The sequence below is a fragment of the Pinus tabuliformis genome, chromosome 2_2 (genome assembly GCF_031772625.1).
Source record: "Pinus tabuliformis cultivar Carrire ecotype Pingquan chromosome 2_2, CPIR1, whole genome shotgun sequence".
NCBI classification, from domain to species: Eukaryota; Viridiplantae; Streptophyta; class Pinopsida; order Pinales; family Pinaceae; genus Pinus; species Pinus tabuliformis.
In genome coordinates, this window is record NC_142300.1 from 199,857,483 (window position 1) to 200,145,840 (window position 288,358).

Genomic DNA, 288,358 nt, shown 5'->3' on the forward strand with positions numbered 1-288,358 from the left:
AATTCCATGTTTAATGGAAATGTCAAGAGGCATAGTTACAGTAATGTTTTCCATATTACCCTCAGACATGACTTCATGCACCAAAACAAGTGTTTGACATGGATGCATTGGGAAATGAGAAACGAATGCTTTAAGACATGAAGGCATCTCACTTAGGATGGGAAGAAATGAATAACGATGATGGAGATCATTCCAATGAGTTTCATCCAGAGACATAACCTCAAGGATACTCTCTTCGGTGGGGAATGTCTCACTCAAAGGATCTGGAGAATCCCATGAACCAAACCAAGGATATGGCACATAAGTATCCAAGTTCATACTAAAAACAACATGACTTTTTGAAGTGGCCATTGAAGCCAAGACAATTTCTTGATAGTCTTGCTCTAACGAACTTAACGACATAGAATTACAAAATGAATCAATTTGATATGGAGTCAGAATAATCCAAGGATATGTACAGACTAGGATCATGTTGACCGAAGCGAAATTTAGAGGTGGGAGAGTAAAAGTACCCATTAAAACAGAGTCTTTGAAAAGACCTGCCCCCACACTCTCATAAGGAATTTCAGTATTTCCCACATATGGGACATTACTGCTTGATGAACCGGAAGAGAAAAAAGAGAGTTGGTCGATGGTGACAATTTTTCCTTCGTAAGGAAAACGAAGAACCTAGAATAAAGAAGAAACCACACAAAACATGACATGGGTCCAACTCTGCCCGAGCAGAAGGTTGTAATTAAGACTCATGTCTACAACTCCACTTCTAGCTCAACATTCTTCCCTTCCAATGTGATCGACAAGTTTGTGAGAATACCATATGGACGGGAGCCTCTGCTATCAAAGGCCTCCAAAGTGTTCAGGGACTGATTGAGAGGAGGAGAGCCAATGGCCTTCTAGCATGAAACAAACATGATGCAGGTGGAAGCACCTTCATCAATAATAGTCCAATGAATCATCCTTCCTTGAATAATAACTTGAATCAAAAAATAAATCTAATGAGAAAGATGAGGAACGTGGTTTTCAAGATCAAAGGTAATTAAACTCGAATCGGCAGGATCAATAGCACCTATAGTAGACAACAATGATTTCCGCTGTGTTGGACATGTTTGGATAACTTCCAAAGAAAACATCACTGAAGGTGCTTGAGCTAAATCTTCAACAATATTATAATGTTGTGTATCTCTAGCATTCAGATTAGAAGATGATTTCCGAAGTACACATTTGGGAGGTGGTTGAATTATGGATTCATTGTTAGGAAGCTCAATATGGAGTGGATGAGAATTGGATGGAGTGGAAGTAGAAGTTATATCGGTGACTTCTTTCTCCATTGTCTGATTTTGCGGGGTTTGATAGTCCTTTATTCAAGTAGCAACCGAAATAGGTGATGAACCCGCACATCATGAAAACTTAGGAACCAAAGGAGGCAAAGGATTGTGGTTGGTATACCAACTATGTCTCCTGAGATGGAAAAGGTTCTTTCAAAACATTCGGAGTCCCTTTCAATAAGTGGTTAACCTCAGAACGTCAGGGACACGCCTTGGTATAATGGTCTTCCTTAGAGATGAGACAAGAATATTTTGGCTTGCGTTTGGAAGCATCATCAACAGATGATTCAACTGGATCCTCTTTTGGGGTATCAGTTTTGGCTTTACCTTTACCATTTTTCTTATCTTTTGAGGCCTTGTCTACTGTGGTAGACTGAACAACATGTACCTCAGAGGTTTTACCATGATTTGATGATTTTTTTGAAGGATTATTGGAATGAGTGTTTGAAACATAATTTTTCTTCAAAGAAGTCTTAGTGGAAGTCTAAGACACTAAACCAATTAGGCCATCAACAAGTGGTACATTTGGAGACTTTGAGGTTGCTAGATCCGAAGATGGTCTAGGAGCATCAAGCAACATCTCATATAACGTGCCAGATTGGGAATAGACTAAGTCTAGATACTGAGAACGTACAATAGCTTGGTCCTCAGTAACACATCCACCCATTGCTATATCTGTAAAAATTTTGTTTACAAATGACTTCGTGAAACATTCACTCAACAACTCATTAGGAATCTCGAATTTGATCAGGTGACGCCAATGTCTTCATTCATGGATATGATCAGAAATGTGGGTCGCAATATCTTGCTTCAGGGATACAAGCAAATGAGTGCTAGTTTCATATCGAACCGATAATTGTAAGTGGGTGAGGAAGGCCATAGCTAAAGAGTTAAAGTCAGCATAGGTAGCTCGAGATAACTCGATATACCATTTTGTGGCAACACCTATTAAGGTTCTCTGAAAGAGGTGAATATGGATAGAATCATCAACATATGAATTTGAAGAGCATCATAAGTGATATGTCATCACATGGGCTTGCGGGCCCTCTTTAGACTTTCCTTCGGATTTAGGGCAATCGCTTGGAATTTTAGTTGGAATAGGAGGTCAATAAGGCGAATGAAGGACACGATCATTTATGATCCTCGAGACATCAGACAATTCCAATGTAGCCAAGAAGGGAAATTGTAGATTGAATGGAATCTAGGGCCTTTTAGGAGGCCCAAACTGTTGGTTCCGACCTTGCTGGGAAGGATCCACAGTGGAGGATTTTAACCATACTGTATTTGATTTTGTCCCTGCTAAGGGTCACTTGACCATATGGTGGATTTGGTCCAGGGTAGGTTTGATATTGACCTACCATAGGTTGTTGATAAGAATTATATGTGGCATATTAGTTGTAAGGCTATTGGTCCTGTTGGACCTAGACCTGAAGAGATTGGCCCTACTGCTATAGTGGTTGATGTTGTGCCTACAAAGGCTGAGCTTGTTGTAGAGGTTGACCTTGCTGCAGCAAAGGTTGACTTTGCTACTGTAAAGGTTGACCTTTCTGCTATAAAAGTTCACCTTGCGGGTACAAGGGTTGAGTAGGCTATTGAAAAAACTTAGTTTTCTTTTGCAAAGGTTGCCCCTGCTGTTGCAAAGGTTTCCCTTGTTGCTGTAGTGATTGCCCTTGTTGTTTCAAGGGTTGTTGGACAATTCATTGGGATATACCTTGAGGGTAATGGTAATTTCAAAATTGAATATGATCGTATCCACCAGGAATAATAGATTGACCAGGTTGAACATAAGCTCCTGCTTGTGGAGTGTAAGGTGGATTGACCAAGGCTTGCAAACCATAAGGGACATAAGCCTGTTGGAGTGGAATCTGAGCCATATAAGGCTGCTGATACTGGATATTACCCGACTTGGATGGACCAACAGGGTTAGGAATACCACCATAATAAGGTTGATTAACTCCAACCATGTGAGTTTGTAATCCACTCACATTGGTTTCACCTGACACAAGAGGAATATTCGGATTTTTCCCCCTAGGCGGTGGCACATTCTATCCACTTGATGGAGGGGTGGAAGAACTAACTGAAACCTGACCTGAAATAGTTGGTTGTACCAGAAGGGACAATTGAAATAGCGGTACAGGTTGCGATGGAATCGTAGGTTGAACGGGAACTGATGTGACAAAAGTTTGTACAAAAATTTGAGAGGTTTTGTTTGGAAAAAACATACCAGAATTAGGCATGGGATTAGAAGACCAAATGGGATTTTGATACAAAGATGAAGCACTAGGAGTTCCTGAAACTAACTGCGATAGGGTTGTATAACCAGGTGAAAACATAGGCCCACTCGTTTAAGGAAGTGTGTGAGATGGGACTCTTCTTGTAAAAGGAAAGCCTTCTAGAGGAAATCCATACCCTTGTTCATCATTGACATGAGGATTATGAGTAGCGAAAACTTTCGAATGACCCAGAGAAGAGGTTGGGATCTCACCTTCTGAATCCATGGGTGGAAACAATTGGTGGCAAGGAATTTGATATGTGAGAGGAGATAACTCCAAAGGAATACCAGGCTAATCGTAAGGACTATAAGGACACTGAGGAGAAATCACAATAGTATCAAATGATGGACTCGAAGGATAAATAACAAGCCTTTGTGGACTCCCACAAGGCCTACAAACTCTCAAGGGTTTGTATAGGATTGTCAAGGGTCTCAGGATCAGATTCTTGAGGTGACCCTGAATCTGATGGTGGTGGACGAGAAGAAATGGGTTGAATGCTTGGGATGATGCCAAGTTCAAAACCTTGAGCTTCAAGTGACTGAGGAAGTTCTGAGTGAACTCCTTGTGAAGACCCTTCAATATTAGACAACGAAGCGGAACTTTGGGGTGAAATCAATGGCTTAGCCACAATGACATTCTCTCAAGAGAATAAATGGAAAGGAGATTCGTTGAGGGTTGATTAAAAAGTAAAATTTACAATGATCTACTCAAGATTGGGTCAAGAAGCAACTGTATGGGTTCAACATGTTATCGTGGGAAATTATTTTTAGAAGCAAAAACTTTTTCTTTTCATCTTTTAAGAGTCGGGAAAAGGACAAAAAGGTTACTCTAGTCGCTTTCGTTGGTTTAGCAAGCTTGAAAGGACAAGTGATCAATGATATTTTCAAATTTAAGGAGTTATAAAAGATCGAAATGACTACTCAGGTAATTCTAGGCAAAAAGGAACACCAAGTAACTGTGAACTGCAATATACACCTTAGCAAATAGATTTACCAAGGACTTGACATATGTGCAAGAAATCTCCCTGAATGTTGTGTTCGATGTATCATGTTTATAGGGAGGAAAACTCGGCTTCCTATGGATGAAGGTTTTCAAGCTATGAGGGTCTCCCTTTATATACTCGATGGTACGGGGAGCACAAGTACGTGCTAGCACTTGTCTAATGCAAGAGTATTGCGAACGACAACTGCTAAGTTTATAGACGTCGGAACACATCTCTAGCCTAGACCACTAAGTATGAATGTTAATGTTTCAAATTCTCCTTAGATTCATTGAGGTAAGTTTTAAAGTTAATCTTTGAATTAAGTTTCAGTTTTGAGGTCTCAACAATGTCACTTGCTCCTAGAATGCAACTAAATGATGAAAATGAAACTTTTCATTCGATGAAGGCTATTCTAACAAAGGAAGAGAAACAACCAATCAATGCATCAAACAATCCAAAAGCATCAATACAAACTTTTCAATGCAATAAAATGAAATCTAATCTTTCATTCTACTAACAAATGCAATGCCATAGAGATGAAAATATTTTTCTTTTCACTAAATATGCAATCAATGCAAACTAGTGAAAAGGAGAAAAAGAAAATGAAAACAATTCACTAATCATGAAAATCTCTTTCACTTTCTGATTTGAATGCAAGAAATGTTTCAAAAATATTTCAATGATATACACTTTCACTTTCCGAAACACAAGAATAACAACAAGCACTTCCTTTCGATTCAATAAAAAACAAACAATTTTGTAATCTATTGCTTGCCAACGGAACTAAAGTGACTTTCAAAGCATCTACTTGATTTGATACTAATGAAAATAAATTTATACCAAAGAACCAAAAGTGACTTGCAATAGATGGCCAAATGCAAAAGAACTCTTTGAACAAAGGTAATTGATCTCTAAAGAGCATACCAATGAGTGAATGAAAGGTGACCTAGAAACCCTAGGAACCCTAGAAAGCAAATCAAGCTTGAAACACACTTAAACCAAAGCAAGAGGAAATTGTAGTCAGAAAAACATTTCAACCAAGATAATGACACTATAATAACACTGGAAAACCACTGAGAGGAGGCAAAATACTGAAATCAAGAAGAAAAACCCTAATTTTTTTTAAACTTTTGGGATCATCGCACTTGTGAAGGAAAAACTAGTGATAATCATGACTATAATCAAAACATCTGTGATGTCATCATGACTATCAGAGAGAAAACCATGATGGTCGAGAAACATGAGATAAAAACAAGAAATCTTCAAGATCATCAAAAAACCAAAAACCTTCAAGCAACTACTAGTAAGTGAAAAAGTTACAGACAAACAAACAAGCCTGAAAATAGGCAGTTGGTCAAACTCAACACAAAAGCAGGATGAAGGATTGAATAGAAAGGATCATAGCTTCCCAAGTGGAGTCATCATTTTTTTGTTTAGGTAAATCCTCTCTATGGACAAAGATGATCCCTCTAGCCTAATGAGTGGGACTAGCAACCTACGTGACAATCTACTAGACACTTTCCTAAGTTGAAATTGAAAAGAGAAACGAAGAAGATGGCCTACCTCACTCTGATGCTATCTCGATATTCTTTGCTGAAGACCTTGAATCACTTGTATCACGAGCTTGTTCTTGCTGCTCTCAGCATTTGTGCACCTACACAAGAGATCAAGATACAACAAGGCATACAAATACAAATAGCATATTCAAAAGTAACCTACTTAACTGATCAAGGAATGTTAAGATAGATGATACATGAGCATACACATCAATGGAAAATGAACCAAAAATTTTATATTAATATAAAATAAGGGGAATCATACATCCAAGCCTTGATGTTGATAGGCTCTCCTTGAAATGAAAATCCAAGTCCAAGCTAAGCTCTCCAAGCACTCCTTCTCCAAGCCAAATGAGTAGCATATAGGCACAATCTTAGCATAAGGGTGCAAATAGGAATAGACCAACCATTTGGGAATGGGAGAGGATGAATATATAGGCTAAGAAAGGGAGTTAGGATCTCACCAAATATAGGATTAGGTCCTTATCTCAAGGAGGTAGCTCATAGGGATAAGACCAGGAGGCCAAGTTGGGAGAATTTGACCTCATCTATGCTGAACAATCTCCAGCTCGTCACTCTAGAAGCTTCTAGATCATGAAGCTTCTCATCCTCTTAGGGAAAATTTCCTTTTTGGGATCATCATGGGTATACAAGTGAACAAAGTGATGCCATCGCAGGTCAAGTACAGTGCAACTAGTGATCATCGCTTTTTCTAGTCTCATAAGGGTGATGATTACCAAATTAGGGTTTTAGAGCTATTTCCTTCAAGGGAAGCTCAAGGCATTTTCCAATCAAAGTCTTAGGAAGGATCTGAACTGCATATATGAATGAGTACACTGCATGATGGTCATGTTTCAGGCACTTCGGTGTATGTCACAGGGAAGTGCATGAGGTGTGACAAAATGCTGAGTAACAATAGGACCCATTTTCTCGACCATGTTTACCACCATCTCCCATGTGCACATGGTAAACATCCATGCTGGTCGATAGTACCTTCCCATTCATGGATCACCCCATTTTATAGATCCCCACACACTATTGAGATCCATTACCATCCACTCAGGCTCAAGAGCCATTTCATTCACATGTCTTGAAGATCAGCCTTATTCTCCTCTCCTTTACTCATTTCTTACCAACCCTACTCCCAAGCCGCCCCATTTACTTTTTATTAGATCAAGCTGAATGCACCCCTACATTCTACATTTAGCCTACCATACCTCCATAAGGCATATATCATTTGCCTCACTTCATCGACCTCATCTACCTAGCACCGAGACCAAACAATGGGTCCCCTGTCCTCAACAAAAAACCTTACCTGCATCATTACGGAGGTTGTCTTTTTCTTGGGGCACCCATATTCATGTATGTACATCCCAAACCATATTTATATTATTTTGGTAAGTGTACTATATTTTTTTAGGAAAAGGGTTCCCACCCATATTTTTCACATCTCATACCTGACGACAATCCCTAGTCACCCTTGGTTAGAGCTCGCTTACCACCACACCATTCATTGATCATTCATTATTCCAATTAGAACATACTTATACCTACCCTGGATGTCCTACTGACTCCAGGGACATTCCCCCTAGAATAATTATTTTGACTGCTACCGCACACATTAGAACTCCAACCTCAGGAAGTTGTCAATATCCATTCATATCATAAACTTTCATTACCATGCCTTGTTGACCCACCATAGTAAAATCATATTTATCCTTCATCTTGATTCCTCAAATCAATGTTTCGGGAAGTTAGCACTTCTTTCTTGTTGACTTCAACACCCATATTACAGGATTGAAGCAGCACCTTAGATTCTCCCCCCTTATGGGATATCCTCGGGTGGCACAGTTGGAATCACTATCACCCATTGATGTCATCGATCTACCTAACATTCGACACCAACATAAGATTTTCATGTCAAGGTAGTATCATATGTTGTGACCATTGCATTTTTCTCATTTAGTCGAAGACCCATGCATGCATGAGCACCTCACTGATGCATGGGGGAACCTTGTTCAGTCTATTTGTCAGAAGCACCCTTGAGGGCGTGAGAAGTTATCATCATCAACCATCAACGTGTGCAGACACCACTATGTTGACTTGATAGAAATATTTCCTTTATGATTGTAATAGTTAGTCACTTGTCATCATAATGATCATGGGACATGCTCGCCTTGTATAGACACTTTTTTATTAGCATTCCTACAGGGCATGGTTATCTTTCATCCTCAATCAAGGTTTTTCCCTACTCATCTCCACAAAATGTTATTTTCTCTCTTAAGAAGTTGATCAGACTCTATGTAAAAATAGAAAAATGTGATGTATTTCGGCTATCCATTTTCTCCTAACCTCATACATCAGGGGAAACTATTAACAAAGAAAAATCGTACACATATTTGTGCAATCTAGATGACACCCCAATTTGTCTAATAAAATGTATAGGTGAAGACTTTCCGGCTGAAAACATTATCAAATACAAAAATAAAAAATTCTCCAAAGGTTTCAATTATAAAGTCTACCCACATCGCCCATCCAAAGGAAAAAATTAGCAACCACTCGACATTTCTTTCAATAGCCAACACCTTAAGAGAAAATCTGAATCAATAGTCTAGGACCACTTCACACACTTGGAAGATGGGATTCCATGACATGCACCAGTCAAGGAAAGCCAATTTCGAGTCGACCTAGAGATATGTAGCCCTCAAGGGATCCTCTTTTCCTACTGATAAGTCAGTTTCCCATTAATGAAGCAAGAGAAGGAAGAGGAATTCAAAATTCTATATAAATAGACCATTAGAGAACTAAAAGCAGGAAGTAGAGCATTATTATGCTGGAAAAATTTCCCCTCAAAAAATCAACATTCTAGTGGGAAGAGGATTATAGCATTGAGAGAGTCTTCATACTTATTTGAGAGAGAGAGAGAAGAATCTTGCAAAGAGATTGAGGAAAGGAACCTCCTTGTTGAGTATTTTTGAGAACCATTACTCAAATTATTCTCTCCAAGTGTTTTAGTATTCATCTATTGTATTTCTTCTACATTGAACAATCAATAAAGGGAGCCATTTTCCATTACTTTGTTGGCATGTTTGATTCATTAAGAATTATTTATGTGCTTATTTCTTAGTTTTTAGTTCATGTTTATGTATGCATTGTTTTCACCATTTACAGTGCTTTGTTTACTCATGTTTTTCCACTAACAACAACCAATTATCTGTGTTTTCTTTGTAGGGAACAACCAACTACAAAGAAGGTATATTTGGTACCCCATAGCAACAAAACATTAACATAGTAGAAGTCAAACATGCCAAGAAACCCTTCACATGTGGGGAGAGAGAGAGTTTCCTCAGACCTGTACGAACCAATTAGATTGAGAGAGAGAAGAGTTGATGTGGTTTGATGTTCAAATGAGCTTGATGTCACTTGTATTTATATGTGTTGGAGGAAAGGAAATTTGTCCTTATCCTGACATTGAAAATTTGTGAACCTGTGGGCTTGACTTCAAAAATACACTCCACTGCTACCACCCACAATAATTGCCAGTGGGGAGCCAATGTTGCTACCCAAGGATCATCTTCCAGTAGGGAGCCAATGCTACAACTTGAGAATCACCTGCCAATGGGGAGCCAATGCTATAACCCAGGAATCATCTGCTAATGAGGAGCTAATGCTACAACTCGAGAATCTCTTCCAACGAGGAGCCAATGCTCAACCTGGAAATCTCTGCCAATGGGGATCCAATGCCACAACCCATGAATTCACAGAAAATAGGATGGATGCCACTTACCTTATGAGGTAAGGATCATGCCTATCCCACTACTTGGAAATAATAGGAGGGATACCACTTTCCATAAATGGTAAGGATTGTGCCTATCCTATTATCTATTGATATTCCCTCCTTGACCCTCAAGAGTTAGTGGTATAACACCTACATCTCTAGCTTGAGTGGGATGCCACTTACCATAAAGTGGTAAGTAGCACGCCTAACTCAAGAAACCAACACCAATTGGCCATATGGGTGGGAGAGATAGATGCCAACTAGGGTATCCTTTGTCAAATCCAAAGCTCCCTCAACCTTAGGAGCTCTAAGGCTCAATTCCTCCCCTTGGAAGCTTAGACAAGGAGGAAGAGCATAACTCAGTGTCCTCAATCAACCAAGACACTTACTCGAGAGGGTCACATCCATCAGTCCAAGTTTCTCTATGTTTTGAATCTTCCCATCAGTCAAAGTATGCCCAAGTCTCAAAATTCCTCTTTGTACCATATCACGTATGTAATGATATCTTATCTCCATATGAAACACGTGATTCTATTCCAATCAAAGCCCATTGTCATTGTCGCAATATGTCAGTATCATATCTAGGACCTTTTGAAACAACTCTTCCAAGCTAACAAAATTTTGTTTCCTTCTTATCCATGATATCATTGTAGATCCCAAGCAACACCCATATGTGTTCTTCCTATCACTAATGTTTCCATCCTAATCATCATCATTTTATCCATGTAGTTTCATATCTCTGGAAGTGTATCTCAGACCGAGATATTTCATCTTGAACTCAAAAACAAAATCCTTCTTACGCTTAATCATCAGAGTCTCACTACCTATCAAAAATATTTCGTCAATATATAAAACCAAAATCAAAGTCATACCTTGGAACAATTTGAAGTATCGGATCAGATCGACACTGCTTCTTGTGAATCCAAGCTTCCCCAGGTAATTGTTAATTTGGGCATACAAGGCTCGGGGAGTTTTCTTCACACCACATAATGATTTCTTCAAATGAAAAGATGAGTCTTGTTGTCTTGTACATAAAACCCTTGAGGCTGCTCAACACATTCTTTTTCCTTGTGCTTTTCAATGCTTACATTTGCTGGCATGCTTCATCTTAAATAACCATTTTTAAGTTGCATTAGAGTTCCCTTAAGGTATCATAACAAAATCCTATATATAATTACTCATAATCGATTCTTCAACCATAGCATCCTTCGAAACCTATTCTAACACAACTACTTCATTCTGTTCAAGACTATCATTAGTCTTGATCCTACTAGTGGGGAGTGGTACCCTTCAATTTTCTTTATTTCATTTCCATAGCTCACTTTGATGATTTTTGCCATGGACCATTGCTATAATAGGTATTCCATTGACTCTATAGAGTCCTTCAACTATATATCCCAGCGTAAAAGCATCTCTCATTCAAGATTCCTTCAGCCAGGAGAGGACCTTTCCATTGATGAAGGATACTCACATTACTTTATCTCCCAAGGTAAAAATAGATATCAGGTTCTTCTATAGTTCTAGAACATACATCAATTCATGAAGAATAACAAGTTCTCCATAGTCTAATTAAATTTGACAGTACCAAAGCCCTTCATTGGATATGTAGTGTTGTCCCCTAGAATAATCTTCAAGCTCGTCTCCCTCTGAACTAGATTTGAGAGGAAGTCCTCAAACCCGGAGAGGTGTCTAGAAGCCCCACTATTTACCAGCCATATATTATGTGAATCCAGAGGAGAAGAACCAGAAAGGGATGAAATAAGAATATATTCATATTGACTATTAACTATGTTACTTTCATACCTGGAGTTTCTTGACTTCTTTTGAGGAAGAGGACTTCTTTCACGATCATCTAGAGTATCTCTTCTCCTTCCATCATCCCTTCTTCTTCTATCATCTCCTTTTCTTTTATCATCTCTTCTTATTCTATTATCATTACTCCTCCTATCATTATACCTATTTTTGTTGCAGCTTTGGTTAGATATTAGAGCATCTCTCTTTATCGGACAGTCTTGGGCATAGTGACCACGCTTGTGACAATTGTAACATTCAATATCCCTTGATATTATATTAGAGTATTTTGACTCGGGAGAGGGCCTATTTGAACTAGATGGCATTCATTTTCCCTTTTTCTTCTTGAATTGAGTAACAAATGCAACAAGCTCTCCTTCTTCATGTTTTTGAATTCTCCCTCTTGAAATAATCTTCGATTCTTCATAAGTGAGTTTTCCAACAAGCTCATCAAATAACATAAAATTTTTCTTATTGCTTATGGTGCTAATGAAAATTTCTCAAATGGGAGGGAGACCTCTCAGGGTTACAAAAATCAACTCCCTATCTGGTATAATTTTCCCAACTCTCTGAAATTGATATTTAAGATGAGATATCCTCATAATATAGGATTGCACAAATTCTTTTTTATTCATATTCATATCTTTGAGTTGATATTTCAAGGAGATGATTTCAGTCAAATTATTTACTTCATACATTCCGGCTAGCTTATCATTCATATCGTTAGACTTCTTCAAATTCCCAACATAGGCAAGTAAATGATCTTGTAAACCATCAACTATAATTTTCTTATCTTTTAACTCACCTTTCTTGTACTTGTTCTTGGCAAAAGTGAGAGAATTTTCTAGAGGCTTAGGTACTTTTCCTTGTATGTACTCCAAGACATCATTGTCATTAGCTATGATTTCCAACCTAATCTTCCAAGAACCAAAATTTGATGAGTCTCCAAACTTCTCAAATTCCTTGAAGTATGAGGTAGACATCTTGACCTGTTCAGATAGATTCCTTCAACTTTTCCAAATATTATTTCTCTGGCTCTTGTCTCCTTTGGGTTTGTCCTTCACCTTAGCTCTACTACCATTTCAATTTTTCACTACTCTATCTGATGTCAACTACTTTAGTCCAATTCAATCCTTCATTAAGAAATATTTTTAGTAACATTGAATTCTTCCAATAATTGACAATAATTGAAGATAGAATAGTAAATGAAATGACAATAGGAGATAATCAAGAACATAAAAAGAGACATCAATTTGGTCAAAGACTAGAGAAAAATCCCATAAGAGGGAAAACCCTTTGAAAATTATTATTCTATTAGATTGTCATAAAATGTTCAACATAGAGTACAATGAGCCCAAATTCATCAATAAGATTCAAAGTCAAAGCTTTGGCTTATCCAATAAATCAACCAACCAAAAACCAATGTGCCAAATATGAAATAGTAAAATATGGTCAACTGTTATAAATATGCAATTCTTTCCAAGTCAACAACACTCAACATGTACCCTAACCTGTCGAATTCAATGGTCAAACTGGTCCTCTAAGGGTTATATCAATTGCCCACAAATTCGGCCTCCACAGCTAGTCAAAGTCATCCTAAAACAATCTTGAAAAGTCAATCAAAAGAGAGAGAATATTGTGGTCAATGTAGGTAAAACCTATAGTAAAACCCTATGGTCAACATAGGAAAACTACCCAGATTACCTTGGTTCCTATGCCAATTAATTCGACCTTCTCAAATAGAATACTTCTAAGTCAAATCGAAGCCAAACAGTCCCTCAAACACCTTAGTCAATGCTAGTAAAAGTCACTGCTTTAGAAAGTCAACGCAAAAGTCCAAGATGCCAAGAAACCCTTTGCACGTGTGGAGAGAGAGAGTTGCCTCAGACCTGTACGAACCAATCAGATTGAGAGAGAGAAGAGTTGCCTCAGACCTGTACAAACCAATTAGATTGGGAGAGAGAAGAGTTGATGTGATATGATGTATAAATGAGCTTGAGGTCACTTGTATTTATATGCATTGGAGGAGGGGTAATTTTTCCTTAGGCTGACCTTGACAATTTATGTACTTGTGGGCTTGAATTCAAAAGTACACTTTCCCTTATCTAAATTAAGTGCTTCAAAGGTCAATTTTAGTACTCTCAAAAAGCAGAATCTAGTCCAATGATTGGGATTTGTCATCGAGCTACCAAATTAATAGAAATAACATCAAGTTTTCATTAAAACTACAAAAAAATCATTAAAAAGGTAAATTGAATAAAAAATGGAAGCTAATAACATAGTCTTGTTGTAGTAGAACCAATGGGCGATACGGAAATTTTTTTGTTAAAAACTTGTATATTATTTTGAAAAAAGGACGGATCCCAATAATAATGCATGGAGCAAGTTCCATGTGCAATATACTTGTAATAAATTAGTTCAATGCTTACCTATGCCCTCGAATTATCTCCCTTCGTATTCTTACCATAGTGCTTAATGAATTGAGGGTTCATTTTTCTCACCTTGGATAACATGTCAATGCCTTATTGGATTTCCATAAAATTTATGTTTCAATCTTAGCTTCTCTTACCTTCACACTCTTGGCAATGCTTGAATCTATTATCTCCATCAAACCTCCACCAATTAAAGGCCTACCTTAGATGAATTATTCTCTTATTATATTCATGTCTTCATTTGTGAAGGAGGGATATCAACACAACATGTGGCATAGGGAGGTTTCTTCATCTAAAAGATCTTGGATTTCTATTCTCATTACTATTGTTTAATTTATGCATAATGGAGGGGAAGAGGGAATGTGAGGGGTTATTCTAAAGCTATATGGAAGAAAGAAATTAAATTATTCATGGGATTAGGACACTTAAACCATAATGAAGCCTAATCTCGTGCTTTTTTTATCATGTTTTGATTAGACTCCTCATGAAAGATTACCAAATTAGTGGTCATAGGAGATTCTTAAATAATCATAAAAGCTATGAAAAATATAAGCAAAAATAGTCATTCACTGATGGAATAAAACTTTGTTAGAATCTAACAAGAAATAAGAAACTTTGAAGAGGTGAAATCCTTCCATATACTTAGAAAATTTAATGATTTTGTTGATACATTAGCTAAAAATGTTTCCTCCCTTCGACAAGGAGTTTACATTGTCTCTTTAGGGAATCATGAATTCCATATTCCATAATTAATTAGTCTTATGCATCTATTCAAGCAAAATGGGGCGTTATTTTCAATAATACACCACTCATTTGAACTATTAAGTTATCTCATTACAAGTTTCACATATGTTGTATCACATTGTATTCCTCTTCCAGATCTGGAGGTGGCAAGTACTATTCTTATGATGGCTAAATCCCCTCCTTTTAATCTTGTCAAATGTTTAATGATTATCTTTGGTGCGATAATATCCTCAACTCATGTGCTCAGTAATGATTTGTGGTGTATTTACAAGCCTTTCCTCCTTGGCTTTGCCATGTTTCCTTTGGTGATTTTTGTTTGGCGTTGTAAGCCTCACTTATGACTTCAATTTGATTTGATTGGTTCATGGGGACTTCACTCAATGAACCTTTGACATATCGCGTGCATTCATGGAATATTAAACAATACCCTTAATTTGACTACATATTGGAAAATACCTCTACAAATCACATTATTTAACCCCCTACCAATACGAACACAATACACTTTCCCAATTTATAAAACCCCTAATTTCACTATATATTGTAAGTATCCACATTTTCATTAATTTTTTTAATACCCTTTTATATTTTTTTATTAACTTTGAGCTCCATTTTTATACCCACTAATATTAAAACCCTTTACCCCGTATATACCCCCAATATATTATGTCATTTTTTCCTCAGTATATATCTCGCAATATGAATGCACTTGGTACGATATTGCTTCCCCTATAAAGACCTCGTGGAATGGTTTGATTGCTAGTAAGATTTAACATCCATGGATTGTTGAGAAAATCCTCCATAGCTACCTTGAACCATTCAATCAGAGCTTGCCTTGTTAAACTTTTGAAAATCTCTCACATCACCTTCATTTCATTTTATTTTTTAATTTAATGAATTATTACACAATATATATACCAAAAACTCATGATGTGATTAATCCGAAAGAATTTATCAAAATCAGTGTGAATCACAAAAGTCTAAAATCAAGCAAAATATATATCAATAAACAAAATAAATCAATTTTAAATTGGATTAATCAACATTTTACTAATTAATTCCAAACACAAAATTAAATTTTGAAAAATCACAATAAAACCTTATCTCTTTTTTATTCGCATTTCCCTCTTACTCATTCTCTTGCTTTCCTTAATAATCTACTAACAATTGAACTCCTTTGTTGAATGATGTTTCATCTAATATGCAATAACAAAACTTCACTCTAAATATTTATTTAAAATGTTTCATCTTATTAATATATTATAAATATAAATTATTCAAATAAATGTTTCCAAAAAAATACTAGAAGATACATGACATTCATCCTAAAACTACTCAAGATATATCATGCCAACACACAAACAAACCATTACTAACACATCACTAAGACACATATTACATAATAAAATTATAAATATACATGTAGGGAAGAAAATTCTCGTGCACTTAGACTTATGTGATACCACACATGGTCACCCTTAAAAGTGTTTCAAACGCACCAAGCGCAATAAACAAACCACAAATACGAGTAGGAACTAATGCCAACATGTACTACTACAAATCTCCATTGATGCGCTAGACAAAGTTCAAAGTAACACGTGCTTCATTTTTTGACACTCGGACATTGATGGTGGAACTGTCTTTGCTCGAGTATTTTTTAGTGAATTATTGTGATGTATTTTTTAATATGATGGAACTATATAACTAACACTGTTTATATCCATGGATTGTTTTCAGAGATGACCACAGACATTTAGCAAAGCTCATGGTTGACTTTATTCTTTATGTTTCCTCGTGTTGGAAAGCAGAAACAAATTAAGAATGAACCGGACATGATAAGAAAGTTACTTCACAGTCAACTGCTGCTTACTGGGGTTGTACAACCTTATGGATGCTGCTGCTCCCCATCACTGACTGAATAATGACCTACTGGTTTTGCTCCTGGATTGGACAGCGTCCCTCAATTATCCTGAGCGTCCCTATCATTATTATGTGACGAGGTGAGGACAGACCAACCCCAAACAAGGAATCAATATACGATCCAACTGAGAGTGGTAAGAGGCCATTAATATTTGTCACACTATAGGTTCATTAATGCCTCAGAGTTGTATATGTACGTTATATAAGTACATTATTTAGCTATAGGGATATATAGTTTGACTCATTAATGGGTTTATGGCTCGGTAAATATGAGTTATAAATTCACTAATTTTTTTATAAAAAATCTCACTGAAAACAATTTTTAATAAATATACAACACTACCCATTAATGAGTTTATGGCCTGATAAATATACAACCCTCACTTGTAGCTTAATAAATATACAACACTCCATTAATGCAACTATGGCAGCCATGCCCATCAATGAGCATACCAATGGGCTGGTAAATATTGATCTCCGTTGTGAGACATGTTGGGCCTGTGTGTCAGCTACAGAAACGCCCATGCCCGGTTGGTCGTGTGTTCCGAATACTACTTGTCTGCTGCCCGAAGCTATATAAAGTTGACTACACCGACACCATGTCTCACGCAGAAATTTAAGAACAGCACAGTGAGTTGTGAAAATGGATGACATAATGATGTCAGGGAAGATAAACATGCTGGGCGTTTCACGTATTCAGTGGAGATATACAGTACATTTACATAGCATTGCAACTTTTTCTCAATTTCTCATGCTCACGTCATCATTTAGATCCAATGCAGTTCTGTAACAACAATTATTATCAAGTCAAGTTTTAAAGTCATCATGGTCCACTTTGTCATGTCTCCATAATCACAGGTTCTGACTGTTTGACATCAAAACTACTAAATTCGGAGTTGGCACGTATTGAGTCATATGAAAAGTCGATAGGACATTTATAAATCGTAATTTTTGGGTTAGTTTTACTATTTTATGTTTTGATTTTTTTCACATATTTTTAATTAATTTTTCAAAATTTTATGTTGTATATGTTTTGGATTTTTTTGGCATGTTTTTTGATTGAATTTTCTTACAATTGGGTGGGTATGTAAATGTTTTGGAGTTTTTTGGAATATATTTTTTTATTGGATTTGCTAGAATCCAAGAGGCATGAGTTGTGAACTCTTCACAATTTTAAAGTTATAAAGATTTTTTCAGAATAATAAATCTATATATGTAGTCAAAATTGCCTTTTAAGCTACAAAAGTTCAAGATTTAATCAACATTTGTTTTACAAGATTTCTACCAATAACTTCACAATATATCTAGTTACATAACATCACATTTTATAGAAATTTGTTCAAATTGTAAACATGAACTATGTATTACATGTAGCCAAAAAATAAACTAAATCAAGAAATTTGAACCTTAGATCACACACTTTACATAATACTTTAACGGCGACACTTATAAACAATAAAGTTTGTGATACAACATCAATTAATCTGCCCTCACAACTTTATAAATAATAAACCATAATTCAAAATTAAAATATATTTTATTGTTATGATTTTTAATAATTTCATGTTTATATAATTGATATGAATAAGAAAATAATTTATATTAAATTTAAATGCACACGATAAAATTAATATTAGAATTAAAATTTATTGAGATTTATATGGTAAATATTATTTAATATATAAAATATATATTGATAAAATAGAATTACTATAAATCTTAATATAATGAATTGTGTTCAAAATAAAAATCATCTTTTCATTTATGAAATGAATTAAGGGTAAATTTCTAAATGTATCAACATTGCGAATGATTTTGCTAAAACACTAAAGGTTGAAGATAAAGATCAATTGTTAGATTCAAGATTCATAAGAATGAAGATCAATTGCTACCTTCAAAACTAGATATGGAAATGATTTGAAAGCTAATAATGAATTATTAATCTTGTAACACAAAAATATTATTGCAATTAATTATCAAGACATGACATCCTAACATCTTGACAAGATAAACATTTCAATAAGAGAAATAATTTTGGATGACCAACAAAGCTAGCTTTGATATCCAAACAATAACAAAAGGTGTTTGACATGAGTAATGAGAAAACGGAAGAAATTATTCACCATCAAAAATATTTCTCGTAACCTTGAAATAATAGGTTGGTAGTTGAAACCATGTAAATTCACATAGTTACAATTTGTATAAACTCTCGCTTCAAAATTCTAGACATTACCTAACCTATAACCTCAAAGTTTTTTAGCTTTCCCAACTTAGTACTTCAAGGTTTTGGAACTTGTCTAATCTATCACTTCAAGATTTTGGGTCTAGCCCAACCTATCACTTCAAAGTTCCTAATTGGATTTCTAAGGGGTGGATAATTTTTCTTATGAAGTGAGAAGTCCAAATAACTAATCCCAATAAAAATATGAAAGAAGTAAACAAATGAGGTAAGAGAGAAAGTGATGAGAAAAAAATGTATCGATTGAAAGAGAGAGTATTTGATAGATTATAATGGTGGAATCTAAAAGAAGATGAAGATAATGGGCATAATAATAGTGACTAAGGTTTTTATTAGAATCAAGTATTTGTCAATAGAATATAGCTTAATTATTGTGTTATTAGTTTGTGCATTGGAGTGAGGGCCCTCCAATATGACTTGGAGACACTCCAAAGGAGCACATGAATAACAAGAGAGGATATCGAGTAAGAAATCAATAAATTAACATTTGCTTAAATGAAATAAGTTAAGTTGAAGTAGAAAGTGGAAAAAAATGAATGCGACAATGCCAAATTTAACAATATGTGATGGAGTTTATGACAATTGAGGGAAGATTTTATATTGATGTTAATAATAACAAAAGTATTAACTAAATTGGCCTGAATTATTCTTTCTAAATTATGCATTGGAACTAGAAATCTTGATAATTTCCCTAAAGGGGCTTTACAAAAATGTTAACTCTGAATGTATCATGTATTAAGAGGGGTTAAATTCATTGATGCGCAAACATTTTCTATAGAAAAAATCAAAGAAATGTTTGCAACAATTTGATCCCTTTGGGTGCATAATAGATTAGGAGTTAAGATGGATGTTGGTTAAAACATCTCAATGGTGAGTTGCTTAGTATGAGGGAGATGTGTAATTCCTTTTTTGCTCAACATGAATTTGATATGTATCCATATCACAATAACATGGAAACATAAGAAAATATAGATCAACAAATTTATAATAAGCTGCTTCGAGGGGGAAACCTCCTTTTACATCATATAAATAAATAATTCTTGGATGGCTCAAATGACAAGACCTCCTTGATATATATATATATATATATATATATATATATATATATGAGTCTAAAGTGTCAAAATATAATTAGGGCTTACATAACAATAATAATCTAAGGATACAACAATAACAATATAGGTGTTACACTAGTATTATAGGGATCTAACATACCCCTCTCTTTCAAAAAAGTGTTTTCCTCAACGCTTGAGTAGCTTGGATGCTTTTGTATAAAATACTCATCCTCCCATGTGGAATCTTTCGCAGGTAAGTTCTTCCAGTTAATGAGATGCTCTGAAATTGATAAATCATTTAGTTGTTAGATTCTTGTTTTTGTGATTGCTTTAGCCTCCAATATGATTTTTTCTTCCTCGTTAAGTTCTGGTAATATAGTTTGAACTGGGAGCTTGTCACCTATAACCTTCTTTAAGAATGAAACATGGAAAATTGGGTGTACTCACGAAGATGCAGATAGCTGCAATTTGTATGCCATAATACTAATTTGTTGCAACATATTATAAGGGCCATAATACATGGGTGATAATTTATTATCCTTCTTAGCTTGCTTGACAGACATTTGTTTGTATGATTGAAGTTGTAAAAATACCCAATCGCCCACATCAAAACTTATTTCATTGCAATGTTGATATGCTTGTTGTTTCATTTGATTCTACGCCAGAGTTAGGTTATCCTTTAAGAGTTGGAGGACTACTTGTTTATGCTCAATGTGATATTCCACTGCTTGAACCTTAGAATTTTCTCTTAGAGACGATTTGATGGAGGGTGGGTGATATCCATAAATTTCCATAAATGGGGTCATTTTTGTTGTTGTATGGAAGTTTTATACCACCATTCTGCTAGAGGTAACAACTTGACCCATTGTGTTCATTTATCAGATATAAAGCAAAGAAGATATCCTTCCAAACGTTGGTTCACTATCTCAATTTTAGATTGAGGATGATACGATAAGCTATGAGCCAATTGAGTAGAAAGATAAGAAAATAATTTTGTCCAAAACTTTCTAGTGAAAATGAGATCTTTTCCACTTACAATAATCCTTAGGCTTCCATGTAACTTTTGAATTGTTTACACGAATGCAGTAGCAACTGTACTAGCTTTGAAAGGATGATATGGTGCACAAAAGTGTGCATACTTGGTAAGTCTATCAACTACCCCCATGATGACATTCTTTCCTTCGAACTTGGGTAGAGTTGTGATAAAATCCATTGATACCTCCTCCCAATGCTAAATTGGAATGGCTAATGGGTGTAAAAGTCTCGGGTTCTTAATTGTCTCAACTTTATTTTGTTGGCAAACTAAACATTCAGCCACAAACTTTTGAACATAAAATTTAAGGCCATCCCGAGAAAACTCCTTCTTGACCCTTTGGTAAGTTTTTACAAATCCTGACTGTTGTCCTATAGGAGAGCTATGCAATTCCAAAATAACCTTTTGTTTGAGTTGGGAGTTCTTACATAGATATAAGGGATCTTTGTACTATAATGAATCATTTTTCTAGATAATTGTATTAGATGCACTAGGATCTTCTTAAAAATTTTGAACGAGTGCCCATACCTCTTCATCATTCTTCCATTCATTACTCGCTTCAATTATTCAATCAGGTTGGATAACAGAAATGGCATAGAGAAATGCCTCCACATCCTCATCCCTTATTGAGAGTGCATCTACAACAACACTTTACTTCCCTTTTTTGTAGATGATTTTAAATTCATAACCCAACATCTTTGTGTCCAATTTTTCTACTCTTCTAAAGATAATATTTGTTCCAAGAAGTATTTAAAGCTATCATGATCTATTTTACCTTGAAGTTTCTTCCCAATAGGTAAGGGTGTCATTGCTTCAGTGAATGTAGTATTGCCAACATTTCCTTCTCATAAATAGGCTTGTGTAAATTATTTCCCTTGATTGGATGACTTTCAAAAGTAATGGGTCTTCCTTCTTGCATTAAAACAATACCAATGTTTTTTCCTGAGGCATCACATTCCATAATAAAGGTGTTTGTGAAGTCTGGTGTAGCTAAGACCAAAGCTTGACACATTTCATCTTTAAGATGTTCAAAGGCCTTATATGCTTAAGGAGTCCAACAAAATGCATCGTCCATTAGTAATATTTCTAGAGGTGTTGTTATTTTCCCATAATTCTAAACAAACTTGCGATAATACCCTATCAACCTAAGAAATCCTCGAATATGCCTCACAGTTGTGGGGATTTTCCATTCCTTTATGGCTTTAATATTTTAGGGTCTACCTTAACACCCTCATGAGATACAATATGACCCAAATATTCCACCTCTTGTACCCTAAATAAACATTTGGAGGGTTTTGAATATAGTTGTTTTGTTGAAAATTGGCAACAAGAAATTGCTAAAAATAGAAGTGCTAAAAATAGTAGTTTGGGCATTAGTGCTGGATTGGGCAATAGGGAATGAAAAATGGAAGTGCTAAAAATAGAAGTTCTATTTTAGCAGTTCAAGTTGGATTCCTATGTTTAGACAGTCCCTGGTCTAAAATAGGAAGTAAAATTCAAATTTGGTCTTACCAGCAGTTTGAATATTAATTAATTAATTCTCCATGAGTTAATTAGTTAAGGAAAATAAAACTTGAAGTCTTTGTGAGAACATGCAATAATTTCTCCACTGATTGGGGAATGTGTCCTTGATTTGCTCCGCTGATTGAGGAATTAAGGATGAGTTCTATATTGAGAGGATCAGTTGACTTAGTTTAACTTAGTCAAGTTCAGTTAGATTAATTTAACAAGTTGTTAAATTAATGAGATACAGTTTGTTAATGCTTGCATGCATGTGACAACTGTTATTTTCAGATAACTGAGTATTCTCTCATGGATAACTGATGCATGGCAGTTCAGACAAAGACCCAGTTGAGATCAGATGAGGGATAGTGTACTATCAGATGCTAGGATATTCCTAGTGAATATTCCTTGCACGAGGAAGAATATTATTCCTTTTAGTACTGCATAATTGGACCTGAGGTGACAACATGTATGATTTGGGCCAATTCACACATGTTATGTAATTAGACCCCAATCAAAATTGTGCAAGGAAATATGGGCTCGGAGGACTTGTGGAGCCTATATATTCAGGCCTAGATAGTCCATGAGCTACATCATCAGAGTACAGAGAGAGCAGGAATTTTTGAGCTGATTATTTTTGTATGTTGTTGAGGATTTCCACTTGATCGATAATACAAAGAGGGGGTTTTAGGCTGGTGATTTCCCCAGTGTTATATCTTTTGTGTTATGGTTGATTACTTCTCATTCTCAGTTATATCTATTCATGCTTGATGTTGCTCATGTTCGATTAAGGTTCTGCTAAATTGTTTGTAGAAGTAGATCAAGTGTTTTAATTTAGTACATTGCATTACCAGGTGATCTACAGGTGGGAATTTTCTACTTGGTATTGGAGCACAGGTGATCAAGGAAGAACAATATACAAGCAAGAGAAATTTAAAATTTATTATTCGGGATATAGATCTCAAGTTCTTATCACATCTATTTCACCAATGGTGTTCTATGGTTTGAGGCTTGAGTATGCTCTTGATGGAAACTCAAACTAAATAGCTTGGAAGGATCACATGGAGGCAGTATTGGAAGATAATGGCCTTTAAGGACTTCATTGATCAAGAAGTCCAAAAGCCGACTGATGCTACTCAACTGGTGGAATGGAAGAAGTGTGTGGCTAGAGCTAGGAGAATCCTCTTTGAGGGAGTTCGAGATCATATTGTCTCGAGCCTCCATGGGAAGGAGACTCCGTTTTCGATGTGGAAAACATTAAAATATCTTTATCAGAATAACAGTGATCAGAGGAAGCTGGCACTGAAGGACAAACTTCGAAAGATCAAGTGTGAAAGTGGGGACACGATCTCTATGTATCTGAACAAGCTCTCCTCATGTAGGGATGAGCTTGAAAGTGTAGGGGTCGTGACATCTAATGATGACATGGTGAGTCTAGCACTCCTTGGCCTTCCTAAGAGCTGGCACAGCTACCAGGACTCGGTTAATGGAAGGGAGAAGCTGTCAGATTGGGAATGACTATGGTCATATTTGATGAAGGAGGAGATCAGATGGAGCACCAGAGACAGTTCTTCATCCATGGAGGATGAATAGAACTGTACCTTAGCGAGTAAGGCGAAGAAGGGGAAGGAGAAGGTTTCTCTTTCCAAATCCATTTCTTCTCATGCTGGGAAGAAGGTTGACAAATCGAAAGTGCGATGCTTTCGTTGTCATGAGGTGGGCCATTTTGTTACAAATTGTCCATAGAGGAAATACAAGAAGGGATCAGGGGAAGGATTTGAAGGTGAGGCACTTACTTCACAGTTCGAGTTGGATTTCACACTCTTTGCATGCATGGTTTCATCCATGGCGGGAAGTGGTTGGTTTCTTGATAGTGGAGCTTCTTTCTACATGACCGATGACAAGAGTTTTTTCAATACTTTGGAGGAGAAAGATCTCCAGATACTCATAGCAATGGGTAATGATGAAAATTATAGTGTCTCAGGTGTAGGCATGGTTATTTTCAGAGGGAGCATGGAGCTCGCCTTACCTTGACCGATGTCAAGTATGTGCCAGTACTGAAAAGAAACTTGGTGTCGATCACGATGCTGGAAGACAAAGGCTATGATGTAGTCTTCAGTAAGGGAAAGGTTTTCCTTTGACACATCATCACTAGACAAGTGAAGTAGATTGGTTCACAGGTTAAGAACCTGTATGCTCTTGAGGTTCAATATGCATCCAAAGCCTTGAGCAGTAAGGCAACTGATGGATACTTGGTGGTTGAGAGGGAGGGTATATTACCTCTCAACATGCAACACTAGAAGAAGTCTTAGATGATTGTGGAGGAGCCACAATTGGTGTAGCAGCTTCAGGAGGTTGTGGAGCAACCACAATGGGGGAAGCTAAGTGGAGATCAAGTAGAGACATCAACTCATGCAGAGACCTCTAGTAGGGGGAAACTTCGAGCCAAGTGGGTTGAGGGATCACATGCAGCCATACCTCTAGGTAGGAGGTGGGGCAATGTAGAGTGATCGTCCCAAGGAGGAGGGGCAAGATCCTTGAGGTACCCAACCTCTTTGATTCGACTTTCCTATGCAAGCCTTGATGAGGAGTAGTAGAACTGACTGATTGGGTAGAGACAGATGCATATGGAGTGGCAGAGAGAGCTACAGTGCAGGGAATCCCAAGACAGTGCACAACATGTAGGCTGCAACAATGCGAGAGGCACAAGTGTGTTGCAAAGTGCAGGGTAGCACAGAGAAGGGTGCAACGGTGCGAGATGCATGGAGATGTTGCAGTAGTGCAAAGGTCAGTGAGGGAGCACTTGTCAGCAGTAGGTAGAGCTTCAACATCGGAGTATGTTTCTAGCCCAACAGAGAGGTCAGTTGGGAGTCTTTTTTGTTCCGAGAGTTGTTGGAGCAACCACATTTGGTAGATGTGTTGCATGCAGAACATTCTAGATGTACAGGATTGGGTTCGAGATGAAACCATTCTTGTTGAGAGGGAGTGTTGAAAATTGACAACAAGAAATTGCTAAAAATATAATTGCTAAAAGTAGCAGTTTGAGCATCAGTGCTGGATTGGGCAACAGGGAATGAAAAATGGAAGTGCTAAAAATCGAAGTTCTATTTTTAGCAGTTCAAGTTGGATTCCTATTTTTAGATAGTCCCTGGCCTAAAATAGGAAGTAAAATTCAAATTTGGTCTTACCAATAGTTTGAATATTAATTAATTAATTCTCCATGAATTAATTAGTTAAGGAAAATCAAACTTGAAGTCTTTGTGAGAACATGCAATAATTTCTCCACTGATTGGGGAATGTGTCCTTGATTTGCTCCATTGATTGAGGAATTAAGGATGAGTTCTATATTGAGAGGATTAGTTGACTTAGTTTAGCTTAGTCAAGTTCAGTTAGATTAATTTAACAAGTTGTTAAATTAATGAGATACAGTTTGTTGATGCTTTCATGCATGTAACAACTGTTATTTTCAGATAACTGAGTATTCCTTCATGGATAAGTGATGCATGGCAGTTCAGACAGAGACCTAGTTGAGATCAAATGAGGGACATGTTAGCTACCTATACCAATAGGTTTCATATTTCATGATTGGCAAAGAAAGTTCCAAATATGCTCTGCTTTGGTGATTCAAAGATCCCATATTTCCAAGAGAAGACAATGTGTATATATAGCTTCATGTTGACTAAATTTTGATGGTCCAACAGCCCAATCTGGATCATGCCATGTTTCAATTTGTGTTGTAGAATAGAGAAAGAAGTCTGTCCAAACTGTTTAACCTTGGCAGACCAGTAGCTTAGGTAGAGAAGTAAGGTTCCCAACTGCTTAATCTGGGACCTTGGAAGCAATAAGGGTAGTTCTAGATAGAAAATCAAAAGAAAAAGCCAAGAGAAAAGAAAAGGCAAATAAGGGTCTGCAAGTCCAAGTGCACCCTCCAAGAAGAAACAAAAAATGCTAGGCAAGTAGATGGGTAGGCAGATGGGGTTGCAGAAATGTCATCTCTTTCAAAAGAATCTTGCTGACCTAGCATAAAGAAACATCAGTGGATAGAGAAGCTCCTCTTCTCCATCATGTTGCAGCAAAGCAAAGAAGCATGACTAACTCCCTTTTCCCCCTTTTCACATTCATTACTAACATCCCTTCATCAGTGGTGGTCATGAAAGAATTTAAGGTTTTATGTTGGTTCTTATTCCTTTAAAAGCCACATTTCTTGTCTAAAATTCTTTTTATTTTGATCTACTCCCTAAGCTAAGTGGTTTTCACATAAATTTAGTGATTTCATCCCTCATTCACTTCTTCCATTCATATTAACCCCTAACTTCTTATTATCTAAATCCCCTATGTTACCCTTTCCCTATTATTATAAACACTATCGTGTATAAACCCCTAGCATTCTATAAATATCCCTTCCCCTTGGCATTATAGCCATATGTTCACTATCAGGGATTAAATTGACATCTGGTCAGTTTAAGAACCCAAAGCCTTACCCCTCTTTCCCCTTCAGAAGTTTTCTAATCCATTAAACCCTTCATTTGTAAATGAACCTTGTGAAAAACCCCCATTTGCACCCCTAACCCGCTTCATTTGCAAAAGCATATGAAAAAACCCACTTTTTCATTTTACCCAAAGTTCGGGCGCTGTGCGCATTTTTATGAAAAATACATTGAAAACCATATGAATTTGCCGAAGTCCTAAGTCCCCGCCGGGCACACCTTTCAAAGAAAATATTAAAATAATCCCCGCCCGCTGCCGTATGGTCCTGGCATCTCAACGATCCGTCAACCGTCGGATCTAGCCTTTTTCATCGGACGGCCCACATGAATATCGGAGCGGCCCCGACGTCCGTAGGTTAGCTTCCGATATTTGTCAGAGGGTGACGTCAGGCCTCTGCCACGCGTCACCCCCACATCGTATCGGAGCCCCCTCTGACAATTCAGCTTCCGTATAGAGGGCGGTGCGATATCAAACCGCTTACCGCTTCCGATTTCCGTTAACCCGCTAGGCCAGCGTCACTGCTACGTCATCGCCACGTCAGCGCCCCCGTTCGCCATTTGCTCCACCTGTCCGCCACCTCATCATCCCCGTGGACCACTCTTAAGCCGCCACGTCACCTGATGACGTCATGCTGACGTCATCCGACCTTGACCCCACCTGATGACGTCATGCTGACGTCATCCAAAAAAAAGCGCCAATGTTCCAAAAATCCATATTTTGGCCAAAAAACCGTGTTTTTTGCACTTTTTGCAAAAACGATTGTTGTTTCTTCTGCATGCATTTTACGTCCAAGCTCTCACCAACCTGCTGAATTCGACCTGGAGACCGTTGGCACGCCAAACCCACCTGCATTTGCCACCATTGCCGCATTGTACCAGGTATTTATCCGAATTATCCTCCCTGCGCCTAAGTTTGTCCATAATTCTCCAAGGATAACTTAAAACACTGAAAAAACACATAATTTACCGGCAAATCCTCTCTGCCTAGTCTCCATTTACAACTGTAAGGTCGAAATTCAACTGCTAAGCCTTGTTTACCCGAGTTTTCACAAGACCTGCATGCCGTTCGCGCAATCATGAACGGGGAACCCGAGCTGCACTAATTTACTGTGAAAAAGGAGTTGTAAGGGCCAAGCATTAGCCCTATTAGTTCTTGTGCAGCATTTCAAATTGCTGCCATTGCCATTTTACCCTCTGTTTCTTGCAATTCACCTCTCTATTGCAAAAATACCCCTTTGGTATTGTTCTGTTCATTAACACCAGTGCACATACAAACAGAGCCCTAAAGCAACCATGGATGCACCAGTAGCTCCTGTAGCCCTGAACATTGCCCCATTAAACGCCCCTCAGAGGGAATTGGAATGGCAGCCATTAGCAGACCTGGATTATCAGATATCAGAAGAAATGCTAATGCACAGCAAGTACCACATTCACTTGCTGAATGAGTTGAAGATTAAACATGAGGCTGGAACAGATGTATTGGGCATTTGGGATTCTTTCCTCCCTCTCTTCAAACTCCCTCAGGTCAACCAGTTTCCTGACCTAATCCATCTATGTGCTGAATCCTACGACGCCACTCAGAGGGCTGTGATTGACCCTTCAGGCTCAGTTGTTTTCTATGTCACCCCTGAAGCCATCAGAGAGATGCTGCACTTCAAAACTGAGAAGAAATTAGTCCCTTTATCACTGGCTGATCTGATAAAGCAAGGAGCTAAATTGACAGAGGCTCAGGTCACCAAACTAAATCAGTTGTACATTGGGTCTGACACCGTGAAGTACCCTCCCATTTCTCATATTTACCTCAACCAATTGGGCAGGGACCTTGTAGATATGATCAATCCCATTCTGGGCTATAATTCTATTGAGTTTGTTGATGAAACTGTGCTAGTGATGATGCTCATGTTTGCCCCTGGCAAGTCTCCAATCTGCTATGACTATGCCACCTACATATCTGACAAAATACATGAGCAACTAATGAACTTGGCAAGAGAAAGGGTGTTCAGATACACCTCTTACATCTATCACTTAATTTTGTATTATCGACATGAGAAGTTTCACTTTGCTATAAAGAGAGTGGATGCACAAGGAAATCCAAGGTCAGTGGTTTATTGGTCCTCTGCCTTCCATTGCAGATCTTGCTCTCCATATACTTATTGTGAGTTTATATACCTTTTCATCCACCCAGCCATGTCTCTGCTCATGAGCTCACCTCCTCCTAGACTTACTGATGAGATGCAGAGGATTCTTCAGCTGTCCAAGGCATACAACATTGGGGATTGGTACTATTACCAACACCACACAGTCATTAGAATATATGGGTGTGAGTTGCCCCCATACAAATTGCCCAGATATGTGCCCATGAGATTGTTTTCCCTTGAATACTTCAGGCAGTTTGGGAATGCTGATGTGCTACATTTTTCAGGCAAGGGCAAGAAAGCACAACTCAAGGTAAGAAACCAATTAGGCCACTTCATTTACAACAAAAGGGAGGAAGGTTGGCAAGAAGTAGACAGAATGCTAGAATCCCTTGGCCTACAGACCAGTTTCCTTTGGAAACCTTATGACCCCAATCACTTCATAACTTTAAGAAGGGTCAAATATAGGCTATCCGGTTATGACCATGTAAGGTTGCCTCACATAGAAAAGTATGCAAATCAAATTAAGTGGAGGAGAGGAACCTTAGATGAGGCTGCTACACAAGAAGAATTAAATCAAAGAGCAGTTAAAAATCTCCAAAAGATGGCTGACTTGGAGCTTTGTTCACAGGTATTTGCTCTTCCAAGCACTCTAGTGGGAGCAGCTGCCTCATCCTCCACAGCGCATCAGCAAGCAGCCAAAACTACTAATCAAACCTCTAGCAAAGGTAAAGAGAAAGAAATGGAGACAGAGCAGCCACCTCATGAAGAGGTGCAGCAGCAGGAAATGCAGCAACAACAACAGGTACAACAGCAACAAGAGGGGCAGCAAGAAAATATATCACAGGCCCCAATTTCCACTGAGCAGCAGCCACAACAAATTGTGCCTCCTAGGCAGGAGACAACAGTGGAGGCCTCAGTCCTTCAAACCCCACAAAAAGAAGATATCAGTAGAAAGAGGGACAGAGAGACTCCCCTCACAACATCAACAACTCATGGGGAGAAAAGACATAGAATGAATCCCACCTAGTATGGAGGCATCTGCAAGTTCCTTCCAACAGGAACAAGAGAGGATAGTGGGAGGAGAAGTCAGCTCCTCAAGCCAGCAAAGAGGAGATGAGGTGGGCATCAAGCAGCAATTCATTGACATAAAGAAGAGGAATGAGCCCATAAGAGTACAGCTGTATAATCATTTGTTGAAAATGGCTCCCACTAACCAGTAAAGACTAATGTCCACATTTGATGTCCAAGAGGGCAAGATGATCATGAGCCACTTCATGCCAGCCGTATTGCAGCCGCAGTCAGCTGCAGATTACACAAGGACCAACCTTGAGGTCCTTGCCAAGGACATCCACCCAATGGACAAAATCGAATTGCATAAGCAAACAGGTGAAATGGTGTATGCCTCCTTGGCAGATAAGACATTGGAGAATTACAGGCTAGAAAATAGCCTAAATAACACAGCTGCCCAACTTGAGTTGGAGAGAGCATTCTCTCAAGCAAAGGACAACAGAATCAAAGCCTTGGAGGAGATAATCATAGAACTTGGGCACGATCCCAAGGACATCAAGGCTATGCAGGCATTGTTGAAATTGAGAGATGCAGATATGGCAGCATTAAGAAAAATGGTGAAAGTCCCAGCAACCATTCACCCACAAACTGGAGAAGTTGCCCAGCTGAGACATGACCAAGATGCATCAGCTATGCTGGTATCCCTATACAAACAGCTGATCCAAACACAAGAAAAATTGGGAGAATCAGAGGCTGCACAGGCTGCACTGCAGGCAACATTACAACAAAAAGAAGGAGGACAAACATCTCAGCCTCCTCCAGAAATAATTAACCTGGAGGAACCTCCTCAGACTACAGCTCCTCCTACTGAACAGATAGCACCATCTACATCAGCAACTGCACCAACAACAGAGCAGGCTCCAAGCCTGGATATGCAAAAGCTAAGGAGTGAAATCCAAGCCCTGGAAGCCCAAATGTCAGAACTAAATGAGGCCAGGGAGAGTTTAGCCAAGCTCAATGAAAGATATGATAAATCCAAGCAGACTGTGGTAGAAAAAGGAAGGGAAATCAAGGCCCTTAAGGATAAGATAAAGGAGCTGGAGAAGGAGCTCACACTTGACAAAGTGACAACTGAGCTCAAGACAGTCCTATGGGCCAATATTGGCCAATCCATAACTGATCAATGGCAATACATTGAGACAATTCATGAGCAAATAGAGCTCATAGGGAAAGCACATAGGGAAATCCAGAGAGCAAAGGCATCTCTAGGCAATATGCCTGAGGTTGCCAACAGAATGATCAATGTGCTTAATAACAGAACAAGTGCTCAGCTGGCGACAATGGGAATTACAAGCAGAACCGAGACCATTCAGCTGATAAAGAGGGTCCTGACATTAAAAATCCTGGTACAGACATTGGAAAGAAGAAGCCAGGACATGCAGACAGAGGTTAATAAGTTTATGGACAGATTTGCAGCATTACAAAGCAGAGGTCTTCCTGGCTTACTGAATAGCGCAGGAAGGCTACTTTCTCATGAGAAGTATGCCAAAAGGGTCAATACATTCGCTACTAATCAGATCACTGAAAGACCCAGTACCTCTGAAGAACCAGGACCAACAACAGGACAAAGTCTCTACAACAGGGTAGAGAACTTATTTTTCATCATGAATGAGATCAAACATTTGTTTGATGTGCCTCCAAATTTCTATAAATACATAGAGGCAGATGAGACCTTAGAGGCAATTCTGAGACATCAATTGCCCACACAGGAATGGTGGACTAAGACCATACAGATCATATTATAAACAAGAAGCCATTCACTAAGTTTTCATCAAAAAATATAAGTTATCATGCACAGGAAAATTTTGATAAATTCAGCATGTATGGAGAATAATGGGCTGAGCCAACTCAGCAAAACTATTCGTCCACCAAGGCAGCACTGATAGTCACAGGTGACAGGGCCGAAAAGCTACAGGAGGACAGAGCTACAAAGACACGTCATTCATCATTTATAACAGAGCGTTCAACCGACTCAGTGATCTCCAAAGGTCAAAAAGTCTTCTGAGAGAATTAAAGGAGCATTTATGTTGTATTCAAAGCTGTAATAAATTCTTATCTGTCTTTCTGTACGAGTTGGTGAAGATATTTATTTCTCAGATGACTCAACGCTTCAGATATTTTGGTATCACCGTTTGTATATAGTCCCCCCTCGCATAAGCTTGCAGGGGTTGTTGTTGATTTCTTTTCCAGATTTCTTATGCTGTAAACTCTCAGAGGATTAATAAAAAGCTGATGGAATTTCCAAAGCTCTGCGTTATTTGATGCATTGTGGTGTTTAGCTAAATTTTACAGGATTCCTGCGTATTTCATGACTCAATAAGTTTTCTTTAAACTCTTCGTTATTTGTTTTGCCATCTTCTCATAGCTAATTCATGTTCTGTGTTTCACATTTAAATGGCAAGGAAAAAGAATAGTTCTAGGATTTAATCACAGATTACCCTGAACTCAATCTATGCTATTATAAATGTTTTCTTCAGTTACAGTAATAAAGGTGTAATTCTTAACTGCTGCACCTATACACTATATCTTTCACAGTGATTATTGTTTCAGGAATTCAAGTTTGTTCCTGTCCAGTATATCTCTTTCTCACACTCCCAGCTTAGTGGTAAATTCTTAATTTCTTTCCACAGGTTAAACACACTTCACCATCACAATTTCAAATTTGTTTCATGAAGTATTTAAATGGCCCTGTAATTTTAGCAACTCAACTCAATATTTCAAACAACCTGTAGCCACAGACTCCATAGCCCAATGGATTAGAACTATCTGAAGGTTTCACATTAGGTACAAAATGATATCCCTCAACCAAAACACAAAAACAAAACAAACCCTAAACTCATAACTAGCCTAAAATCTTCACAAAGACACAGGCAAACCTTAAAGAGAGAGTCCTCTCTGATTACAGTTTGGCTAGAAGCTGTAATCCAAAGATTGGTTAGTGGTTACCCCGGCCGTATTCCCTTGGGAGTCAAAGGGAACAACCTGGGTGTTAATAGGACAATGTACTATAAGATTCTAGGATATTTCTAGTGAATATTCCTTGCATGAGGAAGGAATATTATTCCTTCTAGTACTGCATAGTTGGACCTGAGGTGACAATAGGTATGATTTGGGCCAATTCACACATGTTATGTAATTGGACCCCAATCAAAATTGCGCAAGGAAATAGGGGCTTGGAGGACTTGTGGAGCCTATATATTCAGGCCTAGATATTCCATGAGCTACATCATCAGATTACAGAGAGAGCAGGATAGCTTTTGAGCTGATTCTTTTTGTATGTTGTTGAGGATTTCCACTTGATTGATAATATAGATATGGGGTTTTAGGCTGGTGATTTCCCCAGTGTTATATCTTCTCTGTTATGGTTGATTACTTCTCATTCTCAGTTATATCTGTTCATGTTTGATGTTGCTCATGTTCGATTAAGCTTCCGCTAAATTGTTTGTAGAAGTAGATCAAGTGTTTTGCTTTAGTACATTGCATTACCATGTGATCTACAGGTGGGAATTTTCTACATGTTTATCCTCCAATAGTTTGAGCACCCTATCAACATGTTGAACATGATCTTTTCCAAGACTTTTTGTAGATTAGTATATCATCAAAAAATACTAACAAAAGTTTTTTAAGGAAGGGTTTGAAAGTGGAATTCATCAAACCTTGAAATGTGGAAGGTGCATTAGTAAGGCCAAAAGGCATGACCAAAAAATCATAATGGCCTTCATGAGTTATAAATGTGTTTTTCAAAATTCCTTTTGTATTCATTATAATTTGATGGTATCATGAATGAAGATCCAATTTGGTGAATTAAATTTCTCCATGTAATTCATCCAAAAATTCATTAATGATAGGAACATGAAATTTATCTTTAATAGTGAGCTTGATGATCACACTATAATCCAATCCCATACACCACGATCTATCCTTCTTGTGCACTAATACTAATGGAGAAGAGCAAGAACTTTTTCTAGGTTGAATTATACCTACCTCTAGTATTTCTGCAACCATATGTTCAATTTCACTCTTCTGCGAATAGGGATATCTATAAGGTATGATGATTGGAGGAACACTTCTTAGAATCAAGTGAATAACATGATCATGATCATGAATAGGTGGGAGACCTTTAAGAGTTTCAAATATCTTGGAATGATTGTCAAGGACTCTTTGGAGATCTGGAGAAATGGATGAATTAGATGTTTGAACATCTAGTGAGCTTAATTGTGAAATTACCCCTCATTGTTCCTTCTTCAAACTATTTTTTATGCCATTAGCGCTAATTATATTCCTAGGTTTCCTTGTGATACCCCTTAATTCAAATCCCTTTCCTTCCCAAGTTTGTTTTTAAGAAAAGTTCTTGAAAATTAAAAGTTATCGTCCCCAAAGATCGTAATCATTGGACTCCTAATACAACATCAAAACCACCCATTGCGATGGCATGCATTGGAATGTTCAATACACATTCCCCCATGGTTATATTGATATTATGGTATTTTCCTAAGAAATTTATAGTTCCTCCATTTGCAACCACCACTCGACACTCTAATGATGGATATAGAAAAAATTCAAATCCTTGGATATCTTATAATGAATAAAATTATGGATAATACCTAGATCAATCAACACTATTACCCTTTTGTTCTTGATATATCCTTCTATCTTAAGAGTTTGAGGAATGGTAATTCCTGACAATACATTACAAGATATAGTTGGAATTATTTCTTCTTTTTCAACCGCTAGGGTTGGTTCTTAGTGTATATCATCTTCTTTTGATGTTTATTTTTCCTTTTCTTCCTCCTATTCATAATCTATGTAAAATAATTTCTTCTCAGCACACTTATGACCTTTAGTGTATTTTCTATCATAATTGTAACAAATCCCCTTTTATATTTTTTCCTGCAGTTGTTGTGGTTTCAGCCTTGTAGGTTGTGGTAAGCTAGGAGTGGAAACACTTACATCTTTGTAGTTGTGAGTAGCAGACATCCTTGTTGCCATAATTTTTCTTTCAATATTTCTTGCCACCCTAAACTCATTCTTCAATGACTTAGGTTCCCAAATGCAAACCTCATGTTGGATGTTATCCTTTAAATTCCCTATGAAGACATCAATCAGATGCTCCTCTAGAATATTAGATACCTTGATATTGAATCTTTGGAAGTTCTCAATGTGCTTTGCAATCGAAACATTTTTCTTGAGATTTATGAATTGGATAAAGAATGTATTTATCTTTGTATACTCATAACATGCAATCAATTCCTCCATAAAGTCATCCAAGTGGCAAGTTATTTACAAGAACAAATCCATCCATACCACACAAGCTAACTAGGTTCTAAATATAAATATGTAATGCATGTCTTTTGTGTGTGTTTCACATCATGTAGATCAAAAAATTGCTCCATCTATGGTATCCATGTTATCAGATTCTTTCCATAAAACTTCCTGATATCAATATTTGGAATGTGATTGGTCTTCAACCCAAAGTTATATTTTCTAAAATCGTGATTCACATTCCTTTTTTTCTCATCATCAATTTCATGGAATACCTTGTCACCACTGAAGCATTTCTTGTAGAAACTTTATGAAACCTTCCATGTCCCCTTATAAACCATTATAATCTTCCATGTTCCATTTTAAACCATTTTTCAAACCTTCGAGATCCCCTTTTAGTTTTTGTTTTAAACCATCCATCTTAACATTCATCATGGCTTCTAGTTCATTGTTGTTTTCCCTTTTGTTGCACTTGATCTCGTAATTTTGATATCATGTTCCATTTAATCCTCTTCTTCATATGTCATAGTAGAGCTCTATTATGGATTAATGGCTACATAATTGATTCCTTTACGAGTAATTTTGGAACCAAATAATGATATACATGCTTCACTATGCCCTTTGAATCAATTCAAATTGATTTTCTAAACAAAAGTTATGCAATTTAAAAAATACACACCTTTTTTGTTTTCAAGAGCTTGATTTTGTGCTTGCTGATCTTACTTAACTTGAAACTGTTGTATCTCTATGATTTCCACCTCCCAAGCTATGAAACTTGGTTTTGACATATCTCTCTATGTATTCTATCCAACACCACAAGTTAAAATGAGATTGGATTCTTAAAGATAAAGTTATGTCAAATCTCCCACGATGACCTAATTATGGATTGGTTTAGGAAAGAAAACTTGTATGGGATGCCGCTTGTCACCGTTTTAATCTTTAGCCTTAAAATTTGCACCCAAAAAAGTAAAGTCCTTGCAATTTTAGTCACATTTTATGGAATTCAAATCTGATGCTTGAAGAGAAATTTGTGACGATTTTCCCTGGGACACTTTTTTGAGACTAAATTATGGAGCATAAAGAAACCCTAGATTCCTTGGAGCATATCTCCAAAAATATAGTGAAACAAGGTATGAAATTGTAATCATATGTTCTTCACGTTTTTCCTCCATGTGGTAAAAATTTCATGTTATGAAGCTTCGTAGAAAAAAAGTTATAGAGAAAATTCCATGATGGTTCATTTGAAGCAGTAAAACCCTAGGATCAAGAGCTATTATACCAAATGTTATGTATCATAATCAAAATAATGCAGAAAAGTAGGAAAAACTAGATCAATGAATTGATAATAATCTAATTCAAGGGGAAAACCTCCTTTTACATCACATAAATGAACAATCCTTGGATGATTCAAATGGAAAGGCCTCCTTGGTATATATAAGAGTCTAAAGGGTCAAAATATAATTAAGGCATACACAAAAATAATAATGCAAGGGCACAACATTAAAAATAGTGGGCTTCTATGGGGCACAACAATAAAAATTAAGGGGCTACACTAGGATTATAGGAACCTAACAAAATTTGACATATGATGTATGCATAAACACATCAACATAGATCGACCATAACTCTAGATTTATCTGTGTTGATAGGGATAAAGGTGAAAACCTTCTTTTTCTAGAGGGAAAACTTGAGAAAAAGTTTTCACTTTTAGGTATTTTATCCTTCTTAATGCATAATAAATTAAGTGAAGGTAAACCTATACTGATATATTTCCATAATAAAAAATAAATTAAATAACAATGAAATGTCATTGATATATTTACACATTGGAGAGAAATAATGTTCAACAAAGTCTCATAAGTTGTGACCATGAAAATTGAAAAAATAAAGGAGGTGCCAATGTTTGACATTGAAACCAAGAGTTGTAGAAGAAAAAATCCCATGATATGCATCAAGGATGATCCATAAAGAGAGTATCATTACAATGTGCAACAACAACTATAGTGACTTAAAACGCTCACTTGAGTCACTAAATCATGGTGCATCAAACCCAAGGATGGAACAAGTAGAGATAAAGACATAGTAAACCCACACCCCCCAAAACAACACACACACATATATATCTAATTAATTTTTTTTTTAAGTGAACAACCTATATCTTTTTTATGCATTGCTAATACTATGTGGATTTTGTTGAAAGAGTGACTCAAATTCCACTTTATGTATAGGTTGTTGCTACCTATACACGAAAACAACAATTATTAGAAATAGATAATAATAAAACATAAACTTGAAAAGTATCATTCAAGGATGAATGCATGATAAATTTAACATAACAACGAGGATATAATGGGAAGTATTGATTCTTTATTCATAATGGATAGAAGACAAAATGGTCTTTTCTAGAGAAACGTTAGGAGATGTGAACTTGATGTAGCCCTTTGATATCTCCTGGAGGAAGTTCCTCATTTTCTCCTCTTACAGGTTCTTACTCTCTCCTAATAAGTTGTAAACAACTCTAATAGTGGAAGTCCACTAGTCACAAAGAAATGATACAATTATATAAGATTTTCTCAAAACAAGTTTTGACAGCATAACCTTGTTTCTTCCCTTCTTATGAGTGGCTCCAAATGTGTTGACATTTATAAGAAAAAATCAAAATTTTCATGGCATTGACTTATTTAATGAAATTTAATTCTTGTGTGCGATTATCATGCTTGAAGGGAGCATGATAAGTCCTTTGGGCAAGTGTGTGGAAGTTTAGGGTCAAGCCATTTAAACTCGTACTTAGAACCTAGCACAAATACTTGTGATTTCCCACATCATTGTTTCATGAATTATCACTTTCTACTGATACATGTAGGTTTTGAAGGGTTAATTGTATAGAGATGTGCAAATCCCAAGTGGTGATTTTGTGTGTTTTAATTAAAAACTAATTTGTGATGTCTAACCAATTGTTTTTGAACAACTAATTAATATCTTTATGTACTCTTTTTGTTGTTGTTGATATTGATATCTTTTCGTAATCACTTGTTTAGTCACAAGAACATTTCTAGGTGATACCAATTTCACCTTAATGTATGAGGTTAGGAGCAAACATATAGCTGAAATACATCAATATTTCCTGCCTATGTTACTTTTTGATTGATATTTCTTGGAAGAGAGATTTTGATCCAAGAGAGATGGAGTTCCTAAAGGAGATATAAAGGGTCCATATGCTAAACAATCATCACACTGATAGAAATTTATACAATATGCACATGAGGTGGGAATGTCCCATGCTAGATATCGTGATTGTTGATAATAATGGTTATAGTGATATATAAGAGATATTTTGTAAAAGATGTTTGGAACATAATTTTTTATATTGAAGTAGATAACCAAATTACCCTAGAGGGCATTAGTGATAGTAAAGAGATTTTTTATGCAAATACTCCCATGGATTGACATAATTAGACATGTAAACTCTTGGAAGATGTACATCGGCTAGTACCATGGGTATTGGAAAAACATAGTAGATTGCAACTATTATAAGGTAAGACCCATTCAAATGTGAAATAGTGCTAAATTCAAATTTTTGGGGGATCAATGAAATAAATTAGTAATATTAAATCTCATTGTTCCATCTGAGGTTCATCATTTGACATGAAAACAAGGACTAAGACACTACTTCTTTGTTGGAACATCAAAGACAATGTTGATAAGAAGGAATATATGATGACCCAAGGAAAATATCATTTAGAAATCCACTTGTAGTTGATTTATATACCAAAATGTGAATGACTAAAGTGAGTTCAAGGTGAACAAAATCAATTCAAATGAAATGGAGACAATGGACATCCCTTGGTTGGAGCATGACTGATGATGGAAACAATTAAAATAATTTGAGAATAGAAAACCCCTAGAGTCTAGAGGACTTATGAGGTCAGGAACTTTGAAAGATCATTTTTTTGGTTGAGAAAGATGAAAATGTCTATGAGGATATAGACAATGATGAATTTTAACTAAGAGACACAACTAAAGAATGACAATAGGGTACTAAGTAGATAGTGGTAGTGAGACATAAAGATACTCCAACCAAGGGAAACTAGGACTTCCATCAAGGAATGAAGAAATAGATTGATGACAAGAGAATCACTGTTTCCAAAACATATTTGTATGTATACCAAAATAATCCAGTATTTATCATTGGGAATGTAAAAACATATAGATGGGTACCCTATGGAATGATGACTTTCATAATGGTACAAGTGGAAAATTGCAAAGGGTTAGGGACTCAATGGTTAGTCTAAGTGTGGGGTGATCAAAGGATGGTGATCACACAATTGTTCTAATGATAGCGAGGGGATGATAACCAAATGAAAATGGGGTGGTGAATTGATAGTGATCAACATGCGTGGTACTTAGGAGTGTGAGGGAAGTTAGTAATGTGACGAGAATGAAGCATGAAGTTTATCCACAAGACAAGAAAATAATTGGCTTCTATAAAAGCGATTGGTGCAACATGGATGCCAATAATGCAAGGGGTTCTACAATCACGAGGTGATCCATGTGGGTTCGAAAAATATCGATCACCTATGACCATATAATTGAGAAGGGGCTGATGGAAGTAGATGTGGTCAAAATGGGGGATCCTATGGTGATCTTGGAGGGGATAAATTAGTGATATGCAAGTATCTTACAAGGAGAACCTAATATATAAGTTGAAGAAGTATATACCTAATTATGCCCCCTATTAAATGCATTTGAGATGCCTTGTATGGACTTGAACACATGTATATGAATACCCAAAGTGAAAGTTTTGATTAAAAAACTATTGATGATGGCAAACAAATTCAATATTAAGAGTATGAAGTATACATACCTTCTTTAATGAAATGATGAGACAAAAGGATATCAAAGTGCATGTGTTGTGGTATGAAATACGTCTCTAGTGTAATATAAAAAACTAGGTGTTATTGGGCTAATAGGTGCACAAACTATGTGATTCTATGAGTAGATAACATGTGGATATGAATCCTAAAAGGATGGATAAATTTTGACACTGAGATATGATGATAAAACAACTAAATATATCATCCCAATGACTAAAGAAATGTGGTATACATATCCATAATTTTGAATGTTAGGGTTCACCAGGTGAGTGGGCATACTGGGGAACATGGGGAAAAATGACCTCTAGAGTAAATTTAAGGTGCCCCATGTAAGAGGCAAGAGAAAAATTAATTCCCATAATATGCACTCCTTGAAGGAATCTAGGTCACCATCAAGGGAGGTAACCAAAGAGATTTACATTGAAGTGGATTTTCCACAAGATGCAATGAAGCTAATATAGTGGATAATTTTTATTAGACCATGTGGCTTGTAATCGAGTAATGTGTGGGGTACCATACACAACATGGTATGATGATGGTGCCCGAAAAGGTTATAATATGGGGTGGTGCTATGTTGAGGGTTAGGTTTGGAGGGACCTGATTGGTAATTGGTACTGCCCCTAGTCTCATAAGACAAGGGGTTATGTGAATGGGTTCTACCAAATACCAAGGATGATGGACCAATTGTATAAGAGTAAACAATATAAGGTTGGAAATCCACAAAATAGAATCTGAAATAATTTATCAGGTTCACTAGGTTGTAGAAAATCCATGGGGATGTTGGGGCTCTGAACTATGTGACAACATCCCATGTGGGGGTATGACCTATAATCATGGAATTGGATTCCATGGAATTCCTATTAGTTTCAAGAGATGATCCTATGTTATAGGACACAATATCAAAGGAGAGGGAATGAGAGAGTGCATAATTGATCAATTAAGACCTTGCAATAAATATATGGGGGAACCTCGATGGAGGTTATCAATAGAATTAGTTAAAGAAGTAAGTGCCTCAAAGAAGTCTTCATCCTCAAGGGAGGATGTATATGGGAGTTCATTACTCTTATTCTGAGTAGGGGAGGAAATATTTGAGAATTCCCCATATTGTGAATCAATATTCCTAACCTACAAGTCAAAGGGGAAAGGAGGTGGTTCTAGAGTCATGGGCTTATAGTTAGTGGAAGAAGATAGTGCATGACTAGTGGCATTGGAAACATAGTGCATGGAATCAACCAGGGAAGTAGAAGGTAATATTGTGTCCTGCGAAGCATGGGATGGGGGGATCCCAATAAGAGAATGGATGAATGGTGATGATGTTCCCCTCATGTGGGAATATCATGACTCGAAAGAGTGAAGACACCACAATGCTTATGGCATAGATGTAATCTCAACCAAGGAGGATATTATAATCTACAGACCTAGACATGATAATGACATTGATCAAAGTGGTTTTACCGTCATCCAAGACAGGGTGCTTAAATAAGATCCATAGGGTGGATAGGGTCTACCATAATATTCTTTGAACATGTTTTTTGATGGAATAAGTGTGGGAGATCCAAGTTTATTCCAATCCAAGGAGGACATAGTGTATGAAGATTGCACATCATCGACAATACAATGATGAATCCTATAGTTTGTTTACCATAAACCATATTTGAAACAAGGCAGTGGAAGGAAGTAATGCTTGGTTATATCAGTCCTAATAAATTGATATATCTTTGGATGGGTATAAATGTGTATTTCCCATTTCCTTAAATGGTGAAGGTCCAGTGACATTGTGGTACTAGGAGTGGATGGGATACCCATTCTAGGTAATGAAGTAGATTTACTAGGAGTTGGCATTTTGTATTGGTCGTCAGGTAGCCATAATTCCCAGATGTGTGGGATAAGGTCCATATTTTAGGCTACTTTGTCCATGATTTCCCATGAGTTCCTTTATACACTTAAATTTAGTAATTTGGGAGAAATGGTGGGTATAGTGACCAAACTCTTTGCATAATTCACAATGGAAATTGGTCTAAAGACCATTTTTCTTGTCTAGTGTTTGTGGGCTATTACCTTGGTTGGAAGGTTGCCATTGTTATTTTAGGGATTTCCCCAACCTAGTTCGTTTTGATGCTGAGGGTTCCCCCCTACACGTAGCTTTTTCTTTTTGCTTATGATTTCTTTTCTTCTTCCCATTATTTTGTTGGAAAAGGAGGTTAACTATATTGAATTGTTCAAAACCATATTTTGGAAAGGATGGTTAAAAAAAGTTAACTCCCACATTTTCCTTAAAAGGTTGATTTATGGGGTTGGGGAAAGGTGGCCAAGGAAAGGGTAATAAGGGTTTCCTTATGTTGGATTCTTATAAGAATTTTAGGACGTGGACAACCCATCATAGTTTCACAAGGTGTTATAACGAATGGCCTACATGGGAGGAGCATTGGGGGCTACAAGAGGGTTTTGATAATAATATCCTATCATGGGTGAAGTTATATGTGGTAGATCACCCATGTTTTGGAATGTATGGGATAGCTCATATGAATTTCCCTGAGTATTATTTTCAAAGTCACTTTGGCTCCTTACGCATTGAGTATGTAGTGCATGGACATCATAAGCCAATTAGTTATATTTGATGCCCCAACATTTACTTGGTTGAAAGTTTGAGGAGGAGAAGAATTAGGGATAACCATATAAGGGTATACCAACTATTCATATATTAGCTAAAATTGTTGAGACTTGGTGATAGCTTTAACCTCATTTTGAGGCATAATGGTTGAAACATATTTTGCTATTACTGGAAGAATAGACTTGAGGAAAAATTCTGATAGAAGTTCAAGGTGAACTTCCACCTTGAAAACATTGCAACATATATGCCATTCATGGTATTGTTTGTGATATGTGTTGAGGATGTTTTTCTAAACCATAAAATTAGTTCCACTCCAGTGTCATGGCACATTGGTAATTGAAAAATTGTGGGAAAGACTTTACCAGAGATTGAAAAGTATTGTGGGCCCCTGACTTCTCACTAACATACCATTTAGTCATGGGGCTAGTTAGAGTACATTGAAAAACCCTCAAATGAATTTATTTTTCTATGGTGCTCCTAGATGAACACCATACATGAAATGCCATTACATGGTTTGCAAGGTTCTATCTAATCTTACCCTCAAATTTCAAAATATTGAAAGGTAGTTTGGTTGCGATAGCAAACCAACCAACATCATGGGTGATAGGATCATTTGTTGGCTTTGTAATATCTGGTAGATTTAGAGAAGCCACAAATGAGAGGTTGGGAGTGGGGTTCGCCATAATTTAGGATTGATGAGTAAGTGAAGGAGAGGTAACTTACTATGGTACCAAGTAATGTTTCTCCTAAGATAAATGAGTCAAATAAGGCTATATCAAGTGATGATAACTAAGGTGAAGCTCAATAAAGTGAATCTATAAGAAGAATAACATCACCTACCAAAAGTGGGAGGCCTTGAAGGTGATGGGACTGGCGGGAGAATATATGGTCCCTTATGTTTTTGAGTGATTCATGTGCAATTTGAGGAAAGGATTCAAAAGATATGCATAAAACAAAGCACTACAAAAGGTTCTTTAATGATGTTTAAATGTTTGATCAAACAAATTTTCAACAATGGTGAAAAATGTGTAATGAACTATGAAATCTTAAATGACCTAGAATCCTTTCACTCCAATATTAATTAAGCCTTCCGAAAGTTTTCAATGGTGGGGGTTAATTCCACTAAAAGAAAACTAGCAAATATTTAAAGGAGAATTATAATGGGGGGTGCTTGGGAACATCTTAAAGTGAGTAGTGACATTTCTAGTAGTCATTCAGAATAATATCTTGATGTATTTGCTAACTACAACTTCCACCTTTGGTGGATGCCTTAAGTTTTGACCACTACGTTACCTAATTTTAATGTAGGCAAGAGAATTTCAACTTGTAGGTATAAACCATGTATCTAGAGCCCCTACAAAGAATGGGGAGACTCAAGTGGGCTCACAAGATATTAGGTCTAAGCTATATTCCCTTCACAAGTTTCTCATCACCAATATCTTTGTTTACACTAGATTATGGAGGACTTTAAGTTACCTATGAGTACAAATTCTATGTTTCAAATGTAAAATGACCAAGGGGCATTATTTGGTTTTCTACCCCCATAGTTCTAACTTAGACTAAATAATTATTTTGTGACCCCTTTATGGGGAAAATTAATGTGTTAAGTTATAGTAATTTTTAAGTAGATCTAGTCCAACCCTTGGGATCTCACTTGGTAAGCTTGTGAAAATGTGAAGTAAATGTGACTACAAGGTACCATTTTCAAATCGTCAATTTCTTACTTGTGGCCACATGGTGGGGGGTAGGTCAGTTCACCTATGGGTTATAGTGGCAGTGGTCAGAATAAACCCCATATGATGTGAGTATAGGACCAACCTAGTTGTTGATTCCTCTAAATACTATAAATAAATAAATAATATTAAGTAGCTCTAAGCTTGGAGGATGGCTCAAACTCATTTACTTAGGGTGTGTGTGATGAAAAATAATCTAAAAGATTAGTATTCATTTTCTGATTCCCTTGGATCACAATGAGTGAGGGGAAGAACATACTTTATAATAATGATATAAAATATGTTTTTTGCATGTGAATGTGGTATGTGTTAATAAAAATGTTAGAAAATTGCTAGATGTGGATACCCTATTATCCTTACTATTTCCGAATAATTAAGCTATGTGATATTGTCTCTCGTAGAAATAAAGCATTTTCCCATATGTGATGCTTTCCTCCTCCTAATTAAACTAGGTGATTCTTTCACTAATTCTAAGGGAGGTGAAGAGGATTCCAAATATTTTTTTATTTCCCAAACCACTAGGAATGCAAGGGGAAAAGCATACATAGAAGAGGAAGGGAACTTTTGGTCCCAAACTAATAATTAAAACTAAAATGAAAGTATAAAGGCCATCAATATGGAAAAAATAAATTGGTTCCTTTTACAATAGTCAAATCTACTCTAACAAGCCTATCTAAGATGCAAATTATCAGGATAAGGGAAAAAGTATTATTGGTTTCCTCCTTGCCGAAAAATTTGAAAAAGAAACAAATTACAGAAGTGTGGATCCATGTAAGCCTTAGGCTAAACTTTACGCAGATTCAACAATATGAAAATTAAAATTTGTAGGAATCACATGATTGTTTTTTTGATAGTCATAAGAATTGTCTATGCGTTGAAATAATGATGAGTTTCTCCAATAATAAGCCAACTAAGGGCTTCTAAGTATTGCCGGAGGTCTCTGGTGAATGTGGAAACAAAATTGGAACAGGAAGAGAAGTCTTGAAAACAAATGCGGTAAGAAAAATAATAGTGGATTCACTAATATGCTAAGTGGATTTTGTTGAAAAAGTGGCCCAAATTTTACTTCATGTATAGGTTGCTGCTACCTTCAGATACAAACAATAGTTATTAGAAACATAAAATAATAAAACATAAAATTACAAACAAAATTCAAGCATGGATAAATGAGAAATTTCACATGACAAAAATACAAGGATATAATAGGAAGCAATGAATCTTTATTGATACTAGATCGAAGAAAAAATGGTCTTTTCTGGAGACACAATAAGAGGTGTGAAGCAGATGTAGTGTCGTGATATCTCAGAGAGGAAGTTCCTCCTTTCCCCCCCTTGTAGGTTTTTACTTTGTCCCAACAAGTTGTGAACAAATTTAATGGTGGAAATCCACAAGTCATAAAGAAATACTAAAATTGTATAAAAAATGCTCAAAACAATTTTTGATAGCATAACCTTATTTCTTATCTTCTTGTGAATGGCTCCAAATACTCTAGTATTTATAATAAAACTATAAAATTTCACGGTCTTCGTACATCTAATGAAATTTGATTCATATGTGAGATTCTCATGCTTGAAGGGAGCATGAGGAGTCCTTTGGGGGATCAAGTACCCTTCTTAGGTGTGTGGAAGTTCAAAGTCAAACAATGTGATCCTTGTACTTATAACCTAACATGAATCTTTGTGGTTTCCCATGCCGTTGTCTCATGAAAAACTCATGAATTATTAGTTTTTATGGATTCATATGGCTATAAAAGGATCATTCACATGAAATTGTACAAATATTGAGTGTTTGTTTTGCATGGATTAATTAAAACCTAATTTGTAATGTTTAACCAATTGTTTATTACCCATTGATTAATAGTTTTATAAAACCTTTATTTTACTTGATATTAATATCTTCCAACAATCACCAATATAATCATGCAATTTTTAGATAATAACAATTAATATGAAGTAAAAGAACTTTAAATGAACTAATAAATAAAACTAAGAAATAATATGATAATGATCATAATATGTCAATACATAAAAGTTAGGAAAACATTATTGTGTTACAATGACCTAAGCCATTAAAAGTAAGTACTTTTCCATGTGTATTTTGTTTTATGCTCATGATATAGGCTCGTTAATGTATATGGCTGAAATGAGCAATGTGGATGATATGTAAACAAGATTAATATCTACGATGCAACATAGTCCTTGCCTCTAAAACTAATTAATTGAATAAGGAAGTGTGGGGTCCACATTTCATATTTAGCATGGGGTATAAATTTAATCCTTATTTGAGAATGATTTCGACACATGCAATATGTCATTATTCCCACCTCCGCACATCACACATCTTCCTCCACTTTTGTACAACTTCCTGCACATAGCTAGTCATTTTATCGTTCATTCGTTATTAACTGCTAACTGTGTTGCCTCTTGTTCATAATTATTATATGTTTTAATTAATATGGATAATATTTTCTTAAAATAGGAAAAGGTAAATCCACTAAAATAAAATAAAATAAAGTTATTTGTCTCTAAAAGATAACACCTCATTAAAAACAAATAAGTTGTGCATTACTAAATTTATAATAATTCATGACACAGTGTGGAAGAAGCTCATTGTGTGGAAGTGTGGAGAAGTGCAAAGCATCTGCACTTATCCTCACCTCTGTGCAATTAGAAATTCTTTGCATTGCTATCATCCAAATTTTTTGTATGCTTCCGCACTAAAGACTTTGCCCTCTAGATTTTTTTTTTTGGAAACAAGTGTGGGAGTGCAGAGTTTCATTTGAGCTCTCACTCCACACAAAACACTGCAAAAATACACAACCAAAATTAATGAATAAAGTAAAATAAATCTAAAGGTAATGAAGGCGAAGAAGGACACAGGAGCCGGTACTTGTTTTACCCGTGGTCTTACATAGACTCTCTGGCGACAAGCTCTAGCTCTCCAGCTACACTGAAATTCGACACGCAGAGGAATAATGCCTCAAGTAGGAGTCAATGACCTTCAATGATGTTTCTTTTCATATCATAGCCCCATGGAAACTTTGTCCATGGGGCCATCTCTGAATTCTAATCATTTGAGATCCCCATCATAATGATAGCTACAACTTCACATACATAATCGTCCACTAATTATTATTCTAAAATAAATACAATGTTATGCTCATCATGGGAGACAAGAGTTTCCAGAGAAGCGTATCACCACATGCACTTCCAATTACACTCTTTCAGATGGACAAAATATAAGCGAGTTAATTTCGAGCAAGAATGGGATTTGGAGAAACATCTTCCTCCACGTCTGCACAACTTCCTCTACATGGCTAGTCGAGTTAAAAACAAATGAAATTAAAGTTTTTCATTACTAAATTAATAATTTATGATATAGTGTGGAAGAAGCTTATTGTGTGAAGTGTGGAGGAGTGCCGAGAATTTTCATTTATTCGCACCTATGCACAATGAGCCATCATTTGCGTTTCTATCTTGAGCATTGTTTGTATGCTTTCACACTAAAGGCTCCACACTCTAGATTTTTTTTCTTGTTCTTGGAACAAGTGTGGGAGTGTGGAGTTTCATTTGAGCTCTTACTCCACACAAAACATCACCAAAACATAAAACCAAAGTTAATGAATAAAGTAACATAAATCTGAGGGTGATCATGAAAAAATAAGAACACATGAGCCAGTACTCGTTTTACTCACAATCTTACACAAATTCTCTAGCCACAAGGTCTGGCTCTCTGGCTCCACTAACATTTGACACACAAAGGAGTAATGCCTCAAGAAAGACTCGATGAACTTTAATGATGTTTCTTTGCATATTGTAGCCCGTGGAAACATCCTCCAATGGGACATCTCCCAAATCTAATAATTTAAAATCCCCATCGTAATGCTAGCTATAGTTATGTATACATAATATTCTACTATTGTTTATTCTCGAATAAATACAATGCTATGATGGGCATGGGAGGCAATGGTAGCTAGAGAAATGTATCACTACATGCACTTACAATAAAGATATTTTATATGAAAGAAATACAAGAAAGTTAAATTCCATCAAGAAGGAGAGTTGGCTATTCCCTCCACACCACACACATTCCTCCGCATCTTCACATTTTCCTCTACATAGCTAGTCATTTTTTCATTCATTCATTATTAACTACTATCTGTTTTGCCTCTTGTTCATAATTATTATCTATTTTAATTAAGATTGTTAATATTTTCTTAAAATAGGAAAAGGCCAATCCATTGAATAAAATAAAATAAAGCTATTTATTGCTAAAAGATAACACCTCGTTAAAAATAATAATTTAAAGTTGTGCATTACTAAATTAAATGATAATTCATGATGCAGCGTAGAAGAAGCTCATTCTGCGGAAGTGTGGAGAAATGAGGAGCATATACAAAGGTCTTCCGTTATTTTCCACAAGATCCCTTTCTGGTGTCTACTCTATATCTCTTTCCACTTCACGTTACTCCGATCTCTTGCTCAGATTTATTCTCTCTTCTTCCAAACATAAGCAAAACTATTAATTTGATTTCATCCCTAAAAGTCCCTTTTCGCACATAAACATATTAATCCAAAGTTTCAGATATTTTAAATAATTACCTTGCGGTCCCTTGAAGAAAGATCGTTCCACATCATTGTAGGACATGGTCGAGTCTATCGTGAACTCAGTAATGAATCCTCCCAAGATGCTATGAATCCAAAAATTGACATCCCTTGAGATAATATTGCCAGTGCTCTAGAGTTGTTGTATCAATTCAGGAATCCACATCGTAGGTTCTTCAACCTTAAAACAATTATTCCTTTCGATCAACCTCGATATCCACTCATACAACTTGTTAGAGCCTAGATTTACCTCAGTCTGAAAAGGCAAAGTTCTAGGTCCACATCAAACCACGCTCAGCCTTGTAGCTAGCCCTACGAGGACAGGAGAGGGCTTGAGATGATTGATTTAACAACTGATCTTAGGTTAGGTATGAAGTGCAAGGATTTGTTTTGAGTTTTTGAGGGTTTTGTTGGAAAAAAGGGACAGGCAAATTTTGGGTCCGGGGATGAGGCAAAATTTTTGCAGAGTTCTGGTTGGGGCAAGGTAGGCAGTAGTTTTGATGCTTTAGATTAAATGAATGGATGGAAAAGACTGCTGAGGAACTGAAGAGGGCAAGAGGGTACCAAGAATCCTCTTCAAACTGAAGAAAAAATTGAAAATTAAACAAACCAACAGGCAGAGCACAACAATCTAATGAATTCTACCTTTGGTCACTCATTTGTTTAATTCAGAAGAAAAGAGAAGGGAAAATGCATACATAAAACATCAATGAACTTATAATTACATGAAGAAACACACCATCAAGACACAGATCCATAAGGATCCCAACAAGTGCTGCAAAACCCTGGTCTTTCCTTTGCCAAAATTGCAGAAATGAAATGTACAATAGAGTGCCAAGCAATCCCATGTATCCAACCATGAAAATGACTGAGAAATCACATAATATAGACAAGCCTAACTCCTTCCCATGCCTCTAGGGGTCAAGCTCATCATTCTATGAGCTGTTTCAACCAATTCTAAAGAAGGAACTGAAATCTAGGCAATCAAATGACTTGCCGCTATATGCTAGGAAACTAATTCATTCTTTTAATTTTCAATTTTTAGTGAATGAATCTTCTAGAACAAGTAAAAATGTTTCAATATTACATCATGGTCATCAAATTACATCATGAAAGATCAAGAGTAACATCAAAAATTAAAACTAGTCAAAACTGGGTGAATTTTTGAGCTGAAGAGTGAAAATGAGGCCAAATTTCTCTATGCGCCGCGCCCAAATTCTCTATGCGTCGTGCCACTTTGGAGCTGACTTTGAGGAACTTCCAAAAGTCCAAATTGAGCCCAAGATAGCTCGTTGGAAATCCCTTCCTATCTACTTTCCAACCCCAGTGGAATTTCTAGATTTGGTGTCTATTTTCCCCTCCAAAACGTTAATCTTCCAATACTGCTTCCTGTGTGTCAAAATAAGGGCAGTGAGGTCATTTTTTGAGTGTTTTTGGCCTCTTGAGGGATCAAAACCTGCCCAAATTTCTTGGCGATAGGTATGAAAACACAATTTATCATGAAAAATCTAGAAATGCAAAGTTTTTTTGATTTGGAGCCCTCTAGCAAAAGCGAGCGCCACGTGGCACGGTGCATAGGGATGAAAACACTATGTTAAAAATTTCTGTGAGTAGTTCCTTTTTGCAGACCCGTTTTAAGGGCCTTCCCGGTATCAAAATTGGGCCTGGGATAGCTTGTTGGAAAGTTGCTTGAGTCTACTTTCCAACCCAACTAGAATTTTTCAATTTCGAGTTTATTTTGCCTGTAAAAATTCAAATTTCCCAAGACTAGTCAAAATGTGCCAAATGAGGCTGCCTCAAGGCAGAGTGCTGTTGCAGTCAACTTTTGAAGGTGTTTTTTAAATCAAAATTGAGCCCATGATAGTTCATTGGAAATATATCTATTTCTAGTTATCATTTGACTCATCAAGCAAGTCATTTGGCCAACCAAGCTAGGAGAAAACTTGATTTTCCCAAGGTCACTTCAGAGGTGCATCAATTCTCCCAAGGCAACTGTATTTTTGACATTTCTCTAAAACCATGAAACCTGTGTAAAACGCAAAGGATATTTTTCTTCCTTGGCCTATTTTGGACAAAAAAATCTCTTAGATTTCCCAAATTCATCTTTTATTGCTAAGAAACATCATTGGAGTAAAACCTATCCCGATGTGTGGAACAGGGGATTTGCCGAAATGAAATGAAATGAAGGGGATAAGGGGCTTCTAAATTCTTGAGAAAATTTTGGGAAGTAGGGAGGGATGTTAGGAGGTAGGGAAAAGTGGAATTTCAAAGATTTAGTGAGGGGAAGGGATCCAAAAGGGATAAACATAGGCCCAACTTAGAAAATTGTCAAGTTGTAGCAAGAAACTAGGGTTTGTGCGAAAATGAGGAATTTTGGGGATCTCAGTGATGGGAAGTGTTTAATAAGGTACATTAACGATAGGGGAAGGTGTATGAACATCTGGATACATGTTTTGCTAATGATTTAACCATCCAAGAGAAATTTCTTTCAAAACCCTAGGAGAGGGAAATGAACCTTACTTAGGCACAACCGAAGCATGAACAAGGTGTAAAATGACCCATTAGACCCTGACATGATGAAGACAACCCTCTAAATGATGGTACACTCAACTGGATGGTGACATGGACCGACATTTGGACAACTTTGAAAGGATTAAAGCAAACCCTAGACCTAATGCTTAGTGACCAAATTTTGCTTGAAGACTCACTAAAATGACAAAATTTGACCTTGACACCTTAAAATCACTTCGTAAGAGAATGTTTGATCACTGGAGGATGTCTGCAAAGACTGAAACTAACATTGGATCCAATGGGAATGGTAGCTCCTTGGAGGTACCAAGAACGACAGATCTTTGGGAGAGCAGACCAGTGCCTTCATCCATTGGGCAATGGAGTCCATAACTTCAGTAAATTATCACAAGACATTAACACAAGACTCTTGACGCATTTACTGATTGAAAATTTGACTCAAACTGACTCAATTTTGAAACTAAAGTGACTGAAAAAACTGACTCAATGCAAAAATAAATGACTCGTGACTGACTTAACTAAAACAACAACTTACAAATCTTGTTTAATGGTAGCATTCCATCAAGATTCGAGGGTTTCAAATCATGATGACAACCAACTTCCTGCTAATGGAATATGTACAATCATGTGTAGTGTGTCTTCCAATGTAACCAATCAAGCAGATGCCTCTTTGATTGATTCTCCTGATTAGATCTTCTGGTCAACAATAGATACTGGTAACTGGGCATCCAAAAACATAATTGACCATGATCTCCTTCGTCACTGAATACTGCAATAATCACCTTCACTACTAACTGCAACATATTTTCCAGAGGATCTTGAAAAACATGAAGATTTACCTCCTGCTGAAGAAACAAGGTGTATTTTTCCTTTGATTTTGATATTCCTTCATAATTTACTTTAGTAAAAGTATGTTCCTAGTCCTTAAAAAAATTCTGAACAAGAAGATGAGCAGATCTCCTCTTGGAAAACATTTCAAAACATGAGACATATGAAGTAGAATCTGAAAGGCAGTCCTGAATGTTCTGATCTTTTGTAGTCTGAATATATTTTTGATCATCTTCATATGATATAACAGCCAGATTATCATGTTCCTCATTACATTCATCAATCATAAGAAAAGAAACTTCAGATGGTTCTTGATACTCAAACATGACATTTCTATCATTTACCAATGATTCATCCAAGGAAACCTTTTCACGTACTTGAACTAAGATCTCGTCTTGTTTTTCATAGAAGGAATGAACTACCTTTTCATGAAGATCTAGTTCTGATGAGATGAGAGCATTTAGGTCTGTAACTCTGTTTTCTTCATTTGAGGCAACCTCAACAATACAACTCTCTTTTATGAGATCCGGAACAACATGTTTTTCCTCATCACAATTTATCTCTCGTTTTGATTTATCGTCATCACTATCTGAGATTGGAACATCATTTTCCTGCGTATCATCCTTTATTTCAACCAGATCTGAAATAAAACTTCTTCTTTCATCATTTTCAGCCATATGGAAATCTTCAACCTACTAATCTTGATAAGTATCCTCTAAGATTTCTGTGTGTTGCTGAAACGAATTTTCATACAATGCTTCCATGATTTCTCCATCCATCAATTCATTATCTAGACCATAAAAAGTTTCAAGATCTTCAATGAAACTACTAATGTGTTCAAAACAATTCTGCACTAATATTAAGGATGGACAAGATTCTTTATACCTTTCAAAGAATATTGTATGAAAATCTTTTAGACAATAAATAGAAGCAGGTGGCAAACTTTCATACCAAGATCGGGCTTCATCTTCGAGAGTAGCCATAAACATTTTCATCAAACAGTCTTCAGGAAAAAAGATCTTTATTTTATGCACATGAATGTGAAATTTCACCACATGAAGAGCAGCGTCATTACCTTCCACATTCCTGAATATAGGCAAATTCTGAAGCCAATCCACCTTGGGCATTTTATTCGGAAAACCTAGGATGTGATCTCGGCTCATAGGAGCGTATCGTCTTGCAACCCGTTCCATCTTGAAAATCTTAAAGCTACTAATCTTCCTGCAGTGGAGTCACCATGAAGCATTGATCTCTGGATTTTTCAGTGAAAGAAGTCGCCAGCTGAATGATTTCAGCCTTGCGGTGTCTGATCATTGTCCACCGTCAACCATTAGATCTAACTTGATACATGTACTGGGGCAATTTACAAGTCAAGTGTCACTATTACAAGCTAGACCGGAGATTGACTGAAGTAACGTTTATCTAATTCCGCTAATGCAAAGAAAAAGCACTTCGCAGGCTACCTGGCATAACTTCAGGCTCTGTCTATAGCTTATAAAACAATTGACATCAACAAGCAAACCATTTTCTTCACCAGTATGGCCGCCACTATGTTAGAGCCTAGATTTGCCTCAGGCTGAAAAGGCAAGGTTCTAGGTCCACATCAAACCACGCTCAGCCTCGTAGCTAGCCCTACGAGGACAGGAGAGGGATCTATCCGGGTCAATCTCAGCGAAAGATAATCGATGGGGCTTGAGATGAATAATTTAACAATTGATCTTAGGCTAGGTATGAAGTGCATGGATTTGTTTTGAGTTTTTGAGGGTTTTGTTGGAAAAAAGGGACAGGCAAATTTTGGGTCCGGGGATGAGGCCAAATTTTTGCAGAGCTCTCGTTGGTGCGAGGTAGGAAATAGTTTTGATGCTTTAGATTAAATGAATGGATGGAAATGACTGTTGAGGAGCTGAAGAGGGCAAGAGGGTACCAAGAATCCTCTTCAAACTGAAGAACACATTGAAAATTAAACAAACCAACAGGTAGAGCACATCAAGCTAATGAATTCTACCTTTGGTCACTCATTTTTCTAATTCAGAAGCAAAGAGAAGGGAAAGGGCATACATAAAACATCAATGTACTTACAATTACATGAAGAAACACACCATCAAAACACAGAGCCACAAGGATCCCAACAAGTGCTGCAAAACCCTAGTCTTTCCTTTGCCAAAATTGCATAAATGAAATGTACAATAGAGTGCCAAGCAATCCCAAGTATCCAACCATGAAAATGACTGAGAAATTACATAATATAGACAAGCTTAACTTCTTCCCATGCCTCTAGGGGTCGAGCTCATCATTCTAGGAGCTATTTCAACCAATTCTAAAGAAGGAACTGAAATCTAGGCAATCAAACAACTTGCCCCTATATGCTAGGAAATTGATTCATTCATTTATTTTTACTCTTTAGTGAATGAATCTTCTAGAGAAAGTAAAAATGTGCCAATATTACATCATGGTCATCAAATTACATCATGAAAGATCAAGAGTAACATCAAAAAGTAAAACTAGTCAAAACTGGGCGAATTTCTGAGCTGAAGAGTGAAAATGAGGCCAAATTTCTCTATGCGTCGTGCCCAAATTCTCTATGCATTGCACCACTTTGGAGTCAATTTTGAGGCACTTTCCAAAGTCCAAATTGAGCCCAAGATAGCTTGTTGGAAAGCCCTTCCTGTTTACTTTCCAACTCAAGTGGAATTTCTAGATTTGGTGTCCATTTTCCCCTCCAAAACTTCAATCTCCCAAGACCTCTTGAGGGCTCAAAACCTGCCCAAATTTCTTGGCCATAGGTAGGCAGACACAATTTATCATTAAAAATCCAGAAATGAAAAGATTTTTTGATTTGGAGCCCTCTAGAAAAAGCGAGCGCCACGTGGCGCGGTGCATAGGGAGGAAAACCCAGTGTTAAAAATTTCTGTGCGTAGTGCCTTTTTGCAAACCAGTTTTGAGGGCCTTCTCGGTGTTCAAATTGGGCACAGGATAGCTCTTTGGAAAGGTCTTTAAGTCTAGCTTCCAAACCAACTATAATTTTTCAATTTTGAGTTTATTTTCCCTATAAAAAATCAAATCTCCCAAGACTGTGCAAAATGTGTCAAATGAGGCTGCCTCAAGGCAGAGTGCTGTTGCAATCAACTTTTGAAGGTGTTCCTAAAATCAAAATTGAGCTCATGATAGCTCATTGGAAATATATTTGTGTCTAGTTATCATTTTACTCATCAAGAAAGTCATTTGGCCAACCAAGCTAGGAGAAAACTTAATTTTTCCAAGGTCACTTCAGAGGTGCATCAATTCTCCTGAGGCAACTGTATTTTTGACATTTCTCTAAAACCATGACACCTGTGTAAAAACGGAAGGAGATCTTTCTTCCTTGGCCTATTTTGGACAAAAAAATCTCTCAGTGTTCCCAAATTCATATTTTATTTCTCAGAAACATCATTGGAGTAAAACCTATCCCGATGCGTGGAACAGGGGATTTGTTGAAATGAAGCGAAATGAAGGGGATAAGGGGCTTCTAAATTCTTGAGAAATTTTTTGAAAGTAGGGAAAGATGTTAGGAGGTAGGGGAAAGTGGAATTTCAAATATTGAGTGAGGGGAAGGGATCCAAAGGGGCTAAACACAGGCCCAACCTAGAAAATTGTCAAGTTGTAGCAAGAAACTAGGGTTTGTGCGAAAATGAGGAATTTGGGGGATCTCAATGATGGGAAGTGTTTAATAAGGTACATTAAGGATAGGGGAAGGTGTATGAACATCTAGATACAACTTTTGCTAATTATTTAACCATCCAAGAGAAATTTCTTTCAAAACCCTAGGAGAGGGAAATGAACCTTACCTAGGCACAACAGAACCATGAACAAGGTGTAAAATGACCCATTGGACCCTGACATGATGAAGACAACCCTCTGAATAATGGTACACTCAGCTGGATGGTGACATGGACCGACATTTGGACAACTTTGAAAGGAGTAAAGCAAACCCTCGACCTAATGCCTAGTGACCAAATTTTGTTTGAAGACTCACTAAAATGACAAAATTTGACCTTGACCCTTAAAATCACTTTGTAAGAGCATGTTTGATCACTGGAGGAAGGCTGAAAAGACTGACACTAACACAACTCAACATGAAAATAAATGAATAAAATCTCATATTGAACTGTAAAAATATACTTCTGTAACCAAGCTTCGAATGTTAGATGAGGGTTTTTGTTTTCTTGAGCTACAAATTCTCGCTCTTTCAGGTTTATCCAGTCTCAAATCTCCTTCTTCGACAAGTACCACATCCAAATATCCTTTGAATAGATCCCAGTCCCTATAATAGAACCATTTTTTGGGTTAGCTTGGGCTGACCCAAGTTCAATCTATATTGCACACCAATAAAACCATCAATCACTGGCCGTTTCAGCAACGACCTACAAGTAGATCGAAGTCTCACCAAAAGTGGCTATGGGAGGATATAGAACAATGTTTCTACATTCTTGAAGGACTAGGAGATGTGGTATTATTATGTTATCTTATTCTTTGAATTTATAAATCACTTCTTTGCATTAGATTAATCACTTAAACATGCCATATAAAACCATAAACTATCACTATGCTGAAGTAAAATGCAACTATAATAACTGCTACTCTACAATAGATAATAAGAAAATATACACATCAAAACACCGATGTATCATGGTTCACCTTATTGTAGGGATACGTCTACAAGAATTGTTTCTTAATATAATGGATCTTTGAAAACCAAATAGTTCTTGGCCTGTGCACTAAGCTGTAGGCTGTATGCGCACTCAACGGTAGACTTCGACCTCTGGGTACTCAACTGTAGAGGCTCACCTTCTCTTCCAAATTATATATCATAATAATTTTCCCATAACATTGATCTGGATCAATTCTATTACTCTCTTCTTATTATTTTACCATATATATATTATTACATTGTAGGGTTACATCATCAAAATACCATGGTCCAAATACATGGACTCCCTAAAACAAGAAACTATGGCCCCAAACCATTGATCCCTTATAAAATCACACGCTTTTACAGAAAGGAGGGGCTTCGATCCACCCCGAAGCCCTTACGACACCACATGGTATATTCAAAATGCTCCATTGCACAGTCCACTACATGCTCCACCCCACAAAATACGGAGTCTTTGCAAAAATCTAGGCCAAGTTGGGTTGTGCCCAATAGACCCCCAACACTCACATATGATTTGTCTTGAATCACTCAACTGATTTGCCTCTTATCTTCACTACAATGTTGTTGTAGGCACTATTTAACTATTGTAGAATGTTTTTGACCTGTTTCTCTTTGTTGCACGCTTCCTCCAAAAATGCGTTTGTCACAAGTTTTGTAGCCTTCTGCATCACTGCTTTCCATCTCTCTCAAAGCTCTTGAAGCTTCTTATCCACTACTTGGGACAGTTGGAGAGCCTCATCTTGTCATGGCTGAGTTCTCTCTGTTAGAGCCTTCTCTTCCTTCCTCAAGTCCTCTATCTTCTTCTGAACGGAATTTCCCTCATTGACCTTTGCGACCTTCTATGAGATTGGTAAGGTTCTGACAGTTGCACGAACCTCCTCCAGCTACTGCTTCTGCTAAATATCCTCTTGTAGCTTCAACTCATTTGGATCTTCTTGCAACTAAGTCCAAATCTATAAGCTCTCATCCAATAGCTTCCCACAATATTCCACTAGTGCAGAGATGATGACAATTGTAGCCTTCAGGTTGACCTCCCTATGCTCTCACACTTCCTTTGGTGTGGTTGGATGTAGCTTCATCTATAGCTCACTGATCTTCATCTCATATGTAAATTGTACATCCGCGATCTTATCCTTGTATCCTTTTACTGCAAGGCTGAACTTCACGACCTTGTCCTCCACTGGTTCCTCTTCTCGGACATCAATGTCTAGAATCTCATGGCTTGTTGCTTCAACCACCTCCTTCAACTTCTGCTATAGTTGTACTGCCTGATCCCTCTCTTGGATTGCCTAGTCGAGCTTTTGTTGCAGCGAAGCTCGCTCTCTCTCTACTTGAATTTTTAACTGTGAAGTGTGTTGTTCACGCAACTTTAGCTCATCTATGATCTCTAAGTGTAACTTGTGTAATCTTTGAAGTGGTACTGCTGCGATGTTCATGTTCACATACCTCCACTCTTTGGCCTACTGTTTTACCTCGATAGAGTCAAACTACAGGGCTCTGGAACGTATCAGTGCTATTCGTGTTGCAAGTTTAGGCTCTATTGGGCCTTCCTCTCTGTTGATGGTGTTGGACCAGCCAACATGTCAAGGGGATATCCCTGGTAAGAAGTTCCAATTATACCTCAGACCCTTTGGTGTAGGAGTCCCAACAATGGGTCGTAAGGTAATTCCTTAACTGCGATGTCACACAGAGGCAAGTAAGATAACTATGTCAATAGCAAGGGTGTGACTAATGCAGAGAGTCAAGGAATTTGTACGAGAGGTTCCAACATTTTGAAGGGAGAGGAAGGCGAAGGTGAGCTCCAGGTTGAAAGGGATCAGTCCCAAATTGGCTAGGAACACACCACACAAAGGACATGCACAACTTCCGGCAAAGAAATCCACTTAGATGCGGTAGTCACAACAACAAGGTAAGATAACATGAACATCACTCACTGATCAGTCTGAGACGAGTGTGACGGTTGATATAGAAAGGTTCATGAGAAAGGTCTATTTGATGTCTGGAAGAGTAGTGGACACCAACGGTGAAAACATTAACAACATATGCAACACATTAACAACAAGATTCATATAATTTCATACAAATCAGTTCATATACAAGTACGTAAGTTAAACAACATATATCATTAAGGCAACCAGGACAATCCAACTACTATAACAACATATGCATGAAAATGTGCTGGCTCTTATGATTAAAGAAGTGTAAGTCACAATCATACAATACACCATGTAAACCTGTGAGCCCCAATAGTGGAATGTTACAACCACATCCACCTACTCCTCCAAAGAGATGTGCTAGCTTCATGCAGTGGAGAAGCCAAGGCATGTTACAATACTATCCAAGCCTTTTTTAAGATAGACTTAGTAGAAGCTTGGTTGACCAAAAGCCTTTACAATGAGTTATGAGGGACTATTTATAACAAAGAGTGGGGTGACCTTTGACATTCTCCTTTGTGATAGTTCAACTACCCTCATGACTCTTCACCTACTCTATGGCTGCTACTTCCAATTGTTGACACTAGACTTACACTTGACATGACTCAACATTACAATGCTCATGTACTCATGTGAGACAACATGGCTTGAGAAAGCCTTGCAATACATCACTGACACTCGGTCTGCTATGGTGAGACCAAATCTTTGACATGCTTGTGATGGTGAAGCTGGTGAGTTGATGCCAAGCTTGGTCGTCTGTGACGGTGTGCATGTACCTCATGGTGACATCTTGCTGAAGCGAACTCTTGCCTCTGTTGCAACCGGTGCATTGGTTTGGCCCCTTCATCGAACTCATCTGCTAACATGCACATGGTATTCTTGGGTACGGTTGAACTAGAAAGACACCGATGCATAGTGTCCATGCTAATATTCAAGTGTGTGTTGGTGGTCATGTGCATCAACTTGCCGAAGTGCATGTTCAGCCCCAATTGGACTTGCTTCTTGTATTCGCCTTGGTGAGTGTGTTGAATGGGTTGAATTACATGCATGCACTCAATGACATGTATGTTGATGGATCCTTTGCATATGATCAACAACACTACTCACCATGTTTTCTATGTGTCATCTATTGGGATGGATGCTTAACTTGTATTGACACAGTTTCATTTGTGAGTACATGTTGCGCCAATTGTTGTTCCTGTTCCTGCTGCAACTCATTGGACTATCTGTGAAACTTCATGTTCTTCCTGAGTTGCTCCTTCAACACATGCAACTCCTTCTTTGTTCCATCTTTTGCCTTTGCGCGATCTTCATGTCGCGCTGTCACTTCATAGCCCGAGTCTCTAAAGTTTCTTTCATTATCTATGGATCTGCTTGATCTTGCAACATTGCTCTACCTCTATGTTGTCAAAAACCTTCCTCTTGCATTCGCTTCATTTGCTGCATTCACTGAATTCGGTATGTTGCCTTCAGCTATTGTTCATGATACTGCTCGCTGTGATGCTGCTACTTGATGTCCTTTTCCACGAACAACTTGATGTCTTCATGAGTAGGCAAGCTCATAGAAACTTGATTGACTTCATCCCCAAGCATGCTCTAAACAGTGTCTTCATCTCCGCTCTCCCAGAATCCATTGTACTTGTATTGCTGAGAGGTAGATGAACACCTGCGGTAACTGGAGACATGGAAACACTCATAGAAACCAATATATCAGTCAAAAACCAGAATGAACATGAGAACTGACTTACGACATACCTGGGTGAATGATCATGAAGGTTGCACAATTTCAGATGGGAGCTCAGGAGATCAACTGCCAAGACTACACAAGGCACAATCTGGGTTGCTAAGAGACTGATTGATTGCTAGAAGTGCGCAATGCACAGTCTAGTTTGGCTGCTGACTGCTGGGATTGCGCATTGCGCAATTCCAACTGGGAAGGATTGTTGGCCCAAGGAGAGATTTGCACAATTTCTTGAGCCAAGCAGCCACTGTCCTCTAGAAATGTTAAAAATAGTCCTGGAGGCCAGTGTTGGGTAGGGATGTGCAAATCTGGAGAGGAAGGTGAGCCTTCCTTCCCTATATTGCGCAATGCAGCCTTGATGAAGGCAGAGTCTGGGCAAAGGTTGGCCTGACTCGCTGATGGGAAACTGAAAGCAACTAAGACAGTAAATGCATGGAGACACTAAGTGATAGTAGAAGTGATTGATAGTGCATGAAAAACATGAATTAAATATTTAGCAAATAGATCAACATGCATGTGGGTGAGGCAGTTCGCCGGTTGGGCGAACATCTGTGCAAAACAATTTCATACATGCGACAATAGTGAGATAGAAACAAAAATTGAAATAGATCTAGGACAAGCTAGTATACATGTAAATGAAAACATGCATTCAAAGAAATCAAGAAAACAACACTCGCACAAGCGAATACACAAAAAGTAATAGAAATGCAGCACAAGGCATGTGAAGTGAGCTTACCCCAAAACAATTGAGCTGAATGTGCAGACTGCTCCTTGATGTCATGTGGGATGTCAGAGCTACAAGGTTGATGTGAGGAATGAGCTCTGTAGCATCTGGTTGATGAGTTTTGATAACATTGATGTTGTGATGCGCATGCCACAAATTTAGGGGAAGCGACACTTGGAGGGAGGTTTCTGAATTGTTCCTTGCATGTAACCTCCAACTACTAAACATAGATCCCTGAAACAAGGGATGCCTTTGTATGCTGCGTTGGGAGAAACAACCCACGCATGTAATTCTTATTTTCTTAGTCCTAGAGGGAACCAGTCAACTAAACTACACATGGAAGAGACTGTGATTGCTAGAGAAAAATGTGCATTTTTGGTTGGGAGCTGACTGTTGCCTAGATTTGTGCAAATCCTGGGCTGAACAACCTGCTGCTGAGAAAATTTTGACAAATCCTGTTGGGAGGGTTGGTTGGCAGGATTGAGAAATCTTAGAGCCCAACAGGTTGTCAGAGAGGATTGCGCAATTTCTAGAGGAAAGGCTAGTTGCCCTCCAGAAATGCACAAGTTTCAAGGGGAAGCTGCTCAGCCTGCAGCTGGACCAAGTTTGGTTGAGTAGCCTATGAAGGGAAAAGATCAAATTGTGGTTGTTAGGCTACCTTTGAGCAAGAAAGAAACTAAAGCTTGAGGACTTGAAAAGGCAAGGCAAGTTGCTGTGAAGGTTGTTAGGGAGGATCTAAAACAGACTAAGGAAAAATTTTGGAGGGTGGTTGTAGGGACTACAACACTTGGCAACACACTGGTAGAACTTCAGTTCTCTGAATGGACCTTGTTCGTGAAAAGAAAGTCTAACACCTTTGAACGTATTATTCAGCTCTCAGCTCATCTTGGCTTCACACTAGATTTATTGTAATATGTAGCATCTGCTAGACTCTTGGTCGATTGACGCACATTCCAAGCGAAGGCAACACAGTTGTTTTGATTAGGGTTGAGGGGAATATAATTGCACAAGTAGTATAGTCATTAGAGTCTAAGTTTCATCTATGGTGTTGCTCCACTACCAGTAGGCTTAGATAGTACCCTGGTGGAGTCACATAGGAGCACAAGCATGGCTCCACTGCAAGCGAGCCTAGTTAGTACCCCAGAGGAGTTACTTGCATCGCCTCCCTGCATAGGAATCATTTCTCTTATTTCTCCTTATTCAATTTTTCATTTCAATTTTTTGACTTTTCATTTTTCAGTATGCATAACACTTATTCATTTCAGAGGTGAAAGAGGAATCTTGACTTATTGAGAGTAGAAGAGGTTGTTCCAGCAAAGAAGTAGTTTATTGTATCTCTGACATGCTTGTTAAGGTTTTCCCCCCTCTCCTTACTCTACTTGACTGAGCTGACAAGGGTTAACCCAAAAACAGCTGACTAGAGAAGGTGACACTAGTTAGCGTGCAAGCGTTGTGTTTTCACCAAGGTTTTCTTCGAACAGTACATATTTTCTTTTGATGTATCATGGACTAAAAGTAACAAGCTCATTAGACAGAGGCAAGATGATAGATAACCAAGTAGTGATAGCTATACAAGCCCTCTTGTACTTCACCCAACTTGTTTCAAGAGTCATAGATGGTTTCATGCCAACTAAGCTACGAACGAAATGAGCGAACGAACTAATCAATCAACAAAGGAAAGCAAGAGAAGAAGAAAAAAAAAAAGCGAAGCAAGTAAACAAACAAGCAAGCAAAGCATGTAAGCAAACAATTGAACCAAACACTACTCCTACTCCTACACTAATAGTCCATGGGCCTGATCACAAGAAGTGATATTTCCAATGTAGCCACTGACGCATTGGTAGACCCATGTTGGTGAAGGATTGGTCCTCGAGTAACCCAGTTGTGCGAACCAGCAAACAAGAAAGATATAACATTGAAGACAACCACACTTCAGGTTTCAAAGTGCCCACGAGACATAAGTGAGTGCTTGTGCATGACGAATAGTCCATGGAATTATTATGGTGTTGTGTGACACTATGTGCAACTTTGAATAAAAATCGCACTATTGACTAAGACATGCAAGAAAACAAAAGAAACAAAGACAACTTGTGTCGCGCAAGAGTGCTTGCAATGTAAGACTCTTCCAATGCATGAGCAATGGGATCATGCAATTCGAGTGGAGGAAGTGTGATCTGTGTGTGAGATGGATCTTCAATGCATACATGTGAGTGATGAGGAGCCTTGGGTGATTGAACAGTTTCATGATTAGAAGCGAGACTAACCCCAAGAGAATGAGGACCTGACATAACCTTCAGCTCAGGCTGAGGTGCCCCGACAGTCTTGGGTGTCTCAACTTCATCATCAAGTAGATCATCATAAACTGGTGGCTTCGAAAGATCAACTGTGATAGATTCATGATCATGATAAAAAATAGAAGCAAATGGATAACGACCGCCATGATAAAAAAAAAAAAAGAATTCTTTGGCATCCTCATAATCAAATGAATCAAACAAAGGGGTAGATGAAAAGTGAAAGAACTCATCCTTTGTGTTTCTGGAAAATACAGATCAAGGATCAAGTGGAACTTAAATGAATAACTTATCCTCTCTATTGTCGAATGATGGACTAACATCCAGATTCTAGTGAGTCCTGTGAATGATCAACAATGGGTGCATCTATGGTGTTAGAGCTCTAGGAAACTCTCCTACGTTGCAGATCGGAGATACCTGGTAACATATAATCTTCAATATTGTCCTCTGAACTATTGGAATGAATGATGGTTTGGATCAAGCCAGATAACCATTTCAAACCTGTTTTTACTCAAGACATACATGAACACCCTCAACTTACAAGGATTTAAACCACTAATGCTCAATAGTTTGTAGATTCAATGAATGGATGGAGAATACTGACCATACCGGCAAATGCATATATAAACACATATGAATGGCTAGCTACAGGTAGTAAATGAAGCTTGCAAATATAATTTATCAAAGTAGAGATAAGATGAAGTTATCTAGCCTTAGACACAAAAGAAACATGAACAACCTATTCAAGTACAATCTTAGAACAGAAGAGAAAATGGACATTGAACATATAATAGCAAAGGAAGCTTATATTTGCTAGAATGGAGATGAGAAGATTGAGTAGCAAAGTCTCAATAGTCTCCAGAAGTTGAACCTATATTACATATTACTTTCAGATATTTAAAGCTCTTTTACAATGCTCCTGAGCTCTTCAAAGGCTTGGAGTGTCTTAATCTATCCCTCTGTCTATTTAAACAACTTTGATACCATGACTAGGCATGCATGGCTCAAAGGTTTCTTCTTCTGATAGAGGAATAACCGCATTCAAATATTTTGGCTACGCTGGCAGGGAGATCTCTCGTGCCAGAGATGCCCCATGACCATTTTGTTTGTTGGGATGGGACGCACTGTCTGCTGCATGATCAATTATGTTTCGGGCGAGCTGCATTGTGATGGAAGGGATATCGGGCCTTTGTTTTCCCTGTTAATGTGAACAATAAGTGTTTTTCTGTTTAATACAGAAAAACACTGCAACTGTAAAATCCCACCTATTTCTCATCATTTCAGACTTCAAAAGTCCTTAAACATGGCATATTTATCTATAGGGTCCACCCTTAGGGTCACTGTCACAAATTGCAAGTGGCCTAGTCCCGTGTATTTTCTTTGTATTCTAAAAATACAAAAATCGTTGAAAATACGTTAAAAATGGCTTTTGTGGACTTGAAAATATTATATATTTTCGTTTCCGAACCCGAAACCTATCACATCATCGCTGCTCCTTGGTGCCTTCATATTTCGTTAAATAACGAAATACGTGCAAATGTATTAAAAAAACCTTTCTGAGGCTTGAAATTTTATGCAATATTACTTATAATGCCATCAGTTCCACTAATCGGGTTGCACACATATATGTGTAAAGGCCCTGCCCCTTAAGGTTTCTTTGATAGCGATCCGGTGACACGATGTGGGTCGTCGATCTGCATGCCAGATCGACTGTCCACATTGCATCGCTGATCACAATCACCAATTCCATACTCTCTACACCGATTGCCACTGTTTGCAACCCTCGATAGTGACTACCGATTGTGACTACCAATCTGATCATCGGAGATCGACGATTGGGGGTGTCTTGTGCCCATCCTAAAGTCCTCTGTACTAGCTAATATGTGATTTTACACTTAGATCTGGGCTGCTGATCAGCTAGATCTAACGACTACTACGCGTCATCTCTGTGTACACCTACACTAATGCTTTTCACTGCTTTTCTTTGGTTTTTCCCCCCGATAGTGATTTTCCGCCCTTCCAAGGGCTCTTGGCATGTGACTGTTGGGATTTTTAAATGATCCTTATGCAAATTTGGAGACTTTGGGGCATGTTTGGATCGATTTCTTTGTCCATTTGCCAACAAGGCTAACACTGGCTCCTTCTGGGGATGAAAGCCTCACTGTGAGGTTTCAAGAACTACAGAACAATGCCTTTCTTGTAAAACCAAGATCAAATCTTCCTCCTATGGTTGCATTGGGTATGGAGTCTATTTAACATGAAATAAAAACTTGAAAAAACATATTTACATTACCAAGACTTAAAAGCCTTAACATAAATAAAGTTTCAAAAACTGCCCATTGACCGGGCCATCAAAAAAATCTCCTCCTTCCTTTAATGCATCCCTTTTGAGAAAACAGTCACCAAACTGAAAAATTGACCCTTTTTACCTTTCTATCAAAGGTTTCTTTCTCTTGGTCAATGTGTATATTAGCAAAGTCATCAAAGACTTGCAAAAGCCTATTGATTTGATCATCTATTTCACAAACTTTCCACCATTTGATATTATCAGGCATAGATGGTTTATATTTCACCTCATCTCTATATGCTTTCAGCCTTGGATGTTTTTCTTAGAAGGTTTTGTTCACCTAAAAAGTTAATATAAAAGATGAATCAATGCATTTGTGTGTGTGGGACATAAGGACTTCACCTACTACTGCAACTTCGTTAGAGCAAGCCCCATCAAAGAACATGTCCCAAATCTGTGGGCCTTCTTCCTCTGTGATCTGGCAAACTGATTTCTTAAGCTGTGTGGAGGCCAATTGAGACTCTTCAATCTCTTGAGCTGGAGCTTTGAGGATGATAAGATCAACTGCTAGTTGCTTCTGGTTATTAGCTTATTGTTCTGCAGGGACAATAGCTCTTTGAACAGGAGTTTCCTTGGCATTATTCATCTTTGACCTCAGATTATATTTGTGCTAATCTTCAGTTTGTAGAATAGCTTCACCGTCCCACTCTTGGCTGATGTGGTCATTGAATAATGAATTTTCATAGGCAGCTAAGGTCAAAAAAGGGGCACTGCCTTTGTCTTCAAAACAATGGATCACATCATCTTCTTCAAACTACTCTTCCTCCATGACTGCGTTCTAAAAAGGGGTCTTTAGCCTTTGGTCTTCATGGGAATCTTTGCTTCTTTGCAGAGTACGCAACTACTCATTTGCTCTTCTATATGGACTTGGATTTGGAGGAGAAAAGGTGTTAGGAACCCTTCCTTTCCCATGGTGCTACTCAATTTTTAATTTGGAGATCTCAGAGGCTAATGACTCTATCATCTTAGTCATTTATCGATCTTGGGATTTGAAGATGATGAAGACTTTCCCTTCTGTCCTCTTCTATCAACACTTCCTTTGAGCTTCTCTACAGCCATGATGTTTGATTCTACTTCCAAGGCTACATCCTACATATTAGCCGAAGTAGCACATAACCTCTCCCTCAATATTAAATAGAATTCAGAATCAAAGGCACTGGCATACATGAGTCTAGCAAAGGTAGAAGTGGGTTTTACTTCAGTTGGTATCTTGCTATACATACAGTTAAATATCTTATTGAAATCAGACAACAAATCACCATTTTCCCTATTTAAGTTCCCAAACTTATTGTGGTAGTAGAGGAGATCCTTCTTATCCCCCCAATGCTTTATAAATGCATCATCTAAAGCCTCAATATCTATTATGGATCTTGGGGTCAGTTCTCTGAACCATTTTCTAGCCTCTCCATCTAGGCTTTGGACAAAGATTCTCATCCAGACATCATCTTCACTAATGTCTAGGTTATTAGCATAGCTATAGAATGACTCAAGATGTTCTTCAGCTGTAACACCTTCAGTCCTAGTGAACTTAGGCATATACTTCTGATATTCTCCAATAGGCATGGCATTCAAAGGAGTGGGCAGTATTAGAGGTCCATACCTAGCAACTATGATTCTTTCCATTTTGGTGGATGCTTGTGGTCCTGCCATAGATGTGGTGGCTATAAGAGTATTGGCAGTCTGAATGATACAGGGCTGAGGAGTGACTGACAAGAATAAAGGAGTATGATGGATAGAAGGTGAGGTTTCCTTTGGGCTTACAACAAAAGGAGAACCTAAAGAATAAGGAGCTTCATGAATCTCTGAGAGTTTTTCTTCGCCACTAGTATTAGATGCTATACTCTCAACATGTATTTGTTCTATTGCATGATTTTCTTGAAGAGATATAGAATATTTTTTAGGTTTACCTGAACCTGATGCTCCTTTCTGCAAAGCCCTTCTTTATTTGATGATTTTTTTAGTGTCAGATACTGGATCAACTTGTGATTTCTGAGGATCTCTCCGAGTACGCCTTACAAACTAAGGCAGAACTATGAAGTGGAGTTGCCAAGAGGTTCGACCTCTAGTAGAGTCACCAGATAGATGATTACAACCAAAAAAGTGCCCAGAATTTGTTTATCATCAAAGTTGGATCTATGTCATTTCCTAGGGAAGCTGAGCTTCAGTTTTCTCTCCCCGGCAACAACGCCAATTATGTTAGAGGTCCAGGAAACTCTCCTAGGTTGCAGATCGAATATGCCTAGTAACATATAATCTTCAATATTGTTCTCTGAACTATTGGAATGAATGATGGTTTGGATCATGCCAGATAACCATTTCAACTCTGGTTTTACTCAAGACATGCATGAACACCCTCAGCTTACAAGGCTTTAGACCACTAATGCTCAATAGCTTGTAGATTCAATGAATGGATGGAGAATACTGACCATACCAACAGATGCATATATAAACACATATGAATGACTAGCTATAGGCAGCAAATGAAGCTTGCAAATATAATTTATCAAAGTAGAGATAAGATGACAATTATCTAGCCTTAGACACAAAAGAAACATGAAAACCTTTTCAAGTGAAAGCGTAGAATAGAAGATAAAATGGACATTGAACATATAACAATAAAAGAAGCTTATATTTGCTAGAATGAAGATGAGAAGCTTGAGTAGCAAAGTCTTAATAGTCTCCAGAAGTTGAACCTGTATTACATCTTACTTTTAGATATTTATAGCTCTTTTACAATGCTCTTGATCTCTTCAAAGGCTTGGAGTGTCTTAATCTATCCCTCTGTCTATTTAAACAACTTTGATACCATGACTAGGCACGCATAGCTTAGAGGTTTCTTCTTCTGACAGAAGAATAACCGCATTCATATATTTTGGTTGTGCTGGAAGGGAGCTCTCTCGTACCAGAGATGCCCCATGACCATTTTGTTTGTTGGGATGGGCCACGCTGTCTGCTCCATGATCGATTCTGTTTCGGGCGAGCTGCGCTGTGGTGGAAGGGCTATCGGGCCTCTGTTTTCCCTGTTAATGTGAACAATGAGTATTTTTTCTGTTTAATACAGAAAAAAGCTGCAACTATAAAATCCCGCCTATTTCTCATCATTTTGGACTTCAAAAGTCCTTAAATATGGCATATTTATCTATCGGGTCCGCCCATAGGGTCGCTTTCACAAATCGCAAGTGGCCTGGTCCTGTGTATTTTCTTTGTATTCTAAAAATACAAAAATCATTGAAAATACGTTAAAATGGCTTCTGTGGACTTGAAAATTATTATATATTTTCATTTATGAACCCGGACCTATCACATCATCGCTACCCCTTGGTGCCTTCATATTTCGTTAAATAACGAAATACATGCAAATGTATTAAAAAAACCTTTCTGCGGCTTGAAAGTTTATGCAATATTACTTATAATGCCATCGGGTCCACTAATTGGGTCACATAGATATATGTGTAAAGGCCCCGCCCCTTAAGGTTTCTTCGATAGCGATCCGGCGACACAATGTGCACCATCTATCTGCGTTCTAGATCGACGGTCCACATTGCATCGCTGATTGCAATCGCCAATTCCATACTGTCTGTGCCAATTGCCACTCTTTACGACCCCTGATGGCGACTGCCGATCTGATCATCGGAGATCAGCGATCAGGGGTGTCTTGCACCCATCCTGAAGTCATTTGTGCTGGCCGATATGAAATTTTCCGCTTAGATCTAGGCTGTTGATCGGAGAGATCTAACGCCTGTTGTGCGTCATCTCTGTGTACGCCTGCGCTAATGGTTTTTCATTGCTTTTCTTTGGTTTTTTCCTCCAGATAGTGATTTTCCGCCCTTCCAAGGGCTCTTGGCATGCAACTATTGGGATTTTTAAATGATCCTTATGCAAATTGAGACTTTGGGGCATGTTTGGATCCATTTTTTGGGCCATTCTCCAACAAGGCTAACATGTGGATGAGGACACACATGAAAAATCATGGATGGAAGGTTCACCAGAGAAACTAGGAAAGAACGGAGGGAGCTCGGATGGAAGGGAGCCATCCTTCGTCGAGTGTTTATGTTCAAGCTCCCACTCATACTCTTCATGAATGACAGCACATGTTGGTTGTGCAACATCAAATCTGTCAGTGGGTTGTTCCTCATTCACAACAAGTGAAGAGTCTGGAATGGATGAAGACAAGACAACATCATCCGAAGGAACACCTGAGTGCGAAGATGCAGGTTGAAGAAAATAATGCATATGGAAACTCGAAGTAATCACAACCAACTCTACACGGAAATTTAGTGGAGTGATGTTGGGAGGGTGTGAAGGGTGAATAGATGTGCGAACATGATCCTCAACATCACAGGGCAATGGTGGAGCTGTTGAATGAGAGGGAGGTGGACAGTCCATTGAGATAGTGCCTCCTCCCACATGGGATTACGCAATTCCATCAACGAAGATGGTTGAGTGAGTATTGACATCAAGCTTTCTCTTGGGAAGGGAAAATTTCTTAAGACATCACTCGAACCGGTCCCATAGATAAGCAAACTTCATCTCGCTCCTCAGAGCTTGAAACTATAAGTCATGGAAGCACTGCCAAAAATCAATAATGGATTCATGTGGAGCCCTTAGTTGCTGTAACAATTTCTGGTAAATATGGTCTGCATCAAAATGATGGAACGTGTCTTCAATAAGATCAAAAAAGTGCTCACATGAGTGCACAATATTAGTCGATAGGTTGAGCACCCAACAAAATGGGGATTCACGAAGTGTGAATGCAAGCAGCACACTGACTTGTTTGTAAGTAAACTTATCTTCCTCATAAATCATGGAAAGGAAGTTATGTAAGTGCTCAGGCCAGGCCACTTCCCCTTCACCATCATATGTGTGAGTGGACAAGAGATTGAAAATCTTCCCCGAGATAGAGATATCTTCACGATTCAAAAAACACCTCAGCAGAATAAGAATGCAAGACTCTAGGAAAGATATGAAAAGGTTCAAAACTAGATGAGAGGAAACTGATTGTCATCAGGTCCTCTTTCTAGCGCCAGAAATGTTGATGGTACTGGACTTGCCAACATGTCAAGGGGATATCCTGGCAAGAAGTCCCAATTAGACCTTAGACCACTTGGTGTAGGAGTCCTAGCAGTGGGTCGTAGGGTAATTCCTTGACCATGATGTCACATAGAGGCAAGTAAGATAACTCTGTCAGTAGCAACAGTGTGACTGATGTAAAGAGTCAAGGAATGTGTATGAGAGGTTCCAACACTTCAAAGGGAGAGGAATGTGAAGGTGAGTTCCATGTTGAAATGGATTAGTCCCAACTCGGTTAGGAACACACCACACAAAGGACATGCACAGCTTCAGGTAGAACAATTCACTCAGATGCGGAAGTCACAACAAGGTAAGATAACATGAACAACACTCACGGATCTATCCGAGATGAGTGTGATGATTGATATAGCAAGGTTCATGAGAAAGGTCTGTCTGATGTCCGGCAGAGTAGTCAAAATGGACAGTGACAAAATTAACAACATATGCAACACATTAAAAACAAGATTCATATAATTGCATACAAATTATTTCATATACAAGTACGTAATTTAAACAACATATATCATTAAGGTAACTAGAACAATACAACTACAATAACAACATATGAATGAAAATGTGATGGCTCTTATTGTTAAAGAAGTGTAAGTCACAATCTTACAATACACCATGTTAACCTGCTAGCCCCAACAGTGAAATGTTACAACCATGTCTGCCTGCTCCTCCAAAGAGATGTACTAGCTCCGTGCAGTGGAGAAACAAAGGCGTGTTACAATACTATCGAAGCCTTCTTCAAGATAGTATTAGTAGAAGCTTCGCTAACCAAAAGCCTTTACAATGAGTTATGAGGGACTATTTATAGCGAAGGGTGGGGCGACCCTTGACATTCCCCTTTGTGACAGTTCAACTACCCTCATGACTCTTCACCTACTCTATGACTGTTACATCGAACTATTGACACTCGACTCACAGTTGACATGACTCAACATTACAATGCACATATACTCATGTGAGACAACATATCTTGAGCAAGCCTTGCAAGACTTCACTAAAACTCGGTCCGTTGTGGTGAGACCAACTCTTTGACATGCTTGTGATGGTGAAGGTGGTGAGTTGATTCCAAGCTTGGTCGTCCATGATGGTGTGCATGTACCTCATGGTGACATCTTGCTGAAGTGAACTATTTCCTCTGTTGCAACTGGTGCATTGGTTCGTCCCCTTCATCCAACTTATATACTAACATGCACATGGTCTTCTTGGGTACGGTTGAACTGAAAACACATTGATGCATAGTGTCCGTGTTGATCTTCAAGTGTGTGCTAGTGGTCATGCAAATCAACTTGCCGAATTGCATGTTCAGCCCCAGTTGGACTTGAATCTTGTCTTCACCTTTGTGAGCGTGTTGAAAGCATTGGATTTCATCCGTGCACTCAATGACATGCATGCTGCTGGATCCTTTGCATGTGATCAACAACACTGCTCACCTTGTTTGCTCTATATCAGCTGCGGGAATGGATCCTTAACTTGTATTGGCACAATTTCATCCATGAGTGCATGTTGCATCCACTGCTGCTCTTGTTCCTGATGCAACTCATTGGACTCTCTATGTAGCTTCATGTTCTTCCTGAGTTGCTTCTTCAACACATGCTTCTCCTTCTTTATTCCATCTTTTGCCTTCGCGTGATCTTCATGTCGCACCGTCACTTCATACTCATAGTCTAAGTCTCCATAGTTTCTTTCGTTATTAGTGGATCTACTTGATCTTGCAACTTTGCTTTGCCTCTATGTTGTCAACAACCTTCCTCTTGCATCCACTGCATTTTCTTCATTCGCTACATTTGGTATGCTACCTTCAGCTACCGTTCATGATGCTGCTTGCTGTGATGCTGCTGCTTGATGTCCTTATCCACAAACAACTTGATTTATTCATGAGTAGGCAAGCTCATAGACACTTGATCGACGACATCTCCAAGAGTGCTTTGAAAAATGTCTTCATCCCTGCTCTCTTGGAAGCAATTGTACTTGTACTGCTGAGAGGCAGATGAACACCTGCGATACGTAGAGACATGGTAACACTCATAGCAAGTAATCTATCAGTCGAAAACCAGAACGAAAATGAGAACTGACTTGTAACATACCCGGGTGAATGATCATGAAGGTTGCACAATTTTGGCCAGGAGATCGGGAGACCGATTGCCAAGACTACACAAGGCATAGTCTAGGCTACTAAGAGGCCTACTCATTGTTGGAAATGCACAATGCACATTCTAGTCTGGCTACTGACTACTGGGATTATGCATTGTGCAATTCCAACTAGGAAGGACTGCTGGCCCAGTGATAGATTTACACAATTTCTTGAGCCAAGAAGCCACTGTCCTCCAGAAATGTACAAAATAGTCCTGGAGGCCAGTGTTGGGTAGGAATGCACAAATCTAGAGAGGAAGGTGAGCCTTCCTTCCCCAGATTGCACAATGCAGCCTTGTTGAAGGCAGAGTCTGGGCCAAGGTTGGCTCAACTTGCCGACGGGCAACTGAAAGTAACTAAGACAATAAATGCATGGTGACACTAAGTGATAGCAGAAGTGATTGACAATGCATGCAAAACATGAATGAAATATTCAACAAACAGATCAACATGCATGTGGGTGAGGTAGTTCCACAGTTGGGCGAACATCCGTGCAAAATAGTCTCATGCATGTGACAACAGTGAGATAGCAACGGAAATTGAAATAGAGCTAGGACAAGCTAGAATACATGTAAATGATAGAATGCATTCAAAGAAATCAAGCAAACAACACTGACACAAGAAAATACATAAAAAGTGACATAAATGTAGCACAAGGCATGGGAAGCGAGCTTACCCTGAAACAACTAAGCTGAATGTTCCGATTTCTCCTAGATGTGATGTCGGATGTCAGAGCTACAAGGTTGATGTGAGGAATGAGCTTTGCAGTATCTGGTTGATGAATTTTGATAACATCGAGCTTGTGATGCACATGCCACAAATCTAGGGGAAGCAGAACTTGGAGGGAGGTTTCAAAATTGTTCCTTGCATGTAACATCCAAATGCTAAACATATATCCATGAAACAAGGAATGCCTTTGCATGATGCCATGGGAGAAACAACCCATGCATGTAAGTCTATTTTTCTCAGTCTGGAGGGAACCGATCAACTCAGCTGCACATGCAAGAGACTACTTTACTGTTGGAGAAAAATACACATTTATCGCTGGGAGCTGGGTTGGATGCCCAGGAGATTTGTGCAATTTCTGGGCTAAGCAACTAAATGCTACCCATATTTGTGCAAATCCTAGGCTGAACAACATCCTACTGGGAAAATTTGCGCAAATCCTGCTAGGAGGGTTGGCTGGCAGGATTGCGCAATCCTGGAGCCCAACAGGCTGTCAGAGAGGGTTGTGTAATTTATTGAGGGAAGGTTGGTTTTCCTCTAGAAATTTACAATTTTCAAGGGGAAGCTACTCAGCCTTTAGCTAGACCAAGTCCGGGTGGGCAGCTTGTGAAGGGAAAAGATCAAATTGTTATAGACAGGCTGCCTTTGAGCAAGAAAGACAATGAAGCTTGAGGACTTGAAGAAGCAAGGCAAGTTGTTGTGAAGGTTGGTAGGGAGGCTCCAAAATAGGCAAAGGAAAAATTTTGGAGAGTGGTTGTAGCCGCTACAACACTCTCCAATATTTTCCTCTACCTACAGTAGTTGTCTCATCGTCTATACCGATATCTTCAATTCTGTAATGCACTCCTTAACACCTATTAGAAGTGTGGCTTAGCGATATTCTAATTTGTTCCATGATTTTTCCATTTCTTCCTGGATTCTTTCCCCAATATGGTCCAAGTCCTCATCAGTGAGGACCACTGACATTATTTCCTTTGTCTTGTCTGCCTTCTGCTTCTTTTTGCATCTTGTGGCAGCTTCGGCGTGTGCCTTTATTTGCTCTATGACAACTTGGTCTATCTCTGTCTTTTCAAAATCTTTGTTCTACTCATCACCTTCAAAAGGATCCTGGGTACCGTTGTCATATTTGTCCTCTTGTTTTGATTTTTTATCATCCTTATCCTTCCCACTCGCTTCCCCGTGCTACATTGCGTCCTCCTCTGATAGAGTATCCTCTATCTATGTCTCTTATGCAATGATCCACTTCGGGGGTCACTGATGTATCTATGCTAGGAGATTGTCTTATGTCACTAAATATGATATGGGATTCCATGTATTCTTTATGTCCCTACGAGCTTGTATGTAAAATCTGTGGAAGTCATCCTTAAAATTCATGGCAGAGATATACTGCTTGTATAGTGTTCGGGAAAACTGAGAGTGCTAGTTCACCAACATGTGTAAGTCCATATGGTATAAAACAAAAAAACATATTTTTATCTCATTCTCTCGTAGGTTCAGTGGTATACAAGGAGGCATATTGTGTGGCTTCACAAACATTAGAGGGTGCTAGAGGGAACTGTGGATCTTCTGACTCTCTCCATGTAAGTATCACACTTATTAAAAATAACCATGTGTAGTGAAACGAAGTACCTTTCTCCTGAGCCTTGCAAAATTCATCCAAAAACTCTTGCCAAAGATATGTGGCCAAGTTGTACTCAACCCCATTAGTGCATTGCGTAGCTAATGAAACTGCCAGTGCAGGGACTTCATTAGCTCAACACTTGCTCATGATTTTTCCAGCCAATATACGTGCTGCGAAGCAAAATCCTTGGTTATTGATTGAGTTGATATCATAATCTCACTTCCCTTTTTTCATTCTAAAGTTCTTCTTCATGTTTTCTACTATGGCTCTATCCTGATATTTCCCAACAAAATCCTTTGTGGGGTTTGTTAGCCTCCTATTGCAATAGGTTTCATATTTCATGATTGACTGTTTTACATGCCAAATATGTCATCTTTTCATGCTATAAGGTTCCATAGTTCCAAGAAGTTCCATTTTGAAGAATCATACCATTTTTGAAGAGTTTTATAGTTAAGGGAAAGCCAAACAGCTTAATCTTTGATTCCCTAGGTTTAAATTGCTTGTTTTAGAAGATAGAGAATGAATATCTGTCCAAACAGCTTAAGCTTGGCAAATGAGTAGCTAGGTAGAGAAATGAAGGAGCCCAACTGCTTAATCTGGGCCCTTGGAAGAGATAAGGGTACATTTAGATAGGAGGGCAGTCAAAAGAAAAGAAGATAATCAGGGTCTGCAAGTCTAAGTGCACCCAATCAAATGGAGAAAAAATGCTAGGTGTATTAGGCTGGGTAGGTAGTTTGAGGTTGCAGAAGCAAGGTTTTGATCAGTTTTGTCTTATCAAAGGAGAGCTCATCTCATCAATGAAAGAAGTGTCAAAGCAGTTATTTTGATGGCAGAACTTTGGAAGAATGTCTAATTCCCCTTCTATTCCCCCATAAATTACTCACTAACATCCCCTTGAGGACCTTGGGATCTGCCCAACCAGTCCTGTTATCACTTCATTTTTGTAAAATACTAAGTCAAGCTTTGACTTTCTCCAATGAAAAGAAGCCACATTTCTTGTGTAAAAATCCTTTCTCCACATTCCATTCACTTCTTATGCCTAAGTTTCATTTCGTAAACATAGCTTCATGCCCCTACACTTTCACTTCACAAGGTAATATTAACTCCTAACACTATTATCTAGCTCCCTAGATCATTTCCTTATCCCCTATTATACAAAAAATTATATAAAAACCCAAAAATAATACATATTCCCATCCCTTGGCACCATAGCCCTATAACATCAGTTTGGGAAATGATAGTCCATCTGGGGCTATTATTAACCCATCCGCATCCTAACCCTGGGATTAATCTAACCTTTGGTTGGATTAATAACCTATACCTACTCATATACTCACCAAAACCCTATAATTTTGTCCCTCCGCAGTAATTTTCTAAATGTTTAATGTTTAAAAGTTTTGGTCAAACATTAAATTAATTCATACCCGCATAGCACCCCATAACCCATAAAATCCGCATTTCCAAGGTTTTATACCCCCGCAACATTGTATAAATATTCGAAACGTATGTTAATAGCCCACTAGCTCCGCGCTCTGTCGGCCCTCAGATCCGCCCTCCCAGATCCAACGGCTCTCATCGATTTCGCAGCCGCCCCGACGTCCGACAGTTAGCGTCCGATGGCACGACGGTTTTGCAATCTTACAAAGGAGACGTGTCCGCCTTTTGTTGCATTGGAGCCCCTCTGACACTTACCGCCCTCGTACAGAAGGCGGTCCGATAAAACCACAAACCGCCTTTTGTCTCTCCACCCCTGATGACAGTGCTACGTCACCTCTGCATCAACCCCCCACTGCTACATGTCACTGCCACCGCATCTGCCTCCGTCCCTACCCCGCCACCATGTCCTGTGCCACGTTGTCAAACCAGTTAGCTGCCACGTCACCCTGTCGTACTGCCATGTCATCCGCCACCTGTCCTCCGCTGACACCACTGCTACGTCACCCTGCCGTACCTGGGACCCGTCGATGATGTCATGCTGACGTCATCACAGAAAAGGTGGAAAGGTGCAAAGGGCGAGAATCACGTCAAAAAATGCCTGAATCAGGAAACAGAGGCAGTTTTCGATGCGTGATTAGCGCTAATCGCGCATCGCTAAGAAAAAATACTCAAAATGGAGGGCTTCCTATTGCTCGGCTACCTGCAAAACCCAAAAATTCGCAAGAGGCAATGCTGCAAACAGAGAACTAAACAAATGACAGTAGGCAGAGGGAGTCAAGATATGACTACAACAATTTTATAAAAAGGCCAAGTATGCATACCGAAAGCAGGATAATAAAGCAGTGACTCAGCAAAGCACTAGGGCAGCAGGCCCAAAAAAAGCAAATTAAAAGCTAGCCTCAACCCAGCATAGTTATCAGGTTGCATTCCTCCGCCATTATTTGACAGGATTTCTTCATGTATGTTCATATTCAATCAGCCAGCGCCGATAGCATTCTAGAGGCCACGAAAAGCATTTGCAGCAGTTATTTTTGCCTTGAAAGGGCAGAAAAGGGGCGATTTGACAGTTTCAAGCATATCAAGGGAGAGAGAGTGGCCCAATTCAAGTGTTAAAGAGTATCAGAGGAAAGATAAGGCCCAGATTAAATTAAATAGTATCAGTGAAGCGGCAAGGAGTATCAGATCGGAAATTTCAAAGCATGTGAACATTAAAGGCCTCCATCCAAGTCAAAGAAGCAATAAAGGCCATTCAAAGCTCATCAGATCGAGATTAGTGCACATTAAAGCCACCTAAAAGCAGCAGAACCGCCTAAGAGGTGCAGATAAGAGATTAAAGGCACATTTATTGCAGAAACACTGCACCGAGCCACCAAGGACACCATATTAACTCATTTTGATGCAGCTGCCTCCAACGCAGCTCAAATAGATATCTTCTTGCATTAATTTCAGGACAAGATTAGATTAAAGAACTCATTTCCCTCAGATCTGTTTAAGATCTACTGTAATAGATATTTTTTGATATTTTCTCTATATAAACCACCCTGATTCATTGTTTAAAGGGTTGGTTGGTTGATAATCTTCATTATAGACTTGCGCTGTATACTTTGAGAGGTCTATAATCAAAGACTGCTGGAATGCTTTGGATGAAGAACTGTCTGTTGTGTTATTTAATGGCCAAAGAGTGACTGTGGAACTCCTGTGCTACTACATGGCTCAATAAGTGTTTTCTTACCTCTGTTTACAGTTTATATATGTTTACACCACCATTGTGTTACCATCTAAATAGCAAGAAAGAAGAATAGCTTAGGCTTTGCTTGACTGCACTCTATGCTCAGTTCTTGTTATTTCTATATGTTTTCTTCAGAAATGGTTATGAATGTGCATACTTAAATGATCATGTTTACCCTGTTTATTTCACATATGACCGTTATTTAGGAATTTTTGACTGCTCCTAGACAGACTTTCATTCACCTTCCCTCTTGTTAGCTAATGAAAGATTCTTATTTGCCTTTCATCTCTGATCTTCATTCCATCTTTATTCTAGCTTGATATTGTTCTATGTGTAGCTATCCTGCTCTGTATTCCTCTTGTGACCAAGAAAACGCAACAACAAGCCCTAATCCATGACTCCATGCCCAATGGTTTGAAATTCTCACTCTATGCATCCCAACTCTACTTGAAAACATCATCCTTCCCACCAAAATCAAAACAAAAACCATGTACACCATAACTAGCCTAAAATCAACCCAAAACAAAGCTAAATTTTAAAGAGAGAGCCCTCTCTGACTACAGGTAGGATAGGACCTGCAACGCAAAGATTGGTTTGTGGTTACCTCTACCGTATCCATTAAGGAGCCAAGGGACAACCTGAGTGATAACATCATTGGCGACTCCACTGGGGAATTATTCAGAAAAATTCAAAAAACAAGTTAGAAGCTGGCTCCCAAGAAGAAAACACGTAATACTAGGTCAAATCCAGACCCAAATCCACCAGCTGTTTTTGAAAATCCCAATTTAATCTCTAGAAACCTTAGCAAACAAAAACAAGAAGAGTTTGCTAATTCTAGTCCTGAAACAGTTCAGCCAAGCTGTTTTCCAACCCCTGTTAAAGTTTTGTTTCGTTCAACCCCTACTTCCCCTTGTTCGTCATCCACCTCTCCAAGCACCTTTTCCACACCTCCATTCACTGTGCATACTACCACTACCACCACTGTTATTACAGTTGTTCCAACTGTTCCAGTCGTTCCACTTATCCCTGTAAATATGGCTAACAGATATGCACCTTTACAGTTACCTGCAAATCCAGGGGCTATGCCTCAGGATTATCAAACCAAAATCACATATTTTGATGGTACTGGTTCTGGCACAGCCCTGCAACATACCAAGAAAATGCAGGACTATTTTGAGAGTTATGAAATAGATGATGATAGTGTAAGAATGAAGATTTTTGTCCAAAGTTTAACAAGAGATGTAAGGCCCTGGTTTAGAGCTCTTCCTGCAAATTCCATAGCTGACCCAGAGGCCCTTTACCAAACATTTCTTAACAGATGGGAGAAGAAGAAGGACCCTCTGCACATATTATCCGAGTATGACACCATCAAAAGAGTCCATCAAGAAGTTGTCTTAGACTATTGTGCCAGGTTTAACAATGTTTACAACGCTATTCCACAAAACCTTAGACCTCCACCTAATGTTGCTTTATACAAATTCCTTGATGGATTTGATTTAGACATGGCTTATTAGTTAAGGGAAAGATCCCCTCAAACCTTAGCAGACATGCAGAATGTAGTTGTTAGTGTGGAGGAAAATCTGATTTCCAAGCGAAATAGAGCAAGAGCTGAGAGAAGAACCACTTTTAAAGATGAACCTTTAGTCTTTGAGCAAAAGTTGGACACAATCATCAAAGGTATGGACAACTTTGAAAATAGAATGGGAACTATTGAAAGAAAAGCCTCATGGGAAGGACAAAAAAACAATCCTATCAGAAATCCAAACTTTAGAAAAAATGACAACCCAAACGTTGGAAGGGCAAGTCCTGACCATGATATAAGACCTCATTTTCATGAAAACTATGCCGAAGCATCCACATGTAGTGAGCAGATAGAGGACACTCACATAAACTTGATGGGTTTGAAGAGTGAACAACAAGTATTTCTAACCCAAGAAGACCAAGATGACCATGATATAAATCAATTTCAGACCAAGTCTGGAGAGTCATTTGACTTCAAACAAGGCTATGATTCAGCTGTCTACGAAGTCCATAAACAATACAAATTGAGAACAAGAACCATTGATGTGTCTGATCCCATCAAGCCAAAGGATGCCAAGCAGCCTAAGAAAGTAAAAGACAAGGCCGCTATCACAGAACTTGCTGATAAAATAGACCCAAAGTTAAAAGAAGTGACTATAGAGGATGTATCTGACATGTAGCCCTCTAATAACCAACCTTTTGTATCCTTTCCCTCAAAAGACAATGTAAATAGCACTCCTAAAAGCCTTCCCAAAACAGAACAATCTCAAGAAATCACTGATAACCAAGAGAAGATCACTGAAGATACAATTGAAAAGGGAAAATCTGTCAGTCACAATACTAAAACACAGTCAGAAAAACCTTTTGATTTAGAAGCAGAAATTGGTAAATTAAAGATATCTATTTCTCTCTCTGAGCTTGCCAAACATGATGTGTACATACATCAAATCAAAAGATCACCGCAAATGCCAGAGAACAAGTATGATGTTAATGTCTTAGATGATCAACCTGAATTACTTTTTGGTCCTGAAGTCAATGGTAAATTAGGATATGGAGCTGTTCTACCCTTTTATGTCAGTTTTCACATTCATGATAAAGTGTTGCACAATGCTATGTTTGATTCAGGTGCTTCACACAATCTAATGCCCAAAGCTGTAATGGAGAAGCTAAACCTTGATGTCACTAGACCCTACAAAGACTTATTCTCATCTGATTCTAGTCAGGTCAACTGTTTAGGCTTAATCAAAGACCTTTGTGTGTCTTTAGTCCAATTTCCCAACAAAACGATCCTAATGGACGTGGTGGTTGCTGACATTCCACCAAAGTATGGCATGCTCTTATCAAGATCTTGGGGAGCAAAACTCCAAGGATCTCTCCAACTAGACCTCTCCTATGCCACTATTTCAGTCTTTGGGCAACCAAAGAGACTGTATAGAGAAACACTGATGAAGTATGTGGTAAGTAGTGAGGAAAAACCCCAAAACTTTCCCATTTACTCAATCCATTATGATATGGATTCCTTTATATTGTTCAATGATGATAGATGCCCTCCCACTGATGAGAAGCCTTTGCCTTTAGAACAAGAAACATGCATCAATCAAGAGTCAGTTGCCCATACTCGTGAAACTGTTAAAACAATTAGTGCAACCAGCATACAAGAAGAACCACATGAAGCACAAAACCTAGGTCTGCCCAATCCTAAAATGACTGAAACACTTAATACTAACCACAAACAAGAAATCACATGGTATTTATAGTTTGATCGTTCTGTTAATAAGCTAGGAGCAGGGGCAAGAATATGGATTCACAATACACATAACAACCATGCATAGGGTCATGCTTACAGACTAAAATTCAAGTGCACCAACAACACGGCAGAGTATGCGGCTCTCCTTTTAGGCCTTAAACTGCTCAAAGCTCTAAGAGCTGCAAAAGTGTCCATTCTAGGTGACTCCGATTTGATCATTCAACAGATGAAAGGTAACTTTGTTACTAATGACAATAGGCTAAGAGCTTATAGGTCTGCTGCCACAGAAATACTCAATTCCTTCACCAAATCCAAGCTTGCTAAGATTTCTAGAAGTCATAACATGCATGCTCATGGTCTAGCTACTTTTGCTAGCACTTGCAAGCTGCCCTTTGAGCCCAATCACCACTTTACTGCTGAGATAAAGCACATGCCTACTGTCCCTAACAATATCAAAGATTGGCAAGTGTTTGAGGATGATGCTCAAATCAAAAATTTCTTACCTTACAGCCATAATTCTCAAGCTTAAACATTGATGAAGATGCCATGGATGACCCACAACAGAAAATGAGCCAAAATGAGCAAACTATAACAACTGAAGCAGCAAATCAAATGCTGCACCCAACCATTTTTGATGAGAAAAACATGCAAGAGCTGAAGCAAATGCATTTAGATGAAATAGCTGAAGCAGAGGCCGAAGTGATTGATTTAAAAGACAATTTTTCACCTGCTAGCCTTACTCCATTAGAAGACATATTTGATTCAAACGATGTCCCCAAAAAGCCAAAGATATAACGCTTAAACACTGTTGTGGAACACTGTAATATTGGGACAGCAGAGAAGCCCAAAATGATTAAATTGTCCAAGTCTTTGCCTCCCGATCAAAAACCAAAATATGTTGATTTATTTAAAGAGTTTCAAGATGTATTTGCCTGGAGTTATGAGGACCTTAAGTCCTATGACACCTCTGTTATTCAACATACCATTCCCTTAAAGCCAAATCAAAAGCCCTTCAAATAGAAACTAAGGAGAATCAATCTTGTGCTTCTCCCTTTGATTGAGAAAGAAGTGAAAAGAATGTTTGAGGCTGGTATCATAGCACCCATTAGATTTTCAGAATGGGTATCCAATCTTGTTCCCACAAGGAAGAAAACAGGGGAGATTAGACTATGTGTGGACTTAAGAAATTTGATCCAAGTCTCCCTTAAAGATCACTACCCACTGCCAAAAATGGACCACATTCTACAAAGAGTAGTGGGGTCTTCAAAAATTTCTTTGCTAGATGGCTTTTCAGGTTTTAATCAAATACTTGTTCACCCGGATGACCAAGACAAGACAACCTTTACAACACCGTGGGGAACCTTTAAATATGTGAAAATGCCTTTTGGACTAAAGAATTTAGGTGCTACCTTTCAAAGGGCCATGGACATTGCATTTTCCAAGGAAATCCATGATTTCCTAGTGGTTTACCTTGATGACCTTACTCCTTTCTCAAAATCTAATCAAGAGCACCTTAAACACCCGAGGCAAGTGTTGCTAACCTGTAGGAATGATCCAGGTGGATGTTGGTGGCCACCCACCAACCCATTTGGACCCTCACAACTGTCTCTTTCAGTCTTTTCAGTTTCCTAAATTGTAGCGCAGTTTACTATTTTTAGCAGTTTTTCGGGTCCTGAACTTCCGGAGCCGTTTTGAGGCCCTAAACGACGTTTTTTTGGGATTCTGGGGCAACATGGGTCCATGGACCGATGTTGCCTCCCAAAGTGGTAGTACTCGGATAGATCTTTCTAACGAGCTATCGTACGCGTCAAACGGAGATCGTATGCCAAAGTTACGACCCCGGGAAATTGATGTACCAATTTACCCAAACGGGGCCCACAATTTGGCGTTTCATCTTCTAGGGTTAGGTTTCGGGATGTGAAGGGTTTTCCATTGTTTCTCAACAATAAATAGGCCTTCGAGCCTCATTGTAACTCAGTTGGGAACAGTTCAGAGGCATGTAGCCGCACATCTCTTCTCAGAGATAAGCTACCATCGCCCTAGCTGGTTTATTTCCATTTCTGGTTGTAAGCATATTTCAGTATTTTCCATTAATGAAATGAAGCATTATTTCCGCTGCATCTCTGTGTTTATGGTTATTGCATCTCTGTATTTATGGTTATCTCTGTAATCTATTGCGTTCCTGTTTAAATCCGGATCAGTGGTATCAGAGCGGTCTGCTTTTTCTCTGTTTTTCTTTGCATGTCCCCAACAAGGTCGGGATATAACGAGTTAGGGCTTGAACTGGTCGAACCTTTGCAAGACCAGCCTCGCAAATCCCGACGGCCTCCCATGGCGGATGAGAAGAAAGACGAGGGGGCAGGAGATCCTATCAAAATCTTGCTCGAAGAAGCACTCGAGCGGCAAAGGAACGCGATGATGGATAGCTTTGCGCAGATCCTTCAGCGGCTACCCAGAGGCAACGCATCGGCTTCCAACAGCGACTCTGGAAATGCCACACCCTTCAAGGTACAAGTTAATTTTGAAATCCCCATATTCGAGGGTCAAATAGACGCAGATGTCGTAGATAAATGGTTAAATCTGCTAGATGGGTATTTTTCTGTTCACGAATTTTCAAGTCGGGAAAAGATTGTTTTCGCTCTTCTCAAAGCAGCCCCCCACGTCAAGGACTGGTGGGAAACCTACTGCGAGCAGAAGGATGAAAGTACAGGCTCACTATTTTCAGCCGCACCCACTTGGAATGACTTCCGGGATGCCATCAAGGAGCAGTACTACCCTGTCGGAAGCTATGAGGACAAATACATCAAATGGACCACACTGCGGCAGGGACGAGACCAAGATGTGCCGGAGTTCACAAACATTTTTCATACCCTTCGCACACAGTTGGGTATCAAAGATTCTGAGCTGCATCTGGTACTCAAATACCGTGGCTGCCTACACAAATACATCCAGGAAGAGATGGTGTTCTTGAACATCTCCTCACTCGGCACAGCGTACCGATACGCTGTCAAAATCGAGCAAAAGTTCAAACAGAAGAAGTGAGACTTTGGATCTGCATATCCGAAGCCCAAAGGACAAAGCCAAGGCGGGGTGACCCAAGACAACCCGTCGAAGCCACAAGAAAAGAACAACACCGCGAAGCCGAAGAAGGACACAGGGAAGTGGTGTGAGTTCCACAAGAGTCCCACTCATAACACAAGTGAGTGTCGGACCAAGCAGTCGCTGGTGGCCGAGTTGAAGGCTTCCGAATCAGATGCATGTTCTGACCCTGAGCCAGAACCCGACAAGGGGAACGGAAAAGGGAAGTAGATCATTGATGCGGATCCCAGTGCCACTGTTGCCACTGCCAAGATCCAGAAGAATGAACCTGCAGATCCAGAAGAGGGGGAGCGTCTTTTCCACTCACAGATGTGGGTGAAGGGTTCGCCGCTGCAATTCATTGTCGACAGTGGCAGCCAAAAGAACCTCATTTCAGCAGAGGTCGTGAAGCGGTTGGGCTTACTGACTACACCGCACCCACAGCCATACAGTATCGGGTGGCTTCATGAAGGACGAGATCTGAAAGTTCGCCAGCAATGCCGCCTTCCCTACAGCATCAAATCCTTCACAGACGAGGTATTGTGTGATGTTACACCTCTGGATGTTTGTGATGTACTATTAGGCCAGCCATACTTGTGGAGGCGACATGCTGTGTATGAGTCCAGGCCTCGTGCTGTCATTATTTCTTTGAATAATTCATTATACAGGATACCGGAGGTAACCCCACCTACCGCCACATCTTTGATCACCGCTAAGAAAGGCAGCAAGCTCATATCACAGACCAGGAAATTCATCTGTCTGGTTCACTCCCAAAATAAGGGGAAGATCGTTGCTACATCCATGACCCCTGCAAAGGGTTCCTCCATGCAGCAGCAGCAGCAAAGGGATACGGTCATGACAAAACACAGGAACAACTTCTCCTCACCCACATGGGTACCACACAAGTTTCAGGTGGGCAACAAAGTCTGGTTGCATCGACAGAAAGAACGCCTCACCAGAACCCATCAGAAGCTCAGACCACTCCGGCATGGTCCTTACAGCAGTACCAAGGCTACGGGGAACAATGCTTTGGAGCACATCATTCCTCCATTCCTTCGCCTGCACCAATTGTTCAATGTGGACCATCGTCGACCGTGCTTCCCACCATCACTGGACACATCAGAGATTGCAGGACAAGTTCAGCAGATGGAGGAACTCAACGCAATGGGGACCATTGCTTCCTAAGGGGGGAGGAATGATCCAGGTGGATGTTGGTGGCCACCCACCAACCCATTTGGACCCTCACAACTGTCTCTTTCAGTCTTTTCAGTTTCCTAAATTGTAGCGCAGTTTACTATTTTTAGCAGTTTTTCGGGTCCTGAACTTCCGGAGCCGTTTTGAGGCCCTAAACGAAGTTTTTTTGGGATTATGGGGCAACATGGGTCCATGGACCGATGTTGCCTCCCAAAGTGGTAGTACTCGGATAGATCTTTCTAACGAGCTATCGTACGTGTCAAACGGAGATCGTATGCCAAAGTTACGACCCCGGGAAATTGATGTACCAATTTACCCAAACGGGGCCCACAATTTGGCGTTTCATCTTCTAGGGTTAGGTTTCGGGATGTGAAGGGTTTTCCATTGTTTCTCAACAATAAATAGGCCTTCGAGCCTCATTGTAACTCAGTTGGGAACAGTTCAGAGGCATGTAGCCGCACATCTCTTCTCAGAGATAAGCTACCATCGCCCTAGCTGGTTTATTTCCATTTCTGGTTGTAAGCATATTTCAGTATTTTCCATTAATGAAATGAAGCATTATTTCCGCTGCATCTCTGTGTTTATGGTTATTGCATCTCTGTATTTATGGTTATCTCTGTAATCTATTGCGTTCCTGTTTAAATCCGGATCAAGGAAATATGGCATTTCCTTAAATCCTAAGAAATCTCTCTTCGGCCTAGAAGAAGGCAAATTGCTAGGCCATATCATTTCAAAAGATGGAATTAGAATAGATCCAGAAAGAATCCAAGCCAATTTGCAAATCCCTTATCCGAGAAACATCAAAGAATTGCAAGCATTCCTAGGAAAGATCAATTTCTTAAGGATATTTATCCCAAACTTGGCTGAGCTGATAAGAATGCTAAATAAAATGTTAAAGAAGGATTCCAAGGTAAAATGGACTTTAGAGGCCAAGCAAGTCTTTAAGGGAATAAAATCTGCCTTGACCCAAGCCCCAGTCCTCACAAGTCCTCAATTTGATAAGGATTTCATCATTTTCTCATTTGCATCTGAACACACCATTGCTGCTGTCCTTTTGCAGAAATATGATTAGGGAAATGAAAAGGCAATTGCATTTCTCAGCCGAGCCCTCAAAGATGAACCCTTGATGTACCAAATCATGGAGAAGCAAGCATATTCCCTTGTTAAAGCAATCAAAGATTTCAGAATTTACATTTTATATTCACATGTGATTGCTTCTGTGCCAAATGCTGTTGTAAAAGACATATTAACTCAAGAGGGCATAGAAGGAAAAAGAGGCAAATGGATTGCCAATATCCTTGAGGATGACATTGAGATAAAACCCACCAAGCTGATAAAGGGACAAGGTTTAGCCAAACTGATGTCCGAAACCAATTTTCAAGCCTTAGACATTAATCAACTGGACAATGAACAGGAGCTGGCGACTCCACAAATCAGTGAAGCTTTTTTGCAATCCCCATGGTATGCTGATATATGTTTTATATTGTTAAACTTATGTGCTCCTCTAGGGTTGTCCAGAACCAAAAAGAGGTTTTTAAAGATGAAAGCATCAAAGTTTTGTGTCTTAGATAGTGCTCTGTTTTGGAAAAATCATGAAGGAATATTGATGAATTGTCTAACTATGAGTGAAACTGACAGTGTCATGAAAGAATTTCATGTAGGGGACTATGGAGGGCACTTATATTGGAATTCCACTGCTGATAAGATACTAAGGGTTGGCTTCTATTGGCCCTCTTTGTTTTCTGATGTGAGAAAGTTTGCTGTTTCATGCCACAAATGCCAAATCTTTGAAGGCAAAAGAAAGCTTCTGCCCTTGCCCCTTAAGCCCATTTCAACTGAGAAGCCATTTCAACAATGGTGTCTTGACTTCATTTGAGAAATCCATCCATCCTCTTCTGGCCAGCATAAGTGGATTCTAACAGCCACAGATTACTTTACCAAGTGGATTGAAGCCATCCCATGTAGGCAAGCCAATGACTCCACCATCATCCAATTCCATGAAACCAACATTTTGTCCAGATTTGGCTGTCCTGAGAAGATCATTATAGATAACGTTGTTGCCTTCAAATCCAAGAAAATGATCAGTTTTTACCACAAATTCCACATTACCTTAGGTCACTCCACAGCCTATTACCCTCAAGGTAATGGCTTGGCCGAATCATCCAACAAGAGTCTGATTAACATAATTAAGAAAGTCTTGGAGGAGAACAAGAAGAATTGGCATAAGAAGTTGGTGAATGCATTATGGGCAGACAGATTGACCACTAAGAGATCCATTGGTACAAGTCCATATCAACTAGTCTACGGCATGGAGGCCAAGTTCCCCTCTTCTTTGGGAATCCCTGTTATAAAATTGCTGCAAGAGATTCAGGCAGAGCCAAGTGATATCCAAAGAAGAATAAACCAAACCATCCATTTTCAGCAAACAAGAGAGCAAGTGTACGATAGAGCTCAGATTTTACAAGAGAAGCTCAAGAAAATGTTTGACAAAAGAACAAAGGTTGAAGATTTCTACATAGGCAACAAAGTCTTAAGATGGGATTCAAGAAGAGAGGACAAAGGAAAGCATGGCAAGTTTGATTTCCTGTGGAAAGGCCCGTTTATTATTTCTGTTGTTCAAGGCAACAACACATATTTTCTGAAGAGTTTGGATGGCAGCACAGCTGAAGAATGCCCTGTCAATGGCCGAATGCTAAAGTACTATAATGATCCCTTTTGTTGAATGCAACACAGCTCTGTATACTATATGTACATTAATATTTGTATTTTCAACACTTTTTCTTATAGCAGGCCAATAAGAGGGAACAACGCAGCAAATTTTGAAGGGAAAATCAAAGAAAGCTCTATTTTAGATATCTGTTTTTGAAATAATTCCAAAGAAGTGCTCAAGCAAATTTCAATATGTTTACAAGCACCCAAAAGGCAAGAAGCAGAGCTGTAATTTTACTGCAATTCAGCTCAAAAGGGTACTGCATATTAGCTTATAAGAATTCAGTCAAAGGCATGGAGAAGAAGGAGAATTTCATTTTACAACAACAATTGAAGATCAAGGCATTCTGACCTGCTGTTCTTGGCTTTTCATCTTGAAAAACCATCCCCAAGTGGAGCCACTGTTAGCCTCCTATTGCAATAGGTTTCATATTTCATGATTGACTATTTTACATGCAAAATATGTCATCTTTTCATGCTGCAAGGTTCCATATTTCCAGGAAGTTCCATTTTGAAGAATCATACCATTTTTGAAGAGTTTTATAGTTAAGGGAAAGCCAAACAGCTTAATCTTGGCTTCCCTAGGTTTAAATTGCTTGTTTTAGAAGATAGAGAATGAATATATGTCCAAACAGCTTAAGCTTGGCAGATGAGTAGCTAGGTAGAGAAATGAAGGAGCCCAACTGCTTAATCTGGGCCCTTGGAAGAGATAAGGGTACATTTAGGTAGGAGGGAAGTCAAAAGAAAAGAAGATAATCAGGGTCTGCAAGTCTAAGTGCACCCAATCAAATGGAGAAAAAATGCTAGGTGTATTATGCTGGGTAGGTAGTTTGAGGTTGCAGAAGCAAGGTTTTGCTCAGTTTTTTCTTATCAAAGGAGAGCTCATCTCATCAATGACAGAAGTGTCAAAGTAGTTATTTTGATGGCAAAAATTTGGAAGAATGTCTAATTCCCCTTCTATTCCCCCATAAATTACTCACTAACATCCCCTTGAGGACCTTGAGATCTGCCCAACCAGTCCTGTTATCACTTCATTTTTATAAAATACTAAGTCAAGCTTTGACTTTCTTTAATGAAAAGAAGCATAATTTCTTGTGTAAAAATCCTTTCTCCACATTCCATTCACTTCTTATGCCTAAGTTTCATTTTGTAAACTTAGCTTCATGCCCCTACACTTTCACTTCACAAGGTCATATTAACTCCTAACTCTATTATCTAGCTCCCTAGATCATTTCCTTATCGCCTATTATACAAAAAATTATATAAAAACCCAAAAATAATACATATTCCCATCCCCTGGCACTATAGCCCTATAACATCAGTTTGGGAAATGATAGTCCACCTGGGGCTATTATTAACCCATCCGCATCCTAACCCTTGGATTAATCTATCCTATGGTTGGATTAATAAGCTATACCTACTCATCTACTCACCAAAACCCTATAATTTTTCCCCTCCGCAATCATTTTCCAAATGTTTAATGTTTAAAAGTTTTGGCCAAACATTAAATTAATTCATACCCGCATAGCACCCCATAACCCATAAAATCCGAATTTCCAAGGTTTTAGACCCCCGCAGCATTGTATAAATATTCAAATATTCGGGTGGGTTCCGTATGTTAATAGCCCACCAGCTCCGCGCTCTGTCGGCCCTTCGATCCACCCTCCCAGATCCAACAGCTCTCATCGATTTCAAAGTCGCCCCGACGTCCGACAGTTAGCGTCCGATGGCACGGCGGTTTTGCTATCGTATAAAGGAGATGTGTCTGCCTTTTATTGCATCGGATCCCCTTTGACACTTACCGCCCTCGTACAGAAGGTAGTCCGATAAAACCACAAACTGCCTTCTGTCTCTCTGCCCCTGACGACAACGCTACGTCACCTCTGTGTCAACCCCCCACTACTACATGTCACTGCCACCGCATCTGCCTTCGTCCCTACCCCGCCACCGTGTCCTGTGCCATGTCGTCAAACTAGTCAGCTGCCACGTCACCCTGCTGTACTTCCATGTCATCTGCCACCTATCCTTTGTTGACGTCACTGCTACATCACCTTGCCGTACCTTGGACCCGCCAATGACGTCATGCTGACATCATCACAGAAAAGGCGCAAAGGGCGAGAATCACGTCAAAAAATGCCTGAATCAGGAAACAGAGGCAGTTTTCGATGCGCAATTAGCGCTTAACGCTAATCGCGCATCGCTAAGAAAAATTACTCAAAATGGAGGGCTTCCTATTGCTCAGCTACCTGCAAAACCAAAAAATTCGCAAGAGGCAACGCTGGAAACAGAGAACTAAACAAACGACAGCAGGCAGAGGGAGTCAAGATATGACTACGACAATTTTATAAAAAGGCCAAGTATGCATACCAAAAGCAGGATAACAAAGCAGTGACTCACCAAAGCACCAGGGCAGCAGGCCCAAAAAACGCAAATTAAAAGCCAGCCTCAGCCCAGCACGGTTATCAGGTTGCATTCCTCCGCCATTATTTGACAGGATTTCTTCATGTATGTTCATATTCAATCGGCCAGCGCCGATAGCATTCTAGAGGCCACGAAAATCATTTGCAGCAGTTATTTTTGCCTTAAAAGGGTAGAAAATGGGCGATTTGATAGTTTCAAGCATATGAAGGGAGAGAGAGTGGCCCGATTCAAGTGTTAAAGAGTATCAGAGGAAAGATAAAGCCCATATTAAATTAAAGAGTATCAGTGAAGCGGCAAGGAGTATCATATCGGCAATATCAAAGTAGGTGAACATTAAAGGCTTCCATCCAAGTCAAAGAAGTAGTAAAGGACATTCAAAGCTCATCAGATCGAGATTAGTGCACATTAAAGCCACCTAAAAGCAGCAGAACCGCCTAAGAGGTGCAGATAAGAGATTAAAGGCACAGTTATTGCAGAAACACTGCACTGAGCCACCAAGGACACCATATTAACTCATTTTGATGCAGTTGCCTTTAGTGCAGCTCAAATATATATCTTCTTGCATTAATTTCATGAAAAGATTAGATTAAAGAACTCATTTCCCTCAGATCTGTTTAAGATCTGCTGTAATAGATATTTTTGGATATTTTCTCTATATAAACCACCCTGATTCATTGTTTAAAGGGTTGGTTGGTTGATAATCCTCATTCTAGACTTGCGCTATATACTTTGAGAGCTCTATAATCAAAGACTTCTGGAATGCTTTGGATGAAGAACTGTCTGTTGTGTTATTTAATCGCCAAAGAGTGACTGTGGAATTCCTGTGCTACTACATGGCTCAATAAGTGTTTTCTTACCTCTGTTTACAGTTTATATACATTTACACCACCATTGTGTTACCATCTAAATAGAAAGAAAGAAGAATAGCTTAGGCTTTGCTTGACTGCACTCTATGCTCAGTTCTTGTTATTTCTATATGTTTTCTTCAGAAATGGTTATGAATGTGCATACTTAAATGATCATGTTTACCCTATTTCTTTCACATGTGACTGTTATTTAGGAATTCTTGACTGCTCCTAGACAGACTTTCATTCACCTTCCCTCTATGTTAGCTAATGAAAGATTCTTAGTTGCCTTTCATCTCTGACCTTCATTCCATCTTTATTCCAGCTTGATATTGTTCTATGTGTAGCTATCCTGCTCTGTATTCCTCTTGTGACCAAGAAAATGCAACAGCAAGCCCTAATCCATGACTCCATGCCCAATGGTTTGAACTTCTCACTCTATGCATCCCAACTCTACTTGAAAACATCATCCTTCCCACCAAAATCAAAACAAAACCCATGTACACCATAAATAGCCTAAAATCAACCCAAAAAAAAGCTAAATTTTAAAGAGAGATCCCTCTCTGACTGCAGGCAGGCTAGGACCTACAGTTCAAAGATTGGTTTGTGGTTACCTCGGCCATATCCCTTAAAAGCCAAGGGACAACCTGAGTGATAACAGGGTTCAACCCTTGAGAAGGAAGTCTTGTGATTCTCCATATTAGCATTGGGTTGATAAGGATCCCCTTCCCCATCCACAGGCATCCATCATGCACTAGCACATGTAGTTGTCTCACACAAGATGTGCTTCCTAGACTTCTGCCAAAATGCGACACAATCAACATATTCATCAAGCTCGACTGCACCAATCTAGCCATCCACTCCTAGGGTTCTAACATTGTCACATCACTCTCAGGTTAGTATACTTGTTTTAAGTATCTGTATGGTGTGAATTGCGGATATTTTTTCTGTCATTGAAATCATAGTCCGCGAACTTCAGCTACGAAATATTCCCAAGGGTTTCTCCAGTAAATCATATTGACTCCGAGAATAAAGGTGTGAAGGTGCCATACTTGGTGTCCTTCGAATATTTCACTGGTTTTTCATCTAGTTTTCTTGGTGGAATATATGGTGGGAGAGGCGACGGAAACCTTGCACCATCCATTTCCATTTGCACTTGCTTTGCTTCTTCCTCACTATCTCTTACCTGTTTAGGCTCTTTCTGAGGCTCAACATGTCTCTTTTCTTCTTTATTCTTTATTCTCTTCTCTCTGCTCATTTTATTTTGTGAAGATCTCCATTGCATGCATGATGATTCTGTTGTAGCTGGTGATGCTTTTATGGGCATATCAATGATACTGTGCGCATATCAGCTGATGCTACTTCCATGACTCTGGCTAAGCCCTTCTCACAAAATATACAAATAAATTATTTAGGTGTCAGGGGATCCATGTGAAAATTTCTGCAACTTCTTCACAATAGCAATATTCATACTCTCAGAATAGAAAAGTGCCAAATCTAGGCAGAACATGACTTTTTATAGCAAATCTAAATTTCTAACCCCATCATTAGCTCAGATTGTGTTCATTAATTTGCATATCTATCTCTAGATTTGGCCAATTTGTCCTCATAAATGCATTGCTCTGCATGGTTCAATGCAAGCTTTACTTTTTAATGGTTATATATTCTAGACGAACTTTGATGCATCCCATATTGTAGCGAAGCAACCCTTCTTACGTCTAGGCTACTACGAACTTTGAAATAATCTAGAATGTGGAAAAGTAACTTCCTACGTCAAAGCTCTCTCTGCAACATATTTTATAGTCCAACGCCAAATTTCAATTGCAGGTGCCACTAATATTCTTCTTCTTTCTTCAGAGTGAAGCTGTAGGGGCAGGGTTGGCGCTGCATAGCTTCAACCTACTACCATTTACTCTTTCTTTAACCAATTCTCCATTTAACTTTGCTAATCGAACTGTGCCTCCATCAGTAATATTCTTGATAATGTATGAGCCCAACCAATGCATCTCGAATTTTCCTGGAAATTTTACAAACTTACTGTCATAAAGGAGAACAAGGTCTCCTACCTAGAAGTTATTTTGCTTAATATGTCTATCATGCTAGGCCTTTTCTCTTGATTTTTTACCTACTGATGGAATCCTGCTATAAATCTATCTTCATCTAAAGAAAGCAACTGTGACATTCTTTCCTCCATTATACTAGGGTCTGCCATATTTGTAAAAGCCACAATCCTCAAGCTAGAGATGATGTACTCCATGGGAACCAAAAATTCTTGATATTCATGAAGTAACTCTGTAATTTTACTGACTATCTTCTCATCCCATTAGTCTCCTATTATTTCAAACTTGGGTTCCTTCTCTGATCCTATTTTCACCTTCTTTGTCTTTAGTGGCTTCGTTATGTCTGGTGTTTCTAGCTCAGGTCCAGTTACTTCACAGTATGCTTCTAAATCTTCTGCGTTGATGTTGCAAGGATATTCTTATTCATATATAGTAAAGTTATAACACTGTAGTGCATTTTCTATTTTCACATCCCAATCAGGTTGCTTCCATGTCAGTGGTGTTACATTCTCAAAGACCCTCTTCTTGGCTGTCTAAAGGGCCAAATCAATGTATGGGAAATCATCCTCAAAGCTAAATGTTAATATCCTTAGGGGAATTTTGAGGTCTAAAATGGGCCTCCTAAGAAAAAGGTACAATCGAAATAAAATTTATAATAACCAATAGGATTCATGTTGGCTTGATGGGACCTGACCCAGGTTCAACATTATATGCACCAACCAAAAAAGCCCTAATTACTAGCCCTTTCGGCAAAAGCCTACATAACGTAGGCTACAGCCTCACCCAAAGCAGTATTGGGAGATGAAAGAACTAGGTTTTTGCATCCAAAGGCTTGTGTGATAGGTTCTAGTGGTTTCTAGGGCTTAGATCTACCTTCGCAAATCATTAACCTTCTCGAATAGAAAATTATTGTAAATGTGCTTAAACGACTTCGAGACCTTCATGAAGGTTCTTAATCATTCATAACATGCATAAATATTACTGATATACTATTTTCTTGTACAAAATAAGAATCAATTATTTTAAATTACAACATAGATCGAAAATACAAAAACTTGCAAAAGTGAGATAGAATACATAGATGCATCATAATTGGCTAAAAACTATCTTTTTAAGTATAATCAATGTATAGACTTCCTTTCCCTACACGCTCAGTTGCAGGGGCGCACACACTCAGCCTGCAAACTTGTCAAGGTCTCTGTGCACTCAGTTGTAGGAGCCTTCGCTTCCACCTAAGTATAGGAAACAAACCTTTCCTGCCTTAACTTCTTGCCCAAAACAATGATCTTCTATCTTAGTTACCTTTTTAGACTCGCTATGAATCATTTATATATAGAATTTTTCTTACAATACCATGGTCCGCGGACCATGGGTGGGTCTCAAAACCTCCCTATTACTTACCTACCTAAGGGACTAAAACCCCTTTGACTCATACTATCTTCGCGCTCCACTTCCACATTTCGCAGAGACTTCACATGATTACAAAGAGATATTACAAAATTTACCCAAACTTTGACCAAAACTTAACCCAGGGACCCCATCCAAATAGGCCCCCAACACAAATTGGGTGACTCACCGTTGAGTCACTCAACTAGTGTTGCAATCTAGTCCCAGAGTTTGCGGAACTCCATAGTCAAAACCTACAAATCCACTATACCCTACGCCATGGCCTGCTACACTTCTTTGACCAACTTCTCTGTAGTAGGACCTTCCACCACGAGGCCCATTTTCTGTTTTGTTTGTTGGACGGTCTCCAATCTGTCTTACTAATAAAGTAAGTTGGTTTGCTTCCTAGGTCCATGGTTGTGTTCTAGCCCTTAAAATGGCCTCTTTACGACACAACTCTTCAATCTCTGTCTGCAACTGTTTTCTTTCCTGTAGCTGTGTGAAGTGTTAGATTGGCACCAAAGTGCGCGCAATCGACCTCCTTTCATCACACTGCTGCTGCGTCTCCCTAATATCAGTGCCAATATTATGTAGAGTGGGATCCTTCTACAGAGATGTCAAAATTTCTATGGCCTACTCAAATAAGTTGGTGCAGTCCTTGACTGCGGTGGCTAATGTGACCACCCCCTCCTTATTTTCTTCTCCGTTTTACTCTCAGAATTTTGGCGGAGTGGTCAGCTGCAACTTCAACTGCAACTCTAAGATTTGAAGCTGAAGTTTAAATTGGACCCAATCGATTTCAGCCTTAGATTCCCTGATCACTGCAGCTAACTTCCAAATATTTTCTGCTGACTCTGCATCTTTGGGAATGTTGAGTTCTTGTAGCATATTACATGCCTGTGTAATTTCTTCTTCCAAGTTTTGGCTACATGTGGCCATTTCTTCCTTCTCCCTCAATGCCCATTCCTTCTCTATGAATATCTGCTAATTGTTGGTCTTGACCTCGCTGATCACCAGCAGCGCGTGCTGCTCCCTAACCCTTAGCTCATTTTATACTCCTTGGTGCAGTTCATCGAGGGTCTAGATAGGAAGCACCGCAAGATTGACACCCAGATGCTTGAGTTGTGACAACTTGGTGTTCGTTTCCTCTGACTGTGCACATAGCGACCCTTATGGAAATTGAATGAATCTGAGATTCAGAGTCTGATCTGTATCTAGCACAGTTGTGCTCGCTTACTATAGGATCACCTGAATCTCTCTTGCCGAGCTCACTCTTGCTTGCAGCCATCCCATTTGAATATGAAAATCATGTAGATGTTTATGCACATTGCCCAGCGCCTACTTGTACTGCTTCTCGAACTGTGTCCACAGTTTTGTTTTGGTGTTGCAGACCTTATCTTTGATTTCATCAAAGTCCCCCTCAGTGAGGACCATTGGATTGACATGTGCGTGCCTGTAGGACTTCTATTTCTTCTTATGTCCTGAATTTGTCTCCCTGGAGCGCTTTTGTACTCTAAAGGGGGTGACCTTCTCCGTGCCCCCAACTCCTTCAACATCAGACTCCTCTTGGTCCTCGGTGTGATGAGAATCAGACTCCTCAACATCGATAGTAGTTTCCTTGATGACCTTCTCTTTCTCAATAGTTTCCTTGGCAACAACTTCCTTCTTTTGCTGTGAAAATTTCTCTCCAACTGCAGCTTCCTTAGCCTCCTTCTACTTTGTGCTATTATGATCTATGCAGAGGAAATTTCACTGGCCTTGATTGTACATGCACTGATATCTGAGGGGTTCAGCCACTCCCCTGGCCATTTCCCAATGACCTTTTGCACATCTTCCGCAATAACCAGGTAGGGTAACTTGTACCATGCTTTCTTCAAACCCTATCTCGCATGGATAAACACATTATGAAAGTCTACCTTGAACTCTGCATAAGCATCCAGTTGTTCATATAGAGTCAGTGATAGGCTCGGCCTCTGGTTTATCATCATGTGAAGATCCATATTTACTAGCACCAAAAACATTTTAGTCTCCATGACCCTCGTAGGGTCCTTTGTCAGCCATAGCAAAGTCAACTTTGCGACTTTTGGTAAATCAGGTTCTTGTGGAGGGAACTGATTGTCTTTTGACAACCTCCACATGACTAGCACAATCAATAGAAATAGCCAAGCATAGTGAAATTCCTTTCCCTCATCTTGTGCTTCACGAAAGTTGGCCAAATATTCCTTGCAGAGGTACTATGTCAAGTTGTACTACACACCCTTAGCACATTGTGTAGCTAATGAAATTACAAACGTCAGAACCATGTCCGTGTGACACTTCCTCATGGTCTTGCAGGCCAAGATCTGTGCTACAAACTGTACTGCCTTATCGGTAATAGAGTGGATGGAATATCTACGTGACTTCTTTACCAAGCCAAACTCGTTCTTCATTTGGTCTACGAGTTGCTTTTCTTTAATTTTTCCTCCAAACGCCTCTGTTGGATCCACCCTTCGATGGGGAAACATAGCGATCCGATGGATAAACATATCAGTAATAGGGATAGGTTTTTCCAACTAGAGACACCCATCATGCACTAGGATGAGAAATTGTTGAACACATACTTTGTTGATGTTGGTTTTTCTTAGAGAGAAATGCGACATAGAGAGCATGTTTAACAGGCCTGCTTTTTCAACCCCTACGAACCACTTCATTGGCTCCAATCGTGTTACTCCAGTCTCTTCATAATAAATATTATCCAAATACTTATTCACCACAAGCTATGGGAACTTATCATGGTATGCCAAATCCCAATCCTCTAGCTTGAGCGAGGGAATGTTCCCTAATAACGCGCCTTCAAAAACCACCTTCTCTGGCAGCAGTGGTGTAGAGACCATAAATTTGGCGGTATCTGGGTCTTTTGGCACCTTCACTTTTCCTTTTTGCGGTGGGATATACTTCGGGATCTGAGCCATAGTTTCATCCTCTTTAGCTTCCATCTCCTCAATTCCTACATCAAGTTCTTCTTCATCAAGATCCAGGGGCTCATGCAGTTGCTGTGACTTATCCATTTTTCCCTTTTGGCAAACCTTAGTGGGGTTCTTTTGTGGTGAATGTCTCACCGGAACTTGCTGCAACTTCTTTTATTTCTTCCCAGCAGCAGGCTTGGGTTACCTTGGCACCATAGGTACAGAGGGTGTTGCTTCCATGGCCGGAGCGACTTCAGGAGCTGTAGCTCCAGAACTTGTGGCTTTGTTTGGGGGTGAGTTTCAACCATTCTGTCCAAGAAGGCCTTACAAAAAGTTTCAGACACGTTAGCTAACCATCGGTGTGACAAATGTTCTTCCCAATCAGGCTCGTTCATATACTTCAGCTCATGGCGCAACACAAGGCGAGAAAGTCATAATATTTTTTCAGAGAGAAAAGTGTTCTAATGCAGGGTGGCATGTTGGATTTATAAGAGATTTCAAATTCAAATTTGACTGTTCCCTCTAATTTTTTATCATTAATTCATATTTGGCTATAGATTTCCAAAGATTTGCACCATAAATGTGGCCTCCCCGCTCCTAACAAAAATTTGGCAATCCAATCATATACAATGCACCCAACAACTAATTTTTGACCCGGCTACATGACACCAACTTCCATGGCGCAACTCTCCTCGGTGCCCTATTTTCTTCCATCACGCAGACCCCTTACTTTGTATTTTCAACTTTCACGAAATGTAGTTTATATTCATATACTTTCTTGTAGCTACCTAGAGTACTAAAACTATCCTGCCATCATATAGTCATTGCGTAGGGGTAGGATCACCCTTGTACAACTTCAATCGACCACCATTGACTCTTTCGGAAACAATTCCCGATTCAACTTCACGAGTTGAACTGTGAAACCATCTGTAATTTCTTTGATGGCATACAACCCTAGCCAACGCATTCGAAACTTTCTAGGAAACTTCATGAATTTTCTATCATAAAGTAACACTAAATAATTTACCTAGAAGGTGCACTGCTTTATATGTTGATCGTGTCAGGCATTTTTGCGCTCCTTTTGCACCTGCCGGTGAAATCCTGCCAAAAACCTATCTTCCTCTAATTCCATTAGCTACACAAGGCGTTCCTCCATAGTCATGCAATCAACCATATCAGTTAGCATTGCAATCTGCAAGCTAGACATAATATAATCCATGCGCATCACATCCTCCATCCCATAGACCAACCTGAACAAAGTTTGGCCTGTAATTTTTTTAAACGTTTTCCCATATGCCCATAGGCCTGCTAGTATGCGTACATCCCAATTATTTCTTTTCACGTTGCATACCTTTATCAACGTTCTCTCTAAGATCTTATTGGATGCTTCAACCATACTGTTAGCTTGAGGATGATAGGGTGTACTCTTTCGATGATAAACTTGGAATTCTTCAAGCATTGCGGAAATTTTTTCATTTAGAAATGCGTACCCCTATTGCTCAACAGTAACTTGGGACACCCAAAATGGGTCAAGGAAAATTCAAAAAGGAGCTTCACAGTTGTAGTAGCACTATAGTCTTTGACCAGTTGTGCTTCTACCCATCTCGTCAAATACTCAATTGCAGTAATAATGTATTGTGTGCCTGTCTTTTTCCTTGGTGGTTGTATCAGAACTACAAAGTCAATCGCCCATTTTTCAAATACCTGCAAATAAATATATGGGTTTAAGGGCTTTTGGCTTAAGACGGTTTGACCCAAGTTCAGAGTTGTTCATACCAACCCCTAACTACTAGCGCTTTCGACAAAAACCTACATAGTGCAGGATGTAGTCTCACCTGAAGCAGTGTTGGGGGATGCTAGAACCAGGTTCCTGCATCCAGAAACCTTGTGATAAGTAATTTGAAGCCCTCATAGCTGAGATCTACCTTCACAGAGATCTATGTCCTCCTATGGTCCGCTACTACAACTCTATGTAAACGACCGTCACACCTTCGTGAAGGTCAAAGAAGCAGACTGGCACTTTCGTGTAGTAAATACTAACTATAGATTTGCCTTCATGTAGATCTACCTGATTCGAACAAAGATCATACAAATTTGGCTAATACCTTTGCAAATCCAGATCATTACTCATTTTATGCATTGACAATAAATATTTAACAAATTTGCGCAATAATTATACTTTGTTCCATAGAAAACAGATCATTAAGTAATAACAGAAATAAGAATAAGAAATAGATGCAAGATATTCATTCCAAAATAAGTCTTTATTATATTCAACATTCAAATTACAAAAATTTTCCACCCTACACACCCAGCCGTAGGGGCCCACGCATTTAGATATAGACTTATCAAGGTCTCTGCACACTCAGCTGTAGGAGCCTTCCTCTTTCGCCTAAGTACAAGAAACAAAGCTTCCTGCCTAAGCACTTTCCCAAAAAAATAATATTATATCTTAGTTACAATATGTAGACTCGCTATGACTCAAATATTTATAGCCTTTCTATTACAATACCATGGTGTGTGGCCTATAGGTGAGTCTCAAAACTAACCTATGACTTACCCATACAAGGGGCTAAAGCCGCTTTGACTCCTACTTAACTACATGATCCCAATAGGCCCCCAACACAAATATGGTGAATCACCCTCGAGTCACTCTGTTGGTGCCTCGATCTTGTTGCCAAGGTCATTTAACTTGACCTACAATGTGGCTATGTCAAAAGAACCTTGTACCATAGCTTTTGCACTTCCTCTACCAACTTTTCTATCATTAGGCCTTCTACTACTAAGCACATTGTTATTTGTGTCTATTGAAGTGTCTTTAACTTCTCTTGAACTTACAGATTAAGATGACTGGCTTCCTTTGTCCATGGTTATATTCTGGCCTTGAGAAGGGCCTCTTTCCTTTGTAGCTCTTCAATTTGTGATTGCAACTGTTTTCCTTACTACAATCAAGCAAGGTGTTGGAATGGTGCCAAAGTACATGCAGTCACCCTGACTTCATCAAACCTTCAGTGTGTCTCTGGGATATCTGTGTTAATTTTCTACAAATTTGGGTCCTCCTACAGAATTGTCCATAACTCCATGGCCTAATCGAATATCATCATGTAGTCTGTGACTGCTATATCCAAAGTTCCCATGCTTTCCAGATAGCTGCTCCATGCTGCTCCCAGACCTATGGTGGAGTGGTTGGTTGTAATTTCAGCTGTAGCTCTAAGATCTTCATCTGGAAGTCAAACGTGACTTTTCCTATCTCATCCTTAGATGTGCACACCAAAATAGCAAATTTCCTTATTTTTTTATAGTTGCGTGGAATTCTCTGAAATGTTTAACTCTGGGACTCAGTTGCACACCTGCATTATCGCTGTCTCCAGGCTCTAACTTCGTGCTTGCAGCTCTTCCTTTCCTTTTAGAGCTTGAGCCTTTTCTGTGAACATTTGCTCATTGTTTAGCTTGAATTCACTGATCACTGCAAGCACACGCTGCCTCTAATCCTAATATTTTCTGAAACCCCTTGATGTAGTGCACAGAGATTCTGAAGTGGCAATGTAGCTAATTTCACCCCAATGTCTTTGATTATGCTCAACAGAACGTGGTCTTCCTGTGATTTCGTGTGAGTTGATCCTTCTGCTAAGGGTATGACTCTGAGGTCCAGAGCCTGTTCTAGTTGCAAAACTTTCTCGCTCCCTTGTGCTAGGCTCACTTGCACCCCGCTCACTTTCCCAACGCTCGCTTGAATCCTTCTTGTCTGGATCTCCAACTTGCATAGATCCTTCTGGATGCTCCCTAGAGTCTGCATGTACAACTATTGAAATTGCTGCCACAAATATGTTGTGGTGTCTCTAACTTTATCACCAATTTCATCTAGATCCCCTTATATGAGGATCATCGAAACTATGCACGCTTGTTTATCTAATTTACGCTTCTTTTGTGGGTCAGAAGTTGTCTCCTTACTACGCTTCTTCAATGTGAAGGGAGTGCTCTTCTCCTCTCCAACATCTCCACCCTGCTCTGATAGTTCTTTCTCCTCAGTATGATGGGAATCCGATGCTTCGACTTCCTTTGTGTCAGTGTGTTCTATCTCGGCAAGCTCTTTCGCAGTGCGCTTTTTTTCCGCAACTACCATAGCAACAACTTATTTCTTTTTCTGCTTAGCAAATGCTCATGCTGCTTTCTGTGCAACTTCTTTTCTCTTTTGCGCAGCTGTTTTCTGTGCAACAGATATTTATACACCCTTACTAGTACCTGCACCAACGTCTGTGGGTTTGCACCACTTCACTAGCCAACTCCCCACAATATCTTACGCATCTATCTCTGAGACTAAGTACGGCATCTTATGCCATATATGTTTAGGGTCCCTTGCCCTGATTGATACATTATGGAAATCAGCCTTGAACCTCGCAAAGGTCAACAACTACTCGAACAAGGATGGAGACAACCTTGGATGTTGATTCATAACTGTGCGGAGATCCATTTCAACTAATATCAAGAAAATCTTCGATTCCTTGATCTTCACTTTTCCCTCCAAACTCCTTGGCAGGGTACGCCCCTTTATAGGGAAACTTTGTAATCCTATGGATGAGAATATTTGTGATAGGGATGGGTTTACCGAGCCATAAGCACCCATCATGCACCAACACGAGCAACTGGTGCACACACATAGTGTTGATAATGGACCTATGAAAATGTGGGACGCAAAGCATGTGCAACAACCTAGCCTACTCAACACCTCTAACAAATTTCATGTGTTCCATCTAGGTAACCAAAGTTTCTTCGTAATAGATCTTCATCATGTATTTGTTAGTGGCTAAGTGAGGGAATCTCTCATGGTCTGTGAGATCCTAATCCTCCAGCTTCAACACTGGAATGCACACTAAGACTGCACCTCCAAACATGACATGTTCTGATAATAGTGGTGTGGAGACCATAAATTTTCCAGAATCTGAGTCTTTGGTTACTTTTGTCTTCCCTTTATGCAGAGGGATGTACTCCAAGAACATGTGATAGGCTCGCCATCCTCAACATCCAATTCCTCCAGTCCATCACAGAATTCTTCTTCCTCTAGGTCCACTATTTTCTCCCGCTTCTTATCCTTCTTCTCCTTCTACCAAACCTCTAGGTTCTTCCTCAGTAAATACCTCGCCAGTACCAATTTCTTCCCCTTCTCCTTAGCAACTGATTTCTTCGGCCTAGGTGACCTCGGTGCCATAGGAACAACGGGTGCAAATTCCATAGATACAACTTCAATACCTTCCACTTGAGAAACAATGGGTTCTGAACTGACTGGAGTAGACATTCATTCAAAGAAAAGTTCACGGGATTATGTAGACATGTTTTCGAATGATGGTTATGACAAGAGTTCTTCCCAATATTTTCACTTCATAAAATTAGAACAGTAAGGCTCACAGGAAATTCTCAGAATACAAAGTGTTCTTCAGCGGACCAACATGCGCAATTTATAGGCGGTTGTGAATTCAAACCCGATGATTCCCTCTGTTTTATTATCATAAATGTGTCTTTGTCGGTAGATATACAAATATTTTCACCATAAATGTTGCCTACCCACTCCTCTTAATGGGATCTTTTCCATCAAATCGTGAACAATGACTCCAAAAACTACTTTTAGGCCCATATGCATGGTACCATCCTCCATGCCACAACTCATCCAGTGCAACTTCACCTGTCGCACTCCTTTCTTGCATCACGCTACCTCCCTACTATATTTTTCCCCTCTTCAGGCAGCATAGTTTATAGTCCCGCAATACCTTGCAACTAGCTGAATTACTAAGACTGTCCTGCTACCATGTAGTCATTATGTAGGGGATGGATCCCCTGTATACAACTTCAGCCCACTTCCATTCACTTTCCTAGGGAATGGCTCCCCATTCAGCTTCACGAGCTGAACTGTGAAACCATCTGTGATCTCCTTAACAACATATGGCCCCAACCAATGAATATGAAACTTCCTTATGAATTTTGTCAACTTTATGTGATATAGCAACACTAAATCATCCACTGTGAAAATTCACAACTTAATAGGCCTATCGTGTCATGCTTTCTTACATTCATTTTGTACTTGCTGGTGAAAGCCTGCAAGAAAGCGGTCCTCTTCTAACTCCATTAGCTGCATGAGCTGTTCCCCCGAGGTCTCATGATCCACCATCTCTATGAAAGCCGCAATATGTAAACTTGGCATAATATACTCCATAGGCATCACCGCTTCAATCCAATATACCAACCTAAACAGTGTTTAGCATGTCAACGTATTCCAGGTCATCCTATATGCCCATAGGACTGTGGGTATGGGCATGTCCCAATCATTCCTTTGTGCGTCGTAGACATTTGTCAACACATTCTCCAAGACTTTGTTAAATGCTTCCACCACTCCATTCTCTTGTAGGTGATAGGGCATGCTCTTTTCATGATACACCTAGAATTCCTCAATAATCAAGCTGATTGCCTCATTCAGGAAATTTTGTACCCCTATCACTCATCAATATCTTAGGGAATTCAAACTGCTTTAAGACATATTCAAGCAAAAAAGTTGCAGTGGTAGCAGCTACACAATCCTTTGTTGGATACACTTTCGCCCATCTGGTTAAATATTTTGTTGCAGTAATAATATACCGTGCACCCATCTTCTTTCCTAGTGGTTGTATTGGACCTATGAAATCAATGACCCATTTATTAAATACCTACAATGAAACTTGAGGATTTAAAGGCAATTCATCTGTTCATGAAGGCTTTCCGATCCTCTGGAAAGCATTGCATGCCTTGCAGTATGCCTTAGAATCCTTATGTAATGTCGGCCACCATAACAAAAATACGCAAAATCTTCTGCGCGGTTTCTTTTCCTGCATAGTGGCCTCCTACCACCCCTCCATGTTCTTCAACGAGGATACTAGCGTGTTCAAATTTCGAAACATATCTTTGTAGTATTTCATCCGTTCCCATCTTATATAGGTGACCAGAAATTACTGAAAAATATGCAAAGTGAACTACTGATTCCTTCTTCTACTAAGTATAATATCCTTCCAGAGTTGTACCCATGGTTAAAAAATGAATGATATCAGCAAAGTGGTCATCCGTGATAGGCATTGTAAAGAGCTGTGCACCTAGCAACCATTACTCCAAACTGTTTGGTTCTTCGTTTGTTTCAATCCTTGACAGGTGGTCAGGTCTTCCGTTAAGCCTTCCATGCTTCAAAATCACTTCAAAGTCATATTCTTGAAATAACAATAACCATCGGTAGATGTTACCCCCCAACACAGGCTTATTGACTAGGTACTTCAGCGCGGAGTGATCTGTATACATTTTAAAGTGTCCATCCAACAAATAATGCCAAAACTTTTGCAGCTTGTAGACCATCACCATCCCTTCGCGCTTTGTAGTGGAATATTTCTTCTCAACCTTTGATAACTTTATTCTTGCAAAGGCCATTGTATGATCAATTTCTCCTTCTCCTTCCTGTGTTAATACTGCACCGAGCATAATACAAGAAGCATCTACATGCACATGGAATTCTTTCTTCTAGTTTGGAAACACCAAGATAGGTGAAGTTACCATCTTTTCCTTCAAGGCATCCAAATTGCGCTGAAAATCTTCATCCCAGCAAAACATTGCATCTTTCTTCAATAATTTTTCCATCAGTGCAGTTATTTGAGCATACGCCTTGATAAATTTTCTATAATACCTAGTGTGCCCCAATGTCACCTGAAGTTGTTTGAGATTCCTAGGAGCTTCCAAGTTCACAATCACAACGATCTTCACAGGGTCCACCATCAATCCCTGCTTACATACTACATGGCTGTGAAAAATTCCAAAGGGCACACAGAATATGAACTTCTTCAAATTCAGCGTGGTTTGATACCTTTGACATGTGTCTAGCATAAGGCACAAACTCACAACATTGTGCTTCACCAACCCAAAGATGTTCCAACCATCAAAATAAACTTCCAAAAATTTATGAATAAATTCCTTAAACACCATGATGACAACCCGAGAAAAAATTGTAGGTGTGTTCTGTAATTTGAATTGCATTACTATATACTAGAAGAAACCCCACTCCATCGCGAAGGTTTTCTTGCTTCGATCTTCCGGTATGATCTTTATTTGATGGTATCCTGAAAATCCATCGTAAACGAATAAGCCTCCTGCCCTCCAACATTCTCTAATACTTCTTTTGTGAATGGTGTTGGAAACATATTTTGCACGCATGCATCATTCAATTTCCTTAGATCTATGCATATTCATATTTCACCTTTTTGTTTCTTCTCTTGGACCACCATTGGGCTTATCCAATAGGATTCCTCTATTGGTTCAATAATACCGATATCCAACATCTTATCCAGTTCTTGGTGTAGATTTTCTTTATACTTCAGAGTGAGTCGATAAGGTCTCTGCTTGACACGCTTCACATCTGATTTCAACGTAATATTCATAACACCCAAATCTCTAATGATCCCTTTCAAATCTGAAACATTTGTTGGGAAGAGATCCTAGTACTTGCACAACAGTTTGACCACCTTATAAACTCCATCTTTGTCCCAATAGTCTCCTATCTTCGTGAACTTAGGCTCTGCTTCAGATATAATGTTTACTTATCTAGTTTTCAAAGGTTATGATATATTTGGATTCTCAGCTTTCAGTTCTTCGACGTCGCACTATCCTTCTATCTCTGGAATGTTAATATTCTGTGGGTATTCTTCTTCCTCTTCAGTAGTCACATTGTAACATTCTAGCGCATGGCGCAACTGTGTACTCCAATCTGGCTGAGCCCATTATACTAGTTCCTTAGGCATTCTGAATATAACAACTTTTATCTCCTCGAGCGCTTCATAAATGCATTCAATCCCATCCTCAAACCTAAAATTCAATATAAAACTCTCCCTTAAGATGTCCCATTTAACTGTCCCATGGCGAATCTCCATCTCCAAATACTAGTTCATTAGACTTGTATCTAAGGTATGATAGAAAATGTGCACCATTTCTGCTTATGTTTCTATTTCCCAGGCCTTAGTCCATTGTGCCAAATGGTCCCACAGATCATCCTTCCAACTGTACTTTCTTTCCATATGGGTATTCGCATATCCGAACCTTAAATTCATTATTTTTGCTTAAGGGGGCCTGACCTAGGTTCAAAGTTGTTCGCGCCAACCAACAAAACCCTAATTGCTGGCCCTTTTGGAAACAACCTACATAACGTAGGCTACAGTCCCACCTAAAGCAGTATTAGGAGATTCTAGAACCAGGTTTATGCATCCAAAGACTATGTGATAAGTAATCTAAAGCCCCCATAGCTTAGATCTGCCTTCACATAGATATATGTATTCCTATGGTCCACTACTGCAACTCTATCAAAATGGACCTCAGACGTTCGCGAGGGTCTACGATCAGACTTTACACACGTAAAAGAAGCAGAATGACAACTTTCATGTAGTAAATACTAACCCTAGATATGCCTTCGCATAGATCTACCCAATTCAAACAAAGATCATACAGATTTGGCTAATACCTTCATGAAACCAGATCATTACTCATTTTATGCATGGTCATTAAAGGTTTAGCATATTCACACAACAATTATACTTTATTCCACAAAAAATAGATCATTAAGCAATAAAAGAAATGAGAATAAGACATAGATGCAAGATATTTGTTCCAAATTAGTCTTTATTATATTCAGCATTCAAATATAGACTTTTCCATCCTACGCACGCAGCTGCTAGGGCCCATGCACTCAACTGCAGGAGCCTTCCCCTTTCGCCTAAGTACAAGATACAAAGCTTTCTTGCTTTATCACTTACCCAAAAGAATAATCTTCTATCTTAGTTACCATATCTAGACTTGCTATGACTCAAATATTTATAGCCTTTCTATTATAATACCATGGCCATGGCCTATGGGTGAGTCTCAAAACCAACCTATCACTTACCCATACAAGGGGCTATAGCCCCTTTGACTCCTACTTAGTTGCACACTCCACCTCCACATTTTGTGGAGAATTTACATTCTTTACAAATTTTTTCTCAAAAATTGGTTAAACTAACCCAAAATTTACCCTAGGGATCCTATCCCAACAAGGGTAGTTTGTCCCTCCGTGTTATCTATGCCAACCAACAAAAACCTAATTATTGGCCCTTTCGGAAGCAACCTAGGTAGCGTAGGCTGCAGTCTCACCCGAAATAGTATTGGGGGATGACAAACAAGGTTTTTGTATCCAAAGGCCTGTGTGGTAGGTTCTAGTGGTTTCTAAGGCTTAGATCTACCTTCATGAACCCTTAACCCTTCCGAGCAAACAATTACTGTAAATGCGCTTAAACAAATTCCAGAACTTTGTGAAGGCTCTTAATCATTCATAACATGCATAAATATTACAGATATACTATTTTCTCATACCAAATAAGCATTAATTCATTTAAATTACAACACAGAGTGAAAATACAGAAACATACAGAAGTGAGAAAGAAGACATAGATGCATTAGAATTGACTCAAAACTGTCTTTATTAAGTATAATATATTTAGTACAGACTTCTTTTCCCTATGCACTCAGTTGCAGGGGCCCATACACTCATCCCGTGGACTTGCCAAGGTCTCCACACACTCATTTGCAGGAGCCTTCCCCTTTCGCCTAAGTGCAAGAAACAAACCTTTCCTGCCTTAGCTTCTTTCCCAAAAAAATGATCTTCTATCTTAGTTAACTTTTTGGACTCGCTATGAATAATCTATATATAGCACTTTTCTTACAATACCATGGTCTGTAGACCATGGGCGGGTCTCAAAACCTCCCTATTACTTACCCACCTAAGGGACTAAAGCCCCTTTGACTCATACTATCTTAGCACTCCGCTTCCACATTTCGCAGAGACTTTACATGCTTACAAAGAGATATTAGAAAATTTACCCAAATTTTGACCAAAAATGAACCCCAGGGACCCCATCCCAGCAATTCGAGATGATTATTTCAACAATGGGGGATGATTCACCATTTCTGGAGTAAAATAGTAAAAATATTAAAAAATAATAAAATAAAAAAACTACTTTTCAAACTCGTATTTTCAACTTATATCCCTATTTTTTTACTCAAATTTCAAGTGGGGGTATTCATTGAATGAAAAAATTAGTTCCTTATCCAAGGAGTACCCATGTTGCATACTATTGATGGACCCTGCTACACGAAAAATAAGAAATACATGAAAAAATGTGATTTCAATCACATTTTTTCATGTATTTCTCATTTTTCGTGTATCAAGGTCCATCGAAAGTATGCAACATGGGTACTCCTTGGATGAGGAATCAAATTATGCATTGAATGAATGTTGTCACTTGAAATTTTAGTAAACCCATAGGGAGATAAGTTGAAAATATGAGTTGAAAAAATAATTTTTTCCATTTTCCCTCTAAAATTTGATGATGTAATCTAATATTATTTTATTATTTCCACTATTATCTTATAATTTCCTTAGGAGGCCCATTTTAGACCTCATAATTCCCCTAATGGAAGACATCAACCATGTCTTCCCACTACACGGTACCATGCCAAAACTCTGTTTCTAGGTACTAGTTCTTAGGGATTATCTCTAATGTATGATGCATTAGAGGTCGAAGCTCCAACATTCATAAAACTTCACTTTGCTTCCATAAATAATTTTTTTTCTTTTTGAATATAAAAAACTAGAACTTTCTCTGTAGTCTCTCTAACACATGTACTTTCAGATTCATTATTTTCATTCGCTTTATCACTGCCTGTCAGAGCTCCACTTCTAGTGGCAATACTAATTCGACATTCGTCGGTCCTCCTTTCAGCAGTCATCATTTGAATATTCTATGTTGGCTTTTGATTCAATTTTTCTTGCATTTTTCCATAAGTACATGAAATTCTTCAATTACATGGTCCAATGATTTACAATACTTACATCTCGTTGTGGGGTTCTAGAAGTATCTCATAAAATGACCTAGCTGGCCACAATTATAGCAAATGATCTGTCCACATCCTCGACCAGCTCCACCACCTCGATATTTTCCTTTTTAACCTCCTCGACCACCACGCTATTCATTGTCCTCATGTCCATGCTCTTCTGCTTGCAGTATATAAGCATTAGCGCCACACTTGATCATTAGTTCGTAAGCCCGACAATTATTCTCATCGTGTCCTACTGATTTACAGAATTTTCAGTATAGATTCCTAGGAGCTTGTACATATTTTCTTAACAAGTAACAATATTTTGAATGATGTTGGATTCTAGTCTTACATATTTTGCACCATAGGCTGGATCCTACATTCAAGGGATTCGGTTCCCCACCATACTTCACCTCTAACTTATTTGATTTTCTTGATGTCGTGTGTATGTATGGTTAGATGCACCAGCTGATTTTGAATCTGTTGCATGCCTTCATTAATATCTCCTATAGGTGAAGCTTCCAATTTCATCACAATTTATAGAGCTTCGACTTGAATTTCTATCTTTTGTTGCATCAATGGAAATTTGATATGCGGTAGTAGCACATCAATAAACCATTCTTTATGTTTTTGTGGAGCTATGTCAAAGCTTACTTGATCCAATAACACTTTAAATCTCTAATCAAAATCCAAAACTACTCAGTAGGTTTTTGTTTGATTTCTTTCAACTTAGTGATGCAATGCGACTCAGATTTTGGCTTCTTAAACTCTTTTATCAGTGTTGTTTTAAGATATGCAAATGTTTTGTTTTGATTATTTGAGTACTTCATATACCATGTCAATTTTGTATCTCAGATCATCGCAACGAGCTCTGATTTCTTTATATTCTCATTATTGATCTGCTTTAGTGTCCATACAATTTCACATAAAAACCAAAACTATTCTGGATCCTCTAGTCCACTGTCTTTAAGAAATGGTTATCTTAATGTTGTCAGCCATACTTCTTCTTGGAGGGGGAGGGGGAGGGGGAGGAGTAACGGGAGGGGGATGGGGGGTAGGAGGGGTAGTGGGAAGGGGAAAGCCAAAAACACCCTGGCTATTACTAGATTCTATCTTCTATGAACTCTAAGGTTGGGAGGGTGAATATTGTGAAGTGACCTAGGGGTTATTAGGGTGCCTTTCTTCTCTTTCAATTTCAGATTCAATTAAAAGAGGACTATAATCAGTCTGTACAAAGGTCTTTAGACCCTTTCCACAAGATCTATTTCTGGTATCTACTCTATATCTCTTTCCACTTCGAGTTACTACGATCACTTTCTTAGATTTATTCTCTCTCCTTCCAAACATAAGTAAACTAGTAATTTTATTTCATCTGTAAAACTCCCTTTCCGCAAAGAAGCATATTAATCCAAAGTTTTAGAGATTGTAAATACTTACCTCACAATCCTTTGAAGAATCATCATTTCGCTTTGTTGTAGGACATGGTCGAGTCTGTGATGAACTCAGTAATGAATCCTCCCAAGATGCTATCAATCCTGAAATCTAAAGCCCTTGATATCCTATTGTAAGTGCTCTTGTGTCGCTGTATTAGTTCAGGAGTCCACACTGTAGGTTCTTCACCCTTAAAACAATTCTTCCTTTTAGTCAACCTTGATATCCACTCATACAGATCAACATGAAAGAAAGTGAAGAAAATATCATATTGATCTGTAAAAATATACTTTTGTAACCAAGATTCAGATGTCAGATGAGGGTTTCTATTTTTTTGATCCAAAAATTCCTTCTCTTTCAGGTCTATCCAGTGTTGAATCTCTTTCTTCGATGGGTACCACATCCACATATCCTTCAAAGAGATCCCATTCCACAATAGAACCATTTTTTGGGTTGGTTTGGGTTGAACCAGGTTGAATATATATTGTGCACCAACAAAACCCTCAATCACTGAACCTTTTAGCTACGACCTGCAAACAGATCATAGTATCACTTGAAGTGACTATGGGAGGATGCAGAACCAGGTTTATGTAGCCTTGAAGGACTAGGAGATGTGGTATTATTATGTTATCTTTTACTTAGCATTTATAGCTCACTTCACTGCATTAGATTAATCACTTAAACACACCATATAAAACCATAAACCATCATTGTGTTGAAGTAAAATGCAATTGTAATAACAACTACTCTACAACAGATAATAAGAAAATATACACATCAAAACACCAATGTACCGTGCTTCACCCTAGTGTAGGACTACATCCACAATAACTCTTGCTTAATATAATGAATATTTGAAAACAAAATAGTTCTTGGCCTGTGAACTAAGTTGAAGGTCGTGTGTGCACTCAGCTACAGACTTAGGCCTCTATACACTTAGTTGCAGAGCCTCACCTTCTCTACCAAATTATAGGTCACAATAATTTTCCCATAACACGGATTGAGATCAATTCAATTATTCTCTTCTTATTATTTTACCTTATATATAATATTACATTGTTAATATGAAGCCATCAACCATGTATGGTCAGCCCACAGTACCATGTCAAAGGTTCGTTTCTAGATACTAGTTCTTAGGGATTGTCTCTAATGTATGAATGAATCCATGTACCCATTCTTATTGCGGAATCTCCTTCCATGCTATAGTGCATAACTGGATATGCTTCATTGGATTAGTTTCACCATCATATTTTATCTCCAACTCTATATCTATCTATCAAAACCTTATCCCCATCAATCTTCGAGATTCCTACCAACCTCTTGTTGCACAACATTTTTTCACTGTCCTTGTACTCCCCGTCCATGATCCTGGAGGACCTCTATAGTGAACTCGACATGCTTTCCCATCATGAAGAAACTCCCAGTATGTCCCTCTTCATGGGTAGAATATTTCCCCTTTGCATCATTTCCTAAGAATCTTCCTTTTATCCCAGTTTACAAGACCGATGCTACTTATCAGTTTCCTCCTCGCACCAATTTGCATAGGTTAAAACTAGCCCTTGTTCCATACATAGTGACTAAGCCTTTTTCTAGTCATGTCGATCCTCTTTTGGAAGGTTTTTCAAATATGGAGCTGAAGCTTCCATGTCTAGAAGCTTTGTAATGGAAGGCTGGTAGATGGTTGGGCCGGATGGAGCCGAGGAAGTCAGTTTGGGCTCCTTTACCCTATTAGGATGGAACAAACTTAAGAGATAAGACCTTCTTCCATGATGAGAGGAACCATCTCCCATCCATCCAAGCTATATAAACCTCTCTTTTCCCAAGCTAAACTAGTTTTTCGGAGGAAGTTTGAATAATCAACAATTCATCTATAGCTTGTAGCTTTCTAGTGTATGTTAGAGGGAGAATGTTAGGACCTCATATTGTCCCTTTTTGACCATATATTTTGCTATTATACCATCCCTTTCAAACTTATATTTAAAAGCCTTTGTTAGTATTTTAACCCAATTATCTCAAAGGTATGTAATGATTCTTCTCATCACTATACGTTTAATTATTTAGCATATAATCACAACATCTTCATAGTTAATCTTTGAATTATTAAGTGCTAAACAGTTAAAGAATGATGTGCAATATGCGATGCTGAAATAGCCTGGAAGACTATTTTGGTAGTTGTTGAAACAGCAGAAACGGCACGTGAATCGTGATGCTAAAATAGTTGAGATTCGCGTTCTAAATTTGAACAGCAGCAAAGGAACCAAAATTGATCACCGAGGAAGCTGTTACACGGGATGTAACACTTATATCTAAAGACAACATTTATTGTAACAACATTTCGTTGACAGGGAATTGATTTCCCTATTTTTGTATAATGAGTTAAAACAATGTAAATCTTTTGTAATAAATGTCTCCTCTTTATAAAGAGGATACATCTACATTAGAGGGGGATGAACAGACTATGGAAAAGGCTTAGCTGAGGGAACATTACTGGAACTCTTTTTGTAATATGACCTATTGATGGATGAATAAAGTTTTGTTCTGAACATCTTTTTCTAGTTCTTGTTTCCTGGGGAATCTTGTGAGAAGGACAGGGCCCACCTTCATCACAAGATTCACCCATTACATTTTTGCAGTGTGTTAAGTGTATCTTTTATTGATGCCTTGCTAACAAATACTGTTTGATGAACATTGTTTATAATACCTTTGTTGAAACTCTGTTTCTTTCTCAATTGGTTGTTGTATGAGTGTTTCACCGGTGATTAAGTTACAGAGTGAATTGGCAAGCTGGTTAATCAGAGGTAGGTGCTGGAGATTCCCGCTCTGGGGATAGGGTCCTGACTCTCTGTTACAGCACAGCCATTGTTTTCTTTTGCAGATTGACTCTTTTTCATTTCTTTGCATGAAGTTAAGCATTTTTCTGATGGCTATCTACAACAGAGTGTAATTACTGTAATGCAGAGTGGAGCTTTAGTTTGTTAATTTAAGGCATGATTTGTTTGTACTACAACTACTGTTGCTTTTAAAATTGAGTGCATATAGTACACAATTGCCTTTGAAATAACAAGACTTCCCTGGGTTGACAATTAATGTCGCACTTTGTTGTTTAATTCAATAAGCAATTAAAGTGACCAACATTTTGGCGCCGTTGCCGGGGAAGGCAATTATAGATTTTAAAAGTACTGATGATTTTTATGTAGATATGCAGAATGCATGAGAGGACACAAGAAAACTAATCCTACAGGTGGCAAGGGCAAAGGAAGAGGAGGAAGAAAAACTTTCATCGATGATATTATTTCAAAAGCTGAGACATCCCAGAGGTTAAGCTCTCGAAGGCCACAGACTCAACACTCTTTCCAAACGGACCATCAAATAGAGGAAGTAGTGGGACCTGAAAGGATTATAGAAACAATAGAACACACTGAGGAACTAGTGGAGGAAGTCAAAGGACCAGTAGAAATATTGAAGAACCAATAGAAGATACTGAAGTTGAGGAACCAGTTTAAGACATTGAGAGTCCAACAGAAAAAACTAAAGATCGGGCAAGCGCATCAGGAAAACAACCAATGGAGGACAACAGTTAAGGACTCTTCGGTGGAGGTCGTAGAGGAGAAGGAAGGGGAGAGAATTCTCTCTCCACCCTAGAATTCCCTATTGGGGAACTCTCAAGAGGAACAACTCCTATGAAGAATATCCCACTTTCAGCATTACCCAATTTCCATGGTTTATCCTCTGAAGACCCTGATGAGTTTCTTTTCGAATTTGATATATTGTGTAGAAGCTATGATTATGTTAATACTGTTCAAAAATTGAAGTTGTTTCCAGCAAAATTAAAAGGAAATGCACTAAGATGGTTTATGAGCTTGGGAGGTCATGTGATCACAACATGGGATTAGATGAGGGAGAAATTTCTAGCCAAATACCAAGATTATTGCCGGACGAGAGAAAAAAGGGAGGAATTATTCAAGATGGTTCAGAAGGAGGATGTAAATCTGGAGGACTTTGTGGAAGGACTCCAATATAATCTGCAGAGATCTGAGCACCCTGATGTAAGTAAAGATATTCTCAAAACAATATTATTGAAAGGGGTAAGGGATGATTGTTTAGATATGTTAAATATGCTTGGTAAAGGAGATATATCTAAAGAATCGTATGACGAAATTGATAACCTATGCAAGAGGTGTTCAAGAGGAGCTGCAAATAAATCAAAGAGCAGGGATAGTACTTACTCAAGGGTCCAGAAATCAGCTAGTGGAGCAGCAACAAGGGCTGAAATAGGTAATCTACCTGAGGAATTCAAGACTGAAATGTTAAGTTCTTTTGCTTCACAGATTGATACCTTGTAGGTTAAAAAGAAGCAAGCAAAGGTATAAGCTGCTTTGTCCATCTTCTACTCTAAATGCAGGGAAAAACATCCATTGAGGGAATGCCCACTTGACAAGGTGCCAATCTGTACCATTTGTGAAAAGGACCACGAAACTCAACAATGCCCCTCTTTACTAGGGATAAAGGCAGCGTTACAACCAACGGAGGAAGAAGCTGTAGCAGTTTATCTGTTGACACAAAGGAGGCAATGGCAACCACGAGGACAAGGTACAAATTCTAGTATGCCATTTAATCGTTGGAATAATTATCCTTCTTTTAATCAAGCAAATTACCCGCCCTTTAGCCAAATTCAATACCCACCCTTTAATCAAATGAATTTCCCACCCATGCAGCAAACAAACCCTCCCTTTGTAGACCCTGCAATGTGGACTCCCTCGCTTCTACAACAATCCTATTTTAACCAATGGAACCCAAACTAGAGAGCTCAACAGACTCCATTCACAAACCAATTTCCTCAGTTCCAGCAACAACTTTCTCTTCCGTCAAGTACCCCGCCGAATAATCAGACCATGAAGCCTCAACTACCTATACAACTGAACCCTAACGCTAATAACAATAAAGCTGTGCAAGTTATTGACATTCAGAACCTACCTAAATCTCCTATGCAATATAACGATATCCATTTACGACCTGGGAGAGTAGTCGAGCCAATTATAGATGATATTGCCTCTTCAGACTCTGATAGAGAAGAAGCAGAATAGAGTAAATCATCTGATAAGAATGCTGAAACAGTTAACCTACCCTCTAATAAAACTGTTGAAACAGTCAAGCCATATTCTAATGGAACTGCTGAAACAACAGAACCACCATTCCCTGAGCGCTTGGCTCTCACTAAGACGCCTGAGCTTCATGATTTTAAGCTTTTAGGGGAATTGCAGAATTTGTATCTTAAAATTCCACTTTTACAAGCACTCAGAGATGTACCAATCTATGCCAGAACCGTTAGAGACATTTGCATCAAGAAACCTGGTAGGAAGGCTAAAGATCCCCTTACAATTCATGTGATGAGAGATCTAGCTACTTTAATGACAGGAAAAGTCCCTCCTGTAAAATATGGTGATCCTAGTCACCCTACGGTCACAATGGAGGTCGGAAAAACTATTGTTTCGCGAGTTCTGGTAGACCTAGGTGCTGCTATAAACCTTATGACCCTTGAAACTTCACAGCTGTTACAATTGAAAAATGTAATTAGAGAAACACCAACTATCTTGGAATTAGTTGATCGTTCCACAATCAAGCCAGAGGGGGTTATTGAAGACCTGATCATTTCAGTTGAATCTTGGAATTACCTAGCTGACTTTGTGGTGTTACAGACTAAAGAAAAGTTGGGGGGGCATCCTCTAATTTTGGGGAGACCCTGGATGGCTACAGCAGATACTTTTATCAGCTGTATATCAAGTTCAATGACAATTTCTAATGGTTGTGAAACTAAGCAGCTTACGTTGTACCCTCATGCTACACCTATGATTAATAATGAAGATTTTTTATGGTTAGACTATGAGGATAATGATACTCAACCCATCTTGACTATTGGACAAGCCTTAACTCTTAAAGATACCACAAAAAATGAAGTAATTAGTAATTTTATTTCTGAACCTTCCTTAGTTACTTTTGAAGCACATAATCAGTTAACTGCAATTTTGGATCTTGAAACACAACAAAAGCTTAAATATGAAGATTTGCCTCAAACATCAACTGCTATCTCCTCTAAAATCATAACAGTAGAAATTGAACCTGGCAAAACATTGAACACAAACCCCAATTTATCAGATGCTAAAACACAACAGCTGATGAAGCTGCTCTGTGAGAACAAGGAAGCATTCACATGGGACTACACAGACATGAAGGGGATCTCTCCTGAATTATGTACTCATCGTATCTATATTAAGCAGGGAACCCGACCAGTATGTCAACCCCAACGATGAATGAATCCAAACTTGAGGGAAATTGTTAAGGAAGAACTTCAAAAGTTGCTTGATGCAGGGTAATATATCCCATATCTGACAGTGAATGTGTTTCTCCATTGGTGATAGTGCCTAAGAAAAATGGGAAATGGAGAGTGTGTGTGGATTATAGAGCTTTAAACAAATCCACCCAAAAAGATCATTTCCCCTTGCCCTTTATTGATCAGGTGTTGGACAGTTTGTCAGGGAAGAAATTCTTTTCCTTTTTAGATGGTTTTAGTGGATATAACCAAATTAGAATTGTACCTCAAGATCAAGACAAGACCACTTTTACTAGTCCTTGGGGAACTTTTGCTTATAGAGTTCTCCCATTCGGAGTATGTAATGCTCCAACAACGTTTCAAAGAGTAGTAATAGGAATTTTTTCTGATATGCTTAATGATTCTTTGGAGATATTTATGGATGATTTCACTCCCTATGGTGTGACTTTTGAAGTTGCGCTACAAAATCTTGAGAAAGTATTTAAATGATGCATACAAGCTAATCTTTCCTTGAGTACCGAAAAATGTCATATGATGATGAACGAAGGAATTGTACTAGGGCACTTCATTTCATTCCTTGGGATTCAGGTGGATCCATCCAAAGTACAGGTAATTCAGACCCTTCCTATTCCTAAAACACAAACTGATGTAAGAATTTTTTTAGGACATGCTGGATATTACAGAAGATTTATCAAAAATTTCTCTAAAATAGCTTCTCCTTTGTTTGTGTTACTTATGAAAAATGCTGAATTTAAGTGGACTGATGCCTGTCAGAAAGCATTTGATGAACTTAAGCATCAGTTGTCTACAACTCCTATTCTGAAGGGACCTGATTGGGCACTTCCCTTTCACATATCCTCTGATGCTTCAGATACTGCAATTGGAGTTGTCTTGGTTCAAGAAGAAAACAATCTTCCTTATGCTATCTACTTCATTAGTAAGAATATGACCCCTGCTGAACTTAATTACACAGTTACCAAGAAAGAATTCTTAGCAGTTATTTATGCTATTAATAAATTTCGACATTATATTACTTGTTATCCTACTTTTGTTCATACTGATCACTCAACTATCAAGTATTTAATGAATAAATCTGTTACAAATGCTCAAGTTACCAGGTGGTTATTGTTACTACAAGAATTTGATATTACAGTTGTGGGTCGACCAGGTAAAAAAAATGTAGTTGTTGATTTCCTTTCTTGGATAAAAACTGATGATAATACTCCAGTAGATGATTCATTTCCTGATGAATATTTGTTTGCAGTATCTTCTCACTCACCATGGTATGCAGACATTGCCAATTATCTGGTTGCAGGGAAGTTACCATCACACCTATTACATAGGGAGAAAAAGGATCATTCAACAAAGTTCTAGGTACAGCTGGATAAGTGGGTGTCTTTTTCATACAAGACTTGATGACGAGATCCGAAGATGCATTAGAGAAGATGAGGTTTATGACATATTGAAGGCTTGTCATGATGGTCCTTGTGGTGAGCATTTTGCTGATAAGAGAACAGCACAAAAAATTCTCAGGATGGGTTATTATTGGCCCTCACTTTTCAAGGATGCAAAGAAATATGTCAGGGCTTGCAACAATTGTCAGAGAATGGGCCAACCCAATCATAGAGATGAAATGCCATTGAATCCTCAGGTAATACTTGGACCCTTTGAGAGATGGGCTCTAGATTTTGTAGGGCCCATCAACCCTCCATCCAACCAAAGAATTTATATATTGGTTTGCACAAATTATATGACTAAATGGGTGGAAGCTAAGGCACTAATCAAAGCTAATGAAGAATCTGTTTTAACCTTTTTATTTGTAGAAATCTCCGTTAGATTTGGGGTGCCTAGAGAATTAGTCACAGATGGAGGACCTCCTTTCAATTCACATGGTTTCAAAGATATGCTTCAGAAATATCATATCAATCATAAAATGACTACACCTTACCACCCCCAAGCTAATGGTCAGTTGGAAAGTACAAATAAAGTCATAGAAGCTATTTTAACAAAAACTGTGAAGGAGAATAGGAAAGATTGGTCTCAAAGACTGCCTGAGGCATTATGGGCTTACAGAACTACTGGGAGGAACACTAAAGGTTTTTCACCCTATGAATTGGTTTACGGTAAAAGTGTTGTTTTTCCTATGGAATTTGAAATTAAAACATTAAGAATTGCTTTAGCTGTTAACCTTGATTTGACTAATGCACAGATAGCTAGGTTGCAACAGCTGCAGGAATTGGATGAAAAAAGGTTGGATGCTATCCATTAAACAACTATGATTCAGCAGCAAAGAACCAGGTGCCATGACAAAACTATTAAACATAAGCAGTTCCAAAAAGGTAATTGGGCTTTACTATATGATTCTAGGTTTGAAAATTTTCAAGGAAAACTATGAACAAGGTGGCTGGGACCTTACGAAATAGATACTGTTTTTCCCAATGGAACACTAAGACTCCTAACAATTGATGGTTCTAGAACTCCATTGCTAGTAAATGGGTATTGGCTTCGTCCGTACCAGCAACCAATTTCTAAGGAGGATTTTAAGGCCACTTGCATGGCAGATTCACATTACATCTTTTTGGGGGAGCCTCTTGCCCCTCATTGCACTTAATCTTTGCATTATTTTTGTATTAGTATTATATTAGATTACTTAAATAATAATCCATGTCAAGGGCTGCCGTATTACAATTTATTTTGCAGGTCTTAATTCGGAGGCTGGTTGAAGGAATAATTGCATTACAAGCAGGATCGGGTTTTAGTTTGGGAAACATGACCATTCCATTTCAATTCATTATCCATCAGCAACATTTTCTTGTCCTCTTTAACAACAGCATATCTTTTTCCCATTGTTGAAACACCAATTTCGGCTGTTGCTGAAACACCAGTTTCTGTTGTTGCTGAAACACCAATTTTTCCTCATTTTCCCCGTTGCTAAAACACCAATTTTTCCCCATTTTCCCCATTGCTAAAACACCAATTTTTCCCCATTCTCTCCATTGCTGATACACTGATTTCTCCATTGCCGAAACACCAACTTTTTCCATTTTTTGAAAAGCGTCAATTTTCCCATTTTTCCCGTAATTGAGGCATCAACTTCTCTCAAAACCATAACATTTTCCTGATAATTAAGTTCCTTCACCATTACCTCCTGTGAATAGAAAAAGCCTTTTATATAAACACCCTCATATCTTATAACCCTTTCTAATAACCATTGGTGATGCACTAAACAACGAAAATATCCTTTCAGCAGAGCAATCGAAGGTAAAACGTGAGGTATGTGTGTTTATGTGTAAATATTAAACTATAGATAATGAGAAGATTCTGATATGATTGTCGAAATCACCGTACACTCAAAACTTATCATTTTAGCCATAGTTGGGGGAATATCAAAGTTCTTGCAACCATTACCCGATATGCCAATCACCGTAGTTTTTTTTAACACAATCGAGTCTCGTCACCCGGTCTCTATTTTATTATGCCATAACCCCATCTGCAATACCTTACTATGTCTCGGCTGCGGTAACTTGGCTCTGCATTGTGCATTTTACCGAAATAGTAACTATGGGAGGTAACGCTGTCTGAAATGAACCTGGTTCAACGACTCTATTGGAACTTTACCCAGAAGCATATCAAATTTTTCTGCAAGTGGGCTAGGTAGATTACTTCCGAAGACTCTAGGAATTTGATTCTCAGCAAGTCCTGGAATTTTCACTTAATTTAAAGGAAGATTATTCTATTGTTTAGGGAATGCGAATTCTAGTAACAGAGGAGGATATAGCGCAGGTTTCAGGATTACCATCCAATGGTATTCGCTGGTTCAGTCGTAAACACATGATTCTGAACGCACAACAAAATTTTCTTCTACCTGGGGAGCAGCTCTAACCTAGAGGCAGAGGTGTTGTGCTGCGTTCATTACCACCTCCATGGCCAAAGGTTGCAGAGTTTGTCAAGCACTATCTTACCTGCGAGGGGCGTTACCAGGTAGTGTATCAGCATGACTTTGTGTTGTTGAATCATTTAAGACATGGTCGTTTATTAAATATGCCATATTATCTCCTTGGGTCTCTAAAGAATATGTCACATTATTCCAAGGATGCAAAGTACCCACTCCTCTCCATTACTCACCATCGTCTGGTTCAGCTCTTAATCCCGAGGGGCTTTGCCCTGCAGAACCCTCCTCCCCTTAACAACCCACCCAAAGAAGCTACTGAAATCCTTCAACCAGTAGCAGAAAACCTTCAAGAAACTGCTGAAATTCCTCAGGCGACAGCCAAGACTCCCCAAGTGAATGCTGTAATTCCTCAGCCATCCATGACAGCCAGTCCAATTGACCCCGCTAATGCATCAACCCCGTCCCATAATTTACCTGAATCATCCATTCCCACTGTCCATATCCCCAGTGGTTATTCATACGATGACATTCCCCTGGCTTGGTTGAGAGGGAAAAGAAAAAGGCAAAAAACGACTGTCCCTTCATCAAAAAGACGAACAAGGGCCTCAATGAAACAAGCTATTATCCCTGATGTTCCTCCTACCCCAGAGAAGGCTATCCATAAAAGAAAAACCGTTGTTTTTCCTGCCTCCTTACCTCGAAGACGAAGGAAGACGTCTTCTGCAACAGCAACAGAGACCCCCACCCTAAATTCCCCACCCATTATCCTAAAACCCCATACCCCACCAAACCCCGAATCCCTACCTTCCTCACCCTCGGGTACCGAAATGCAAAACGTCTAGGATTTTGTGACATCATTCCTTTCAGAAGACGCAACTGCTCCACAAGAACTAGCTGCTAACTTATCAAACGTGGACACCCAGGACGATGTACAGCATGTAGTTGTTACACAAGAACGAGTTACCAAATCAACAAGTGTTACATAAGAACCACCTAAGGAACTAAAAATAGACAACCTAGAAGTAGCTGCCCCACAAGAACCAACGACTGACTCAACACCTACTGAGGAAAAAAAGAAAGATAACCTAGAAGTAGCTGCCCCACAAGAACCAACTACTCACTCAACAGGTGCTGAGGAGCAAAAGTCAGATGACCAAGAGGTAGCTGTCCCACAAGAACCAGCTACTAGTCTAGCAGGTGTTACACAAGAACCAACTGCTGACGATCATGATCTGGAAACACAACAGGACATAGCAACTACTGATTCAGCAGGTGTTACACAAGAATCACCTGCTGATAAATAGGAAATGGGTAATCAACATACAACTGAATCAGCTACTGTCTCAGCAAGTGTCACACAAGAACCACTTGTTGATGACCATGATCAGGAAACAGAGCAAGACCTAGCTGCTACTGACTCAACATTTGATACACAAGAGCCACCTGCCGATGAGCAAAGTGTAGATACCCAGGATACTGCTGCTACGGAAGAACTAGCCACTCAGTTGCTTGATATGCAGAATCTGCATGTTCAGGAGGATATAGCTGTTACAAAACTAACTGATGGCTGAGCAGTTGTCACACAAGAAACACCTACTGGAGAAATAAATAATGAAGTTGCCACCAAACAACCATCCTCCCATCCACTTGAACTAGCTACAAAAGCTGCAACTACTACAGAAGGCCCTGTCATGTTAGATTCCCTTCAATAAGAGAATGATTTTCTGAAAGCCGAGATTGAGGCTTATAAGAAGGAGTTAATAGTAGCAAGGGAAGCTTATGAAAGAGAACTCAATCTATATACTTTAGCTTAGGTATCATCTGCAGCCGAGAAAAGTGCAGATAAGGATCAGTATGAGGAATACATGTGCAGCCAATGTGGTGACCTCTATTCTCGAGCTGGTTATAAGGTAGTTGAAGTTCCATTGTTTGGACCTACTCCTTCAGTTACTCCTGTTGTAGTTAAAAGGGAATGCCCTTCTGTTACACAAGAACCAGTAGGGCCTTCAAATATTTATGAAGAAGAAGAGAAACCGCAAGTACCCCAACCTACCCCAGTTGTTAAAGTTGAGAATCTGGCACCAAAGTCTGCGAAGACGATATTTACCTAGACTAAGCCTCTTTGTGTAGAGATTGTCTTTACTCAAACTTTAAGCATTTAAGAACTCAGTGATATATGGAAGAAAGAGTATTCCTTGTCGCAAGAAAGGGAATTTCAGGCACAAAAATCAGTATGGCAGAATCATGCATATAGAAAATGGGAAGTCTTGGAACAGTTCCATGCACAGCAGAAGGAAAATAAAATGTTAAAAACTAGACTGTCTCTTATCTTTGAATTAGTTCAAATACTTCTGGCTACTAGGAAACCATCCTTTAATTATTTTGTGTTCCTAGCAGAACGCCTAGCATTCCTTCAGATAAAAGCAGTCAGAGATTGATGACCTCACGAAGTGTCTACACCCTAGCAGTTTATTGAAACTTTTGCAGCAACGTCAGTTAGTGAACATAATCTCTTATGTCAACTTTATCTCCATTATGAGGCCATGCTAGAAGATAGAAAGTTTAATTTGATTCCTGTGGCTGGTGACATTTAGATTAGAGCCTTGGTGTCTTTTATGGCCAATCAGCTCACATGGAAAAACCCTTTTCTTTCAGCAAAACATAAAGAAGAAAATCACCTTCTGTGGATCCAAGATGAACCACAGAATGCTGCTAATTTCATTACTGAACATCATAGGGTTATAAAAGAACCAGGAATGATTGAGCATATCAGGGAATTACAGGAAGCAATGTTAGAAGAATTTCAGCAGTATGTCAAGAAGAAAGGATCTCTTGCCATGCAGGCAAACAATTTGTTCTGGGAACATTTCCCTAAGGAGAGAAGGGAATACCATCCTTTTAACCCTCTCAATCTTCATGCAACAATTTCACGAGTGCCTAATTATGTTAAATGTGTTCAGCAGTGTGGTAACAAATGGTTTGGTTATCATTTTCACTTCCCCCTTCTCTGGTTACTAGTACAACAATATAAGGCCTACTTCAAGGTGTCCAAAAAGGAGGAGCTTGCAGCATGGCAGAGATTACAGAGTGTCCAGGGTTTCAGAGATTCGACTGATAGCACCTTTTATACTTACTGTATAAGTAGTTTTCACTGTACATCCCAGTATTCTGATTCAGACTCAGAGTAGATGTGGCATGGGGACATGCAACTGCTTCCGTTGGGGGGGATGTTAGGACCTCATATTGTCCCTTTTTGACCATATATTTTGCTATGATACCATCCCTTTCAAACTTATATTTAAAAGCCTTTGTTAGTATTTTAACCCAATTATCTCAAAGGTATGTAATGATTCTTCTCATCACTATACGTTTAATTATTTAGCATATAATCACGACATCTTCATAGTTAATCTTTGAATTATTAAGTGCTAAACAGTTAAAGAATGATGTGCAGTCTGTGATGCTGAAACAGCCTGGAAGACTATTTTTGTAGTTGCTGAAACAATAGAAACGACACGCGAATCGTGATGCTAAAATAGTTGAGATTCGCGTTCTAAATTTGAACATCAGCAAAGTGATGCAAGCCTGGAGCTTGCCATAACCAGGATCTTTTCCATACATTCATATACAAGCATGCGCCTCAACTTTTTCTCAATACACGGCAATTTCATCATCTATATGAAAGCTTCTTTGTTACAAACAACCATGGTTATGAAGCCATTATTAATACACACCATCCAAAATTTTCTTCATAACTATCATTCCAACTCACATACTTTCATTGTTATAACGCCAGAGTTAAATCAAAACTCAAAGAAAAGGATGCGCCCTGCTATCATTTCCATTCAACATCAATGCTCAAATATGACTTATAACTGAGTTCAATCAAAAGAATGAACTTATGCTTTTCGACCTCAAGTGGACATAACAAACAATACCAATATCATTTGCATGCACAAATTTACCTGTTTCAACCAGTCAAAGCACCAAATATATGTGCGCCCTTTGTCTTACAGCGTACCCAGTGATACACAAGTATTTCCTTTCAATATTTACAGTTGATTCAATCAGATTTAAATATTCAAATTTGGCAATTTCTCTTACCTCTGTTCAGACTATCATCTTCCACGATTTCACTCTGCAATTATCATCACTGTAGCTCTATCCTACTCGTGGCATTTTCATATCGACTTCTTGTTGATTCTTCTGCATTAAAACTTAGCGCCATAATTTCACCACATACTCAAGTTAATAATGAAATTCTCTGCGCCATCAATTCATTAACATAAAAAAATTCTACAGTATGATTTCAGAACTGGATAATGTTGCTCCTGCATTTTTTTCTACTGAATTCATGTCAAACAACATATAGCATTACATTGTCGATCGAATATTGACTTAACCATCGATTTTATCTCCTCACTCATTGCGCTGTCAAATGTTGTGTATTATCATTTCAAATAGAATCGATATCATTTTAATTATATCGATTTCTATATTCATCTCCAATCATGTCGACCACAGATCAAATATTTGCAGCATTTAATCATAAACATTCATACCCAATTGACATTGACTGTTAAATCTGCGCCCAAGCAACTCTGCAATCTTCAACTGGTTGTGCCACAAAGAACGAAGTTTGAATTCATATATAACTTCAGCGCTTTACACATCAGCTTCTACACAGTTTCCGTCAATCAAACACCACGAAGGGAACAAATTTTTAATCGGATTTCGAACCTGCACCTTAGTAAAATCATTCAAATGGAAATTCGATTTAGAGGAATCTATTCTGCACTTAGTTCTTTGTTTGCCAGAATGTCATCTTAACTCATATAGCAATCTCCATCTCACATATTCGCACTACAGAACAAGACTATGTATGTCAAGCCAAAACACAGTTTGAATTTCGTGTTCCCAATGTCAACAAAAGATGCCACTCAATACCACTAGCGCAGTCAAACTATGTAATTTAATGCAGAACCGATACAAATTTAAGTTCTCCTGAAAACGATTTCAAGATGTGGTCATATATCATGTCAATCTTTATTCTTGGACAGAAGACCAACCCATTAATGATAGTGATTCAGACTCTGTTCATGCGCAATTCAGCCATTTATTATTGGTTTGATATTTCTTCGCAGAAACATCATTAGAATTTATGCACATCTACAACGAATCCTTCACACCTCTAATTAAGTAATTACGCTTATGCAGATGGGATTACATTCACACGTAGATCAATTTTTCACTGAATCGACCCTTTCCCCTTATGTGCTTCACACAGAAATTCAAGTATCGATTATTCAGATCAATTTCCTATTTTGTTTCATTTAATGGCATTCACAATAATTTCACTACCAGATTATAAAAAGGGGCATTCTCCATTTAGAATCCAATTGCAGAAAAAATATATACCACTCCATAAATCGAACCTTACAATTCTGAAATCAAAACAATAACTTACAACTTTTGTTCGGCCTGATATTCCAGATTGATGGCCCTTACAATTTACCACAGGGTCACAGCCTTGGTTGATCCCAACCAGCTCTCTACTCCTCTCACTTTTCTCAATGTCCTTTTCTCTCAAAACCCCTTCCTATTTATACAATTTAAAAAAAATCATTAAATTAAATGCTCAATCCCTTAAAATCCTCAACAAAGCCCTAAATCTCTCAACATCCCTAAAGGATAGGTTTTTATCCCTAAAATCCTTCAATTTATTAAATTTCCTCATATCTTTTTATTAATAAAAATATATTTACATAAATCCTCACCTTCTCCTATCTAATTCAAATTAATTAATAAAATATTAAAAATCATCACACCCCATATTTACAAATTAATATTATCACACCCCATATTTACAAATGGAGAAAAAGGTCTTGATGCTCCTGCATCAGACTCCCCATGTAAGAAAATTCATGACCACCTAGTCATAAGTCTGGATATCTCCTCCTGGATCGCAAATTTTATTTTGTAATCCTTCCGTGCTTGTCGATTGCTTCACTGCTGTTGTCATCTGCTGTTGTCTTCCAGGTTTCCATATTTTGTGCTGTAGTGCTCCACTTGCTCTGCTCTTGCAATCTTTCATTGTCATTCTCTTGTTGTCGCTCCTTTTCTTTCTTTCGGCTGTCTTTCTCTGGGATGTTTTTATCATTAACCTCCTTATCAACTCAATTTCCCTGTCCAGTATGTCTTCTGTTTGCTGATTTTTTCCATCCCTTGATTGCTGAATTCTCATTCTTACTTGCTCTTCACTTGTTTTGATCACCTTTTCTGATGCTGCTACTATAAATGTTCTCTCACATGTTGCTCTAGCTGTTAATATGAATGTTGCGGCCTCCCAAACTTCCTTTCCCTCTGCAACATTCCTTTGCTCGTCACCTGGAATTTCATCTTGATTATCATTTATGACAACTGCTTTGTCATCCTTCATCAGCAATCTATCCTGGACATTCATCCTTTGTTCTTCCAATTTCCTCCTTTGAAAGTCCATTTCTCTATATAACTCAATGATTTTACTTGGAGTGGACTTTGGAAATTTTACACGATCTTCTATTTCCTCACATGGTCTTTCTTCTGCTAAATCTTCCTTAACATCCTTCAGTAGATGTTCTTCTTCTTCTTCCAAACCTGCAATCACACACAAATCATTAGTTTTAAAATCACAAGACCTTACGGTCTTGTTTAAGGCTTCAGTCATCAAATCTTTCAACTACTTCGAATCATTCATATGATTCAACTCCTCTAGCTCTTCATCACTTTCAAAAAGTAATGGTCCACTCTCTGGGTAACATATAGAAACTTCAACATCTTCTTCAACATCTTCCTTTTGCTGTAGCTCAACTGTTTCGAGCTTCTCTTTCTTCTGTCTGGCATCTATAACCTGTTCAAGTTCCCTTAGTTCCTTTATCAACTGCAAATTTACCTGATGATTCCACTTCTCTTGTAGTCTCTGCCATCTCAACTTCTTTCTTATGACATAACCACGCTTCTGGTCTTCCTCATTTCTTTGCAACATCTCCATTAATACCTCAAGCTGAACTGCTATCTCAGCCTTCTCCCTCTCATATTCCTCTTTGCTTAACTTTTTCTGTATGCCAATTACCTTGGCATCCTTCTCCTCTTGTCCTCTGCTGTGGTTGATTTTAGAACCTCTGTTATGACTGTCACTAGTCATCTTCCTTTCCATCTCTATGAGTCCCTCACTCACTTTACTATGAGTTGCACTAAAGCCTCTTCAGCAGCAAGTCCTATCCTGCCGCCACTTACCTCACCAAGCTCTTCTCACTCAGTCTTTTGGCAAGCAATTTTAAACATGTCTTCTATGGATTTTCCTTTTGGGAGTTGTAAAAATACTTCTGCTTTAATGCAAAGACTACAATCTTCAAATTCAAATAAACCCATATCACCTTACCTTCAAGATCTCAGTCTGATCTTGTCTTTTCGTTTGCCTGTACTTTTAAATGGACCGTTCTTCCCACTAGCTGTCAGCTGCGTCTTCAAACTCCTGCAATTTTTGTTTAAGCAAATCTTCATTGCTTCCTCTACACAATTTCTCAATATCAACTACTGTTAATCAAATTTTAAAATCTGATTCTCTCTTCCAATCTTCTGGCAACTTCAGCTGTCGGCAACAATTCCCTCTTTGCTAAGTTTCTTCTTTGCTGAAACCATCAATTCTCATTCCATTTCTTGTCAGTAAAATTCAAATCAAAATTAACCAAACACAATACCTGCATGATCTTTCATTCCTTCAGCTGTATTCTAGTTGCTTGACTTTCAATTAGAATATGATCTTCTTTACCTGCATTATGTTTACTTGCAATTGTATATGTTGCATATCAGATTTAAAATTTGATCTTCATCATTCATCACACATTCAGAAATATATTCCAGTTCAACAAACCTTCTGACTTCAAACAAACATTCCTCATTTTAATAGAGCCAAGCTCTGATACCAAAATGATGCAAGCCTGGAGCTTTCCATAACCAGGATCTTTTCCATATATTCATATACAAGCATGCGCCTCAACTTTTTCTCAATACACGCAATTTCATCATCTATATGAAAGCTTCTTTGTTACAAACAACCATGGTTATGAAGCCATTATTAATACACACCATCCCAAATTTTCTTCATAAATATCATTCCAACTCACATACTTTCATTCTTATAACGCCAGAGTTAAATCAAAACTCAAAGAAAAGGATGCGCCCTGCTATCATTTCCATTCAACATCAATGCTCAAATATGACTTATAACTGAGTTCAATCAAAAGAATGAACTTATGCTTTTCGACCTCAAGTGGACATAACAAACAATACCAATATCATTTGCATGCACAAATTTACTTGTTTCAACCAGTAAAAGCACCAAATATATGTGCGCCCTTTCTCTTATAGCATACCCAGTGATACACAAGTATTTCCTTTCAATATTTACAGTTGATTCAATCAGATTTAAATATTGAAATCTGGCAATTTCTCTTACCTCTGTTCAGACTATCATCTTCCACGATTTCACTCTGCAATTATCATCACTGTAGATCGATCCTGCTGGTGGCATTTTCATATCGACTTCTTGTTGATTCTTCTGCATTAAAACTTAGCGCCATAATTTCACCACATACTCAAGTTAATAATGAAATTCTCTATGCCATCAATTCATTAACATAAAAAACTTCTACAGTATGATTTCAGAACTGGATAATGTTGCTCCTGTGTTTTTTTCTACTGAATTCATGTCAAACAACATATAGCATTACATTGCAGATCGAATATCGACTTAACCATCGATTTTATCTCCTCACTCATTGCACTGTCAAATGTTGTGTATTATCATTTCAAATAGAATCGATATCATTTTAATTATATCGATTTCTATATTCATCTCCAATCATGTCGACAACAGATCAAATATTTGCAGTATTTAATCATAAAAATTCATACCCAATTGACATTGACTGTTAAATCTGCACCCAAGCAACTCTGCAATCTTCAACTCGTTGTGCCACAAAGAACGAAGTTCGAATTCATATATAACTTCAGCGCTTTACACATCAGCTTCTACACAGTTTCCGTCAATCAAACACCACGAAGGGAACAAATTTTTAATCGGATTTCGAACCTGCACCTTAGTAAAATCATTCAAATGGAAATTCGATTTAGAGGAATCGATTCTGCACTTAGTTCTTTGTTTGCCAAAACGTCATCTTAACTCATATAGCAATCTCCATCTCACATATTCGCACTACAAAACAAGACTATGTATGTCAAGCCAAAACACAGTTTGAATTTCCTGTTCCCAATGTCAACAAAAGATGCCACTCAATACCACTAGCGCAGTCAAACTATGTAATTTAATGTAGAACCGATACAAATTTAAGTTCTCCTGAAAATGATTTCAAGACGTGGTCATATATCATGTCAATCTTTATTCTTGGACAAAAGACCAACCCATTAATGATAGTGATTCAGACTCTGTTCATGCGCAATTCAGCCATTTATTATTGGTTCGATATTTCTTTGCAGAAACATCATTAGAATTTATGCACATCTACAACAAATCCTTCACACCTCTAATTAAGTAATTACGCTTATGCATATGGGATTACATTCACACGTAGATCGAATTTTCACTGAATCGACCCTTTCCCCTTATGTGCTTCACACAGAAATTCAAGTATCGATTATTCAGATCGATTTCCTATTTTGTTTCATTTTATGGCATTCACAATAATTTAACTACCAGATTATAAAAAGGGGCATTCTCCATTTAGAATCCAATTGCAGAAAAAATATATACCACTCCATAAATCGAACCTTACAATTCTGAAATCAAAACAATAACTTACAACTTTTGTTCGGCCTGATATTCTAGATTGACGGCCCTTACAATTTACCACAGGCTCACAGCCTTGGTTGATCCCAACCAGCTCTCTACTCCTCTCACTTTTCTCAATGTCCTTTTCTCTCAAAACCCCTTCCTATTTATACAATTTAAAAAAAATCATTAAATTAAATGCTCAATCCCTTAAAATCCTCAACAAACCCCTAATTCTCTCAACATCCCTAAAGGATAGGTTTTTATCCCTAAAATCCTTCAATTTATTAAATTTCCTCATATCCTTTTATTACTAAAAAGATATTTACATAAATCCTCACCTTCTCCTATCTAATTCAAATTAATTAATAGAATATTAAAAATCATCACACCCCATATTTACAAATTAATATTATCACACCCCATATTTACAAATGGAGAAAAAGGTCTTGATGCTCCTGCATCACAAAGGAACCAGAAATGATCACCGAGGAAGCTGTTACATAGGATGTAACACTTATATCTAAAGACAACATTTACTGTAACAACATTTCGTTGACAGGGAATTGATTTCCCTATTTTTGTATAATGGGTTAAAACAATGTAAATCTTTTGTAATAGATGTCTCCTCTTTATAAAGAGGAGACATCTACATTAGAGGGGGATGAACAGACTGTGGAAAGGGCTTAGCTGAGGGAACAAGACTAGAACTCTTTTTGTAATATGACCTATTGATGGATGAATAAAGTTTTGTTTTGAAAATCTTTTTCTAGTTCTTGTTTCCCGGGGAATCTTGTGAGAAGGACAGGGCCCACCTTCATCACAAGATTCACCCATTACATTTTTGCAGTGTGTTAAGTGTGTCTTTTATGCATGCCTTGTTAACAAATACTATTTGCTGAACATTGTTTATAATACCTTTGCTGAAACTCTGTTTCTTTCTCAATTGACTGTTGTATGAGTGTTTCACCGGTGATTAAGTTACAGAGTGAATTGGCAAGTTGGTTAATCAGAGGCAGGTGCCGGAGATTTCTGCTCTACGGATAGGGTCCTAACTCTCTGTTACAACACAGCCATTGTTTTCTTTTGTAGATTAACTCTTTCCATTTCTTTGCGTGAAGTTAAGCATTTTTCTGATAGCTATCTGCAACAGAGTGTAATTGCTGTAATGTAGAGTGGAGCTTCAGTTTGTTAATTTAAGGCATGATTTATTTGTACTACAACTACTGTTGCTTCAAAATTGAGTGCATATAGTACGTAGTTGCCTTTGAAATAACAAGACTTCCCTGGGTTGACAATTAATGTCGCATTTTGTTGTTTAATTCAATAAGCAATTAAAGTGACCAACATAGAATAGTGTGTTTTTGGTTTGGTTTGAGACTAGAGGGAAACAAGCCTTAAAACTTCCATTGTTGGGGCTATCCATGAAGTGCTAGCAGAATTGTGGGAACCCAAATACGTCGGAGGAGACCAACAACGTCAAGGCACCGGCTGTAATCTCTTTATGATTTATATAAATGCAACTATTGATTGATTTCCTACATGAAGTGTCATTTTACATCTTTATGGCTTGATTTTCCTTGAGCTGTAGGCTAAAGACAATATTGCATGCTATCATATTTTTTGTTTTTGTTGTTTGCTTGTTTCAAGTATTCGAAGGAAGGAAACAAAAGATAGCCGGAGTGAGGAAGCATGATCATCACCAAGTGGAATAGCGTTCTAAGAGGTAGGCCATCTTAATTGATTCTAGCTTAAGGATATTTTCCATAGATTGTTTGTTTGTGGTAAGGAGAACCATTACCATCGAGATTACCCTTGCATCCCACAGATCTTGAGAGAATGGTCTCCCCTGTTGCACCATTCAGTGTCATAAACCCCTGATAGTCAGGTTGATAGCATACCATCAACTAGTGAAAACGAAGTCAATCAACATAAAAGAAAAGTTAGAGTTCCATGTAGGTTATGTGAAGGTGATCACACTCTTTACCATTGTCCTTTTCTGGGCAAAGCCAAAAGCATTTTGGATAACCGTCTTGCTTCACCACAGCAACTTCCACCTGGATACAAGAAACTATCGCCAACTCCTTCACTAGTTGAAAACCTGATTGACATAACTCAATTGTTGATCGAATCACCTGTCATTGAAAGTGAACCTTCTGAGTCCATGCTGGATCAAAGTCAACTGGTCAAGATGACAGTCGACCTAGTCTTGCCTTCAGAAAATCCACCTTCATATGATATAGTTTCCAAAGAGGATGAGAATGACACTATTCAAATTCTTTTTGTCGATAGAGTCTAATGAACTTGGGGGCAATCCACCCATTCCTTCACCACAAGAAGAGACCCCCCTAGTTCATGAAACTTATTTGGACATTTATCCAGTACCTCCTTCGAGCAATCTGGTTGTTTTCTTTGACTAGATTCAACTAGCGATACCTCACCTTCCATATAATGTACTCTTCTAAATCATAGTACAAGTGTACAAAATGATCGTGTCTGACACATTCATAGATGAAGGGGCTTCGCTGAGTATGCTTTCCTCAACTACTTGGAAAGTGCTTGGTTCGCCATCGCTTTTGCCTGAAAAATTTGTCAGGCTTCAAAAAAGTAACCAGTCGACCATTAGGGATCCTTCCAAAGTTGCCTATAACTTTGAGAAAGAAAACCATTCATTTGAACGTGATGGTAGTCCAAGGTCCACTAGATTACAATCTACTCCTTGGACGTGATTATATATATAGCATGGAAGCCATTGTCTCCACACTCTTTCGAGTGATGTGTTTTCCACATGAAGGTAGACTGGTACAACTTGTCGACCAGCTTTCATTTCGTGGTTCAAACACAGCTATAAATCAACCATCATCCCTAAATGGCATCTTCGCATCAACAATGTCTCTTCTATCTTCATCCCATCCACCTAATTACTGCGAGTAGTTCGGTGACTGTGATGAAGATTAGGGGGCATGCACCCTAGTCTGCTTCAGCAGGTGAACCCAGAGGAAAAGAGAGATTTTATTGAAAGGTTATAATACTTGGACCAAATAACATTCCTATATAGGTTATGTGATCAGTCTAACATGATTATTTCCTTTGTACGATTATGAGTGGAAGCTCATAGCATTCACCTTCGTACGTTATGTGGTTGGAAGCTCACAACAATCACCTTTGTCTATTTCGATAGACATCACAAAGGAAGAGTTTTTGTCTCCCAATAGAAATGATCCTGCCTAACCACAAGGACTTCTATTTGATAACCTAGAAACTCTCCTTTTACTGGAAGACCTGGGGGCATGCAAACCTTTGCATGCAAGTGAAAAGAGACCCTTGATTTTCTTATTTTGTAGGTTCTTAACACTTTAACCTCGTCGCTCAGTAGTTTCTAACTTACATAAAAAGGTCATGAGCACATGTTATAGTAGTGATCAAGCTTATTAAAAAATAAATCTACCAAGAGTCATTATAAAAAGACTGGTAAGAGCAATGTTCCCGCAAGGTTCAAGCTTGTTAAAAAATCAACTTGCACTGAGCACATGTTCGCACAAGGTTCAAGCTCATTAAAAAATAAACCTGCCTCTGGTAAATAACCTTTTGTGATCGCTTTGCTATCTGCCCTTTTGAACTTTGGTTGTGTTCCTTCTGTCACCTCCATTTCATTCAGCCGACCATACACTTCCACTTGATTGTTTACCCTTTTGAGGAACATCTGCAACAACTGATTCTGATTGCCACCCTCTTCACACTGCCATGTTTTGACAAGTTCCAAACTTACCTAGAACTAGCTGCTACCCAAAAATATCACTCGTTCCTTAAAAATGAGCCTCTTTTAAACTCTTTTTAGACTCGTTAAATATAAAAATATCGTTGAGTTGTTAGCCTTCTCAGCTCGTTAAAGTAAGGTAATGATATCCCTCTCATATATTTTAATCCTTTTGGACTTGAGGGATTATTAAACAAAAAGATCAAGCGCTTGTCTTTTTCGGCTCGCTAAAACTATTGAAAAGTCATCCCTTTCGTATTATTTTACACTTTTTCAGACTTAAGGGATTATGCCACGAAAAAGGACTATTGGAGTCTCCTTTTCATCCATTTTCAAACTTTCTAAACAAGAAAAGGACTGAGTTATCTTTGTCGTTAAACTTGTTAAAACAATAGCGACAAACTTGTCCACCCAAACAAGAATGAGTCTCACTGACGCTAGGCTTGCTAAACACAAAGTGACAGGTTTTCCCGAAGGGAAAATTATAGACCAAGCATATGTTATCCTCCTCAAGCTTGTCAAAAATAAAGAGGTACTGGTCAGCAATGATTGGGGAAAAATAGGAAGAAAACATGAAGAACTCTATTGGTACCAAGTTGCTCTTGAACATGACACTTTCACTCCATCACCGTGATTGAGTTGGGTTGGGTTTCTGTTCACCGTCACCATTGGTCCACCGTGCCATCCATGGGGTTAATGCTACCAGTCCATATCAGTGTCACCAATATGTTCAAGAGAAGTCATTCATATAATTCACCATCCAGCAAACGCTTCATCCATTGCATTACATCCACGCTTCATTTTTCATGACTGTCATTCCTGAATCTCATATCCTTAGATCGTTTTCACCTCCACAAAAATCATTTGCTCCGTTTCATGTCGTAGATGTGGGATATATCAAGGCCCTCCTATGACAGGTCACTTCTTGTCTACATCAGCTCATTATCCAAGAAATTGACTTAGGAACAACCCTTTCAGTACATTGAAGCTTGCATGCCTCAATGGCAAGTTTCTCACTTCCAGTGACAAGTTTACATCAATGACCTTCGACCGAAAGAATTTGCGTGGTGTTCAACATCAGCTCATATATTCACACCACCTGAATTGTACTATATTACCTTGAGGGTCATCATCATTATCGATGATTCCTCTCATGTCTGTTAACAACTTACATCATTGGCTGGTAATTAGATGATGTCTTTCCATGTTCAACTTCAGAACATCTTTTCACATGGATTGACTTATACATCGGACAAAGATTGTACGAGTTTTGAAGACCCTGGGTCTAATTTCATCCATTTGGGCTTCGATATATTCAGGAAAATAAAGACATCAATTGTACACAGAAGCTACACAGATAGTCATCTAGCCAGGGAAGATGACTCTTCATGCGAAGAATCACAAGTCCGCAACAGTAGACGATTGTCTGTCTTATCTACATGAAAATGAATTTATAAAGCTGAGCATGGGAATGCCCGCCTCAGCTAGATCATGAAAATAATATGATGATGATGTATTGTATTGTATCTTATATAGGTCACTTTTAAGTTTGAATACCTTGGATCCTCATGAATAAAGCATTTCACCCGACATCAGAAGATTTACGACCTCATGCTTTAGGGGGCATCTTTTATAGACATATTTGGGCACTACAACCCCAAAGTCATATGTCCATAAACTAAGGACTCCTTAAGTCCCTAAAATTGTTGCTTCATACCCTAAAGGATCATGGTCAGCTGATTATATCATTTCCCAGAAGTTCGACCTGAAAAACTACTTAGAATTGGCCAAAACTAGACCATATAGGCTTCTCCATGGACAAGGTGTGATGCATACTGACTGCCTAACTGGCCATGTGCAATGCATACTGAAATGGCCTTTTGTGGGGTGAAATGAGCGAGAATAGACAAATGGCAGAGACAGTTTGCAAGGTGGATGATCATGGAATATTCTAGAAACTTCTCCTGTGACACTTGCTTCTCTGAATTCGCCCAGGGATGAGTCAAAGATCATGAAATATCCAAGTGGAACCAAGAACTATCAGTGAAATGACACTAATAAAAAACCCAGAGCTAACTCACACCCTTGCAAGACATCTATATATGGGTCACTCATCTGAGAGATCTAGAGGCTGGAATTTTGTATTTTGTAAGGAAGTGTTGTTGGTTTGTTGAGAAGAGACATTGCATTGTTGGGTGATTTGCTTGTTCATGAGGTGAAGAGGGCTTCTACAACTGGGAGGATGATGCTGGATCAAATAGCTGGGTTGTAATCCTCTCTTACATTACTATTAATAAAGTTCTTTGAGTTTTCCTCCATATGATCTTGTATTCGTGAATCTTATTGTATATGAATGCAATTGTATGGTCAATGTGTTTATGATTCCATATTGTTTATGATGTTTTAGATAGAGATGCTTTGATATTTTGTTGTTTCTTTGACTCTTCAGGTACTCTTTGAAGCAGGACAAGTAGGAGAGGAGAGGCAAATTCTATCAAGGGAAGGAGAAATCAAGCTAGGATCAAAGCGAAATATCTAGGTTGGTCCTCTATTCTTCTCTTCCATCTATCACACTTAAAGGAACTCTTGAAAAGCTTTCATTGTTTATTTCTAAGATAGCTACCCATCTTAGTGGGACTAGCAGTTCAAATCAACACTAGTTTTCCCTGAAACAAAATGGTGAATCCACTGGGGAATGAATAGTTTGTTTTGTTTGGTTATTGTTTGCTTTATAAACTACAGATGGAGCATGAAGTTAAGCCAGCTAGCCTTCGAAACGCCTTTGCTATGCAATTGCGAAGTACATAAATGCTGCTTCAGTCAACCTCCGGGTTGGTTTATGAACTGAACATCTAACTTACAAAGCATCTTAAGTGCCCTTTTGGTAGCTCAAAACCTCATCAGATCCTAATCTTATGCTTTGTGTTTACTGTACATCATTACTCAGCCTAAATCACTAAACTTAGCTGCAAGTTTTGAGCAGAAACCAAGCTCAGTTTCGCTCCATGGCCCATTGCACTATCTAGAACTATGCAACCTGGATGCATCACACCTCCCATGTGTTGCAAGTGAGATGGATCCATGTTTCCTTGTGTTACAGGAGTGATGATTGAGTAAATTGTGTTTTCTTCTCTGAAATTTGGTTTTCTATCTCTGTTTTCAGCTTTATTCACTAGCTTTTTTGTTCATGATTAGTACCTTCTTACTGTAACCATATTCCTTCACATTATTTCAGCCTCCATCAATTAGGAATTGTAAATGTTTTTTTATTTTTCAATCATTTGTAATCCTCCTTTGTCAAAAGTAGCCTAATTGAACTGTTGTTTTGATGCAAGTGTCGTAATTGTCATTCTGAATCAAAAGAAGAGTGTCATAAAGTCTTCCTCTTCTAGATAGTTGATTGTACTTTCGTCATTGTACTTGATTTTGAAATTATTAGTATTTCAAGTGTCGAAAACAATTTTAAATTTGAAATCGAAAATTGTCGTCTTGCTCTTCCTTTCGTTTCGAAAAGAGAAAATTGTTAGTACTATCGCTTTAAAAGAAAATAGTTTAGATCTATACTTAGCTATTCTTTTTGTTGTTCACACATTAAGAAAGTGGAAAAAAAATACATGCATGTGCACCTGCATTTTGACTGCTTGTTTTGATTTAGGAAAGTGCATTTAGTGTGTGCTCTATGCTCTCTGTTGAAAAAAAATCGTTATCTTCTTTCCTTTGTAGCTAGGATTTTCATTGCTAAAAGAACATACAGGACTGTTTATAATTTTAGATTGCATATTTAGGAATTTCACATCTACATCACACGGTGAACCTTGAAAGACAAACTTATAAGCAAGATCAACCATAAAATAAACCTCAATGAACATAAAAATGCTTTGGAATCTAACACAACGTATCTAGAAGTCTATGCTAGAGACGTGTTCCGACGTCATAAAACCTGGTAACTATCGTTTTCATTGTAGGTTGGATGATTCCTCCTCTTTGATATGATAAGTGCCAATACAGACTTGTGCTCCCGTATCGTTGCATATATATTGGGAGACCAGAATAGGCTATTATCCTTTATCCTTATGAAGCCGTGTCTGTTGCCCTATCGATTGTAATGCACTGAACACAGCATTCGAGAATATTGACTTCCGTACATAAGTCCTTGGTAATTTCTCTATCATTTATCACCAAGGTGTATTTTGCATTTTTACGATCGATTTGGTGAACCCTCTAGCTAGACTTCCAGAGCAGTCACTTTCATTCCTTTTCGACTCCTTAAAAGAAAAGGTCCATCTGAGCACTTGTCACTTCAGTCTCATTAAAAATCAAAGGCGACTAGAGTCACCTTTAGCTTTTTCTCGACTCTTAAAAATTGAAAAGGAAAGTTGCGTCAAAGTGTCTTAAAATTCATTTAAATCGGAATAACGTTTCCCCTTGATTTTTGAGTTGATCAATTAATCTGCAATCATGGAAGAAAGTCAATCAAAACCTTGTCATTCGTGGAGATTAGCGAGTCAACCGTCTTTGACCCCAGAAACAAAACCATCCCAGGGCAAAGCATTCTTGTTTAACTGAGTCCAATTCACCTGATTTATTTGAAACTCGAGTTTCAAAATCGTCAGAGACTACAGTTACTCTAGTTATCTCTGGTACATTTGCCTTTACAGAAGAAGTTCCGCAGTTACAAGAGGACATTAGGACTGATCCTAGTGTAACAGTAGACACCTCTATTCCTAAAGTAGCTCCACCTAGGACAGATCAAGAAACTTAAGTTCACTTACCTGAACATCTGGAAGTTGAATTCCAAAATTCAGAAGGTGTCACCCCTCCAGTATCTATCACTATAGAAGCTACACATTCTTCGGCTCTAGAAATATTTTATGGACCTGACGGTCTACCTCTTCCACCTAGATTGATTGCTATAAAAGAGATAGTGGAGGATCTTCCACCTAGTACTCTACTGCATTTTGGAACTGGTATCCCCTTACATCCTTCTACTACATAAGTTAGTTCCTTTTCATCACAAGTTCCTGTCGAATCGCTAGGAAATCTTTTGGATAGACTAGACATGTCTGAACAATCATCAACATCTAGGACAATGTTGACCAACATAGCTACGACAGAGCTTCCTGTTGCAGTTCCTATAATGATTGCTGGTATACCATCTGTCCCGGTAAGTTCTCAACAACAAGCCGAAGTCCAATCAGGGACTGTTTCGATGACATGGTCAGTTCCTATTTCTTCATCTAGATTTTCATCTGGTATTTCTTATGTTGAAACTCAAAAATTTGATCCGATGTGTATTCAAAGGCCAATCTACCCTTTAAGTACCGGATTGCCACCATATGGGGGGCAGTATGCGTTGTCATTGTTCCCTCTTGGAGAACAACCACATAAGAGTTTACAACAATGTTCAAGTCAGACTAGAATTACATCCAACATTTGGATACCAATACTGCCTCAACAACCAAGGGTTGTATATTCAATGCAACCAGTCCATGCTGTGTTGAATATTCCCACTACACTTGTTATTGTGATTGTATCACAAGTACAAGCACTACCTATTGTATGTCAACGTCAAGTTTCTCAGGTTGCAATACAACAGCCTCTTGTATCAGTGATTCAATCACAACCTCAGGTTAGTGCCTCCTTATCTGGAGCGACATAGGCTCAAACAGGTACTATGACTCCACATCTTGGTCAATCATCCCGTATTGGACAACAGAAAATTGTCCAACAACCATGGCTAGTTCAATACTAACAACCGCAATTCCAAAAGTCATACCAAGGAACTGTGCAACAAGTCTTTGTAAGTAACGGGCAATTTCATTTCCAAAGCGGTTATCAACAACCATACTATAATGGTTATGCCCATCAACCTTATCAAAGTTACTAGCATCAAATACATTATACCAATATGCAAAGACCTACCGCTCAGGCGATTCCATCTTACCCTGGGTATGCTTTGCCTAACCTGAATCAATAGTTTCCTTTTGTAGCAACTCTAGAATTACCAGATCTAAATCATTTGATGAATGATCCAATTGCTTATGCCCCATGGTGGCCTGCGATTCCTCATAAACTTCCCTTTGATATTCCTAAATTGAATGGAAATCTGGGTGAAGATCCATTGAATCATGTGATGACTTTCAATTTGTGGTGTTCATCCAACACCCTGAGTGATGATTTGATTAGGCTTCGCCTTTTCCAGTGAACGTTAACAGGTCTGGCAGCTAAATGGTATATAGAATTGTTTAGAGCTTCATTTGACAACTTCAGTACCCTTGCCACTACCTTTTTAACCCATTTTCAACTACCCATAAGGTACGAAACAGGGACATAACTCCTTACTAACTTTAAATAGACAATAGCCACTCACATATCTGATCATATTCATGAGTGGCGATGTCGTCGAAGAATGGTGAAGATGTATGTTCCTGATCAAATTTTAGCTGAATGGTTTATAAAGTCATTGTTACCCTCTATTACAGAGGATGTGGCTAAAGGAGGAGTTGTCAATGAAGAGCAAGTCATTGCTCGTGTGCAATATTTATACTTGATCTATACTCAGTCTGGCACACTCTACGACAAAATTCCTGATGCTCTTAGACCAAAATTTTTTGTTTCTCCTCCTCCTAAATCAAATAAATACTCTCATTCCGGCGATGTCGTGATAGGTACGACAAGCACAAAAACCGCAAAGGCTACATCTAAGAAAGCTCATACGGTTTCTAGTCAGAAAGTAGATGAGGAACCTCTCACCTTGGAGGTCAATGTCGTGTCAACTAACATAGGAAAAAATGCTAAGCAACCAGGAGGCAAGAAGAAAGGGACAAACAAAAAGAAGAAACAGGAGGATTCAACTCCTGAGAAACCTTTTGGAAACCCTGCTGGAAGGAAGAAACCTGGTCATCCATGCTTCATATGTGATGAGGACCATTACACAAAATATTTTCCACATCAAGCTGAAGTCAAGAAGTTCTTCAAAAAGACTTCAAATACCTCAGTGGTATTGATTGATCCATTTCCAAATCTAGAAACTAACCTGGTTGCTAGCGATCATGCTTCCCCATCCCAAGTGCTTACGCTATCCATCTCAAAATAGCAAAATGACACTTTGATATCTACAAGGAATAAGGATTATGGAAATCCACAATCGTCGAATGGCAAGGCTATTGATCAACCAAGAAATTTGACAATGACTTCTTCAGAAGTTGTTCCACCAATCATTCCTGAATTAACAATAAAATTGCCCAAGGGAGTAGTACATAAATTGACATTTAATCCTTGTGCTCAAGCAACACAGAATTATGATATAGTGGAAGATCTGGCCCAATCACCATCTGCCATGATGACACTTGAAGTACTACAAAATTGTCCATCCCAAAAACAGGCTTTGTTATTAGTGATAGGTGGGATTGATCCAATGGATTCCAATCTAGTGGCCTTTAATCATAAAGGATACGAACCTCAGTTACCAGCATAGCTCGCTTTCCTCATACAGGTAAAATCCCTCAACAAAATTGTTCATCGAATAATAATTGATGAGGGAGCATCTACCTGTATTATGTCAATGAGTTGCTGGAAAACTTTAGGCTCTCCACCCTTGTCACGATCATCAATGACATTGAAAGCGTTCGATGGAAGAACATACATGCCATATGGGATATTAAGTAACTTGCAAATTGAACTGGGGGGCAAGACAGTAGACATTGAAGTCGAGGTCATTGATGGAAACCTTGACTACAAAATCCTACTGGGCAAGCCCTGGATTTATGCTATGGCCGTTGTTGTGTCAACATATTTTAGAAATATTGCATTCCCCTTTCAAGGTGGAATCACAATCATTAACCAACTCACCTTCCTCCCCAACAGTTCTCAAGTTACCGGAAGTATTCCGTTGATCCATGGAAGCTCCCAAGTGCTTCAAAATATCAGAGTAGGTCTCGTAAAAGACCCTTCTTTAATGGGCACTTTTGCCTTTTCACCTTTGAGTAATCTAGCGGAAGTGGCCACATTGGAAACTTGTCACATGATATATTCTACATCATCAAAGATTAAGAAGAATCTCGCGCATTTTGTTAGCATGGATCATTGCCAGGGATTGCCCCCAAGCCCTATAGAATTGTTGTAGCAACCAATATTCTGGGCAAGGGCAGAAAACCCATATCTCGACCAAACCAGATGTTGTAGAGAATATACATGTTGGTAAATCTTGTTCTCCTTTAGAACTGGAAATATATTGCACTTTATTTCGCGAATTCAGAGATGTCTTTGCTTGGTCATACGAAGAAATGGCAGGCATTAACTCGAGCATCGTTGAACATGAAATCAAGATGTATCCTGATGTCAAACCAGTAAGACAACGACTTCGACTAGTTCACTCAACGAAAGTTGTTGCCATTAAAGTAGAAGTTGAAAAACTTTTGCATGCTAGTTTTATCTACCCCATTCCCCTCACTGATTGGGTATCGAATATTGTTCTTGTGATGAAAAATCAAGGAACGATTAGATTGTGCATCGAGTACAGGGATGTAAATCAGGCTTGTTCTAAGGACAACTACCCTACACACTTCATCGACAAAATTATTGATGAATGTGCCAGATGCAATGTATTTTCATTTATGGATGGATTTTCCGAATATAATCAAATCAATATCCGCCCACAGGACTAGTCGAAGACTACATCTATATGTCCATGGGGCATGTTCACATACCGCAAACTACCTTTCGGTTTGAAGAACAAAGGGGAAAAATTTCAGAGGGAAATGAACTACGCCTTCCATGACATCAAACACATCGTTCAATTGTATCTCGATGATTTACCGGATCATTCGCGAAAGTAGACTGATCATCCGCAGCATCTGAGAGCTATATTTCTACAATGCCGACACTACAAGATAAGACTCAATCCACACAAGTGTGTGTTTTGTGTTGGTTTTGGTCGGTTACTTGGTTTCGTAGTTTTAAGGACGGGATTCGACTTGACCCATGTAAGGTTCAGGCAATCATCGACATGCCTCCACCTTCAAATATGTTTCAGATTAAGAAACTACAAGGGAAAGAAAACTTTATAAGGAGGTTCATTCCAAATTACACCAAACTTGCTAAAGGTTATACACGTCTTTTGAAAAAAGAAGTTCCCTTCAACTAGGATCAGGTTGCGCAAGTTTTCCTTGATGCTTTGAAAATTTCCATAGGAAAAGCATCATTAATGTATGCTCATGATTATCAAAAAGACTTTAACCTGTATCTCACTGCCACAGTTACAACCATCGCAATGGTTTTAGTACAAGAAGACAATGGAATATAACATCATGTCTATTATTTAATCCGCAACTTAAATGATACAGAAAGCAAGTACTCCTATGTTGAAAAACTGGCTTTGGAATCTATTCAAGAAGTACAGAGATTTTGACACTATATACTCTTTCGCGAAACTACCATCTTGTTAGATTGCAACCTTATGACCTACATTCTGTCGCGTCAATTTCTAGGGGGAAAGTATTCAAAATGGATAGCCATTTTGCAAGGGTTTGATCTGGAATTCACCAAATCCAAATCAAAGAAATCTCTAGTTTTCGTGGAGTTACTTTGCAACCTCCCATCATCGTCCAACGATTTAACATCTCAAGCATTGATCATGGATGAAACATTGTTTCTGATATCATCAAGAAACCCGTGGTACGGAGATATACTAATCTTTCTCCAAACCAAAACTTTTAGGCCTAACACCTATCGCTTAGAACAATGATGTACTCGATACCAAGCAAAAGACTACATGATCATCAGTGATACACATTACTATCATGGTTTTGATACAATTCTGTGAAGGTGCCTCACGCATGAGGAGGCCGAAAAAGTCCTGAATGACTGTCATTCAGGTGCATGTCGGGGGAATCTATTTGGCTATGCTACTGCAATGAAAATATTGCAAGCTGGATACTTCTGGCCTACTATCTTCAAAGATTGCATAATAGCAGTAAAAGTTGCCATGCTTGTCAAATTTTTGATCGTAAAAATAGATTACCACCTGCACCTCTGCATCCAGTAGTTTCTATTGGGCCATTTTCCAAATGGGGCATATATTTCATGACATGTAACCCCGCCTCAGCTGGGGGGCATGGGTATATCATAGTCACTCTCAACTATTTTACAAAATGGGCCGAGGCGATGCCTACATTAAACAATAGTGGTGAAACAACTGCTCTTTTCTTTTTCAATCATGTAATCTCTAGGTTCGGTATTCCATAGGCTATAGTCACAGATCATGGATTGCATTTTCGCAATCACATGATGGTTGAATTAACTGCCAAATTAGGACCATCCCACGATAGTTCTCTTCCATCTTATCCGCAGGCTAATGAACAAGTTGAAGTGATCAACAAATTCCTCAAGCGCATGCTGCAGAGAATGATTGGAGCCCACAAACGGGATTGGAATTTAATCCTTTACTCAGCTCTATGGGCATATAGAACCTCGGTGAGAAATGCGACTGTGTTTACACCATTTCAGTTGGTGTACGACCTGGAAGCTGTCTTACTGATTCAATGTGAGATTTCATCTCTAAAGCTCTTGCAATCAATCTACTCCCCAAAACTTCAGAGGAAAAGGCTCATTTCTTGAAAGTAATCCACTTGGATGAAACCCATCGTGACGCCGCACTGGCTAACGAAACGCATAAGAAATGTGTCAAAGTGCAACTTGACAAAAGTGTCAAGCCTTGTGTCTTCTCCGAAGGCGACCTGGTCTTACTCTATGATCAGGACTCTGATAAATTGGGAGCAGGTAAGTTCCAATCATTATGGATGGGCCCCTACATTGTTAAACGGGTATTAGCAAAAGAAGCCTACGAGCTAGTAGATTACGATGGAATTCCACTATCGCAACCTCGGAACGGGTTGTATCTTAAGAGATACTATGCTTGATCAAGTGTAGTTACCTATTTAAATGCTTTAGTTTCATTTTTGTTTTCGTCAAGAGTTGTCATTTTGGTTAAGTAATCCACTTTGCATTTATTGCAGATGTCGTACTTTTTGGAAACATTCGTTGGGTATGCCGACGAAGCTAGTCATAGAACATAGAACCTATCTTCTATAGCTTGGGTCATCTTTGACCCAAGTGGTGAATTAGTGAGTTTCAGGGGGATATGTATTGGTCAATCAACAAATAACATTGCTGATTATAGCACATTAATAGAGCTTCTCTATGATACCATTTTTTATGTCATACACCGACTTATTGTCAGGCTAGATTCGCAACTCATCATTCTACAACTTACTGGCGTCTATTCAGTTCAGAACCCAGCTATCTATCGTATGTTGCTAAGAGTCAAGATTTTGGAAAGGTAGTTTGATTTCATTCAATATCAACACATTTCTAGAAACTTAAACACTTTAATTGATTCATTAACAAATTATACATTAGACAAACATATGCAACATTTGTAAAGAAAAGCATTTTACATCAACACTTGTATCTAGATCACATATATTTACCAAAATAAACTTCGAAAATAAAAAATATATAACTTTTTATAGTTTCACATAATTTTTTATGTACATGTCAAAATTGGTCATGTGACCAAGTAACTCAAAAGTAAATGCAGAAAAGCATCCTATACTAATGATGCTGGTAATAACATGTCACCACCTTTGTGATCATACGCAGGAGCCTAGTCCATCAACTTGGAATGCCAGTATTATGGCGTTATAGCCTCAAAGGTAACTCGTTGGTCCTCACATCTTGGATACCAAGGGTAAGACCCTCGATCTGATCCTGCAATACTGCGAGCATCTTTTCTATGTCCAAATCACAAAGGACAACCCTCCCTGTAGCTTCTCCTACTGGAACGTTAGCTGCCACCCTTGGGCACGCCGCTGGTCTCACTAGCCCAACATCTGCACAAGTACATGAGTTCAATTAGTCTTGATAAATGACAAAAAACATTATAAAACTGATAAACAAAGATATGGTCAAAATCTTTACCTATCACACCCCATTTCTCGCCAACCAAAAATGCCAAATCCGGGTCACCTCAGAAGTCCATCCCAACATATGGATACTCTTAGGAGACCATCTCCTGATGGTCGAACCACTTAAAGAAGGCATCAAAGAAAGTAATTTCTGGCTAACCAACATGTCTCACCATGAGATCAACCCATCTCTGCATCCTAGGTTCACTCGATGCTGGCAATCCTAGTGAAATATGTTGTGGCTACATTAGTGGGATCCTCTCAAAGGCAAAGGTAGTCAAAATGGAACCGTATCTGAAGTTCTTGGATCTTCCATTCTTTACCTTGGAGAGCTATTCTTTTATCACCAGAAGTACCACATCACACCAGCTGAATACCTTTGGTTCCAGGCATTCTAAAGCATACTGCACATAAGATCTGTTCACCAAATGAAGAGCTGCACTACCAGCCAATCTAGAAAAGGTGAATAAAATGGTCCTCAGAGACCGATCAATGATGTCCCAGCTATTGATCTTTCCGTTTCTACTCGGCTGAGATCCATCTCTACAAAGTTGATGGATGTAATCTCTCACTGATTCGCCCCCACAAGTAGATCCCGACAGTGAAAGAGGGGCACCACGCCTCGATAACCCCATCAAAAATTAGATGTCCACGACTGTCAGTGGGATGGATTTACCTCTAATCTGGAACACCTGGTTGACCGGATCCCATGCATCGAGGAAACATTGCGACAAGCTGATTTGTTGCCTCATGCTAGATATACAGAAGAATTTGAGCAAACCACAGTTTCGCAATGTAGTAATGGTACCTTGATCATGCAACGCAATCATGTCTTCTTCTTCATGCTCACGTTCATGCCACGTGACAACCATCTTGATCCAACTAATATCTGAGTCACAAACAAAAGATGAATTAGGATCCAAATTTGAGAAAAACAGGCAAAAATTTCATGAGAAATCACTATGCAAACCTTCCCTTCTGCGCCCATCGCACCCTACCTTTGGACAAGGTGAGATGCATACTTACTAGCCAATGCATAGCTCAGTATGCATCACACCTTTCGATATAGGGCAGCTGTGATGATGGGAGAATGTTTTCTTCAAACCCCAGGGGCTTAGAAAAAGTGGAAAACTTGTTCAAAATCAAAAAAGGATGGAATGAAAATGAAGAGCTCAGGGTTAGCTCCTACTTGGTCTTGATGGTGTAGAGAATAGTCCACCGGATCTCCCGAAATCAGCTGATGAAGTTTGAGGCAGAAAACCACTCCAGAGCTCCAAATCCCAAATTTGAAATGAAATGGTAAAAATGAGGGGTAAAACTACTTTTTATGTTAATTTTCACGTACTTCAAGTAAAATGTTAGTTTTCTATTCATTTTTCAAGCATATATATGTGTATTTATAATCCATTTAATGGAGCAATTCAGTAGGTTGAACGATCAAGAAAATAATCTAACATGTTAAAACGGTGAACCGAATATCATTGACCAATATCGAGAGCAATGTTCCGGCAAGGTTCAAGCTCATTAAAAAATCAACCTGCACTGAGCACATGTTTGCACAAGGTTCAATCTCATTAAAAAATAAACCCGCCTCTGGTAAATAACCTTTTGTGATCGATTTTCTATCTACCCTTTTGAACTTTGGTTGTGTTCCTTCCATCACCTCCATTTCATTTGGCCAACCATACACTTCCACTTGATTGTTTACCCTTTTGAGTAACATTTGCGATGAGTAATTCTGATTGCCACCCTCTTCACACTGCCATGTTTTGAGAAGTTCGAAACCTACCTGGAAGCAGCTGCTACCCAGAAATATCACTCGTTCCTAAAAAATGAGCCTCTTTTAAACTCTTTTTAGACTCGTTAAATATAAAAAGATCGTCGAGATGTTAGCCTTCCCAGCTCGTTAAAGTAAGGGGAACACTATCCCTCTCATATATTTTAATCTTTTTGGACTTGAGGGATTATTAAACAAAAAGATCGAGTGCTTGTCTTTGTCGGATCACTAAAACTATTGAAAAGTCATCCCTTTCGTATTATTTTACACTTTTTCGGACTTAAGGGATTATGCCATGAAAAAGGACTGTTGGAGTCTTATTTTCGTCCGTTTTCAGACTCTCTAAACAAGAAAAGGACCGAGTTATCTTTTTTGTTAAACTCATTAAAACAATAGTGACAAATTTGTCCACCCAGACAAGAATGAGTCTCACTGATGTTAGGCTCAATAAACACAAAGCGACAAGTTTGCCCGAAGGGCAAATTATAGAACAAGCATATGTTATCGTCCTCAAGCTTGTCAAAAATAAAGAGGTACTGGTCAGCAACGACTAGGGAAAAATGGGAAGAAAACCTGAAGAACTCTATTGGTAGCAAGTCGCCCTTGAACATGACACTTTCACTCCATCACCGTGATTGAGTTGGGTTGGGTTTCCATTCACCATCATCATTGGTCCACCGTGCCATCCATGGGGTTAATGCTACCAGTCCATATCAGTGTCACCAATATGTTCAAGAGAAGTCATTCAGAGAATTCATCATCCATCAAATGCCTCATCCACTGCATTACATCCATGCTTCATTTTTCATGACTGCCATTCCTGAACCTCATATCATCAGATCGTTTTCACCTCCACAAAAATCATTTGCTTCGTTTCGCGTTGTATATGTGGGATATATCAAGGCCCTCCTACGACAGGTCACTTCTTGTCGACATCAGCTCATTGTCCAAGAAGTTGACTTAGAAACAACCCTTTCAGTACTTTGAAGCTTGCATGCCTCAATGGCAAGTTTCTCACTTTCGGTGACAGGTTTACATCAATGACCTTTGACCAAAAGACTTTGCGTGGCGTTCGACATCAACTCATATAATCACACCACGTGAATTGTAATGTAGTACCTTGAGCGTCATCATTATTAACAGTGATTCCTCTTGCATCTGTTAACAGCTTACATCATTGGCTGGTAATCACGTGATGTCTTTCCATGTTCGACTTCAGAACATCTTTTCACATGGATCGACTTGTACATTGAGTGAAAATTGTACGAGTTTTGAAGACCCCGGATCTAGTTTCATCCATCCGGGATATGATATATTCAAGAAAATAAAGACATCAATTGTACACAAAAGCTACATAGATAGTCATCTAGCCAGGGAAGATGACTCTTCATGTCAAGAATCACAAGTCTGCAACAGCAGACGATTGTCTGTCCTATGTACATTAAAATGAATTTATAAAGCTGAGCATGGGAATGCCCACCTCAGCTAGATCATGAAAATAATATGATGATGATGTATTGTATAGTATCTTATACAGGTCACCTTTCAGTTCGAATACCTCAGATCCTCATGAATAAAGCATTTCACCCGACATCAGAAGATTTACGACCTCATGCTTTCGGGGGCATATGTTATAGACATATTTGGGAAATGCAACCCCAAACTCATATGTTCATAAAATAAGGACTCCTTAAGTCCCTAAAAGTGTTGCTTCACATCCTAAAGGATCATGGTCAGCTGATTACATCATTTTCCAAAAGTTCCACCTGAAAAACTACTTAGAACTGGCTAAAACTGGACCATACAAGCTGCTCCATGGACAAGGTGTGATGCATACTGATTGCCTCACTGGCCAGGTGTGATGCATACTAAAATGGCCTTCTATGGATTGTGATGAGTGAGAATAGACAAATGGTAGAGACAATTTGCAAGGTGGATGATCATGGAATCTTCCAGAAACTTCTCCCGTGACACTTGCTTCTCTGAATTTTCCCAGGGTTGAGTAAAAGGTCATGAAATCTCCAAGTGTAACCAAGAACTATTAATGAAGTGACACTAATCAGAAACCTAGAGCTGACTCACACCCTTGCAAGACATCTATATATGGATCACTCATCTGAGAGATCTGGAGACTGGAATTTTGTATTTTGTAAGGAAGTGATGTTGGTTTGTTGAGAAGAGACATTGCATTGTTGGGTGATTTGCTTGTTCATGAGGTGAAGAGGTCTTCTAAAACTGGGAGTATGATGCTGGATCAGACAGCTGGGTTGTAATCCTCTCTTACATGACTATTAATAAAGTTCTTTGAGTTTTCCTCCATATGATCTTGTATTTCTGAATCTTATTGTTTATGAATGCACTTGTATGGTCAATGTGTTTCTGACTCCATATTCTTTATGATGTTTTAGATAGAGATGCTTTGATCTTTTGCTGTTGCTTTGACTCTATAGGTACTCTTTGAAGTGGGACAAGTAGGAGAGGAGCAAAAAATTCTATAAAGGGATGGAGAAATCAAGCTAGGATCAAAGCGAAAGATCCAAGTTGGTCCTCTATTCTTCTCTTCCATTTATCACACTTAAAGGAACTCTTGAAAAGCTTTCATTGTTTGTTTCTAGGATAGCTACCCGTCTTAGTGGGACTAGTAGTTCAAATCGACACTAGTTTTCCCTAAAATGCCAATCCTTTTGTTTGATCGATTGTCATTTTATGGTTTTGTGTGAACTTTTCTAGTATCACCATTTCACTTTAGTGTTCTCTGCTTTGCCTAGTTTACTACTCTAGGCCTAAAATTTACAGTGGCAAGTCTGGTCTTATCCTTTGAAATATTTTATTTTTTTTCCTTGAATACTAGGTCAACGCGTTTATTTTTTTGACAGTCATGTCGATCAATGCGAGTTTCTCAAAAATAGTCATGCCGACCCCCTTCTGGCACTTGTTTTCAGTTAGGCAGTCACGACAATTCCTATAGGTGAAGGTTAGGGTTTACCCTAGATTGTAGCCAGTATGTCTTGCCCTTCTAATTTCTGTCTCTCAGCTTGTTTTGACTGTGTTCTCCCTAGCTGGAAATATCTTTTAGCTTGGTTTGTATGCTTGGTTGATTTGCATTTTCTCCACTTGGTTTCTTGAGTTCTTGGATGGTTTATAACCATAGGGCATCTAGGCCATCATCCATTCACCTGTTTTCATTCTCAAAAATTCAAGTCGATAGTCGAAGTTTCTCCTTGCATTTCATTTGATTAGTCCTTGTGTTTCCTTGATTTCCATTTAACAAGTTTGAAAAGTTTTGTTTGTTGTTTGAGCATATATTTTCGGTCATAGATCATGTTGCTCATCTTGTTATTGGTTGGATTTTTGCTTCATTGGTTTGAAAGGAATTCTCTTTTGTGCTTTGTGTTTTCTTGTGATTGATTGTATTGGAAATGTTTCATTGAAGTGAGAAGTGTTTGTGAAAGATTCATTCCATCATTTCATTGAAAAATACACAATTATGGTTTTGTTGAATCAATATGTTACGTTAGTTAGCATCATTGAAGGCTAGAGTTGTATCGTCACTTACATTGGAAAATAAATGAATTCTCTTTACTACTGAAAGGAATACTTGAAGTGCATTTGATAGGAAAGTTAGGAATTGGAAAGAGCCTTTTTCATCATTTTGTTTTCAGAAGCGAAATAGCGAAAAAGTCATTTTGATTTCAACTACTTGTTTTGTTGCATTTGAGTGTGTTTTCTTCTCTCTTTAGTGTAGACAATTCATCGAATTGAAAGGGTCTTATCTCATTTGGCTACATATAGGTGTTTTTTCAAGTCACATCGATAAGGCCTAAAAACTGAGACATAATTTCAAGATAAAATCTAAAATGTATTCAATTAACCTAAGGCACATTTGAAACCTAACGATCACATTTTAGAAGGTCTAGGCTAGAGATGTGTTATGGCATTTTAAAACCTAGCAGCTATCATTCACTTTGGCACCAGATAGCGCTAACACAGACTTGTTCTCCCTGTACCATCGAGTATATAAAGGGAGACCGTATGAGGTTGCCATCCTTTATCCATAGGAAAGTGAGTCTACTGCCTTGTAAACATGATACACTGAACACAACATTCAGGGAGATTGCCTGCCCGTACTTCTCGGTTCGCCGGGAGGTATTCTGCAGTTCACAGTTACTTGGTAATCCTTTTTGTGTAGGTCATCCTGAGTAGTCATTTTGATATTTTTTACTCCCTAAATATAAAATATCACCTGAGCATTTGTACTTTAGAGCTCATTTCAAACAAAAAGTGATAGAGTCACCTTTGCTTCTTTCTCGACTATTAAAACATGAAAGAGTGCTAGTTTGTGTTTCCGTCTCAAAAAAATGTTTCCCACGATCTTATAACATTCCTGTTAGTATTTTTTAGACCACATCGTGAGTATACCTTTAAATACATTTTAAAGCCCTTGAAATTAATCTCTTTTTTGGTTATTTGAGACAAGATCATCATCGCTGAATGAACTGGCTCGCCTAGTTCCGCTTCCTCTCCTCCATCTAAAATATTGTTTGAGGAGCCATTTCCTGGATTGCCACAGTCACTTCGGGACAAAGGTGTTGAGATTGCAATTGTTCTGAGTATTCAACCTTTGTCATCTTGTCTTCCCCCTTTAGATACTAGGACGCTTTCTGACATCGGCTTGGAATCTCTAGATAATCTTATCCAAACTCCCAAGAGTCAACCTGCTTTTCAAGGTCAGGTTGGATTGGTTGTTTATCCTTCAAATCCTTTATTTGATCCAGTTGTGATATCACCTCAGCGTCCGTACAGTCCATACGATTAGCCGGGTATTCCTTTGGAATTATCCCCTCTAGCATTTTCGGTAGTCCATTGTCACGTGTTTTCACTGATGGAATGAGAAGGCAAAATCCCAGTCTCCTCTCTGGGCCACTTGGAGGTTTCTACTCCATGCACGGTCGAGGAGCATGAATATTCCTTCCCTCCTAAAGGTTTCCCTTACATGGGAAGCATTTTGTCCAGTGTTCATCTTGAGTTACCACGTAATTATGTGACTTTAGCTCAATTAGTTTCAGGCACGCCTACTACCTCATCATTATATCACAACCCTATTTGGGAATCTGGCACTATGCCTGCCATAGGTCCATTTATTTAGAACCCGACCTCCCAATAGACAGTGACTTCTGCAGTTACTTCAGTCCCAGTGCAACGTACCATTCCAAATCCTCTTGTTTCGTCAGTTCAAGTAACCCGTCTAGTTCAACTAACGATCTCGAGCCATGTCTCTGTCAGTTCTTTGATCCCTCCAGTAAGTGGGCAGGCTATGCCACTTCCTGGGGGCAGAGTCTAAATATTTCTATGATGTCTAGCACAACCAATGTAAGTGGCTCAGAACCTCACATGGTTGGGATGAACCAACCCTCTTCAGGTGCCATTTCAAATCCTGCTAGTCCTGCTGGATCAAGTAGTCTAGTACCAACAACCCAATGTTGGTTTGTCTGGGTCAAGTCACGTCCAGTACTAGCAGCCAAATATGGCTCAAGGTCAGTACCAACCTCTTTATGTTCCATATGGTTCACAAGTGATGTCTAATCCGCCATACATCCCTCAGCCTAGACCTTATATCTAGCCTTGTCTGTATGCCACACTAGGTGGGTATGGCCAGATACAGTTCGATAACTTTCAAGGTGTCATTCCAGGAACTGTTCAAGTACCTTTGCAGTAGCAAGGGAAACCTTCATTACATCAAGGGCCATCCATGCAGTAGTAAGGCCAACCTTTGTCACAGCAAGGGACATGCATGCAGTAGTAAGGCCAGATGATGTCATAGCAAGGACAACTGCAACAACTGTAGGGGAAACCATCATGACAGTTACAGCAAACCATGCAACCACAAATGCAGTATGCGCTATAATCCTCCCAGCCTATGCCTTCGCAAGGTCAACCTTTGCAGCCATAGGGACAACCTTTACAACCTCAATGTCAACCCTTGCAGCAGCAAGGTCAACCCGGGCAGCAGCAACCCTTATACTCATATCAACAGGGTCAACCCTTGCAAGGGAAATGCTAGGGTGAAGTCTTGCAGCAGCAAGCGCAAAATCCTTATGTCCAAGGGCAACAGGTTTAGCCTCCTTTTGTCCAATGACAGCAAGTCCAAAATCCTTATGTCTAAGGCTAGCAAGAGCGGAATCCTTACGTCCAAGGGAAGTAGGTCCAAAACACTTTTGTCCAGTGGCAACAAGTTGAAAACCCTTATGCTCAGCGACATTAGGTGCAAAACCCATATGTCCAAGGCTAGTAGGATTAATAGTATTTCAACCCATATGTTTATTATCAACAACCTTTGGTCGGATAGTTTCAAGGCTTTCAAGGTCAGAATCCTCCCTATGGGCAAGGTAACCTACACTAGGGGAAAAATCAAATGCCTTATGGAAAAAATTCTCCACTATGGGGACAAAATCCTTACCAGCAAGGATGGGCCCCGCCAGTTGGGCCCCCTTATCGACCTCAAATGCCTTTCAATATGCAATTGTTGTTCTTGGCTACACTGGAATTGCCAGATGTGTCTAGACTCATGAATGACCTAATTCTTCATCCACCATACTAGCCTTGACTTCCATGCAAGACTCTAAGCGATTATCAAAAGTTTGAAGGAAAAGCGAAAGAGGATCCTCAAGCCCATGTGATGACATATCATCTTTGGTGCTCCTCAAATTCCTATGTTGATGATTCCATTCATCCTCAACTTTTCCAACAAACTCTTAAAGGCACTCCAAACAAATGGTATATTAAGCTAGCTCGAAATACCTATCATGACCTTAACACTATCTCCATGGCCTTCCTCACACATTTCTAGCTACCGGTTCACTATGAAACTAGCACCCATCTACTAACATCACTCAAGCAAGACACTGTGACCCAAATCTTCAATCACATCCATGAATGGAGATGTACGTGCCATCTAATTAATTTTGAGATTTCTAATAATTTGTTTGCCGAGTGGTTCACTAAATCATTTATCAACAAAATCGTTGAGGACATTGCTATGGGTGGATGCGTCACTGAGGAACAAGCCATAACACATGCCTAGTATCTAGACCTTCTCTATTCACAATCCGGCACGTTATATGATGTGTTACTTGATGCACCCAGAACATCATTTGATATGACGACATCTAAGTTTCTGGCTACACCTCCTGTTGATGCAGTAATTGGTTCAGTGACTTAGACCCCTACAAATTCTCCTTCCAAACAGAAGTTGGCCTCCAAAACTGCTCCCAGTGACTCCACTCACAATTCATCCATCCCTGGTAAAACCTCAGATGTTCACGTTGTCTAGTCTACTGCAACAGATAAATCCTCTAAAGGTAAGAAGAAAGGCAAAGGAAAGGGTAAACCCGATGCACCAAAATAGGGTCCTCCTAAGGCATCTGCTGGTCATGCTTCCCAACGGAAGCCCAAGTATCCATGCCTCATCTGTGAGGAGGATCACTATACTAAGAATTGTCCCAAACGGTTTGAAGTTAGTTGTTTGCTCAAAGGGACCCTAGCTATCCTGAAAGAGCCCTTTTCGTCCCAATAGACTCAAATGGTAGACCAACCTTAGTCATTCGCTTCCTTAGGTTCACAAGTGCTCATGATGAGTACCCCGATTAACATGGATACCAGGTCAAAAGATTATCAAAATCCTACATCGACAACAAGGAAAGAAAAGGAAGGCACCCCTTCTTCTTCTGCCCCATCCAGTTTTGGTCCTCTCCATATAGAGCGACCTAATCCTGATTCCACCATTTGACCACCTTTTTAAGGTGTGCTACAAAATTCCTCGTACAATCCCAACGCTCGAGCTACTCAACATTATAACATTGTTGATGATTTGGCTCAAGCGCCATCAGCTATGTCTTCTCTCGACGTCCTTCAAAGTTGTCCTTCTCAGCGGAAATCGTTACTATCGGCTATTGGGGGTATTGATCCAACTAACTCTAATCTCATCTGTTTTGACCTGGAAAACCACGTTCCACATTTACCTCATCAAATTACCTTTCTCATTCAGGTGATCATAAATGAGAAAACCATTTATAGGACTGTCATTGATGAAGGAGCTTCTACCTACATCATGTCTGTTTCTTGTTGGAAGGAAATTGGTTCCCCTACTCTAAACTAGTCCATTAACACTCTGGAAGCTTTTGACGTGCGCGATTCATGACCATTCAGTGTCCTTCCCAACCTTGCCATTACTTTGGAGGGAAAGATGTTACATGTCGAAGTAGAGATCATTGACGCTAATCTTAACTACAATCTTCTACTCAGATGGAGCTAGACCCATGCCATGCATGCTGTAGCCTCCTCCCTTTTTTGTGTGATTCATTTTCCTCATCAAGGAAAGATAGTCACAGGTGACCAACTATCCTTCTTTGCCTCTTCCTCCTTAGATGGCAATGTTTTGTATGTTAAGCACATCGGTGCTCCTTATGAGAGTGTGGGGGAAGGACTTTTTAAAGATCCTTCCTTGATGGGCATCTTTTCACTCCCACCTCCTCATGTTTCCTCTATCAACATGATTTCGGTCAAGTTTGATCCTTGGGTCATTCCTTCGCTAGATCTTGTAGATAGATGGGGTGAGGTTATGCCATTAAGTCCCACGGAAATTGATTACATGGAAATTGTTTCGGCTTCACCTTCAATATGCTCTGATCATCCTGTTTGAGAACATCTCTTGATGCATATTCTCAATCCTCGTGGCTTGGTTTTGGCCCAATGGCCATGTCTTTGTCTCTTGAGTAGTTCTCTTCTCTGCTGCCTATTGAAAGGCTAATTTCTCCTAACATTGTTAAGATCTTTTAACTGAGGGTACCTTTATCTCTTCATAGATTCAAGTTTTTTCTCCCTCCCTGAGTTTTTACCAATTTCCCATTCTTGCAATGGGGTTACCATCCTATGACTCGTAACCCTCCCTCACCCAGGGGGCATGGGGGCACAACCTTATATGAGTTCTACTCTATTATTTTTCTGAGTCGATGCTTACCTGTCATGTCAATAGTAAGACCCAATTTTTAATCTGTGTTGATTGATTCCCCGAGTCTGAGCATGGGCTCTCTCAAAAAGTACTATTCTTAGGTCATCTTGCATGGTTACTTTTGTATAATAGTGTGTTATTATTTTTTGTACAATGTGGTTTGGTGTGTTGTTTTGCAAGTAGCTTTCCTGCTTATTATGTTTCTGCCTAATTTGAAGATGTCGATGTCTCCTCACATCGGTTTCACTGATGTTGCTTTCCATAGTACCTGGAATCTATCATCGACAGCATGGGCCATTTATGAAACCCATGATGAGTTGATTGATCTTCAAGGTATATGTCTAGGTCGAACAACTATTAACGTCACTGAGTATAGTGTAGTTATCGAATTGTTGTTAGAAGCTATTGCTCTTTGCATCCGAGAATTGGTTTTCAACCTTGATTCACAGCTTGTCATCCTTCAACTCAATGGGCAATATTTCGTAAGAAACCCTCAAATATTGAGAATGTATCTACGTATTCTAGAAAGGAATATTGATTACATTACATATCATCATATTCCTAGACACATGAATGCATTAACAGATGCATTAGCTAATTATGTGTTGGATAGACATTTGCGAAACATGTAAAAACTCAAAATACAAAAAAATTGTACCATAGTAAGCAAGGAAGTATAGGATATATATATATATATATATATATATATATATATATCTGTGTGTGTGTGTGTGTGTGTGTGTCGATAATGTTTTTCGTACATCAAAACCCCAAAAAATAATATGTGTGTTCAAAATATATCGGTGGCTCGCAGGCCTTATACATCTGTGGCTTTCAGGCCTAAAAAATGTGGAATGCTAGATCTACGCACTAACCAACATGATGCTCATGATAGCATGTAACTGCTCGGACTACATGAGTCAATAGTCAACGGATTTGATCTGATACCCCCACCATATGCCTTTGATACTCGAATGGGACATCACCCATCTGGGCATACTCTGGGATCCCATGGATCAATGAGTTGAAATTCCATGCGATCTCCTCCTCATTGTCACTCCCCTTCTGATAAGGAATGACCTTGAACTGCCGAGCAACACACCTGGGAATTGGGGACATCCCGGCAGGGCGTTTTGGTCCAACATCTACATTCATTAAATCAACATGTCATGAACACATATATCTCAAAAACAATAAAAAACATCAAAAATTAAAATTGCTTGTTTTTACCTCCATCATCATAATCCTCCCCCTTTGGGAGGGGCATATCTGAATCACCATGGAAATCAGTACCACTGTAAGGCCAATCCTCCACTATGATCAGTTGTTGTCATAGCTGTTATAGACATTTTTGTGCCTCGCAGCATGGAGCATGAAATGTTGATAATTACAGGGATCCTCAGTCCCTAAACATGTTGTTCTTACCCCTAGAGGAACAAGGTCAGCAAACCACAGCACTTCCTATCAGTTCTCCACCTGAAAACACTCAAAAACAGGCTATTTTTGGATCATGTCAGCTGCTCCACTGAGCATCTGCGCTGAATGTCAACTGCTCCTCCTTGTACCTGCGCTGAAAGTCAAAACCAATGAAGGCTACCTGCGCTGGGTGAGATTGGCCAAGTGGCACAGTCATTCTGCAAGGTGTCAACTGCCCAGGAAGCTTCCAAACTGACACTTGGTTCAAGGAATTCGCCCTATGATGAGTAAGAGGTACTTGATCTCCATGTGGAAGCAAGGATCTCCAAGTGGACTCAAGAACTGAAGTTTAACTGAAGAGGGAGAGGACACAAGGCAGCTTTATGTCAGTCTCAAGCTGACTCATCCTTTCTCCTTCTACCCTATATATAGAGCTCTTCTATGAGGTCTAGAGAGGCTGGAATTTTGTGCAAAGCAAGGAAGTGCTGTTGGTTTACAATTAGAGCTATTGGGTGATTGCTTTTATAGAGGAGAAGAGGAGATTTCTTGCTGCTGGGGAGGTGCTGCTGGATTGGAGCCATTTATGGTTGTAACCTTCTCAGAACCTTTTTCTTCTATCAATAAAGCTTTTGATGTTCTCCTATATACTTGTATTGCAATGATGTATTGTTTTCATCTGTATATTTGATTCATCCTAATCCATGCATCAGTTATGAGTACATGTTTCTTGTAGTTTCCTTCTCTCGTTTTTTGCAGGATCTTTGTGTAGCTGGGCCAGCAAAAGGAGCAAGGAGCTGGGAACAAGAGGCAAAGAGAGAAGACAGGATCGACAAAAGCGAAAGACATCGGTTGGTCAATCTTTTCTTCCTTCTCTGTACTTTCATAAAGGAAAATATCAAAGCTTTACTTTCAGTTGTTGCTAAGGAACTATCACCCTTAGAGTAGGGATAGGGTCATTCCGAGTCGGATACTTTTCCCCACAACAAACTGGCGACTCCGCTGGGGAGCCTAGTATCTTGTTGGTTTATTGTGTTTCTTGCTATTCATCTCATAAACAAGGAGAGCACCAAATCGAACTGCAATTGAGTCCTTCAATTGCAAAGTAGAGGGCAGCTGCTCTGGCTCAGTTTCTGAGCAAGTTTATGATTTGAAGAGCTGATCCACAAGGACTCTTGTGCTCTTTGTGATAGCTTTTCATCCTCTTGATCATCCCTTAGCTTGTACTTGACCTATAGCTTTTTATTTCAGCAAAAACAGTGAATTTTTGAGCTTTTTATGACCCGGAAACCCTTGTAAACGCAACTCTCGTGTCTCAGTGCAGGCTGTCCAAAGGCAGTCTGCATTTCAGCGCAGGTACTCCCTTCGGGAACTGCACTGAGAGTCAGTTTGACAGACCAGAGCCTGCGCTGAACCAGTTAGGCTATGTCTTGCTGAGGTTTCCTACTGAGTCTTAGCCCTGTTTTCACTGTTGTTTTGTTGCTGATTGCTTGTCATTTGTACTTGCTGTAAACCAACTTTCCTTGACATTATTCCGCCTCAGTTGTGTGATGAAACTGTAATTGTTCTTTCAGTATTTCTTGTTTCAGTTACAGTTTCCCATTGTGAAAAGCAAACCAGTATAGCTGTGGCCTCTTAGATCCTGAACTGTAAAAGTGTCTTTGTGATCTTAAGAGCTAGTTTTATTACTGTTCATGGCTGTTTGAGTTTGTTTGTTTTTCATTTTATGGTTTGAATTCATACATTTTTAGTGTCGAAACAAGTACCTGTAAGGCGTCTTTTGATTTTAGACAAAACTTGTTTGTTTACGCTTCAAATTGAATTCGAAAATTATACGAGAGTTTCCTTTTGTCTTACATCAACATTAAGGGAAAAGAAAAGAAATACATGCATCTTGCATTTGCATTTTTTGATAAGTTTGCGTGATTGATCTAGGAGAAAGTGCATTAGTTTGTGCTTTGTGCTCTGTGTGGAAAGATAATGTTTTTCTCTCCCCTCAGTAGTTAGGATTTTCAAAGCTAAAAAGATTGTAAAGCTTGCTTATCATTTTAGCTGCATTTAGGAATTTGTACCAATACATCTCGTGGTGATCCTGAAAGACAAACTGCTAAACAAGATCAACTTAAAATATATTGAATGAATCTAAAAACGCTTTGTAACATAATGCTCACAATAGAGGTCTAGGTAGAGACGTGTTCCGGCGTCGTTAAACGTAGTGACTGTCGATCTCTACGAAGGTGGGTGATTCCTCCTGAGGGACGATAGCACTAATACGGACTTGTGCTCCCGCGTACCGTCGCGTATATTGGGAGACCCCTATAGGCATTTATCCTTTATCCTTAGGAAGCCGTGTCGGCCGCCCTACTGATCGCGATGCAGTGAACACAGCATTCACGAAGATCGACCACCCGTACCATAAAACGTATTCTGTGGTTTCGCGAAAGGTTTGGCACACCCTCTGCCTAGATCTCCAGAGCAATTTCTTTTGGCCTTTTTCAAACTCTATAACTGAAAAAGTCCAACCGAGCATTTGTCACTTCGGGCTCGTTAATACATCGAAGGCGACTAGAGTCATCTTTAGCTTTTTCTCGACTCTTAAAACATGAAAAAGCAAAGTTGTGTCTAAAAGCGTCTAATAAAATTCATTCAATACGGAAACATAATTCCCCTTTTTGTATTTTAGTTGATCAAGTAATCCGCAACCGTGGAGGAAAGTCAATTAAAACTCCGTCGCTCGGGGAGACTCGCGAGTCAACCGTCTTTGTCTCCGGAATCGAGAGTAGTACGGACGAAGCAAACTCGCTTGACCAGGTCAAAATCTCCCATTAAAGTTAGAACAACAGTTCCGACAACATCTGAGATTCTGGTCACTCCTAATATTTCTGGAATCCCTGCCTCTATTGAAGAAGTTCAACAGCAACAGAGGGACAGTTGTACTGATCCCAGTCTGAGGACAAGTACTTGCATAACTGAACCAGTTCCATCTGAAACCGGTCCACAGAGTCTTGTTGCTCAAACAACTGTCGCTGTCGAAGCAACCCCTTCTTCGGCACCAGAAATCTTTTACGGACCTGACGATATTCCTCTTCCTCCTGGTCTGATTGCAATAGAGGAAATCGTAGAGGACCAGCAAGCAAATACTCCAACTCATTTTGGAGTAGGCGCCACTCTTTTTCCTTCTGCATCAGAAGTTTGTCCATCGCCACTGGAAGTTCCTGTAGAATCGTTAGGCAGTTTATTGGATAGACTTAAAATGTCTGAGCAACCGTCGACATCTAGGACTGTGCCAAATGACACAGCGACAGCAGAAGCTCCTGCTGTCACTCCAACGATGTTTGCCGGCATACCAGCTGTCCCAGGGACTATTACGACAACTTGGTCTGTTCCAGTTTGTTCTTCCGGTATAATACCCGGTAATTCTTATGTTGAAACTAGACAAATTGATCCCTTTGGAAATCAGTCTGGGCCATCCAGTCCTCAAAGGCAATCTATACCCTTGAGTTCCGGATTGTTACCATATGGGGGGCAATATGCCCTTTCACTTCCCCTTCCGGGGGGATACCCATACGGCAGTTTTCAACAACATTCAGGTTTGACTGAAGTAACGACGAGTGGTTGGGTACCTATGTTACCCCAACAACCAAGAGTTGTATATTCCATGCAACAGTGTGTACCTATGTCTAGTATCCTGACGACGCCAGCAATTGTAACCGTGTCGCAAGTTCAATCGATGCCTGTTGTATGTCAACCCCAAGTTGTAATGCAACAGCCCATTGAACCTGCAACACAACCACAATCGCCAACTGCCGGGACGACACAGACACAAACGGGAACCATAACCCCGCATCTTGGTCCGTCGATTAGTATCGCACAGCAAAACATGGCTTCGCAACCATGGATGGTGCAATACCAACAACCTCAGTTTCAACAGGTGTACCAGGGATCTGAACAACAGATCTTTGCGAATAGTGGGCAACCCTATATTCAGAACGGGTTAAATCAACCACTTTACAGTGGCCAAGCCCACCAGCCATATCAGTCATATCAACATCAGTTGCATTATGCTGGTATGCAAAGACCTACTGCTCAGGCGATTCCATCGTATCCTGGGTACGCCTCGCCAAACCTGAATCAGCAGTTGCCATTCGTGGCAACTCTAGAATTACCAGATTTACATCGATTGACGAACGATCCAATCGCCTATGCCCATTGGTGGCCAGCGATTCCTCACAAACTTCCTTCGGACATTCCTAAATTCAATGGAAATCCTGGCGAAGACCCGTCGAATCATGTGATGACATTCCATCTGTGGTGTTCGTCGAATACCTTGAATGATGATTCGATAAGGCTTCACCTTTTCCAGAGGACATTGACTGGTCCAACGGCTAAATGGTATATTGAATTACCTAGAGCCTCTTTCGACAATTTTAGTTGCCTAGCCACGACTTTCTTAACACACTTTCAGTTACCTATAAGGTACGAAACTGGAACAGAGATCTTGACCAATTTCAAGCAGACAACGGCCACACATATATCAGATCATATACATGAGTGGCGTCGTCGTCGCAGAATGGTAAAGACCTATGTTCCAGATCAGCTATTAGCTGAGTGGTTTATAAAGTCGCTTCTTCCTGCCATAACAGAAGATGTGACCAAGGGAGGCGTCGTAACAGAGGAGCAGGTTATTGCTCGTGCTCAATATTTGGACTTAGTATATACTCAGTCGGGCACGCTCTATGATAAGATACCTGACGCCCCCAGACCGGAATTTTCAATCCCTCCTCCTCCCGGATCGAATAGTGACTCTCATGCCGGTGATGGTGTGATTGGAACTGCAAACGCTAAGTCGACAAAGGATTCAAATAAGAAAGCCCGTAAGACTTCGAATCAAAAAGCAAATCAAGAGATTCTTGCTTCGGAGGTAAATGCTGTATCTACGGATAAAGGCAAAAACTCCAATCAACCAGGAAGCAAGAAGAAACAAAACAAAGGGAAGAAGAAGAAACAGGGTGAGTCATCCCCTCAAAAAACTCCTTCAAACCCTCCTGGGCAAGGGAAACAAATTTATCCATGTCAGATATGCGATGAAAAGGATCATTCGACAAAGAACTGTCCGTTCAAAGCTGAGTTAAAGAGGTTCTTTAAAAGTTCCCAAACTTCAGCTGTGTTGACTGATCCATTTCCCACCCCAGGTCAAAATATGGTTGATAGTGGAAATGCTTCCCCGTCACAAGTGCTTATGTTGTCGGTTTCTAAGCAAAACGATGCTTTGATCTCGACCAGGAATAAAGATTATGGGAATCCGCCGGTGTCGAACGACAAAGGGAAAGATCAACCCAGTAGTTCGACAACAACTTCGGCAGAAGCTGTACCCCCCCTCACGCATGAATTAAAAATAAAGCCACCTAAGGGAGTAGTACACAAGTCGACATTTAATCCTCGCGCCAGAGCGGCGCAGCATTATAACATAGTGGAAGATTTGGCCCAATCGCCATCTGCTATGTCGACTCTTGAGGTACTGCAAAATTGTCCATCCCAAAGGCAGGCATTGTTATCAGCAATTGGTGGAGTGGATCCTAAAGATTCCAATCTTGTATCCTTTGATCACAGAGGATATGATCCTCAGTTACCAGCGCAACTAGCTTTCCTTATTCAAGTGAAAGCACTCAACAAAACTGTTCATAGAACGATTATTGATGAGGGAGCATCGACATGTATCATGTCGATGAGTTGCTGGAAAAATCTTGGATCTCCAACCTTGTCACGATCTTCGACGACACTGAAAGCATTTGACGGTAGGACGTACACTCCGTACGGTATCCTAAATAACTTTAAGGTTGAACTAGGAGGAAAAACAGTGGAAATTGATGTTGAAGTCATTGATGGAAATCTTGACTATAACATCCTACTGGGAAGACCATGGATATATGCCATGGCAGCTGTAGTGTCGACATATTTTAGGAAGATCGCATTCCCGTTTGAAGGAGGGATTACGATCGTCGATCAACAGAATTTCCTCCCTAATGGTTCACAAGTTACTGGAAGCATTCCCATGATCCATGGGAGCGACCATTCAGTGCAAGATATCGGAGTAGGCTTGCTAAAAGATCCCACAATGATGGGAACTTTCGCGTTGCCACCTCCTTTCCATGTAAGGGATATCCCGTTTGTAGCAACATGCAACATGGTATCTTCTTCGAAGGTCGCAGGAGACAAAGTCGTCATGGATTATCAAGTGGTTTTGCCACCTAGCCCTATAGAAATATTGTAGCAATCAATGTTTCAGGCATGGGAGGCGAGCCCAAATCAACGCTCGTCAAGCGTTTGGGTAGATAGGTCTGGAGAATATGGTACCCCATTAGATCCATGGTCAAAAGTTCATGGGACTGACGAAGGAATCTTACAATCAATGATGATTGAGGGGGCACCATGGAATGATCAACACCATCATTCCCTTCTTCCAGAGTGTGAAGAAGAAACTCAACACGACCTATATCACCCTTCAGTGTTTGAATTCCTAACAAATACTGTAAATACGGTGGATTCAGAGCGAAACCTATCCAATATTGAAGAGACCGTAGCCATAAACATCTCGACAAAACCTGATATTGTAGAGAATATTCATGTCGGAAAAAGTTGTTCCCCTTCAGAACTGGAAATATACGGTGCTCTCTTTCGCGAATTTAGAGATGTCTTTGCATGGTCATATGATGAAATGCCAGGCATTGACTCGAGCATAGTTGAACATGAGATTAAAATGTATCCTGATGTCAAACCAGTAAGACAACGGCTTCGGCAGGTGCACCCCAAGAAAGCCGCTGCCATTAAGGCAGAAGTTGAAAAACTTCTCCATGCTGGATTCATCTACCCGGTTCCTCTAACCGATTGGGTATCGAATATTGTCCCTGTTATGAAAAAACAAGGGACGATAAGAGTGTGCGTCGACTATAGGGATGTAAACCAAGCTTGTCCAAAGGACAACTACCCTACACCCTTCATCGACCAGATAATTGATGAATGCGCCGGATGTGAAATCTTTTCCTTTATGGATGGATTTTCCGGGTATAATCAAATAAATATCCGCCCACAGGACCAGTCTAAGACTGCATTTATTTGTCCGTGGGGCACATTCACTTATCGAAAATTACCCTTTGGTTTAAAGAACGCAGGGGCGACGTTTCAGAGGGCAATGAATTATGCCTTCCATGACATCAAGAACATCGTTCAACCTTACCTCGACGATCTTCCGGCTCATTCGCGGAAGCGGACTGATCATCCGCGACATTTGAGAGCAATATTTCTACGTTGCCGACACTACAAGATAAGACTCAATCTGCACAAGTGTGTGTTTTGCGTCGGTTCTGGTCGTTTACTTGGCTTTGTAGTCTCTAAGGATGGGATTCGTCTCGACCCCTGTAAGGTTCAGGCAATCATTAATTTGCCTCCACCTTCAAATTTGCTTCAGATTCAGAAACTCCAAGGGAAAGCAAACTTTCTGAGGAGGTTCATTCCAAATTACGCAGAACTTGCCAAAGGTTATACTCGTCTTTTGAAAAGAGATGTACCTTTTGTCTGGGACCAGGTTGCGCAAGCTTCCTTTGACGCTCTGAAAGATTCCCTAGTAAGAGCGTCATTAATGTACGCCCCGGACTATCAAAGAGATTTTAACCTGTATCTAGCTGCAGCAGATACGACCATTGCGATGGTCTTAGTGCAAGAAGTCGATGGAATTGAACATCCTATTTATTATTTAAGTAAAACTACCATTCTGCCAGATTGCAACCCCATGACGTATATACTAGCGCTTGAAAAACTAGCGCTTGCTGCTGTTCAAGCGATTCAAAGGTTTCGACATTATGTCCTCTTTAGGAAAACTACCATTCTGTCAGATTGCAACCCCATGACGTATATACTGTCGCGACAGTTGCTTGGGGGCAAATATTCAAAATGGATAGCAATCCTTCAAGAGTTTGATTTGGATTTTGTAAAATCCAAATCGAAGAAAGCTCTAGTTTTCGCGGAATTATTATGCGATCTCCCATCGTCGTCCAACGATGAAACATCAGAAGAGTCAATCGTGGATGAAAATTTGTTTCTGATATCAGTAAGTGATGAGTGGTATGGAGACATCATTGTTTATCTCCAAACCCAAAAATTTAGGCCTAATACCTCACACTCGGAACAGAAGCGTATACGATACCAATCTAAAGACTACATGATCGTCGGTGATACACTTTACCGTCGTGGTGTCGATACGGTTCTGAGGAGGTGCCTTACCCATGAGGAGGCCGAGAAAGCCCTGAATGATTGTCATTCAGGCGCGTGCGGGGGGCATCAATCTGGATATGCAACAGCACAAAGAATCTTACGAGCAGGATATTTCTGGCCAACTATGTTTAAAGATTGCATAATAGCTGTCAGAAGTTGCCATGCGTGTCAGATCTTTGATAGCAAAACCAGGAGACCGCCCGCACCTTTGCAGCCTATAGTTGCTGTTGGGCCTTTCGCCAAGTGGGGCATCGATTTCATGCAATGTAACCCCACCTCGACCGGGGGGCATGGGTATATTATAGTCGCTGTTGACTATTTTACCAAATGGGCCGAGGCGATGCCTACATTGGATAACACTGGTGAAACAGCTGCCCTTTTCTTTTTTAATCATGTAGTCGCCAGGTTCGGCGTTCCGCAGGCTATAGTGACAGATCATGGATCGCATTTTCGCAATCACATGATGGTTGAATTAGCTGCCAAACTAGGGCTATCTCACGACAGCTCTACCCCATATTATCCACAAGCCAACGGACAAGTTGAGGCAATCAACAAGGTCCTGAAGCGTATGTTGCAAAGGATGATCGGGGTTCACAAAAGAAGATGGCACCTACTCCTGTACTCAGCATTGTGGGCTTACCGAACCTCGGTAAAGAATGCCACTGGGTTCACACCATTCCAATTGGTGTATGGCCTGGAGGCAGTCTTACCGATCCAGTGCGAAATTTCGTCTCTTAAACTCGCAATTGACCTCCTCCCCGGAACCTCAGAAGAAGAGGCTCGTTTCTTGGAATTGATCCAGTTGGATGAAAACCGTCGTGACGCCGCTTTGGCGAACGAAGCCCATAAGAAACGAGTCAAGGCACAGTTCGACAAGAATGTCAAACCTCGTATCTTCTCTGAGGGTGACTTGGTTTTGCTTTACGACCAAGAATCCGACAAATTAGGAGCAGGAAAATTTAAGTCCTTATGGATGGGTCCCTATATTGTTAAAAGGGTGTTAGCAAAAGGAGCCTACGAGTTAATGGATTATGACGGGATACCACTGGCGCAACCCCGCAACGGGTTGTACCTCAAGCGTTACTATGCCTGAATAGTAACCTGAGTGCTTTTGTTGTATTTTGTTTTCGCTAAAGTGTTTGTTTCGGTTTAGTAATCCACCCTTCTCGTTTGTTGCAGATGTCGAATTTTTCTGAGACATATGTAGGATATGCCGACGGAGCAAGTCGTAGTACGCGGAATTTGTCCTCCGCAGCCTGGGCCATTTTTGATCCAAGCGGCGAGTTAGTGAGTTTCAGAGGTGTGTGTATTGGGCAGACCACGAACAACATCGCTGAGTATAGCGCGTTGATTGAACTCCTCTCTGATACCATCGCTCATGGTATACGCCGACTAATTGTTAGGCTAGACTCACAGCTTGTGATACTACAACTCACTGGTATATACTCAGTCCGCAATCCAGCTATTTATCGGATGTTTCTAAGGGTTAAGATTTTGGAAAGAGAGTTTGATTCAATTCAATACCAACATATTTCCAGAAACTTGAACACATTAACAGATTCATTAGCAAACTATGTATTAGATAGACATTTACGACATATATAAAAAGAGATGCATCGGTGCTATGCAAGTGGATTACAAATAAACCAGAATAAACCCCGAAAATCAAAATATATAAAGCTGTTTACAGTTTGTACATGATGTGCTGTAATCAAAACAAAATTGGTCGTATGACCTAGAACTCAAAAGATGCTAGGGGGCACCCTAGCCTAGTGGTGCTCATGATAGTACGTCGCGGTCTGTGCAATCATGCGCAAGAGACGAGTCCATCGTCTAGGCACGCCAATAGTGTGCCGCTGCAACTGTAAAGGTAACTCGTCAATCTGTACATCCGGAAGACCACGAGTAAGGCTCTCAACCTGCTCCTGCACAGCTGTAAGTGTCTCAGTATCACCAAGATCGCGAATAACAACTCTCCTAGCAGGCTCTGCTGCTGGGGCAGCAGCTGGCGATCGTGGACGGGCTGCTAGACGAACAGGACCAACATCTGCATGCACCCAAGAGTTTGATTAGTTTTGCACAGTAACATCATGAGTAAAAACAATAAACAGTGATATGGTCAGAGATTTTACCAATAGCGCCCCATTGCTCGCCATCCGGTAGCACCAAGTCCGGATCACCTCGGTAGTCCATACCCACATATGGATACTCAGAAAACACCATCTCCTGACGCTCGAACCACCTAAAAAGGCCTCAGTGAAAGTAATCTGAGGTTGACCAGCATGTCGGGACATGTGGTCAACCCACCTCTGCATGTGTGGCTCGGTCGGAGAAGGCAAGTCAAGTATGATGTACTGAGGCTGCATCAATGGGATTTTCTCCAAGGCGAAGGCAGTCAGAATAGAACCAAATCCAAAGTTCTTCAGCCTCCCGTCCTTTACCTTGGTCAATTGACTTTTCATCTGAACAAGTACTGCATCACACCAGTTAAACACTTTCGGTTGGAGACACTCCAAGGCGTGCTGCATGTAAGATCTGTTGGCAACATGTAAAGCTGCGCTACCGGCCATCCTACCAATGGTAAACAGAATGGACCTAAGAGACCTGTCAGTGATGTCACGGATATTGATCTTGCCGTCTTTGCTCGGCTGTGAACCTTCCCGGCAATACTGACGGATATAGTCTCTGGTGGAATTAGTCCCTCGAGCCGTACCTGACAAAGAAATGGGGGCACCCCGCCTTGACAACCCAGTCAAGAAGTACATGTCCTCTATGGTCAAGGGGATGGTTTTCCCCCTAATCTGGAATACTTGGTTAACAGGATCCCAAGCGTCAAGCATATACTGCAGTAAAGAAATCTGTGCTCTCATGCTAGAGATACGGAAGAACTTCAGTAGGCCACAGTTCCGAAGCGCGTTCACCGTGACCGGGTCATGGAGTGCAACCATGTCCTCTGCTTCATGTTCTCGTTCTCGCCATGTAAGGGACATTTTGTTCAAAGTTCCCTGCAAGCAAACAAGAGAAGGAGTAAGTTCCTAATTTTGATGAAAAAACTGGCGAAAAATCATCAAAGATCACATGCAGGATCAGTTTTTCTAGGCCCAGCGCAGGCAGAGAGTCTCTCCCCTGCGCTGAGGCGCAGTCTGCCTTAAGACAACCTGGCATGCAGCGCAGGTTTCGAAAGGAGAACCTGCGCTGATGCCAGGGCGCCTTGATGAAACCCCTGAGGCTCAGAAACCCTGAAAAATGTGCATGAAACTGAAAAAGGAAACCATGAAAGTGAAGGGCTAAGGTTTAGCTCCTACCTGGTCCAAACGGCGCCGAAAATCGTCCACAGAATCTCCCGGAATCAGCTGGTGAAAATCAAGGAAGAAGAGGCACCTCCAGAGCTCCAAAAAGCAAAATGCAAATGAAATGGTAAATGAGAGGTAAAAACACCTTTTTATGACTTTTTACACAGTTTAAAGTTAAATATTAGGGTTATAATCTCATTTTCATGCAAATATTGTCCATTTCTAACAAAGTTTGTTGCAGCAATTGAAGGTGAAGTACTACATTTGAAAAGAGAAAAGCTAGTAAAAGTAAAAAATCAAATTTGACCATGAATCGAGCAGTTTTACCGCGGAATTTATGCTCGTTAAAAAATAGAAAAGCGTGAGCAAAAGTTTCCACCAGAGTTCTAGCTCATTAAAAAATGAACCTATCCCGGTAAATAACCATTGCGATCGTAAATTTATCAGCCTTAAAAGCCTTGGTCGTGTTTTCATCCATCACCTCCATCGTCATTTGGCCGGTCGTTCACCCCCATATGATTGTTTACCCATTTTGAGGAACAGCTGCGAAGAGTGATTTCACCTAGCCATCCTTGTGACACTACCGTGATTGGAAAATTCCAACTTGTACCTGGAATCAGTTGCTATCCCTGTTTATCACTCGTTCCTCAAAAGACGAGTCCTCTTTGAGCTCTTTTCAGACTCGTAAAATATGAAAAGTTTGCCGAGTTTTGGCCTTCCAGCTCGTTAAAAGGACCGGAAGAGCTATCCCTCATTTAGACTTTAATCTTTTTGGACCTGAGGGATTATTACACAAAAAGATCGAGCGCTTGTCTCGTTCGGCTCGTTAAAAGTACCGAACACCCATCCCTTCTGTATTGTTTTATACTTTTTCAGACTTAAGGGATTAGATGACAAAAAAGGAATTATGGAGTTAACTTTCTGTACCTTTTCAGACTCTCTAAAAATGAAAAGGACCGAGTTTTCCTTGTCGTTAGACTCGTTAAAATGATTAAATAGCGACAAACTTGTCTTTAGACGAGAACGAGTTTCCCTATCGCTAAGCTCATTAAATCATAGCGATGGGCTTGCCCGAAGGGCAGGTTATAGAACAAGCATATGTTATCCTCCTCAAGCTTGACAAAAATAAAGAGGTACTGGTCAGAAATGACTGGGGAAAAAATTGGGAGAACATCAAAGCTTAATGGTAGCAAGTCGCTCTTGAACATGACACTTTTCTTCCGTACCACATCGGGTTGGGTTGTTTCATTCACTGGTCTCATCACCATGGTCTTCGCCAAACCATCCACATTTTGGGGTAATTCTACCGATCCATCGCATCAGTGTCGTTATATGTTCAAGAGAGGTCATTCTGAAAGTGTCAACCGTGTCCCATCCACTGCCATACATTATCCTTCATCCATTCATGATCGCCACCCTGAATCATATGTCACAGTTTCTTTTCACCTCCACTAAAATCATTAGCTCCGTTCCGTGTCATTGATGTGGGATTCATTAAGGCCCTCCTTTGACGGATCGCTTCTTGTCGACTTCAGCTCATTATCCAAGAAGTTGATCTAGGAACAACTCCATCAGTACTTTGAAGCTTGCATGCCTCAATGGCAAGTTTCTCACTTCCGGCGACAGGTATACATCAATGACCTTCGACCAGAAGATTTTGCGTGGCGTTCGACGCCAAGTCCTTTATTCACGCCACGTGGATTGTACTGCAGTACCTTGAGGGTCATTATCATTATCGGTGATTCCTCTCGCGCTTGTTAACGGTTTTCATCGTTGACCGGTAATCAAGCGATGTCTTTCCATGTTCGACTTCAGTGAAATTCTCACATGGATCGACTTGTACTTAGAGTGAAGATCGAACGAGTTTGAAGACCCCGGATCTAGTTTCATCCATCCGGGCTGCGATATATATTCAGGAAATATAAAAGCATTTGTCATGTACATCATTGCAGCAGATGATCATCCTACTCAAAGGATGATAATTTCAGCAGAGAATTATCAGTCTATCATCAGACGATCGTCTGTTCTATGTACCAAAATGTATTTATAAAGCTGAGCATGGGAATGCCCGCCTCAGCTAGATCATGAAAACAAAATGAAAAATAATGTATTGTATTGTATTGTATTACAGGGCACCTCTCAGCACTTGAATGAACTTCGGACCCTCTGGATAAAGCATTTCACCCGATAAACGGCCTCATACTTTAGGGGGCAACTGTTATAGACATTTTTGTGCCTCGCAGCATGGAGCATGAAATGTCGATAATTACAGGGATCCTCAGTCCCTAAACATGTTGTTCTTACCCCTAGAGGAACAAGGTCAGCAAACCACAACACTTCCTATCAGTTCTCCACCTGAAAACACTCAAAAACAGGCTATTTTTGGATCATGTCAGCTGCTCCACTGAGCATCTGCGCTGAATGTCAACTGCTCCTCCTTGTACCTGCGCTGAAAGTCAAAACCAATGAAGGCTACCTGCGCTGGGCGAGATTGGCCAAGTGGCACAGTCATTCTGCAAGGTGTCAACTGCCCAGGAAGCTTCCAAACTGACACTTGGTTCAAGGAATTCGCCCTATGATGAGTAAGAGGTACTTGATCTCCATGTGGAAGCAAGGATCTCCAAGTGGACTCAAGAACTGAAGTTTAACTGAAGAGGGAGAGGACACAAGGCAGCTTTATGTCAGTCTCAAGCTGACTCATCCTTTCTCCTTCTACCCTATATATAGAGCTCTTCTATGAGGTCTAGAGAGGCTGGAATTTTGTGCAAAGCAAGGAAGTGCTGTTGGTTTACAATTAGAGCTATTGGGTGATTGCTTTTATAGAGGAGAAGAGGACATTTCTTGTTGCTGGGGAGGTGCTGCTGGATTGGAGCCATTTATGGTTGTAACCTTCTCAGAACCTTTTTCTTCTATCAATAAAGCTTTTGATGTTCTCCTATATACTTGTATTGCAATGATGTATTTTTTTCATCTGTATATTTGATTCATCCTAATCCATGCATCAGTTATGAGTACATGTTTCTTGTAGTTTCCTTCTCTCGTTTTTTGCAGGATCTTTGTGTAGCTGGGCCGGCAAAAGGAGCAAGGAGCTGGGAACAAGAGGCAAAGAGAGAAGACAGGATCGACAAAAGCGAAAGACATCGGTTGGTCAATCTTTTCTTCCTTCTCTGTACTTTCATAAAGGAAAATATCAAAGCTTTACTTTCAGTTGTTGCTAAGGAACTATCACCCTTAGAGTAGGGATAGGGTCATTCCGAGTCGAATACTTTTCCCCACAACAATAGCCACGATAAAAAGGTGGGCTTATAGGAAATCTGTTGGCCCCCGATAATCCTGGGCATCAATGCACTCCAACGGACCATCCGTGGGTCTCGTGATAATGGCGATTCCACCTCAACCAGTTGGTAGTGGAACAACAGAACTTGCTCCAGGAGGAAGGTCACTCACACAAACCCATAAAAAAACTGCTTCAGGTTTCCTGCCTTAGCTTTTGATAGCTGGCGCTTCATGTTGAATTTCATAGCTTTTGCCGAGTTGAAAATAGTGGGTGCCGTATAGTCAATAGCATACTGAAGCTTCGAATTGTTGGTCTCATGCTATGCTTGGGCCCCAGCCACTCTGTTGATGGTCAACAGTAACACTCTCAGCACAAGATCCTGAATAGTCATAATCTCTATCTTGCCATTTTTTTATTTGAGTGCTTCTGGGCAATGTTCTGGAAGTAGCATGGTCACACTTACCCCAATCAGCCTTGACCCATATAGATTGACTGGCTCCCCTCTCTGGGATAGTTGTGTGATGAAATAAATGTCTAAAGTTTCTAACTCCAGCGCTTGGTCACCAATCATGAAAATTCCCCGATTCACGCATTAGAGACTGATAAGATACCGTAGCAATTCGGTTGAGCCCATAAACTTGGTGTAAGGAAGAATTTGAGGATCCCATAGTTCCTCAAAGCATCCAAGAAATTTGGTTCATCCATTGCTTGAGTGTCAATATCCTCATGCTCGCATTCCTTCCAATCCACCATTTTTCACAATGTTTTCCCTGCAAAAACCATATAATCAAGTCAATAAACATATTTGACCAGAGAAATTTGGATTCAAACGGATAAATTGAGCAAAAACATGAAAAAATTTGTTCATGGCGCCGGCACGACTGCTTTAAAAAAAATTGTTAAAGATAGCAACAAGAAATGCTAAAAATAGAACTGCTATAAATAGCAGTTTCATCCAGTGTTGAACTTAGCTATATTGGATGAAAAGTGAAAGTGCTAAAGATAAAATTTCTAAAAATAGCATTGCAGATGGATTCTTATTTTAGACAGTCCCTAGACTAAACATAGGAAGTAAAATTCGAATTTGAACTTGACAGCTGTTTGAAAATAAATTAATTAATTCACCATGAGTTAATTAGTTGTGAAAAATCAAACATTGAGTCTACATGAGGACATGCAGCAGTTTCTCTATTAATTGAGGAATTTATCCATTAGTTAAAGAGATAAGGATGAGTTCTAATTTGAGTAGTAATTAGTATTGAGTCAAGTCCAGTTATATTTGATTTAAATAGTTTGTTTAAATTAAGTAAGTTCGGTTATTTAATGCATGCTTGCATATAACTGTTGTTCTTCAGATAACTAAATATTCTCTCATGGATAACTCATGCATGTTAGTTCAAACAGAGACCGAGTTGAGTTCAGATAGTGGGACAGTGTACTATCAATTGCTAGGATATTTCAGGTGAATATTCCTTGCATGGAGAAAGATTTATTTCCAAGAGAATTACGTGATATAGGAGCTTGCAGGACTTGATTAGTATATATACTTGTCTATATAGTCTATGAGCTTCATTACCTGATTACAGAGAGAGCAGGAAAGCTTTTGAGATGATTCTTTTTGTAACATTGAAAGGATTTCCACTTGTATGATAATACGGAGTTGGGGTTTTATGCTTTGGCTTTCCCCTAGTTATATATTCTGTGTTATTGATTTCTTCTTATCAGTTATATGTGTTCTTATTGATGTTGCTCAATTCAATTAAGCTTCCACTAAATTGTTTGTAGAAGTAGATCAAGTATTTCGCTTTAGTATATTGCATTATCAGGTGATCTACATGTGGGAATTTCTACATGGTATCAAAGCACAGGTGATCAAGGAAGAAAAATATATAAGAAGAGGAGAAGTTTGAAGTTTGTGATTCCTAAGTATAGAATTCGAGTTCTTGTCACATCTCTATTTCACCTATGGCGTTCAGTGGTTTAAGACTTGAATATGCCCTTGATGGCTGTTCAAATTATATAGCTTGGAAGGATCGCATGGAGGTAATATTAGAAGATAATGGTCTAAAGGACTTCATTGATCAAGATGTCCCCAAGCTGACTGATGCTACTGAATTGGTGAAATGGAAGAAGTGTGTGGCTAGAGCTAGGAGAATCCTTCTGGAGGGAGTTCGAGATCACATAGTCTCAAGTCTCCATGGGAAGGAGACTCCATTTTCAATGTGGAAAACATTGGAAGATCTATATCAGAGTAGCAGTGATCAGAGGAAGATGGCACTGAAAGACAAGCTTCGAAAAATCAAATGTGAAAAGGGTGATACAATCTCTACATTTCTGAACAAGCTCACCACTTGTAGGGATGAGCTTGTAAGTGTGGGGATCAAAACTGTTGATGATGACATGGTGAGTCTTGCACTTCTCGGTCTTCCTAAGAGCTTGCATATCTACAAAACTCGGTTAAGGGAAGAGAAAAACTGCCAAATTGGGAAAGACTTTGGTCAGATTTGATGCAAGAGGAGATACGAAGAAGCACCCGAGATGGATCCTCATCGAAACAAGATGATGAGGAAAATATAGCCTTAGCGAGTAAGGCAAGGAAGGGGAAAGGGAAGGCACCCCAATCCAAATCCGGTTCTTCCCATGGTGGGAAGAAGTTTGACAAATCAAAAGTGAGAAGCTTTCATTGTCATGAAGTGGGCCATTATGCTACTAATTTTCCACAGAAGAAATCCAAGAAGGCTTCCTCAAAGGGATATGATGGTGATGCACTTGCCTCACAGTTTGAGCTGGATTTCTCTCTTATCGCATGCATGGTTTCATCCATGATGGGATGTGTTTGGTGCCTAGACAGTGGAGCCTCTTTCCACATGTTAGGTGACAAGAATCACTTCAGTACCTTGGAGGGAAAGGATCTCTAGATGCGGATTGAAATGGGAAATGATGGAAAGTACTGTGTCTCAAGTGAATGTATCGTTGTGTTTCAGAGGGTGCATGGAGCTCCCCTCACCCTGACTGATGTTAAGTATGTTCCAGGTTTGAAGAAGAATCTTGTGTCCATTTCCTTACTAGAAGATAAAGGCTATGATGTAGTATTTAGCAAAGGAAAGGTATTCCTGAGGCATATCGGCACTAGACAGACAAAGCAAATAGGGATCCGAGTCAAGAATCTCTATAAGTTGGAGATAGATGACTGTGCTTCTGAGTTCCAAAGTAGAGATGGTGCAGATCCAAGATGTTGGTGAGCTATGGCATAGGATATTGGGCCACTTGCACCATGGAGCCTTGAAGATCATGCAATAGATTTCTATCGAATTACCCAAGAGAAAACTTGAGCAGACGAGCACATGCAAAGGTTTTACCTTAGGTAAGTATGTGAAATCTTCCTTTCCAGATGGAGATAGTCGAGATGGAGCAATCCTGGAGCAAGTTCACTCAGATGTATGTGGACCATCCTCTACAGCCTCCACCGCTAAAAAAAGGTACTATGTTATTTTTATTGATGATTTTTCTCGTAGATTCTGGATCTACTTTATGCAAAAGAAGGATCAAACCTTATTGAGGTTTTGTGAGTTTAAAGCCTTGGCAGAGAAAGAATTAGGAAAGAAAATAAAAGCCTTGCGTAGAGACAATGGTGGAGAGTATGTCTCTCAGTAGTTTAAGGACTTCTGTGCTTCAGAAGGAATTAAATAGGAATTGACGACACCCCATAACCCATAATAGAATGGGGTGGCTGAAAGGAAGAATAGATTGATTGTGGGAGTAGCTTGAGTGATGTTGAATGACCAAAGACTACCACTACGCTTGTGGGCTGAGGTATGCAATACAACAGTATACTTGCAGAACAGAAGCCCACACTGTATACTGGGGATGAAGACACCTATGGAGGCCTATTCTAGGAAGCGACCTGATGTAAGTCACTTCCATATCTTTGGATCATCAGTTTACTGTCATGTGACCAAAGATGCCACGAGAAAGCTTGACCCAACAGCCGAGTTGGGAATACTTGTGGGGTACATGGATACACCTCACAATTATTGGGTGTACCTGCCTTACACTCAGAGGATTGTGTACGCAGGGATCAAAGTTCGATGAGCAGAAATCCATGCAAGTGTCACTTGAGAGGAAGCTCAAGTTGCATGAAGATGAGGAACCTTTGGTTCCTAAGGATGAGGAGCCTCAAATTGATGTAGAGCAGCCACATGCAGAGGATTTGGGAGTGGAGACATCCACTCATGCTGATACTTCTAGAGATGGGTGGAAATGATCAAGGGAAGCTGACAGGCTGATACAGGATGCATGGGAGAATGTGGGACAACCATCTTCTCAGCGTAGATAGAGGAGGTCACCATAGCGGTACACTGGTTACATGGCCCTAGCTGGGGAGTGTGTAGATTCCGAGCCTTCTTCATTTGAGGAGGTAATGCAGTGATCAGTGTGGGTGGATGCAATGGTGGAGGAGTATGACTCCATCACGCAGAACTGTGTTTGGGATGTTGTCCCAAGACCTTAGGACAACTCAATAGTCAGTTCCAGATGGCTTTACAAGGTAAAGCATGCAACCGATGGCAGTGTTGAGAAACACAAGGTAAGGTTTATTGCCCGAGGTTTCTCATAGGTCAAGGGGATCAAATATGATGAGACTTTTGCTCCTATAGCAATGTACTCATTGATTATATCGATATTGGCCCTATCATCTCAGATGGGGTGGAAGATCCACCAGATGGATGTAAATACAACATTCCTCAATAGGATGATTGAGGAGGAGGTGTACATTAAGTATCCAAAATGTTTTGAAACCTTCGACAGTGAGTCGCATGTGTGTAGACTCAAGAGGGCTCTGTATGGGATGAAGCAAGCACCACGTGCTTGGTACACTAGGATCAATAGCTATTTCACCAGGTTGGGCTTCACTAAGAGTGAAGTAGATGTGAACCTTTACCACATCATGGTAGAAGGTAAGCCATTGATCATTATAATTTATGTCGATGATCTGATTTTGACAGGTGATGATCAGCTGATATAACCTTGCAAGGAGGACCTTGCAATAGAGTTCGAGATGAAAAAAATGGTTCTTATGCACTACTTTCTAGGAATGGAGGTGTGGTAGAGAGATGGAGAAGTTTTTGTATCTCAAGGCAAGTATGCCAATGAGATCCCCAGGCGGTTCCATATGGAGAAGTGCAAACCCATGCAGACTCCTCTAGCTAGGAACTAGAGGAAGGAGTATGCTACTTCAGGTGAGGTAGTAGCTGCTACTGTTTATCGACAACTAGTGGGTTCACTTATGTATCTAGTGAACACATGACCTGACTTATGCTTTGCGGTGAACCAGCTGAGTCAAGCTGTGGTTCAGCCTACCAAGCTGTTTTGGAAGGAAGAGAAGCATGTGCTGAGATACCTCAGAGGCACATCTCAGTTTGGATTGTGGTACAAATGGACAGAGGGAGTGAAGCTTCAGAGCTTACAAATGTAGATTGGGCAGGTAGTACATCAGACATGAAGAGCACTTCTGGAGAAATATTCAACCTTGGTTCAGCTACAGTTTCCTGGTGTAGCAGGAAATAGAGATCAGTTGCACTTAGCTCAGCAGAGGCTAAATACATGCCGGCTATTCAGGCTACATGAGTGGCCATTTGGATGTGGAAGATTCTAGTTGGATTGTTTGGTTAGAGGATGGATCTTAAAGTGATCTACTGTGATAATCAGAGTTGCATCAAACTGTCTGAGAATCTAGTTTTTCATGACAGGTCCAAGCACATAGATATCCGGTATCATCATCTTTGAGACTGTGTGATCAAGAGGATCATGTTGTTGCTGTATGTTTCGACAAAGGAACAGGATGCAGATATTTTGACAAAGGCATTGTCAAAATGCAAGTTCAAGTTCCACAAAGACAGGATTGGGGTTATTGATAATCCTTTCTTGTTGAGATGGGGTGTTGAAGATATCAACAAGAAATGTTAAAAATAGCACTGCTATAAATAACAGTTTCATCCAGTGTTGAACATAGCTATATTGGATGAAAAGTGAAAGTGCTAAAAATAGCATTTCTAAAAATAACATTTCAGATGGATTCCTATTTTAGTCAGTCCCTGGACTAAACATAGGAAGTAAAATTTGAATTTGAACTTAACAACTATTTGAAAATAAATTAGTTAATTCACCATGAGTTAATTAGCTATGAAAAATCAAACATGAAGTCTATGTGAGGAAATGCAACAATTTCTCTATTAATTGAGGAATTTATCCATCAGTTAAAGAGATAAGGAAGAGTTCTAATTTGAGTAGTAATTATTTGGCTCAGTTAACTGAGTCAAGTCCAGTTATATTTGAATTAAACAGTTTGTTTAAATTAAGTAAGTTTAGTTAGTTAATGCATGCTTGCATATAGCTGTTGTTCTTTAGATAACTGAACATTCTCTCATGGATAACTCATGCATGTCAGTTCAAACAGAGACCCAGTTGAGTTCAGATAGTGGGACAGTGTACTATCAGTTGCTAGGATATTTTAGGTGAATATTCCTTGCATGGAGAAGGATTTATTTCCAAGAGAATTACGTGATATAGGAGCTTGGAGGACTTGATTAGTATATATACTTGTCTATACAGTCTATGAGCTTCATTATCTGATTACAGAGAGAGCAAGAAAGCTTTTGAGTTGATTCTTTTTGTAACATGGAAAGGATTTCCACTTGTATGATAATACAGAGTTGGGGTTTTATGCTTTGGATTTCCCCTAGTTATATCTTCTGTGTTATGTGTTATTGATTTCTTCTTATCAGTTATATGTGTTCTTATTGATGTTGCTCAATTCAATTAAGCTTCCGCTAAATTGTTTGTAGAAGTAGATTAAGTATTTTTCTTTAGTATATTGCATTATTAGGTGATATACATGTGGGAATTTCTACAACAATGGCACCGATCATGCGATTGACAGTTTTAACAACCCTTGATCTACACGATTTTGTGTCTGGAAATCACACCGACTGAGGGCAATTTTTTTTTGACAAAACCTCCTCATGAAATCCAAAAAATGGTCAAAAATAGGTGAAATAAGTATGAAAATGGAGCTTAAGGTCTTGGCTCTTACCTGCAACTGACAGCTAGGCGAATGACCTCACGGATCTCTTGTAATATGCTGCAGGAAAATTAGGGCACAAGTGGATAAAAAGATCTTCACACAAAGGTAAAATGGTAAATGGTAAAAAATAATTATTTTTTCCTTCTTTTATTCATTTTTTCATGAAATATTAGGGATTTTAAGTATTTTTTACCTATTTTGTCTCAGAAGCTAGATAATGCATTTAACTTTTTGTGCAGCAACAGGTGACGGATTATCGATGATGGTACTCGAGTCACATTTCCACTCTATTCTCAACTGATAAAAGTTAAATGAAAATATTGCAGAGTATTTTTCCCTTTTTGACTCGTAAAAGATAATACAAATGGGGAGTCCTCTTTCAAGCTCTTTTTTTACTCTTTAAACACGAAAATATTGTCGAGCCCTTATCGTTTTGAACTTGTTAAAGGCTGCGAAATGTCATTCACCTAGTATATGTTTACCCCTTTTTCGAGCTGGGATGAACTATGTTAGTGTTAGTGTTTGGAGCCTTCCACCAGCAATCAAACATGATCTTACAAAATGATTCTAAGGTGTCAAAGTCAAATTTTGTCATTTCAGGGAGTCTTCAAGTAAGATTTTGTCATATGGTATTAGGTCTGGGGTTTGTTTTCACTCCTTCCAAAGTTTTCCAAGTGTCGGTCCATGTCACCATTCAGATGAGTGTACCATCATTCAAAGAGTTGTCATCATCATTTCAGGTTCCAATGGGCCATTTTACACCTTGTTCATGTTTCTGTTGTGCTTGGGAAAGACTCATTTCCCTCTCCTAGGGTTTTGAAGGTAATTTCTCTTGTATGGTCAAATCATCAACAAAGCTTGCATCCTGATGCTCATACACCTTCCCCTATCCTTAATGTACCTTATTAAACACTTCCTATCACTGATATCCCTCAAATTCCTCATTTTCCCACAAACCCTATTTTCTTGCTACAATTTGACAATTTTCTAGGCTAAGCCTGTGTTTTTCCCTCTTGGACCCCTTCCCCTCACTCAATATTTGAAATTCCACTTTCCACTATTTCATAACATCGCTTCCTACTTCCCAAATTTTTCTCAAGAATTTAGAAGCCCCATATCCCCTTGATTTCACTTCATTTCAACAAATACCTTGTTCCACACATTAGGATAGGTTTTACTCAAATGATGTTTCTGAGCATGAAAAATGAATTTGGAAAACATGATAGAGTTTTTTGTCCATGATAGGCTAAGGAAGAAAAACCTCCTTCACTTTTTACATAAGTGTCATGGTTTTAGAGAAATGTCAAAAATACAGTTGCCTAAGGAGGATTGCTGCACCTCTGGAGTGACCTTGGAAAAATAAATATTTCTCCTAGCTTGGTTAGCCAAATGACTTTCTTGATGAGTCCAATGATAACTCGAAATAACTCTCTTTCTAATGAGCTATCGTGATCCTAATTTGGAGTTGAGGAAGACCTTCAAAATTTGACTGCAACAGCAGTATGAATTTAGGCATCCTCATTTTGCACATTTTGACCCGTCTTGGGAGATTGGAATTTTGACAGAGAAAATGATCTCCAAATTGGAAAGTTCAAGATGTTGTAAGAATTAGACTCGATAATATTTCCAATGAGCTATCCTGCGCCCAATTTGGACACCAGGAAGGCCTCTAAAATCGGTCTTCAAAAAGGCGCTGCACACCTATTCCTTGGCACTGCGCACCTGTTACAAGAAGCAGAATTGCCTCAAAACACCTTCAAAGTTCCTAAAAAACAAATTTATGCCTGTTCCAAGTAAGTAGATCAGTTAACCTTTCTTAGGAAATTTATGTTTGGTGGCTTGGATGTGTTTGGGTTTCTTGAAGAGCAAACCCTAACTAAATGGTTAACCCAAACCCTAGCTAGTTGCTAAATCATCTCTTGCAAGTTATTGAAAGTCATTTGCTCTTCTTTGTCACTCCATCCATATTGAGCTCTTCAAATCCCATTCCCTCTCCCTACATCATCAACAATATCCCTAGACCCCACCCCCATGTAAACCCTATCCTACATATACCCTCTTCCACACATAAAATTTCCAAACCCTACCTCACATACACAAACCTTACAGTATCCCTTAAATCCTATTCCCTAAATTCCGAAAAACCTAGTCATCCCCTTCATACCCTATTCCATCAAACCTTGCATCACATCAAATATCACTCATATCCCTGTCTCATCCCACTCATTCCCTTTCTTTTTAAAATCTCTTCATACTCATCATTCACCCACACTACCTTTATTTCCTCACTAGCATTTACAGTCAATCAAGCCAATGGATAGTGATTATGGAGATTTTGTACTTGTGGACAATGGGGTGTCATAAGAGGTAAGTTTCATTGACTTGGATGCTCAAAATCGAAGGAGCATCAGAGATTTGATCATCAAGGAAAAATATTTGTAATGCAAGGACAAAGAGGCTAAAGGCCAAGCTAAGAAGAATTTTGAGGAACGAGAAAGAGCAAGACAAACTCAAGATCTTGGCTGAATCATCATTGGCCCAGCAAAGAACCTAACAAGGATCACTCATGCCAAATTTCAAGAAATTTGGAGCACTTTTTGTCATTTTTTAAAATTTTAAAGTAAAAAACAGGTTTTTTCCGCTTTTGTTGGGGGCATCCATTTGCAAAAAAGTTTATATTTTTGGAATCAGCAGGGAAAAATATGCATGCTCAGAAATGGCTGAGAATTTTAGACAAGTTCTAGGTCTCCAAAAGGGCAAAAAGCACCCAAAAAGTACCCTCTTTGCCACTTTTTTGCCACAAAGGAAGTAGTCTTGGGAGATTCCACTTTTGGAGGGGAAAATAGAATCCAAATTTAGAAATTCAAGTTTTTCTAGAAGGTAGACTCGCCAAGCTTTCGAACGAGCTATCCTGTACCTGATCTGGACTCCGGGAAACCTTCCAAAAATGGCCTAGAAAATGTGTTGTGCATAGGATCAATGGCACTGCGCATAGGAGGAAATTTGCCCGTTTTGCCTGATTTTCCAGATTTCGCCTAGTTTTCTCTATAGTTGACTTTTTCTTTCTCTCTTGGTGAAATTATCATGGTAAATGATATAGTTTGATGTAATTATGGATGTAAAACACTTAATAGGATAGATACATCAAGTCAAAGGTGGTTTTGAACTAAATGAATTGGTTTCCTTGGTTTTAGAGGCAAGTTGTTCCACTGCCTATATTCTTGTTCTTAGTTTAGATATAGTTGAAACCACCCCTTTTCTCATGGATTCGACCCTGATATATAGCTTGAGTAGTTTCCTTGCCTATATCATGTACTTTTTGATTCATTTGTAAAGGATGGACTTTGGCAGAAGTGTTGGACTCACTGAACATTTTGTATCAGCAGTTGGCAAGGAATAAAACTAGGTTTCATAGATATTTTTGTGGGATTCTTGTGACCGTGATTTTTATGTATTATTTCTTCTTTGTAATGATTTTTTATAATGTTTTATATGTATCCACATCTCTCTCTTTCTTCTAAACTAAATGAATCAAGGTGAATAGACAAAATTTTATAGATTTACAGTACTTTGTCTTGGGATTGCATTTAGTTTTTAATGTTTTCACTATCTGAAGAGGATTCATAGCTTTTTTACACCCTCCTCAACTCCTTAGTTGTCTTACTCTACCATCCCAATCCTTTGCTAGTACATAAGCTCTTGTATACCCTGCTCCATAGGACGTGATTGTATTCCTGAGTTGATTTCCCGAATCCAAGCTGCCTTCTCTGATTGATCCAGCAACCAAAACCTAAAATCAAAACCATAAATCCTAATCTGCTATACCTAGCCTAAAATCAACATTCATTTCAGTCATCTCAAGCCCTAATTGCCAAATATTCTAATTGAGATTAACAAGTAGAGAGCCCTCTCCTAACCTAGTAGGGCTAGCTACCAGGTTAAGCATGGGTTGATGTTACCCTAGACCTGACTTCCTTTAGCCTGAGGTAGATCCAGGCACTAACATAGTGGAGACCATACTGGGGAATGTAGTTTTATGTTCCTTAGCAAAATGTATCAAGTTCAGATCTAATTGTTGATGGTGGACAACGATCAGACACAGGAAGGCTAAAATCATTCACTTGGTGACTCCAAATCAGTTTCAACATTAGATCCAAGGACTCCACTAGAGAATGAACCTGACCAGTAGAAACATGAAAGGACAATATGGAAGGATCAGGTATTCAAGTTGGAATTTCATCTAAGACATTTTGATCTTTGTTATAAATTATTTCTTCTCTTTTCCCGAGAATGTCAAGAAGGATTTTCAAAGTATATTGTATTTGAGAAAATATCCTCAGCCTGAATTTGATTCCTTCCCTTTGAATATTGCGAGTACCAAAGATTTGCATGCCTTTGAGCTTGATCAAGATTGTTCTTTCGAATCTTATGATGAACATCTTCAAACTGATGAGCCTCAAGAGACTAAGACTGATTCTACACCGTTTGTACATACCCCTATACCTTGTCAAATTCCAGATCGCTACAAGCCTCTGATTTTACCTCCTATATCCCATGCTTTCCGTAAAAATCATGACCTATGTCTACCAAGATTTCATGGTGAACACGACAACATCAGTGCTGAGAGACATGTATTGAATTTTGAGTCTTTTCTCGACCTTTTTGAAGTTGATGAAGAGGATGTCAGTATTAGGCTTTTTGCTCTTTCTTTGCAAGGCAAAGTCAAGAGTTGGTTCAAAACCCTGCCTGATGCAAGAATCTCAGATTTCTAGCAGTTCGTCAAAGTTTTCCTCGACAGGTGGGTGGTCAGACAAAATCCTTCCTTGATTATAGAAGAGTATAACTAGCTGAAAAAACTGCTAGGGGAGACAACAAAACAATTTTCTACCAGATTTAACCAAGTCTACTTTTCATTTCCAGTTAATATAAGACCTCCTCCTAGATCCGCTCTCTTGCACTACCCGAAAGCCTTTGATCTGGAAATGGAGTTTCATCTGAGAGAAAGGAACCTTGCAACACTTGAAGAGATGCAGAACAGTGCAGTAGATGTAGAGGCCAATTTTCTAATCAGAAGGGAAAAGTTGAAGGAAGAAGAGGTGAAGAACATAGATCTAGAGGAATTGACATCTTTAGAAGCAAAGCTTGACATTTTGGTAAGTGCAATGGAAGAGATGATGCAAAAGATCACTACAAGGAATGAGTATGATGTTCAAGATCATGGATCACTGATTGAAGAAGAACAAGTGGCCGATCCAAAACATTTTCTTTCTTATCCCAGTTGTCATAGATTAGATAATGATAGTTTTATAGATCATCTTGGAGAAGAGAGATCTGTTGATATGACATGTATTCTTGATGATTTGTTTTATATTGATGATTTGCCTCAGTTTGATCAGTATGATGATGATTATGTTCTCCAAATAGAAGCTAGTCTTACAGACAAATCAACAACTAGTTTGTGGAAGGAGGAAGTTCACTTTTAGTAGCTCGAGTATAGTGATCAGCTGACGCATATCAAATATGGAAGTGAGGAGGAGAGTGTAGAAAATGTTGAAGTAAGTGAAGGATCTTTGCCTCTTTGTTTTACTTCGTTTCAGTTCATCAGACACAACTTTCATGCAATCAAAAATCAACTATCGATAAATTTTGATCTTGACCATCTTGAGGGCAATGAAATCCTTGTTCAAGACTTCTGATATCCAGATTTGCAGCCCTCAGATGCCACTAAATGTCAGATTGTAGATGAAGACTTGGAAGCTGGAACATATGACCAAATGATGCAAGATGATTCTGTACCATTCTGTTTTGAATCATTTCAGTTTTTGAAGGGAAATTTGCATAGTATATCTTCAAATGGGCAGCCTATAGGAAAGCATGCAATCTCATCAGAACCAATAGAAAATGGGTTGCAACAGTCTTTTCAATTTTTTCATGATCCAATAGCTGATGTGTTGGATGATGTCTGCAGTCAAAGTCCTTCTCCACTAGCTAACTATGAGATTGAAACAAGTATTAATACAAACTTGATCCGACAACTAGTTTCTTTGTCATTATCAGCAGGAGTCTCGTCACAAATCTCAGATGAAAGTTTGCATTCATGGTATGAGGAGAAGGAAAATAATCTGTTGGATGAGCTAAGCCCCAGTGCACATGAATTTCAAGATCTTTATGTAGTATTTTTGGAGGCGGATAGAGAATCTATATTATTCAACGGATATGTTTACAAGTTTTCATGGGAGTTGCCTTTCAATAGTTCTCTCTTGTTGTTAATAACCAAGCACTTGTGGAGAATGCAAACAACAACCAGAATGCTTACTTGGTTGCATTGGTTGTTTCATTTCACATGATCAGGTGATGAATGGAAAGTTAGAGTAGGTTTTATTGAATAAGCTCTATTTTGAGCATATCTTTTCCAGCTTGTCAGTTGTGTTTTAGTATTGAGTCAGTTTTAAGTCAGTTATGAGTCTTGAGTCTTGAGTTTTGATGTTCTTGTTGCAAAGATATTGACTCCATATTGCCTAATGGATAAGGCACTGGTCTGCTCTCCCAAAGATCTGCAGTTCTTGGCACCTCCAAGGAGCTACCATCCCCATTGGAGCTAATGTTAGTGTCAGCCTTTGAAGCCTTCCACCAGTGATTAAACATTCTCTTACAAAATTATTTTAAGGTGTCAAAGTCAAATTTTGTCATTTTAGTGAGTCTTCAAGTAAAATTTGGTCATATGTTATTAGGTCTAGGGTTTGTTTTCACTCCTTCCAAAGTTTTCCAAGTGTTGGTCCATGTCACCATTCAGATGAGTGTACCATCATTCAGAGAGTTTTCATCATCATTTCAGGTTCTAATGGGTCATTTTACACCTTGTTCATGTTTCTATTGTGCTTGGCTAAGACTCATTTCCCTCTCCTAGGGTTTTGAAGGTAATTTCTCTTGTATGATCAAATCATTAATAAAGCTTGCATCCTGATGTTCATACACCTTCCCCTATCCTTAATGTACCTTATTAAACACTTCCCATCACTGATATCCCTCAAATTCCTCCCACAAACCCTAGTTTCTTGCTACAATTTGATAATTTTTTAGGCTAAGCCTATGTTTTTCCCTTTTGGACCCCTTCCACTCACTAAATCTTTGAAATTCCACTTTCCCCTATTTCCTAACATCCCTCCCTACTTCAAAAATTTTTCTCAAGAATTTAGAAGCCCCTCATCCCCTTCATTTCACTTCATTTCGACAAATCCCCTGTTCCACACATCAGGATAGGTTTTACTCAAATGATGTTTTTGGGAATTAAAAAATGAATTTAGAAAAATTGAGAGAGGGTTTTATCCATAATTGGCCAAGGAACAAAAACCACTTTCACTTTTTACACAGGTGTCATGGTTTTAGAGAAATGTCAAAACTATAGTTGCCTCAGCAGGATTGTTGCACCTATGGAGTGACCTTGGTAAAATCAAGATTTCTCCTAGCTTGGTTTGCAAAATGACTTTATCGATGCCTCCAATGATAACTAGACACAACTAGCTTTCCAATGAGCTATCCTGAGCTCAATTTGGAGTTGAGGAAGACCTTCAAATGTTGACTGCAACAACTCTCTGCATTTAGGAAGCCTCATTTTGCACATTTTGACCAGTCTTGGGAGATTGGACTTTTGACAGGGCAAATGACCTCCAAATTGGAATATTCAAGACATTATGGAATTTGGACTCAATAATATTTGCAACATGCTATTACATGCCCAATTTTGACGCCAATAAGTCCTCCAAAATCAGTCTGCAAAAAGGCACTACGCACCTATTTCTTGGCGCTGCGCACCTATTACAAGAAGAAAAATTGCCTCAAAACACCTCCAAAGTTCCTAAAAAACAAATTGATGCCTGTTCCATGTAAGTAGATCACTTCTCCTTGCTCAAGAAAGTAATTTTTGGTGGCTTGGATGTGTTTGGGTTTCTTAAAGAGCAAACCCTAGCTAAATGCTTAACCCAAACCCTAGCTAGTTGCTAAATCATCTCTTGCAAGTTATTGAAAGTCATTTTCTCTTCTTTCTCACTCCATCCATATTGAGCTTGTCAAATACCATTACCTCTCCCTACATCATCTACACTATCCATAAACCCTACCCCCATATAAACCCTATCCTACATATACCCTCTTCCCACACATAAAACTCCCAAACCCTACTTCACATACACAAAATTTACACTATCCCTGAAATCCTATTCCCTAAATTTCCAAAACCCTAGTCATCCCCTTCATACCCTATTCCCTCAAACCCTACATCACATCAGATCTCACTCATATCCCTATCTCATCCCACTCATTCCCTTTCTTTTGAAAGTCTCTTCATACTCATCATTCACCCACACTACCTTTCTTTCGTCATTAACATTTACAATCAATCAAACCAATGGATAGTGATTATGGAGATTTTTTCCTTGTGGAAAATGAGGTGGAATAAGAGGTAACTTTCATGTACTTGTATGCTCAAAATCCAAGGAGTGTCAAAGATTTGATCATGAAGGAAAAATATATGTAATGTAAGGACAAAGAGGTTAAAGGCCAAGCTAAGAAGAATTTTGAGGAACGAGAAAGAGCAAGACAAACTCAAGATCTTGTCTGAAGCATCATTGGACTAGAAAAGCACCTAACAAGGATCACTCATGCCAAATTTCAAGAAATTTGGAGCAATTTTTTTCATTTTTTAAAAATTTAAAGTAAAAAATAGGCTTTTTCAATAGGTGTGTAGCGCCACCAGCGCTGCACTTTTGTTGGGGGCATCAATTTGCAAAAAGGTTTATATTTTTGGAATCAGCAGGGAAAAATATGCATGGTCAGAAATGGCTGAGAATTTTGGACAAGTTCTAGGTCTTCAAAAGGGCAAAAAGCACCCAAAAAGTGCCCTCTCTGCCACTTTTTTGCCACAAAGGAAGCAGTCTTGGGAGATTCCACTTTTGGAGGGGAAAATGGAATCCAAATTTAGAAATTCAAGTTTTTCCAGAAGGTACACTCGCCAAGCTTTCCAACAATCTATCCTGTACCTGATTTGGACTCCGGGAAGCCTTCCAAAATTGGCCTAGAAAAAGCGTTGTGCGTAGGATCAGTGGCACTGCGCATATGAGGAAATTTGCTAGTTTTGCCTGATTTTCCAGATTTCGCCTAGTTTTCCCTATAGTTGACTTTTTCTTGCTCTCTTGGTGAAATTATCATGGTAAATGATATATTTTGATGTGATTATGGATGTAAAACACTTAATAGGATAGATACATCAAGTCTAAGGTGGTTTTGAACTAAATGAATTGGTTTCCTTGGTTTTAGAGGCAAGTTGTTCCACTGCCTGTATTCTTGTTCTTCGTTTAGATATGGTTGAAACCACCCCTTTTCTCATGGATTCGACCCTGATAGATAGCTTGAGTAGTTTCCTTTCCTATACCATGTACTTTTTGATTCATTTGTAAAGGTTGTACTTTCGCAGAAGTGTTTGACCCACTGAACATTTTGTATCAGCTGTTGGCAAGAAATAAAACTAGGTTTCACAACTATTTTTGTGGGATTCTTGTGACAGTGAGTTTTATGTATTGCTTCTTCTTTGTAATGATTTTTTATAATGTTTTATATGTATCCACATCTCTCTCTTTCGTCTAAACTAAATTAATAAAGGTGAATAGACAAAATTCACTAGATTTACAGTGCTTTGTCTTGGGATTGCATTTAGCTTTCAATGTTTTCACTACTTGAAGAGGATTCATAACTTTCTTATGCCCTCCTCAACTCCTCAGTTGTCTTACTATACCATCCCAATCCTTTGATAGTACATAATCTCTTGTCTACCCTGCCCCACAGGATGTGACTATATTCCTGAGTTGATTTCCGAGATCCAAGTTGCCTTCTCCAATTGATCCAGCAACTAAAACCTAAAATCAAAACCAGAAACCCTAATCTACTATACCTAACCTAAAATCAACATTCATTTTAGTCATCTGAAGCCCTAATTGCCAAATATTCTGATTGAGATTGACAAGGAGGGAGCCCTCTCATGACTCGGTAGGGCTAGCTACTAGGTTAAGCGTGGTTTGATGTTACCCTAGACCTACCTTCCTTCAGCCTGAGGTAGATCCAAGCACTAACAAACTGTTTACGAAGAAGGTAGTCCTTGAGTGAAATGGTCAAGTGGTTCTCTCAAGTATTATTTTCTACCTTTTTAGGCTCGAGAGACACAAATGTACAAAAAGGGCTCATGTGGAGTTTTCTTTTCCGTGTCTTTTTCAAACTCTCTAAACATGAAAAATATATTGAGTTACACCTTTGTCAGACTCATTAAAACATTAAATGACATTGGATTCATCACCATGACGAACATGGGATTCTTCTTCCTAGGGCTCATTAAACTTACTAGGTTGGATTCATTTGAAGGATGAACTCAAAGTGCAAGCACATTTTATCCCCTTCAAGATTACGATAAAAAATAATTGGGATACCTACCAGAAATGGTGGGGGAAAATCAGAAATTCTATCAGTTGTGTCAGAAAATTACTCTTGAACATGACACTTTTTGCTTTGTGTCGGGTTGGGATATCCTCCTTTTCATCGTTGAATTTCTTAGGTTGGGCCATTCATTTTTGCCTTCCATTTGACCTCTTGCACATCATCATGACCACCGATCCTATGGATCCAAAAGCTACCAAACTCTGGAATCGTGTCATTGGTATGTTCAAGAATTAGTCCTTCTGCAGTTACACTTACTCTTGATTCTCTATATCATCTAAAATTATTTACGTCCTTTTGCCTATGTTGATGATGTGGGATACATCATGGCCCTCCTTCGACATGGCCACTTCCTTTCTACTTCATCTCATCATCTAGGAAGCTAGTTGAGAGACTCCCTTCCAGTACCTTAGAGCCTGCACACCCTAATGGAAAGTTCTTTGCACCCGACGACAAGCTCACATCATTGGCTTTCGATCAGGTGATTTCATGGGTGTTCGACGTGAGTTCCTTTATTCACATTCCATGAACTGTGCTACTGGTACCTTGAGAGCCATTGTCATTATTGGTCGTTTCCCTCGCGCTTTTTAACGGTTCACATCATTGACTGGTAATCAAGAGATTTTATACCATTGTCGACTTCAATAAATTCATTCACATGTTAGGATTTGTACATTGATCAGGTCATTTGGAGTGTAAGACCCTGGGCTTAGATTACACTAGTCTAGGTTGCGAGGTGATGTGACATGATCATGTTGATATAGATGTCTCTTTCAGATGGATGGTTGCAACCATACCATGAGCTGTTATATGTGATCCTTCTCATTATTGGATGACTGCGACCATACCTTGGTTTCATTATGATCCTTTCTATTCGATGGTTGTGCCTAGGCCTTGGATCCATTTACATGATCATTCTCTGGATGGATGCGTCCATACCACAATTCATGTATCATTATTTAGAGTTTTTAGTGATGTATATGTATCTATGCTTGCTTGCAGGTTTTTTGACAATAGAATTTGGTTCCCTGCTTTCACTTGTAAAGCATTTCACCCCTCACTCTATTTCGGACTTCATGCTTTAGGGGGCATCTGTTACACAACATTTTCTCACTGTCCCTGTACTCCCCATCCATGATCCTCGAGGACCTCTATGGTGAACCCGACATGATTTCCCATCATGAAGAAACTCCCAATATGTCCCTATTCATGAGCAAAATATTTCCCCTTTGCATAATTTCCCAAGAATCTTCCTTTTATCCTAGTTTACAAAACTGACGCTACCGACCAGTTTCCTCCTCACACCGATTGGCAGAGATTAAAACTAGCCCTCATGCCATATGGAGTGACTAAGCCTTTTTCCATTCGTGCTGATCCTCTTTTGGAAGGTTTTTTAAATATGGAGCCGAAGCTTCCATGTATAGAAGCTTCATAACAGAAGTCTAGTAGATGGTTGGGCTAGATGGAGCTAAGGAAGTCAATTTGGGCTCCTTTCCCCTATTAAGATGGAACAAACTTAAGAGATAAGACCTTCTCCCATGATGAGAGGAACCATCTCCCATCCATCCAAGCTATATAAACTTCTCTTTTCCCAAGCAAAACTAGTTTTTTGGAGTGAGTTTGAATAATCAACAAGTCATCTATATCTTATAACTTTCTAGTGTATGTTTGAGGGAGAATAGTGTTTTTGGTTTGTTTTGAGACAAGAGGGAATGATGCCTTAAAAATTCCATTGTCAGGGATATCCATGAAGTGCTAGCAGAAGTGTGGGAACCCAGATACATCGGAGGATACCAAAAATGTTAAGGCGCTGGCTGTAATCTCTTTCTGATTTATATAAATGAAGCTATTGATTGATTTCCTACATGAAGTTTCATTTTACATCTTCATGGCTTAATGTTCCTTGACCTATTAAGTAGGCTGAATGTTAGTGTCGGTATCTTCATCCCTCCGTCAGAGATCAAATCCTCTTGTTGCATTGCATATTGGGTGTCCCGCTCAGTCAGCTACATTCCATTAGGCGCATGGATCATCTGATGATAGTGGATTCTCCTACAGTTTCCCTCATGTCATTTACCTGCTGGTTCATGTTTTTTCATAATAAATTGTTCACATTCACCCTTTTGTCTTAAAGATTGCAGAAGTCTTTACTAGGGTTTCATTGTCATTTTGGTCTAGGGTTTCATTAGGGTTTCATCAAAAAGGGTTTCAAAAAGTCCAATAACAACCAGCAGGAACATGAGGATGTTCTAGTCTAAATAAATTTTATAATCAAGTATTCAGAGATGTGTCTTTAAGTTTTGAGGAAAAACAGAGTATTTTTGCTTTTATTGTACAAATTTATGTAATTTTATCTCCTCATCTATAAATTGTTTCACCTACGACCCTGGTCGCTTCTCCTAGCCTCAACAACTCCAACTCCCTGCAAAACAAGCAAAATACAGGTCATTCAGTTCATTACAAGTTCTAATAAAGTGAAAAAGCTCAAAAATAGAGTTTAAAAATAAAGGCAAATTCAAAACATTGCAAAAGCGGGTTTTGTGAAATAAAAATTAAAGGCTCCATGAATATAAGTCATTGCTTCAATTTGAAAGCTCATTTGCACTCTTGGAAGCAAGCAAAGTTGTGTTTGAAAGTGAGCAAGAGAAAATCGGAGAAGTTTGCCAAAAAATAGAGGTGCGGTGCATTGGGTAACTGGCGTTACGCACATAGCAGGCGTGGCACATTGGGCCGCGGTCTCCAGTTCATAATTACATGGGTGCGACGCACATAACTGGCATGCCACGTTGGGTTTGATGCATGACACATACAGCTAGCAAGCCCGAAATCTTCACCAATTCATTCCAAATCGCCTAATATGCTTCGATCATCATTTGTGCAAGTAGGTTGAACCTCTAATCGTTGCTTTTCATCCAATTTTGGTACTTGTTTGATGGTGGTTGTCTTATGGTGGTTGGCTAAGAAAATAAAACCCTATCCCTCTCTCCAAAGAAAACAATGCTAGGTTTTATATCAATTATTTGGCTAGCAAGTCATTTCATCACCTTTGTATTCCCTCACCCCATTTTTCCTCACTTCCCTATTCCCTAAACTCATATATCCCTAAATTCACTAATCCCATATGCCAATCCATATCCCAATTCCCATTTCCCAAATCCAAAATATAATTCCCAAACCCTAGTGCTATACCCAAAATTTCTAAATTGTTCCATAATCCCCTATTTCCCTAATTAAAACCTGTCCCCACAGTCCCTAAATCCCTCATTGTTTCCTCCCTCCACAGTCCCTGATATCACTTTCTCCCTTTGTGGCAAAAGTCAAAACACATCATAAATCATCTATTTCTCATCAAAACATTTCATCCACTAGCAGAAATGGCATCTGATCCCTCATATGATTATGAAGAGGAGAAACATAGTGACTCACCTACAGAGGTACATGCACCTAGGAGGCCTCATAGAGGAGTCAAACATATTTGAGAGGAACCAACCGTTCTTGCTGAATTACAGGCCTGCCCTCTTGCCATCTCTTGTTTTCAGCACTAGTCTTGTTATGAATTTTGTGAGAAGGTTGCTAGCATTCAGTTTCATCATGAGTTGGCTCATTTTCTTGTGTTGCATTTACATGATGGTCAAGCCACTCTAGCTGGTGTCACTTTCACATTAACACCAAAATCTATTTCACTAGCAACCGATATTCCTAACATTGGAGAGCAATGGAACAAGAGGCAGCAAATTGATCGGCAACATTATGAACCATACATCAAACCTAGTTATTTGAGACAAATTAGCAGAGTATTTCCTTTCGGGTACCTCAAGAAGATGCTTATGCTCCTTTGATGAAATTGATCATGAAGTATTTCAGCTATGAGGGTTGGTTTTCACATTTATATGCTTATCATATCAGGCTACTTATGCATTTTACCAGGGTAAGGATGATGAACATCCCTTGCTTTCTGTGCTGAAATATCGTGAGTTTTTCAGAGCTCCTCAGGGACCTTCAAAGGCTTTGCATGAGACAGGTGGACCTTCTTATCAACATGAGGGTCATGAGACACAGACTGCTAGCATGGCGGTGTTTATCACCTATCAGAAGGGCATTAGATAGTTGTTTGCAGTAGCTAAGCGAGTGTTATCTCCACCCGGGGTGGAAGGGGCCTTGCTTCCATCATCAGCACAACAGGTTCATGACAAAGGCAAGAGGCCGCTACAGGATGAAGGACCATCAGGTGAGTGTGAGACTGATTTCATTCTCATTGAGGGTGATGACACTAATATGGGCCTGCAAAGCACAAATCTCAAAGAGGTCATTCAAGAGCAGCAGGTAGACATCGATGCTATGTCCATCAACTTGGAAAGGTCCCAATGGAAAATACATTACCTGGAGCAAAGGAATAAGCAGCTTGAATACCAGCAAGCGATTATGGAATTGCAAAACATTTGGCAGAATCGCCAAACTGCCCAAAGGAGGAGGGTGGAGTTCACTTCACTTGAGCAGGAGGTTAATGCCGATCAGGAGTCATGGCTTGAAAGATCCAATATCCACTTGGAAATAAAGTTAGAAAAGGCCATCAATGAGAAGAATATGTTGATAAACCTATCATATCATTATTTGTCGAGGAACATGGTGTGCCAAGGTAGAATCAAGAGCTTGAAGGCAAAATTGAAGAGAGCATCAAGGAGGAGAAAAGAGCATGAAGGACTTCAGATATTGGCTGAGGCTTCCTTGGACCAAAATAATGTTTGATGGAGAAGACTTAGCCCAAATTTCAAAAAAATTGGGGCACTTTTTGCACTTTTGAAATTTTTGGTACAAAAAACAGAATTTTCTGCCCTATGCACTGCGCCACCTGGCGCTCGCTTTTTCTAGGAGCCTCCAAATGACAAAAACTAAGCATTTCTGGATTTGGCATGGAAAACTATGTTTTCCTACCAATGGAAAAGAAATTTGGATAGGTTTCGAGCCCTCAAAAAGGTAAAAAACACTCAAAAAATGACTTCACTGCAACTATTTTGATACACAAGAAGCTGTGTTGGGAGAACTAACTTTTGGAGGGGCAAATGGAGGCCAAATTGAAAAATTCCACTTGGGTTGGAAATTATAGAGGTATAAATTTCCAATAAGCACACCTAGAGAAATTTTTAAACCATTAAGGCCTTCAAAAGTGGGTCCAAACAGGTGCTACGCATAGAGAATCAGGCGCGACGCATAGAGGAAATTTTGCCAGTTTGACCAAGTATTACTATGTTTTTCGCCTAGCTTTGGCCAGCTTGACTTTTTCACTTTCTTAATGGAAAATTTGTAATGTAATTTAATGTAAATTGATTGATCATGATTTAAATGTGTCAAATTTTCACTTATAGAGGTAGATTCATCAGTTTAAAAGTTGTTTGAAACTGAATGAATCAGTTCCCTTGTTTCTAGACGCATGCTGTTCTATTGCCTGATTTCTAGTTATCAGTTTAGAATTAGTTGAAACAGCTCCTAAAATAGTGAGCTCGACCCCTAGAGGCTAGGATGAGTTATGATTTGTCTATATTATGTGATTTAGCATGGTTGGAATTTTGAGAAAGCCTTGAGCTTCATTGTACACTCATATCAACATTTTGGCTAAGGAATTGAGGCCAAGGTTTGCAGTACTCTTTGGGATCCATGTGGCAATTTGACTTGGTATAGTGCTTTCTTTTGTAATTGTTAATTTTCTTATGTGTTATGTATGCCATTCTCTATCTTGTTTCTTCTTAACTAAACAAACAAGAGTGTAAGTAGAATCCATTGAAATTGCAGTGCTCTACTTGAGGTTTGCTTTAGTTTCTTGATGTTTTTAGTTGTTTGGAGAGGATCCATGACTTTCCTTGCCCTCTTCAACTCCTCACCTATCTAATCCTTCCATCTCACTCAAATTGAAGTGCCAAAAACAATTGCCTACCTTGCCCCATTGAGATCTCTGCAAGATTGAGCCTCGATCCTCGCACCCAAAATCTACCTTTCCATCTAAGCCAAAAAAAAACATCATTTTATTCAATCAAACTTTTTCACACATATATCTAGCCTAACATTAGTATTTCTATCAGTCATCTCAAGCCCTCATTGATCATAATCTGCTAAGATTGACCCAGAGAGAGCTCTCTCTTGACCTAGTAGGGCTAGCTACCAGGTTAAGCGTGGTTTGATGTTGGCCTTGGATCCTACCTTCCTCAGCCTAAGGTAAATCTAGGAACTAACACTGAATACAATATTGTATGCTATCACGTTTGTTGTCGTTTTTGTTTGCTTGTTTCAAGTATTCGATGGAAGGAAACGGAAGATAGCTGGAGTGAGGAAGAAGGATCATCACCAAGCAGAATAGCGTTCTAAGAGGTAGGCCCTCTTAATTGATTCTACCTTAAGGAGATTTTCCATAGATTGTTTGTTTGTGGCTAGACCTGCTCTCTCAGGCTAGAGAAATTATTTGTGTCCGCACCGAGAATTTACCTATTCCACACATCCTATATTCTTGCTCTGTGCATTACACCATCTAGTAGGGGCAGATTTCAGGGATATATCTGTTGTGGGGAAAAATGCCTATGCAGGACGATCCTATCCACCTAAGGTGTGATAGTGCCTCAGCAACAAACAGAGACAACTATTCTAGTATTCTTCCTTTATGAATTAAGAATGAAGAGAGATGGATGGACTAACCGGTGTCTTCCGTTTGTACCTCGATCCGGTTTCCCTTCTCTTGGAGAGTTCCCAGCTACTTGCCTTCTCGCTCGCCCAGCTTCAAGAGGTTTCTGCAAGATCACAAGAAGAGAACACTACACAAGACATGGATTCATATTCATAACTAGTTCAGGATTAGAAGTAAACTAAACATACTAATGCAATCATACATCAAAAATACACCAGTATATAGGAGAAACCAAGATAGCTTTATTGATGAATAACAAGGTTCAGGAAGAGATACAACCCAGAGGGCTCCAATCCAGCATCTCCTTCCCAGCAAATGGAATTCCTATCTTCACCCCCTTCAAAGCATTAAGCACCCAATGATTCCAATATCAAACCAACAACAATTCTTTGCAATAACAAAATTCCAGCCCCTAGATCTCATGGAGGAGAGATCCATATATAGATGTTTGGAGAGAGGATGAGTCAGCTTGAGATCTGACTAGTGTCCTCTCCCTCTGTCAGTTCTCGATTCCACTTGGAGGTTCTTGTTTCCACTTGGAGATTTGGAACCTCTTACTCATCACCAGTTGAATTCCCTGAGGCAAGTGTCATTTTGGAAGCTTCCTGGGTTCTGACACCTTGAGAAATGAACTTGCCACATGTCCACTCTCGTTCAACGCAGGTAGCCAGTGATGGCTTTGACATTCAACGTAGGTAGCGAGTGTTGGCTTTGACATTTAGCGCAGACAGCTAATGGAGCCACTGAAATTATCTTGAATTGACTTGTTTTTGAGCAGTTTCTGGTGGAGAACTTCTGTGAACTGCTGTGGTTTGTTAGCCTTGTTCCTCTAAGGGTAGGAACAACATGTTTAGGGACTTTGGATCCCTTAGATTATGGACATTTCATGCTTAATGCTGTAAGGCACAAAAATGTCTATAACAGTTGCCCCCTAAAGTATGAGGCTGTTTATCGGGTGAAATGCTTTATCAGGGGGATCCGAAGTTCATCCAATGCTGGGAGGAGACCTGTAATAAGATACAATACAATACATTATTTTTCATACTACTTTCATGATCTAGCTGAGGCGGGCATTCCCATGCTCAGCTTTATAAATTCATTTTTCTGTACATAGAACAGACAATCGTCTGATGGTAGACTGATAATTTTGATGAAATTATCATCCTTTGAGTAGGATGATTATCTGCTGCAATGATGTACATGTCAATGTCTTTATCTTTCCTGAATATATATCACAGCCCGGATGGATGAAACTAGATCCGAGGTCTTCAAACTCGTTCGATCTTCACTCTAAGTACAAGTCGATCCATGTGAGAAATGTTCTGAAGTCGAACATGGAAAGACATCGCTTGATTACCGGTCAATGATGTAAACCGTTAACAAGCGCGAGAGGAATCACCGATAATGATAATGACCCTCAAGGTACTGCAGTACAATTCACGTGGTGTGAATAAAGGACTTGGCGTCGAACACCACGCAAAATCTTTCGGTCGAAGGTCATTGATGTATACCTGTCGCCGGAAGTGAGAAACTTGCCATTGAGGCATGCAAGCTTCAAACTACTGAAGAGGTTGTTCCTAGATCAACTTCTTGGATAATGAGCTGATGTCGAAAAGAAGCGATCCGTCAAAGGAGGGCCTTAATGAATCCCACATCTATGACACAGAACAGAGATAATGATTTTGATGGAGGTGAAAATGATCTGTGACATATGATTCAGGGTGGCGGTCATGAAAGGATGAAGGATAATGTATGGCAGTGGATGGGACACGGTTGACTTTTCTGAACGACTTCTCTTGAACATATGGTGACACTGATGCGATGGATTGGTAGCATTACCCCAAATATGGATGGTATGGCGAGACCATGGATGTGACCGGTGAATGAAACAACCCAACCCGATTGTGGTACGGAGGAAAAGTGTCATGTTCAAGAGCGACTTGCTACCATCAAAGTTTTCTTGAGTTTCTCCCAATTTTTCCCCAGCCATTGCTGACCAGTACCTCTTTATTTTTGTCAAGCTTGAGGAGGATAAAATATGCTTGTTCTATAACCTGCCCTTCGGGCAAGCCCATCGCTATGTTTTAACGAGCCTAGCGATAGTGAAACTCGTTCTCGTCTAAAGACAAGTTTGTCGCTATTTAATGATTTTAACGAGTCTAACGACAAGGATAACTCGGTCCTTTTCATTTTTAGAGAGTCTGAAAAGGTACATAAAGTTAACTCCAAAAGTCCTTTTTTTTCATCTAATCCCTTAAGTCCGAAAAAGTATAAAACAATACAGAAGGGATGAGTTTTCGATAGTTTTAACGAGCTGAATAAAACAAGCGCTCGATCTTTTTGTGCAATAATCCCTCAGGTCCAAAAAGATTAAAATCTAGAGGAGGGATAGCTCTTCCGGTCGCTTTAACGAGCTGGAAGGCCAAAACTCGGCAATCTTTTCATATTTTACGAGTCAGTTGAAAAGAGCTTAAAGAAGACTCGTCTTTTGAGGAACGAGTGATAAACAGGGTTAGCAGCTGATTCCAGGTACAGGTTGGAATTTTCCAATCACGGCAGTGTCACAAGGATGGCTAGGTGAAATCACTCTTCGCAACTGTTCCTCAAAATGGGTAAACAATCATATGGAGGTGAACGATCGGCCAAATGAAAAGTGGAGGTGACGGTGCAAACACGACCAAGGCTTTAATGGCTGATGATATTACATTCGCTGTGGTTATTTACCGGGTAGGTTCATTTTTTATTTTAAAATGAGCTTAAACGCTGGTGGAAACACTTGCTCATTGCTTATGTTTATTTTTTAACGAGCATGAAGTCCGCGTTAAAACTGCTCGGATCTTGCGTTTACTTTTTAATGAGCATGAACTGTGTGCTAAAACTGCTCGATTAACCCAGTCATATGATAAGAGTGTCTCATTGAGATTCTATTTTTTATGGAGCTTCATCTCACAAAGCTTTGCCCCGGATCCTTTTGTTATGCAAGTTTGGAAACGACTAATCCTACGAGTTTAAAGGGTTAGACCTACAGGTTTAAAGGGAGGACCTAAAAATTTAAAAAATAAATAGCCGCCCCTTGCTTGCACTCCAAAAGGTTTGCATGCCCCCAAGCATAAAGTACGATTTCAAGGTTACCTCTACTTCATTTCCGTCAAAACATTCGTTTCACCGAGAGAGGCCTACCTCTTTCAGGTTACCCAAAGATTATCTCGTTAATCTTTCAAACAAAACACTTCCTCGGCAATGTCTACCGAAGTAGACAAAGGTGAGCGACGTAGCCCGCCAACTCACATAACTTTGAAAAAAGAATCTTATTCTAGAATAACCCCCTTCCTAGACGGACGGGGTACAGACTAGTCATATTCTCTCGGCGGAAACCTACTCTATACCCAAAGTTTCCCTGCCGAAGCAGACCAGGACGCATGCCCCATGGGTTCCAGTCATATCCTCCCGGATTACTCGCGCTCATCAGGAGGACGAACCGTGGGTTGAGACACTTCTTGCGTGAATAGACCATTTAGGGATGGTATATGACTATTTGCGATGCGTGATCCAGGAAATGAAAGTTGGTCCACGAGCTTGACCACTCTTCCTTCATGCGGAAAACACATTACTCTAAAGAGTGAGGAGACAAGGGCCCCCATGCAATATATATAGTCTCGTCCAAGGAGTAGGTTATAATCCAAGGGTCCTTGAACGACCATCACGTTCATTTGAACGGTCTTCCCTTTCAATGTTATGGGCACATTGGGGAGGATCCCCAAAGGTTGACTGGTTCCTTTATCAAAGCCTGATAGATTTCTCATTTCAGGCAAAAGCGCTGGCGAACCAAGCGCTTTCCAAGAAATAGAGGAAAGGATACTCACAGATGCCCCCTCATCAATGATAGTGCCAGCCATTACCATTCTGTATATTCGAACGATAATTCTGAATGGTATGCTTGCTGGCAACCGGGGTCTGCCTAGTTGGTCCCAGTCGAATGAGACAACTAGGTTGCTTGGTGGCGGGACCGAATAGACAGCCGGGTATGACTCTGACGAAGTTCCTTCCTGCGATAAAGGAATGGGCAAATTGCCCCCTTGTTCGTCGGAGTCTGTGTTGATGAAGAGAATTTGGACGGTCGTCTTTATTCTCCTCTGTGATGGTATCATTCGAAGATAGAGCCTCTGAAGGCAAAACCGGGTCAACTGCCGTCTCAACCTTTTGACTTTCATCAGGCATGGATCCAGACGGTTCATCTTCAATGATAGGTGCTTCGGCTGACCACCTGGGCGGGCCAGCCGGGTTCTCAGCTAGTGAAGGACTTGGCAGGAGTTTTTGATATCCAGGAGGAAGTTGCGCTCGTAAAATCGGGCGATCTTCCAGAACTCTTTTAGACTCGTCTAAGAAGGGACAACGGTGGATGGCATGGTCGCCTTCATACTGTTTGCAGGGAAATCTAGCTTTCCCTCTCTGTCCTGTGACTTCACTTTCACTAGTTGACGGTGAGCAGTCAACATGGCTATCAGAGGTTGACGCTACCGAATTGTGCAAACGGGGAGACCAGTCCCTTAGGATCCGAGGGATGCAGGGACAATCTCTGTGGAAGTGGTCTCCCTTGCATATGACGCATGGCGATTTAGGCCTAGTCAGTGCTGTGTGTGGATTTTTGTCAGACGACACTTGTTTGCCCCCAGTCGCTTTTGGCTCCTTCTTCTTCTTCTCTTTCTTCTTCTTTTCCTTCTTCTCCTTAGGAACTTGGTTTTTTGTTTGACCAGTTCCGTCAAGCGAAGAGGAAGGAGGAGAGGAAGAATTAGATGAAGTAGAAGGCTGGTGGGCAACTCTGGTCTGGTCTAACTGTTGACTCGATTGTTCAGGAATAGTGGTAGTTTGAACGACATTGGTTGAAAAGAGCCAGACCGGCAAGCCAATTGTCAGTCCTGGAAGCGACAATGTGGCCATATGGGGCGCACCAACATCTCCCCAAGAGGAGAAGGGACTAGGATTTCCACCAAGGGGAATTCCTTGGTTGGTGTGCTCCATTTTTTCAACCTAAAGATCAACGCAGGAATAAAGGGTGATTGTTCCGTTTAAAATAAATTTTTAACGACGCTTAGACACAACTTGCTTTTTCAGTTTTAAAGAGTCAAGAAAAAGCTAAAGATGACTCTAGTCTCCTTTGATGTTTTAACGAGCCCGAAGTGACAAATGCTCGGATGGACTTTTTCCGTTATAGAGTCTGAAAAAGGCCAAAAGGAACTGCTCTGGAGTTCTAGGCAGAGGGTGTGCCAAACTTTTTGCAAAACCGCAAAATACTTTTTAGGGTACGGGCGGTCGATCTTCCTGAATGCTGTGTTCAGTGCATTGCGATCAGTAGGGCGGCCGACATGGCTTCCTAAGGATAAAGGTTTTATGCCTATAGGGGTCTCCCAATATATACGCGACGGTATGTGGGAGCACAATCCGTACTGGCGCTATCGTCCCTCAGGAGGAATCACCCACCATCAACGAGATCGACAGTCACCAGGCTTTACGACGCCAGAACACGTCTCTAGCCTAGACCTCTATGTTGTGCGTTATGTTGCAAAGCGTTGTTAAGTTCATTCAATTTATTTTAGGTTGATCTTTTTAGAAGTTTGCCTTTCAAGGTTCACCACGAGATGTATGATACAATTCCTAAATGCAGTCTAAAGATGATAAGCAAGCTTTATATCTTTTCAACTTTGAAAATCCTAGCTACTAAGGGAAAAGAAAGACACCATCTTTTCTCAAAGAGCAATCAACACACTCTAATGCACTTTTCCTAAATCAAACATGCAAACTATCAAGATGCAAATGCACAATGCAGGTGTTTGTTTTCCGCTTTCTTAGTATTGATGCCTACAAAAGAAAGCTTTTTGTACAACTTTGAATTTGCTTTTAAATGACAAATACAAACAAGTTTACTTTTCCGAAATCAGAGAGGGTAGAAGAGATTACAACACTTAACGATTTCCGAAATGAACACTTGTTTCGACACTTAAAAGAGACAAACTCAAACCAATAAGCAAAAGCAAATGTATAATCAACTGCAAACAGCCAATGAACTCTCTCCTAAGATCACAATCAACAGATCTGAATCAAGGGCTACAGGATGATTATTTCACTCATGCAAAGGAAAACTGCGAATGACGCCACAAACACATAAAAACACTCACAGTCTTTTTGTACAAAAGGAGGCGGAATTCAAGCAGAGAAAAGGAGTTATCAGACTGGTACCTATGCTGGTTACAGGCTGCAAAAATTAGAGATCAAAACAAGGCAAAACAGAGCAGAGAACCCCAGCTGCACAAGGCCAAACTGGTTCAGCGCAACCTCAACATAGGGGTTTTGACATTCAGCGCAGGTAGCCTTCACGGGACCTGCGTTGAAATGCAGAACCTCTTCACAGCTGTCGCGCTGAAGGAGAAACTCTCGTTTCTCACTGGGTTCTGGGTCACAGATTGCTATTTAATCTATTGTTTCAGGCCAAATAAAAGCAACAAGCAAGGTACAATCAAAGGGATGCTTTGAGGGAGTACTAAGATCTATCACAAAGGATCATCAAATCATTTGTGAGTCCATTGTTCAGATCATAGACAAGTCCAGTGATTGGATCAAAGCAACAACTGTCTACTTTGCATCTGGGAATAGCAGATGCAGTTCGATTGTTGTTGTCAAGTCTATGAAACAAACAATGATAGAAACACAAATAAAATGACTAAACAGATCTCCCCAGTGGAGTCGCCAATTTTTTGTGGGGAAAAATGCCTATGCAGGACGATCCTATCCACCTAAGGTGTGACAGTGCCTTAGCAACAAATAGAGACAGCTATTCTAGTATTCTTCCTTTATGAATTAAGAATGAAGAGAGATGGATGGACTAACCGGTGTCTTCCGTTTGTCCCTCGATCCGGTTTCCCTTCTCTTGGAGAGTTCCCAGCTACTTGCCTTCTCGCTCGCCCAGCTTCAAGAGGTTTCTGCAAGATCACAAGAAGAGAACACTACACAAGACATGGATTCATATTCATAACTAGTTCAGGATTAGAAGTAAACTAAACATACTAATGCAATCATACATAAAAAATACACCAGTATATAGGAGAAACCAAGATAGATTTATTGATGAATAACAAGGTTCAGGAAGAGATACAACCCAGAGGGCTCCAATCCAGCATCTCCTTCCCAGCAAATGGAATTCCTATCTTCACCCCCTTCAAAGCATTAAGCACCCAATGATTCCAATCTCAAACCAACAACAATTCTTTGCAATAACAAAATTCCAGCCCCTAGATCTCATGGAGGAGAGATCCATATATAGATGTTTGGAGAGAGGATGAGTCAGCTTGAGATCTGACTAGTGTCCTCTCCCTCTGTCAGTTCTTGATTCCACTTGGAGGTTCTTTCTTCCACTTGGAGATTTGGAACCTCTTACTCATCACTAGTCGAATTCCCTGAGGCAAGTGTCATTTTGGAAGCTTCCTAGGTTCTGACACCTTGAGAAATGAACTTGCCACATGTCCACTCTCGCTTAGCGCAGGTAGCCAGTGATGGCTTTGACATTCAACGCAGGTAGCCAGTGTTGGCTTTGACATTCAGCGCAGACAGCTAATGGAGCCACTGAAATGATCTTGAATTGACTTGTTTTTGAGCAGTTTCTGGTGGAGAACTTCTGTGAACTGCTGTGGTTTGTTAGCCTTGTTCCTCTAGGGGTAGGAACAACATGTTTAGGGACTTTGGATCCCTTAGATTTTGGACATTTCATGCTTAATGCTGTAAGGCACAAAAATGTCTATAACAATATCCAATGCTAAAAACCTTTGATTTTCTAAAACTTCTTCTTCGTAATCATTAATAAAAGTATTTACATCACCTAAGCCATCATAAAAACACAAGTTACATACCTCAAATATGATACAATGAATTGATTTGGTAATGCTTTCACATTGCCTTGTAGATACTTCATGGAGTGTATTCTTCTAGTTTTCCAACTCTTCTTCTGAGTTTGAGATACAAGAAATATCATGCTCCCAACTCAACTTGCCTTCTGCAATAGGGTTAACACAATCCTTTGCTATCATTTGATAGATATTGTCTATTTCAGCTGCGCAGTATTCTTCTTTGGCTGGTTTTGTATGTCTTACTCCTTCTGATGGATCAAAGGGAACGATTACTCTCATATTGTTTCCTTCAAATATCATATGTCTCTTCTTCAGATTAAATATGGCCATATTTTCAAATTCTCAGTCAATTCCAAGAAATGCAAGATAAGGGATAATGTCATCGACGATCTCTATTACTTCAAAATTTGCAGTAGTGTGAACTCCTTCAATATCCACTTTGACACCTGGTATTCTTCCGACAGGGAAGATGTTTTGTTAATTTTCCATCCTTAACTGAATAGGTGACTACTGTAGTTTAAACTTATGTTGGCTTGTTGGGCCTGACCCAGGTTCACAGGTGATTTAGCCAAACAAATCCCAGTACTACTGGCCCTTTCGGCAACAGTCCATGGAGCACGGACTGAGGTCTAACCAAAAGTAGTATGGGAGGGTGCTAGAACCAGGTTTCCACACCTTGGAGATGCCTGATGAGTTCAAGTGGTCCACGTTTAGACCCTGCGTGCACATCACTATGCTCACTTACCTGTACGTCACAGCCTGAGATGTTGCTTTCACGCAACCCTACTCAGGGGTCGAACACTGTTATTACCCAAGTCCTTACTAGTCTTCCGCCATTAGTTGATTAACTTATCTTACTTGTATGTGTAAAGTATACTTAGCAATATAAATCATTCATACAAGTGCGCACAATAAATAAACAATATATTTGCAACTGATATCAAACATGTAATAACTCAAGAACAGATACACAAAATTTTGATAAAACTTCTTTTATTATTCTCTTCTTCGGTTACAGACTCGACTTCGCCCTGTGCACTTAGCTGCAGGGGTGCACACACTCGGCTGCAGACAACTAGGCCTCTGCGCACTCACCTGTGGAGCATTTTCCTACTCTACGACCTAAGACACACTTAGAAACTTTCTTTATGCTTCTACTTCTCTATCTCATACTTCGCTCTCTCTAAATATGTTTTACACTTAGACCCTCACTCTATTTATACAATCCCATGGTCCATAGACTATGGATAGGCCGACATTACATTACAAACTAGAGTGGACAACCCTATGACTCTAACATACTTCTGAGCCCGCAATTCGCGGGGATTTACAAAATTATTTGGTCAAAACATGGGCTTTGAGCCCCCAAACATGCCTTGATGGGATTCCATGCCCAACAGGCCCCCAACACAAACATCGTGACTCACCCTCGAGTCATTCTATCAGCGGGACGATCTTGGCACAGAGTTCCTCCAACTGTCCTTGAACTACGTTGATGTTAGCAACGCACTGCGCCGATGCTTGTTGAATCTATTGCATCCTCTGTTTTGAGACCTCCATGTTTGAATTGTTTCCATACATCTATACCAGTAGCTACTACATGTGTTTATAGTCCTGCGCCTTTGTCTAGCTCCTTGGAGCGTGAAGACTGTGCTTTGGCTGGCTAGTCAGATAGCTGGCCCACCCATGTAGGGCTTCAAGCGACTGCCATTCATGTTTTCTAGGAAGGGTTCTCCATTTAGTTTGACTAGCTGGACTATGCCTCCATTTTTGACCTCCTTAACCACGTATGGTCGCAGATAATGCATTTTGAAATTTCCTGGAAATTTTTCAAACTTGCTGTCATATAGCAGCACTAAGTCATTTACCTTGATGGTGCGCAACTTAATATGGTGATCATGCCAGGCCTTTTCACGCTGCTTTTGTACCTGCTGATGAAAACCAGCCAAGAACCATTCTTCCTCAAGTTCTTACAATTGTGCGAGTCTTTCCTCGAGAGCTTTGCAGTTCATCATCCCGGTGAGCACTGTTATGAGCAGACTAGGCACGATATATTCCATTGGCATGACAGCTTCCACACCATAAACTAACTGGAAAGGTGTTTGTCCTGGCAGTTTCTTGCATGTTGTCCTGTAAGCCCATAGCATTGTAGGTACATGTAGGTCCCAATCGCTTCGTTGCACGTTGCACACCTTGGTCATCGCAGTCTCCAGTATTTTGTTGAATGCTTCTACAGTCTCATTGGCTTGAGGGTGATACGGTGTACTTTTCTGATGATACACCTGGAACTCTTTTGTGAGCGTGCTGATGGTTTCACTCAAGAAATGTGTTCCATGATCACTCATTAAGATTTTCAAACAGCCAAATCAGGTCAACACGTTTTCAAACAAAAACTTCATAGCCGTAGCGATCATGTAGTCTTTGACCAGATGTGCTTCCACCCATCGTGTTAGGTACTCTATTGCGGTGATGATGTAATGCGCACCCGTCTTTCCCTGAGGTTTGATAGGTCCCACAAAGTCAATTTCCCATTTCTCCAATGGCTGCAGTGTCCTCTGTGGATTCAATGACATGTCGTCCCTAAGCGATGGTTTTCTGGTCCTTTGACATATATCGTAGGCCTTACAGTGTGCTTTTGAATCCAGGTTAAGGGTTAGCCACCACAACCCTATGTGAAGAATCTTTTGTGCAGTTGTTCGTCCTGCATAGTGTCCTCCTATAGTGCCCCCATGTGCTTCCATGAGGATCTGACTTCATTCGAATTTAGGTATGTATCTTCACAATCTCTCATCATTTCCCATTTTGTATAGGTTCCCTGCGATGACAAAAATCCACTGTGTGCACCACCAGTTCCTTCTTTTGTTGGATGGAGTTTTCCTTTGACACTATCCTTATTGTTATAAAGAGGATTATATATTTGAAGTGCCCATCTACGACGCACACCACAAAGAGATGTGCATCAGGTAATCCTTCCTCCAAACTAGTAGGTTACTCGCCCGTCTCAATACGCGACAAGTGATCTGGTCCTGCGTTTAGGCGTCCAGGTTTTACCACGATGTCAAAGTCATATTCTTGGAACAATAAGAGCCACCTACATATGCACCCCCCCAACACAGGCTTATTTACCAAGAAATTTAGTGCGGAATGGTCTATGTACATCCTGAAATGTCCTCCTAGCAAATAGTGTCAGTATTTTTAGAGTGCATACACCATCGCCAAACCCTCGCACTCGGTTGTAGAATAGTTCTTCTTGACTTTGGATAGTATACGACTTGAAAATTTGATAGGATGATCCAAGCCCTCTCCGCCCTCTTGTGTGAGCATTGCTCCCAGCGTGATACACGATGCATCAACATGGACATGAAACTCCACATCCCATTTCAGGAAGACCAAGATTGGAGAATTTCCCATTTAGGACATCCAAGCTCTTCATGCAATCATCATTCCAGCATAATGTGACATATTTTTTCAATAGTTTCTCCATCGGAATGGTGATTTGGGCATAGATTTTTATGAACTTCCTGTAGTAACCTATGTGTCCCAAGGTAGCACATAGCTTTTTAACACTTCGCAGTTCTTCCAAATGTAGAATTACTGCAATCTTCGTAGGGTCCACCATCAGTCCCTGTTTGCAGACCACGTGTCCCAACAGGTTTCCAAAGGGAACGAGGAATGTGCACTTCTTAAGGTTCAATGCAATTTGGTGTCATCGGCAAGTATCTAGCATCAAGCGTAAGGTTGGTACATGGTGCTTAAGTAATCTAAAGATAGTCCAATAATCCAGATAGACCTTCAGGAACTTGTGGATGTATTCTCTGAAGGTGGCAACAACGATGCGCAAAAAAATGGTTGGTGCATTCTTCAATCCAAATGGCATAACAGTGTATTTAAAGTAGCCCCATTTCGTTGCGAAGGTCGTCTTGCTCCTATATTCTCGCACAATTTTGATCTGGTGGTACCTTGAGAAACCATCCATGAACGGGTATGCTTCTTGTCTGCCAACATTTTCCAATACTTCATCTGTGAACGATGTCGAGAATGGATCGTGTACATAGGGGTCATTCAGCTTCCTAAGGTCCATGCATATTCTTATTTCACCCTTCTACTTTTTCTCTTGTACTACCATAGGGCTCACCTTGTCAGATTATTCCACCGGTTCAATAGTTCTGGCTATGATCATTTTGTCTAATTTTACGCGGACCATTTCCTTATACTTCGGATTCAAGTGGTAAGGCCTCTGCTTGACCTGCTTCACGTCAGGTTTAGGGTGATCTTCATCATCCCTAAGTCGCCAAAGATCCCTTTTAAATCCGTAATTTCAGTAAGGAATAAGCCTTAGTACTCATGGAGTAACTCAGTGACCTTGTTCACTATGGTATCATCCCAATAGTTACCTAGCATTTCATGCTTTGGTTCCGCCTCCATCCCAATGTTTACCTGCTTCATTTTTAGTGGTATGGTGATGTTAGGATCCTTAATCAATGGTCCTCGAACCTCGTGACAGCCTTTAGTTTCTGGAATGTTAATATTCCATGGATCCTCATCACCCTCCTCAATATGTACATTGTAACACTCCCAACGCACAGCTCAGCTGAGTTACCCATTCTAGCTGAAGCACTTCCATTGGCTCTTGGGGTATTTTGAAGATAGTGGCTTTTACTGCTTGTAGCACATCATTAACAGTATTTGACCAACGATCTTCAAATGTGAAAGTTAACAGGAATCCTTCACGCAAGATATCCCATTTTCTCGTGCCATGGCAAAGTTCCGTCTCAGTATACCAATTCATGGGTATGACATCCAGGGTATGATGGAACAAATGCACCCATTTAGGTTGTGACTCTTCCTCGTAGACCTTGGTCCATTTCGCGAGGTGTGCACGTGGATCATCCCATCCGTCATACTTTTCTGCTAGCCGCATCTGTAGTTTACCAAATCATAGGTGCATCATCCTTCTCCATCTGTGCTAGTCCTCAAAACTTCTCTGATGCGTACCCAACCACCTTGCAGGCGTAGCGCATAGTGCCCATTTCAGAGCATCAAAATGATACTGTTTCAGTACTTCTCTTTCAAACTTTTTCAGGAAATCATCCACTTTGCTCAACCCATAGGCAGATCTCTTAACTCTGTTGTCATGCATTGCAATGATCTTACCATCATGTTGCAATTGAGTGTGGTTACCTCATGTAACTGGTTCTGCCATCGTTCTCTTTCCTCATCTGAATCCGATGTGCAGGAGCTTTCACGCTTCCATGAAATCCTGCCATCCACTATAGGATTCACCTAATCGTATTCCTGTGCGGTTATCATGTAGATATAGTCTAGATCATTGTCACTTTCATCGTCATGCACTGGCTTCGTGTAGCATGATCCTTTCGCAGGGTCTAAAGGTACCACTACACGCAATGACTTTTTCTCAAAAATCATTTTGCGCTTATTCCAATTTATCACTCCGTTCATATTAGTGGCCCATTCTTTTCTTAGTAGCACAGGATAGGGATTTTTGTCATCAACAATCTCTATCACTTTGAAATATGCAAGTGCACTGACACCTTTGATGTCTACCATTATTCCCTGCAATATTCCCATCGGTAGGATCTTTTGTTGGTTCACCATTCATAGTTGAATAGGATACCATTGCAATGTGATCCTGCCCATGCGTTCCCATGTCTATTTTGGCAATATGTTTGTGTCTAATCCTAAATAAAGAATCACTTGATCCATTTCATATACCCTAATTTTAACAGTCAATCCCATCTCCCTTCCTATTCATGTTGTGTGCTTTCCGAGCTTTTCGACTATGCGTGGTTCTCCTGACCTAATGCACCTAGTGATGAGTTCCTCCAGTCCGTCCACTGCCTTGCTGTCAAGCAGCAGCTTCATGCATGTTTCCAGAAAGGTAGTAAGCATTGATGGGTCCATCTCGAGTTCTAGTTTGTCTTTAATACATGAAGTGGAGGCCTCCATGAAGCTCTTCTTAGCTTCCATGAATGTCTCCTTCATGCACTCCAAATCAAACTCTAGCTCCTTTGTAGGAGCCTTGTGAACCCAAGCAGTCCCTTCGAGTTACTTTCCCTTTTCATCTCCTGTCTTCATACTACTTTGGAGCATGCTGTTAACATTTGAGTCCTCTTCACGTGACCTAGACCTCATCATTTGTAGGTTCTGAGTCGGGGGAGGCTGGAGTATTCCTTTATCGCCCAACCTCGTGATCAGTGTAGGGTAGTACTCTGTCTCATGATCAAACTGGGTACAATATAAACATGATGCTCTTGTCAGATTTGTACAATCGTGGTCATAATTCCCTGGCCCTCCGCAATTGTAACAAATCAGCTCTCTGCGACCCCTTCCTAGTCCTATTCCACCTCGACCTCGTCTGCGCCCCTGAAATCTAGTGTGAACCATCCTTGCATTTTGATCAAGGTCTTGTGTTCTGGTCTGAACTCTGTAGGTAGGAGTTTGATCCATCATCAGTTCGTAACTTCTACAGGTACACTCATCATGGCCTACTGACCTATAGAAATTATAGAATAATTGCTAGGATGTCTGTGTATATTTCTGTAATAGATGACAGTTATCTATAGCGTGCTTCCCTCATATCTGACAAATCATGCACCATAATACAGGAGCTGCGCTCAGTCCTACTTGTGCCTCTAGTCTCAATGGCATTGACCCTCCTCCCGCCAAGCAATTCGTGAAGACTCGACAATGGTCCTTGTCATGTCCCTGGCCTTTGCATTTTATGCACCATACCTCCTCACGTGCCTCCAGGCGAGTTGTCCTATCTTGTTTCAAACTCTGCATCTTTAGACACAAGTTTTTCAGTTGCGAGTGGATTTTTTTGACTTCGAGGCCAGGATCTTGTATCTGGGTCTTGTGCAGTCTCATTTCAATCTCCAAAGTTTTAGCCTGGGTGGATAACTTCTGTTGCGACAACGTCGTCCTTAGGTGCAACGTTAGTGATTCTACAAACCATGTGCGGTGCTGCCCATCAGTCAAGGTCACGTTGGCTTCGCGAATCATGCCCTTTAGTCTCTGATCCAGTTCCCATGGGGTCTCACCTAGAAGCATCGTGATTTCCTTAAACCCGATAATTGACTGTGTCTTCGATTTTGGCCTGTTAAATTCCCTGTTCAACGCAACTTAGATATCCACGATCCCTGCTTTTGGATTGTCATTAGAGTGCTTAATATACCATGTCAGTGCATGATCTTGCAATGCAGTTACCAGTGTTTTCTTCTTTATGTTGTCATCTGTGACTCCTTGCACTTCCCATACAACCTTTACCACGAACCAAAATTGGTTCGTATCTTCGTTCCCTACTCCTTTGAACACCGAGAATTTTATCGCGCTTGCCATATTTAACTGTGGTCATGGTGGAGGTGGTGTGGGTGGAGATGGGGGTGAAGATGGTGAAATTTGTGGTGGTGTAGGTGTAGGTGGTATGCGTGAAATTTGCTACCTTATCAGATTGATCACACTTTTTGGTGAAACATTTACGAGCTCTTCCCCACTTTCTTGTTGAGGTGAAATCAAGGGGCTATTCTCTATCTCTTTGCTACCTTTGTTTCTATAGATCCTCCCACTTCACATAGCCCCAAACATAAATTTGTTCACATAACCCGCTTTTGACACAGTAGCATTCTAATGCAAGTGTTCAAAGATTTAATGTACTTACCTCGTGGTCCTTTGAGGAAGCATCGTTCCACCTCACTGTAGCTGACTGAAGTATCTACTGCAAACTTGGTGATAAAACCTCCTATAATTCAATCGAAATGCGTGTGATCTTATCTTTCGATGCTTCTAGCCTGTGCAACAACTCTGGAGTCCACACAATCGGTTTGTCAAGCCTACACCTTCCTTGATTATCTGCTAGCTTCGCGATCCACTCATACAACTTAGAGGGGAAGGATGCAAAGAAAATTTCATGGATTTTCATATATAAGTAGCGCTCTAACCATTGTTCCTTCGATACTCATGGATTCCTATTTTCCTATGCTGTGAACTCGTGAATATTTTTGTCCAACCAACCTTCAATTTCTTTCTTTGTCAGATTCCAATGACACGAAATCAGACATCCCTTATGCAGATCCCGATCCTGGCAATGGAACCATTTGTTGGCTTGTTGGGGCTTGACCCACGTTCAGAGGTTAAATAGCCAAACAAATCTCGGTACTATTGGCCCTTTCAACAACAGACCATAGAGCGTGGACTGAGGTCTCACCTAAGGTAGTATGGGAGGCCACTAGAACCAGGTTTCCACACCCTGGAGATGTCTGATGAGTTCAAGTGGTCCGCGGTTTGATCATGTGTGCACGTCACTACACACACTTACCCGCACCTCGCAGCCTGAGATGTTTCCTTCGCGCAACCCTACCCGGGGGCTGAACAATGTTTTTAACCAAGTCCTTACTAGTATTCCACGTTAGTTTATTAACTTAGCTTACTTGCATGTGTAAAGCATACTTAACAATATAAATCATTCATACAAGTGTGTGCAGTAAATAAACAATATATTTGCAATTGATATCAAACATGTAATAACTCAAGAATAGATACACATAATTTGGATGAAACTTCTTTTATTATTCTCTTCTTTGGTTACAGACTCAACTCCACCCTACGCACTCAGCTGCAGGGGTCCGCACACTCAGCTACAGACAACTAGGCCTTTGCGGACTCAACTGCAGAGCATTTTCCTACTCTACGACCCAAGACACACTTAGACACTTGCAATGTCCTTCTACTTCTCTATCTCATACTTCGATCTCTCTAACTATATTTTACACTTAGACCCTTTCTCTCTTTATATAATCCCATGGTCCACAAACCATGGGTAGGCTGAGATTACATTACAAAATAGGGCAGAGAAACCTGTGACTCTAACATACCTCTGCGCCTGCAATTCACAGGGCTTTACAACATCATTCGGTCAAAACATGGGATTTGAGCCCCAAAACATGCCTCGGGGGGATTCCATGCCCAACAACTTACCCATTAATTCCCATGTCTACTTCATCAAGGCATTAGCATAAGATCCCAGGTCCAAAATAATTTGATCCATCTCATATCTCTTATCTATGGATTAAGCCTCATTTCTCTTCTGGTTCTCTTATGTAGATGTAAATTATTGACTATGCACATCTCACTTCATGGTGTTTCTTTGGATGCACATGAATCTATCAACTCCTAAAGCCCTTCTACGACCTTCTGATCTCTTAACAATTTCATACAAGTCTATAGAAAAGACTTTAAAATACCTACTTGATTTGGTGAATCTTATATCAAAGCTCGGTTCTGTATCGAAGTTGATGACACTACTTTTTTTATCGGGCTTTGGTTGTGCATTAGAGGTAGAAGCTCAAACATCCATAAAAATTCTCTTTACTTCCATAAATACTTGTTTTTATTTATGGATATAAAAATAGGAACCTTCTCAGTATTCTTTCTGACCCATTCACTTTCACATTCTTTCTTTTCATTCACTTTATCACTATCAGTCACAGCTCCACTTCTAGTAACAGTACTAGTTCGAGGTTCGTCAGTGCTCCTTTCAGTAGTCATTATTTGAATATTCTATTTCGACTACCGATTCCCTTTTTCTTGCATATTTTATATAAGTACAAGACATTCTTAAATTACATGATCAAATTATTTACAATACTTACATGTCATTGTGGGGTTTAGGCAATCACTTGCAAAATGACCCGACTGGTTGCAATTATAGCAAATGATCTGTCCATGTCCTTAACCAATTCCACCACCTCGATGTATTCCTTGGTAACCTCATCGACCACTGTGTATTCCATTGTCCTCTTGTCCATGCTATTCTTCTTGCATTCTATAAGTGTCAACACCGCACTCCATCATTAGTTCATAAGCTCGACAATTATTCTCATCATGTCCTACTGATTTACAAAATTTGCAATATAGATTCATCATAGTTCTTACATATTTATGTAACAAGTAATAATCTTCTGAATGATTTTGGACTCTAGTCTTACATATTTTTCACCACAAGCTGGATCCTGCATTCAAGGGATTCAATGCCCCACCAGCCATGTAATTTCTAAAGACAGGGCATTGTTCTTTAGAATGGCCCTTTGATCTACACTTCGTACAACACACTTCTTCTCTAACTTCTTTTCTTTTCTTGATGTCTTGTGCCTATATGATTAGGTTCACCAACTAATTCTAAATCTATTACATGCTTGCATTAGTATCTCCTAGAGGTGAAGCTTCCCATTTCATCACAATCTGTAGAGCTTTGGCTTGACTTTATATCTTTTGTCGCATTAATGGCAATCTGATATCTGGTAGCACCGCAACTATAAACTATTATTGATTTTTCTATGGATATATGTCGATGATTCCTTGATCTAATAACACATTAAATCTCTGACCAAACTCCCAAACAGACTCAATAGTTTTCTATTTGATTTCTTTGAACTCGATGATGCACCACGACTCAGACTTCGAGTTCTTAAACTATTTTATCAGTGTTGTTTTAATATCTGCAGATGTTTTGTTCTAATTATTTGAATACTTCATATACCATGTAAATGTTCTATATAATAACATCATAACAAGCTGCAATTTTTTTACATTCTCATCATTGATCTGCTTCGTTGTCCATACAACTTCACATAAAAACAAAAATTGTTCTGGATCCTCCAATCCAGTTCCTTTGAAAGCAGGTAGCTTAATATCATAAGCATATTTCTTCTTGGAGGGGGAGGGGGAGGGGGAGGAAAGGGGAGGGGGATGGTTGTAGGAGGGTTAGGGGTAGGGCGAAAGCCAAAAACACCCTGGATATTACTGGATTTTGGCTTCATGAACTCTTACATTGGGAGGGTGAATACTACCAAGTTACCTGGGGTTTATCATGGTGCCTTTCTTCTCTTTCAATTTCAAATTCACTTAAAAGAGGAATATAATCAGTCTCTACAAGGGTCTTTGGGTCTTTTCGATGAGATCTCTTTCTAGTATCTATTATATATCTATTTCAACTTAGCATTAGTCCAATTTCCTGCTCACATTTATGCTCTCTTCTTCCAAACATAAGTAAACTAGCAATCTGATTTTATTTGTAAAATTCCCTTTTTGAACAAAAGCAACTTAATAAAAAATTTTCAGAGATTTTAAATAATTACCTCATGGTCCTTTGAAGAATTGTTGTTCTGCTTCGCTGTAGGACACATTTGATTATATGACAAACTCAGTAATGAATCCTCCCAATATTCTATCAATCTAGAAATCAAAATCCCTTATGATCCTATTGCCAGTGCTCTTGAGTCGCTGTATTAGTTTAGGAGTCTACACCGTAGGTTCTTCACCCTTAAAAGAATTCTTCCTTTTGGTCAACCTTTATATCCACTCATATAGATCAACATGAAAAGAAGCGAAGAATATTCCATGCTAATCTGTAAAAATATAATTATGTAACCAAGATTCAGATGTCAGATGAGGGTTTTCATTTTCTTGATCTGCAAATTCTCACTCTTTCAGGTCTATGCAGTCTTGAATCTCCTTCTTTGATAGGTACCATATTGACCTATCCTTCAAACAAATCATAGTCCCAACAATGGAACCATTTGTTGGGCTGGTTTAGGCTGACCTAGGTTCAATATATATTGTGCACCAACAAAACCCTCAATCACTAGCCCTTTCAGTAACGACCTGCAAGTAGATCGTAGTCTCACCCGAAGTGACTATGGGAGGATGCAGAACCAGGTTTCTACAACCTTGAAGAACTAGGAGATGTGGTATTATTATGTTATCTTATTCTTAGAATTTATAATCACTTAAACATGCCATATAAAACTATAAACCATCATTGTGCTGATGTAAAATGCAACTATAATAAATGCCACTCTACAATAAATAATAAGAAAATATGCACATCAAAAAAGAAATGTACCGTGGTTCACCCTAGTGTAGGGATACAACCACAAGAACTGTTGCTTAATATCATGAATCTTTGAAAGACAAATAGTTCTTGGCCTCTGAACTAAGCTGGAGGCTGTCTGCACACTTAGTTGCAGACTCAAGCCTTTATGCACTCAGTTGCAGAGCCTCACCTTCTCTACCAAATTATATATCACAATAATTTTCCCATAACATTAATATGTATTGATTCGATTATTCTCTTCCTATTATCTTACCATATATATACTATTACATTGTTAATGTAAAGTCATCAACCATGTTTTCCTAGTTCATAGTACCATGTTGAAGATTCGTTTCTAGGTACCCATTCTTAGGGATTGTCTCTAATTTATGAATGAATCCATGTACCCATTCTTGTTGTGGAAATCCCTTCTATGTTGTAGTTCATATATGTATATGCTTCCTAGGATTAGTTTCACCATCATATTTTATCTCCATCTCTGTATCTGTCTGTCCAAACCTTATCCCCATCAATATTCTACATTCTACCAACCTCGTATATTCTTGCTATGTGAATTCCATCTTGCAGGGGTAAATTTTAGGGCTATATCCAAGGCTGAAAACCTTTGATTTTCTGGAACTTGTTTTCATAATCATTAAGAAAAGTATTTACATCACCTAATCCATCATAAGAAGGCATGTTACAACATTCATATATCATAAAATGAATTGATTTGGTAATTCTTGCACAACGCCTTGTGGATACTTCATGCAACCTATTTTTCAAGTTTTTCAAATCTTCTTTTGAGTCTGAGGTAGAAGAACTATCATGATTCCAGCTCAAGTTGGCTTTTGTAGTAGGGTTAACACAATCCTTCACTGTCATTTGATAGATATTGTCTATGTCAGCTATGCAGTATTCTTCTTTAACTGGTTTTGTATATCTTACTCCTTCTGATGGATCCAAGGGAACAATTACTCTCATATTGTTTCCTTCAAATATCATCTATCTCTTCTTTAGATTAATTATGGCCATATTTTCAAATTCCCAGTCAATTCTAGAAAATGTAGGATAAGGGTCACTTTCATCGACGATCTCTATTACTTAAAAATCAGTAGTACTGCGAACTCCTTCAATATCCACTATGACACTTGGTTGGTAGTCTTCTTACAGGAAAGATATTTTTCTAATTTGCCATTCTTAACTGAATAGATGACCATTGTAGCTTCGGCTTACCTATTAATTCCCATGTCCACTTAGTCAAGACATTAGCATAACGTCCTAGATCCAAAATAATTTGATTCATCTCATATTCCCCTATTTGCAAATTAAGCCTCATTTCTCTTATGTAGTTGCAAATTATTGATTGCGCACATCTCACTTTATGATGTTTCCTTGGATGCACAGGAATATATCAACTCCTGAAGCCCTTCTACAACATTTTTATCTCTTAACAATTTCATACAAGTCTATAGAAAAGACTTTAAAAATCCTACTTGAGTTGGCGAATCCTATGTCAGAGCTTGATTCTGTATCAAAGTTGACGACACATCTTAGTTTCTTTTTTGATCAGGCTTTAGTTTTGCATTAGAGGTCAAAGACCCAACATCCGTAAAACTTCGCTTTGCTTCCATAAATACTTATTTTTATTTTTGAATATAAAAAACAAGAACTTTGTCAATAGGTTTTCTGACCCATGCACTTTCAGATTCTTTCTTTTCATTCTCTTTATCACTACCAGTCGCAGCTCCAGTTCTAGTGACAATACTAATTCAAGGTTTGTCGGTACTCCTTTCAATAGTCATCATCTGAATATTCCGTGTCTACTGTTGATTCCTTTTTTCTTTCATCTTTTCCAGAACTACATGACATTCTTCAATTACATGGTCAAAGGATTTACAATACATACATGTCATTGTGGTGTTCTGGCTGTCTCTCACAAAATGACCTGGCTTGCTGCAATTATAGTAAATGATCTGTCCACATCCCCAACGAACTACATGTTGGGTATGGAGCCTAATTATATTCTTTATTTAGAGGTATCACCGCATTGGACCCTATTTTATAATGTGGCAGAAACGTCGCCTGTTTATGCGCACCTACAGGGGGATCCAAGGGAGGAGCACCACAGGGTATGTTTTTACTGTAGGTGGAACAACTATCAGTTGGGTTTCAAAACTGGAAAGTGTTGTTGCACTCTCAACAACAGAAGAAGAGTATGTTGCTACTACAGAGGCTAGTAAAGAAATGATTTGGTTAGAAAGGCTTTTGGATGAATTGGGTAAGATGTAGGAGTTGGGTAGGATATACAGTGACAGCCACAGTGCCATACATCTTTCAAAGAAATCTTCATTTCACTCCAAGACTAAACATATACAACTCAAGTGCCATTTCATACGGTCAGTGTTGGAAGATGGACAGTTGAAGCTGGAAAAGATGCACACTAGCCAAAATATTGTAGATATGTTAACAAAATTTATAACCAAAGATAAACTGAGATTCTACTTGGTTTCAATTGGTCTTCAAATATGATGATAAAGATGAGAAACAACCAAGTCAAAAGTGGAGTCATTTTCCAGCAAATGAAACAATGGTGGAGTTGCTATAATTAGTCTCCAAGTGGGAGATTGCTGGGTGTGGAGCCTAATTATCATCTTTATTCAGAGGTACCATTGCATTGGACCCCATTTCATAATGTGGTAGAAATGCCGCCCATTTATGCATGCCCCCGAAGCTAAAAATAGATGTAAAATTGCCTCGTAAAATGTTGTAATTTCGTAGTCAATTTGGGCCATTCATTAGGTAGAAATTTGATGGTAGAAGTTATGTTTAATTTAGGGTTTTTTTCCCTATAAGGCAACCCTTTGCTATATATGAGGGAATTGTATTGTATTAATTAGATGTGTATTCTGAGCGAGAAAAAAAGAGAGGAGATTGTGTGAGAGCAAAGAGGGAATTACAATGGATTTATTGTAGGTTTGTTACACTAAAAAATGTCACCATGACTATTTACAGTTGGTATGGCTCTATCAACAGTCATGCTATCCTCCTGGGCAAGTCTTATGCCTCTGCTCTCCATGTCAAACTCCAAAAAGAGAGAAAGTCTTTATAAATGTATTTATCTCTGGGTACGCAGGTTCTCTCAACCTTACCTGCGGATACGCACCTAATGTTCACAAAAGCTGCGTACTTGTACGCTCTGTATGTAAAGGGGCAGGTGCGTACCCCTGTAAAGGTCAAAATGCGCAAGTTTCATCTTTAAAAAGTTACTTGTGGTCATTTCTAGAGCATTCTAGAAGGTTGTTCGACGTGTATTGAGCGCCTCCAGATGGTTCATGTACCCCTACCAAAGAGGAACTTATCCCATCAATAAGGGAGCTATCCCATCCAAAGAGGGGATTATCCCATTGATGGTGGACCTGAATAACTTCCTCTTGAGCACTATAAATACAGGCATTGGGCCAGAAGGAGGGGAGGTTGGAAGCTAAACATTTCTAAGGGTAGATGCTGCTGGAATTAGGACTCCCATTTAGAAGCTTGTAAGGAGAGATTGCCATCTTTGCTTGTTCTATTTGGAAGTGGGTGAGCTTTGTCAAAGTAAAGGAGAACTCTTGATGGACCCTGGGAGGGACTTGCACAACACCAAGGCTCAGGTTGTAATTGTTCCTTTGTTTCCTATTAATGCAAATGAGTCCATTCTTCTCAATAACTTGTTATTTATGAGTTATTTCATGTACTCCTTGGTCTATGTGTTAAATATGTTTTATTTTATGAGATTATCAAGTGCTATTTAATCGTTTGATTGTTAGTGAATGCAGGTTTCGAAGTGAAGGAGGAGCTCATCCGGATCAGCGAGGCTGGACTACTACAACAGCGTTAGACTACAGGTAGGATCTAAACACTTGATTTCTTATATAGTAAATGCATGTTTAGAGAAGGATTGCTCTTATTTGTCTTGTTTGTCACTAGAGAGTCTTAGGCTCCTAGGGAGGTTGGTTGTGTCCGCACTATCGACTCTTTCCGCCTGACAAAATGGCGACTCCGCTGGGGACTCCATTGATGTGAAAGTCTTTTCCTTTGTATGCCACTTTGATCTGAGAAAAGTCATTTATTTTCTGATTTTTGGCTCTGTGACTTTGTATTTGGGTGGGTTAGCTTAAGGTTAGATTGAATTTAGTTTTTCTTGGCTTTTTCAGTAGTACGCACCCTCTGAGTATTGCACAGTGCGTACTTGTACGCACTGTTTCTGTGTGCACAGAGCGGGCCCGCAGCTGTCTTAATGGGTTGCCTGTGTACCCTGCTAAAAATTAAGAAAATTCCATTTTTTACATTTTTCCTCTTAGATTTTGCTTTTTCTTAGGTTTTACTGCCCAGATCCATTAATCTCTTGTCAAAGATATTCACCTAAACTTGTTTCGATAGCATTGAGTGTTTTAGTAGATTTCATAGAAGTTTAAGCCCTAGGGTTTGATTTTTGAGTAGGTCTTGTAGTGACTTTGGCGGTAGAAGTTGTCAAGCCTTAGATCTCTCTGGTTTTGTCAGCCTTCTTAGAAGTCGGACCTGTCATAAAGTCTACCTGTGAGAGCAACTTACCTTTGAGTGGTCTCTTTGGCAAATTTCGAAGTGCTTGCTGATTGAGTATTGAACTCCATTTTACAAAAAGAACAAAAAGATTTGAGTTTTGTTTTGACTGGTCTTTTGATTCTGCACTAGCTGGTCCTTGGCTTGATTGTGGCCAAGTAAAACAACCTAGAATCATCTTTGTAGGCTTTTGCCTCGTTAGGTTTTCTTAGAATAAATTTCTTTTTGATTTGCTTGTGAGTCAAGTTTTCATAGATTTTATAACTTTTGAGATTGATTTTCGTTAAAATAGATTTATATGATTTATTAAATAAGAGAAAACACAAAAACATCTCCTTTGAAAAGTTTTGTTTCAAGTAGCTTTGAGGGGTTTTGAAAGAAAAAGAGTTTCTCGTGCACGTAAGGAGTGGTCATGCTTGTATGCTTGGAGAGATAAAGAGAATTGTTTCTTTGATTGTCTTTACTAAGAAAGTTGTTTTCTATAAAATTTGCATTTCTCAACTCTCTTAGTTAGGAATTTCATTGAAAGGGAAAAGTAGCGTAAATCATCTTAGGTGCATCTTTGTAGTGGTTTGAGTCGAGTCTACACACCATTGGTTTCATTTCCACTACCTTTTGTCTTTAAGAAAAACCATAAAATTAACGCTTAAAGTAAAATCAACGTAGTAACTTTTATTTACTAGGGCTCTGAAACACCAATTTAGATCAGGCTAGTGTCTTGGAGTAGGAGAGTAATTAACTCTCCAAGACAACGAAACCAAACAAGTAGCTTATCTTGTGATAGAATAAATCCAATTGTCTCATTTGTACTCTGGGAAAGCTCCTCTTAAAGGAGAAGCACGAGCTCGTGTCCGAACCAGTGAGGGGATCAATCCTCCCTCGTTGGGAACGACGCCAGACACGCACGTATTACAAACGGTAAACCTCGGATTAACCATTGTCGAGGAGCCAGGGGTCACTTGTCGGTAAACCTTGGATTATTGTCAAGGAACCGACAAGGGGATTGAGCTTGATACTCTGCCCTTGCGTGCTGTCGGAGTGTAGACTGTTCCCCCAGGTGCATTTGTTGCGGTTGGTAACCTTAGTGACCATTATCTTTAGGATTCTACTGAGGTGACGGTGGAGGGAAGATCCCACTGTACCTGGAGCAGACGTCGGCTAGACTCACTTGGATTTTCCGGGGGGTTCACTTCACTCGAGACGGTTAAAGTGGAGGAACTTGTGCCGGTCTATTCATTAAGCAGGTTGCTGGGGTAACTGTTCCACCCGCCACTTCTGTACTGAATCCGGCGATGTTGGGCTTCATCTCCAACTAGAGTTTTTGGTCTGGAAGGCTACTGTTTGTGCTTGGTTTGACGCCCTAGATTATTTAGGCGTGTGATTCAAATTTGTTTGGTTCTTTAGAGACTTTAGGTGGTTTGATTTGAGATTTTACTTTGTTTTCGTGTGTAGTAGTTAAGAGTTTTTAGCTGTGGCGGAATTACCGAGACAGTCCCGTAGACTTCGGGGCCAGTCTCCTGAAGTTGTTTCTGTGGCCGAATTGTTGAGGAGATCCCGTAGACTTCGGGGTGAACCTCCTCGAGACGACCCCAGTAATCTAGAAGGTTTGAAGGTCCTTGTAACTCCTCCTAGTGGCAGTAGAGTAGGTTCACCTGAAGAAGGAGAATCTTCCTTGGTAGTCCATCCAGATTACCAAAGTCTAGAGACAGGTTATAATCCCGAAGCTGTTACAGTTTCCGAGCTTGCTGGTAGTTTTTCGTCTACTAGTGATATAGGTGAAGAACCTGAAATATCTGAACCTGTTACTCCCACTTCTAGTGTTCCAGATTCACCAAGAGTAGAACGAGTTATCACCGAAAATCTTCCTACTGGTCTGATTGCTATTGAAGAACTTGCTCCAGAGGAAGAAATAGGCGTCTATAACCTTGAAGATCAACTTACTATTGAGCTCAGGGAGCGTGACTATTGAGCTCAGGGAGCGTGAATATATCTTTTACAGTCCTCCTAGAAGTACCACTTGGTACCTTTCGTTAACCAATTATTTAGACAACTCAGGAGTAGGTTTTTCTACACCTCGTACTCCTTTTCCACCTTGAGGTATTTATACTCCTGTAAATATGTCTGGTCAGTTGTCCGTGTTTACTCAAACTCCTGAATCTTTCTTACACGGCAGTCCTTCTGTTCCCACCGGGTATCAATCATTTTCTGGTACCTTTGCGGGGGCATCTCCTCAACCCGTTGATCATGGGTTATTAGCTGGAAACAATGGTAATGTACCATTGGGTGTAGGAGACATTTACATGATGTCAGGTTCAGTTCCCGTTTTCCAACCTCAAGGTGGCCAATTACCGCCTGGGGGGCAGCCTCAGTTAACGCCTGGGGGGCAACCTCAAGGTACACAAATCGTGTCTGGGGGGCAACCTCAAGGTCAGTATGTACCTATGGTGCAATACATGCCTCAAGGTCAACCCCAGCCTCAATATGTACCCGAGGGTCAACCTCAGTATCAATATTTACCTCAAGGGTATCAACCCCAAGGGTATCAACCCCAAGGGTATCAACCTCAAGGGTATCAACCTCAAGGTCAAGGTCAACCCCAGTATCCGTATTTACCTCAAGGTTATCAACCTTAAGGTCAATACTCGAGTCAAGGTTATCAACCACCTCAAGGGCAGTCATATGTTCAAGGTATGGGAACTGCACCTTTCAATTATCAATCCTATCCTCAATCCGGTTATGGATCTCAGTATTCTCAGCCTGTTACGGGTCAATACCCCGGAATGCTAGTGTGGGAGCCATCACAGGGTCAACAGGTGTTGCAGCCAAGTATACAGTTGGTACCTCAAGCCGAACAACCCGTAGTTTCTAGTCCACCCCAGCAACCGCAACCTGTCCAGTCAAATGTTCAAACTTCTGTAACTTCGGTAGTTACTCAGCCGCCAATTGCACCTAGTACTCCATCTCAAATAGCTGCTGCAACTACCGCTACATCTGCCGCACTTACTTCTGGAGTATCGACAGCTCTGGTTTCTACTGTCTCTGCAACGACTCCTCAGACATCTTTACCGTTATCTGGATCTACGATTCAAACCACGGTCCTGATGCCTACAGGTCAGCCTGGTATAAGTACGGTTGTCACTACTCAACCTCAATTTGTTCAACAACCGTACCAGGGACAGTACCAACATGGGCAAGCTGTCCAACAACCGGTTTACCAGTATCAACCATATCCTGGGTACACTTATCAACAACCTCAACAACCCCAGTACGGTCCGGTTAATCCTGGTTTTCCAGGAGGATATAATATCCCTAATGCGACCCCTGTTCCTAGTTATCCTGGATATCCTCCTCCTGGGACTGGTCTTGTGACCCAGAGTTTTAGAGATCCTAACCGGCAATTACCGTTTATCGCAACTTTGGATTTACCAGACTTGACGCGCCTAACAAATGATCCAATTCAATATCTTCAGTTCTGGCAGCCAATGCCAAATAAGTTGCCCAGTGATATACCCAAGTTCGAAGGTAAGTCTGGAGAGGATCCGTCCAATCATGTGATGACTTACCACCTCTGGTGTGCTTCAAATTCTATCTCGGATGATTCGATCCGCTTACGTCTTTTCCAGCGTACACTCATTGGTCTTGCGGCCAAGTGGTACATTGAGTTGCCGCGGGCCTCTTTTTACAATTTTAGCCAGTTAGCTACCTCGTTCTTAACTCACTTTCAGTTGCCGGTCAGATACGATAACGGCACGGAGTTATTAACTTCACTAAAACAATCGACGTCCACGTATATTTCTGATCACATTCATGAGTGGAGACGTCGAAGAAGGTTAGTGAAAGTTTTTATTCCGGACCAAATCTTAGCTGAATGGTTTGTTAAATCATTATTACCGAAGATTACTGAAGATGTAGCTAAGGCCGGAGTAGTTACTGAGGAGCAAGTCATTGCTCAGGCACAGTACCTTGACATAGTTTATACTCAGTTGGGTACGTTACACGAGAAGATTCCAGATCTTCCAAAATCGAATCAAATCGCTGCTGCTCCTTCGGGATCTCATGCCGCTGATGGTATGATTGGCATCGTGAATACAAAGAGCAAGAAGAAATCTTCCAAGACTTCTACTACTCCTATAATCACTTTGCCTGATTCCCCGACAGGAGAGTCTTCTCCTGAACTTTCTGCCGATATTCACGCCGTAGAAACATCTACGGCCAAATCAAAAAACGGTGGAAAGAAGAAAGGAAAGAAGAAGGCTAAAGCAGACAAGGCTCCGAAGGAGAAAACGGAAAAGTCGGAAACCAATGACGAAAAATGCAAACCTCGATATCCTTGTCTTATTTGTGAAGAGGATCATTTTACAAGAGATTGCCCTCATCGGGCCGAGGTTGTGAAAATAGTCAAAGGTTCTCCCACTCCTGCTGTGTTAGAAGATCCATTTCCAAAGCAGGAGAGTAAGATGATAGGTTCTTCCTCGAGTGCCAGTGAAGAACCCATTTTGATGATGTCTCATGTGAGGATTGCGACTCGATCGCAAGATTATGGTAGTAAGAATCCTGTTGATGGTAAGGAAGCAGAATCTTCTCATTCTAATCCATCAACCTCAGCTCCTGGTTCCGATCCACTACAGATCGAAAAACCTAACCCGGACTTAGTAATCAAACCGCCCGCCAAGGGTGTACTTCGAAGGTCTGCTTTCAATCCACATGCGAGAGCAGCCCAGAATTACAACATTGTTGAGGACTTAGTTGTTTCACCCTCAGCAATGCCGGCTTTAGAAGTGCTGCAATCATGCCCAGCACAACGAAAATTACTTTTGTCGGCTATCGGAGCTGTTGATGTTCAGGACCCGAATCTGATAATCTTCGATCTAGAAAATAGTACACCGCGTCTACCCCATCAAATGGCTTTCCAAATTCCAGTGATAGTAAAAAACAGGCCTATTCATTGGACTGTGATTGATGAGGGAGCTTCTACGTGTAGTATGTCGATTCAATGTTGGAGATCGCTTGGTTCTCCTTCGTTGAACCAATCCCCAACCATCCTTAAGGCCTTTGATTGCTGTGGGTTCCGTCCGTTTGGTATTCTACAGGAATTGCCTATAGGGGTAGAAGGTAAAACCGTTAGTCTGGATGTGGAAGTGGTTGATGCCCCTCTAGACTACAACCTTCTTTTGGGTCGAAGTTGGTCATATGCTATGACAGCGGTTGTTTCATCGGTCTTCAGAGTAATTAAGTTTCCACATAACGGTAAGATCGTGACGATTGATCAGCTGACATACTTTTCATCCGACCCAGCCTCTTCAGAGAGTATCCAGCATGTCGATAAGACGACAATCCCTTATAGGGACGTTGGCGTAGGTTTAGTTAAAGATTCCGGTTTACTGGGAACTTTTCCTTTCCCTCCAATCAACGCAGACCCTTCATTTGCATCAATTCATATGATTACATCAGATAATATTATTTATGATGATCCATGGATTGTCCCATCTGAATCTGAGATAGACTCATTCGGTGATGCTATGCCTTTGAGTCCATATGAAATTGCTTATGAAGTCGTCATGTCTTTTACCGACTCGCGTTCAACCTAAATTGACCAAATGAATGTGGTCAGTGGAGAATCACTTTTCACATCAACCTTAGAACGGATAGCGTTTCCCGAAGTCGTGTCATCTGACGAGCAACTTCGCGAAATCCTAAGTGTAGACGATCTACCATGGGAGGATCTCCATCACAGATCTTCGTTTTTACCTAAGGATGATGCTTTTGAAAATGATTTTTCATCTATCTTTACTGCTGAATATGTCAAAGACGCTCAGAATCCAACGAAACATTCTGATTCAGAGTTGAATTTAGGGAATATTTCTCGCACTATTCCCATTGATATTTCAGTGAAGCCCAGAATTGAGGAAAACATTCATATAGGTGCCTCATGTACAGAAGAAGAAATCCAAACTTACAAGGCCCTATTCCAATAATTCCGCGATGTGTTTGCCTGGTCTTACAAAGAAATGCCAGGAATCGACCCTACCATTGTTGTTCATGAAATGAAGACCTACCCGGACGCTAAACCCGTCCGGCAACGGTTGCGTCAGATTCACCCTCGGAAAGTGGCTGCGATTAAAGCAAAAGTCGAGAAGTTGTTGAAAGCAGGTTTCATTTATCCAATCCCGTTAACGGATTGGGTATCGAATATTGTTCCGCTTAACAAGAAACAAGGAACAATAAGAATCTGTATCGACTATAGGGATATAAATCGAGCTTGTCCCAAAGACAACTATCCTACGCCCTATATCGATCAAATTATTGATGATTGTGCCGGAAGTGAAATGTTTTCCTTCATGGATGGTTTTTCGGGCTATAATCAAATCAATATTCTACCTGCCGACCAACCAAAAACGGCATTCATTTGTCCATGGGGAACATTTGCTTATTGCAAATTACCTTTTGGACTTAAGAATGCCGGGGCCACTTTTCAACGGGCGATGTCTTATGCATTTCATGACATAAAGCACATTGTGCAACCGTACCTCGATGATTTGCCTGCTCATTCTTTACATCGAGCTGATCACCTTGTCCACTTACGAGCAATCTTTATGAGGTGTCGGCATTATCGAATTCGGTTGAATCCCCACAAGTGTGTGTTCTGTATAGAGACGAGTCGATTGCTGGGATTTGTTGTTTCAAAAGCCGGCATTCGCGTCGATCACTCGAAGGTTGAAGCTATCATCAAATTTCCTCCTCCTTCGAGTTTGCGCCAACTCCAAAGTTTGCAAGGGAAAGCAAACTTTTTACGCCGATTCATCCCAAATTATGCCGAGGTCACTAAAGGTTTTACACGGTTGTTGAAACAGAAAGCTCAATTCTTTTGGGACGAGATTGCCCAACAATATTTTGATGCACTTAAGTACGCGTTGACCCATGCACCGTTGTTGCATCCTCCCAACTACAACCAGGACTACTTCTTATACCTCGCAGCTTCGCATTCCACTATTGGAATGGTGTTAGTTCAAGAAGATGAATTCGGAGCGGAACATGTGATATATTATCTTAGTAGGACATTAAACCCCACTGAGCTAAAATATTCGCATGTGGAGAAATTGGCCCTGGCAGCCGTTCAAGCTATCCAGCGTTTCCGTCACTACATTCTTCTCCGTAAAACTACAGTTATTTCGGATTGCAACCCTATGATTTACATTTTGACAAAACAACTGCTAGGGGGCAAGTACTCTAAATGGATTGTTGTCCTGCAAGAGTTCGACTTGGAATTTGAGAAGTCCAAGTCTAAGAAATCCTTAGTTTTTGCGGAATTGATGTGCGATTTCCCGCGTGCTGACACCAAAACTGTGGCAGAGGAGTCCATTGCGGACGAATCTTTGTTTCTTATCAGTACTTTAGATCCGTGGTACGGGGATATAATCATCTATCTCCAAACCCAAACCTTTCGGCCTGAAGCTTCAAAGTCGGACCGTCGAAAAATTCGATTTCAATCCCAGCAATACAAGATTATTGGAGATACACTTTATCGCCGGGGGGCAGACTTAGTTTTTCGACGTTGTTTGACTCACGAAGAGGCTGAGAGGGTTTTGAATGATTGTCACTCTGGAGCATGTGGCGGTCATATGTCTGGGTATGCCACAGCTCAGAAGGTGTTGCACGCTGGCTATTTCTGGCCATCGATGTTTAAAGATTGTATCATTGCGGTCCGGAAGTGCCACAACTGTCAAGTGTTCGATCGTAAGATGCGCGCACCACCTGCTCCTCTCCACCCTATAATGGCCGTTGGTCCTTTCGCCAAATGGGGTATCGATTTTATTACTTGTAACCCTCACTCGGCCGGGGGGCATGCGTATATCATCCTTGCGGTTGATTATTTTACTAAATGGGCCGAGGCGATGCCTACATTCGACGCAAGCGGCAAAACAGCTGCAATTTTCGTATTCAATCATATTATAACTAGGTTTGGTGTCCCACAAGCAATCATCACTGACCATGGGAGCCATTTTCGAAACATCATGATGACTGAGCTTACAAGCCAGCTTGGTTTGCGCCACGATAGCTCTACTCCTTATTATCCGCAAGCCAACGGTTTGGTTGAGTCTATCAACAAAGTTCTGGTTATCATGATCCGACGAACCATTGGTATTCATCGGTCGAATTGGCACAACATGTTATTTTCAGTGCTATGGGCATACCGAACCTCAGTGAAAACTTCAACAGGGTTCACTCCTTTCCAGCCAGTTTATGGCTTGGAAGCTGTGTTACCCATTGAATGTGAAATCCCATCACTTCAAATGGCTGTCGAATTACTCCCAGCTACTTCCGAAGAGGAGAAACGTTTATTATACTTAGCTCAGTTAGATGAGACTCGACGTGACACTGCATTGGCAATCGAGACTCACGCAAAGCGAATGAAAGCTCAGTATGATAGAAATGTGACCCCTCGAAGTTTTTCGGAGGGAGACCTAGTGCTATTATATGATCAAGCTAACGATAAGCTAGGTGCTGGAAAATTCGTTCCTATGTGGCATGGACCCTACATTGTAAAGCGAAAGCTAGCAAAAGGGGCCTATGAGCTGGTAGATTTTGATGGGGACTCTTTAGGTAAACCCAGAAATGGACTTTACCTTAAGAGGTATTATGCTTAAATGATGGGTATGGAGAATGTTAAGTTAGGTTAGGTTTTCTTTCTAGCTAGTATGTTTGTTAGTTTAGTTAGTGTGTTTAGCTTAGAAAGTGTGTTTTTCATCGTTATTCTGGCTTATCTTGGTTTTACTCTTGATATTGCAGATGTCGACGCCTCTCCAAACATACATTGGATTTGCTGATGGTGCTTGTCGTAGTACACGGAATATCTCTTCCGCAGCTTGGGTTATCTATTCGCCCTCTGACGAGTTAGTTTCTATGCATGGGGTGAACCTCGGTCAAACAACGAACAACATTGCAGAATACAGTGCAGTGGTTGAATTATTGTCTGAATCTATTTCATTTGGAATTCGACGTTTGATAGTGAGGTTAGATTCTGAACTCGTTGTATTACAGCTTAATAGAGTATATGCCATTAGAAATCCTGTGTTATTAAAGTTGTTTTTGAGAGTGCGTCTCTTGGAACGTGAATTTGATTACATTGAATATCAGCATATTCCAAGGTCTTTAAATACATTAGCAGATGCAATTGCTTCTCGAATGTTGGACAGACATTTGTGATAATCATACAAGTAAATTTAAAAACATTTCATCACATATGTTAAACAAAATGAGCCGGTAATAATGATATATATATAGATAGGAGTGTGTCAAAAAATATACATCGTCTTCGATCATAGGTTGAAAAACACCTTATGATCGGCAAAAATGATAAGTACAAAAAACCAAAAATGTCATATGTGTCTACAAAAGTGACTAGCCAATCACTGGTGGTGCTCTCTATACGAGACCACTGCCCGCGCTACCCTACACAAGAACCTCCTAAAAGGTCCTGGGACTGCGACCACATAGCGCTGAAGTCGAACGGGAATGTCATCTATGGTGGTCTCTGGTATATCCGCCGTCAGACGCTCTAGATCCTGTTCCAGCTCGGCTAAGGTCTCTGCGGCCGCATCCTGTGGGGATGGTGCTGGTACAGTTGGTACTCTCCTCTCAAAAGCCCGGAGGTTGGCTGGACGCCGTGGACCAACATCTGCATTTTAAAAAAATTGTGCTGTCAGTTTAAGGCGATATATAAAAACAAAAAAATACATAATTTAAAAACTCGTGGAAAATAAAATACCTCTGTCGTCCCATTGTTCTCCCTGTGGAAGAACCATGTCCGGATCATTCCGAAAATCCATTCCGGCATAAGGAAAGTCCTGAATAGCAAAGACCTGGCTCTCTAGCCAGTGAAAGTAACCATCAGGAAATCGAACAACTGCTGCGCCCTCATCAGGATGCCGGGCCATTACCGCAACCCATCTTGTCAGCTTAGGCTCCCTAGGTGCCCCGACTGGAACTGTAAGATGCTGGGGAACCAGCATTGGAACTCTCTCTAGGGCAAAGCTTACAACTATAGGCCCATATCCAAAGGTCTTCAGTTGTCCTCTCTTTGCCCTGGTTAGTTGGCCCTTCAAATTAGCCAACACAGCATCACACCAGTTGAAAATGGTGCCATGGAAACAGTCTATAGCCACCCGCATTTGGGACCCGGTGGCTTGGTGCAAAGCGGCTGCGCCGCAAATTCTGGTAACAGTAAAGGCTATCACCATAAGTTCAGGTCGGGATATGTACTTGATTTCTATCCCCTTCTCCTGGTTCTGGTTGTTGCACCACTCTAGCCGGAGACTAGCAAGGGATTGGCCACCCGGCCTAGTCCCGAATAGAGAAAGTTGCTCGCCCCTGTTAGGCAAGCCAGTGAGAAAATATATGTCGGAGGGCTCTATCTCGAGCTGGTGCTCTCCGATATAGAAACATTGCTCCTGAATGTTCCACCTTTCAACCAGCCACTCAAGAAAAGGCACTTGGCCCCTCATGCCAGGTATGGCCCAGTATTTGTACAGTCCGCATGCTTTTAATGCATCAATGGAAGGTTGATGACCTATCGCGGCCAAATCAACATCCTCGTGCTCTCTTTCACACCAATCAAGCATGGTGTGCTCCCTGCACATCATAAAACATCAGTGAGAATCCATAAAATTTAAAAATTTTGGTTTATTTTGGAGGGCCAAGGGTTTCAATTTGCGTTTTGCGGGGTACGCACCCCGGCCTTTAGGGACAGAGCACCCGGACGCAGGTTCCCTTAAGGCCGGGTGCGTACACCCCGTAATTTTCCCATTGGGAAAATATCGGGGTACGCAGGTCAGCAGTGCATGACCTGTGTACCCCGAAGGGCGCATTTTGAAACCCCAATGCCCCCAAAAAATCAAATAAAAGCTTAAAACTAAATTCTAAACGGATGGAAAACAAGAGAGGGGTGTTGTAGAATACCTGGTGAAACGACGTTCGATTCTGACGGTCGGATTCTCCGCAATCTCCACGGGAAGTTTCTTGTCAAAAGCCCTTTTCTCAACCTCAACAGTAAAATGGTAAAAATGACATGGTAAGAAGTCTTTTTATAGGTTTTTTGGATAAATAAATGCTAGATTTGTTTATTTTTCACCATGAAAGGACATTTTCAATGAATTTTTGCCCATCTTAAACAGGTATGAGTAATGTGTTGTTTTTGTGCAGGGAAAAGGGACTTTAGGGTAAATTATCATTTTTCACGTCAGAGTCATCTTTTAAGCTCTTTTCTGACTCCTAAAATATGAAAAGATCGCCGAGCGTTTCTTTTACACTTGTTAAAACGGAATTAAAAGATGGTCCCCTTATAGCTCTTTTCTGACCGTAAAATCAGGAAAAGATTGTCGGGTTTTTGTCGTTTCAAACTCGATACGGAAATAAAACGACGTGTCCTTGATCACTTTTTACTTTTCAGGTCAGAGACACTAATCATGAAAGTACTCCTTGGTCGCAAGACCAAGCGGTTCTCCCAAGTATTATTTTATACTTTTTCGGGCTTGGGGGACACAAATTTACAAAAAAGTTCAACTTGGAGTCTTCTTAAGTTTTTCAGACTCTCTAAAATTGAAAAACGCCGAGTTTCTCCTATACTGGGCTCGTTAAAATTTCAACAGTAAAGGACCTGTTCAATTACAAACAGGAACGAACCACTCCTTCCTAGGGTTCGAATCAAAACTAGGTTGGACTCATCCGAAGGATGAGCTTATAATCAAGCATATGTTATCCTCCTCAAGCTTGTTAAAAATAAAGAGGTACTTGCCAGAAATGGTGGGGGAAAAGAGAGAAGAATGAGCCTATTTGTTATCTTTTGTCTCAGAAGAAACTTTATTACCACTCTTGGACACAACACTTTTCATTCACCTGGGTTGGGAAATCCTTTACCTCACAGTTGATCAAACCACATTGAAAGTCTTCAGCCGGGTTCCGGAGATTAACTTTGAGTCGTTTATCACCAAGCCATTTGTTGTGTCGTTATGTGTTCAAGAGGTCTGCAAGCAAAAATTTCATCTGCAAAATACTTGTCATCCATTTGACCATCCCTGAGTCAGTCCTTACAACAACATTTCTTCAACTTGAACAATGATTTCGTGTTGTGGGCTTGCCTGCAACGGGTCGCTTTCTATCGACATCAGCACATTATCTAGAGAGATGACTTAGAAATCGTCAGTACCTTGAAGTCTGCATGCATCAATGGCAAGTTTCTCGCCTTTGACGTCAGTTTACATCATTAACTTTCGATCGAAGGATTCCGTGAAATGTTCGACATCAACTCATTTATTCACATCTCATGGATTGTACTGGGTACTTTGAGAACCATTGACATTACTGGTGGTCTCTCTCACACTTGTTAACAGTTTACATCATCGACTGGTAATCAAGTGGTTTCTACCATGTTCGACATCAACCCATTTAATCGCATGGCTAGAATCGTACCAATTCGGGAAGCAGAAATGAAGACCCTGGATCTAGTTTCCACCATCCAGGCTGCAAGGAGTTTTGTATTCATTATCTGAGTAGACTAATCATAAACAGATGGCTGTGCCCATACTGTGTCTACAAAAGTCTATAATTATGATGTACTACAAGATCATTCCTGTATCAGAGTAGTTAGTCTGTTAGTTAAAGTTTTGATCCGAGTATGGGAATGCCTACCTCAGTGTTGATATAATCTTATACATGTATTTTGTGTTGAAAATTGCAGGTTCTGACCAGGCTCTCCACGAGATAATCCTTGAAATGATAAAGCGCTTCACCCTTCCTAGATAATACAAAACCCTAATCTACTACAGGCTTCGCACTTTAGGGGGCAATTTGTTACACTAAAAAATGTCACCATGACTATTTACAGTTGGTATGGCTCTATCAACAGTCATGCTATCCTCTTGGGCAAGTCTTATGCCTCTGTTCTCCATGTCAATCTCCAAAAAGAGAGAAAGTCTTTATAAATGTATTTATCTCTGGGTACGCAGGTTCTCTCAACCTTACCTGCGGATATGCACCTAATGTTCACAAAAGCTGCGTACTTGTACGCTCTGTATGTAAAGGGGCAGGTGCGTACCCTTGTAAAGGTCAAAATGCGCAAGTTTCATCTTTAAAAAGTTACTTGTGGTCATTTCTAGAGCATTATAGAAGGTTGTTCGACGTGTATTGAGCGCCTCCAGATGGTTCATGTACCCCTACCAAAGAGGAACTTATCCCATCAATAAGGGAGCTATCCCATCCAAAGAGGGGATTATCCCATTGATGGTGGACCTGAATAACTTACTCTTGAGCACTATAAATACAGGCATTGGGCCAGAAGGAGGGGAGGTTGGAAGCTAAACATTTCTAAGGGTAGATGCTGTTGGAATTAGGACTCCCATTTAGAAGCTTGTAAGGAGAGATTGCCATCTTTGCTTGTTCTATTTGGAAGTGGGTGAGCTTTGTCAAAGTAAAGGAGAACTCTTGATGGACCCTGGGAGGGACTTGCACAACACCAAGGCTCAGGTTGTAATTGTTCCTTTTGTTTCCTATTAATGCAAATGAGTCCATTCTTCTCAATAACTTGTTATTTATGAGTTATTTCATGTACTCCTTGGTCTATGTGTTAAATATGTTTTATTTTATGAGATTATCAAGTGCTATTTAATCGTTTGATTGTTAGTGAATGCAGGTTTCGAAGTGAAGGAGGAGCTCATCCGGATCAGCGAGGCTGGACTACTACAACAACGTTAGACTACAGGTAGGATCTAAACACTTGATTTCTTATATAGTAACTGCATGTTTAGAGAAGGATTGCTCTTATTTGTCTTGTTTGTCACTAGAGAGTCTTAGGCTCCTAGGGAGGTTGGTTGTGTCCGCACTATCGACTCTTTCCGCCTGACAAGGTTGTATCTCTTCATTTTGCTGGATAATATAAAAGGAAGGACTGGTTGTTTCTTTGTGGACGTAGCCCAAATTGGGTGAACCACATATATATGTGTCTCTCTTGTCTTATTCATTTTTTGTGTTTATATTTCTGCAATATTTTTATGTGTTCCACTGCTATATAATATATAATTTTCTAACACTCCACCACCTTGACCTATTCCTTGGTAACCTCCTCGACTTATGGACTATATATTTTCCTCATGTCCATGCTCTTCTATTTGCATTCTATAAGCATCATCACCGCATTTCATCATTAGTTCATAATCTGGGAAATTATTCTCATCGTGTCCTCCTAATTTACAAAATTTACAATATAGTTTCCTTGAGGTTTGTACATATTTTTGTAACAAGTAACAATATTCTGAACGATGTTGGATTCTAGTCTTAACGGATAGCCTCTTCTCGGTACTCAACTGCTGGGTTTTTTGGTTCCTTCCTGAGCACAAAAGAGAGATGGTCAAATCTTTTATATTTCACACCACAGGATGGATCTTGCAGTCAAGGGATTTGGTTCCCCACCAACCATGTAATTTTTGACGATAGGACGATAGGGCACTATTCTTTAGAATGGCGCTTCGATCTGCACTTCATACACCATACTTCTTCTTTAACTTCTTTGCTTTTGTTGATATATTGTATATGTATGGGTAGGTTCACCAGCTAATTCTGAATCTGTTGCATGCCTGCGTTAGTATCTCTTATAGGTGAAGCTTCCAATTTCATCACAATATGTAGAGCTTTGACTTGGCTTTCTATCTTTTGTTGCATCAATGGAAATTTGATATGTAGTAGCAATGCAACTATCAACCATTCTTGATGTTTCTATGGAGCTATGTTGAAGCTTACTTGATACAATAACACTTTAAATCTCTAATCAAACTCCTAAATAGTCTCAGTAGGTTTCTGTTTGATTTCTTTCAACTCGATGATGCACTGCGACTCAAACACCTGCTTCTTAAACTCTTTTATCAGTGTTGTTTTAATTTCTGCAAATGTTTTGTTCTAATTATTTGAATACTTCATATACCATGTCAACACTCTATCTTAGAATGTCGTAATGAGCTGTGCTTTCTTTATAGTCTCATCGTTATTTTACTTCGTTGTCCATACAACTTCACATAGAAACCAAAACTATTTTGGATCCTCCAATCCAGTTCCTTTGAAAATTGGTAGCTTAATATCATCAACCATACTTCTTCTTGGAGGGGGAGGGGGAGGGGGAGGATTAAGGGGAGGGGTATGGGGGCTAGGAGGGGAAGGTGGAGGGAGAAAGGCAAAAACACCCTGGCGATTACTGGATTCTGTCTTCTGCGAACTCTCAGGCTGGGAGGATGAATGCTGCAAAGTTACCTGGGGGTTATCAGGGTGGCTTTCTTCTCTTTCAATTTCATATTCACTTAAAATAGGACTATAATCAGTCTCTACAAAGGTCTTTGAGTCTTGTCCATGAGATCTCTTTCTGGTATCTACTCTATATCTCTTTCCACTTCGCATTACTTTGGTCTCTTGCTCATATTTATTCCAAACATAAGTAAACTACCAATGTAATTTCATTTGTAAAAGTAGGTTTTTTCACAGAAGCATATTAATCCAAAGTTTTAGGGATTTTAACTACTTACCTCACTGTGATTTTAAGAATATTCATTCTGCTTCACTATAGGAGATGGTCAAGTTTATGATGAACTTAGGAATGAATCCTCCAAACATGTTATCAGTCCAGAAATTGACAACCCTTGATATCCTATTTTCAATGCTCTTGAGTGGTTGTATCAGTTCAGGAGTCCACACCATAGGTTCTTGACTCTTAAAACAGTTGGTCCTTTCATTCAACCTCTGTTGGCATTATGAGCTAGGTGTTGTCCTTGATGGAAACCTACCTGTCAAATCATTTTCCTTGATGACAACCTATTTGATGAATGGAAACCTACTTGATAATTTGTCTCTTGATGAAAATATACTTGTTAAAGTTATAAATAGGATGTGTTTATGGATGTGACAAAGTTTTCTGAAAAAAGGATGGAAGTTTAGAGGCAGAGGAATGATAAAGTTGGAAGTTCAAGAACTATACATGGGTTCATCAAGGCAAAGTTGCCTATACACACGAGTTTAAAGAAGGAAAGGCATGTATAGTTTCTGCACCATGGTATTCTAAATACTAAGGGTACTTACCATGGTAATACCCTATGGTATTGAGCCCAACAATGGTTATTTTGATCCTGTATAAGAAAACCACTGGTTGGAGAATGGTTTTTACCTACGGTATTGAAAAAAGCTAAACTATATAAGGTGGTGAAGATCAAAGTGTGTAATGGGTTCAAGTGACAGAAATCTTATGAATGGTTAGATCTAAAGAAAATGTCAAGTGGAAGGTTTTTTGATGAATACTTCAATCTGAAGTATATTTGCATTGTAAGGGCCATAGTTGACACATAGATCTGAAATAATTATATACTAATGAACAGAATGATTGATCAAGATCATGAAACCGGAAATTAATTTCCATTGTATGATCTGCTCCTAGATTGACTAAATCTAAGTATTGACACACGTTTCTATCTCTAAATATTATGATCCAGGTCTTTTTGAAGTTCCGAAGAGCTGCACAATTTTAGGTCAAAATTTGCAAATCTACACACAGGTTGGTCTCGATGAAGTCGCGTATACACGTAGGTTCATTTCTTCAAAGTCGCATATAAAAAGGAATGGTTTTTGTTCATAAATGTCTGATCAACCAGATCAGTGCTTCTGTATCTCTTCTATTTGTCAATGATGTCCTCATGTTGATCTAGGTTGAGTGATAATGTCTGAAGTAGAACTAATTGAATGATGAAGTTGAATTTTGTTACATGGTGATGGGTTGAAAATATTATTGATGTTGCTAACTGTGTGAGGGTTTTGTAATCTAATAGAATATTTAAAAATAACTGTCGTCAACTTTGTGCCTGATTTAGAATCATAGTTTTTAGTATATTGAGATCTTTATGAAAGTTGCTCTAGAGAAAAGTGCATATACATATGGGTTGCCTTAAGAAAAGTAGCGTATACATTTTCACAGATGGTTGATTAGGATTTGAAGTAATAGAATATGGTTTCTGTGATGTGAAGTATGATGTTTGATATTCTGGTTATAGTGATCTGATTGTTCCAGTTGATTGGTTGAGTTTTGATTAAGTTTCAGTTGATTGGGTTTCAGTGATTGGTTGATCTAGTTGTGTCATAGATTGATGATTGTGTTACAATGATGAGTTACATTTTGATTATTGATATTGAGCTTAAGTGTTGGTAATGGGTCTAGTTTGAAAATTTGATGAAAAGTGGCCTACAAGTTATGATGTGTTGTAGCAAGTGGGTCTAGTGTGGAAATTTGTGAAACATGGTCCACAGATGTTGCTGACGGTTGTAGCCTTCAATGAGGAAGTCGAAGCTTCTTGTTAGTAGTAGCTGGTAATTAGATCAGAGGGTTAGACCTCCCTTCCAGTACGAGATGGAGAATGAGTGAAGGTTGTAGCCTTCTACAGGTGGGTGTCTATGTACTGGTATGAGTTTGCACTAGTACAAGATTGTAAAACACATTTTCTTTATATTAAAAAGGAAGTCAGAGATGAAAAAAATAGGTGGTTTTTTCCCGTATTGGGTTTCCACCTTAAATCCTATTGTTCATGTGTTTTGCTTCATTTTGTTCTTACTACACCTGCTTACTTCATATCAAATGCCTCATAAATCTCTTACATTCTAGTTTAAGTTTAACAGATAAAGAATTAGTTGTTTTACAAGTTTACTAAGCATACACTGGTTTCTTTTACAATAATTGTGTACATACGCGAGTTGGGTTCTGTAAAGTTGCATATATATTTCAGAAAAGAAAATTTTTATTTTGATTTTTAAAAATACTAATTAGCCCCTCCCCCTCGCTCTCATTATTTTTTCCAAAAATTGGTATGAGAGCAGGTCCTTTGGTAGAATCTTGATCACTTGAAGGAGATCCGTCAAGACATGGGAAAGAAGCAAAATAAGAGAGCACCTCAAAAGAAGAAGACATATCAAAGAGACAATGACAAAGATAGATAAGATTGACTATTAGATGGAAGGGAATATTCAGATTTAGAATCACCTCATAATGAAGATGATCAAGAAAAAGAATTATCATGTACTGATTTTTGGTCCTTTGGTGATACCTTTCCTTATTCACACCATTTTGAAGATAATGAGTATGACAATGAAACAACTGAATTTTCTCTTATGGGTAAAACTGAAAGAAATATAATGACCATATAAGAATAAGTTAAAAGGCTCACAAATAAAATTAGATATCAACAATATCTATTTGATAAAAGGGAATGTACCTACAAAGAAGAGGTTACTAGGTTAAAAGCTTAGTTGGAGGAAGGAAACAAAATAAGGAAGCAATATAAGGAAAAGGAAGATCAATGCCAAAGGCTGCAGGATGAAGCAACATTATTAAGAAATCAAGTGAATGAAAAGAATACAACAACCAAGGAACTTAAAGAAAGACCCAGTTATTGTAAATGTCTTGAAGCTGAGGCCATCTCTCTAAAAGAAGATCTTGAAAAATCAAATAAGAAGAATGAAGAACTACTTCAAGCATTTGAAGAACAAGAAAATTAGATTCTCAAATTAAAACAACAAGTGGAGGAAGGAAGAAAGGTTGAAGAAATCATGAAGAAGTAATACCTAGAAAAGGAAAAGCGATGTCACATTGAGGTAAATATCCTAAAAGGTAAATTAGAAGAAAATGATAAACTTTTGCGATTTCAAGATAGTACTAAGATTTTGGATAATATTCTTAGTAGTAAAAGGTCTCCTTCCATCAAATCTGGTCTTGGTTTTCATGAAACTGTTAAAGGTGAATCTAGCTCAAAAGCTGAGGCAAGGAATTCTAATGCAAAATCTGAAATTCTCAACAAGGAGATAATAAGTCAACCCCATCAACAACCAAGAAAAGAAAGTATTCAAAGGAAATCATTTACTCCTAACTAAAGAAGTGTTAATCGATTTTTTCCTCTGATCAATAATTTTTAATGTTCTATATGTCATAATTTGCGACATGTTGCAGCTATTTTCATAAGTATAATGTTTCAAGCTAATAACCGTCTCACAGAAAGATCATCAACTTCTAGGTACTTTAAGGGATATCTTTTTCCTTGCAATATGTTTGGTCACAAATCCATTGATTTCTATAGAATGAATATGAAACATATATGATGTTATTCTTGTAACAAGTTTGGGCATGTAGCAAAAGAATGGAGGAACAAGTCTATGGATCGTCGTATATAATATGGTAAGAAACCAAATAAGAACATTGATATCAGAAAATCTGAAACGATGGATCCACCAATAAGCAAGAAAAGGAAGATCATATAAGGTGTGGTCTTGCTCTCTACTCATTCGAAGATGAAGATGAATGGTACATAGATAGTGGATGTTCTCATGACATGAATGGAGATCAGAGTAAAATGGAGTCGCTCATGAAGAACCATCATGGTAATGTTATTCTTGGAACTGATGTTTCAACAAAAGTTTTAGGACCATGTACAGTCACAACAGACTCAACGGGAGCTAAAAGAGTGAAAGTTCAATATTTCAATTTTGGTACATGGATCTTATGAAGACAATTCATGTGTATACGTGAGTTCTAAATTGCATAGTCGGGTATATTTTGGTTTGAAGAAGAAATAGTGGGACAAACTCAGGAAAAGGGTCTGATATGGTTCAATCAATCATCAATTGTCTTTTCTATTTTGATGGTTGATGATTACATCCTATTGATTCTATTTAGAAGTGCTTTTGGCCCTCATAAGTTGTTGATAAATTGATGTATAACTCATTGATGATTATTCCTTGATGATTCATACCCACATATGAAATGATCAGATCTGACAGTGAACAATTGGCACAGGGTTAGGGGGAGCATTTTCTATGCTTCTAATAATGCATTGTTGGCATTATGTTTGCTTTAGAAATCCTTGGTACATAATGATGATTATCAATGGTGATGATGCTTATGTTGCTGAAGTGTTTAAATGATGCATCATGCTATGATATGATCACGGGTTTCCTATGATGAAATCACAAACGATACTTATATATTTCTTGATCCACATAGTTGTTTTGATGGTACTGATTAGATTTATGGATGATCCTTTTGATAATGCACATAGTACATATGCTATGTTGCTTACATGGTGATTGTCATAAGTTCAAGGAGAAAAATAAAGATTGAGTATACAACTTCATTATTTGATGATGATAAGTGTCACTCATTACTTTTATGCTGTTGTCATCATGCCTTTAAATATGCATAAATTTCATATGGTGCAGTTGTGGAGGAGGATTCCTATAGTTCTTGGCTCTATCATGGTATATTGTTTGAGGATTGTTTCTTTTGGTGGTATCAACAATGTTTGACAAATGATTGTGAGCTCATGATTTTATTTTCTCATTGATGAGAAGCTAGATACATATTGGTATCTCTATGATGGATAAATTACAGATAAGGATCACATGGATGATTACTTAAGTTTCATATTGGTAAATGATGTTGGTATAGGAGATCTTCTTGTATGAAGAAAATTGGTGAATAGAATGGTGTTATTGCAGGTTTCATGAAGACATGGCTATTTGGGGACATAACTTAATGATGATGATAAGGAATGATGGATAATCCTTCCTATCTTACTTTATGATGATAGGCTTGGTTCTCACATATGTTGGTTATCATGGTTGATGCTTATCAGGTGTGGGATGTTAGAAAACTCGCTAGTGATGATACATGCTTCATATATCGAGGATTGTTGTGGAAAGAACATGCAATTATTGCTACGATGGTTTGGTGATGATGTTGTTGATCCAGATTTAAATAGGAACACAAAAAGTTATAGTGATAACCATAAATATAGAGATACAATAGAAATAATACTTCATTTCATTAATGTAAAATACTGAAATATGCTTAAAAACAGAAATGGAAATAAACTCGCTCGGGCAATGATAGCTTATCTCTGAGGAGAGATGTGGTGGCTACATGCCTCTGAACTATCTTACAATGAGGCTCGAAGGCCTTTTTATTGTTAAGAAATAGTGGAAAACCCTAAACATCCAAAACCCTAATCGTAGGAGATGAAGTGCCAAACTATGGGCCCTGTTTTGGGTAAATTGGCACATCAACTTCCTGGGGTCGTAACTTTGCCATACGATCTTTGTTTGACGCACACAATACCTCATTAGAAATATCTATCCTAGGAATACAACTTTTGGAAGAGAAAAATAGGTCCATGGACCCATGTTGCTCCCACTTTTCCCAAAAAAAGTCGTTTAGGGCCTCAAAATGGCTCCGGAAGTTCAAGACCTAAAAAACTGCCAAAAATAGTAAACTGTGTTACAATTAAGGAAACTGAAAAGCTGAAAGAAATAATGGTGGGGGTCCAAGTGGAATTGGTTGGTGGCCACCAATATCCGCCTGGATGATTCCTCCCGCCTTAGAAAGCATTGGTCCCCATTGTGTTGAGTTCCTCCATGAGATGAGGAAACTTCTGCTGAACTTGGTCCTTGGTGAACCACTTTCCCTAGCGAAGGAGTTGGCCTGCTTTGACAACTCGATACAGTTGGATCTTCTGCTGGTGAGTGTGCTTGATCTGCATGTCCACCATCCAATCAGTTGCAACTTGTTCTATGCAATCTATATTTAACATTGTTAGTGTGAGTTGTTCTGCAATGTCGGATGTGTCTAGTAATGGTGGAAAGTATGGCCAAAGGCGGTTCGCATTAAACACTGGGTGTAGGACAACGAATGGGGGAATGCTGAGCTCAAATGCATTATCTTCCACAACCTTGGTAATGGTGTAAGGACCATATCAGAGTGGTCTAAGTTTCCGATAGGCTCCGGTAAGGCATTCCTTTTGCAAATCCAACCAGAGTTTGTCGCCCACCTGAAACTTGTGAGGCACTTGATGTTGCTCATGTCGCTGCTTGTAATTGGCATTTGATTTCTCTAGAATGTCGTGGACCTACTGGTGGATATGTTGGATGTGCTTAATGAATCTATTTTCCTTATCTGTTTCGGACTGGACATGAGCCGAATCTACCTGAGTAGTTGCAAATGGCAGGTCCACATCAGTGGGACATAGTGGTTGGAATCCCAAGCCCAACTAAAAAGGGCTATGGCCAGTCGAGCTGTGGAGAGCCTGGTTATAACTGTGTTGAACATAGGGGAGGCTCTCATCCCATGTGCATGGATGCTTTTAGTTGTACATGGGAAAAATGTGTACGATCATCCTATGGACAACCTCTGTCTGGCCATCACTTTGGGGATGGAAGGTTGTGGAATTAGTGAGTTTGGTGTCCATCATCGATTAGAGACTATACCAAAATGTACTGAGGAACCTGTTGTCCCAATCTGAGATGATAGACTATGGGATCCCAAAGTGTACCCACACTCGTTCAAAGAAGAGTTTAGCAGTGGCTTCTGCTATGATATTATTCTTGCAAGCCACCATAATGGCCATCTTTGAGAACCTGTCGATGACCAAAAAAACACAATCATTTCCATGCTTAGTAGAAGGAAGGCCTGACATGTAATCCATGGAGATGGATTCCAAAGGTCGACTAGAGGTAGGCAGCGAAGTATAGAGGTCTTGATTCTTGATGGTCGATTTGGCAATGGTGCAAGGTAGTGTAGGATCTGATGTAATTTCCGACATCCTGTCGAAGATTCGGCCAATAGAAATGCTTATACAGTAATGCCACCATTTTCTCAATCCAAAAATGCCCAATAGCCCACCTGTAGTGTTCTTCCCAAATCATCTTGGCACGCTCGCTTGAACGAACAAAAAGGTGACCCAAGTGGCATAACAGGGAAATCTAGAGGTGAAAATGTGGAACATGCTGACCCTCCAAGAGTGTCTAGTATGTGTGGCCAAATTCTGCATTGCTTTTTAGAGAAGTGGCCAATCAGAAGCCTCGTGCCCATAAGAGCTGAGCACAGTGGTTAACACCATGATCAGTGTTCGATTGAGGCAATATGAAACATTATTGGTGCTGCCCTTCTTATATTTTATATTCAAATGGAACTGTTGTAGGTATGTGGACCACTTCTGATGGCGATCATTCTACAACTTCCCTTCCATCTATATGAACTGCAAGGGATGGTGGTCCGTATGGATGACCATTTCCTTCCCCAAAATGTAATGCATCCATTGTCAGTAGGCCTGCACAATGCAATACATCTCTTTGTCATAAGTGAGATACTTCCAAACTATTTCTAAAAGTGTCTCACTATGATATGCCATTGGATGCCCGTGTTGAGTAAGGACTGCCCCAATAGCATAGTCGGTGGCATCTGTCTCAACCTTAAATGGTTGTTGCAAGTTTGGTAATGCGAGCACTGGTGCCAAGAAGAGGTGATGTTTCAACTCTGTGAATGCCTTCTATTGAGATAAGACCAAAAGAATTTTTCTTTTGCTCCTCCCTTGGTGACTTGATTCAAGGGCCAAGTGATATGAGAAAATCTGAACACAAACCTGCGGTAGAAGTTGGCAAGACCCAGAAAGATGTGGAGCTCTGTCAGAGTGGTTGGAGATGACCAATCTTGAATGACTTGGATCCTGGTTGGATCCACATGCACCGCCTGTTCATTAATAATGTATCCCACAATATTGAACTTGGGTCATGCCAAAAGTGAATTTCTCCAAATCGGTACATAACTTGTCTTGCTGCAATGTTTGGAGAACTTGTCAGATCTAGTGGAGGTGCTCTTCCCAACTCTAGCTGAATATCACAATGTCATCCAAGTATACCATGATAAATGAGTTGGTGAATGGCCGCAATATGTCATCCATTAGCCTCATGAAGGTTGTAGGAGCATTCGTTAACCCGAAAGGCATAACCAACCATTCGAAAAGGCCCTCCTTGGCTTTGAAGGTAGTCTTCCACACATCAGAGAGTTTGATTGGTACCTGGTGATATCCTGACTTAAAATCGATCTTGCTGAAATTTTCCCCCCTACAGTCGGTCCAGAAGGTCATCAACCCATGGGATCGGGTACCTATTCTAGATAGTCATCTTGTTCAATGCCCAATAGTCAATACAGAGTCTCCAAGTACCATCCTTCTTCTATACCAACATGATTGAGCTCCCATAGGGCGATGAATTTAGTCAGATGTGACCTTTCTATAGCAGCTCTTGAATCTGCCTCTTGATTTCAATGTTCTACAGAATGGAGAACCAATAGATTGGTCTATTGGGTAGTGGCGCTCCTGGGGTTAGATCGATGGTGTGCTTGACCTGATAGTGTAGAGGAACCCCTGCGAGGGAGGTGAAGATGTCATTGTACTCGTCTACGACCTTTTTCATCTATAGTTGTCATGTGGAGGGGCCCTGTCTGGAGGATGTGGCGATCGTCTTCTTCTTTCCTTGAGGGAATATCATTAGGAAAACAAATTTCCCAGTTTTGGGAATGAGCTTACTACATTGTTTTGCAGTAAACAAAGAGATGGTGGTAGGATGTGCTACCTCCATTATCCTGTACAAATTATTTCCCAAAGTAATAGTATCAACACAAGGCCTTGACTGATATACAACATGTCGCTTCCACAAGTGTGGTTGGCCTAATAATACATCACAAACATAAAGGGGAGCAACGCCACACAATACCTCATCCGTGAAAGGCTTTGTTGTTGGGAAAAGTATCCAATACGGAATGACCCTATCCCACTCTAAGGGTGATAGTACCTCAGCAACAACTGAATGCAAAGCTATTCAAGATTACTTCTTTATGAGATGAGAGAGAGAAGAGAAAAGGGATCCACTAACCGTTATCTTCCGCTAATGGTTGATCCAATCTTCCCTCTTGCTGCTTGCTCCTAGCTTCTTGCTCTTTCACCGGCCCAGCTACACAAAGATCCTGTAAAAGCACAAAGAAAGGAAACTACAAGAAGCATACATCCATAACTGATTCAAGGATTAGAATAAATCAAATATACAAGCGTCAATTCACCATAGAGACACATGCATATAGAAGAACCTCAAATACTTTATTAATAGAAGAAGTAAAGTCCTGAGAGTGTTACAACCATAATAGGCCCAATCCAGCAACACCTCCCAGCAGAAAGAAATCTCCTCTTCACCTCCTTCAAAGCAATCACCCAATAGTTCTATGCACAAACCAACAGCACTTCCTTACATTCACAAGATTCCAGCCTCCTTAGACCTCATGAGAGAGCTCTATATATAGGAGTTTTGGAGAAAGGATGAGTCAGCTTGAGGCTGGCATGAAGCTGACTAGTGTCCTCTCCCACTTCAGTTATACTTCAGTTCTTGAGTCCACTTGGAGTTTCTTGTTTCCACTTGGAGATCTAGATCCTCTTACTCATCACAAGGTGAATTCCCTGATCCAAGTGTCATTTTGGAAGCTTCCTGGGCATTTGACACCTTGCAGAATGACTGTGCCACTTGGCCAATCTCGCCCAGCGCAGGTAGCCTTCATTGCTTTTGACATTCAGCGCAGGTACAGAGTGGAGCAGTTGACATTCAGCGCAGATGCTCAGTGGAGCAGCTGACATGATCCAAAAATAGCTTGTTTTTGAGTGTTTTCAGGTGGAGAACTGATTTTCAGTGTTGTGGTTTGCTGACCTTGTTCCTCTAGGGGTAGGAACAACATGTTTAGGGACTTTGGATCCCTCAGATTATTGACATTTCATGCTTCATGCTGTAAGGCACAAAAATATCTATAACAGTTGCCCCCTAAAGTATGAGGTCGTTTATCGGGTGAAATGCTTTATCAGGAGGATCCGAAGTTCATTCAATCGCTGAGAGGTGCCCTGTAATAAAATACAATACAATACATTATTTTTTCATTCTGCTTTCATGATCTAGCTGAGGCGGGCATTCCCATGCTCAGCTTTATAAATTCATTTTGGTACATAGAACAGACGATCGTCTAATGGTAGACTGATAATTCTCTGCTGAAATTATCATCCTTTGAGTAGGATGATCATCTGTTTCAATGATGTACATAACAAATGTCTTTATATCCTGAATATATATATCGCAGCCCGGATGGATGAAACTAGATCCGGGGTCTTCAAACTCGTTCGATCTTCACTCTAAGTACAAGTCGATCCATGTGAGAATTGCGCTGAAGTCGAACATGGAAAGACATCTCTTGATTACCGGTCAATAATGTAAACCGTTAACAAGCGCGAGAGGAATCACCAATAATGAAAATGACCCTCAAGGTACTGCAGTACAATTCACGTGGTGTGAATAAAGGACTTGGCGTCGAACACCACGCAAAATCTTCTGGTCGAAGGTCATTGATGTATACCTGTCGCCAGAAGTGAGAAACTTGCCATTGAGGCATGCAAGCTTCAAAGTACTAGGGGGGTTGTTCTTAGATCAACTTCTTGGATAATGAGCTGAAGTCAACAAGAAGCGATCCGTCAAAGGAGGGCCTTAATGAATCCCACATCAATGACATGGAGCGGAGCTAATGATTTTAGTGGAGGCGAAAACAATCTGTGAAATATGATTCAGGGTGGCGATCATGGGTGGATGAAGGATAATGTATGGCAGTGGATGGGACACGGTTGACTCTTTCTGAACAACATCTCTTGAACATATAACGACACTGATGTGATGGATCGGTAGCATTACCCCAAATGTGGATGGTTTGGCGAGGACCATGGTGATGAGACCGGTGAATGAAACAACCCAACCCGATGTGATACGGAGGACAAAGTGTCATGTTCAAGAGCGACTTGCTACCATTAAAGCTTCGAGGTTCTCCCAATTTTTCCCCAGTCATTTCTGACCAGTACCTCTTTATTTTTGTCAAGCTTGAGGAGGATAACATATGCTTGTTCTATAACCTGCCCTTCGGGCAAGCCCATCGCTATGTTTTAACGAGCTTAGCGATAGGGAAACTCGTTCTCGTCTAAAGACAAGTTTGTCGCTATTTAATCATTTTAACGAGTCTAACGACAAGGAAAACTCGGTCCTTTTCATTTTTAGAGAGTCTGAAAAGGTACAGAAAGTTAACTCCAAAATTCCTTTTTCATCATCTAATCCCTTAAGTCCGAAAAAGTATAAAACAATACAGAAGGGATGAGTTTTCGATAACTTTAACGAGCCGAATAAAACAAGTGCTCGACCTTTTTGTGCAATAATCCCTCAGGTCCAAAAAGATTAAAATCTAGAGGAGGGATAGCTCTTCCGGTCACTTTAACGAGCTGGAAGGCCAAAACTCGGCAAACTTTTCATCTTTTACGAGTCAGGAGAAAAGAGCTCAAAGAAGACTCGTCTTTTGAGGAACGAGTGATAAACAGGGATAGCAGCGGATTCCAGGTATAGGTTGGAATTTTCCAATCACGGCAGTGTCACAAGGATGGCTAAGTGAAATCACTCTTCGCAGCTGTTCCTCAAAATGGGTAAACAATCATATGGAGGTGAACGATTGGCCAAATGAAATGGAGGTGGCGGGTGCAAACACGACCAAGGCTTTTATGGCTAATAAATTTACGATCACAATGGTTATTTACCGGTACTGGGTTCATTTTTTAAAGAGCTTGAACGCGCCAAAACACTGCTCAAAAGCTTATGTTTATTTTTTAACGAGCATGAACTATGACGCTAAAACTGCTCGGATCTCGCTTTTCTATTTTTTAACGAGCATAAATTCCGCGGTAAAACTGCTCGATATACCAATCATAAGATAAGAAATGTCTCCTGTGAGATAGCTATTTTTTATGGAGCTTTATCTCACGAAGCTATGCTCCTCATTTGGCAAATTTTGACCTTTGCCCCACATCCTTTCTTTATGCAAGTTCGGAAACGACTAATCCAAAAAAACAGATAAATAACCGCTCTTTGCTTGCACTCCAAAAGGTTCGCATGCCCCCAGGTATAAAGTACAATTTCAAGGCTGCCCCTACTTATCCTTCAAAACATTTGTTTTGATGGGTGAGGCTTGCCTCTTTCAGGTTATCCAAAAAATGGTTTTATTTGCTGCCGCAAATGAAACTCTTTCTTCGGCGATGTCTATCATTAGGTTACTCAAAGATGGTTACAATTTGTTGCAGCAAAGGAATCTCTTTCTTTGGAGGCTGCCCCTACTTATCCTTCAAAACATTTGTTTTAATGGGTGAGGCTTGCCTTTTTACCCAAAGATGGTTACAATTTGCTGCCGCAAAGGAATCTCTTTCTTTGGTATTGCCTACCTATTTAGACAAAGGTGAATGACTAAAAATCATCAAACACATAACTTTGACAAAAGAATCTTATTCTAGAACAACCCTCTCTTCCTTTTTCCGGACGGGGTACGGACTAGTCATATTCTTTCGCAGAAATTCTACCTTATACCCAGGGTTTCCTCTGCCCGAAGCAGACCAGGATGCATGCCCCTTGGGTTCCAGTCCCATCTTTCCGAATTACTCGCATTCATCGGGAAGGAGGACTGGGGGTGGAGACATTTCTTGGTTGAATAGACCATTCAGGGTTGGTATTTGACTATTTGCGATGCGTGATCCCGGAAATGAAAGTTGGTCTACGAGCTTGACCATTCTTCCTTCGTGTGGAAAACACATTACTCTAAAGAGTGAGGAGACTATAGCTCCCATGCAATATATATAGTCTCGTCCAAGGAGTAGGTTATAATCCAAGGGTCCTTGAACGAACATCACGTTCATTTGAACGGTCTTCCCTTTCAATGTAACAGGTACATTGGGGAGGATCCCTAACGGTCGACTGGTTCCTTTATCAAAACCCGAGAGATTTCTTATCTCAGGTAAAAGCTCTGGGGAACCCAGTGCTTTCCAAGCAATAGAAGAAAGGATACTCACAGATGCCCCTTCATCAATGATAGTTCCAGCCATTACCATTCTGTAGATTTGGACTATGATTCTGAATGGTATACTGGCTGGTAACCGGGGTCTGCCTAGTTGGTTCCAATCAAAAGACACAACCAGGTTGCTTGGTGGTGGGACCGAATACACGGCCGGATACAATCCTGACGATGTTCCTTCCTGCGATAAAGGAATGGGCGCATTGCCCTGATGCTCATCAGAGTCGGTGTTGACGAAAAGAATCTGGATGGTGTCATCCTTATTCTCTTCAGTGAGGGTGTCATTTGAAGATGAATCTTTAGTGACGGTGTCATTTGAGGATGAAACCTCTGAAGGAAGAACCGGGTCAACTGCCGTATCGACCTTTAGACTTTCGTCTGGTCTGGATTCAGTAGGTTCATTTTCAATGACTGACGCTTCAACTGACCACTTGAGCGGGCCAGCTGTATTTTCAACCAACGAAGGACTTGGCACGAGTTTTTTGTATCCAGGAGGAAGCCCCATCGGTGAAACCGGGCGATCTTCCAAAACTCTCTTCGCTTCGTCTAAGAAGGGACAACGGTGGATGGCGTGATCGCCTTCACACAGTCTGCAGGGGGATCTTGCTCCCCCTCTTTGTCTTGAACCTTCACTTTCGCTGGTTGACGGTAAGCACTCAACCTGGCTATCAGAGGTTGATGCTCCCGAATTGTGCAACCGAGGGGACCAGTCCCTTAGTATCCGGGGAATACAGGGACAATCTCTATGGAAGTGGTCTCCTCTACATATGACACATGGCGATTTAGGCCCGATCTGTGCTGCGTGTGGATTTTTGTCAGATGTCTTTTGCTTGCCCCCAGTCGCCTTAGGCTCCTTCTTCTTCTTCTCCTTCTTCTTCTTCTCCTTCTTCTCCATGGGAGGTTGGCTTTTGTCGGCTCTACCCTGCGAAGATGAAGGATTGGAGGAAGAGTTATAAGAAGTGGAAGGCTGGTGGGCATCTCTAGACTGATCTAACTGTTGACTCGACTGTTCAGGAACCATGGTGGTCTGAACTACATTAGTTGAGGAAAGCCAAATAGGCAGGCCAATTGTCAGTCCTGGAAGCGACAATGTGGCCATGTGGGGCGCACCAACTTCTCCCCAAGAGGAGAACATACTAGGATTTCCATCATGTGGAGTTCCTTGGTTTGGGCGTTCCATGTCCTCAACTTAAGATCAACGCGGGAATAGGAGGTGATTATGTTCCGTTTAAAATAAATTTTATAACGACGCTTAGACACAACTTTCTTTTTCACTTTTTAAGAGTCGAGAAAAAGCTAAAGATGACTCTAGTCTCCTTCGATGTTTTAACGAGCCTGAAGTGACAAATGCTCGGATGGACTTTTTCAGTTATAGAGTTTGAAAAGGGCCAAAAGAAACTGCTCTGGAGTTCTAGGCAGAGGGTGTGCCAAACTTTTCGCAAAACCACAGAATACGTTTTACGGTACGGGTGGTCGATCTTCGTGAATGCTGTGTTCACTGCATTGCGATCAGTAGGGCGGCTGACACGGTTTCCTATTGGATAAAGGCTTTATTCCTATAGGGGTCCCCCAATATATACGCGACGGTACGTGGGAGCACAAGTCCGTATTGATACTTATCGCTTCACCGTAGAGGAATCACCCAACCACTCAACGCTAAGATATCACGTTTAACGACGCCGGAACACGTCTCTAGCTTAGACCTCTATGTGTTTGCATTATGTTTCAATGCATTGTTATGTAAATTCAATTTATTTTAAGGTTGATCTTGTTTAGCAGTTTGCCTTTATGGATCACCACGAGATGTATGATAACACTCCTAAATGCAGTCTAAGATGATAAGCAAGCTTTTCAATCTTTCAGCTTTGAAAACCTTAACTACTGAGGGAAAAGAAAGATAACACCTTTTCACACAGATCATAGAGCACACACTAATGCATTTTTCCCTAAATCAACATGCAGACTGTCATAATGTATATGCACAATGCAAGTATTTCTTTTCTCTTTCTTAATGTTGGTGTAATGCAAAAAGAAAGCTGTTGTATAATTTTGAATTCAATTTCAAGTGAAAGCAAACAAGCTTGTCCAAAATCAAAAGACACCTTAAGATTTACTTGTTTCGACACTAGAAATATATAAACTCAAACCAAATGACGAAAGCAAAAACCCAAATCAGCTATGAACATCAAACAAACTAACTCTTAAGATCAAAACGACACTTTATCACAGGTCTAGATCTAAGAGGTCACAGCAAGACTAGTTCACTTTCATTATGGGAAACTGTAAATGTACAAGAAATACACAAAGAACAAACACGGTTTCTTTATACAACTGAGGCGGAATAGTGACAAGGAAATTTGGTTTCAGATAGGCCCACTGACTGGTAACAAACAGCAAAAACAAGAGTGAAAACAGGGCAAGAAACAGCAGCAAACCCTAGCAGCACAAGGCAGGACTGGTCCAGCGCAGGTGGAACACTACCTGTTTGACCTTCAGCGCAGGTAGCCCCTTCGGGAACTGCGCTGCAATGCAAACAGCCTTTGTACAGCCTGCATTGAAGAACGAAACTTTCGTTTCTGGTGGTTTCCGGGTCACAGATTGCTCAAAAATTCACAGTTTTTGCTCAAATCAGAAGCTATCAGTCAAGGACACACTAAGGGATGACAAGGAGGATGAAAAGCTATCACTAAGAGCTTATTAGAGTCCTTGTGGATCAGCTCTTCAAATCATAAACTTGCCCAGAAACTGAGCTAGAGTAGCTGCCCTCTACTTTGTATTTGAATGATTCAAACACAGTTCGATTTGGTACTCCCTTTGTTTATGAAATGAATAGAAAAAAACACAAACAACCAACAAGATACGATCCCCAGCGGAGTCGCCAATTTGTTGTTGGGAAAAGTATCCAATACGGAATGGCCCTATCCCACTCTAAGGGTGATAGTACCTCAGCAACAACTGAATGCAAAGCTATTCAAGATTACTTCTTTATGAGATGAGAGAGAGAAGAGAAAAGGGATCCACTAACCGTTATCTTCCGCTAATGGTTGATCCAATCTTCCCTCTTGCTGCTTGCTCCTAGCTTCTTGCTCTTTCACCAGCCCAGCTACACAAAGATCCTGTAAAAGCACAAAGAAAGGAAACTACAAGAAGCATACATCCATAACTAATTCAAGGATTAGAATAAATCAAATATACAAGCATCAATTCACCATAGAGACACATGCATATAGAAGAACCTCAAATACTTTATTAATAGAAGAAGTAAAGTCCTGAGAGTGTTATAACCATAATAGGCCCAATCCAGCAACACCTCCCAGCAGAAAGAAATCTCCTCTTCACCTCCTTCAAAGCAATCACCCAATAGTTCTATGCACAAACCAACAGAAATTCCTTACATTCACAAGATTCCAGCCTCCTTAGACCTCATGAGAGAGCTCTATATATAGGAGTTTTGGAGAAAGGATGAGTCAGCTTGAGGCTGGCATGAAGCTGACTAGTGTCCTCTCCCACTTCAGTTATACTTCAGTTCTTGAGTCCACTTGCAGTTTCTTGCTTCCACTTGGAGATCTAGATCCTCTTACTCATCACAAGGCGAATTCCCTGATCCAAGTGTCATTTTGGAAGCTTCCTGGGCATTTGACACCTTGCAGAATGACTGTGCCACTTGGCCAATCTCGCCCAGCGCAGGTAGCCTTCATTGCTTTTGACATTCAGCGCAGGTACAGAGTGGAGCAGTTGACATTCAGCGCAAATGCTCAGTGGAGCAGCTGACATGATCCAGAAATAGCTTGTTTTTGAGTGTTTTCAGGTGGAGAACTGATTTTCAGTGCTGTGGTTTGCTGACCTTGTTCCTCTAGGGGTAGGAACAACATGTTTAGGGACTTTGGATCCCTGAGATTATCGACATTTCATGCTTCATGCTGTAAGGCAAAAAAATGTCTATAACAGGCTTGATGTTGTGTGGAAGGCAACACTATTGGCTCATGCAAGGATCCCGTCCTTGGTGAAGCCACCCAATGTGGTACGGTTGTGAATGTGTTATGGTCGGTAAACTTAACCGCTTCATGACCTCTACCAAAATGATGTTCTTTTGGCTCCTGCTATCGACAATAAACTGTAGCAGGGAGCCCTTTACTCACATCTGTGAGTGGAAGAGGTGCTCCTCCTCCTCTGGATCTTTGGGTTCCTCCTTCTAGATCTTCATGGTGGCAATAGTGGTGTTGGGCTCCGCATTGATACTCTGCTTCACTTTGTCATTCCCCTTATCGGGTTATGACTCAGAGTCTGAACATGCATCTAATTCTAAATACTTTATCTCGTCCACCAGTGACTGCTTGGTCCTACACTCACTTGTTTTGTGAGTGGAGCTCTTATGGAACTCACACCACTTTCCTGTGTCCTTCTTCGGCTTCACAGTGTTTTTATTTTATTATGGCTTTGGCGGGTTGTCCTAGGCCACCTCGCCTTGGCTTTGTCCTTTGTTTAGCGGTTTGGGGGTGCCTTTCCTTTGCTTTGGATTTACAGATCCAAAGTCTTGCTTCTTTTGTTTAAACTTCTGCTCGATCTTGATAGCGTATTGGTATGCCGTGCCAAGCGAGGAGATGTCCAGGAACTCCATCTCATCCTAGATGTACCTATGTAGGTATCCATGGTATTTAAGTACCAAATTTAGCTCAGAATCCTTCATACCCAACTTTATGCGAAGGGTATGAAAAATATTGGTAAACTTTGACACGTCTTGGTCCCTTCCCTGCCGCAGCATGGTCCACTTTATGTATTTATCCTCATAGCTTTTGAGAGGATAGTACTGCTCCTTGATGGCATTCCGGAATGAATTCAAAGTGGGTGCAGTTGAAAAAAGTGAGGCCGTACTTTCATCCTTATGCTCGCAATAGGTTTCCCACTAGTCCTTGACATGGGGAGCGTCTTTGAGAAGAGAAAAAGTAATCTTTTCCTGGCCAGAAAAATCATGAACATAAAAATACCCTTCTAGCAGATTTAACCATTTATCTACAGCGTCTGAATCTATCTAACCCTCAAATATGGGAATGTCAAAGTTAACTTGTACCTTAAAGGGTGTGGCGCTTCCAGAGTAGATGCTGGAGGTAGATGTGTCACCCTTGGGTAGCCACTGAAGGATCTGGGAAAAGTTGTCCATCATCACGTTCCTTTGTCGCTCAAGGGCCTCTTCGAGCAAGATTTTGGTAGAATATCCTGGCCCCTTCATCTTTCTTTTCATCTACCATGGGAGGCCATCGAGATTTGTGAGGCTAGCCTTTCAAAGGTTTGACCAGCTCAAGCCCTAATTCCTTATATCCCTACCTCGTTGGGGACATGTAAAGAAAAACAGAGAAAGAGCATACCACTCTAATACCACTAATCCGAGTTTAAATAGGAACACAACAAATTACAAAGATAACAATAAATATAGAGATACAACATAAATTATACTTCATTTCATTAATGTAAAATACTTAAATATGCTTACAAACAGAAATGGAAATAAACTAGCTCGGGCGATGGTAGCTTATCTCTAAGGAGAGATGTGGCGGCTACATGCCTTTGAATTGGCTTACAATGAGGCTTGAAGGCCTATTTATTGTTGAGAAACAATGGAAAACCATAAACATCGAAAAACCTAACCCTAGGAGATGAAGCGCCAAACTATGGGCCCCTTTTTGGGTAAATTGGTACATCAACTTCCTGAGGTTGTAACTTTGGCATATGATCTCCGTTTGACACGCACAATACCTCATTAGAAAGATATATCTGAGGACTACAAATTTGGGAGAGAAACATTAGTCCATGGACCCATGTTGCTCCCATGTTTCCCAAAAAATATCATTTAGGGCCACAAAACAGCTTCGAAAGTCCAGGACCCGAAAAACTGCGAAAAATATTAAATTGTGCTACAATTAAGGAAACTGAAAAACTAAAAGAAACAGTGGTGGGGGTCCAAGTGGAATTGGTGGGTGGCCACCAATATCCACCTGGATCGGTTGTGGTCATGGATGATGAATATGATTCTTTCAGATGTATATGATATGATGTTAATGGTTTTGTGAAGATATAGACATTACTTCTTGGAGATATGGCATATGCTTAGCTGATTCATGAAAGGCTATGTTTTTTATGAACATAAATGAAGGATTTCTCTCTACTATGGAAAAATAGAAAGTTGATGTTGATAAGCTTAAGAGGATGAGTTGATAGTAGATATATATTAAAATCTATATGCAACATACTTCATCACATGTTGATGATATTAAAGCTACATTGTCTTATCTTGCGACTTGATGATGGACATATATAGGTTGTTGTTCTTGATGCTGTTGACAAATTCTTATGGTGCAGATCATATATGGTATATGATAGTTGTTGATAACTATCATGGTCTTGTTTATGTCTTTGGTCTTTTTTATAAATTTCATTTAATGTAAAGTTCATATAAAAACCTATGATGTACTTGTAAAATTCAACCATGTATGGACTATTGTGGTCAAGTCCTTTTGGACATATGGTGATTTTGAAACCCAATTTGTTTGGGAATTTGATGTAATAATGATGTCAAATGTGCAAACCCACTATGATTGGGTGATTAATTTAAGTTTTTGGTGATGTGACAAGTTCTATGAGTCATAAACTCATGTGCTTCATTGTACATCCTTCAGAGATTTCAGCATGTGCTCAGGGGGAGCATGATCATAGAATTCAGAATGTGCTCAGGAGGAGCATGGTCAATATTCATATTTAGTAGTTCAGATATGGAAGTCTTCATTCAACATTGGTCAGCCATTTGACCTTGATGTAAAAGGGGGAGAGTAGCTTGGTGTTTGAGTTGGTGTTTGGAGAGTATCTTGATGTTTCGAAAAGTTTAGTGCATTTACAGGTTGTGGTGACCAAACACCAAAGTAGTTGTCATGAAGTCCCAAGGGAAATATTGTTGGCATTATGAATTAGGTGTTGTCCTTGATGGAAACCTACATGATGAGTTGTCCTTGATGACAACCTATTTGATGAATGGAAACCTACTTGATAAGTTGTCTCTTGATGGAAGTCTACTCGTTAAAGGTATAAACAAGATGTGTTTACAGATGTGACAAAGTGTTTTGAAAAATGCATGGTAGTTTAGAGGCATAGGAATGATAAAGTTGAAAGTTAAAGAAGTATATGCGGGTTTTAAAGGCCAAATCACGTATACACATGAGTTTAAAGAAGCAAAGACACGTACAGTTTCACATCATGGTATTTTAAATACCAAGGCTACTTATGATGGCATTTGCCTATGGTATTGAGCCCAACAACAGTTTTTTTGATCCCATTTAAGAAAACCATTGGTTGGAGTATGGTTTTGACTCGAGGTATTGAAAAAGGCTAAACTATATAAGGTGGTGAAGATCAAAGTGTGTAATGGGTGCAAGTGATGGAAATTTTATGAATAGTTAGATCTAAAGAAAATGTGCATGTGAAATGGTTTTCGATGAATACTTCAATCTGAAGTATATTTGCATTGTAAAGGCCATACTTGACACATAGATTTGAAATAACTATGCACCAATGAATACAATGATGGATCAGGCTCATGAGACTTGAAATGACCCTCCATTGTATGATTTGCTTATGGATTGACTAAATCTAATTATTGATGCATGTTTTTATCTCTAAATATTATGATTTGGGTCTTTCTAAAGTTCTGAAGAGCTGCACAATATTAGGTCAAAATTTGCAGATCTATATGCAGGTTGGTGTCAGTGAAGTCCCGTATACACGATGGTTCGTTTATTCAAAGTCACATATATAAAGGAAGGTTTTTTGTTCATAAATGTCTGATCAACTAGATCAGTGTTGTTGTATCTCTACCGTCTATCAATGATGTCCTCATGTTGATCTGGCTTAAGTGATAATGTCTGAAGTAGAACTGATTGAATGATGAAGTTGAATTTGGTTGCATGTTGATTGGTTGAAAGTATTATGGATGCTAGTAACAGTATGAGGGTTTTGTAAGCTAACATACTGTTTTAGAATAACTCTAGTCAACTCTGTGTCTGATTTAGAATTAAAGTTTTTAGTATATTGAGATCTATACACAAGTTTCTCTATAGAAAAGCATGTACACATGCGGGTTTCCTTAAGCAAAGTAGCATATACATTTTGACAAATGGTTGATCAGGATTTATAGTAACAGAATATGGTTTCTGTGATGTGAAGTATGACGTTTGATATTCTGGTTATAATGAGCTGACTGTTCCAGTTGATTGGTTGAATTTTGATTAAGTTTTAGTTGATTGGGTTTCAGTGATTGGTTGATTCAGTTGTGTCAGAGATTGATGATTGTGTTATAGTGACGAGTTACAGTTTGATTATTAATATTGAACTTAAGTGTTGGTAATGGGTCTAGTCTGAAAATTTGATGAAAAGTGGCCTACAAGTTATGATGTGTTGTAGCAAGTGGATCTAGTGTGAGAATTTATGAAACATGGTCCATGGATGTTGCTAAGGGCTGGAGCCTTCAGTGAGGAAGTCAAGTCTTCATGCCAATAGTAGCTGGTAATCAGATCAGGCGATTGGAGCTCCTTTCCAGTAGGATTTGGAGAACGAGTGAAGGCTATAACCTTCTGTAGGTAGGTTCCTATGTACTAGTATGAGTCTACACTAGTACAAGATTGTAAAAAGCATTTTCTTTATATTAAAATGGAAGTTAGAGACGACAAAAGCAGGTTTTTTTTTCACGCATTGGATTTCCACCTTAAATCCAGTTGTTCATGTGTGTTGCTTGATTCTATTCTTACTGCACCTACTTACTTCTTATCAAATGCCTGATCAATCTCTTACATCCTGGTTTTTTAAGAGACAAAGAATTAGATGTTTTACAAGTTTACTAAGTAAATGGTAGTTTAAAACAATCACGTATATATGCGATTTGGGTTCAGTAAAGTCACATATATATTTCAGAAAAGAAATTATTATTGTGAGTTTAAAAATACTAATTCAACACCACCCCACCCCCCCCCCCCCCCTCCCCCCAGTATTTTTCCCAACAACCTGGATATTCAATCATACATATCAAAAGGAAAATAAGCAAAGAAAATCTCATATTGATCTGTAAAAATATACTTCTATAACTAAGCTTCGCATGTGAGACGATGATTTCTATTTTCTTGATCCACAAATTCTCACTCTTTCAGATCTATCCAATCTTGAATATCCTTCTTCAATGGGTGCCACATCCACATATCCTTCAAACAGATCTTGGTCCCAACAACAAAACCATTTATTGGGTCGATTTTGGTTTACCCAGGTTCAATATATATTGCACACCAACAAAACCCTCAATCACTGTCCCTTTTGGAAATGACCTGAAAGCAGATCTTAGTCTCACCCGAAGTGACTATGGGAGGATGCAGAATGAGGTTTATGCAACCTTGAAATATTAGGAGATGTGGTATTATTATGTTATCTTATTCTTAGCATTTGTAAATCACTTCTTTGCATTATATTAATCACTTAAACATTCCATATAAAACTATAAACCATCATTGTGCTGAAGAAAATGCAATTGTAATAACTGCTACTCTACAACAGATAATAAGAAAATATACACTTCAAAACACCAATGTACCATGGTTCACCCCATTGTAGGGCTACGTCCATAAGAACTATTGCTTAATATAATGAATCCTTTAAAACCAAACGGTTCTTGCCCTCTAAACTAAGTTGTAGGCTGTTTGTGCACTCAACTGCAGACTCAGGCCTCTGTTCACTCAACTACAGAGCCTTGCCTTCTCTACCAAATTACAGATCACAATAAGTTTCCCATAACACTGATTTGGATCAATTCAATTATTCTCTTCTTATTATTTTACCCTATATATACTATTACATTGTAGGGTTACATCATCAAAATACCATGGTCCAAATATCATGGATCCCCTAAAATAAGAAACTATGGTCCCAAAACCATTGATCTCTTACAAAATCACACACTTTTATAATAAGGAGGGGCTTTGACCCACACTGAAGTCATTACAATGCTGTGTGGTATATTTAAAATTATCCACTACACAGTCTACTTTGCATTCTGTTGCACGCTCCATCCCACAAAGTATGGAGTCTTTGTAGAAATCTAGAACACGTTGCGCTGCGCCCAACATTTTGACTACATCAAATGTTAACTAGAGTTATAATGTAGAATATTATGGAATATTTTACATCACAATCACATGGCTAACCAATTTTCCATCAATAATGGGGGTTGAAGCAACATCTTCCCAAATTATAGGTGTGAAAATAGGAAGGTCAACTTCCGAGTGGCATAACTTGTGCATATGGACTCCGATTGACGTGCTTCTTGCACCGTTGGAAATGTCTTTATGTGTAGAATGAAATGAAAAGGTGTGGCGCCAAAGAACCAAATATTTACCCCCAAAAACACTGTTTGATGCCTCAAAATACTCCTGAAATGTTTTAGACTCTGTTTTTACAAACTGGGTCCCACCGGTAAAATCAATTTTGTGAGCTAATTCCTCCACTTTTTCCACTCCAAATGCATCCATATGGATGAAAAACAACATAATGATCCAATCAATATTAATAATTTAGTTGTAAATAATGCATATCTTTGTATTTTCGAATATCTTTCTGTTTATGGTTATCTTTATTAGATTTGGCACATATACGGAATTATGGACCCATGCGATGTCATTGGTAATATTTTAGTGATCAGTAATTGAGTAAAGTTTGTGGCAAATGCAGTGAAAATTTTGTACAAAACCAGATCAATTTTCGTGTGATTGAACAAAATATTTGTTTTTGGTTATCTTTTTGAAATTAGGCACATGTACAAATGTGTAGAGAAAATCGATTGTGCAGAGAAAGATTTTAAACGTTCATTGTGTGGATTTTTGACTTTTCACTAAAGGCTTCTATTTTTAATATTTTTATATTAAATAAACCATATTTGTTGTTGGCAAGTCCAATTCCTACATCATTGAACATAATCTTTGTTTGTTCTTATGTTTCTAAAATTAGGCAAAGGAAGCTTTCAAGATTTCATTATGACGATGTTCACACTCCACACCAAATTCCTTATTTAATTGAGAAGCTTCGTTTAAGTGCAGAGATAAAGTGTGAAAATTTCAAAGCTAATATATAGTGTTGCACAAACACTTCATAGCCAATATAAAATATCATTTTTCATTCATCAAATTTAATATTGCATATTGTACTCGTTATTTATGCAGTTTACCAATAGTGTTATATGAGAAAGTAGGTGAGAAAGGACAAGTGTTCTATATACAAAAACTTTGTCGAACCAATAATGTTTATGAAAATGCGAAAACTTGTAAATCACACTTAGCATTGAATAATTAATTAAGAAAAATGTTGAACCTATATGATATTATTGGTGATATTTTAGTCATAAATAATGCATATGCTCATATTGGATTTCGCTAGAAGAGCACTCTGTATTATTATGTCATAATATATAGGTGTCGGTTTCTTATCAAACAATTTTTTTTCACATCTATGAGCAAAAGATGTGTCTACGATTTTCGCTATGAAATTAGGAAGATGTGCAAAAGTGCAAAGAAAGTTCGAATTATCAAATATTCATTTTTACAATTAGGTCAGAAGTCGGTTCTCTTGTTTGGAAATGATAACATAACGTTTAAAATATGTGCATAATCATGTTGTGTGGAGCAAGGAACATAAACATCTACACTCACATACTTTTGTAATTTGGCATGACTTAATTGCTAGGATATCTCTGTATTGCAAACGAGCATAGGTTTGTTTGCATATCAACCTTACAATATTTGTATTTAATGATAATTCCATTTATACCACCCAATTTACATAGAGTTGTGAATAAAATTAATCATTAGATAAATTTTATTTTTCTTATAAATCTAATTTAATTAATTTATATCTATGATTTTTAGATTTATAGTTTTTTAAGTAGGGAATTCCTTATGTCGATCTTTCACTGCGCAGAAAACTCTTTCTCTACCAAATGAAAACTTTCATTATAACATCCAAACAGTGAAAACTGTGTACACGGAACTAAGCATTAAAGTCTTTTCTTATCAATTTATTACAAGTTTTAAATAACACATAATTAGAAAATGAAGCTCATTAACTGATTAAAGGTTGTAATTATGGAATTAGATCTTAACCCAGATGATTTACAGTTAGCAATTGTATTCTTAAGAGATCTATCTCTCATATCCAAAACTATTGTCAAATGATAATTTTCATTTTAATCAATAAAAAAGTATTCGATATAGAAGAAATATCAAAACATGTGTTTGAACACAAATAAAGTATGTCATAAAATTGATTAATTCAAATAGTTTTAAATGGAAAATAGTTACTATAATTTAATTTGTAAATAGAAAATAGTTCAAGGCCTATTTAAATTCAAGACATGGGCATTAAAAACACATTCTCTCAACATGATCATAACTAATTTAATTTAGCTTATATCTATAATTTTTAGGTTTATAGTTTTTTAAGTAGCTCATTCCTTGTGAAGAGCTTTCACTGTGTAAAAGAAGCTTGCTCTACACAATAAAACTTTTCATTGTAATCTCCACAAAATGGCAACTTTGTACAAGGAACTAAGTAGTAAAGTCTTTTCTTACCAATTGATTAAAATTTTTAAATAACAAAGAAGTAGCAAATGAAGCTCAACACAATCTGAACTATAATACCGAGTTATTTTGTTGTATGCAGGAAGGGTGTGTCAAAAACATAATTAATTAATTAATATGCATAGGTATAATTAAAGTGAGATTTGATTGTGAAGAATATGGTAGTGCGATAAACTATAGTGAAAAGTTTCTTCGGATTTCCATATTCCATGGAATGAAATCTGTGCAGTTCTAAAAACGTTGTGCTAGTATTCTATTATTAAGAGATATATGTCTAATATGCAAAACTATTTTCAAATTCTCAATTTTGTTTAAAGAAAAAACACGTAATTGAATATAATAGAAATTTTGTAAGAGTATATTTGGAAATTTAGAGAGAACATTATCATAACATTGATATAGAGTCATATTCAGTAAGAATTGTATTCATAATAAAATGTCAATGACCATAGCCATAATTCAGATATGTACGAGATCATATTCAAAACATAGTCATAAAATAAAAAGTTGCTGAATAGAGTCAGAATTGTGCAAGGAAAATTGTAAAGTAAATGCATTTTTCTAGCAGAAACTTGGGTAGCGCTTCCTTGAAAGGCATCTACAACTAGAAAACAATAATTTGTATATAGTAATTAGCAAAGATCAACATAACATAATCAACAAAGATAAATTCTCTTATATTAGCTAACAAAAATTGAATGTTGAACAATTTGAAAATACTCACACTATGCAAAATCGTTTTCCATGACTATGCTTCTATTAGATGTGTTATGGTTAGATGACTCATTGAAAAAATACTTTGACCACATTTTTAATGTAATCCCTTTTAGGGGAAACTGTAATTTCAATTTTCACATTTTTACTGAAAATCTATTTTTTAATTTGGATAGCTTCTTTTTGCACCTCTGCAACAACCTCAAAGTTTTACTTATTGACTTTATAAAAAGTAATTAGCCAAGAATTAATGTGTTCTGTAGTAAAATTAGTGATGCTATCAAAATCCATTGCCATTTTCTATTTTTTCTACTCCAACTATGCTTTTAACATGTCACTTGAAATTAATTCAAAACCTTGCAGGATGTGTGGACTGTCTAAGCATTCCATAATAATTTTTCCCCTGAGATAGGTATCACCTCCCTTATTGCATAGGTCATTCCAATTAGAATTGATTATGTCAAGTGTGTTGATCTCTCCACCCTTCCAACTTCCAATCGCTTCATTCGATCAACATTTGAAAGCTTTTGGTTTTTCCTTTCAATATCAGAGAGTGTTTCTAGCTTTTGCCTAAAAGTAACTAACTCATTGTTAACAAATTTCCTGTCTTCCTCAATATTACTGTTAACCACGTTCATAAATATCATCATTTTCTCTTATAAATGCATTAAATCGGACAATGCTTGTCATGCATCATGAATTCTTTGTAATCTTTGGCATATGTTGTCGAGGATATGTTACTTCAGTGCATTAAATAAATTTACAGCCTTCTTACATGTTTGTGGTGTTGCAACAACAGACCTTGACAATGAAGGTGATCGTATTACCAATGGAGTCATTAACAAAGGAACTATATTTACAATGTCTTGTAGATCTTTTAATTTCCTTTTCAATGTGAGATTTTCTGCAAGAACTTTGGTAGTAGACTGAATAACTACATCATTGGTATATTGATGTAATACCATGAGCCACATCATGTTAACGTCAGACATATCAATATCAATTTTTTCTTGACGAATAATCTTTTTATTTTCAACTTTTACCTTTTCAACTCTCAATTTTTTGTTGGCCTTATCATATTTTGCATTTTTCAATGTCATAGGATGTTCATCAAAAATAATGTCCTCTTCTATAGTTTGCTCCATTATCTTCTTATTCTCTACTAAACAAGTAGTAACCAAATTAAGTACTACACTATTATCATTTTCCACATTTATAGTTTGTTGAATGATTTGTCTATTTACAATAATTTTGGACTTGGCTATTTGAATTTTATGTGTTTAGTATAGAAATAATTTTCCTAGATTATCTTGTTGATCTTGATGACTTGTTAGGTCACCAATAACCAATTTTCTAGAACCGAGATTTTTTCTCTTTCCTAGACTCATGGATGAGGTTGCACCAATAGTTGATGTGGAAGTTGAATATCTTTGTGTAAGATTTAGGGGTTTTTGTTTCCACCTTTCTTCCTTGTTAATGTTGGTTTCTTGAGCTACACTTTGGGCATTCATTGTCAATATTTGATATTTGGTTGTCTGCAAATTTTATAAACTATGTGGTGTGTAGACATATTTTGAAGTAGATAAAATTTAGATACACTATTTTCTTGCACATTATGAGATGCAAAAACTTTGTTCAGATGTAATTTAGGTTATTAGGGAAAATCAAAATGAAAATAATAGAGGAAAAATAGAAAGCAATAATAAATTGATAAAATGCAAAGTATGTTGCATGTGATAGATTTGATAAGATTTAATGACTATTACATATGTTGAACATTTTATAGAGTTCATACATTCATAAAGTTTGAAAAGAGTACAAATCCCTAAGAAATTATGTAGAAAAAGAAATACATTGTAGAGAAAATTGTGAAAGAACCTGAGCAATTGATAAAAAGAGTTATTGGATAACATTGATTCCACTCAATTGTGAGTCCAAGAAATTTTTCTCTACTACAAATGTCTATGTTTCTCTTATCTCCCATTGGAATATTTAAATACCACTTGGTTGATTGTCTAAGTGCAAATAGTTTTTTTCGTCACGTAAATTCATTATTTGCTATTGTAGTCCCAATTACTAGTTGTTGCTATTCTTCACATGGAAACTACCACATACACCACTCTTAATAAATAGAAATTGAAAATATAAAATCTAAGATTTACATGAAGTAATTGAAATAAGTATCGATATTGCAAAACCATACTGTCCACTTACGGTGCATTTTACTCTTGATTTAATAGAATTGAAATATGTGTCATTACAAACAAAAAATTGTGATACAATATAAGGTCATTTTCTATTTGTGTTGCATTTTGAAAGGTTTTCGGCTGCATTTTGTGGTTTAAATTGCTCAAAATGTAGCAATAATTTCTTGGAATCACAATTTTGGATTTAAATTTCTGCACAAAATGATTTTCATATAGGTTCCTTAAATGAATAAATGCATACATGCAGTAATAAAGCTCATTTTAAAAAACATAAAATAATATTTGTGATTATAAAAATTAGACTTGAAAACACCAACAACAACTGTAAATAATCGTAAACAAATATTCTACGCAGACGTGCTTGACTATTTATATAAAAAATGAATTTAGTTATTGAGTTGGCTTCCACCACTAAATCATTAACATTTCATTTTATTTTGATACTAGAGTACGAAAAATGCTGAAGGAAACTTCATTTATGATCACTTTAATACATAATTTTCAATATCACGGTACAAATATAATTGCAAAAATGCGTTTCGAACTGGATTCCTATGTGATTTCTGACAAAGGTTTTCATTTACTAAAGCTATTAATCATGAATTAATAGTCCAATGTCAATAGTTATTATCACCATTTTTTCTTATCCATTACCAGATTATTGTGCTCTTATCCGTTATCGACACATTTAACACTTTGAATAAATAGCGATTGAAAATACCAACGAAACGTTAATGGTAGGTGGTAAAATAAATCTTGAAAGTAGAAAATTATTTCCTTTCTTACTTTGTTAACAATCATTGCTTTAATGTTGTTGGTATACATGTACTAAATAGTAGTGATGTACAAAATAAAATAAATACAAGTTCATTGTGATCGTGTCCATTACTATACATGTATTCAATACAACAATACAGAAATATTGTGTAAAAGCACAATTAGTTAACACTAACACAAAATCATTCCATGACTTTGCTAGTGTTCTATATGTAGCATCAATTATCTCTAACAATTAATTAGATAAATAACAATGGATAATACTATGGCTAGCTCAGAAGCAAATCCACAAAAAATTCAAGAGAGATCATCCAAAAAAATTCCAAAATGGTTTACATTTAATCTTGTAATGAAAGCCATTAATTAATCTCTTTATTGAGACTAAATCATATCGCTAAACATTGGCATACAAATTTCTCCGCAAAGTGATTAGTCATTGACATTAAAGTTGTTATTAGTTGATGTGGGTCACAGATGTTGGAGGAGGAAGCAATGCTTGCGAAATATGTTACAAAATAATAATTAAAAAAGGATATTTGTATATTTATTATTTTGATAAATATTAGAAAAAGATTTTGATGTAGTGAAAGATCTATTGCACATGCAATTGTTGTTGCATATGTAAAACCATCTCTAGACTATTACTTCTATATTCAATAATGTCCTTTGGTGGACACAATCGAAGAAATGTGCACATGAATTTGTTCTTCACAGACACTTCCTCCAAAAAAAACCTAAGTCATCTAGTAATCTCGAGGGAATTAAGACACGTTTTCATAGCTTTCTCCACACAGAATAGTCATTAGATTCAATATTATTAAATATTCATTGTTACAATTGGGGAAAATTTTGGCTCTCTTGCTTCAGAATGACAACATAATGGCTTCAAATATGTGTAGAAGGATGATGTGTGGAACACAAAACATAAGCCTTTGCACTCACATACATTTTCACTTCAATGTGACATATCGCTATATGTATGATATTATTGGTAAAATGCATTGAAAACATAATAATTTTATTTTGATATGTGTAGAAAACTTTTCATAAGCACATTTGTTAGCGAACACTTCTCATAGTGTAGCATAATCAAGTTATTAAAGAATTATGCATATGTGTAGGGTTGTATTATTGGCAATATTTAATAATAAATAATGCATATAAATTGACTATGCCACATTGTATGCTTTCTTTGAACTTTTCTGCACTCACCCTTCATACTCAAACAAAGCTCCGCACTCACACATGTCAACTTTAAATTTGTAAAAGTTCACTAATTTAAAATCTAGTTCATTTGAAATAATATCAGACTAGTTGAATATTTGTTCGAACAACCCCCTTCGTACACACACAACCATATTCACACAACCTCTTTCATGTACACACAACCACTTCCATACAAGTTCCTCTACACAACCATATTTGTACATGCACGACCACTTGCACACAACTTATTTCACATAACTAGTTTAAGAAGCTCTTAAACTTTCATTGTGGAAACCTTTGCAGTTCACACAATCCTATGCAAATGCTTTTTTGCATAGATGATACGAACATATAATTTCCAAATAACATAAATGCAGATGTGTGGAACTACAGAGAAAAATCCATTGTGCAGAAGAATCTCTCAAACTTTCATTGTCCAAAACGGTCAACTATAACAACGAAATATTCTGTAAAAGTTTTATGTAGAAAGCAATTTAAAATTAAATTCACTTCTATGTAATAAAATCATTTATGTAATCCTAGAGTTAAAACACATTACTATTAAAATATAATTTTGTACATGCTTCATTCCACACAAATTCACAACTATATGCAACTTCTCTTTCACATATGTAAAAGTTTTAAATGGAAAGAAGTCTAAAATAAATTTCATCTCCATCGAATAAACTCATCTCTGCACTCTTGTTCTCTCACATATAACTAGTCTCCCACATATCTTTAAAATTAATTCCGTCTCTGTAGAATAAATTCATCTCTACACTTCCATTCTCTAGCACAAACATGTGTAGTTGGTGAATTAAATGTTGAGAGGTATAGTATTTACTAGGGTAATGTCTTCTGTTAATGAGAGTCTTTTCTATTAATAAGAGGATAGAGATGTAAATGTTCAAAACATGAATACTAGATATGATTATTTAGTTTAAGATGCTTTAGAAATTGATATCAACATAGTATTTTATTAATATCCTAAAAATCACCCTGTTTTGGTTAACTAAAGCTATTGTGCCAATACAATCTTAATGTTAAGATTGGAAAGATGGGTACGTAGAAGCATGGAAGCACACACAAAGAAAATTGAGAGAAGAAAACTTAACATTACCCTTTATTATTTGGTAGAAGAATTTTACTATGGTCGAATAGCTTTTATAGTTTATTAAATCATTGAAATATGGTTTAATGTTATAATTGGAAATGTTTAAATCTATGGAACTGCACAACAATCATTCCTTTGCATTCTTGCTAAATCATCTTCCTCTGCATCAAGTACTTTGCACTCTATATTTTTTATCCAAACATATATAAAAGAGCATATCTTTGTTTGGATGCAAAGAGTAAGTGTGGAAATATCTAAGCAATATACAATATCAAATCTCATTTATCAATTTTAGTTTTGTGTATTGTACTGGTTTTTAGTATAATTTAATATTCGTGTTTATAACATATTATATCTTTTAATCATTATAATGATAACATGCAATGTACAAATTATTGAAAGAATTCCTTACATTCCTGATGTAGAAACTTGGTATTCATACTTATCATGCAAGCATTAATCAATTCTAAGTACTATTATTAATATCCATTCAGTAAATCCCAATGAAATCATGTTATTGCAACTATTATTTCTATTTGCAAAGATATAAATAAGGCTAAATCTATCAATATTATAGAAAACTCTTTGAAATACCCATTCAATGAACTTGAGTATATATACTTCTCTTAAAAGGTTTATATTTAGTATTTTATTGATTAATCCTACATTGGAGAAAAATCTATTAGTTTCGGCTAGAAGTGGTGCTGGTGTTGGTGTTGGTGTGCCTCTTGTTGGTGTATCTAGTGCTACTAATGAGTAGCTTTGTATGTATACGTGACTAGTGTGAGAAGTTAGCCATAGAGGGAGGACATGTGAAGGAAGTAATTTAATGAGTTAGAGATTAGGACAGAGACCATATGTTGCTTATGTGAATGGACCTACTTCTGTTCCTTGCATTGCAGATTGATCCTATTTCGTAGAATATTTGTCAACTAAATAGTTTGAGACTCATTTCTATTATGTTGTGCTAATATGAGGATGCAATATGGAGATGATGATTAGTTTTCTTGAGTTTTCATTTGCAGAGTACTACTTGGTGTTAGCTTCCTCAAAAATGTTGTTCAAAGGTGGTTGTGCATGGACAAGACCAATGGTTATTTTATTATTATTAAACTATGCAAAGTGCATAGATTCGTACAATAAAATCTTGAGATATTTTTGTGCATTATGGATTTTCTCTGCAATTCCACACGTTTGTTTTTGTTCTGTTGAATCTTTTTCTAATTATTATTTATGAACGTATTTTGCAACTACGAAAATATCTATGCGAAGGAAGCTATGTGGGAATGGTTGTGTAGAGTTAATTCTCTGGAGGAAACATTTGTGGAGAATAAATGCATGTGAATAAACATAAAGAGATTTTCATATGCCACATTTGCAAACTTCAATAATAATTCCTTAGTTACAATGTTAATTATAACTACAATGTTCACTTTTATAATTGCTAATGTCTAAACCATTTGGAATTGTAACATTTTGCAATTTGATTTTGATGCTCATGCTTTTTGATACTAGAACTTCATTCTGCAAAGCTCTCATTGTAACCTTTACAAAACGAAATTATTATTATTTATCTAAATAACCCAGTTCATTTAATATTGAATAATATGAGTACAATCAACGAATAGGAAATTATCTAATCCAGAATTGAAAAATAGAAAAACAATTTTACATAGTGAATGTCCTGAATACATGTTAGTTCAATGAATAAATGGAAAAAAATACTTGTATTTATTGAGAGAGGATCTCTAGTTAATCAAAATAGAAAACAATCTATGATATTAATAAAATAGTATCCTGATATCAATTTATAAAGCTTGTGAAACATATCAATCATCATATGTAATCATATCAATTCGACTATGTTGAATTGGAATTTAAGTAAAACATATGTGATTTAAAGTAACTAAATCTACACTAGTATTTTCTGATTAAAGATCAGGTAAATCAGTACTAGAAAAATTGATGATGATCACAGGTTAATGAATAGCATTAAAATTGATAGTAGTTAAATTTAATTTCATAACATTAAAATCAATATAAAATTAAATGTAATTTCATATATGCTTTGGCCAATTATGGAAGGATTAACACAGTTGCAGGTCCTTTGCAAAAATGAGGGGGGGGGGGGGGGTTAAAATAAAATATTTCATTATGTGGAGTACATAATGATTTTAGACATTAGATGTGAATTCCTGTTTTCTGTGAAATAAATTTGTTAATGTTCATTTTTTGTAGTTTACAGATAAGAGAAAAATGAAATTTGCAATGATTGGCCAAATCTACATGGAAATATTCAAAGTAAAATTGGACTTTGTTATATGTGTTTATCATTAAATAAATTGTGTTTTTAGTTCATGTGACAAAGAAGCATTTTGGGGTTAAACGAATGTGAAAAACATATTATGAATGAGTCAACTAAGTTCCAATTTGTATCACAAAATTGCACATAAATGGAAAACGTACCCATGATTAGGATAGATGAATCACTATTTGTGCCTTAAAAGTCTTGAATAATGACAAAAATAGTTACAGTAACAAGAATTGTATCTAAATTAAAATGGTAAATACCACAACTATGATTAAAATAGACATCAAAGGAGGAACAAATTTTAGATAATCAAAAATAGTTATTGAATATTCATTTTCATTTCGATTGACAAAAGATCAATCATCTTTGAATTTGCACAAAGCAATTAGTTTTTGACAACGAGATATATAATTGAGTAACAATAATACTATATAGATACTCATAATAACTATTATATCCATAGTAAGACTTGATATCCTTGTTCACTAACATATTCATGACTGCAATTTTAAATTTTTTATCTCTTTAACTTTATGCATCTTCATTTTGGAAAAAATAGGAAAAATTGTTCCACAATAAGTTAAATACATGTAATAAATGATAATATGACTCTGAAACAAATCTATGTGGAAAAAAATCATGTGCAAATGTAAAACATCTCAGAAATTTTGGGTACAGAAAAATAATATTCGATTTCTAAAGAGTTTGTCAAAATATTTATATCGAGCTACAAAAGTAAATGAATTGGACTCCCATGAACCATTATATGAAAAGTCCATTTGCAACCAAAAGAAAAAAATAACATCTAGAGATTAACTGAATTAATTTTAACATATATAAAAACCTAAGCATTTAATCAGTAGTAAATAGGAAAACGAATATTCCAAGACATAGGAAAACTTATATTATGTAAAAGCATATGTCTTAATTATTTGACTATTTAGGCGGGAGCGGGACTGCTGCAAAACCCTAGGGTTTCTGAGAACCCTGCAAACTGCAGAACTGTCATTCACGGCACTACAAAGTAGACTCTGGCGCACCACTAATCAGGGGAAAGCGCCCATACGGAACAGGCCAACATGAAACCCCCTCAGGGGGAGGGCCACAGGCCTCCCCCCAATCCGGAAAACGGATTTAAGCATACGGTCGACAAAGAGACTGAAAATGAGATGAGCAGTGACGACTTGGATAACAGACAGCAGAAGGGAAAGGACATTGATGCAGATGAAAGAAACAAAGCAAGTTCTTCAACTTGTAAGCCTGTAGCAGCGAATAAACCAAAAGTGTACTTCCCGAGCGAACGCATCAACGCTAGAATACAATAAATGAGAGACCATGAGCTGATCGGTAAATTCATAGGAATATGGTCGATGGAAAGGGCGCTGCGAAGTTGGATAAACACTAAATGGCACCCAAAGGGGCACCTCTCGCTGCATCTAGGAGCCAAGGGCTTCTTTACTGTAGTTTTTAACTGCCTGGAAGACCGCAATAGGATACTGGATCAAGGCCCTTATTTTTTCAACTCCGCGGGACTATATCTCAAAGGTTGGGTAGAAAGATTCAACCCAGACAAGGAGGCTCTGAGCTATGCACCAGTGTGGATAAGGCTTTACTCACTGCCGTGGGAATACTGGGAAGAAAAGTCTCTGCAAGAGATTGGGAATGCCATTGGCGAGTTTGTCAAGATTGCTGAAGAAACAAAACTATGCGGTTACACATCCTACGCCAGGATCTGTGTCTACATGGATCTCAAGCAACCACTACCAGACACGGTAAGTTTCTTCCATGAAGACTCTGAATGGACTCAAGTTATAGATTATGAACATGTGCCTTTTAGATGTATAAAATGCCATGAAATAGGGCATCTTTACAGAGACTGTCCTCAAAACAAGCAACCCCCTCCCCAAGGAAGCACTGATAATCAAAATTCAGATGGATTCACCAAAGTAAAAAATCGAAGAAGGGGTAACAAGAAAGCTACAGGAAACCCCCGGACAAATCCAGTCACCAAGGCAATGCCCACAATCAGTAATAGATTCGAAGCTCTGGACACAGATGATGAGCAGAACCCGGAGAAAGAAAAAGCGAAAGAAAAAGAGGAACATCAGGAACATTCAGCCGAGACATCAAGGCAAGCAGGGAAGAAATCCCACGAGCCAGCAAGCCTGATTACTCCAGCCAAAACCCCGCCAGGGCAATCTCAAGGAATGGAGGTTGAATACTCGCAGTGAAACAAAAAAGACTCACAGGAGAGAGAGGAACACTCTCAAGCACCACAAAACATGGAAGAGGACACGAAACCATTAGACATTGGGGAGCTGGACATTCTCAGCTTGGAACTTGCATGCAAGACAGGGAATTTTCAAAAAATACTGGAGACGCAAGTGGACAACCTAGTAGAAGTTCTAAACAAGGCACGAAAAAAATACTCTCTAGGAGTCCAAACAGGAAGTCCATGGGATGGAAAATTCATCACCAAGGACAACAAAAAGAGAGGAAGAAAAACTACACTGGAAAGAACTATCAAGATTGGAGAGATACTGGTGGAGTCAGGGAGGTATGCCAAACTGACCAAATATTTCAATGCAAACCCCCACCCCTCTCAATGAATTTGATATCATGGAATATCAGAGGCCTCAATGGACCTAGAAAAGGCAGACTACTAAAAAATATGCTGATGCAAGAAAAACAAAGTATCCTATTTTTGCAGGAGACGAAATGTAGCTCAACAACTTTGGAAAAAATTGTAGCGAAAGTTTGGCCAGGTAGACTAGTTGCAGCCGTCGACGCTCAAGGAGCTTCGGGAGGTCTAGCAATCCTTTGGGATGCCCGAGCTATCCATCTCAACAATATGCAAGCTAATAAAAGTTTCATCCAGGCTACCTTCCACCTCTCAGGTACTAATACTCATGGAATGCTAACCAATGTATATTTTCCTCAGGACACTGCTCAAAAAGCTTAAATCCTGACCTCACTGTCGGATCTTAATAAAGATAGGTCATTCCCTCTATGGATCTCAGGAGGTGATTACAACATGATAGCCAGCATGGAAGAAAAACAAGGAGGTAGGAGAAAAGCGAACAGTGATGGCAACATTCTAAAAAATTTCATTAATAATAACTAGTTGATAGACATTCCTACCAGCAACGGCCTCTTTACATGGACCAACAAAAGGGAAGGTTCGCAGCAGATAGCCTCACGTCTTGACAGATTCCTCATCTCAGATAATGCAACTCACTTAGGAGGGGAGTTCACAGCCTCCATTCTCCCCTTCTCTGGATCCGATCGTTGGCCTATTGAGCTTCAATGGAACAGGCCAGGCAAGAATCTCAAACGATCCTTTCGGTTTGAGGAATTTTGGTTCTCTCACCCAGATTTTGAAGAGCTAGTCAAATCATCCTGGACCAACTTCATTCCGCCCGAAGGGACCTGCATGTCGCAATTCCAACAAAAACTCAAACACCTAAAAGGGGTTATCAAAAAATGGAATCACACAACCTTTGGAAACATCTTCAGAGCCCAAGCCATGCTCAACGAAGAGATGAAGAAAATTCAGCAAACCATCATCACTGCTGGGCGAACGGAGGAACTAACCAAACAAGAACAGGTCACAGAATCAAAAATCATAGAAAGAGACAAACAGGAGGAGATACTATGGAGGCAAAAATCAAGAATCAGATGGTTAAAGAATGGTGAAAAAAACACAAATATTTTTCACAAAACAACTGTGCAGCGCCGCATGACAAATTGCATCACTCACATTAAGAATGTCCAGGGGGAGAAAATTGAAACTCATGACGGGATTGAAGGGGAATTTCTCAACTACTTCAAGAAAGCCCTTCAGGAACCCAACATCAACAGAATACCGGCTATCAACAAACTTCTAAAGAGTATACCCAAAATAATAACAGAGGAACATAACAGTCTTCTCATCAAGCCCATTAGCCCACAGGAAGTTGAAGAAGCTGTTCAACAAATGAAGGAGGGGAAAGCGCTAGGTCCGGATGGCTTTACATCGATTTTTTTCCATAAATTCTGGGATCTAATAAAATATGAGGTATGGCAGGTCGTGGAGGAATCCAGAACTCTCAGATGGATGTATCCATGCTTAAATGCTACCTTCATAGCCTTAATTCCTAAGGGGGAAGATTCCAATACCCCTGACAAATACAGACCTATCGCTCTATGCAATCTCATTTACAAAATTACCTCAAAAGTAATAGCATCGAGATTAAAGCCGCTCCTCCCTCTCATCATCTCGCCTAAGCAATCTGGATACGTTGAAGGTCGACAAATAACAGATGGGATAATCTTAACTCATGAGATAATCCACTCCCTAAAGCAAACCAAGAAGCCAGGTATGTTGCTTAAGCTAGATTTTTCCAAAGCTTTTGACAGTCTCAGTTGGGTCTACATTCAAAAAATTCTTCTTGCCTTTGGATTTGCTAACTCATGGGTCAGATTGATTTTTAACCTTTTATCTTCAGCTTTCTTCTCTGTGTTAATTAATGGCATTCCCTCAGCTACCTTCCATCCCTCCAGAGGGATCAGACAAGGAGACCCTTTGTCTCCTTTTCTCTTTGTAATCATGGCTGAAGGCTTGGGGAGAAGTATAACCGCAGCTAGGCTCGAAAATCAGTTAAGAGGTCTCTCTTTTAACAATTCCCCTGCTCACTCCCACCAGCAATTTGTTGACGACAACATGCTCTTTGGCCATCCTTCGGTCCACGAAGCCAGTCTCATCAAATCCATTCTGTCTACTTTCTCTGATGCGTCTGGAGCCCTAACCAATCGAGTCAAATCCCAAATATTTTTCTTCAACACCCCTGTCCCTACTCAGAAAGCTATAAGTCGAATTTTGGGTTTTACCTGTGCCTCCCTTCCCTCCAAGTATCTTGGAGCCCCACTTATGGCCTCCGCCCTCAAGCATTCATCCTGGAAACAACTGCTGGAAAAGCTAGAGTCGAGATTACTTCTATGGACTAATCGAGCTCTGAATATGGCCAGTAGAATTATTCTTATCAAGGCAGTCCTTCACTCCATGCCCCTCTATCTTTTCTCCATTCTGGCTGCTCCCAAATGGGTTCTAAAAGAAATCAAAAATCTCCAACGCCATTTTCTGTGGGGAGGCTCAGGCCAAAACCACAAATGGGCTTTGATAAAATGGGACAAAGTCTGTCTTCCTAAAAAAGCAGGAGGTATTGGTCTGAGAGATCCTGAGAACAGCAACAAAGAAATGGGCGCAAAAATCTGGTGGAGATGGATTGCCCACCCCAATACTCCATGGGCTTCCCTTTGGACAGACAAATATGCAAATAACTGCCCCATGGAAGAAAGAATACGCATGACTGAGATGAGCACGGGATCAGTCATCTGGAACTCCGCCATACAACACAAAAATCTCATCCAAGCTCATTGCTTCTGGGAAATCAAAAATGGTTCTACAGCTCGTTTCTGGAAGGACTCCTGGCAGCAACTTCCAAAAATAAAAGACATTCTCCAGGACACTCCTATCCCTGAGAGGGAGATAAATGAACTTTCCAAAGTCAATCAATTCTGGACCACAGATACAGCTCAAGGATATAGGCATTGGCAAAACACAAGTCAAATTCTACCCAACAGCTCGGCACAAATTCAACATCTTCTCAACGTAGAATTACAAAAAAAGGCAAATAGCAGTCTCAGAAGGAGTGGACATCTTAAGATGGGGATATGGAGAAAAATGAATCTTCACCACAAAGGAAGCTTACAGCATCATAATACAAGAGCAGATAAACAGAGACAACCTATGGGAAAGAATCTGGCACACATCCAACTGGCCGAAAGTCTCTACATTTCTATGGCTCCTAGGACACAACAGAATTTTAACGTGGGACAATCTCAGGAAGAGAAGCTTCTCGGGTCCCTCTATATGTTACATGTGCAGGCAAGATGAGGAAACAACACTCCATCTTATGCAAAACTGTCAAACAGGGAGGAAACTTTGGGAGAAGGTTGCCTTTCGCTGTCAAAGAGAGGGAAGAGTGCAAGGAGACCTCAAAGCCACCTTACGAGAATGGAATCAAAAGCCTTTTCAAAGCAACCTTCTCAATAACTTGTGGCAACTTATACCCGGTCTTCTTATGTGGAATATATGGAAAGAGCGTAACAGAAGAATATTCAAAGATCAAACGATGCCTCTAGACCAAATCTGGAACAAGTTACATCAAAACATCATGGAGACTCTTTCAATTAGAGAATGGCACTCAGAAGACCTTCCCACTACACCTTTGGAAAAAACAATGTGGGGCAACTGGGAACTCCAAATAAAGCAAAACTCAATCAATAAGAAGAACCCCAATTTGCACAGTCAGGAAGCAACCTCTTGGTCACCGCCGCCCTTAGATATGCACAAGCTCAACTTTGACGGAGCTTCCAAAGGAAATCCTGGGAAAGCTGGATACGGGGGAGCCTTCAGGGATCATATGGGTAACCCTCAATGTATCTTCATGGGATCGATAGGATGGGACACCAACAACTCAGCAGAACTGGAAGGTTTATGGCGAGGTCTCAAACTAGCTCATGAAAAGGATTATTTTCCTCTCATCATAGAAGGCGATTCGCAAATAATAATCAGAATGATCACAAAGCTCCAACATGGTTCATCCATTCACAAGGTAAGCAACAGCTGGAGGATGGCCCAGAGGCTTGAGCTAATAAATCACTGGCTTTCCCAGCACCAAGCAATTGCATTCAAACATACCAGAAGGGAAGGAAATAAGCTTGCTGATCTACTTGCCAATATCGGAGTGGATGCTATGGACGGGAACTATGAGGGTACTATAGACAACTTAGACTCCAGGGAACAAATTGCCAAGATACAAGAAATTGTCACTCAGGACAATTCTCAGGGGAAGAATAAGCACCCAAATGCGGGTGTTAACCTTGGCAATTAATGATATGGCCTTCCGTCTAGCCATCTGGCTTGACAGCAGGCAGGAGAGCGATCATCTGGCACGCATGATCAACGCCATTTTAAGGTTCATGGTAAGTGAGTTAATGTTAGCTCAGTCTCGGACTGCGCTGCAATTCAACGCGCGCATGGCCCTTTCGTCCTGGTTCGAGCTCTTCAGCATGACGCGCCTTCATTTTCCCGCTGCGGGTTTTGCCTTCGCTCTTTATATTATTATGTGGTCTCAGTTAGTTCATCCTGTCCCTCCTATGGCCTCAGTTGCTTGGCTCTGCAATAACTCGGGCTTCCATAGCATCTCTGTCCCACCGGGTCTACTCTGTCTCAGCCGTTTTCTCAGTTTCCCAGACGCTCCTTCAATGCCTCGCAGTCGAGGTATTCTGCGAAGGGGGGGTCGTGATGGAATCAGAGTAAGCCCCTCGCCTTCAAAGCCCCAGCATTTAACCCCAATTTCTTTGGCTCAGCCCTCTTCTCCGCAGTCTGACCAGGAGAGAGCCAACCCAAACAGCTCATACCAGTCTTCCAGTTTTGTTTTCCAGAGTCGGCTCAATAGACCGACGGTTACAGTGAAATTTTTTGTGTTTATCTCTGAGGAGGAAACCCACCATCCCAGCTCGACCCCTCCGGCTTACCCCAGTTCTCAGGATGAAGGCGTTCTGCTCGGAGATATGACGGGGCTGGTTTATCACCCGGACTGCATCAACGAGGGAGCCCCTACTTTGAATGTTCCTCACCAACCCGCTCAGGCCATGGAAGAAGACAAAGACAGAGAACCAGCTCATTTCCCTTCTGGAAATTTACACCTAGTAACGGATTCAGCTGGAGAACCGCTGCTGGACGAAGAAGGTTGTGTCACTTGGGTAGCCTCTCCAAGTCCGGTGAAGGAGGAAAGGCAAGCCTCTCCAAGTCAAGCACACTGATTCTCCTCCGGGTGCTCGATATGTTTTTTGACTCTATGTCTATGGTTTTACAGTTTAAGTCTCGTGTCTGTTTTAGTCTTAGGCTTCAGATGTTTATAGCAATCTTAGACAACTCAGACTCCTTTTTCCGTTATAAATTCAGTCTTGATAGACATCAATGTATTTTTGAAACTACTGAAGGGTGGGCGTATCATAGTCTGGATATTTTTTGTCAGAATGTCAGGGATAGTAATCAATATCTCAAGGTCTGCATTGTAAATCCAGTGAACAGGACCCACTGTAAAATCCCTGAGTCTTTGCTAGAGGATTTGCCTCGGCCTCCTTTGAGGCTCTGAACTTTGTACATATCTTTTTCACTTTTTTAATAGAATAGTATTTACCGAGAAAAATTATTTGACTATTTATTGTTTTTTGAGTTTGCGGCTTCTTGAAGCAATGTCTTTAACTTTTCATGTAGGAAATATTTTATAGGATAAACTGTTTGTAGTTTGACACTTTGACTGAATATATGCTTCTCAATTTCCCAGGATTTTCTTTGAAATTCTGCATTTAAAGTATAATTTTTTTTATTAACATTAGCAAAGCTAATTAGCCACTCCTTATTTTCATGTGTACTATAATCATCTATAACATTGAATTATGTTTCCTTTAATTGTTTTAGCTTATCCATTTTGATTGTTAACGTTTCTATTGAAATTAATCCAGAGTCACATGTGATACATGGAGCATTCATACTTTGTATAATTTGTACGACGTTGACATATGCATTTTCTCTTCGATTCTCTATGTTTTCATATTCAGAAATAATGTTCTTCATACTTTTTCTTCTATCAAACCATGGATATTTTAGTTGCTTCATTCGATTAGCATTTGGAAGTTCCTGTCATTTTTCTCTGCATTAGAAAGTAAATAAAGTCTCTAGCTAAAAGAAAATAGGTCATTGTTCATGAAATACCTGTCATTTCTAAGATCAAATTGAATGAAATAGACAAATGACTTAGTTATTTATGCCAAATTCTCTAGATCAAAATCTAATTTCCATGTTTGTTAAATGATTTTCAATCGTTGGCATATATTGCTGATAATATACTTTTTCACTACATTAAGGAAGTTGATAGATTTAGCAAATATATACGATGTCTTACAAGTAGTAACTGTTGACACTACTATTAATATTTCCAATGGGGACATCAACAAAGGATAGGATTTATAGCATATTCTAGGTCCTTTATTCTTGTTTTTAGTCATAATTTTTTAACTTCTTATTGACTAAGAAAGTGTGCAAACACGTCACCGTAACTTGATACAACTCCATGACTGATGTAGTTGCAACTCTAGACAGATTACCATGCATTTTTGTTTGGTATAAAACCTTATTCCTTTGAAGCTTTACCTTTTCAATATTCATTTCTTATTGTTGTTGTCATACTTTGCATTTTATGATGTGATGGAACCATTGTAAAAAATAATAGGTTCCTTGGAAATTTGCACCATTGTTTCCTGACTTTTTATAAAACAAACACTAATCTAATCAGGTAGCATAACATTGTTAACTTATATGTTTATAAATTCTTCAACACTTCTTGTTTTCAAAGAAGTTCTTGAATTGGCTAATTCACTAGTATACACTTATGCTGAAATAAAAATTCGGTAAGGCTCTTTGTGCTTCGTATTACTAGATAGCTTGTCATGAATCAATTATGTATTTGCAATATTATTTATCCTATTTTCACTTGACGATGACCTTGCATTGGTATTATTTATCCAACATACAAATTTCTCTACATAAGTATTGAAATAGATCAGTCCTTCGGATTAATCACATCATTAGGATTGGGTTGACGTTTCGAACCAATTAATGTTGTTCATTTTCAAGACAAGGTGAGAAATCAATGGATCTAAAGGAATAAATAGCATGGATGCATCATTGCTCAGAGTTAGATGTTGAAAAATAGTCGTTGGTTAATTTTTTATTGAGTTAAAAACTAGCCATTATGTGATAATTAGTTATTATTATATAATTTGTTAGCGTTTGACTTGTTTAAGGTAAATTTGATAATATTTCAAATTAAAATATTATTAATTTCTATAATAAGACTACTATTTGTTAAATTGTTTAATATTTAGTTCGGAACTAGCTATTACGTAATAATGAATTATTATTTTATTTTGGTATATAAATTAATTAATTTAATAATATTAATATAATCATGTTACCTAAATAATTAATTTATATAATGTGGTCTGTTAGGGTTTTACCCATCCAAGATAAATTAGGTCTAGGAATAATTTAGTTTAAAGTATTTAGGTTCATGATAAGTTAATAATGTTGATTTCGATTAATAAGACTCTTATTAATAAGACCATAATTTGTTAGAGGAGAACTTATCTAGCTTTTATAATATGGTTTTTTTTTTTTTGGGATAAGTTGGGACAACCGATTAGATTAGAAATTTATTTCTCAAGTTAAGCAAAGGAAGTTTAAGGAAATAATAGAAATAAGGGAGGGGGATAATAGAAGTACAAATACCTGATTCTTCGATGATTTATTCAACATCTATGATTAGCCCTTTATTTTCATGAGTATTTTTTATGAAACATATAAAATGATATTTAGAAATAATAATACTTGATTCTTCAATTATTTCTTCAACATCTATGAATAGGCGTTGCTTTTTTGTCGATGCATTTTTACATTCTTCTCTCTGCTGTCTAATTTTTGGAAACAAGATTTTGTAACCAATTGTTTCCAAGTGTGCACCAAATAGATCCTCGTAATTGAAGGCTATAATTTCTTCAAATTCACTCAAGTTAAAAGCATGCAAAGTCTTTGCTAGCTCTGTAACATGAACCATAGTTTTCACTTTGATTTTTGCAATAGTAAATGACAAAGAAATGAATTATTTTCTCTTTTTTCTTTAAAATATATTTATACAGTCAAGGTCTTGCCTACAGACTTCAACAATAAAATACTTATCTATAAAAAAAATTGGCAATAACAATGGCTTACCATGAAATCCATATATTTGAATTAGCATATTACTTTCTCTTTCTCCATGCATATCTTTACACCATAGGAAAACTTGTGCCTATTTAGATATATGATGAGGTTTTCATCTAGTTATCATGTAATTGACTTTCCTTTTAAAACATATTGAATTAGACAAAAGTTTAAAGAAACATTATGCTTCCAAAGTATAGGAAACCAAAATTGCATTGGTTCTTGACTCACATTAAATTTAGGATTTCATGGCAAACCACGAAATCCATCGCTAGAAATCAAAGCTATTATGAGATACACCATCATGAAAAACATATTGGTCTTGGATAAATTGGTTAAATGAGAATCCAATTCATTAGAAATGATATCAACCTAGTTGAATAAACAGTCTTTTTTTATGTGTAATAAAGCATATAGAGAATGCATTTTGGAACAATTGTAGTTTCTTGGCCCATGAAACATGCACAAAGCCAAAAAAAGTCCTTAAACGGTTGTTTAAACAAATAAATTTCTAGAACATAAATACCATAAGGAATTTGGTAACTTGGCAAAAAGAAATTCCCAACAACATTAGCCTCACTTCCTTTTAATATCACAAAACTATTTGCTTCATACAATGCCCAGAAAATATTAGCTTCCAGTAACTTTAATATTCATCTGAATGTCTTCGCATTCAGAGGAATCCAATTCCCTAGTAGCATAATTGTTCTCATTTTTGAATTAGTTCTTTTTTTTTGGAAAAGGAACAATTTTCATGAAATAAAAAACTTCTGTCACACATGCAACATTCGCTAATACACTAGTCCAAATCTTGTTGTTATTCTTATTTTTGATTAGCAGATTCACATAATGCTCATATGCAATCGACCAATGGAAGTTATTATCGACATGAAAAAGTATATTAATGGTATTAGTGCAAATATCATAGCCAAAAAAACTTTTTTGATTTTGTATATATTCACTAGCTCTTACTTTTTCAAACATGAAATTGTCTCCAACTATTACAACTGTGAATTATGTTACAAAAAGCATTTGTCAATAAATAGAAATTCAAGATACCAAGGATAACGTTTACGGAAACCAATGCATATATACCTCGAAGCTCCAAAGTCATCTTGTCCATTTATTATTAATTTTTCTTAGGGCTACATTATTCTTTGCTTTAGATAATTGCAGTTCATCATTTTCATATTGAATTTGCCCCATAGCATCTAGACATCATTAGAAATTATATAGAAAGAAAAATTACATGATCATAGCAATAGAACATAAAGGAACACAAGAAGAACATAATACACAAGGGACACCAAGATTTTACGTTAGAGACTAGGGAAAAACTAGAAGGTTGAAAACCCTTCCAAATTCGTCTTCTTATTTTAGATTTTCATCAAAAGTTCAATAGAGAGTTACAAAGTGCAAATGTCATCAGGCTACCTAGGGCCTATACAATACTTGTTCACAACCTTGATTGTGAACAAATTACATCGATAATAGCCTCTGATTGAACTTGTCATTCTGACATTAGGGTTACAATGAAAAAATACTAACACTCTAAACTACAACTATGTTGTACATGTATTTTTTATGCCAATGGTGCGAAGTTGTGATGTCTGGGTCATCTTGATCTAACCCTACTACTATAGTGCCAACTATAACTAGATTGCTTTAGTGCCAACACGAGATCGATATATTGAGCCATACTAACATTGTGATACTGATATGCCATATAATAAAGAAGAAAAAATATTCTAATGCCACACACACACACACATATATGATGTCATACTCGAGTGCCTAGTCCATCCATACACATAATTATGATGCCATACAACATTGATATCTGTCATATATGTATATGTGATTCCATACGTATGAGATGCATACACCACCATATTATATAGTGTTGAGACAAACCATAAAACACTAAGATGCAGATCATGTGATGCAAAGGATTCCATACAAAGTTGATATATAATGCAAAGGAAATGCTTACAACTATGAACAATGGTAACACAGAGAGATGATAGACATAACCATGTCGCAAAGATTCTCTACACATTGTGATATAAATATGAGTAAGAGTTACTCTTTGAAGGAGATACAGACTCTGCATAATGCAGGTATGATGTATTTCTACTCATTCCTATTAGATGATTGATCTCGCTATACATATATGATCCCTTCAACTCAGTTTTGTAATGCCACAAAAACACACACACACACACACAAAGATATATATATATATATATATATATATATATATATATATATATATATATATATATATATATATATATATATATATATATATATATATATATATATATATAGATATAGATATCCATGATGTATTATAGGAGAATTAGTGGCTCTACCTTTAATGCAAAGGAACCATATAAGGTGCAGAGCAACTCAAACCATACATACAACACAAAGGTTATACATATAATACCGAGGAACCAATGAAAAGATATAAGACCTATACCACCAATGGAATATAGCAGAGATGTCAGACTTGTACGATATGCAATTTTCATATACTAATGTGAATCCTAAGCCATGAGACCAGTGCAATATCCTAATGTGAATCTTGAGCCATGAGACTAGTGCGATATCCCAATTTGAACCTTGACCCATTAGTGCAAATTATGTTCCATGAGACTAGTGTGATATCCCAATGAAAATTCTATAACAACCATACAAAATCCAAGATCTTTAGATCAAAGATCCTTTATAGCTATGTGATCCATACAAGAAAAAATCTAGATCGAAAGAGTTGGTTGTCTCAGCTAGCATGTAGTGTAAACTTGTGTTTGAAAATGAGTCCAAGGGTTTCATGTTATATATACATAAGAGAGGGTTCCTTTTATAGGAGAGTTAACCTTGAAAACATACTTGTTTTTTACTATTTATTTGTAGGGGATTCAAAGTGAAAATTTCCATTATAAAATGTATTCTTCAATCCCTCTTATAATTAATTGCTCAAATAATTCTTTTGACCAATTTAAAATATTCTTCTGGGGCTTAAGGTCTTGTTCTATGGGACTTAGGATTTCCGCTCAGGGAAATTTGTCCCGACGCAACCCAAATTTAACATTTATTATGCATCTTGCTTCCGTGTTACTATAAATTCTTTTCAATAATTAAAACTCGCTCATAAGTTATCGATCATAATTCTCACTACAAAAAAGTGTGCCAATTTATGCCTACTATGAAACTACAATGTTGTTGTGCTAGTGCCCACTACTTTTCCATTATCGTCTTTGAATTATGAATAACCTCACAAAAATTTGAAAAAGATCAGATGCATGAAATTTAAACAATCATCATAAATTTCTTCACTCTCTTATATTCTAACCTAAATAAAGGTTGGTTAAAAAATAAATGGAATTTTAAAAAAATTCCATGAACTTATAAGAAACGTGTCACAAAAGATGAGAATATGGGAAGAAAATATGACAAGTAGAGAGTATGAACGGAGAAAGGAGGATGAGAAAAAGACAACAACACTTCTACACATTTGCAAGTTTTGCACAACGTTTGTGCGTTTTTCCTATCTTATGAAATTGTGCAATTAGTAATTAGCTCAGTTATAATAATACAATTAACAAATATGAAGTGTCAAATATTGGATATGAGTCCTGCAATCTATCATTATTATTTCCTTGCAACAGTTAAATTAATTATTTATTCATTTTGGACTCTGAATGAGAACAAACAAACAAAATATCATTACAAATTATATAAAATAGGTAAATTTTACAAAAGTGTGTTGTATTGAATTTATAATTTCCTATGAACTTTATTGCTTCAAAACAAACAATGTATTGTTTTTGCAGTGTTACAATCACTCAAA